General features: G+C 48.8%; 8 protein-coding genes, 2 long non-coding RNA genes and 1 pseudogene across 15 annotated transcripts; 5 read left to right on the forward strand and 6 right to left on the reverse strand.

Annotated features, from left to right (window-relative positions):
• Positions 1 to 7,883: 7,883 nt before the first annotated feature.
• On the forward strand, positions 7,884 to 12,275 carry ZNF703 (zinc finger protein 703). The gene is made up of 2 exons (XM_007962169.3): positions 7,884 to 8,452; positions 9,375 to 12,275. Exons 1-2 carry the CDS (start codon positions 8,207 to 8,209, stop codon positions 10,902 to 10,904), a joined length of 1,776 nt encoding a protein of 591 aa, XP_007960360.2. The 5' UTR covers positions 7,884 to 8,206; the 3' UTR covers positions 10,905 to 12,275.
• Positions 12,276 to 30,319: 18,044 nt separating this feature from the next.
• LOC119618874 (uncharacterized) lies at positions 30,320 to 46,393 on the forward strand. The gene is made up of 3 exons (XR_005235229.2): positions 30,320 to 30,733; positions 39,950 to 40,080; positions 45,899 to 46,393. It is a non-coding gene; the product is annotated as an uncharacterized lncRNA (long non-coding RNA).
• A 2,982-nt stretch (positions 46,394 to 49,375) lies between these two features.
• Positions 49,376 to 70,453, forward strand: ERLIN2 (ER lipid raft associated 2). Of its 2 annotated transcripts, none has more exons than XM_007962170.3 (12): positions 49,376 to 49,498; positions 50,728 to 50,849; positions 53,136 to 53,217; positions 54,527 to 54,573; positions 57,093 to 57,154; positions 57,309 to 57,434; positions 62,623 to 62,696; positions 62,859 to 62,917; positions 63,478 to 63,569; positions 64,710 to 64,799; positions 66,524 to 66,603; positions 67,005 to 70,453. In XM_007962170.3, the coding sequence occupies exons 1-12, from the start codon at positions 49,391 to 49,393 to the stop codon at positions 67,203 to 67,205; spliced, it is 1,143 nt and encodes a 380-aa protein (XP_007960361.2). In that variant the 5' UTR covers positions 49,376 to 49,390; the 3' UTR covers positions 67,206 to 70,453. The 2 variants fall into 2 exon arrangements, with proteins under 2 accessions (XP_007960361.2, XP_007960362.1); XM_007962171.3 differs by having other exon boundaries at positions 49,454 to 49,827; positions 67,005 to 67,434.
• LOC103215626 (STING ER exit protein pseudogene) lies at positions 59,607 to 61,114 on the reverse strand (annotated as a pseudogene). The gene has a single exon (XR_012093675.1). The product of XR_012093675.1 is annotated as an STING ER exit protein pseudogene (transcript).
• A 5,453-nt stretch (positions 70,454 to 75,906) lies between the features above and the next one.
• PLPBP (pyridoxal phosphate binding protein) lies at positions 75,907 to 95,430 on the forward strand. 3 transcript variants are annotated; one of them, XM_007962172.3, is made up of 8 exons: positions 75,907 to 76,125; positions 78,677 to 78,784; positions 78,862 to 78,897; positions 79,432 to 79,507; positions 89,532 to 89,666; positions 90,994 to 91,136; positions 91,922 to 92,020; positions 93,637 to 95,430. In XM_007962172.3, the coding sequence occupies exons 1-8, from the start codon at positions 75,922 to 75,924 to the stop codon at positions 93,766 to 93,768; spliced, it is 933 nt and encodes a 310-aa protein (XP_007960363.3). In that variant the 5' UTR covers positions 75,907 to 75,921; the 3' UTR covers positions 93,769 to 95,430. The 3 variants fall into 3 exon arrangements, with proteins under 3 accessions (XP_007960363.3, XP_037839533.1, XP_037839534.1); XM_037983605.2 differs by lacking the exon at positions 75,907 to 76,125 and adding an exon at positions 76,220 to 76,375; XM_037983606.2 differs by lacking the exon at positions 75,907 to 76,125 and adding an exon at positions 76,442 to 76,569.
• Positions 95,238 to 97,467, reverse strand: LOC140712191 (uncharacterized). Its single transcript, XR_012093676.1, has 2 exons — positions 97,199 to 97,467; positions 95,238 to 95,591 (listed from the first exon to the last, which is right to left on the reverse strand). It is a non-coding gene; the product is annotated as an uncharacterized lncRNA (long non-coding RNA).
• A 15,479-nt stretch (positions 97,468 to 112,946) lies between these two features.
• On the forward strand, positions 112,947 to 157,870 carry ADGRA2 (adhesion G protein-coupled receptor A2). Its single transcript, XM_007962174.3, is given in 20 exon segments — positions 112,947 to 113,443; positions 129,882 to 129,953; positions 143,959 to 144,030; positions 144,311 to 144,382; positions 144,537 to 144,608; positions 144,899 to 145,062; positions 145,746 to 145,959; positions 146,455 to 146,619; positions 148,041 to 148,239; positions 148,722 to 148,871; positions 149,001 to 149,162; positions 150,253 to 150,477; positions 150,630 to 150,846; positions 152,696 to 152,904; positions 153,875 to 154,002; positions 154,430 to 154,553; positions 155,049 to 155,194; positions 155,688 to 155,777; positions 156,014 to 156,881; positions 156,883 to 157,870. Coding segments are annotated over 20 exon segments (4,017 nt in total). The 5' UTR covers positions 112,947 to 113,177; the 3' UTR covers positions 157,285 to 157,870.
• A 942-nt stretch (positions 157,871 to 158,812) lies between these two features.
• Positions 158,813 to 164,579, reverse strand: BRF2 (BRF2 general transcription factor IIIB subunit). Its single transcript, XM_007962173.3, has 4 exons — positions 164,310 to 164,579; positions 163,275 to 163,334; positions 161,838 to 162,159; positions 158,813 to 160,147 (listed from the first exon to the last, which is right to left on the reverse strand). Exons 1-4 carry the CDS (start codon positions 164,461 to 164,463, stop codon positions 159,424 to 159,426), a joined length of 1,260 nt encoding a protein of 419 aa, XP_007960364.3. The 5' UTR covers positions 164,464 to 164,579; the 3' UTR covers positions 158,813 to 159,423.
• Positions 164,580 to 173,951: 9,372 nt separating this feature from the next.
• RAB11FIP1 (RAB11 family interacting protein 1) lies at positions 173,952 to 216,469 on the reverse strand. Of its 2 annotated transcripts, XM_037983603.2 has the most exons (6): positions 216,038 to 216,469; positions 193,449 to 193,891; positions 190,616 to 191,423; positions 187,370 to 189,265; positions 186,490 to 186,598; positions 173,952 to 178,149 (listed from the first exon to the last, which is right to left on the reverse strand). In XM_037983603.2, exons 1-6 carry the CDS (start codon positions 216,406 to 216,408, stop codon positions 177,931 to 177,933), a joined length of 3,846 nt encoding a protein of 1,281 aa, XP_037839531.2. In that variant the 5' UTR covers positions 216,409 to 216,469; the 3' UTR covers positions 173,952 to 177,930. The 2 variants fall into 2 exon arrangements, with proteins under 2 accessions (XP_037839531.2, XP_037839532.2); XM_037983604.2 differs by lacking the exon at positions 187,370 to 189,265.
• Positions 216,470 to 249,035: 32,566 nt separating this feature from the next.
• GOT1L1 (glutamic-oxaloacetic transaminase 1 like 1) lies at positions 249,036 to 254,862 on the reverse strand. The gene is made up of 9 exons (XM_007962178.3): positions 254,653 to 254,862; positions 253,464 to 253,645; positions 252,395 to 252,506; positions 252,032 to 252,141; positions 251,720 to 251,812; positions 251,475 to 251,625; positions 250,496 to 250,661; positions 249,867 to 250,009; positions 249,036 to 249,278 (listed from the first exon to the last, which is right to left on the reverse strand). The coding sequence occupies exons 1-9, from the start codon at positions 254,765 to 254,767 to the stop codon at positions 249,103 to 249,105; spliced, it is 1,248 nt and encodes a 415-aa protein (XP_007960369.1). The 5' UTR covers positions 254,768 to 254,862; the 3' UTR covers positions 249,036 to 249,102.
• A 22,740-nt stretch (positions 254,863 to 277,602) lies between these two features.
• On the reverse strand, positions 277,603 to 282,132 carry ADRB3 (adrenoceptor beta 3). The gene is made up of 2 exons (XM_007962181.3): positions 279,907 to 282,132; positions 277,603 to 278,877 (listed from the first exon to the last, which is right to left on the reverse strand). Exons 1-2 carry the CDS (start codon positions 281,108 to 281,110, stop codon positions 278,825 to 278,827), a joined length of 1,257 nt encoding a protein of 418 aa, XP_007960372.3. The 5' UTR covers positions 281,111 to 282,132; the 3' UTR covers positions 277,603 to 278,824.
• Positions 282,133 to 282,865: the final 733 nt, after the last annotated feature.

Here is a 282,865-nt window from a genome sequence, read left to right on the forward strand (position 1 = left end):
ATAATGCCTGCACTCAGAAGCTGCTCGGTAAACGTTAGTGGAAATCTGAATTTAACTTGAAGTAAATGCACTTAAAAAAGAAGTGGGGGTCCGGCCCCGCCCTACAACTCCCTGTTGTTGTTCGACTAGGGGGACGCCATGTCCCTGAGCTCCCTCACCTCCTCCACCTCTGACCAGGACCAAGATTACGATTATCCGAACTAGTGGGGCAGCCGCTTCAAGAAGCTGGCAGACATGTACGGTGGCGGGGAGGACGACTAGGACGCCTGCCAGCAGGGCTGGGGACCAAACGTCAGGCCACAGAGCATCTCCAAGGGGTCTCAGTCCCCGGCTTCAGCCGAGGACTTTGGAGCTTGTCAGGAAGTGGCCGTCGCAACTTGGAGGAGACAGGCTATGAGTCTGATGTTAGAGCAGTTGATTCCTTAGCCTTTCAGGATGAAGGAATGTGGGCAGTTCGACTTCAGCACTGAAAACCTCTCCACTTGGGCCAGGGTTGCCCCAGAGGCCAAGTTTCCAGAAGCCTCTCACCTGCCGTAAAATGCTCAGCCCTGTGTCGTGGGCCTGGGCCTGCTGTGACTGACTCACGATGCCTTTCTCTCTGGAATGGAGCCCCTTCTTACGCCTCCTGGTGCAACTTAATTTTTATTTTTTAATGCTATTTTCAAAACGTTAGAGACAGTTCTTCAAAAGCACAGCCCGGAGCTGCTGGGCCCACTGGCCGTCCTGCATTTCTGGTTTCCAGACCCCAAGGCCTCCCATTCGGATGATCTCTGTGTTTTTATACTCAGTATGTCTAGGTTGCCCCTTATTTTTTATTTTCTCTGTTGCGTTGCTGTAGATGAAGGGTGGGGACAATGGTGTAGCTGTACTAGAACTTTTTTATTAAAGAAACTCTTCCAAAGAAAAAGAAGTGGGGGTCAGGAGCAGTGGCTCAGGCCTGTTAATTCCAGCACTTTGAGAGGCCAATGAGGGCAGATCACTTGAGGTCAAGAGTTCGAGACCAGCCTGGCCAACATGATCCCGTCTCTACTAAAAATACAAAAATTAGCCAGGCATGGTGGCGTGTACCTGTAATCCAGCTACTCGCAGGAGAATAGCTTGAACCTGGGAGGTTGAGGTTGCAGTGAGCCGAGATCATGCCACCGCACTCTAGCCTGGGCAACAGTGTAAGACTCCACCTCAAAGAAAAAAAAAGTGGGTGGGCCAGCGCAGTGTCTCATGCCTGTAATCCCAGCGCTTTTGGTGGTCGAGGCAGGAGGCTTGCATGAGGCCAAGACCAGCCCTGGCAACACAGCAAGACCCCAATCTCTACAAAAAATAAAATAAAAATGAGCTTGGTGTGGTGGCATGCACCTGTAGTCCTAGCTACTCTGGAGGCTGAGGTGGGAGGAGCACTTGTGCCCAGGAGTTTGAGGCTGTGATTGCACCACTGAGGTCTAGCCTGGGCAACAGAGTGAGACCCTATCTCAAACAAACAAACAAACAAACAAAAAATCAGGGAGCAACTGAAAGATGGGTATACTAAGCAGGACTTCCGTTAGGGCCTCCTCACTTTTTTATTTCTTAATCTGCAAAGGGAGCATGCAGATGCAGAGAGGATAGGAACGTGCAGCTGCTGAATGTGCATCATGGAGAGACGGACGTGGGGCTTGCTGGCTTCCTCTGGTCTTTACCCACCATGAAATCGCCTTGAGCCTGCACCTACCAAGTGGTCCATAAACAGTAATCGAATGCATGATTAATTGAGTTAATCAACTCAATCTAATCCATTAATGGAATAAATGGAAGTTCCCCTCACTTCCTTCTCTGCCTCAGTTTTCTCTCTCCCCTACTTCTCATTTCTCAAGATGAAAGGAAAATCTGATGGAGAAGACCAGCTCTCTGGAAAATGATTAAAGTAATTTGTCTTCAGTTTCTCCTGCTGCTCTCTCTGACTTTAAGTCTCCCCCTCCTTCAGTCCTGCACTCTGTAGAGTGGCTTGGGAACCAACTATCTGGACTTGAATCCTGCATCTACCACTTTCTAGCAGTGTAACTTGGGCAAGTTGCTTAACCTATCTGGGCCTCACCTACAAAACAGTACCTTACCTATAAAACAGGCATAATAATAGTGCTCACCATGGTTTGTTGTGAGAAGTAAATGAGTTGTTACAGGCAAGGTGCTCAATACAGTGTCTAGCAGGCTAAGTGTTCAATAGATGTTATTATTATCCTGGGAGGAACACTCACTCTGCTAACCACAATTGGCTGATAACAAGGGTTTGACGCCTCCCAGCAACATTAGCGACTTAAAAGAGGAATCTCTAAGAAACTCGAAGGCCCAAAGGAACAAAGCAGTCAGGGGTGACTGCCCAGGGCTAGGGTTGACGTATCAGGGCAGGTCAGGCTAAGGAAGGAGAACTTCAAAAGCACACCTACTCCATCTCCCTGGCCTAGCTCCCCAGGGGCTGATAGGAGATAAACCAAACCACCCTCTTCAAAGCAGCTGCTCAAGGACCCGGATCAAACGCACAGGCTTGGAGATAAGCTTCAGTCCGCACTTCCTTTTGTCCCTTCCTCCCCACCACATCTCTAGAGGAAATTCTTAGGTGAGGAAAAGGAGTTCATTCTTCCTTCTTTTATCAAAAGAAGTCAATTCTCTGTCCACACAACAACGGGTGGCAGAAGGCAATAGACCAAGAACGGGGAAGGGACTGAGAAGGCCTCATTCTGTCCCCACTCTGCCAGTCTTCTGCTGTATGTGACTTTGGACTCTCCCTTACGCTCTCTGAGCCCATTTCCTCATCTGTCAAAAAAGGATAATAACACCTGTCCAAAGGAAAGAAAATTGCTGTGAGATGCTGGACCCAAAAATGCATTTGGGGCCAGGCACAGTGGTTCACGCCTGTAATCCCAGCACTTTGGGAGGCCAAGGCAGAAGGATCACCTAAGGTCAAGAGTTCGAGACCAGCCCGGCCAACGTGGGGAAACCCTGTTTCTACTAAAAATACAAAAATTAGCTGGGCATGAGGGTGGGCACCTATAATCCCAGCTACTTGGGAGGTTGAAACAGGAGGAGAACGGCTTGAACCCAGGAGGCAGAGGTTGCAGTGAGCCAAGATCACGCCACTGCCCTCCAGCCTGGGCAACAGAGAAAGACTGTCTCACAAAAAAAAAAAAAAAAAAAAAATGTATTTGGGAAAAGATACTGTAACATGTTTATACATCAACATTATGAAAAATACAATCATCCATCTTAAATCTTTTGGGAATACAGTGAGGTTTGATATAAATAAATAGCCCTACTTTTGTAAAATTCTTCATTCATCAGAAACATTCACTGGGTACTAACTGCACTGAGACTGCCTGGATTTGACACTCCAGGCTCACCTCCTACCAGCTTGGGCCTTGGGCAAGTTACTTAACCTTTCTGTGCCTGTGAAATGGCAGTAACCATAGGACCCATCTCCTAAGGTTTCTGCAAGGATTAAATGAGAGAATGCATGCAAAGTGCTTAGAACAGCGTTTGGCACTCAACGTTGGCTACTGTGGTGATGGTGAACCACTCTGTTAGGCAATAAGTACACAAAGAGGATGAGGAAAACAAGAAGCATTCACAGTCCAGTGGGAGATCAGACAAAGAAGCAAATAGTGGCAGATGCCACGTGATAGGTGTAATAATAGAACATAATACCAACTGTGAGAATGTGGAAGAGGGAGCCTCTTGAGTCATCGGTGGGGCAGGTTTCCTGCAGGGCTGGCTGTCCTGGTCTTAGCCTGCTTGCTCCCACTGTTCCCTGGTGCCCCTCTCGTGCCCCAGGCTGTGTCTGAAGTCGGGGGATGGGGCAGACAGAGGAAGCGCCTTCAAGTGCCCTGAGAGCAGTGTGCTAAATCAGGGCTCCCGGCCAAAGCAGTAATTGCCAGCCGCTGAAAGATATTAAGCGCCAGGGAGGAAAACCAAGTTCTCTATGAGGCAGACTTTTCAGAGTTCTTACAGCTTGTTAAAAAAAAAAAAAAAAAAATTTTTTTAATGTAAATAGTTACCCAGTGAGATATTATTTCATGTTGTTGCCATTAGGGTTTGAGTGTTATGAAGAGAGAGGAGAGAGAGGCGATCATTCAGGCAATTCTGCCTCAGCAAGGACTGAAAACTACACATTAACCCCACACAACAAATCTACCCCCTCTAGGACTTAACCTGACTACAGCATTTTTTCCTGGGTGGTGAATTTTATGTAAATTGAAGGAGTGAAAAAAAATCTATACATATTCACAGTTTCCTAAAGGATTTTCTTGATGGTTTCTAGCGAGGGGTGGGCTTTTTAAATTTTTATTATTTTTTTTTTAAGACACATTGTGGGCCAGGCGTGGTGGCTCATGCCTGTAATGCCAGCACTTTGGGAGGCTGAGGCCAGCAGATCACTTGAGGTCAGGAGTTCGAGACCAGCCTGACCAACAGCATGAAATCCCATCTCTACTAAAAATACAAAAGGTTTAGCCGGGCATGATGGCGCATGCCTGTGATCTCAGCTACTTGGGAGGCTGAGGCAGGAGAATTGCTTGAACCCAGGAGGCGGAGGTTGCAGGGAGCCAAGATCATGCCACTACACTCCAGCCTGGGCAACAGAGCAAGGCTCCGTCTCAAAAAAAAGAAAGAAAGAAAGAAAGAAAAAGACACATTGGACTGGAGGCTGGGGAGGGGTTACTTTCATTTCTGTAGAATTCAGAGACAACCTGGGCTTTTCTGCTTGGGTTCTCAGTGCTAAATCTGGTGCTGATGTGGCTACTCCCCAGAGCAATTGCTCCTCAGACACAGATGATGCAATCAGTTGCAGCCATCATTTACCTTCAACTTCCTTTGTGCCAAGCATGAAACAGGTGACATGCGTTGTCTGCTTCTGGTCTCCCAACTCTGAGGTGGTCATGCTTCCATTTTACCCTGGAGGAAACCGAAGCTTAGGGAGGCTCACTGGCCCGGGGTCCCCACAGCAGCCTGGCTCTGGGTCTGACTCCCTTCAGCTTTAACTGGGAATGATAGCAACACCTGATGTTTATTAAGCGCCTGACATACGGAACTGTCATTCTTCACCACAGTGTCATGGGGGCACTCTCAGGCAGCCCTCTCCCCTGTCCCATTTTAATGGTGGCCGCTCATTCCTAGGGCCATTGAGAAGGGCCTGGATAGAGGAAGGCCCCTGAGCCGTGCATCTGCCACTTTTTTGCAGGGGGAGAACCTGTGCCATATGTCCTGCACAGGGATGTCTTACTCGGGCTTTCCAACCACACCCCCCTCAATAAACACAGCCCATCTGAATACTGAGCCACATTCCCTCCCAGGTGACAAGCCATTCCTCTGAAAACTACACTTGCCTTCAGGCCCCGAGGGCCCCATTTAGTGCTCTGTATAGGTTAGCATTTCAGCTAAGTGAATGGTGAATCCCGATTGTAATAATCATCTAGTAGTGTTTTAATTAGGCCTCTGGCCTGGCTACACATGGTTTTTCATTTTTCCTCCTACGAAGTTTGGATGAATCCAGCCAAAGAAACCCTGCTACCCTGACCAGCAGCTCAAAGTGTGTCCCTCCTGCCTCGCATGTTTTCGAAGGTGTGTCCTACCCACTTCCCAGGAGGTGGGAGCAGGCCAATGTTGTGTGCCCCTGTCAGTAATTACCACTGGGGGCTCAGGGAGTGAGGTGTTCTTAACAGGACAGTATAGATTTGCCTAGGCAAATTCCCCATCACAGCCGGCCAGCCTGTCCTTACCTCCTCTTCTCTCCCTTTCTTTCCTTCATTCACTACCTTTTTCCTTCTCTTTTACTCTCCAGAGAGTGAATATTCTATTGTCCTCTCCCTTCTCCCTGCTCTCCTTTCAGCTGCCTCCTATTCCCTCTGTGTTTTTCAAATTCCCAAATACTTCTTCCCTCTCCCCTCCCCTTTTCCTCCTGATTTATTTCCCATTAATCATTTCTAACACACATCTGCTCAGGCCCTAGAAGGATCCCTTGGCTCCCTCTCACAGCTGGGCTGGTTACAATAATCAGGGGGTCTTTCATCTTTCACAGCCTCCTAGGTCTCCCCTCTACCAGCTCCTCCTCCTCTGCATTCCGGCAAAGACCAGGCTCTCTGCACCCTGGCTTCCTTCTGCCCTTCTGGCTCCGCACAACAGACTCCCCAAGGCCAAATGGCTTGTGGGTGGACGCAGCCCTGCAGTGGACTTTTACAGGTGGTGTTGGCAGTGATGGCAACGGCTGCGCACAGAAGTCGGCATGAGAACCCTGCCACGATCAAATAAATGAGATCACCCCCTCCCTTTTCATTCCCGCACCCCTCTTGCTGCAACGTGGGATCCGTCTCCCAGTAAGAGTACCCCTTGCCATTCGGTGTAACATGATTTTACCAAGATTAAAATTGGGGAACATGTAATTACAGCTTGTGTAATTTCTAAGCATTCTATTTGTGCTGCCCAAAAAACAGGGATCCAGGGAGCGTGCTTAGTTTTGGGTATAACTGATACTGCCTGGAAGTGGAGTCTGCTGTCTTCTCTATTGGGCAAGATACAGGATCGTGATAGCTATTTCCTTCTGTTTGAAGAGCTCCTTTGAAATCACCTCTCCCCATCTTGGGTTATCAGGTCGTCTCAAGGCGTCGGTCAGCGCGGCAGAGTCGGGAATCTGCCATCCTAGAGCAATACGCCCTGAGTGACAGGCCTGACAACGGGAGTGATGAATTGGGACTGGAAAAGTGGTGCTGGGAGCCAGGCAGTGACACCAGCGCGCCTCCACTGGCCGCCGAGTGCATGGAGAAGTGGGCTCCCCAGAGGCCCGCGCCCAGAGGACCAACTTCGCCTCCGGAAAAGCGGCCGATCCGGAACTTGGATGTCAGGACTATGACTACGTAAAATCTCTGCCCAAGGCAAAGCTAGCAATGCACACTTTATCAGAAAGGCGCAGGGAGTCGGGAGGGGTATTGTTATTTTTAATTAAAAGTTTTTATCCTGAAATTTTCCTGGGGAAAGCTAGTGCTTTTTCCCCGGAGTGAGAAGGATTGGGGGGGGCGGGGGAGTTGTGCCGCCGAGCAGCGGTTAGAGAGAGATCCCCCGTCCAGGGACGCCCGCCTCGCCCGTGATCTCGGTCCCTCCTCGTAGCAGCTGGGCGCGGTACAGTGAGGAACTTTACGACCCTCAGCAGGACACGGTGAGAAGCCTGAAACACACCAGACACCGAGCCTCTAACGCAGGGTGCAGGCACAGCGCGCATAGCCTGGGGTCCCGCGCTTGGTCGCCGACCATGTCACTCCAGAAGGGAGACAAACTTGCAGGCTTCAGAGAGGACTGGGTGAAAGTAGTTGGAGCTGCCTACGCCGCGTCCCGAGAACAGTGGGTGCCTCCGAGGCTCGGGCGCTTCCAAGTGAACACACCAAGGGGAGGCCAAGTAGGGGAAGAAGAGCGGGGCCGAGGAGGGCCCGAGCAGCTCCGGAGAAGGACCCGGGCTCCCGAGGCGAGGCTCGCCCCCAGGCGGCCTCTGGGAGAGGCTTGGACTCCAGCGCCCCAGAGCCCGCGCCGTGTGATCCCTCCCACCCCTCACCCCCCACTCCCCACCCCCCACTCCCCACCCCCCCACCCCACCCCACCTCGGACACACACGGCTGGCGGGGTGACAGCCCCCGCCAGCATCACCCGCTCCCCCACCCCAACCCAGTGGTGAGAAGGGAGAGAGGAGAGAGAACGGCCGGAAAGGAGGACGGGGCACAGAGCTCAGGGTCCCGGAGAAGTCCCGTCCCAGGAGGGACCCCAGGGCGAGGAAGGCCCAGTCGGGGGGAGGGGAGGAACCCTGGGAGCGGCCGAGGCCGAGGCGGCGGCGCCGCGCGGCGCGGCCCCTTTAAGGCTCTCCCCGCCCACCGACGGAGCCGGCCTCCGCCCGCCGCTCTCTCCGCCCTGGGGTCCCGGCGAGAGCTGCGATTGGGCGGGCGCGGCGATCCCTTTGAAGTGTGGCTGCCGATCGCGGCTATTTGACGTGCGGCTCGCGGAAGGCGAAGGTTTTTGTGTTACTAGCCCGGGCCAGCGGCGGTGGCGGCGGCGGCGGCGTCGGTGGAGGAGGGGAGGCGGCGAGGAGGCGCAGCGCCCGCTGCACCGCGATCGACGCTGCGGAGCGAGCCCACCCGCCCCGGGAGCTCGCCTCCCCGGTGCTCCCCCGCCCTCCCCGCCCCCCCAGCGGCGCTGCCTCCTCCAAATGAGCGATTCGCCCGCTGGATCTAACCCAAGGACACCCGAAAGCAGCGGCAGCGGCAGCGGCGGCGGCGGCGGGAAGAGGCCGGCGGTGCCGGCAGCGGTGTCCCTCTTGCCACCGGCGGACCCCCTGCGCCAGGCGAACCGGCTCCCGATCAGGGTCCTGAAGATGCTGAGCGCTCACACCGGTCACCTCCTGCACCCGGAGTACCTGCAGCCGCTGTCGTCCACTCCCGTCAGCCCCATTGAGGTCAGTCCCCGGCCGCTGCCCCCCGGCGCCCGCCCCATTCCTCCCACCGCGGCCAGGACCCTGACCCAGCTCCCTGCGCCCCGGGGCCCGGTGCGACGCCCAAGGCTTGTCACGCCGACGGGCTGAGTGACGAGGGGCAGAAAACCGAGGGATCAGAGCCCACCAGGGCCTCCCCAGGCTTCCCCATGGAAGCATCTCCTTCCACGCTCGCCCTTCGGAGCTCCGTGTTTTCTCTCGGATTGGATTTGCTCCTGGAGTCCCCTCTGGGTCCTTTACTTTTCCTCTGATCCCCAGTTTCCAGCCAGGAGGTGATCTCTGCTGGGCCTTCCCCGCCCCCCACGCCGGGCTGTTTTCTTTCAAGCCCTGGCTGCCTGGGTCCCACTCCGCCTCTATCCCAGCCAGTGAGGGTGCACGGCGCCCAGGCGCTCCCGATCCCGGGTCTTTCTTCCTGCCCCTTCCCTGGGTGCCCTCCCCGGGAGGGAGGTGCTACGGAGAGAGCGCCAACTGCAGCCCCTCCTTTAGAATCCGCGCTCCCCGCTCCTACCCCGCTGCGCCATTGCCAGAAACCCGTCCCAAGCGAAGTTCCCCCAAACTAAAGGAATAAGTTTTTTCCTGGGCCTGGAGGAGGGGGACATTAGAGGGAAGTGGCGAGTCACAGCCCCGACTCCAGAGACGTCACCTTCTCCGGCAGGGGTCCTGGGTGAACCCCTTCCGCAGGGCTTGTGGCGCACCCCGGGACCTAGCGGCAGTGTGGGCGCAGTTCCGCCAGATGCCGCACCCGGCCCGGCCCTCGCTCGCAGACCCTCTCCCCAGGCCCGCCCCGCCCCGTGGCGCCGCCGCCCAGCTCCCCGGGCGCCCCCGCTCGCCCCGCAGGCCTCTGGGTCTCACTCCTTCTCCCTCCCCCTGCTGCTGTCTCCCACAGCTGGACGCCAAGAAGAGTCCCTTGGCGCTGCTGGCCCAGACCTGCTCGCAGATCGGCAAGCCGGACCCGCCGCCCTCCTCCAAGCTCAACTCGGTGGCGGCGGCGGCCAACGGGCTGGGAGCGGAGAAGGACCCCGGCCGCTCAGCCCCGGGCGCCGCCTCTGCGGCCGCGGCCCTGAAGCAGCTGGGGGACTCCCCGGCCGAGGACAAGTCCAGCTTCAAGCCCTACTCCAAGGGCTCCGGCGGCGGCGACTCCCGCAAAGATAGCGGCTCCTCCTCGGTGTCTTCCACCTCCTCCTCGTCCTCCTCGTCCCCGGGAGACAAGGCGGGCTTCAGGGTCCCCAGCGCCGCCTGCCCACCCTTTCCCCCGCATGGAGCGCCGGTCTCCGCGTCCTCGTCCTCGTCGTCGCCCGGCGGCTCCCGCGGCGGCTCCCCGCACCACTCTGACTGCAAGAACGGCGGCGGGGTTGGCGGCGGGGAGCTGGACAAGAAAGACCAGGAGCCCAAGCCCAGCCCGGAGCCGGCAGCCGTGAGCCGCGGCAGCGGTGGGGAGCCCGGGGCGCACGGTGGCGCTGAGTCCGGGGCCTCCGGGCGCAAGTCCGAGCCGCCCTCGGCGCTGGTGGGGGCCGGCCACGTGGCGCCGGTGTCTCCCTACAAGCCGGGCCATTCGGTGTTCCCGCTGCCGCCTTCCAGCATTGGCTACCACGGCTCCATTGTGGGTGCCTACGCCGGCTACCCGTCTCAGTTCGTGCCTGGCCTGGATCCTAGCAAGTCCGGCCTCGTGGGAGGCCAGCTGTCTGGGGGCCTGGGCCTGCCGCCGGGCAAGCCCCCCAGCTCCAGCCCGCTCACCGGGGCCTCCCCGCCCTCCTTCCTGCAGGGATTATGCCGCGACCCCTATTGCCTGGGAGGTTACCACGGCGCCTCGCACCTCGGCGGCTCCAGCTGCTCCACCTGCAGTGCGCACGACCCAGCCGGGCCCAGCCTGAAGGCGGGGGGCTACCCGCTGGTGTACCCCGGGCACCCGCTGCAGCCCGCCGCGCTGTCGTCCAGCGCCGCCCAGGCCGCGCTCCCTGGCCACCCTCTCTACACATACGGCTTCATGCTGCAGAACGAACCGCTGCCGCACAGCTGCAACTGGGTGGCGGCCAGCGGGCCGTGCGACAAGCGCTTCGCCACCTCGGAGGAGCTGCTCAGCCACCTACGGACCCACACGGCCCTGCCGGGAGCCGAGAAACTTCTGGCCGCCTACCCCGGGGCCTCGGGCCTGGGCAGCGCCGCCGCCGCCGCTGCCGCCGCCGCCTCCTGCCATCTGCACCTCCCCCCGCCCGCCGCCCCCGGCAGCCCCGGGTCGCTGTCCTTGCGGAGTCCACACACTTTGGGGCTAAGCCGGTACCACCCCTATGGCAAGAGCCACTTATCCACAGCGGGGGGCCTGGCCGTGCCGTCCCTCCCCACAGCCGGACCCTACTACTCGCCATACGCGCTGTATGGACAGAGACTAGCTTCAGCCTCGGCGCTGGGATACCAGTAACTACAGCTCTTTCCTCCACCCCAGCCCCCTCATCCTCCTCCCTCTCCCTCCCCTCTCCCCACCTGCCGTCGCCGCTGCAACCTCCACTACTGCTTGACCCTGCCGGGATTCCCCACCCAACCCTTCCCCACCGGACTGTGTATTTATTTACTATAATGTTAGCTTACAAGCTGGGAATATAAGTGCATTAACGGCCCACATGAGTCAGTGGTATGCAAAAAGTCTGTGTTCCCCCAAATAACAATATTAATCCCACAAATAACGACATGATCCCCGCCCCTCTTCCTTTCTGTTATTTTCTTTTTCTTAGATGTAAGTTTTACATTTTTTATTCCTTTTCCTCTTTTTTTGGTTTTTGATTGGTTTGGTTTTAGGGAGAGGAGGGAGAGTTGGGGTCTTTGGGTTCTTCTAGACGTTTTGTTTTCCCTTCCTGGGGAGTTTCTTGCATGAGTCTTAACTTAAAACTACGTTTCCCCCTTCTCTTTTTCCCTCTTCCCCCTTCATTCCCTCTTGTTTCCTTCCATTTGAGGTTCTGTTTTTGTTTTTTTGTTGTTGTTTTGTTTTGTTTTGTTTCCTTTGTTGTACAAGTAACAGAGATTATTTTGTAACTCATTTTGGGGGTGGAGGGAGCCACCTGGGTGGCAGGGGCCCTGGAGCTCTATTGACCTAGTACATTGCTCCGGGACTCCTCCCCCGCCACCCTCCACTCATAGGGTCCTTGGTCTGGACCCTGCCCCCCAAACGTAGGGCCTTGCTCCCCTACCTTGCTCTGAGCACGGAGAGCCCTGACCCCACCAGCAGGCTGGCCCCCAGAGAGGCCCAAGTGGTCTCACAGAGCCTTGCCGTCTAGTGTCACCTTCCAGACTCCCGCCCCTAACACCCAGTGGCCACAGGGCGCCTGTCGGGGCACCTGGAGCGCTCACCTGGTTGAATTCAAAGTCCCAGAAGGCCCTGCTGGCGTGAAGCCGGCCCCTTACATTTTGCGAAGTGCTTTATAGTCCTTGTTTTTCTCTCCCTCGTGGGGGCAACGACCCCACCCCTGGCGGTAGGGGTGGGGTGGGTGACTCTCGCTAGATCCCTCCAAAGCAGACCGGTGGCGATGTCAGCGGACGTCACGAGCTCGTTAGCTGCGTTCGGGGAAGCTTGGGGCGTCAGGGAGCGCTCGAATCACGGCAGCCCCCGCCCTCTCCTAGGCCTGGCCCGGCAGAGCACCCCAGAGTAGACCCCGCAGCGACTGGGGTCTTCTCCCCACTCCTTCCTCCTTCTGGTCTGATGCGGCAGCGCGGGGGCTGCGGGGCCTGTTTGAGACGAACAGAGCTCTCCCTTGGTAAGACTTATTTTGTTAATAAATGGAATACTTGGCTATATTCACACCGTGGTGTGCTTCTGTCTTGCCTCGCCCACACTCTTACTTCCAGACACCTAAGCAGATGCCCTTTTTTTATTCTTGTTTAAAATGCCTTATGGTTTCCTTCTGTGATTTCCGTTCAAGGACGAGTTTAATGCCTTTCCTCAAGAAATGGCGGAGAAAAAAACAAAACTTCTGCCAACGCATTACAAATAACACAAAACCACCTTTTAATTTTTTTCCCCCAGTTGGTTATGTAGCTCCTAGCCTCACTTCAAAGGCCTTGACATTTCCTGGGGCCAGGGTGGAGGGCGTGTGTAAAAGTGGATTTTCCTCTGGGCCCAGATGCGAGGTGCTAAGGGGGCTAAGAAGGGACCCCAGGACTCCAGCACCAAGGGCTCCGGCAGAAACTCCCGCAGCGCAGTCCTGGAGCCCGGCGGCCTGGCAGGCAGAGACGACATGCCTTTGGCGCCACCTGGTGGCAGGAAGACGAGCAACAGGCCTCGGAGAGAAGCCGCAGCCGGCACCAGCCCCGACGGCACCTCGGTTCTTCCATCCTCTGAACGCTAAAGATTCCTACCTGCTGTTTCTGCGAGGCATTTCCTCTCTCCTGACCGCAGGGTAAAGGCATCTGCTGAGAAGGATGCTTCTCAAGGCTTGGAGTCTCCCTTCAGCCATCGCTGGGTTGTCGATCTGGGTCATCTGTGCCCCGGAAACTTTTCGAAGCAGGGTTTGGGTTTTGCTGAGAAGATGCCACGATGATTCAGGACCTTGAAGCCACTCTCAGTCCGGAGGAGTCGGGCCCCTGGGACTGACTCGTCCTTTTTCTTGAGTTCACACGACTGACACTGGCCTCTGCATCCTCCGGCAAGAAAGGGTGGGTGCTGTTTACCGACGTGTTGGCCAGGATGCCTGCCCCCTATGCCAAAGACAGGCCCTGCGCGAGTGTCCAAGGTGGGAGGAGAGAAGGGACAGCTCCGGCAGGCCGAGCCACGTGCAGCCCAATGCAGACTCGCTGCCCTACCCCCAGCAGCGAGAGCGGGGTATGCCCGCCAAGGCCCGGCCGCTCAGGCTCCGGCTGCCCGACGCCAAGACCCTGCTCCATCCAGCCCCGGGGCGCACACTCCTTGCGCATGGGCCTGGGCGCGCAGGGTCACTTGGACGCGCTGCAAAACCGCCTCCTGAGCCTCTTCCTGGCCATGCTCCTCGTGGGATCTGCCTTTGGGGTTGTGCCGTTTGCTTTTTCTGTAAGGATGCGACTTGGGAGTTCGTGCTCCGAAAGGTGCATGCTTTTGAAACGTCTGTGGCCCAAGGTCAAGTGCGGAGCGTAGGGTGGGGCCGCTTTCTCTACGCTGTTTTTGGTTGTCCGCAAACTCGACGACAGACCGGGCGGGGTGTGGGGGTGGGGGAATCTGGCAAAAGGAAAGGGATCCTGGGCTGCTCCTACCACTGGACCGTGGGAAACCCGAATTAGAGAAAGTGCCCTGAGACCAGATCAGAGTCTTCCTGGGAAACCAGGATTATCCAATTTCTCGGGGTTCAATCTGGCCCGAATCTTTAAAAGAACTAAATGTAGCAACTCGTGGCCTTATTGTTTTTCTGTTGTTTTGTTCGTTATTATTTCTTTGTCATCTTCCCTTCCTCTGAAGGCCCCTCTTTCCTTCAGAGACCCACCCCCTCACCATGTTTTTTAATGCCTGCTAAAAATGATGGAAATTGCTCCCTCTGTAGGGCGACTTAAACTTTTCTTTCTTACACTTCAAGTCTTCAGACCTCCCTATCTAAAAACCAAAGGGCTCCTCTTGTTGGGAGGAAGGAAGGAAGGGATGTAGTATCTCCCCCAGCCAGCAAATTCCTTATACCAAAAGAAACTGTTCTAAAAGGTGTTTGGCTTATACCATAGGTGTGAGAATGCAGTTAGAGAACTCCTTAGACTACAGAGTTTCCCCCATAAAATTATTGGTGGCCTTTGGTGACTGGGAAGTTCACTGCTGGGCCTGGTTGAAATAGGCTGCCCCCAACTACCATTGTGGCTGCAAAAGGCAGGTCATGTAGTCTGGAGTGTCCAGTTCTACTCTGAGAAGACGGCTCTCTCCACCTAAGAAATGTGACAGTTTTAATAAGCTGATGAAAAGTTTGTTACTTTCAATAGCTTAATTCCCATTAAACAAAGTTGCCATCTTAATGGAGGTGGTACTCCCCTATCCAGTGCTTATTTGCACAATTAATGCCTCCAGCAACCCTTTATTTGAGGGTCACCTCCACCTTCCATTTCTCCACCTCCTTCTCCTCCCAGCCCTCCTCCACCTCTTTCTCCTAATCTCTCCCAGGCGCCAGAAATGGGGCCCGTGTTCCCAAAGCACCGGGAAGGGTGGAAGCCACAGGGCTGGAACTTGAGACACTGGACGTTCCTGGCTCCAGGTCCTATTTTCACACCTCTTGCCTGGTTATTTTTGTGGCCTTGTGGCAGCCATGGGAGGAAGGGAGGAGAAGAAAGGGGAAAGACTCACCCTCAGATATAGGCTGGACTCAAACAAAACGTGTGGTGTTTTTAACTTCCCAACTGTACACCCGCAAACCCATCTCCTAAGAAATTCACAGCCCAAGTGGGAGGTGTGGGGCCCTTCCCCATCTTGCTGCAGCCATAATTGCTCTGCCCTACCTAGCGTACCGTGATTGTATCTCTGGGTATATGAACTAACTCCCTCCTGATGTATGTCTGGGTTACGGTGGAATTCATCTTACAATAATCCTGTGGCTCTACACTTTATTAATCATTCTGTAGGGGAAGCTGCACTCCAGTTTTCTGTTTGATTTGATTTCATTCATCCTGTCTTTTTGCAAAATAGATGGTTGAGTGCATCCGATAATGTATGGTTTAATTTGGAGCACTATGGGTTTGAATTACCATTTTCATAATGTGCTGTGCATTAATGTGTTACATCATTTATAAAGAGGAATGTGCCGGGTTTCAAACTTTCTCCTGAAAGCCAAAGTCACCTAAAGGAAACAAAGCCAAATCACATCAACCCATCTTCTTACCTCCCTGCCAGAGAGCCTCCTGCCTCCCCAACCCCAGTTCAATCTGCCAAAGCTCATAAAACCCAACATGAAGCCTTTGTATTCACAGAATGCAGGTGGGTGTCGAGGTTTGGGGGGAACTTTGCACATGGCTGCCCGGGAGCCGTCAATGGCAGTACAAAGCTCCCCCTCATTATTGCATAACAACAGCTTTGCAGCCAACCCGATTTTCATTTTTTTTTTTTTCGGAGACCTCCAGTGGATGGCTCTTCGTCGACCCTAATCCCAGCACTCCCTCCCCAATGGCTGTAATAACACCAGCTGTCTGTTACTCAAACTCTGACTGAGGAGGAAAAAGCACTGATTATCCAAATACAGTCATTAAAGGGGAAATGTGTTTTTAGGACTGTCAGAGTGATTAATGAGGGCTAGCCGTCTTTGCAAATGCACTTGTTTAGTCTAACTGGCAGCTTCTATTTTCCTATTGATTTATTGCAGCCGTTGCCGGGCCTTGGTGTGTGCGAAGTCAGGGCACTTCACAACTGCGCCCTGTTTAAACAGGAAAAGCATGCACCATTTTGTCCAGGAGGGAGGGAACAGCCTAAAGTCTCTCCCTTCAGTTCAGTCTCCAGTGGCCCAGACCAACAAAGAAGACATTAAAAACCTGCAGCCCGGAGAGGGAAGGAAACTGCTTCTCCTGGGTCGTCCCCGGTCACTTGGTTCCAAGGTCAGTGGAGACACACCATGGTCCCTGGACAAAGCCCGCCCTATTGTGACACTCAGCATGCCCACATTTTCTCCGACAGTCCCCCCAAACCAGCTGTCAGCCCCTGAGTCCAAGTTCAGGAAAGGCCCCCAGCAGAGGGAAAGGCAGAAGAGGGAAATGCTGACGCTAGGTAAGGGGAAAAACATAAGCAGAGCCACCCCTGGAGTCCAGGGTAAGGTAGAGGGGTCATTGCAGTAAATTGATAGACCAACAGCTGGTTTCCACCTTTACAAAGAGAAGAAGGTGGAGTGACCTCTATTGCAGAGAGTGATACCGACTTCTTTCCACTTGTACATTTCATGTTTTGACAAAAGATGTAGCTAATGACCAAAATTGAGAAATGGCAGCTTGAAAATAGAGTCCCAACTATTTGAGGATTTCACTTCCAGGTGGCCATCATCAAAGCAAACAGAATTTACAGAATTCCTGTTAGGTGCCCAGCACAATGCTGGATACCGTAAGATGCAGAAGAAAACTCAGACAAACTTCCTGCCCCATTGAGCTGGGGGAGACAAGATGCACCCGTGAGACAGGGAGCAAGATTGCATTATACATAACTGCATTTCTGCTGATCTGAGAAAGTGCTAAATCATTCTGTGCAGACAGCGGAGAAGAGGATAGGATATAATAAGGTGCTAATTGTGCAGATCAGATGGTCGTGCCAGCCACAGGAGCTGGAGAAAGGAGAGTTCACTGGGGCTGATGATGAACCTGGGCCTCCCCAATTCCTCCTAAGCCCATGCTCTTTTGAAGATGGGTGAGGTTCTCATTCTATAGTGATGAGAAGGTTGAGCCCCCGAGTCAGTAATTTCCATTTCTAGAGCAGATCAAGGAACAGACTTAATTAAGGCTATATAAACACATCTGAATTTTCTTCTACCCACTCTCTCCCTAATCAGCTTATTCCTTCCCGACAGCATTCCCAGCATGGAAATGGTTGATATGTCTTCCTAAATGAAAAATACTTTTCCAGGTTTTCCTGGGATAGTGGCATATCACCAGCATTATTAACACTTCCTAAAACAGAAAAAGCTGCTAGCAGATTTAGATTACATATGAACTGGGTTGCCTTTTTCTTAAGAGAATATAATTTGAACCTGTTGGCTGAGAGAAGAGGAAAACACTATATATCTCTCTCTCTTTTTTTTTTCCAAGATGGAGTCTTGCTCTGTTGCCCAGGCTGTAGTGCAGTGGTGTAATCTCTGCTCATTGCAGTCTCCGCCTCCCAGGTTCAAGCAATTCTCCTGCCTCAGCCTCCCGAGTAGCTGGGATTACAGGTGCACATCACCACTCCTGGCTAATTTTTGTATTTTTAGTAGAGACAAGGTTTCACCATGTTGGTCAGGCTGGTCTCAAACTCCTGACCTCATGATCTGCCCACCTCGGCCTCCCAAAGTGCTGGGATTACAGGCGTGAGCCACTGTGCCCGGATGGAAGTGACCATATTTTATGAACTTCAAAATGGAGACAAATGGTATACGTGTACTTTGATGAGCTTTAGGGCTCTCCTGGAAAGTCCAGAACATCTAGTCACTATGCACGTAGTAGAAAGGGCATTGAAATGAGTCAGAGAACCTAGATATTGTTCTGGTTTCAAAACCTAATTGTCGTGTTTCTTTGAAGAAGTCACTTAGTCCCTCTGAACCTATTTTCCCATTTCTGAAATCAAGTCGTTGGGCCCTATAATCTTTAAGGCCTTTCTAACTGGAAGAGTCTATGATCTTCTAAAATGTTGGAAGAGTGAAGCATTATGATGGTGAGAGTTGCTTAGGACGCTCTGTCTTTGACCCTCGTCAAATGCAACTCTAAATTTCCTATCAGAACAGCAAACAGGGAAGACCCAGGAAAAGAAGGCTCATGATTTCACCTCAGCAATGAGTGGGTAGGGGGTGTATATATACAAAGAGAGAGAGGGAGACAGATATGGTCTCACTCTGTTGCCCAGGCTGGAGTGCAGTGGCTCAATCTCAGCTCACTGCAACCTCCACCCTGGGGCTCAAGCAATCCCCCTGTGTCAGCCTCTGAGTAGCTAGAACTACAGGTGCATACCACCATGCCTGGCTAATTTTTTGTTGTTGTTGTAATTTTTGTAGAGACAGTGTTTCGCCCTGTTGTCCAGGCTAATCTTGAACTCCTGGGCTCAAACAATCTGCCCGCATCAGCCTCCCAAAGTGGTGGGATTACAGGCATGAACCACCGTGCCCAGCCAGAACACAAGAAGAATATTGCAATGTGGATTTTTTCACCCAGAGAACTGACTCCAACAAAGTGAATTATTAAATTTTTATTTAATTTGATGCAATGCTGTGTATAGGGTGATGTAGGGATTTCAGAGACTATGTCAGGATGCTTAAGTGGGTTAGAAAGTATTTAAAATAATTTTGAGACTGCTGTGAGGTTAAATCAAGGTCTACAAAAAGAATCAGATTTTTCATAGCCTACAGCCAGTAGCTTTTGAAAAATGGGGGGCCGGGCGCGGTGGCTCAAGCCTGTAATCCCAGCACTTTGGGAGGCCGAGACGGGCGGATCACGAGGTCAGGAGATCGAGACCATCCTGGCTAACACAGTGAAACCCCGTCTCTACTAAAAAATACAAAAAAAATAGCCGGGCGAGGTGGCGGGCGCCTGTAGTCCCAGCTACTCGGGAGGCTGAGGCAGGAGAATGGCGAAAACCCGGGAAGCGGAGCTTGCAGTGAGCTGAGATCCGGCCACTGCACTCCAGCCTGGGCGACAGAGCGAGACTCCGTCTCAAAAAAAAAAAAAAAGAAAAAGAAAAATGGGGGAGAAGGAAGGAAGGAAGGAAGGAAGGAAGGAAGGAAGGAAGGAAGGAAGGAAGGAAGGAAGGAAGGAAGGAAGGAAGGAAGGAAGGAAGACAAGAAAGCAGGAAAACAAGAAAAAAGAAATGGAAAGCAGACAAAAATTATACCACAGTTGGGGAACTTCTGCTCTGAATGGGCAGTGGGTGTCTCCACAGCTCTTTGGAACACAAAATAAAATGACTCTTCTGGAGTTCCAATCAGAGCCAAATTGTAGAATTAAAACAGCAATTTGGAGAATTCCCTTGCATGTCCCTTATCCTATTTGCTCTCCTGGGTGTGTGTATGTGCATGCATGGTGTGAGCTATAATGTGGGCTTGTAGTCAGTTCACACAGGAATCAGTGTGGCTGTGCTCTTCCTTCTTCAAACATGGGCACCACCAAAAATACAGAAAGGATAGGTCAGGCCCACCCTAGGGCATCTCAGGAAGCATCATTTTGTGTGTACCATGGCACAGTTAAATATACGAATATACACTGGACATTTAATTCTTACAACAAACCTTCAGTTTCTCTTTATATGAAAACTAAAATTTACAGAGGTTAAGTAAATTGCCCAAGCCTGGGCGCAGTGTCTCACGCTTGTAATCCCAGTACTTTGGGAGAACAAGGCAGGTGGATCACCTGAGGTCAGGAGTTCGAGACCAGCTTGGCCAACGTGGTGAAACGCTGTCTCTACTAAAAACACAAAAATTAGCCGGGCGTAGTGGCACACACCTGTAATCCCAGCTACTCAGGAGGCTGAGGCAGGAGAATCACTTGAACCAAGGAGGCAGAGGTTGCAGTGAGCCGAGATTGCGCCACTGCACTCCAGCCTGGGTGACAGAACAAGACTCTGTCTCAAAAAAAAAAAAAATGCCCAAGATCTCACAGTTAAAGAGCATGAAGCTAGGATTCTAATATGGTTCTGACTCTAAAACTCTTTACACTTAGCCAAGCAGCTTCAGACTTTGTATGTTGGCGGGCCTGGATGCTATGGATAGATGGAATAAGGGGGCCTGCCCCTGGAAAGTTCTGGCTGTGCCTGTGTGTGTTGGGACAAGTTGACTATGTACAATTCAAATGAAATTGGTCCTTTCCCAAACAAGAGCTGAAATGCTGGTCAGTGCAGTGGGTTTGACTCATTCAGTAAACATTTACAGAGCACCCACTACCTACTAAGTATTTTGGTCTGCTCTGGGAATTCAAAAGATGGAGGAGATACTGGCCTTGCCACAAGGAGTTTACAGTCAAATGGGAGATAGGTGTATAAACTAAGATATCACATTATATCCTAGCCCACACTGGCCAGGCACATTGGCTCACACCTGTAATCCCAACACTTTGGGAGACTGAGGTGGATCAATCACTTGAGGCCAGGAGTTTGAGACCAGCCTGAAAAACATGCCAAAACCCCATTTCTACAAAAAATGCAAAATTAGAGAGGCTTGGTGGTACTCGCCTGTGGTCGCAGCAACTCAAGTGGGAGAATCACCTGAGCCCAGGGAGGTCAAGGCTGTAGTTTGCCATGATTGTGCCACTGCACTCCAGCCTGGGCAACAGAGCAAGACTCTGTCTCTAAAAAAAAAAAAGAGAGAGAGAGAGAATGTGCTAAGGACTATTAATGCCATTGCAGTAATCAGGAGTATAGGCTAGGTTATACGGTGCTAACAAATTAACACACAAAGTTCAGTGGCTTAACACAAAAAAGGTCTCTTTGTTTTTTGTTTTTGTTTTTTCACTTACACTGTGTATCCATTGTGGATTGACAGGGACCTCTATCAGTCAGGGTTCAACCAGAGAAGCAAAAGCAGTAATATATGGAGACATTTATTTCAAGGTGTTTGCTTAGGCAATCGCAGCTAGCTAAGTGAGTTGGAAATCTATAGGGCAGGCAGACAGGAAGGGAAGATGACAAGCCAGCATCACAAGACACCCTGCTGGCTTGAGTCATGTGGAGTCTCTTAGAGCAAGGAAGGCCTAAGCCCCCTTTTAAAGGACTTGCTTCATTAGGTCAGGCCCACCCTAGATCATTTCTCTTTTGATCAACTTAAAGTCAACTGATTAGGGACTTCAATCACATTTGCAAAATTCCTTCACAGAAGCACCCGGATTCTCGTTTGATTTGGTAACTGGGGACTGGAGTTCAGTCTAACCAAACTGAAGCATCAGAAAGCATCAACTGTGTCACATAATTAATCAGGCCCACTAACTGGCAGAGGAACACCCACAGAGGAAGAGCCAGAGCATCTCACACGAACAATTACATGTTGCAGGCCAAAAATGACATATGTCACCTATGTTCATAATCTTCTAGCCAGCATTGTCCCACAGCCCTTCTTAACTGCAGGGGTGGCACATTGCTTCTCCCCAGTGCCCAGAGGAGGAGGAGGCCTGGAGGTGAGTCCACCCCAGCTGTTGTCTCAGAAGCTTCGATACTGCCCTGTCTGTGGACATTTTACTGTCCTCCACTCTCCTTCCCAGACCTTACCAAACAGAAGCCCCTTCCAAATCCACTAAGCCCTACCTACCTGGAGAAAACTTAAAAGCTTACATCTGAAATTGCAGGAAACACAAGTGCATCTGAGGATGGAATGCTCTAGCCAGACGAGGCTGGCTCCAAGGTTAGGACAGAAGGCTCAGGCCTGTGAGACCCTGAAGTTCACAGATATTTGTGACCTTCTGCATACTTTGTAGTACTGAGACCTCCACCTGGTGGCCTGCAAAGGACCGCCTATTTGAGCATGGAGGCAGCATATTGACAAGCCCTCCTAACGAGAAGGATAGGCACCTTTGATGTACCGGACTCTAACATCTTGCATCTGTGAAACTTACAAAAAGCAGAGGATTGATACAAAGTGATAATGATCCACAGTCACAGACAAACAAGAGCTGTCAATATAATGCTGCTGTAAGTTCAAATGAAGAAGTCTGAGCATCACAGACCAGATATGAGCCTTTTTCTTTCTCTAACATTTATTGAGCACTTGCTGTGTGCCAGGCACTGTGCTGAGCACTTTGCATAGAAGCTTTCCTTGAATCCTGGCAGCAACTCTCTGCAACAAGTCTATTGTTGGATGTATCTTGCCTAAGGCCACAAAACCAGTAAGCAGTAGAGGCAAGATGCCTCCTAAGGCTATCTGGTTATAAAAACCTGTCTACCTGTGGCCAGGGCCATGCTCCACATACTATTGTGCAGGCGATGCCCCACAGGACAGCATCTGGCTAAGGGAACAATTGGGGGCTCCACAGACACTGGGCCTGGGACTGCATGAGCCTGGGAGGGGGCCTTCTTCTAAATCTTCCAAAGGTGCCACGTGGCTGGGGGTAGGATGGGGGAGCCCCGCTAACCTCTGGCCCTCTCTTCTAAAGACCATAGATCAGAAAGGAGCCCTTCAATCCCCTGATTGCAGGCTCACCTCCTGATGGTCACAGTTGAGCCTTACAGTGAGTATATACTTGTGGAATGCTAATTGTCAATCAAGAGCAGTTCTGAAGAACCTATTATATGTGCTAAATGCTATTGGAGGACGGGAGATACACAGGACATGCCTCAAACATCAAACTGTTTATAATCAATGGAGAAACCCATACAAGCTCATACTAGTTATGCAAAGTAAAGTACAATCACAAGTGACGGGGACCCACAAAAAGTATAAGGTGTTCAGAGCACCCTTGGAACTGGAAGGGCTCATCATTCACTCAGCCTCAGAGGAGAAAGGAGAGGCCTTCGAGGCCAGGGGGACAGCCAGAGCCAGGCCCAAGGCGGGACAGTGCAAGCCGTATTGGGGGACACCTCTCCCACTCATACAAACCAGCTTCTGTGTGCAGAGAGCACAAAGGTGCCCTAAGCATAACTTAAGGAATTCAGGTCTTCAGGGCCACATGCAGAGGTGCAGCCACCAGCAACCTGGCCAAAGAAGGGGCAACAGCCTCACTGCAGAGAAGGGGCACAATTCAGAGCCTGCCACAGAGAAAAGTAAGGCTCTCTGCACAGGTAGCATGGGGCCTGCAATTGAAACTGTGTCATGCTTGCTGGTCCGACTCCCCTAGTCCCGGCCACTCACCGTGGGCTCCCCTGTCCCCGGGGCCCACATTCCTGGCTCTGTGACTCCTTCAGGGCACACAGCACAGAGAGGAGGTCTCAGGAGGCTCATGATGGTCACACTAACAGGTGGGGCCTTCACTCCCATCCCCTCTTGATACTCACCTGCTACGCCTGACCCCGCTCCTTTCTTTGAAAGTATTGGAGAAGAAAATTATCTTAGACAGAATCTTTCTTGGCACCTCTTGCCCCTCACCATAATCTTCCCCTTCCTGCCCCTTCCCCAATGCCATTCTTCCCCCAACACACACACACACACACACACAGACACACACACGTTCCCTCTCACTCTCACCTCCCTTCCCTCCCCCACCCCTTCCCCTCCATTTGTTTCAATGAACAGCCCCTTTTATCTATTCTGTAGGTACAAATGAAGCTGTCAAATTTGATCAGGCGCTTGATATGACAGGCTGTGGGAGTCAGGACCCCTTGAACAGAGTGGGCCTTGTCTGTCACAGTCCGCCTGACACTTCCCATAATGCCCAGACTGATGAGATTCTGAGTAGGGCCCAGCACATTTTCAACTCTATTTTGGGTGAAAACCCTTCTTGAAAGATCTTGAAAGGAGCTGGCAGTTCAGCCGCCCGGATGATTAATGAGGGTTGGCTCTGCGGGATGGATTTCTCCTGGTGCCAACAGCCAGCCTCCAAACAGGCTAGAACGTGTTGCCGTGGACTTCCCCCAGCGCTTCCCCACATGGTGACACCCCCCAAAAAACTTTTCCCATTCCCCAGGCCGCCCCTCACCTCCACCACAGCCCCTCTGGCTGTGCATCTCCCACGGCCCTCTCTCGTGTTTCTGAAGTGGAGCAGCCTTTGCATATGGAAAAAGTTAGGCATCACGGCTGAGTGAGGCCTGGCTAAGTGAGCCAGGTCTGCCAGAAATCTGTGCAGAGTGGCGGGGTGCTGAGGGAGGGTGGAGAAGGAACAGAAGGGGACGGTGACCCAGGCTCTCCTTCAGTGTACGTCCCATGCCCTGATGGTCAGGGACAGGCCTCTCTGCTTTCTCTCTATGCAACTCAGGAGCTCTAGGGACAGAAACCATGGAGTGTCTCAGGCCCCAAAGGGATACAGCATCAAAATCCCTGTTTTTCACTTACCCCACAGTATTTCTCAAGGAGACACTCCTGATATTTGGGCAAGACACTTCTTTATTGAACAGGACCCTTCTGTGCAGGGTAGAAGGGTTTAGCATCCTTAGTCTCAAGACACCAATTTCTTGTAATGCCTCTCAACCATGAGGACCATCAGAATACTCCAGACACCCTTGGCGGTGGCACCAGCTGGGTTGAGAGTCACTATTAGGGTGAAGAGCCTCCCTCGCCCCCACGTACCTTGAGAGCTATGCCCACTTCTGTATCTCCTTCCATTCTCATTTACACCCCTCAAGCCCACTCAGCAGGGAGAGCACTTTGAAAGAGGGGTAAGGAGATGAGGGTGTTCTCCCATGCACCCCTTTTTTTTTGAGGCCATCTAGCTGTGTCACCCAGGCTGCAATGCAGCAGCCCAATCTCAGCTCACTGCAGCCAACACCTCCCGGGTTCAAGCAATTCTCCTGTCTCAGCCTCCCAAGTAGCTGGGATTACAGGCATGCGCCACTATGCCTGGCGCATAAAAATAAAAATTTTTGTATTTTTAGTAGAGATGGGATTTCACCATGTTGGCCAGGCTGGTCTCGAGCTCAAATGATTTACCCGCCTCAGCCTCCCAAAGTGCTGGTATTACAGGCATGAGCCACCGCGCCCAACTCTCCCATGCACTCTTAATGCTAACTTTCCATCTTTGCTGGTGCCTTAAACCACCCCTGCTCTAGACTCTGTTCCCCCACCCGCTTCTGTTTCCCTGTTTTCCCAGCAGCCAGTAGCTCATTCATACTTAGGGAAAAGCATGGTGCCCACAACTTCTTTGGGGTTTCAAGCTCAGAAACCTTTGGGAACAGGTGGGTGGAGGGCAAGTGGGGTTCAGAACTTGCTGTTTCTTTTTGGAACATTCATAGATTTATTTTTCAAGCCCAGGGTACCTCTGTCAGAGGAGAATCTGGGTCCCTGTTACAGGGTTGTCACCCACATGGCCAGGCCATGAGGGAGGCTTCCCAAGAGCCTATGCTCCTCACTCCCCATTTTTTTCTCTCCCTCTCCCTTATGGAAAGGGAGAGAAAGAAAGAAAAAAGAAAGAAAGATGGCCAGGTGCAGTGGTTCATACATGTAATCCCAGTACTTTGGGAGGCCAAGGAGGGAGGATTGCTTGAGGTCAGGAGTTCAAGGCCAGCCCGGACAATATAGAAAGACCACATCTCTAGAAAAAAATTTTTTTGTCATCTGAGTGTGGTAGCATGTACCTGTAGTCTCAGCTAATCCAGAGGCTTATGCAAGAGGATCACTTGAGCCCAGGACATCAAGGCTGCAGTGAGCTATGATTGCATCACTGTACTCCAGCCTGGGTGACAGAGCAAGACCCTGTTTCAGTTTTTAAAAAAAGAAGGAAGGAGGTCAGGCATGTTGGCTCACGCCTGTAATCCCAGCACTTTGGGAGGCCTAGGTGGGCAGATCACAAGGTCAGGAGATCAAGACCATCCTGGCTAACACAGTGAAACCCCGTCTCTAATAAAAATACAAAAAAAAAAAAAAAAATAGCCAGGTGAGGTGGTGGGCGCCTGTAGTCCCAGCTACTCGGGAAGCTGAGGCAGAAGAATGGCATGAACCCGGGAGGTGGAGTTTGCAGTGAGCCGAGATCGTGCCATTGCACTCCAGCCTGGGCAACAGAACGAGACTCCGTCTCATTTAAAAAAGAAAAAAAGGAAGGAAGGAAAGAAGGAAGGAAGGAAGAAGAGAGAGAGATGGAAAGGTAGAGAAAGGGAGAAATTATATGGTTTCCCCACCCCAAGCTACTGGATAGATGCCCAACCAGCTCTGAGATCATCCAGCCCGCAGATGGACCCAAGACCACCCATTCATTTGCTCATTACCATTTACTGAGCATCTACTACATGCCAGGCACTGGGCTAGATTCTGGGGCTATAATAGTGAGAGAAAAGACATGCAGCTCCTGCCTTCATGGAGCTTACAGACTAATAAGGAGACAAAAGTAAACAAATCAATATACAATTACAAGTTGTAGTAGAGACAAAGAAAAAGTACAAAGTGTTGTGTAGTGCACACAGAGAGGGTATAACAAGGGACCCCTCCTGATTAAGGTCGGGAAGAGTCTCTTTAGGAATGCGGCATTGAAGCTGAGGTCTGATGGGTGAGTGCGGTTAGCCAGGTACAGAGAGAAGAGTGTGTCAAGCTGGGGAAAGCCGCACATGAACCCCAGGCAGATTCCCCTGTCATGAAGGTGATTTCCCTTTTAGCTGTGCCTTCATGGAAGAACAAAATTCAGTAACTCAGCAAAGCCCAGGAGGAACCAGAAGAGGGAAGAGCTGGGAGTGGGAAAGGAAGCCAAGGGTGGTCCAGGTTGCCAGGCGCAATGGCTCATGCCTATAATTCCAACATTTTAGGAGACCAAGGTGGGCTGATCACTTGAGGTCAGGAGTTCAAGACCAGCGTAGACAACATGGTAAAACCCCATCTCTACTAAAAATACAAAAATTAGCTGGGCGTGGTGGCATGCACTTATAGTCCCAGCAACTCAGGAGTCTGAGGTGAAAGAATCGCTTGAACCCTGGAGGCAGAGGTTGCAGTGAGCCAAGATCGTGCCACTGCACTCCAGCCTGGGTGACAGAGTGAGAGTCCATCTCAAAAAAAAAAAAAAAAAAAAAACAGAGTGGTCAAGGCATGGCATCTGAGCACCAAGGCAAGGGAGTGGGGGAACAGAGACTGAGTCTGTACAGGATGGGATCTCTCAGTGAGTTTCAGGGCAGCCCCAGGAAAGAGCCTGAACTTGTCCAACTCCTACAGCTGTGGTGTGGACAGTTGCTCATGGAGACAAAAATTAAAATAATCATCACACAAATCAGTTTATAAGTACAAGGTTCTTGCTGGGAGTGTGAAGCTGGAGAGCAACTCAAGCCTTCTCTCTTCCAGAAAGACAGTGTTTCATGAAATATACAAGAGCGTGTTTCTTACTTTTGGAGGTGCATAGGCCTTCACCGGCTCCGCATTGTCTAATAGGGCCAAATTTTTCACATAGTACTTGAGTCCTCTCCAGATGTCCCCGACGTATCTTTCCACTGCCCCTACCAGAACACACGACAGGAGCCAAGTGCAACTACTCACTGTTTCCTGGACACTGAGCTCTGGCAGTGAGTTTCTCCTTCTTCCTCAGCTCCCCTCCTCACATAGTCACGGCTCTCATTTTTACCCTGAGAAGTCGCAGTTTCCCCTTGCTTTGTATATCCTGAACTCCTTATCTCCCTGACAGTTCTTCTCTTTGGGAGTGCCTCTACTCTCCCTCCACTGGGCCATATGTTACTTAAAGGCAAGAAAGTCATTTTATTCCTCTGTGTGTCCTCTGTGCCTGGGACGGTGCCAGTCATGCGGTGGGGCCTCTACAAATGCTTGCAGTGTTCCATTCATTGAAAACCACTAAAGGGCTAAAACCTGTGTCAATGCCTTTGAACTGAACTCATCAGGTGGGTGAGGGAAGAGACCTGGGGGGTGAAATTCAAAGGAGGAACAATAGAAACTGTAATCAGAGGCCGGGCACCGTGGCTCACGCCTGTAATCCCAGCACTTTGGGAGGCTGAGGCGGGCGGATCACCTGAGGTCAGGAGGTCAGGACCAACCTGACCAACATGGTGAAACCCCATCTCCACTAAAAATACAAAAATTAGCCAGGCCTAATGGTGGGCGCCTGTAATCCCAGCTACTCCGGAGGCTGAGGCAGAATTGCTTGAGCCCAGGAGGCGGAGGTTGCAGTGAGCCAAGAATGCGCCTCTGCACTCCCACCTGGGTGACAAGAGCATCTTGTGAGAGTCTTCCCGTAGAAAGAAAAGAAGAAAAAGAAGGAAAAGAAGGCAGGGAGGAAGGGAGGGAGAGAGAGAGAAACAGAGGAAGGAAGGAAGGAAGGAAGGAAGGAAGGAAGGAAGGAAGGAAGGAAGGAAGGAAGGAAGGAAGGAAGGAAGGAAGGAGAGAGAAAGAAAGAGAGAGAGAGAGAAAGGAAGGAAGGAAGGAAGGAAGGAAGGAAGGAAGGAAGGAAGGAAGGAAGGAAGGAAGGAGAGAGAAAGAAAGAAAGAGAGAGACAAAGGAAGGAAGGAAGGAAGGAAGGAGAGAGAAAGAGAGAAAGAGAGGAAGGAAGGAAGGAAGGAAGGAAGGAAGGAAGGAAGGAAGGAAGGAAGGAAGGAAGGAAGGAAGGAAAGGAAAGAAAGGAAAGAAAAGAAAGAGGTAGCCATGATCAGGAAGGAGAGGAAGACGGCATGCCATCTACCGAGGGCCCAAGGCCTGGCTATTGCAGAAGACTTTCTTCTCCAGTCAGCCTCCCCTGTCCAGAACAGGAAGGAAGGTCCTAGGGGAAGAGGACTCACAATAAGGACTCTAGGCATGGCTACAAATCCTAGAGGTAGGCAGAGAGGACCCCCTGGGCACAGGGTGGTCAGTGACCTCCATCTCTACCAACTCGCCATGGCAGCTGAAATGATGCCCTCGAGTCAGTCCTTGGAATTAAGGAATTAAATCCTGAAAAAAACACCATAATCCATGCCCAGGAAAGGGATGGAGGGAGAAGACAGCCCTGTTAATACATCAGTGTCCCCCCAACATGTTTGGGAATAGCCAGTTTCTAGAAAAACAGAGGCAGCATCTGAAGGGAATGAGACAGGAGACCATTGAAGGGGAGAAGGAGCCAGGTCAGGCAGGCTCTGAAATAAGAACATTTTCCCAGGAAGGGCAGCTTCAGGATTGACACCCTGGGAAGGCCTGGTAGCCAGGCAATGCACAGTGAGAGTCCAGGGCTCGAGCGCTTCCCTGCCACAGTATGGGGTTCTGTGGCAGATGCTTATCTCCCCCGCAAAGGCAACCACCATGAGGGCACAGGCTTTGCCTGTGTGTTCGCTGCTGTAGCCTCTGTGCCCAGTCTGTGCCTGGCAGGTAACGGGTTCTCAATAGATATTTCTTCAATGCATGAATGAATGAATAAAGCAAGGTCCTGAGAATGGACCCCAAAGAGAAACTAGTCCTTCCTCTCGATTTTGCAGAGGGATCCAGAAGACCTGCCCAAAGTCAGGCCCAAGTTGCTGGAAGCAATACCTGAAATGAGTCAAGTGGCCCTTCTCGCTGAGAGAGGTCCACACCTGAGCAGCTGGGGAAGGACCGCACTTTACAAACTTACCCCAGCAGCTCTTGGAACAGGACCGAGCTCCCTGCTGTCTTTTAGGATTTCTTCAGGGAGAAAAAGAATTTTCCTGGCCATTGGGCCAGAATATAAAAACAAGGCTACATAAAACAGGCCTAAGAGGGAAAGAGCAGGCCAAAAACAATACGCTTCTCTCCCCTTGTTTTTTCAGAACCTCAACTTCTTTTCCCAGTGAGGAGGAGGAGGAGGAGGAGGAGGAGGAGGAGGAGGAGGAGAGGGTAGAAAGCCCAGTGACCCTGTGCCTCCTTGCCAGGACAGAGGCCCTTGCAGGCAGGGAGTCAAAGAAAACTTTTCCGAGACTGATTACCAAGAGGGTAACTAGGTACACAGAGCACATGTGAACAGGCTCCTCGTTTCCAATTCAGGACTGTCAGATGGTGATTAATGACTAACAGCCACAGAGCAGCCTTGATTGCCAACTGCTGTATTGTTAATCCTGACATTTAATGAGGCCGGACACAACTCCAGCACAATTCCACACCATCATCTGCAAATAGCACTCGACGGACTTAATTGGTTAAGTATTTGTGTGTGTGTGTATGTGTGTGTGTGTGTGTGTGTGTGTGTGAGGGGAGGGGAGAGAGAAAGAGAGAGAGAATAGAGAGATATAAAGAGCAAAAGAAAGGGGCGAGGTCTCTGTGAGTAATTGTGCCCTTCGTGGGCATCTATATTTTAATGCATGTAACCGTGTTATCGCATGAGTCATCTGTGATATAACCTTGGTCCCCAACAGAAATGTCCCTAATAGGGTGAAACCTCCCCCCACCACCCTCCCCACCCCGCTCCGTCTGACCCCTGCCGCGGTGTCCTTCCCACTACCATCACCACCACTGTCTCTGAAGAGCAGCTGGAAACTGGCATGTTTGTGAAGTTAAAACACATGAAAGGAAGTTGAAAGAAGAAGTTGTCTTGAAGTGGGCCAGCATCCAGGGCTCCTGAGAAGCCACTTTTTCACTGGACTCTGATCAATGGGGCCTTGGCCCGCCTGACTGGGTGGTTCCTCCTCTGCCAAGAGAGAAGTATGTTTCCCCCATTCCGGAACTCAACGCTTTCTTAGGAGATGAACAGAATTCACTTTATTGTTCTAAAAACAGAGTCCCAGGCAATAGGGACAGAGAGACTGGCCCAGCAGGGGCTCTCTGGGCCAACTGAGCAAGGTGACAGGGCCCAGGAAAGGAGCTGTTGGCTGCACAAGGGCAGATGGAGTCAAGGAATCAGTGTTCGTGGGATCCTGGCTATCCCCACAGTGTCGTGGCTGGACCTTACAAGAACAGAAGCAAGTGAGGCACAGGTAGCTGGCCACCTTGTGCAGGAAGTGTTCATAACAAAGGCACTCAAAGCAGCAGAGATGTGGGATGCTGAGGGACCAAGCGAGCAGAGCAGGGAGTGCCGCAAGTGCTTGGAGGGGTCAGCAGGGACCCAAGCATCCAGAAAAGGTGGGGAGCATGCAAAGGGGTCTGAAAAATGGGACCCTCAGTGGAAAGCACTGAGAAGACCTTTATTCAGGTGAGGTTTGGGATGAATTCATTCCCACGGACTCCCCTTTGAAAGGCTCATTCCTCTAAGTATGGCTTTCAAACCAGTAGTGTCACCATCACCTGGAAGCCCTTTATTTTATTTTATTCTGTTTTGAGACAGAGTTTTGCTCTTGTCGCCAAGGCTGGAGTGCAATGGCACAATCTCAGCTCACTGTAACCTCTGCCTCCTGGGTTCAAGTGATTATCCTGCCTAGCCTCTCAAGTAGCTGGGATTACAGACATGTGCCACCACCCCTGGGTAATTTTTTTTGTATTTTAGTACAGACAGGGTTTCACCATGTTGCCCATGCTAGTCTGGAACTCCTGACCTCAGGTGATCCACCCGCCTTAGCCTCCCAAAGTGCTGGGATTACAGGCGTGAGCCACCATGCCTAGCCTGGAAGCCCGTTAGAAATGCACTCAGTAGAACTGTGGTCGCTAGAGGCGTGGGGAGGGTAGGGGTTGGGGAGGGAGAGGTTGGCTAACAGACACAAAGTTACAGCTACATAGGAGAGAGCAGGAATAAATCCTAGTGTTCTATAGCACTGTAGGGTGATGACCATTAACAAAAATGTATTGTATATTTTCAAATAGCTACAAGGCAGGATTTGGAATGTTCCCAACACAAAGACATGATAAATGTTTGAGGTGATGGATATGCAGATTACCCTGATTTGATCATGACACATTGTATGCAGTTATCAAAATATCATATGGACCCCATAAATATGTACAATTATTAGGTGCCAATTAAAAAATAAAACTTTTTTTTGGAGACAGAGTCTTGCTATATCACACAGGCTAGAGTGCAGTGGCCCAGGCTCATTGCAGCCTCCACTTACTGGGTTCAAGCGATTCTTGTGCCTCAGCCTCCCAAGTGGTTGGGACTACAGGCGTGCACCACCTCACCCAGCTAATTTTTGTATTTCTCATAGAGACGGGATTTCACCACGTTGACCAAGCTGGTCTCAAACTCCTGGCTTCAAGTGATCTGCCCACCTCAGCCTCGCACAGTTCTGGGATTACAGGCTTGAGCCACAGCGCCCAACCAAAAAATGAAACTTGTTAAAATGGAATGTAGACTCACAGGCCCCATCCCGATCCATGACTCTAAATCTGCATTTTGACAAAATCCCCTAAGTAAAGTTCAAGTGTGAGGAGTGCTGCTGTAAATGCCATGGTCAAGAAGCCACACACAAAAGCCAGGCCTGACCTGGTGTCTGGTAGTCCCAACATGTGTCCACTTTGCTACTACAAGAAACACAGCCAGGTGTGATGGTTCATGCCTGTAATCCCAGTGCTTTGGGAGGCCTGAGGCAGAAGGATTGCTTGAGGCCAGGAGATCAAGGCCAGTGTAGACAACATCCCAAGACCCGATTGCTATTAAAACAAAAAAAATTGCCAGGTGCAGTGTCGCATGCCTGAAGTCCCAGCTATTCCGGAGCCTGAGGTTGGATGATTGTTTGAGCCTAGGAGGTTGAGGCTGCAGTGAGCCGTGATTGTACCACTGCACTCCAGCCTGGGAGACAGAGTGAGACCCTGACTCAAAAAAAAGAATAGAGTACGTTTTATATATATATATTTATATTTATATTTATATTTATATTTATTTATATTTATATTTATAAATATATATATGACCATGGCATATGTGTGTGTGTGTATATATATACACATAACACTGTATATATAATATTCTGCTTTTTTTGCTAACCATTATGTTTTAAGCTTTTTTTTCCATACAGCCTCAGCATTTTGATGACTGCATGATACTCTTAGACTATTTCTACTTTTCTCTATTTTAAATATATATTATGATTTTTTAAAAAATCATTGTGGCCGGGTGCAGTGGCTCACGCCTGTAATCCCAACACTTTGGGAGGCTGAGGCAGGCGGATCACCTCAGAAACCTCATCTCTACTAAAAATACAAAAAACAGCCGGATGTGGTGGCACATGCCTATAATCCCAGCTACTCCGGAGGTTGAGGCAAGAGAATCGCTTGAACTCGGGAGGTGGAGTTTGCGGTGAACCGAGATCACGCCATTGCATTCCAGCCTGGGCAACAAGAGCGAAACTCTGTTTAAAATATATATATATATATATTGCGTAGAGCCCAGGCGCGGAGGCTCACGCCTATAATCTCAGCACTTTGGGAGGGCGAGGCAGGAGAATTGCCAAAGATCAGGAGTTCAACACCAGCCTGGCCAACATGGTGAAACCTTGTCTCTACTAAAAATACAAAAAATTAGCCTGGCGTGGTGGCAAGCACCTGTAATCCCACCTACTCGGGAGGCTGAGGCAGAAGAATCGCTTAAATGCAGGAGGCAGAGGTTGCAGTGAGCCGAGATTGCGCCACTGCACTCCAGCCTGGGTGACCGAGCAAGACTCCATCTCAAAAAAAAAAAAAAAAAAATTGTGTATGAGTTTGCTAATTAGTTGGATTTAGAGGTCCTATCTCTAAAAAACTAAACTAAAATAATAAATGCCACTGGGTCTCCTTTCCTCCCAGGAGACCAGGGTTCCCCATGCCTTCCCTGCTTCACTTCCCTGCATGGCCCCTGAACCAGGGTGGGGACGCCTTGGGGCATGGGGCGTGGCAGGACAGCAGGACATTATTGGGCCTGAGCACTTGGGCCTGGGCCTGGCCGCAGCTGAAAGGTCCTGGGTGGCTCTGCAATGCTTCGCCACCCGTGCGCTGGAGGGCTCGGGTCACAGGAAGGGGCGAGCACCTTGCTCCTGGGGTGTCCCACGTGCAGGTCTTTGCTTCCAGCCAGTGGTTGGAACGTCAGCGCCCCACACTGAGGAATTCTGTTCATGACTGAGGCCCCCTGTAATGACCGCTGGCTGCCTTCATTCCAGCAGGCATTCCTTGCCGGCTTGATTCCCCCGCTCCAGACACCCTAACTGTGGGAGGGGCGGCCTCAGAAAATGATAATTAAAAGCTAATGTTTCCCCTTGTGACTCTGGGCCTCCGGATGTCCCTACAGTGACCCCACCTCCCAAATCCTCATCCTGAACCATCACCTTGTCCCCACCTGGGCTCCTCTCAGCTTCATTAAATGCTCCTGTGGCCTCAATCCAATCGCCCTCCCCATTCTGAAAGTGTAGGAAAGAATGTGGATAGAACCAAGGGCCCGCGGTTCCCGTTCCAGCTCCTCTGCTTCTGTGTGACCATGACAAAGCACTTCCCATATCCGTGCCTCAGTTTCCTCCATATAGAATCAAGGGATTGGATAAAATGGATGATCTCTGAGGTCCTTTGCAGCTGTGACTCTCTGTGACTTTATTTCAGAGAATTATCACTGGGCCTAAATGAAATGAGATCATGGATGTTACAAAACATTGAAAAGGTTTAAAACTACACATATATATGACACACAGAGGAATAAGGAGTCTCCTTTTCTTTTTTACTTTTATCTATTTTTTTGAGACAGAGTCTTGCTCTGTCACCCAGGTTGGAGTGCAGTAGTGCAATCACCACTCACTGCAGCCTCGACCTCCTGGGCTCAAGAGATCCTCCCACTTCAGCCTCCCAAGTAGCTGAGACTACAGCCATGTGCTACCACGCCTGGCTAACTTTTTGGATTTTTTTTGTAGAAACTGGGTTTTCCTGTGTTGCCCAGGTTGATCTCAAACTCCTGGCCTCAAGCAGTCCTCCTGCCTTGGCCTCCCAAAGTGCTGGGATGACAGGCATGAGCCACCACACCTGGCCAAGAATTTTCTTTTCTCTAATCCCCCAGCAGTATGTGTCCTTCTAGTGTTGTTTTGTTTCATGGTCTGTTTTCCCTGCCAGATTGGGAGCAACATGAGGGCAAAATGGAGGTGGTTTTTTGTTGTTGTTTTTTGGTTTTTTTGTTGTTATTGTTGTTGTTTGAGACGGCATCTCGCTCTGTCACCCAGGCTGGAGTGCAGTGGCATGATCTTGGCTCTCTGCAACCTCCGCCTCCCAGGTTCAAGTGATTTTCCTGCCTCAGCCTCTTGAGTAGCTGGGCTTACAGGTGTGCACCAGCATGCCTGGCTAATTTTTGTATTTTTAGTAGACACAGGGTTTCACTACGTTGGCCAGGCTGGTCTCAAACTCCTGACCTCAGGTGATCTGCCCACCTTGGCCTCCCAAAGTGCTGATATTACAGGCATGAGCCACTGCACCCAGCCTCTCTATTTTTTAAATCCCCTCTCAATAACTAACACCCACGGAAGCTGCTCAGTAATGTTGTTGACTTGGGGACAGACTGATAACCCCCCTGGCTGCTCATTCATTTAAATGGACTAGTAAGAAGCTTAACAGAAAAGTAGTTACCTTTGCTTCTTAGGAGGGGAAGGGAAAGAACCTCTTTTAAATATATCTTACTTCTTTCAAGGAAAAAAAGTAGTTTGGTCCCTCAAAATTAGTTGTATTTGGAAATTCAAATGGAATTTTTAATACTGCCTTGCAAATAAACACATATCAACATGCCCAAGGCTTAGTTCCATTCCCCAGGCTCTTCTTAAGTATACTGTGTGCTGAATGCCAACCCTCCACTCAATAGTTAGAGAACACAGAAGAGATACTATAAAGTACTAAAATTTTTAAAGTAAACATAGCAGAACTTAGATATCAAAATAAATATTGTCCCATTTGAAATGTCCCTTTGGAAGGATATACACTCATTCTAATATGTTGTATTGCTCAAAACTCTTTGGAACGTTTTGAACGCTATCTTTAAACCATCAGATTTTTAATTGACCATTACAAATCTTTATGTGGTGATTAGCAGGGGAAATGTCTCTCCTGAAGCCAGCCCTGGTGAATAAGCTGGATGATCAGGCTTATTCAGTCAGGTCAAAAATCTAAATAATGTGTGTCTTATAGTGAAGTTCTTAAAGAGCACATGTGTGGCCTTCCAACATGAATCCACTGAAGGTCTTTCTCTGAGTTGCACAGGTTCAGCTGTGTCTGTAAAAATCAGTCTCTTGACAGATCTTCTTCCACCCTGGTCCTACTCTCCACCTCCCAACTCCCATCATCTATTCTCAACACTGCAGCCAAAAGATCTTTTAGAAACAGAAGTTGCTCGTTGGTTTGAAAACCCGCGAGACCTCCCATCTCATTTGGAGGAGTGGCCAAAGTCCACAGGGTGGCTTCTAAGACCTAGCTCCCTGGGCCCTCTCCAATCTCCTTCCACACCACCGTCTCCTTCAGCGGCTTTGGCTCCAACCACATGGCCTCCCTGCCATTCCTCAAACACACTAGGATGCTCCTGTTTAGGACCATTCTCTAGCTGTCCTCTGTTTGGAAACTTCTCTTCCAGAAATCCACTTGGCCAGCCCCATCATTTCCTTTATGTTTTTGGTAAATTATCACCTTCTCAACGAGACATACCCTGACTTTCTATTTAATACCTCTATTAATAGTGCCTTCTTTTTTGTAATATCTTCTGCTTAATACCTTCCACTTAATAACTTCCATTTAATGACACACAGACATGCATGGACACACTCACTCCTTAGCCCCAGGACCCTGGCCTTCTTCTCATTTCTTCCCTGGTGTTTATCACCTTCTACCATAATATCTAATTTATCTAATATTATTTATAGTATGTCTTTTTGTCTGCATGCTCCTGTGAGAACTAAGCTCAGGAAGCCCAGTATCTTTGTCTGTTTAATTGAGTTTCAAAAGCCTAGAACAGGCACATAGCTGGTACTCAATAAAAACATGTTGAATTGAATTGGATTGGATTGCATCAAATCGAATTGACTTGAATTGCATTGCATTGTGTTGAATAAGTCCCAACTTATATAAAGTATACTCCCTGCCTTCCAGTTGCTTGTATATCTGATTGAGATAACTAGTGACATACACATGAAAGTGACTAGCAGTACACAGCAGTCCAGGACTAAGTGGAACTTGCAGTGATGCTGCAGGAACCCTGGATGGATGAGTGCCGGCTGCAGGAGGAGAAAGGACCTGAGCTGAGCCTCCCATCTAGTCAAGCAAACCCTCTCCTTGTCCCCAGCACAGGCCGTGCTGTTCCAGCCTCTACTCATCTGCTCACGCTGGCCCTCTGCCTGAAGTCCCCCACCTTTCCTGCACACTTACCTAAATGCTATCCACCCAAGTCCCCTTCCTCCTCACCACTTTCCCTGATTACTCCAGCCCTCCTCTGAGCCCCTGTAGCTCCTATATTTTGTTTCAGATCATTTAGCCTTTACATAGAACTGTTCTGTGTGTGCGCATGTCATTTCCCCAGCTAAGAACCACATCTTTTGCTTCTCTATTCTAAACAGGGCCAAGGGCTGGGCACGGTGGCTCATGTTATAATCCTTGCACTTTGAGAGGCTGAGGCGGGTGGATCACCTGAGGTTAGGATTTCAAGACCAGTCTGGCCAACATGATGAAACCCCATCTCTACTAAAAATACAAAAAACTTAACCAGGCGTGGTGGTGCATGCCTGTAGTCCCAGCTACTCGGGAGGCAGAGGCAGGAGAATCGCTAGAACCTGGGAGACAGAGGTTGCAGTGAGCTGAGCTTGCACCACTGCAATCCAGCCTGGGTGACAGAACGAGACTCCATCTCAAAAAATAAACAATAAATAAATAGTGCCAAGCACAGCACAAGTAGTGGCACCTGGTACATGTGGCACCAAGTGGTTAGTCAATAGGCAGAGAAAAAAGGAAGGTGGCTTTCCAGGAGAGGTAAATCTCAAAAACAAAGATACCATGGTGTGAACTGCCATGATGAGTTTACAAATATGACACCAGTCTTCTCAGCCCAAGCTGAGGCTGGTATTACCTGAAGAGCTTATCCCAAATATCTCTGGCTGGGCACAGTGGCTTAACCCTGTAATCCCAGTACTTTGAGAAGCCGAGGCGGTGGATTGCTTGAGACCAGGAATTCAAGACCAGTCTGGGCAACATGGTGAAATCCTACCTCTACTAAAAATACAAAAATTAGCTGGGCATGGTGGCACGTGCCTGTAGTCCCAGCTACTCAGGAGGCTAAGGTGGTGGGATCAATTGAGCCTGGGAGGTAGAGGCTGCAGTGAGCTGTGACTGTGCCACTGCACTCTAGCCTAGGTAATAAAGCAAGACCCTGTCTCAAAAACAAAAATTCCCTGGCTGGGCATAATGCCTCATGACTGCAATCCCAGCACTGTGGGAGGCAGAGGGAGGATCACTTTAGCCCAGGAGTTCAAGAGCAGCCTGGGCAACAAAGCAAGACCCTATCTCTACAAAAAAATTACACATTAGCCAAGTGTGGTGGTGCATGTCTGTAGTCCCAGCTACTCAAGAGGCTGAGGTGGGAGGACTGTTTGAGCCCAAGAATTTGAGGCTGCAGTGAGCTATAATGAGACCACTGCACTCCAGCCTCAGCAACAGAATGAGACTCCGACTCAAAAAAAAAAAAATCTCCTTTTGGGGACCTTACCCCAGACTAATGTTATCAGATTATCAGGGAATGTGGCCCTGGCATCGCCAAGTGATTCTAATGTGTAGCTGGAATTAAGAACAATCATTGTATTAGAGAAAACATAAGGAGGCCACGCGTGGTGGCTCATGCCTGTAATCCCAGCACTTTGGAAGGCCCAGGCGGGTGGATCACTTGAGGCCAGGAGTTTGAGACCAACATGGCTAACATACCAAAACCCCATCTCTACTAAAAAATACAAAAATTAGCGGGGCATGGTGGCCCACAGCTATAGTCCCAGCTACTCAGGAGGCTGAGGGACAAGAATCACTTGAACCTGGGAGGCGAAGACTGTAGTGAGCTGAGATTGTATCACTGCACTCCAGCCTGGGTGGCAGAGCAAGACCTCCAGACTGGGTGACAGAGCAAGACTCTGTCTCAAAAAAACAAAAGGATAAAGGGGTATATGAGAAATTGGGAAGGCGGCCTAAAATGCTGCAGTTGTGACTATCCCTCCTTTCCATTTTTTTCCTATGAGTTTGTCATGGGAATTTGTCTTTGTCAGGGTAGCCTGGATGGATGAACTGTGGACAGATGTGTCCATCCTCTGCCTAATGCTATAATGAGTAGCAAGAGGTCAGAGAAGCTATGGAGAGAGCAGAAGGCACCAACAAATGTGGCCAAGGCCAGGGGTCATCTGCACCCACGGAATGCAGAAACGTTTGGAAAACCTAGAGGACTCGTGTAGACCACTTGACAATTTTTGTTGCAATTTCTCTCCTTCCTTGGTTGTTAGCAGTCAGGTTACTCGCTCATGCCTGCCCAGCAGAAGAGCTAAGAAGTGTGTAAATTATCTTGACATTACTCTTTCAGGAATTCCTGGCTAATTCCTTACACTCCTGTTCCCTCTACATCCTAGGAAACTGAGCAGAAGTTGAATCTTCTCTCTTATATGTAACCTGGCTCACATGCACTGAAGAGTATGCAAGAAACTTGAGTGACAAAATTAGCCGGGCGTGGTGGTGGGTGCCTGTAGTCCCAACTACTCCAGAGGCTAAGGCAGGAGAATCATTTGAACCCGGGAGGCAGTGAGCCAAGATCACGCTACTGCACTCCAGCCTGGGCGACAGAGCGAGACTCTGTCTCAAAAAAAAAGAAACTTGAGTGACAGAAGTCCTCATCCTAGTCTGGTCTGTAGATGTCCTCTGCTCCATCTCTCCTCTCCTCCCTCCTTTATGTAGAAAACTTAGAGACTTAGAGACAGACCAAGAAACTAAGCAGCACTTCCTGTTGATTGATTTCAGAGGCACCTGTGCAGACCAGGCCTCTCTTCCCACTGCCCTGACTGCACTGTCACACATGAAGTATCAATATCACTATTACCAAACATCACTCTTCCCCTCTGCCACAGCTAGAGATGGGGCTGAAAAGCTGAGCTCCTCTGAGAAAGGAAACGAGGCTTAAATTCAGAGTGAGACCGAAAAAACTGAGATGAAAACTTTTCCTGCGAGCAGGATCTGCTTATTTGGGAATAGTGGGAAGGGAAGGGAAGGGAAGGGAAGGGAAGGGAAGGGAGGGTGGGAAGGGCAGGGAAAAGGAACATAAAGGAAAATATGTTGGCACCTAGTGGCTGAAAGAGGGAGAGAAGGGTGTGCCAGGGAACGAGGGGGCGGGTGTGGAAAGATGAGGCCTGGGTGCTCATGACAGCCTTCCCTGACTCCACGAGCTTGCCAAGTCCCAGCCCTAGATCCCAGAGGGGTCACGGCCGAGGTCCCCACTCCGGAGGCCACTACCTTTCATTTTCTTGCTCCCCAGTCTCTGTGCCCGGAATCACTGTCTCCCAGGCTCTGGCCAACCTGTAGCCTCTCCGTGCTGAAAAGGACCCCCTAAAAAACCCAAGGGGGAAGGACCCAGCACACAGCCGCGAACCACAGATACACCAAGAGGTAACTCTAAACTCCAGAGCTGGGCCCAGGAGGAGGGGAAGGGTGGAGGGGGGATGAGGTTTTTCCACTTCCATTCGCAACTGTCAGGCGGGTGATTAATGACCAACAGGTTTGGAATCGCCTCTATTGCCAGATCAGTATTGTTGCCTGTGACAGCTAATGAGGTTGGACAGGCTTCTCCACACTGAGCTTTACGGGCCCGCTCCCTCCCCTGCAGAGCTCACAAGCCCTGCCAGCTTTTGTGCACTGGAATGTTCAAGCCCCACCCCCCTTCATTCCTCCAACGCCACCTCCCCCCAACTCTCTGAACCACCATCTCACTCCAGAATCTTGCCCATCCACCAAGGAAGCTGGGTAGTGAGGCTTCAAGCCCCAGCCTGCTCAGAGATACCCATCTGTTACACCCACACCCCCAAAAGCCCCTTTCCCATTCCCACTCGAGCTTGAGCAATGGGGCTGGAAGGAAGGAAAAAGAACGAAAGCGAACATTTCGGCCCTTGGGTTTAAGATGACAGAAGGATCTCTAAACACTTGCTTTGGACAGTCTGGCCAGCAAGTTTAACAAGGCCATTCCACAGCCAGCTGTAAAATTCAAGAAGTATTTTATACACTCATGGCTTCAATCTGGCAGATGTGCTAAGGGTGTGAGGATGGAGGAGTGAGAGAACTTGGGAAAGGTGATTTAATAATAGTTAATAATGATTTTTAACCAACCACCTTACGCCTAGATACACAAAGCCAGGTGTCAGTGCAGAAATCAACGTGGTCCTAGGTCTAAGGGTAAGGAAATACTGGCTTTGTTTTCTGCTCTCTTACAAATAATATTTACCTTTGTGCTAGTTCACATCTTGATATGGTTAAGCACATGTTTGCCTGTGGTTTAATATTTGAAGGAATTGGAGCAACATAATAAGCAAACAGCATAAAAAGCCCAGAAAGACCCCCTCAGCTTAAAAATCTATTACTTTTCAGTGTGATATAAATGTATTTTGCTTCTGCTCAGAGCAATTTCCTAGTTTACTCTTATTAAACCAGAAGACGGCTTAGCAGAGTTCTTGATTTATGAAACACATACTAGATTCATTAAAACCTTAAAAGATTTAATACATTTTATCAGGACATTAAATCTGTGCAGGCTTTTTAAATCAAATACCTGCCATATTTCATCCCCCACACCCTGCACACTTACTTAAGAACACTAAAATGTGGACTGACAAACATTATGGGTGTTTCAGGCCTGATTTCTAAGTGGCAGTAAAGTCCTCCCCTCCAGGATTTATAGCCTGGCTTCTCCCCAAGTCTGGTCTTCCAAAGAACAACTGACTCTCCTCTTTAGAATTTGGTTGGGTAGGATGAGCTGAGATGTAGAACACACACAAACACACACACACACACACACACACACACACACAACTTCTTCCTCTCCCATTACATAGCCAACGTTCCTATTCTCATGGGTTCTCTAGGACCCCACCCTTCAACACCACTCGCCCATCTTCTGTCTTCTTCCAGAACTCCTTTTGGCCTCTGCTTCCATGCAGACACACTCCTAACATCTCCTTCTCTCCCTCCCCTACTCCCCTGACTCTTAGCCCATACAGAACTGCATCCATGTAACACCTGCCACGCTTTGGGAAGCAAAGCTTGCCCTCTTATTCTTAATCCCCTCCTTTTTAAGTCTATCCACACCACAGTGGTTCTCAGCTAGGGGCAAATTTGTCTCACGCACACACGACTGGGGACATTTGGCAATGCCTGAAGACATATTTGGTTGTCACAACGAGATGGGGGTGTTGCTACCAGCATCTAGGGATAGAGGCCAGAGAATCTGTTAAATGTCCTACAATGCACAAGCCAGCCCCTCTACTCCACAGCGTGGAAAAAAAGAGAGAAAAAGAAAAAGAAAGAATGAAAGAAAAGAAGGAAGGGCCAGGCACAGTGGCTCACGCCTATGATCTCCGCACTTTGGAAGGCCAATGCAGGAGGATTGCTCAAGGCCAGGAGTTTAAGACCTGCCCTGGATAACACAGTGAGACCTCATCTCTACAGAAATATAGCCGGGCATAGTGGCGTGCATCTGTAATCCTAGCTACTCAGGAGGCCGAGACAGGATGATCACTTGAGCCGAGGAGTTCAAGGCTGCAGTGAGCTATGATTGTGCCACCGCACTCCAGCCTGAGTGACAGAGTCCCTGGATCTCAACTAAGTAAATAAAATAAAAGAGAGAGGGGGAAGGAAGAAAGCGAGGGAGGAAGCAAGAGAGAGGGAGGAAGGAAGGAAGGGAGGGAGGAAGGAAGGGAGAGAGGGAGACTGTGAGTATCTAGAACCTTACCAGGTTGTGGTAAGGTTGTGGTAAGTGGTCTTCTCCACTCTCCTTCATTGCTTTCACACTTAGGATTGTGGCTCATAGATAATAGTTGTTTCAATAAATGTTTACAGGGTCAAACTAAATCTCTGTCCTAACACACTGACATTTTCCAAAATCAGAAATGTAAGGGAAAAAAACACTGGATTTACAATCAGTTGATCTGCCTGTGACCTTGAGGAATGGCTGAAGCCCTCTCTCCTGTGTATCCTTATCTGTGAAGTGGAGTTGTGGTGCTATTACCCTCACGGACTATTACGAGCATTCAATGAGCTGGTGTAACTGACAGCGCTTTTACATTCTAAAAGGTCATGGGATGTTTATTATTTTTGTTGACAAACACATATTGAGTGCTTATTGTACGCCAGAATTATGTTAGACCTTCAGAGGGTGGGACGGGTACAAAAATGAACAGACGAAGCTCCTGCCCTCGCAGATCTTACGGTCTTGTAAGAAGCACAGACAAAAACTAGAATGTTTCAGTGTATTATAATCAGTGCTGTACGACAAGAATGCACAGGATATTGCGGACACAGATAAGAAACACTTAGAAGGGTCTTCAAAGATGAATAAGGCTGGGCACAGTGGCTCACGTCTGTAATCCCAGCACTTTGGGAGACCTAGGTGGCTGGATCACTTGAGGTCAGGAGTTCGAGACCAGCCTGGCCAACATGGTGTAAACCCCGTCTCTACTAAAAATACAAAAATTAGGCAGGCATGGTGGCCCACGCCTGTAATCCCAGCTACCCGGGGTGCTGAGGCAGGAAAATCGCTTGAAACCAGGAGGCGGAGGTTGCAGTGAGCCGAGATCGCACCACTACACTCCAGCCTGGCCTGGGCGACAGAGGGAAAAAAAAAGAAAAAGAAGAAAGAAAGATAGATGAATAAGAGCTGGTCTAGCAAAAAAAAAAAAAAAAAAAAAAAGACTGCAGAATAAGATCATAAAAGCTGTAGGTATAGGTAGGGGATCACATCATTAAAAATCTTATATGAAAAGTTAAGAGGATTTGAACTTTTTTCTGTAGGAAACCTATTATGGTGTTTTTAAGCAGAAAAGGTATCCATCAAAGAACACATGGGGTACATTGTGGACAACACACTGATTTAAGGGCAAATGGAAGGTGGGGGTGAGGAGATGGCTAACATTAGATTATTACAATAATCCAGGTGATAAAGCCCTGAACTGCCTGGAGAGGAAAGTACAGGGTCAAGGAATAATTACGATGGATGGGGCAGATTAAAGACAGTGGCTGAGTGTCTAGCCTGGATGGTTGAGTGAATGGTGGCATCTTTAGGGGGAGGAAGATATTTGAAGGGAACTATGAGTTCCGTTTTAGAGATGATCCATTTCTCCCTGTCTAAAATCCAAAGAAATGGTATTCTAGTGTGTAGCTTGTGGTTATCAATATGCATTTAGGAGCATCACCAGCGACCACATAATTAGAATACGGAGAACACAAGAGGCCTTCCAGAAAGAGAAGATAGAGAAAAGAAAAGCAGTAGGGGCCGGGCACAGTGGCTCACCCCTGTAATCCCAGCACTTTGGCAGGTCGAGGTGGGTGGATCACTTGAGGTCAGGCGTTCAAGACCAGCCTGGCCAACAAGGCAAAATCTCATCTCTACTAAAAATACAAAAATTAGCCGGGCATGGTGGTGGGCACCTGTAATTCCAGCTACTCGGGAGACTGAAGCAGGAGAATCACTTGAACCCAGGAGGCAGAGGTTGCAGTGAGCTGAGATTGCCCCATTGCACTCCAGTTTGGGTGACAAGAGCAAAACCGTCACAAAAAAAAAAAAAAAAAAAAGGAAAAGAAAGAAGAGCAGTAGGTCAAGGACAGAGTTCTGAGGAATAGTTGAAGATGAGTTCAAGCAGAGATTAAAAATAGGAACACTCAGACAAGTAGACCCAGGAGGGAGGGAATCGTTCACAGAGGCCAAGAGAGGAAGAGTCTAAGAATTCAGGGAACCAATCAACAGCACCCCGTGCATCAGAGAAGGCAACTGAAGGGTTAAGAACAAGGGAATGGAGAGTGAGGAAGTAATGACATCAAGTGTAGGCTACTTTTTCAAGAAACTTTGCTCAAAGGGAAGGAGACAAATCAGGTAAGAACTAGAGGCTTACATAGGATCAACGGAGAGGCTTACAGGGAAGGGCGTGGAGAAATTGCACAAGATTATAGGCTGTGGCTAAAGAACTGGTAGAAAGAGGAGATAATTAAAGGCTCTAGGTCCCTGAGGAAAGAGGAGGGATGAGATTAAGAAACCAGATGAAAAAAGATTGGCCTAGAATAAACATGGGTTACCTTATCCTCTGAGACTCACATCGCTGTATACAAGGTTTCTCTTACGTATAACAAAAAAGAAGTCTATCAATGACATGGAGAGATGTGTAGATAAGTATATGTAGATAAAATTTCATACAGTCTTTAAAAAAAAATTCCTAATGTTACTATAAATTCAGAGTTGGAGGGAGGGTTAGAGATGTCAAAGGAAAGGTCATCCCAGGCACATCAGGCCAAGCCAAAATGCAACTGCCAGGCTTGTTGGAACACAATCTCAGGGTCACAGGCTACTCTTCTCATCATCCCCCAAATGCAGTAGGAACCTTAGCCAAGCCCCCTTTCTGGAGACTTCTTCTCCTTGGACTTCTCTACAAGTAAAATAAATGAGTTGGATTAAAATCATAGGCAATAACCTATCTGTCCATCAACAGGTGAGTGGATAAACAAATTGTTGTATAGCTATACATTGAAACACTACACAGCAATAAAAAGGAATGAACTCTTGATAGACTCAACAACATGGATGAATCTCAAAATAATTATTCTGGGTTTTCAAAAAAGCCAGACCCCCCCCCCCCCTCCTAAAAGGGTACATACTGTACAATTCCATGCATATAAAATTCTACAAAACGCACACTAGAGTGGCAAAAGCAGATCAGTGGTCTTTTGAGAATCGAAAAGGGGGTGTCCCAAAGGGGTGTAAGATGGAGAAATTACAAAGAGGCATGAGGAAATTTGGAGCCATGATGCATGTGTTCATCATACTGATTGTGGTAATGGCTTCACAGGTGTTTGCAAGTCAAAACGTAAATTGTAGATTTTATCAACAGTTTATTATATGTCAATTATATCTCAATAAAGCTGTAAAAACATGTAATATAAAATTACCTTTAGGTGCCTTCTAGCTGACTTTCAACTCAATTTTTTTCCTGATGGCTCTTTGATCCCTTTACCCAATTGCCTTGAAGAAACATCATTGGCCCCAGGCAAATATGCTTTTGTTCTCAGAAGGCACCAATCCTGGGTTTTTGCAATTGAAAAAAAAGAAAAGAGGAAAAATTTCTGAGCCCCCTTAATAACTAAGGATACAGTTCATTCCTCTTCCCATAAGCTCACCAAAATCTTACTGGAATCAAACATTCTAAAAGATTATTTCTATTCTGTGTTTTAGAGCCTAAAGTAAAAAAGATAAGCTTTAAATCAAACAGAAACTTTTTCCAGCAACTTCTACTCTTGTGATACTGAACTGAACTGAAGCAAAAGATTTTAAGAGTTGCCTGAATCCTTTGGAGTTAACCTGGTTATTGACTTAAAAAGTCTAATTGTGAAATTGACTTAAAAATCCCTAATTGCAAAAGAAGGGGTCTCTTCTCTCTTTGGAATGACACTCTCACTAACAATTTTCTTGATAAGAGGACCCAACAAACAGCAATAGAAATAGAAAACTATAGATTGCTAGGTGAGAGTATTTTTTAACCTGCTTCAACCTACAACTGCAAAATGAACTGGCCCAATTTAATTAGAAAAAGTCTCACAATTTCTGACCACCGATCTACATTCCTGAAAGGTTCCATGTGAAATAAATGTGGTGTGTGTGTGTGTGTGTGTGTGTGTGTGTGTGTGTGTGTGAGAAACTGAATCATTTTCTAACTCATTCAGTATAAAAAAGAAATAGACTTGGGATCATTTGAACTCTGCCTTTGCAATTTATCATCTTCGTGATCTTAGACAATCTCTTAATTTCTCTAAGCTTCAACTTTCTCCTCTAAAATGGAGTTGAACTCAAAGGGCTGACCTAAAGATTACATAAAATGAGAAAAAGTAAGGTACTGGGGCTGATAACATAGACAGTATTCAATAAAGCTTTATGAAATCTGTATTGTAAATATCCATTGAGGTATAATTTCAGAAGCCTTTATCTCTTCTTCTGATAAGCCTTCATTTGGTTATTATTTAATACCATTCAACTTAAAGTATATCATTCTCTCGCCCTGTGTCACATTAATAATCTGCAGTAATAACCCACAAACATGCAAGAACACATTAAGGGAATTTGCTATTTAAAACAGCAACAGCTAATACTTGGTGAACACTTAAAATGTACCAAATGTTGTGTATGCTTTTCACAACAGTCCTATAAGTTTCATACCGCTATTACTTTGATTTTACAGATGAAGAAACTGAGGCACAGATAATTTTTCCAGTGTTACAGAACTAATAAAAGGCAGGCTCCAGGATTTAAACAAGGCAGCCTGACTGTGGAGTATCTGAGCTAAATCACTACTCTATATTGCGAGATTTTTTAAAAAATAAAATTTTAGCCAGGCGCGGTGGTTCACACCTGTAATCCCAGCACTTTGGGAGCCCAAGGTATGTGGATCACTTGATGTCAGGAGTTCAAGACCAGCCTGACCAACATGGTGAAACCCCATCTCTACTAAAAATACAAAAATTAGCCAGTCATGGTGGCATGCATCTGTAGTCCCAACTACTCGGCAGGCTGAGGCAGGAGAATCGCTTGAATCCGGGAGGCAAAAGTTGCAGAGCTGAGACCGTGCCATTGCACTCCAGCCTGGGTGACAGAGCGAGACAAGGAAGGGAGGGAGGGAGGGAGGGAGGGAGGGAAAGAAATTGTAAACATTTTTGTTAAACAAATCATCACAAATCCATCTGCTGGGTAACATAAAAATCACAGGTCTCTTAAGAAAGAGATTTTCAGAGGTACTAGATCATCATGTACTCGTACATCATGAAGTCTACCCGCCCCCCCGCCTTTAGGCAGGTCCACAACTAAATAACTCAAGCCTGGTAAAATGACTCCTAAGAACACAATTCCAAAACTTCTACCCACAATTCACTCCAAAGTTTAATGTGAGGAAATTTTTATTTTTAATTGACACATAATAATAGTACATATTTATGGGAAGGGGAGGGGAGTTGGGGGTTGCCAGAGGTTGGTTAAAGGAAATTCTTAAATTACAAGTAATTCAAATACTTGATGCTGCAGGCTAGCCCCTATTTCATGGGTTAATGAACCCTAATATTTCCATTTTTCTTACTCAACTATTAAATAAACATGTATTAAGTATGCCCAGCTGAGTTATATCACTGAACATGGAGAGAAAAAACTCAGGTTCTGATAGGATTGATCAAGAGATTGGCCAGCTGTGTCTGTTTGGAGTGGGGGATGCAGGAACAGAGTAGGGAGAGGAAAGGTCTTCATTTATGGAAATGGGCACAGAGCTCCCAGACAGCACCATGTAACACTCGTATGGGCTTCACTATGTAATGCTGAAACATCCCAACACCCAGAGCAAACCCAGGAAATGTAAACGGGCCAATCCCAAGCAGGCATGCCTGGGAAAAAACCACACTTCCCTTTTCCTGAGTCTTAAATCTGTCTAACACCACCGGCTTGCCATCTTCCCGGTGTAAAAGTTTTTCTTTTACTGAAGGCTATAATTAAGTGGCCTCTTTCTTTTCTGCAAACAAAATACTAATAACTTCAGTGGCTGAATTAGAAATGCCCGAATGTGATGTTGGTGAGTAGGGCAGGTTGAGGAAAACGTGAGGCCCTTAGCCTAGGAGACACAAAGTCTGGATTCCAGGCCTAGTCCCACGTTGCCTTCAGTCTGTATTTACTGGGCACCTAAGCCCCGGGGGTGCGGAAGGAAAGTCAGTCTCTGCTCTCCCGGGAACATACAGTTTATCTAGAAAGACGAAGTGCACAAGCCGCTGTGCACTGTGGCAGGAGTTAAAAAAGCAATGAACTCAAGATATTAAGGAAACACAAAGGAAGCTTTCCTTGGCTTTTACCCTTGAACCTCGCTGAACTTCTTAGATTCCTTTCATTAAAATTAGAATAATTCCTTGTTAATATACTTTGTGGTGTTGCAGGGTCGCAATGGCCAAAGCTCCCAGAAAAATATAAAGAACTCAAGGTAGGGATTTTTGATTAGTGAGGTAATGATGCTAATCTGTACACTGAAAAGACTGTTTCATTTCAGCTGTGCTATAGGAAAACAAACAGTTACAACTCGCTAGTAGTTTATCAAGGCGGAAAAAAAAAAGGCCGCGCATGGTGGCTCACGCCTGTAATCTCAGCAGTTTGGGAGGCCGAGGCAGGAAGATTGCTTGAAGCCAGAGTTTGAGACCAGACATACCGAGACCCTGTCTTTACTAAAAATAAAATTGTCAAGTGTCCTGGCACGCACCTGTTGTCCCAGCTACTCAGGAGGCTGAGATGGGAGGATCGCTTGAGCCCAGGAGTTCGAGGCTGTAGTGAGCTACGATCGTGCCACTGCACTCCAGCCTGGGCAAAAGAGCGAGACCCTGTCTCTAAAAAAAAAACAAAACGAACCAGGTTCGGCCTAATGCAGAGGGAAATCAGAAGCAATCCCCAAAGTCAACGCCTTGGAAAAGGACGCCCTGGGTCTCAGTACTCTGGGTCACGTGCGTCCTGCTGCTCGCTCTCGGGGCGCTCCCACCTACACCGCCCTCATCCCCAGCCCGAGGCCGGATACCCGAGACAGAGGTCCAGGACCGCACGGACCAAGTCGCTGGCGATCCCTGGCGGCCAGCTGCGGCCATTGACCGCTGGAAGCGCGAGGGGCGGGGCGCAGAGCGAGCGCGGGGCGGGGGTGTGGTCTTCTCGCGTGAACTGATGGCGTCATCGAAGCGACGGCCCAGAAGGAAGTCGCGTGCTGAGGGGTGTGACGGTTTTCTTGCTCGTGGGCTCGGACGAGTACGGAGCGCCTGCAGGGACAGCCTGGTACGCGGCCCCCGCCCCTTAGTGCGCGCGCTGGGCCTAGCTGCAGCTCCGGGTCGGGGCTGACCCATCACCCTCGGGAGCCTCAGTCCCAGCAGCTTCTCTCCCTCCGCCGGCCCGCTCCTGGAGAGACACAGAAACCCTTTTCTGTCGCGTCCCCTCCTTGAGAGCCGCAGGGGGACGGAGCGGAGGCTATTGGAGCCGCAGCCCCAGCCCAGGGCGCTTGACCCTCTCTCGGAACGGGGCGGGGAAGGGGCGCGAGTGACTTCGGGGAGGGAAGGGCACTGGCAGGAAAGGACGCAACTGCAGATCGGTAGCCGGAGGCCGCCACGGTAAAATAAGCGCCTCGCAGATGTCTGCGCCCCGGTTACGTTAGACCTGGGAGGCAGAATCCACGCCCTGCGTTAACGGGCCCACGCACGCACAGCTGAACTTTGCAGTCAGTCACCATAGTTCCAGATCATTCATTGTTCAGGATCCAACTCCTCCGCGTCCTGGTGCCTGAACGCGGTTGGACCCAGGAGCCCAGAGGCTCGCAGTTTGGGACATTGCCTTTCTCTCTGACCACGGGCTTGGGGATCTGTCAGGTGCAAAGTGCCAAAGTATATCGGGGGGAGTGTGGCTTCAGGCTTGTTCAGAGCCCTGTCCTGTTTAGGGCCAAAGGAATAACTGGGAAGGTGGATGCGAGGCCAGCGAATCCTACCTTGAAACTCGGCTCGCCTGCTGGCTCTGCCACTCCAGCATCTGAAAGGAGTAAATAATGGTTTCCCTTGAAACTGCAGGCAATTAGGAGTGGGAGGCTCTGACCAGAATTACATAGCCACAACTGCCTGTCATTTGGCATCCTCTGTAATTTGGGCCAAAGTACTGCAGCTGCCTCTCTTCCGTACTACTAGTATGAAAGATTCAGTGACAGCACATTCGTGTTCACAGGAAGATGAGGCTGTGTTCTGAACCCTACCCAGCTGGCACGGGTTCTCCCTTGAGCAACGGCTGTATCCGGAGCCAGTGCTTCCTCAGTGCGGTGGGGGCCCTGATTTCACAGTTGAGGAAAGGGGAACGTTGACTGAGAACGAGGAGGAAGCGAGTTGTAGATCTAGCCTTGTGTTCACACGACACCAGGCTGAATATGAGTCACTCGCAGGGAGCTCAGCTTGGTGAGGTCCTCTGGCTGTTGCGGCCTTTTCTCCTGCACGTTGGACCACACACATTTTCCCGTGTCTTTTCCCTAGGATAAAGGCTCACTGATGGCTCAGTTGGGAGCAGTTGTGGCTGTGGCTTCCAGTTTCTTGTGTGCATCTCTCTTCTCAGCTGTGCACAAGATAGAAGAGGGACATATTGGGGTATATTACAGGTAAGGCAGAGACAGGGAGAAGTCGGCAACTTCTGTTAAATAGCTTCCTTTCCTGGTCACTGCTTTCCTAGCAGATACTGCTGAACATCTCTGTTTATATTTCCTTGAACAGGGGAGTCTTTTCAGATTGAGCTTTTTATGTCAGTAACCATGGAAAAGAGAATACACACACACACATATATGTAAATTTAGAACTTCGCTTAGTAGTCCAAGATGATGCCATGGGTGGTGATTAATAAATGTTTATATAGATTTAGGGGCAAAATCTAAAGGAAACTGGTGCTCCTCACAGATCATCCCTAAAATACTGTTTTCTCTGTTTACATCCCTCTGGCAGTCTTAGCTCTACACTGCTAGGTTACCTTTACAAAAGCCAGCTGAGTCCCAGTTCTTGATGGCAACTTGAGAAGGTAGCCTACTCTGCTAATTTAGGATACTCTTTTGAAATTAACATTTCAGCCAGCCTGGGTAACATAGTGAGACCCTATCTCTAAAAAATAAAAATAAAAAAATTTAATTAGCCGACTCTGTGTCACACACACATAGTCCTAGTTACTCAGGAGGCTAAGGTGAGAGGATCACCTGAGCCCAGGAGATTGAGACCAGCCTGAGCAACATAGTGAGAGCCCATCTCTACAAAAAGTAAAAAATTAGCCGAGCATGGTGGCATGTGCCTGTAATCCGAGTTATTGGAGAGGCTGAGGTGGGAGGATCACTTGAGCCCAGGAGTTTGAGGCTGCACTGAGCTATGATCACACCACTGCACTCCAGCCTGGGTGACAGAGCAAAACCCTGTCTCTAAAACTAAATTAAAATAATATTAACATTTCACGAAAAATGAAAGAGCCTGCAGGTTGACTTATGTCAGTCAAAGCAAGCCTTAGGATAGTGGTTCCTACAATAAATTTAGGAGCCCATTATGTCACTGTTTGTTTTATTGGTTTTTTTTAATTCTTTGCATAATATAAAGCAAAGAAGCACTTATAAGTCAGGTTGCTTTCTTTTTAATAATCTCCATGACCAAGTTTTTTGCTTTATGTCTTTGTGAACTCTTCTTATATGTGCTGTTGTGATGCTTATTTCTGGATTGCTAACAGCAAGTTCTAAAACTCTGGAATTCCTCTGTCCTTTAATTCTTTCCATGATCTGCTTACATGTTCCCCAAAAAGGCTTTTAACTTTATCATTTACATATAACTTGATTAGAAAGGTAACTCTATTGCCAAAACATATATTTCAATTACTTATAAAGTACTTCAAATTATTCTTTTGGTTGGTCATGTCAGTGGACTCCAGCATTAGTGCAGGTAGTTGATAACCACATTACTGGACTTAACTGCCCTAATGGATTGCCACAAGCCCAACAGATATGACAAAGTAAAACAGACTTCATCTTTTTTTTTTTTCTGAGACTCAGTCTCGCTCTGTTGCCCAGGCTAGAGTGCAGTGGCAAGATATCAGCTCGCTGCAACCTCCGCCTCCTGGGTTCAAGCAATTCTCTGCCTCAGCCTCCCAAGTAGCTGGGATTACAGGCACCTGCCACCATGCCTGGCTAATTTTTGTATTTTTAGTAGAGACGGGGTTTCACCATGTTGGCCAGCCTGGCCTTAAACGCCTGACCTCGTAATCTACCCACCTCAGCTTCCCAAAGATTATAGGCGTGAGCCACCGCGCCTGGCCAGACTTCCTGTTATCTAAGTATACCCATGGATTCCGCTGTCTTTTTTTTTTTTTTTTTTTTTTTTTTAAGACAGAGTCTCACTTTGTTGCCCAAGCTGGAGTGCAGTGGCACAATTATGGCTCACTACAGCCTCAACCTCCCAGGCTCAAGCAATTCTTACATCTCAGTCTCCCAAGTAGCTGGGACTATAGGCATGTAACCACCACACTCAGCTAATTTTTTTCCTTTTCTTTTTTTGTAGAGACAGGGTCTCACTGTTTGAGACAGGTTGGTCTCAAACTCCTGAGCTCATGCAATCCTCTCACCTCAGCTCCTCAAAGCGCTGGGACTGCACTAGCGGATTCTGCTGTCTTTATTCCATTTAGCCTGTGTGCCTATTTTTCTCATTGCAAAAACATGAACAGTGGTTTTATGTTTTACCATCAGGCTTCCTAGAATATTAGGATCTAGCTGAGAGGAAGAAAGGGATCTGTGGCCATGGCTCCAGCACATGTCACTCTCTATTATGTGTTTATAGGGCTGAAGGGAAAGTTGACCCTCATGATATTGATCTAATAGAGCCTTCTTGCCAAACTGAAGCTGCCTGTCTCTCCCCCTCCTCTGCAGAGGCGGTGCCCTGCTGACTTCGACCAGTGGCCCTGGTTTCCATCTCATGCTGCCTTTCATCACATCATATAAGTCTGTGCAGGTATGCTTGTCCTCTGTGGTATGATTGGATGACTGCAAATTTGGGATGTTAACTAGTGCATGATTTGAAATTATTTAGCCATTGGATGAGTAAAATGCCATTCTAGAGAACGATATAAGGATAATTTATATATATATATGTTATATATATAAATATATTTTTTATATATATAATGAGGCTGGGAATTATTCCTTCAAGATAAAGCCAGAGAAGAACCTGTTTTGAGTATATGGAAGGAAAAGTCGGGGTGTATGTGTGTATGTTTTAAATCACAAGCTACCATGTTAGACGGAAAGAAAACATAGTAATTTTGCTGATTCTTATTTGAATTCAGAAATATGAACATAATTTTTGCAGTGAGTGGGGAGGAGTTGAACTAAGTGAGGGGAGGTGACATCTAAAATAGGAGTGAGGTTAGTTGTGGCAGATCTAAAGCCTGGCTAAGTTAGATTCACCATCTCTGAAGTATGTCCAGCCAAGAAGAATAACAAGATTTTAAACTTTACACTGATGCAGGAGAATGTCTTGGGATACCTGCTAGGCATTTTCCCTGTAAGTTTTGTGTGCTGTTTACCAGGCTTTGTGGCGTTCAAAGTGCATTCAGGTACATTGTCTCATTTGAGTCTTGTAGTAATCCTGAGAATGGGCTGGGCAGCTGTTAGGGTCTGAGACAGGTTAAGTAAGTAATCTGCTGTTTCAAAACTAGTACAGTAGCCCTCCCCCTTATCCATTATTTCACTTTCCACAGGCTCAGTTACCCACAATAAACCATGGTCTGAAAACAGGTGACTAGGGTACAATAAGATATTTTGAGAAAGAGACCACCTTCAAATAACTTTTATGATGGTATATTGTTATAATTGTTCTATTTTATTATTGTTGATCACTTACTATATCTAATTTATAAATTAAACTTTATCATAGGTATGTGCTATAGAGTTTGGTACTCTCCCCAGTTTCAAGCATCCACTGGGGGTCTTGGAACATATCCCCCTGAGGATAGACGGTGCCTACCATAAATAGAAGAGGTAGAAGCAAGCATAAGTCTTAAGGTGCCCAATCCAGTGTCGTCTTCACTAAACCATTATTACTCGGTTTGTTTGTGTGGTGGTTTACTTACAGCTGGGGCAGGGGCCTTTGCTTGGCTTAGCAAACCTGTGAGGAAGGAGGATTAGGTGGGGTAATCATGTTTAATGAAGGCAATGCTCAACCCAAATGGTTATTCCAGGACAAAGGCATTTAGGATTCTGAAACGTAAGTTACTTTGTCACTGCCCATCTCTAGCACTTTATGTTTCCTCTGTTTCCAGACCACACTCCAGACAGATGAGGTGAAGAATGTACCTTGTGGGACTAGGTAAGGTACCCAGAATAAAGCTTTTAAGCCCAAATAAGTCAGAGAAAAGGCTATCTGGCTGGCTGCAGGAAGAGACAGTGAAAAGGGAGGCACCTTTTCTTGGTTAATTCCCTGTCTCGTAACTCCCTATATTGATTTGACCAGGTGGTGGAGTGCAGTAGAGGAAATCACAGAAGGTTCAGGAGGGGCTAGAATGCCGTATGTAATAAGGAGTTTGCACTTATTCTATTATACGTGAGGATTGGCCAGGCGCAGTGGCTCACACCTGTAATCCCGAGGCAGGCTGATCACGAGGTCAGGAAATCGAGACCATCCTAGCCAACATGGTGAAACCCCATCTCCACTAAAATACAAAAATTTAGCCAGGTGTGGTGGTACGCGCATGTAGTCCCAGCTACTAGGGAGGCTGAGGCAGGGGAATCACTTAAACCTGGGAGGCAGAGATTGCAGTGAGCCAAGATCATGCAGTTGCACTCCAGCCTGGCAACAGAGCGAGACTCCGTCTTTAAAAAAAAAAAAAAAAAACAGAAGTGAGGATCACTATTCACAACAACAAAGACATGGAATCAACCCAAATGCCCATCAACGATAGACAGGATAAAGAAAATGTGATACATATACACTATGGAATACTATGCAGCCATAAAAAGGAACAAGATCATGTCCTTTGCAGGGACATGGATGGAGCTGGAAGCCATTATCCTCAGCAAACTAGCGCAGGAACAGAAAACTAAGCACCACAAGTTCTCACTTATAAGTGGGAGCTGAATGATGAGAACACATAGACACATGGAGGGGAACAACACACACAGGGGCCTGTCTGGATAGGAGGTGGGGAGAGGGAGAGCATCAGGAAGAATAGCTAATGGATGCTGAGCTTAATACTTAGGTAATGGGATGATCTGAGCAGCAAACCACCATGGCACACATTTACCTATGTAACAAACCTGCACATCCTGCACATGTACCTCTGAACTTAAACGTTGGGAAAAAAAATAAAATTTTAATGTTAAAAACAAAAAAAAGAAGTGAGGACGCACAAAGGTTTTTAGCAGATAAATGACCTGATACAAGAAGATAACTTTTGCATAACTAAGGAGAATGTCATAAAGTTAGGGGAGACCTTCAGGGCAAAGAGATCCGAAGAGAACACTACTATAGCAGTCCCACTGGAAAGCAAAGAGAGTTTAAACTGGGATAGAGTAACAAAGAATACCACAGAGAAACACTCTGACAAATCCGGAATTGGAACATCCCACAAGATCGCAGGCCTGATCTCTTCACAAAGTGGTTGTATTTAGAGGGATGCTGGATTGAATGGAGACTTACAAGAGACATAAACAGAAGCAAGGGTGAGCATTGATTAGAACCTGGTTCAAAATTAACAGCTATAAAAGATACAATGGGAACTGTGTGAGTCCACTCAGGCTGCCATGACAGAGGACCACACACCAAGGGACTAAAATAATAGATATTGTCTCACCATTCTGAAGGCCCAAAGTCCAAGATCAGGGTAACAGCAGGGGTAGTTTTGTGAGACCTCTCTTCCTGGCTTGCAGGTGACCACCTTTTTGTCATGTCCTCACAAGGCCTTTCCTCTGTGTGTGCAAGAAGAGAGAAAAAGGTGTCTGGTGGATACCAGACCTGTTGGATCACAGCCCACCCTTATAACCTGTTTAACCTTAATTACCTTCTTAAAGGTCTAATCTCCAAATACAGTCACATTGGGGGTTAGGTCTTCAACATATGAATCCGGGGACGAGGCATACACAGTTCAGTCCATAACACAAACTGTTGGGGAAATCTGAATAGGGACTGGGTATTAGGTGATATTACAGAATTACTGCTAATTTTTTTAGGCTTGAGAATGATATAATGAGTGTGTAGGAGAATGATCATTTTAGACCATGCTCGCCAAAGTAAAGGAATAAAGTATCCTAACTGCAGCTTACTTTGAAATGTTCAGAAAAAAAAAGGTCAATAAATAAGGTAAAATGTTATCAGTGTTGAATTCAGGTGTCTGGATATGGATGTTAGTTGTATTATTCTTTCAGCTTCTCTATGTTTGAAATCTTTTTATAATAAACATTTGAGGGCAAAGGGAGTGTGACACTAAAGTAATAGTGAAGACAGTTTAAGAAACATTGACCATAACATTCCATAGTAACCTTGTAAGTTCTAAAAACTTCACCTTGACCCTCCTTAGTCTTTTCTGTGCAACTGATTAATCAAAAGGCATTGCTGATTCCAAAGATATGAGTTACTCTTTCATACTGTTCCCCAAAAGTCTCACTCGTGTATTTGTAGAGATGTTCCTAGGCAGTGTGATTTCTCAGGAGAGTATGTTGTTGCCATGAGCCCTGCAGAACCTCCTGCTTGGAGATCCAAGCTGCCTTACAACCTCCCGTGAACTCTTCTACTCCTTTTCTGCCAAGCCCACATCTTACACCATCGCCCTGGGGGACTGCACCATATCCCAGAGCTTCCCAGTGACTTCTTGTCCATTCTCCCTCCAATAGTGGTGGTGTGATGATCTACTTTGACAGAATTGAAGTGGTGAACTTCCTGGTCCCAAACGCAGGTACGTCTTAACAGTTTATTCCCACCACCAGCTCACTTTCCCCAGCATGCCACTCCCTTGTCTGTTGTAGCACCTCGGAAAAGAAGAGCTGCTGTGTCTGAGGGCATTTTGAGTCTTGCCTTTTCTTATGCCAAGCCCTCTCCTTCCCTCTCAGTGTATGATATAGTGAAGAACTATACTGCCGACTATGACAAGGCCCTCATCTTCAACAAGATCCACCACGAACTGAACCAGTTCTGCAGTGTGCACACACTTCAAGAGGTCTACATTGAGCTGTTTGGTAAGAAAGTCTCTCCTGAGCGTGCCATGCTTAAGCAGGGTTCCTGGAACCCCATGTGTCTCCACTGCCTAATGCCTGGCTGCCTGCAGGGTGTGATGGGCACTTAGGGACAGGAAATGTTAAAGAATCTCGTGCTCAGGAGCTGGTCACAAAGGAATTCCTGGAGAGTGCTGATGGCAATGCAACAAGATCCTTAGAGGGCTGGAGCTCTGGGCACAGGGATCATAGTGGAGTAGAGTATTCACTTCTGGCCTCAATCAGACGCTGGAGTGGAATTGTGTTTCCACTGTCCCTAAACTGTCATTCAGTAATGAAGACAAGATCCATTCTAGAAGAACTGCAGAGATTTTCCAGCCCAGCATCCTCATTTTAAGATCAGGGTACCATGACCCAAAGCGAGAAAGTCGCAGAGCCAGGTGCCAGTTAGTAGTGGAGCTGAAACAGGAGCTTTCCTCTCCTGGCTCTTCAGCATTCCTCTCACCATGCCACACTGAATGGAGGGCCCCCAGGAATGGGTGATGAAAAAGACATGATTCCTAATTCTAGAAGTGTGATAAGAACCATAGTTCCTTCCAGTTCCCAGAACCTTTGTGATTATTATTTTTTTACTCTGTACCTGTAGCGACAAATAGAAAAACACTTTAAACAAAAAGACTCCACGTGCCTAAGTAGATATGTTTTGTCCTTATTTTTTTTTTTTTTTTTTTGAGACAGAGTCTCGCTCTGTCGCCCAGGCTGGAGTGCAGTGGCGCAATCTCAGCTCACTGCAAGCTCCACCTCCTGGGTTTACGCCATTCTCCTGCCTCAGCCTCCCGAGTAGCTGGGACTACAGGCGCCCGCCACCTTGCCCAGCTAGTTTTTTTTTTTTTTGTATTTTTTAGTAGAGACGGGGTTTCACCGTGTTAGCCAGGATGGTCTCAATCTCCTGACCTCATGATCCGCCCGTCTAGGCCTCCCAAAGTGCTGGGATTACAGGCTTGAGCCACTGCGCCCGGCCTTTGTCCTTTTTACCTTATTCAAAGTAAAGGCAACCTGACTTAGCAGCAAAGGAAGGACACAGTTGGGTAACTGTTACAACTTGTTTGCAGTCAAGTATTCTGTTTAAACTCACTGCCAGAAATTCTCTAATAGCCAATGCCAAAAGTAAATGAATTTTTAACCAATAGTTTAACTATTCTTGACACTAGGACTGGAAAATGATTTTTCCCAGGAATCTTCATAAAAGGGACCCTGGGCGAGAACATTTTTCATAGCAGACAGGAGGAATCATCCACATCGCCAACAATCATAATTAAGCAAACCACCTTTTGCACCATTTAAGATTTAGGAAATCATCCAAATTACTTTTAATGTTTCTGCAGTAGAAAATGAATCTAAATTCATTTTATAGGGTTTGCAGTCTTTTATTGGTTTGGGATTCAGTGTGCTTTTAAGAAAAAGTTGGTAAATTTGCCATTGATTTTATTTTTAACCTCAAACTAATAGAATTGTATAAAATATTAATTCTCTCTAGCCATTGTCTTAGGGCTTGTGCCATTACATGAACATTTCAAAGCACTGAAACAAAAGACAAAGGATCCCCAATGTCCCCGAAGAGAAAATTAAAATACAAAGTTGTTTTTCATTAGAAAACTTACTTTCTTACAGCTAAACTTGGTAGCTTAGTGAAGTACAGCTGCTTGTATGGAGAAGCTGGGGAAATATATTTGCTTTGAAACTTTTTTTTATTTTTACATCACAGTCTTGCTAACAGGCACTACTTGACTTAGAATCTGTCATATCCATAAAGGAGGAGCTCATGTTTCTAGTCCTGGCCCTTCAACTCAGAAGGTTCTTTTATACTTTCCTTCTCTCAGGACTCCCATAGCCCAGACTTTAAACATGAAGCTGCATAATTTTCATCACTTCTTACTCTGCCACATCCTCTTTGCCCATGTTATTAAAGTATTATCTAATATTTACTCAGAAGTTTACCTGAAGAACCTCTTTGTGTGTTCTTAGTAATACAACTTTTTTTCCTGTCCCAACACCTTTTAATACAGTTGAATAAAAACATGGATACAAACACGTGGATATAGGTATCACTGAAGCAGTCTGACATAAAATAATACCTATATATACAACACTCCTCTGCAAATAGCAAATGTAAAGTAAAAGATACCCAACAGATCATTTTGTTTATGTCACTATCATTTATTTATTAATCTATAACATCTCCCTCCCATGTGTCCATGCAAGGAAGCAGTACTAGCTGTCCGAGTAGAGGGTAGCTTCCTTGGGTTACCTATAGAGACCCCATTTTCATTCGGATCTCAGCTGTCCTACCCCCTCACTGCAATCTGGCTTTTCCTTCTTTGAGTATAAAGTCTGACATGGGATGGCTCACCTATAGCTTCAGTGTGTGAAGTAAAGAAAACAGATTCTGGCTTTTAATGGGTCTCCTCTGACAATGAAAGATTCAAACCACAGCCAATTCCAAGAACCCTTCTAAGAACAGAGACAGAGTCACTTCAAAGGATCTGACTTGCTATACTTAAATACAATTCATGCTGCTTTTCTCTATGACACACCGTAATATTTTGTCCAAAAATCTTGAAACATGTTATTAACTTTGAAGAAAAAATAAAACCAGCCACTTTAGAGACTGGAGACACTCAAGCACTGATCTATTCATAAAGTTTCTACACAGCTGAATAAGTTTGCATCAAATGGACAAAAAAATAGTACAGAAAACCTAAATAGAGAAAATAGAAAAAAAAAAAAAAAACACAAAAAAATAGAGAAAAATTCATCTCGTAGAAAGCAGGTCAAATGCACTCAGTTAAAAGACCTCACTGCATGTAGGAGAATCAGTGGGAAACAACAGAAAGCCTTCTGCTAATACATAAATAGGAACCAGTCTATGTAATCAAGAAATTACTTTGTCTCCTGATCTAAATGCTTGCCTCCAGTCTAGGGCTCAGAAAAAAGCCTGGTTATTTGAACTGGTTGTCAATCAAGGTCCCCTTCATTTTCGCTTTCTTGGCTTCCCGTTCAGCCAGCTCTTGCAGTCGTCTCTTGCTCATGCCTTTGCGCTCTAGCTGTTTTTCAATCACTTTGGCATTCTGTGCATACGAGTCAGCAACTTCCCTAGCCTCAATCTCCTCTTCCTCTTCATCAATGGTAGACACAGTGACAGAACTGAACTTGCCCATGTCTTTGGTCCGTTTGGTCATCATCACCTTCTTAGGAGGCTCTTGTTTCTGAGTATATATGTTCGTTTTCCCAAAGCCCTGGCCAAACTTAACTACTGCTCCATCCACAATGAAGGTAACAGGAGCATTCCTCGGCTGGAATTGGTAGAAGAGCGGCAGTCCACACTTTGCACATTTCTTTCTGTACTGTCGTTCAATGCCTCCAGGTCTCCGCAGATACATAGCCTCTTCATCTTCTGTGTTACAAAACTTATGGGCATGTTTGGCAGCATCAATCACACGGGACCGGTCCCGGGGCCTCATAGGCAATTTCTCTAACTGACAGTCCAGCACTAGGACCATCTGGCCGCACAAACAGTAGTACACATGGAGGGGCTTCTCACCGTCGTCATATTCCTCCCGGTCCCGAGTGTCAGAGCAGACTACTGACCGAGACACTACTTTCGGCATGGTTTCCAGGAGCAACCTGAAAACTCTACGCTAAGAGGGTCGCGCCGAAATGACGTCACGAGCGCGCCGTTCGCCTTTTCCCTGCGGCTACCTTAATAATGTAACTTAAATGGTATTTATCAACATTTCCATAACATATGAACATCAGTATTACTAAAACACCTTGAAAAGTATTTCTTTCACATTTTCCCGGTTAGCTACTAGCCCATGGCCACAGGCTTCCACCGTGACTGAGATATAATTTGGTCTGATGAATGACGTTATTAGCTTATGGAGGACACGGGCCATTTAAAGTTTGATTGGTATTCTACTTAAAATTACTTAAAATATGAAATGTAATATTTAGTTCTAGTTGTTAAATTGGTTGACCCCTAGCAGGTGGGAGGTGCGGACTTGATGGCATTTCTCCTTTGGTGCTCAGGCTTGTGAGAGCACATCCTATATGTAGAAACGTTACCGTCCCTTGTTTACTGATAGTACTATCTTAAAATCCTAACAATCAAGGCCCACCAATTAAACAAGCTTGTTATTTTTGCTACTAGCCAGCTTCCATGGGCCTCCATTTTGGCATCAGTAAAAGGACGGAGACTTTCTCTTCTTCAGAGGCTATTTGAGCACAGGTGACCACGAAAGGACTACTTAAAGCAGATGGCAGCTGACAGCAAAGCAGAGATGTGGTGTACAAGTCCCAGCCTGATTTCACTTAGTCTTTTTCTCTAAGCCCCGCCGGGATCTTATCGAGGATCTCATGGGCAGAAGGCAAGGAAGGGGATTCTAAAACCTGAGAAGCCCAGGCCAGAGAAGGCAGCTTTGGTGCTGCTTTTCTGAGATTGCAGCTGGAAAGGAAGGCAGGGGGAGAGTCAGTTACAGCTGTTCCTACATTTGTCTGTGAAACAACTCATGTGGATTCCAGACAAAGAAATCAGGACCAACGCAAACAGCACATCAAAAGCCTGGGGCTCGTTTCCAGAACTGTACATTTTAATTTTCCCTTCCTGTTGTTTGATGGAGTTCCTAATAGAAACAGTCTTCCTTGGGGCTCTCCTTGACGTCAAAGTCTGTTTTTCTTTTAGAAACTTCTAAAATTACTAGATTTAATGTGCTCAGCTCTTTCCACAAAACCTAAATAGCCATTCCACCTTCCTTCTTCAGGGAAACTGAACCTTCCTTCTCTTTGGCTGCTGTTGTCTAGGGAAAGGCTGCTGCCTCACGCAAGAAATGTGCTAGAATTGTTTGTTCTTTTTTTTTTCTTTTTAAGCTCTCACCCGCTGTAGGGCATGGTTAGTATTTTCAGAACAAAGGTTGAGTTTTATCTTGAGGCACAGAAATAGAATGCCCTTGCATTCGCCATGTAGAGGGCTGCCTGCGTAGGCTGCTTCAGAAGTTGGGCAGGGGATCTTTAGATTTGTGGGCTTTGATAAGCACACTCCCTTGGGAGGGTACATTCTTGAGCTGGTGACTGAACTTGCACTTTACCCTCATCCTGCCCTCCCTCATCTAGAAAGTGTAACAACTCCTTTTTCTCTGTCTTTTCTTTATTCCAGATCAGATTGATGAAAATCTCAAACTGGCTTTGCAGCAGGACCTGACCTCCATGGCCCCTGGGCTGGTCATTCAAGTAAGCATTGCTGCATGGGAGCAGCCCCTCTCTCTCTGACACTGCATCCCTTCTCCCAGGGAATGTCCTTTTTGTGCAGGAAGATCAAGGCCCAGTGGGAACTGCGTGTGTCCCCTCACTACCCTCACTTTCCCATCAGCTGCTGTTTTAATCTCTCTCCAGGCTGTGCGAGTAACAAAGCCCAACATACCAGAGGCAATCCGCAGAAACTACGAGTTGATGTGAGTATACCCTCTGCCTGGGCTGTGACCACCACTGACTCCCACCTCCCACCTCCCACCTCCCACCGCATCCCATCCCAGAGGTAACTGAAGCCGCCAGGCTTCTCGGTTATCCCCTTGCTGGAGGATTTGCCACAGCCCACTGCACTGTAAGATTGGGCAGGCACGTGAGGGCCACCACTGGGGCTCCCTGCCTGTGATTGAGAACACCAGGATAAGCCCTGTAGAGCATCAATGTTTTGAAAAGGGCCAAGGGGCCTTGTTTGTGTTCAGTGACTCATGCCCAAGGTGTAGACAGGAGCAAGAGACCAGTAAGTGGACAGTCAGGTGTATTTTACTAAATTATGTTTTATTTTCCACAAATGAGTTACTTGGGAGGAGAAGAGCTATGTTACTGTCAGCTTTTATAGATCATCTTTTACCTGGGCCATGGAACAGCCTTCCAGGAGGAGTAGGAAATGGGAGTTTGCCTCTCTTCAGCAGAAGAATTCGACTTCTCCTGGGGACAGTGAAGCTCCTAAGTTTTCCATAGCTGCCTCACAGCTTTTTCTCCTCTTCAGGGAAAGCGAGAAGACAAAGCTTCTTATTGCAGCCCAGAAACAGAAGGTGGTGGAAAAGGAAGCAGAGACAGAGCGGAAGAAGGCGCTCATTGGTCTGAATGTGGTTCTGTGATCCCCCTTTCCAGGCAGAAGGGCTGGGGGTGGTGGGAAGATGCAAGGAGGCTGAGGCCTGGTGAGACCCCATGGTCCTCCAAACCACTTCCACAGCGCAGGAGTGGCAGGTAGACTCCCAGAAACAAAGTTGAAATTGTCAGATCATGGCCGAGGGTAATGAGTTTTGAGTTCCCACTTATTTCTTAAATGAAAGAAGCCCCGCCTGTTTTTTGTTTTTGTTTTTTGTTTTTTTGAGATGGAGTCTTGCTCTGTCACCCAGGCTAGAGTGCAATGGCATGATCTCAGCTCACTGCAGCCTCCACCTCCCAGGTTCAAGTGATTCTCCTGCCTCAGCCTCCTGAGTAGCTGGAATTATAGGCGCGTGCCAGCACGCTTGGCTAATTTTTGTATTTTTAGTAGAGATAGGGTTTCACCATGTTGGCCAAGCTGGCCTCGAACACCTGACCTCATGATCTGCCCACCTCAGCCTCCCAAAGTGCTGGGATTACAGACGTGAGCCACCACGCCTAGGCTGTTAATTCTTCATAATAATGGCTAACACTTAAGCACTTACTGTGAGCCACATACTTTTCTAACCACTTAATGTATGGGTTAAGTCAACCCTCACAACCACTGTGTGAGGTAGGTTCTGTATTATCCTTAACCTCGTTTTACCAAACCGAAGCACAGAGGGGTAAAATACCGTGCCCAAGGGCATATGGCAAGTAAGGGGTGCAACTGGGGTTCAAACCAAGGACACTGGCTCTAGAAGCTATGGTCTTAGCCACTGCGCTGTATTATCAACAACCAACCTGAGCCCTGTCTACAGTGAAGGGCCAGGCAGAACCCTGCTAGAGTACTCCATTCTTATAGAATATTCCTTTGGAGAAGTTCCCTTGTGAAGTTAGGGCTCATGCTTCCTGCGTTGGGCCCAGGTCTCCTCGGTTACTGTCTCACACCGATGGAAGGGGGCTGTGCCCACTGGCACATCCCACTCTGCCCATGTGTGCCCTCACAGCTGCCCTCTGGGGGCTCTTCAGCCAAGCTGGCCCACCAGGACACTCAGCTCGGGTGAAAGGTGCAATTAGTCACTCTGAAATGCCAGAACCCTAAGTCTTTCCTCACTATCATTTATGCAGAGGCAGAAAAAGTGGCCCAGGTGGCTGAGATCACCTACGGGCAGAAGGTGATGGAGAAGGAGACTGAGAAGAAGATTTCAGAAATTGAAGGTAAGTAGAAGTGGCTGTCATGCCTGAGTCCTCCTCAGACCACGCCCTGGGGCCAGTGGGTAGGGGAGCCATTGTCTTTGCCCTTTAACTGTGCTCAAGGATGTCATGATCTCCGCACAACAGCAGCTTTTCTCCATGCGGAGATTTGAATTTTGAAGCGACTGTGGCCAGGCTAGCATCTATTTTCTACTTCAGAGAGCATTTGTTCATTCAGCAAATGTGGCTTGACTACCAGTATGTGCCCAGCATTTTGTTAGGCATGAGAAAAAGGAAGTCCCGTAGACCTGCTGTCTTGGAGTTCCCAGGCTAGCGGGGCCTTGTAGCAGTGGGAGTGTACTCTCAGCAGTTGGCTCTCCCACTGCCTTAGCTTCTTCTGCTCCAAAGTTGGTTGGTGCCATGGTTTTGGGCTCCGTGTCTGTTCTCCAGGTCTATGCAGATATCAAGCCAGGTTTGAAGAAGACAGATTTTCAGCACCTGTCAGACAGGAGCTGGAGACAAAGGTTTTCTTTGCTGGCTTTTCTGAATATCATTCACCTTCTGTTCCTGCTCCTAAGCCTGCACCTCCTTCCCACTGCCCACCTCTTCTTGGGGTGGCTTATTTCAAGCAAATTCCAAGGCAAAACTGGGACCTCAAGGCCCAGCTTCAGGCTACAAAGTGTTATGTCTAATTATACTCATTATTGGACCTGTCAGGCTTTGCAGGGGCCCATAGAGGAGCCAGTTAGGATTTCACAGATCAGTGGCTCCTCATTAGGGAGCTCTTAGCAAAGCAACACGTTTTTATATCTCACAAATACATGTCATCAAGTGCTCAGGCCAGCTGAGGGGGCCCCATGGCAGCCAGAACCCTGGCTGAACTGAAGCGCCTTCCACGAGGGGTCACACTGAGGGCACGCAGTGAGAACCCACCCACAGACTGACCTTTCCCCCAGACATGTTGCTACATATATTACTCACATGAGGCTGGCCCATTCCCAAGGCAAGGAGGTAAATATCAAAAATTTTCTATCAGCTTGACAGAAAGCTAGTCTCAGAGCTGATTAGGGAAGAATATGGCTTACACAGTGGAATTAAATAGGTCTTAATCCAAACACGTGTTGGTCTGGACCATGGCATGTAATTCTCTCTCAGAATCGCGCCAGCTTAATCACTGTTAATTAGGACCTTTTTGAAATGATTGATGGAAATAAAAGGGAATTGAAGTTGGAGAGGGACTGAACTATGTTATGTTCATGGCATTCAGTTTTAGGGTGGATCCACCTCTGGCCGTACTTAGAGCCACCTTTGAGCTTTCCTGCTTTTGCTGTGTAGCACAAGAGGGAGGAGTGGCGAGCTCTGGCCTAGAGCTTGAGGCAGGGTCCCACTGCTGTGCTTCACAGACATAGATCTCCAAAAGAAGTAAGACAGGAAGCGCTTCTGGCTAACACAGCTTTCTTCCATAGCGCTGTCAACATGTGTGTTTGGGCCATAGCCACAGACTTGCTGCCCCTGTCAAAGGGAGATGCTTTCAAAACACTTTTTCATCTTAGTTGATCCTTACAACAGCTTGTACAATAGGGGAAAATGCATGTAAAACAGAGGACAAAGCAGTCTCCCCCAGGTCACAGAGGCAATCGGGGCGAAGTTCCAGGGACCAGAACAGAGTCTTCCCATAGCCTCTGCACTTCCTGCAAAGAACTCAGTTTTAGCACTTCACCAAGTTCACTGCACTCCTTCCCCCTCAGATGCTGCATTTCTGGCCCGGGAGAAGGCAAAGGCGGATGCTGAGTGCTACACTGCTATGAAAATAGCCGAAGCCAATAAGGTAAAGACCCCGCACAGCCTGATAAAGAGGAGTCTGGGTCTGGGTCTGTATTGTGGGAGAGTTTCCAGTGTTGAGTGCCTACCACCACCCAAAGCCCTTCATGGCCAGAACTGAGGACACCTGTGCTGTGTGGTGCAAGTACTTTCCTTCTCCTTGGACATGCCTTGATAGAAGTTTAGTTTAATTTTGTGTTAAACATGGAAACTTTTAACTTTTGCAACTCTGCTCCAAGATCTGAGATGACTGTCTCTTACAGAAATGTAACAATGAGACCACAAAAAGTACGTAGGGGCATAAATATTTGACAGAGAACCTCATCATAGGAAAATTGAAGGGGCACCACCCCCGTCTTCTCTAACATGGTTCCACCTAAGTCTTCCGTACTTTTTTTTTTTAAACAGCTGAAGCTAACCCCTGAATATCTTCAGCTGATGAAGTACAAGGCCATTGCTTCCAACAGCAAGATTTACTTTGGCAAAGACATTCCTAACATGTTCATGGACTCTGCGGGCAGTGTGAGCAAGCAGTTTGAGGGGCTAGCTGACAAGCTAAGCTTTGGCTTAGAAGATGAGCCCTTGGAGACGGCCACTAAGGAGAATTGAAAAAAACTTGATACGACTGCAAATGACACTTAAGCAGATCTTTATTTTTTAAGATGAATCAGAATGTTCCTGCCTCCCCCACTACCTTCTCTGTCTTCCAATTACTGTGGTGAAAAAGAAGAAATGAACTTAAATCTACTCCCTTTCCAGGGAAGGGAGGGTGGGGACTGATGGGGGGTTTTATTTCAGGTAAGCAGTTTATATGACTTCCAATAAGATTTGTAAACCATGGGCTTGACCTTTGACCTCTAGACACTAATTTTATCCTTTGAGGCTGGCTTAATTAGGGATGCTATCATTAAGGAGGGGGAGAAATGTAGAGTGTTACCTCCAACTGATTTGATTTCCCTTATTTGGGAAAATGCAGTCCAATGTTCTCACCTCTGCCCCCGAGGTGGGAGATGTCTGTGGGTGAGGCTCAGCAACTGAGCAAATATGTGCCTGTGAGTTTGCCAGTAGAGCTGTGAAGACACAGCTGCAGAGAACATTCGACCTTCCTGGCATTCTTGTCCGCATGTGTGTGAATTATTTTAGAGGCGTGCTTTCTTGAGCCCTCATAAGGAAGTACTGGTGCTAGGTTTTGCAAGATTTTGTATACACTTTGCTCCTTGCCCTAGGGCTCAGAGTGGTGGTTTCTGACTACATTTCTAGAGTCAGAGCTTGGTCACCACCACTCAATTATTTCTGCATCTTTTCACCTATCCTGTGATTTTTTTTTTTCTTCTCAAAAATTCCGTTCATTAGTTCCACTCAGTATCAAGAAGACAGGGACAAACAACTCAGGTGTCTTAACAGCTGCTGGAGTGGGATCCTTGTTGTCTCTCAGCCACTGCAGGACCTGCCTGACAGGCTATGTGTGCACCTCGAGATGAAGTGTCTTTCTATTATTGTAGAGATTCTGCAGTGAAGAGGTCTGACACCATGTGTGCAGGAGGAGGAACGATCAGTCAAGAGATGTCCTGGTCTTAATGCCTGTGGCTTGTGCAGGGAGTGGGTCTGACTTAGTGATAAAAGGACTCTATTCACTAAGTAGCCTGTGTTTTTAAATCCAGGGCTGCAGGCAGCAACACAAGTCAGGCTGAACATTCAGTCTCCAGAGACAGCTGTGTGGAGCAAGTCAGAGTTCATGCCCAAGTCCCCAGGTTGGAATGGCTGTGCCAACATCCATTCAAAGGGTTTTCTTTTTCATTACTAGGTCAGAACATTTTGAGTCACCCTGGGAGATTCAGGATGGGGAGAGCAAATTTGAACAAAAAGTTTTTCTTATATCCTGAGATTGAGGGGCTGGGGGTGTCCAACCTGTATAGCCCATGGATTGTGTCTAGAATTAAGTGGAGGGCAGCTATCTGGAGTTAACTTGCAAGCATATTGGTGCCCTCCATGACCACCTCTGGCTTAGGACTCGGCCCTGTTATGAGCTGACCCCCCCACCCCCTCTTCCCTAGGTGAATCTGTGAATGGTCCTTTCTGGCAGCAGTCCCTGCCTTCTTTTTGGGCCCACGCCCAGACTTCTGGTTTAAGGAATGGTCCCAGAGCTTGGGCCAGCTTGCTCAGGAGTTTTGGGAGCATTGAGCCTGCCTAGAAAGATACAGTGTTAGCTCCCCTTACTTCAAAGTTGCCCTTCTCTATTCTGACCTCTGGGACTTCCGGTCCTGGGCACAGTTCTTGCAGGCAACAAAATGTGCCTGGGAGTGATGGATTTTAATGTGCTCCAGAGTCCTTTCAGAAGGTGGTCATTTCCCTTGGCCAGGCATGGTGGCTCACGCCTGTAATCCCAGCACTTTGGGAGGCCGAGGCAGGTGGATCACCTGAGGTTAGGAGTTCGAGACCACCCTGGCCAACATGCAGAACTCCATCTCTACAAAAAATAGAAATATTAGCTGGGCTTGGTGGCAGGCACCTGTAATCCCAGCTACTTGGGAGGCTGAGGCAGGAGAATCGCTTGAACGCAGGAGGCAGAGGTTGCAGTGAGCCAAGATCACGCCACTGCACTCTAGCTTGGGCAAGAGAGCGAGACTCCATCTCAAAAAAAAAAAAGGTGGTCATTTCCCAAGACCAGCATAGGGGGTATCCATTTAAAATACATCCATCTTCCTCCCATTTCTGTGCTATTAATCACTTATTAGAGCAACATGACATGCCCAGCATCCCCACTTCCCAAAAATGTCTGCTCCTTCTACCCTGAGCTCTTGTTGCCTAGGCCTCAGAAAACACTAATTCACCACAGTAGAACCGGGAGCAGGGATAGCTCAGCTTCTCTGAATAGCACACTTTGCTCAGGTCTTAACTCGAGGGCCTCTCCGGTACTAACATCCTGCGATAGCTTGTCCCATGACCACAAAAGAGCCTCAGTAGAGTCAAGTCCTGCTGCAGCTGCCCCGCCCCAAGTTTCTATCATTTCCTGTTTAAACAAAAAATACGTTATCCTACACATTAGTGTCATTCCAATGGTTGTCTCTTATCTGTCTAAATAGCAAAATCATGGAAATCAGCTGTTTTCTTTGCATAGGACAACTAACCCATCTGTCTGTATAACTTTGTTTTTATTTTAACTCTTACTAGAAAATCTACTCTTAAAACATTTGGATTCTAAACATGTAAAATGCGATACCTGCAATTTTGTAGACAGTGAAGTCATGGCTGCTATTTATAAATGGAACATCTATGAAAATAAGTAACTGTTTATAAAATTCAGTTTTTGTAGGATTTTCCAAGGAGGAATCACCTCGGTTGAATGTTTCTCACTCATTAAACTTTGCAGAAGTGATTCATATTCAGTAGTTTTTAATCACTTTTTAAAATACAAGGACCGAATGTTTGCAAGGAAACCAAAGTTTATTAATAATTTTTATATAAGTAAAATAAAATAGATGTAGAGGGATCTGTGATCATATAAAAAGGGAGGGTTACTGAAAGAATTTTAGCAATATATTGATTCAGGAAAAGGAGCTGTTTTATAAATGATCGTTCACTGTTCCTGTGGTTCTATGTATCTTTCAAAACTGATACCTTTACTATTTAAAGAGAGTAAATAGTGAAAGTAAGATGGTCATACTTACTGACTTTATCTATTTAAGTTTGATGGAGATAAATTATATCTTGGCTAGTGGCTACTGTGTCTGTGAATGTAACCAGTACTTCTTTAAGCTCTATTCAGTAGGGTTCTAGCCACTGCTTTTTTGTTGTTTCTAGCCACTGTTTTTTTTTTTTTTTTTTCCTTGTTTCCTTATAAAAGAGGTAATAACCAATCATTTTGTGTTTGTATTTCCATTCCTTTTTATTTCTGCCTTTGTGTAGACTGATGATTAAATAGTCAAACTACTACTACTTTCAAAGAGCCCCAAGGGCTTAATGACTCCATTTGTAACTGAGAAATGATTCTTGTTTTAGTAATCATTCTATAAATGATACTGCTGGATTGATTGCCTTAGGTTGATAGCTGGAGGAATTATTTTGGACAATACTAACAGTCCCATGTGAATTTATGTCTTAGTTTTATTTGCAGTCTTGCTAAGTAAAATGAGTCTTTGTATCTACTTTTTTATTAAAGTGAAATTTAGCAATAGCTAATATTAGGTGACATAAAGAAATAAAACATCCCCAACTAGTGAGTTAAGTACAAGATCTCTCTAAAAATATACTCAGATGAAAATCTAGCCCCATTATCGATACAGAATTTGTGAACATGGCATAATTCTTGGCAGGTGCTATAGAGATTTATCATTTTAAACAATTCACACACCACTGCAATTCAGCTCCAAAGGACAAAGATATTTTCAAGTAAACTAAAACTCATTTTGTTACTAGTTCAGTGGACGAATTCCCAGTCTTTACTCTGGAAAGCTGCCCAGCTTAGAGTAGCCAGATAAAACATAAGATACCTAGTTAAATATGAATTTCAACAACGTACAATTTTTAGTATAGGTACTATATGTCCTAAACACTGCATGAGACATACTCATACCAAAGAATTTGTTGTTTATGTGAAATTCATATTTAATTGGTTATTCTGTATTTTTACTTGTTACGTCTGGCACCCCTAGCCCAGGCTTTCTCAGGTTTTTTTAACGGGGCTCCCAAGCTTTTTCTATTGGTGTGAGAGCCTGCTACACAAATAATATGATCTTAACAATTGAATGGGTACATTAAGAGTGTAGTTACTGGAGTTAGACTGCCAAAGTTCAAATCACTGCTCCACTACTTCTTAGGTGTGTGGTCTTGAATAAGTTTTTTGACCTCTCTAAGCTTCAGTTTCTTCATTAATAAAATGAGTGGCTTATATGAAATAATGCATATGAAGGGCTTTCACACTGTACCTTGCATGTATGTATTCAAAAACAACTTATTTTCAATCTGGAGAAATGGGCTAAAAAACACACAGCTATTAAATGGGAACCACTAAGTAGAAAGCCAAACACGTGTGGAAAAAAAATGGAATAAGATTACAAATAGGATAGCACATAGAAGAAGGGAATGACATTGCAATGCAGCAAACACAGTATTGAGGATACACACCTCTACAAAAATGTTGTGTAGAAAATGACATGGTTTAAAGAAAAGAAAAGAAGCCGGGTGCAGTGGCTCACACCTGTAATCCCAGCACTCTGGGAGGCTGAGGCAGGTGGATCACCTGAGGTCAAGAGTTCCAGACCAGCCTGACCAACATAGAGAAACCCTATCTCTACTAAAAATATAAAATTAACTGGGCATGGTGGTGCTTGCCTGAAATCCCAGCTACTTGTGAGGCTGAGGCAGGAGAATCACTTGAACCTGGGAGGTGGAGGCTGCAGTGAGCCAAGATCACAGCACTGCACTCCAGCCTGGCAACAAGAGCAAAACTGTCTCAAAAAAAGAAAAGAACCTGATTTGGCCCTGTTGAGAGGAATTGTCCAGTTCTGGGCTCCAATTTTAAAAAGGAAAAAAATTTGAAGAAGCTAGAAAGAAAATATTAAAACCAAAAAGAAAAAAAAGAAATAAAGCTCATAGGTTGATCCCAGAAAAGGCAGAAGGGACATTTAATGACTTCACGATTATAAAAGTTACATAATGGTAGCTAAAAAGAGGAAATTTGCTCGAATAAAGGAGGATTTTTAAAGAATTTACTTAAGATCAGGCTTGCTAAGGCTGGGCGCGGTGGCTCACGCCTGTAATCCCAGCACTTTGGGAGGCCGAGGTGGGCGGATCACGAGGTCAGGAGATCGAGACCATCCTGGCCAACATGGTGAAACCCCATCTCTACTAAAAATACAAAAAAATTAGCTGGGCGTGGTGGTGTGTGCCTATAATCCCAGCTACTTGGGAGGCTGAGGTAGGAGAATAGCTTGAACCAGGGAGTCGGAGGTTGCAGTGAGCCAAGATCGTGCCACCGCACTCCAGCCTGGCGACAGAGCAAGACTCCATCTCAAAAAAAAAAAAAAAAAAAACAAGATCAGGCTTGCTAAACTTTCACATGGGGAGGAGTAGTTACCTGCAAATAGAAAATAAATATTCTTCTCTGATAGTCTTCAGAAATTGTGCAGACTCTGTGCTGTTTGGGATGGTTTAAATGTCATTCTTTCTGTATGAAACCTCCCTAAGTCTTCCCTAGGTCTAGGGTTCTACTATCTATATAGACATTTCAAAGGCCAGATGTGATGGCATGTTTGCCAAGGGCTTGCTGTCATGGGCTACTCTACCTGAATTCATTTAAACTGGGATGGGACATGGGCATTATTTCTCCATTTCTCTTTAGAGCTAAGTAACCAGGCAACAGCAATTTTGTATTTTACTTTTTTATCCCCCCAAAAGAATCACAGTAGGCTCAGAAGGAAATAATTTTTAAATCCATGTATGTTTTTCTCATAATTTGGTTTTATTCTAGACTATGAAGGTGTTTTAAAAGCTTGATGGTATTGATGGTGAATAAGTATACTGGATTTTAGATTGTTTATAAAATTTGTTTCTCTGGGCATTTGGCTTTTTAATCTTTCTCTTTTCCCCTTTATCCTTGCAAATTATTGGAGCAATTTAAAGACAATTACTGGTGATGAAATGATTTTGGACTTGTATTTTTCAAGGATTAGGTTGTAGGGGAGGATGAAAGGTTAACTTGGATGGTTGATGTCCCAGGAGGAGGAAGAGAAGAAACTAAAAAAGAAAATAAGGAAAAAATGGGAAAAAGTGAAATGAAATTAATTCAAAAGTACAACTAAAAAGAAATTGGAATGTGAAACGACCATGGGACTGGGGGCACCATGATCTTTTTGTCTCCATTTCCATTTTCATAAGATCACAAATGTCAGAGATGAAAAGCATATTGGAAGTAAATCGGCAATAAAGCCTGTCTTACTCAGCCTGGTCTCTCTTAGGGTTCCTTCACAGAGTAATGCCTCAATAAATGTTCACTGAATGGATAAGGGAGTGGGAGGATGACCTTGCCTTGTAATTCAAAGAATAGAGGCCTTTGGCAGGGCACAGTGGCCCACGACTGTAATCCCAGCACTTTGGGAGGCCGAGGCGGGTGGATCATGAGGTCAGGAGTTCAAGACCAGCCTGCCCAACATAGTGAAACCCCATTTCTACTAAAAATACAAAAATTAGCCAGGCATGGTGGTGCTCAGCTGTAGTCCCAGCTACTCGGGAGGCTGAGGCAGGAGAATCACTTGCACCCAGGAGGCAGAGGTTGCAGTGAGCCGAGATGGCACCACTGCACTCCAGCTTGAGCAACACAGCAAGACTTCATCTCAATCAATCAATCAATCAATAAATAGAATAGAGGCCCAATCTAGTAAATTAAGCTACGACTACTTGTCATAGTGACCTAACACCTGGATTATACATTCCCTAGATCTGTGAGGTATTTATGGTTTTAAAATGTTTTCCAAATAGTGCATCATTTGAAGTGTTTCATCTCACCCAATCCTTCCTCTACACAGCCCGTCACTGTGATCCCCTGTCCTCCCCATCACTCACTGCTGACTTGCTCCTTCCCACCTGTGTCTCTACAGCAAGTATCTATTATGCTCACACCACAAAGGGCCATTCTGGTCATTTCAAATTTTTTATCATTTTGTTTGGACTGCAAATGTATCAAGTCCAGAGACATTTTATTTGAACACAACTACTCCTAATGTCGGCAGTCCTAGTTTGAAGATAACCCAGTTAATGTCTACCAGGGTAAATGACCAGAGACTTCCAAAAAGAAGTCCCTTATTTTAAGGACCTGAGGTTCTGCCTATTGTGATTTTCCCAGAGCAGAAAATGTGAAATTCTATCTCTGTTTCTGGGAGTCTGGTGAAAAAATGTGAGAGGAGAGAGTAAGAATATTGCCCCTTCTTTCCGGAAAGCTCTAATAAACCCCATCACCTCAAGACAAGACCACCTGAAGAAAAAACATTAGCCATTTCTCTAATACAACAGCATCCCACTTCATTAAGTTGAATTAATGTTTGAGAATCTTTCAACAGAAATTGCAGGTAAGAGTGCTTTCCTTAACCAAATTGATCTCCTTCTCCTTCCCCATAGCACCTACTATTTCACCACCTGACTATGTAGCATTCTGTGTTAATCTTTTTATGGTCTGACTCCTCATCAAGTTTATAACCATATTGTCCACAGAAGGGAACTCAAGAATGAAACTCAGGGCGTTGTGGCCCGCATCTGTAGTCCCAGCTACCCTGGAGGCGGAGATGGGAGAATTGCTTGGGCCCAGGAGTCCCAGCCTAGTCTGGGTAACATAGTGAGACCTCATCTCAAAAAAAGAATCCAGCTGAATGTGCTGAGCTCCTGCTAGAGCATCTAAAGCTGCCTGTGGGCTGGGCGCGGTGGCTCCCACCTTTAGTCCCAGCTACTCGGGAGGCTGAGGCAGGAGAATCGTTTGAACCCAGGAGGCGGAGGTTGCAGTAAGCCCAGATCGGGCCACCGCACTCCAGCCTAGGTGACAGAGCGAGACTGTCTCAATAATAATAATAATAGTAATAATCATGCTGCCTGTGTCCCCTGATGAGGCAGCACTGGCCGCAGGTGGCCGCTAACCTCTTGAAATAGGGATGGTCCGAATTAAGGCACATGCAAGTCAACACTACACCGGGTTTCAGAAACACATACGATTTTCAAAAGAATCAAAATATTGCATTTAGTTTATTGATTGCATGTTGAAATCTTACTTTGGATATATTAGGTTAAATAAAGTATATCATTAAAATTTCTAAACTTATGTGCCTATGAGAAACCTCCAAATTACACAGGTGGATCGCGTTATATTTCTCTTGGACAGCACTGGTCTGAAGGATGACAAAAATAACAATACGTTTGAATCACGCCGTGTCTTTAGAGAAAAGAAGAAAGAAGAGTTTCCTTTTGTGTCGCTTAGGGGTTCCTCGCAAGCACCATCTGACAGAGAAAAGCCCTGGCTCCCGCCCCAGTGGCTTCTAATCCTGGTCCTCACGCCCAGAAAGCCGGGAACGGGCAAGCCTGGCAAGGCGTTTTGAAAGGGAACAGGACCCCCCGAGTATGGGATGCGTTTTTGCCTCACAAAAGTCCCTTGGAGGTGGGGGGACGGCAGCGGCTGAGGGGCAGGAAAGAGGAGAGCACACTGCGAGCGGCCCTTGGAATCACGCACGCAAAACCTCGGCCCCCAGGCTCCCATTTCCAGGTTCGGGGGTGACCTCCTCAAGATGGCCGCCGCCTGGGGGCGGGCCGCTACGCTGCATGGGTGTTGATTGGGTGAGACGACTCGATGGTGAGCAATGATTGGTTTACACTGCGCGAGCTGGGCGGAACCGGAAGATGGTGTGTGCCAAGGGCTGCCAGGGGCCTGGGGCTCGGCGTCGGTTCCCGAGGGATGTGGAGAGCTGGCAGCATGTCTGCTGAGCTGGGAGTCGGATGCGCATTGCGGGCGGTGAACGAGCGCGTGCAGCAGGCGGTGGCGCGGCGGCCGCGGGTGAGGAAGGAGGCTGCGTGGGGACGGTGGGCGGCCGCCTTGAGAAGAGGGACACCTGCGTGGGAATGGGTCGTCACAGTGACGCAGAGGGGTCTCCCGGAGAGGCGGGTCCGGTCGGCCGCCTAGGGCCACGGAAAGGCTAGCTAACGGTTTCCCCAGCCTCCTTACCCAGAGTCTCTTAGGTTTTCTGGAGATTGGCTTCGTTGGAGTAGGGGGTACCGCTACCTCGGGAAAATGACTTAGTGTCCAGGTATCGTGGCCACTTGGGCACCGCGTCGTTTCGGGGTCGACAGCCTTGGCGGATGCGAGGGGGGCCAGGCCTGTGCCCACGGACGGTTAGGGGAGACGGGGGTACAAGGAGGCCAGACACGCCCGAGATCGCGTGTGTGGCAGCGTCTCACCTGCTAAGTGCCCAAGAAATGCCAGTGCCGCCCGGAGGCCGAGGTGAGGGTGGACTGGCCGGACTTCGCTGGCACCAGAGCGGCACTTGTTTTGGGGGCAGGAGGGAGCAGTCCAATCCCAAGCTGGTTAAGGGGAGATTTCGTCTTTTGTATGTATATATTTTACCTCCTCTTGGACTTTGATTAGACCAAGAATCACAATCTGCCCACCTCAGTGCAAGTTTAAGCTGAATGGTGGTGGAATGAGACTGACCTTTAACAGAGAGTTCACGGGTTTCTCTGATCGAGCATTTATGCTGGCTGAAGACAAGACCTGTATTATAGTCTTTCCTTCACTGTTCCTTAGACCTTGCCTTGAACAAGTCAGGTAACTACTCCGGCCCTCAGCTCTGAAGGCTCTGAGCTCTCTTCAGATGTTAATATTCTGTGATTCTCGGTGATTCTCCAAGAAAAATCTAGGGCTTCCCCTAATAAACATCACCCTGGAGGTTCTCTCAGGAGAACTCTCAGGTAGACGGGCTGCCTGTTCGGGTAACTCTCTGGAAAACCTCAGTCATCAGCATAATCCCAGTAGTCACGACTTGGACTCAGAAGAGGCTGATTACGCATCCCTGTGGAAGGAAGGAAAAGGAGACATTTTTCTAATTGATCTGACTCCTTCACGTCCTTGAGAACACTGTGATTCTGTGAAAACTTCAGGGGGTGATGGATACAAGAAGACTGAATCGTGCAAGGATAAATGAATCTCTTCTCTTACTGTTTCTATGTGGATTGGGTAGCAGCAGAACGCGTAGAACCCCTACTCTTTGTGTAGTGGCCGTGAGAGGATGTCACGTAGATCTAATCCTGAATCCAGAATTTTTTATGTCACAGTGTTAGTTCTGCCACTGGTTCTTTTCTTTTCTTTTTTCTTTTTTTTTTTTTTTTTTTTTGTTGTTGTTGTTGTTTTGTTTTTTGTTTTATTTTGAGACGAAGTCTCACTGTCACCCAGGCTGTAGTGCAGTGGCGCAACCTCAGCTCAGTGCAACCTCCGCCTCCCGGGTTCTAGCGATTCTCCTGCCTCAGCTTCCCAGATAGCTCGGATTACAGATGCCCGCCACCACACCTAGCTAAGTTTTTGTATTTTAATAGAGATGGGGTTTCACCATTTTGGCCAGACTGGTCTCGAACTCCTAACTTCAGGTGATCCACCCACCTCAGCCTCCCAAAGTACAGGGATTACAGGTGTGTGGCTCACCTGCCTGTGCCACTGGTTCTTAATTCACAGATTGAACAATCAATTACTTAGTTACCTAAGTGGGCCACTTTTAGAGTAAATGGGGCAGTGTTATTATTGTGTAATGATACACCAGGACCAGAATGAGTCGCCAGAACTGCTAATGTTTGGGTTTCAGAAGCCAGAAGTGACCTCTCTTTTACTCAGAGTGCAGCCTTCTATTAATGAAGTGATTCTTAAGCCTCCAACATTAGTATGTCTTAGAGTCATCTGGAGAGATTGTTAAAAAGGAAATTCTCCGCTGGGCGCGGTAGCTCACCGCTGTAATCCCAGCACTTCAGGAGGCCAAGGCGGGCAGATCACCTGAGGTTGGGAGTTCCAGAGCAGCCTGACCAACATGGAGCAACCCTGTCTTTACTAAAAATACAAAATTAGTCAGGCGTGGTGTTGCATGCCTGTAATCCCAGCTACTCAGGACGCTGAGGCAGGATAATCGCTTGAACCCTGGAGGCAGAGGTTGCAGTGAGCTGAGATGGCACTATTTTCCTCTAGCCTGGGCAACAAGAGCGAAACTCTGTCTCAAAATAAAGAGAAAAAAAAAAAAAAAGGAAATTCTCACCCAGGTGATGCCGATGCAGTTGATCAAAGACCACGCTTATGGGAAATACTGCTTTAACTTGCCCAGCTCTCTTGAGAGAGAAATTTCTTCTGGTATATACTGACATCGCTAACATATTCGATTGAGATGCCATGCCCCTAAAAAACATTTGATCACCACTATTTGATATTGATCTGCCTACAGTGTTGAAAAAATAGATCTTACCTAACGCCAAGTTGAGATCAATGCCCGTCTATCCTACGGGATCTGTCCTATGGGATTCTTCAGGATACTGTTCCCAAACATTCACTCATATGGCTCTTTCCCTCTTGGCAGGATCTTCCAGCCATCCAGCCCCGGCTAGTGGCAGTCAGCAAAACCAAACCTGCAGACATGGTGATCGAGGCCTATGGACATGGGCAGCGCACTTTCGGCGAGAACTACGTAAGAGCCCTTTCCTGAAGCCCTTTGGAAGCATCATGATTGCCAGGCTTCTGACTTGTTCTGTTTTGACCTTTTAGGTTCAGGAACTGCTAGAAAAAGCATCAAATCCTAAAGTAAGTAGATAGCTGAATTCTTTAATTTATATCTGAATCTTGGCTCGTTAGTTGAAAATTAGACCCATCTTGGTGTTTTGAGTTGTATGGCAATTTTAGGATGGCTGACTTTAGATTGGGCCAGGGATAGAAATGTCAACTTTCACCTTGAGCCCCAAGTAATTCTCAGCTAGATTTTTCTCTTTGTTCAGACTATCATTTTCTCCTTGGTGGCTGTTTGGAAATGGTGGTTTCAGGAGCTTGCTGTAATCTTGGATCTTTTCAAGATTTGAAAGCTTAAATCAGTTCATCCCTGATGGGCGATATCTGAAAGGTGGAGGGAATTGATGGGAACAAGGAAGGAAGACAAAACAGAAGCCTTAGATTTTTCTCTATCCTTTTACCTCATTAGGAGGCCAGGTGAAGATTGTGATAGTTTATTACATTTAAGGAACAGAGAGTGGATGTGAAAGGTGACAGGGAGTGCACGAGGCGTTTGAGCCAGCAAGGCCTCTGTAAAATCTGAGTTACACATGGTTACCTTTTTCTCCTCAGATTCTGTCTTTGTGTCCTGAGATCAAATGGCACTTCATTGGCCACCTACAGAAACAAAATGTCAACAAACTGATGGGTAAGATAAAACTAAATATGAAGACAAAATTGCTCTGTCATTGTATTGCTTATACTACCCTTTGTGGAAGAGAGAGCAACTTTTAGAATAGCCCCAATTCACCATTTGTTTTTGGAATTTCTTTAGGAAAATCTGAGTTCTTAATAAAAAGAGAAAACATCATGCCAAGAACAGAATGAATTCACAATTGTCTGGGTTATATATACTTGGAAACCTACCCAACCTCATGTTTATTATTATTTGGTGGTCTTTGCGAAAAATTACAAAGAATCATAGCCCATAAATTTTTTTAACTAGCAAAAGAGACGTTTCTGTTCTTTTTCCTTTAAATAAAAGGCTACAGCAAATAAAATACAATACAGTAAAGTAAATATAGTAAAGTAAAATTAAGAATTATAGTAAAGTAGGCCAGGCACAGTGGCTCATGCCTATAATCCCAGCACCTTGGGAGGCCAAGGCGGGCAGATCACCTGAAGTCAGGAGTTCAAGATCAGCCTGGCCAACATGGTGAAACCCCAACTCTATTAAAAATGCAAAAAATAGCAGGGCGTGGTGGCGCATGCCTGTAGTCCCAGCTACTCAGGAGGCTGAGGCAGGAGAATTGCATGAACCCAGGAGGCGGAGGTTGCTGTGATCTGAGATCACGCCACTGCGCTCCAGACTAGCTGACAGAGCAAGACTCCATCTCAAAAAAAAAAAAAAAAAACAAGAATCATAGTAAAATAAAACTAAGAAAGACATGGAGATAGTAACTGAACTTATTTCCCTGAAGGTATCAAAATTTAAATAACCTGTATTTATTTTGTAACAGTTTTATTGGGGGTAATTGACTTACAATAAATTGCACATATTTAAAGTATAGAATTCGACAAGTTGTGATGTATGTTTGCACCTGTGAAACCATCACGACAAACAGTGAGTGTATCTATCACCCCCAAAAGTTTCCTCCTGTCCCTTGGTAATCCCTCTCTTACCCGTCCCACTTCTCTTCCTCAAGAACCACTTACCTGTGTTCTGTCACTGTTAATGTATATTAGTTTACATTTTTTAGAGTTTTATCCAAAGGGAATCGTGAAGTATATAACTCTTTTTGTCTGACTTCTTTCATTCAGTGTAGAGATTCATCATGTTCATACCTGTATCAAAGGTTCATTTCTTTTTATCATTCAGTAGTATTCCATTGTATAAATATATCACAATTTGTTTATCCATTCACCTGTTGATGAACGTTTGGATTGCTTCTCATTTTTGACTGTTGCAAATAAGTTGCCATGAATATTTGTGTACAGGTCTTTGTATGGACATATGTCCCTTTTTCTTGGAATAAATACATAGGAATAGAATGGCTGAGTCACAAGTTAAGTGTTTAACTTTTTATAACTGCAATAAAACAAACATAAAATTTACTGTCTTGAGGTTTTTTTTTAATTTTTATTTATTTATTTATTTATTTATTTATTTATTTATTTATTTATTGAGACAGAGTCTCGCTGTGTCACCCAGGCTGGAGTGCAGTGGCGCGATCTTGGCTCACTGCAAGCTCCGCCTCCCGGTTTCACGCCTTTCTTCTGCCTCAGCCTCCCGAGTAACTGGGACTACAGGTGCCCACCACCACGCCCAGCTAATTTTTTGTATTTTTAGTAGAGACAGGGTTTCACCGTGTTAGCCGGGGTGGTCTCAATCTCCTGACCTTGTGATCCACCCGCTTCAGCCTCCCAAAGTGCTGGGATTACAGGCGTGAGCCACCGCGCCCGCCCCGTCTTGATGATTTTAAGCATACGGTTCAGTGGCATTTTGTAGTCACGTTGTTGTGTGACCATCACCACCGTCTATCCACAGAATTCTTTTCATCTTGCAAAACTGAAACTGTGTACCCATTATATATGCTTAATTTTTTAAGAAACTACCAAACTTTTCCAAAGTGATTGTGCCATTTTACATTTCTACCCATAGTGTTCAAGTTCCTCCACATCCTTGTCAACACTTAGTATGGTCAGTCTTTTAAAATTGTAGCCATTCTATTTTTTTTTTTTTTTTTTTTGAGATGGAGTCTCACTCTGTCGCCCAAGCTATAGTGCAATGGTGCAATCTTGGTTCACTGCAACCTCCGCCTCCCAGGTTCAAGTGATTCTCCTGCCTCAGCCTCCTAAGTAGCTGGGATTACAGGCACACACCACCACACTCGGCTAATTTTTTTTGTATTTTAGTAGAGATGGGGTTTCACCGTGTTGCGCAGGCTGGTGTTGAACTCCTGAGCTCAGACAATCTGCCTGCCTCAGCTTCCCAAAGTGCTGGGATTACAGGTGTGAGCCACTGCATCCGGCCCAATTTTAGCCATTCTAATAGGTATATGGTAGTGTCCTTGCATTTCCCTAATGCCTAGTAATGTTGAACTTTTCATGTTTGCCATCTGTGTATCTTCTTTGGTGAAGTATCTATTAAAAGTATTTTGCCCATTTTCTAATTGGATTATTTTCTTACTGTTGAGACAAGGGAGTTCTTTACATTTTCAATTTACAATTCACACCCGGCTAATTTTTTGTATTTTTAGTACAGATGGGGTTTCACCGTGTTAGCCAGGGTGGTCTCAGTCCCCTGACCTCATGATCCACCCGCCTCGGCCTCCCAAGGTGCTGGGATTACAGGCGTGAGCCACCGCACCTGGCCCATCTTTATCAGATATGATATGAGTTCTTTATCAGATAGGTGCTTTGCACATATTTTTCCTCAGTCTATGACTTGTCTTTTGAAAAGCGAAAGTTTTTAATTGGAATAGCCCAATTTATCAGTTGTTTTTGTTTTTGTTTAAAGAATGCACTTTTGCCATCATGTCTAAGAAATCTTTGCCTATCTTAAAGTCACAAAGATTTTCTCCTATGTTTTCTCCTGGCAGCTTTATAGTCTTAGGTCTTATTAGGGTTCATGGTCCATTTTGAGTTAATTTTTGTATATGGTACAACATATGGATCCAAGTTCATTTTTTTGCACATGAATATCCAGTTGTTCCAGAACTGTTTGTTAGAAAGGCTATCCTTTTTCCATAGCATTGCCTTTGCATTTTTGTCACAAATCAGATATCCTTTGATGTATTTCTGGACTGTCTGTTGATATTGATCTCCTCTGTTAATGAGTGATCTATTTGTCTACCTTTATACCAGTAGCTTGCTACTTTGATTTACTGGAGCTTTAAAATAATTATTGAAATTAGGTACTGTTAACCTCCAACTTTGTTCTTTTTCAAAGTTATTTTAGCTATTGTGGGTCTTCTACATTTCCATATAAACCAGCTTTTCAATTTCTACAAGAAAAAAAGAAAAGCCTGCTGGATCGTATTGGATCTTAGATCAACTGGGGAACATTTTGACACACTAAAAAAATTGACTCTCTTAACACATTAACAAGGTATACCTTAGTATTTATTTATATCTTTAATTTCTCTCAGTAATATTTTATAGTTTTCATTGTATAGATTTTCCACATCTTTTCTCAGATTTATTCCGAAGTGTTTATATTTTTTATGCTATTGTAAATGTATTTTTCTATTTCAACTTCTGATAGTTGCTAGTACAGGTTATAAGCATCCTAATTTCAAATTTCTGAAAATCAAAATACTCCAAAGTCTGAAACTTTTAAGCACTGACATGACACTTAAAAGAAATGCTCATTGGAGCCAAGCATGATGGTTCATGCCTGTAATCCCAGCACTTTGGGAGGCTGAGGCAAGCAGATCTTTTGAGCCCAAGAGTTAGAGACCAGCCTGGGCAACATGGCAAGACCCTGTCTCTACAAATAATACCAAAAAATTAGCTGGGTGTGCTGGCACGCACCTGTGGTCCCAGCTACTTGGAAGGCCAAGGTGGCAAGCTCGCTTGAGCCCAGGAGTTTGAGGCTGCAGTGAGCCAAGATCTCACCACTGCACTCCAGCCTGGGCAACAGAATGATACCTTGTCTCAAAACAAAAACAAAAAAGAAAAGAAAAGAAAAGAAATGTTCATTGGGCCAGATGCAGTTCCTCATGCCTGTAAGCCCAGCACTTTAGGAGGCCAAGGCAGGAGGATCATTGGAGCCCAGGAGTTGAAGACCAGCCTGAGCAACATGTCAAAACCCCATCTCTACAAAAAATAATAAAATTAGTCAGATATGATGGCTCAAACCTGTAGTCCCAACTACTCAGGAGGCTGAGGTGGAAGGATTGTTTGAGCCTGGGAGGTCGAGGCTGCAGTGAGCCGTGATTGCACCACTGCACACCAACCTGGATGACAGAGTGAGACCCTGTCTCAAAAAAAAAAAAAAAAAGATTTGGATTTCAGATTTTTCAGATTAGAGATGCTAAACTTGTTAAGTATATGCAAATATTTCAAAGTCTGAAAAAATCCTAAATCTGAAACTGAAACATTTCTGGTCCCAAGCATTTCACATAAGGGATACTCTACCTGTATATAGAAATATACTTGATTTTTGTATGTTGATCGTGTATCCTGTAACCTTGCTAAAATTACTTATGTTCTAGTTGCTTTTCTGTAGATTCCATTGAATTTTCCACATAAATAATCATGTCATCTATGAGTAAAGACAGTTTACTTCTTTGTATATTTCCCTATTTACTTCTTTATGAATAGAAGTGCTGAGAGTGGGCACATAAGGAGGAATTTCCCTTCTAATTTTAGTTTGCTGAGAGATTTTGTCAAGAATAGGTGTTGAATTTTGTCAGTTGCATTTAATGTATCAAAGTGATCATACGGTTTTTTAGTTTGTTAACATGTTGAATCACATTTATTGATATTCTTTTTTTTTTGAGATGGAGTCTCACTCTGTCACCCAGGCTGGAGTGCAGTGGCATGATCTCGGCTCACTGCAAACTCCACCTCCCGAGTTCAAGCGATTCTCCTGCCTCAGCCTCCCAAGTAGCTAGGATTATAGGCACGTGCCACCACACCTGGCTAATGTTTTACATTTTTAGTAGAGACAGGGTTTCACCATATTGGCCAGGCTGGTTGCGAACTCCTGACCTTGTGATCTGCTGGCCTCAGCCTCCCAAAGTGCTAGGATTACAGGCGTAAGCCACCATGCCCCAGCCTATTGATTTTCAAATGTTAAACCAACCCTGCATTCCTAGGATAAATCCTACCTGAAAGCTGGGTCTCTGTTATCTTATTACATGTTATATAAACAAAATACTGTGTTATGGGATTTATAACTATGTAAAAGCAAAATGCATGACACCAATAACAGAAAGAAGGGGATAAACAGAAGCACACTAGTGTAAAGTAGTATAACACACCTTGAAGGTGGACTGTTGTAAGTTAAACCCCAAAGCAACCAATAAAATAACACAGTAAGGAGTTATAGCTAATAAGTCAACAAAGGAGATATATTAGATTCAAAAAATATGTGAAATGGTATCTCCTTGATTTTCTTTTTTTTTTTTTTCTTTTTTTGAGACGGAGTCTCACTCTGTTGCCCAGGCTGGAGGGCAGTGGTGTGATCTTGACTGTCTGCAACCTCCGCTTCCCAGATTCATGCGAGTCTTCTGCTTCAGCCTCCCAAGTAGCTGGGACTACAGGCACGTACCACCACGCGCAGCTAATGTTTTTGTATTTTTAGTAGAGACAGGGTTTCACCATCTTGGCTAGGCTGGTCTCAAACTCCTGACCTCATGATCCACCAGCCTTGGCCTTCCAAAGTGCTGGTATTACAGGCGTGAGCCACCGCGCCTGGCGGTTTTGATTTTCATTAATAACAAATGACGTTGAGCATCTCTTCATAGGCTTATTGGCCATTTTTATGTCTTCTTTGGAAAAATGTCTAGTCAGTCCTCTGCATGTTTTTTAAATTGAGTTGTCTTTTCATTATTGAGTTGTAAATTCCACCTAGATTAAATAATCTAACTTGAAAATAAAGCTATAAAAGTATGAAGATAAAATACAGGAAAATACTTTTATTTTCTTGGGCTTTTCTAAGCAAGACATAAAATCTGGAAACCATAAAAAAACAACTAGGCCAGGTGCAGTGGCTCATGCCTGTAAATCTAGCACTTCGGGAGGCCAAGGCAGGCGGATCACTTGAGCCCAAGAGTTTAAGACCAGCCTGGGCAACGTGGCAAAACCCTGTCTCTACTAAAAATACAAAAAATTAGCTGGGCATGGTGGTGTGTGCCTGTAGTCCCAGCTACCTGGGAGGCTGAGGTAGGAGGATCACCTGAGCCGAGAGGTTAAGGCCTGCAGTGAGCTGTGATTGTGCCACTGCACTCCAGCCTGGGTGACATAGGAGACCCTATCTAATAATAATAATGATAAAAAATTCAAAAGGAAGAACTAGCAGATTTGATCACACAAAAAGTAAAGCTTTCTGCATGTCAAAGCAAAAGGGAGGCACAGAGTGGGAGAAAAATAATATTTTTGAAGAGGGAAGAGGTTAATATCCAGAATACATAAAGAGCTACAAATCTTTTTGTTTAATCTATAGGAAAAAAAATAGGCAAAAACTGAGGCAGTTTACAAGGGGTAAAAATACAAAAGGCCAGTAATCAAATGAAAAATATTCATCCTCAAACAGAGAAATACAAAATCACTAAAGACTGCTAAGATCCAGTGATTTGAGGGAGTAAGTAAATGAGTACTCCTTCATCTTACCAGGAGATTCTAAAACTGTAGAGTCTTGGAAAAACCTAAAGATTCCACCAAAAAACTATTATAACTGAACAGTAACATTACAGGATACAAAATAAATATACAAAAATCAGTAGCATTTCTGTATGCCAACAGTGAATGATCTGGAAAAGAAATCAAGAAAGTAGCCGGGCACAGTGCCTCACGCCTGTAATCCCAGCACTTTGGGAGGCCGAGGCGGGCGGATCACGAAGTCAGGCGATCGAGACCATCCTGGCTAACACTGTGAAACCCCGTCTCTACTAAAAATACAAAAAATTAGCCGGGCGTGGTGGCAAGCGCCTGTAGTCCCAGCTATTCAGGAGACTGAGGCAGGAGAATGGCGTGGACCTGGGAAGTGGAGCTTGCAGTGAGCCGAGATCACGCCACTGCACTCCAGCCCGGGCGACAGAGCGAGACTCTATCTCAAAAAAAAAAAAAAAGTTAAAAAAAAAAAAAAAGAAATCAAGAAAGTAATCCCATTTACAGTGGCTACAAATGAAATACCTAAGAATAAACTTAACCAAAGAAGTGAAAGATTTCTACAATGAAAACTATAAAACATTGATGCAAGAATTTGAAGAGGACATGAAAAAATGGAAAGATATTCCAGGTTTATGAATTGGAAAAATCACTATTCTCAAAATGACCTAATTACCCAAAGCAGTCTGCAGATTCAGTGCAGTTCCTATCAGAATACCAGTGACATTCTTCACAGAAATAGAAAATCATAATCCTGAAATTTATATGGAACCATAAAAGACCCATAATAGCCAAAGCCATCCTGAGCAAAAAGAACAGAACTGGAGGAATCACATTACCTGACTTCAAATTATACTGCAGAGCTATAGTAACCAAAACAGTATGATACTGGCATAAAAACAGACACATAGACCAGTGAAACAGAATAGAGAACCCAAAAATAAATTTGTACATCTACAGAGAACTTATTTTTAACACAGGTGCCAAGAACATACATTGGGGAAAGGACAATCTCTTCAATAAATGCTGCTGGGAAAACTGGATATCCATATGAAGAAGAATAAAACTAGACTCCTGTCTTTCACCATGTACAAAAATCAAATCAAAATGGATTAAAGACTTAAATCTAAATCTAAGACCTGAAACTACTAAAAGAAAACATTGGGGAAACTCTCCAAGACATTAGTCTGGACAAATTTGTTTTGTTTTGTTTTGTTTTTTGAGACAGGCTCTCACTCTGCACCCAGGCTAGAATGCAGTGGCATGATCTTGGCTCACTGCAACCTGCACCTCCTGGGTTCAAGCAATTCTCCTGCCTCAGCTTCCCAAGTAGCTAGGATTACAGGTGCGCCCCACCATGCTGACTAATCTTTGTGTTTTTAGTAGAGACAGGGTTTCACTATGTTGGCCAGGCTGGTCTTGAACTCCTGACATCAGGTGATCCGCCTGCCTAAGCCTCCCAAGGTGCTGGGATCACAGGTGTGAGCCACTGCACCCAACCATGTTAGAAATAAGTAAAGGTGATGAGAGGAGGGAGGGAAAGAGGGAGGGGGGAAGGAGCCAGCAGGCATAGAAGGGGCAGGAAAGCCTAACAGAACTGTTGTTTTGGTGCTATTTTCCTTTCTGGATGATCCATTATACTCGTTCAACCTCACGGCTCAATTCATTTCTATAAAGGCTTCTTGAGGCCAGATGCAGTGACTCACACCAGTAATCCCAACACTTTAGGAGGCCAAGGTGGGAGGATCACTTGAAGCCAAATATATATGTATATTTTCTTTCTTTCTTTTTTAGTCTTTCTAGTCTTGCTCTGTCACCCAGGCTGGAGCGCAGTGGCATGATCCCGGCTTACTGCAACCTCTGCCTCTCAGGTTCAAGGAATTCTGCCTCAGCCTCGAGTAGCTGGGATTACAGGCATGTGCCACCATGCCTGGCTAATTTTTTTTGTATTTTTAATAGAGACAGGGTTTCACCATGTTGGCCAAACAGATCTCAAACTCCTGGCCTCAAGTGATTCGACCGCCTCAGCCTCCCTAAGTGCTGGGATTACAGGCGTGAGCCACAATGCCTAGCCACATTGGCTAATTTTTGTATTTTTTGGTAGAGACAGGGCTTCACTGTGTCAGGCTGATCTCGAACTCCTGGCCTCAAGTGATTTGCCCTCCTCAGCCTCCCAAAGTGTGGGGATTACAGGTATGAGCCATCACGCCCAACCTTGACAAAGATTTATTGAGTAAATACTCCAAAAGCACAGGCAACCAGCATAAAAATGGACAAATGGGATCACATCGAGTTAAAAAGCTCGTGCAGGCTGGGTGCAGTGGCTCACGCCTGCAATCCCAGCACTTTGGGAGGCCAAGGCCAGCAGATCACGAGGTCAGGAGTTCAAGAACAGCCTGGCCAACATGGCAAAACCCCATCTCTACTAAAAATACAAAAATTAGCCAGGTGTAGTGGTGGGCACCTGTAATCTCAGCTACTTGGAAGGCTGAGGCAGAAGAATCATTTGAACCCGGGAGGCAGAGGTTGCAGTGAGCCAAGATTGTGCTACTGCACTCCAGCCTGGGCAACACAGCAAGACTCTGTCTCAAAAAAAAAAGAAAAAGAAAAAAGCTCTTGCAGAGCAAAGGAAACAACAAAGTGAAGAGACAACTCAGAATGGGAGAAAATATTTGCAAACTACCCATCTGAAATGCTTGTACATAGCACCAACTTCTATATCCAAGCTTTGTTTTTGTAATAAAAAATAAGAAACAATCTAATGTCCATTAACAAGAGGAATAGTTATGTAAACTGTGGTAATCTGTCCTGTGGATTGCTGCAGTTTTTTAGTAGAGATGGGGTTTCACCATGTTGGCCAGACTGGTCTCAAACTCCGGACCTCAGGTGATCCACCCGCCTGGGATTATAAGTGTGAGCCACTGCACCCGGCCAGTGTTGGGGTCATTGTGATGTCTTTGTTGGATAAGAATACCCTCATCCCAGAAAGTTGAAGAATGTGGTGATATGCTGGGGAAGCATCTTGGCTTCCACTGGTTATCCTTTCTTCACTGTCATCCTGACCTGTTTCTCTCAGTTTGAACTGAGACATAGATCAAGCCTTTTACTAGGAATCTGTCCGTTACCAGCTTCTTGAAGCATATGGATATATATGCTGCCTGATCGTGTATGTCAGTGTTTCCCTTATTTACCTTTGCTGATTAGCCAGGGATGGTCTGACATTTGAATTTGTATCTAGTAAAACTGTCACATTTGTCTTCTTAGAGGAACTGAGATTTCACTGTGTTTTTCTTTGCCTGGCGTATTTTTTCCTCTAACAAGTCAGAGATTTGTTGCATGTTACCTCCTGCAATAGAGCAAATAAGGAATACTACCTTGCCTCTGTCTCATTACAGCTGTCCCTAATCTCTTCATGCTGGAAACAGTGGATTCTGTGAAGTTGGCAGACAAAGTGAACAGTTCCTGGCAGAAAAAAGGTTCTCCTGAAAGGTTAAAGGTTATGGTCCAGATTAACACCAGTGGAGAAGAGAGTAAGTGACCAGACCTGAATTGTAGATTTTTCTTCCCTTAGGATGGTTGAAGCTCAGGGAGAATGGGTGGCCCCAAGTGATAATGCTTACTTCAGAGGGTGTGGTTAGGATTGAATGTGATAATCCAGGCAACGCTGTTAGCACAGAGCCCTACACATGTTGTTAGCTATTCGTTAAGAGTAAATGATCAGGTATTCGATTGCAACCATCAAAGCACCAGTATTCACCAAATCTTAGTATGCAGGAACACAGTAGAGGCATCTGTTTTCTAGATAATGTACTAGAGTCAGACTGCCTGGGTTTAAATCCCAATTATCAATAGAAATCCGAAATCAACCTATAGATCTATAAATACCTATAGATCAGGTATTTATTGTATCATTTCTTGATAATTAGCTATAATATGCCCTAGTTAAAGACTGAAGTAAACATTACTGGCATCTCCACCTAATAAATGGGAGCAAGACAATATCAATAGCTCTTTTTTTTTTTTTTTTTTTTTTTTGAGACGGAGTCTCATTCTGTCATCCAGGCTAGAGTACAGTGGTGCAATCTTAGATCACTGCAAGCTCTGCCTCCCGGGTTCACACCATTCTCCTGCCTCGACCTCCTGAGTAGCTGGGACTACAGGCACCCGCCACCACACCTGGATAATTTTTTTTTTTTTTTTTTTTTTTTTTTAAGTAGAAACAAGGTTTCACCACGTTAGCCAGGATGGTCTTGATCTCCTGACCTTGTGATCCGCCCGCCTTGGCCTCCCAAAGTGCTGGGATTACAGGCATGAGCCACCGTGCCCGGCCTCAATAGCTCTTATAACTGTGTAACAAATAATGGCTTGCTGCAGATTTCTCCTCCAGTTGTTAATTAGAAAGTTCAGTTAAACTTTGCAAATATATAGCCAAAAATGTTTAACATGTACTTTATTTTAAATTTTTTGCAACTCCATTAAATTAATAAAACTATAAAAATTCTTGATTTAGAAAAGTAATTCTCAAGTTCATCTGGCATTTTGGCAATGCAAATCTTCCTGGTATCCCAAAAAAGCAAGGTTTTTTTCTTTTCCATGTCTCCTAGCTGTTTTCAGCTGAAATCCTGAGATGGAGGAAAGATAATCCAACTGATAGCTCTTCTTGAGACATCTGGAACCTGACCAGAAGCAGAGCAGCATAGAAAACCCCAAGTACAAAGTTACTCTTTAGGACTTGAGGCTCTTTCAAGAGATTCTCTTGGGGGTCACCTCTTCTGTCATAAGGAAGGGAAGAAAATGGAGCCTTCCTCTGGCCATTTACCCTTGCAGTATACCTGTTTTCCGTTTCTTTTCGTGAAGGTAAACATGGCCTCCCACCTTCAGAGACCATAGCCGTCGTGGAGCACATAAATGCCAAGTGTCCTAGCCTGGAGTTTGTGGGACTGATGACCATAGGAAGCTTTGGGCATGATCTTAGTCAAGGACCAAATCCAGACTTCCAGGTACTGGGGGGTCGGGGAGATTGCTCATGTGCTGAAGAAGCAGGGGCTGGAGTGCTGTTGCAGGGCTGGCTGCAGTGAGGACTGCAGAGACATCCCAGACACTGCCTGTCGAGTGTTCTAGCCCTCTTCTGAACTCTTCTCAGAAGGAAAAGGGAAGAACAGGTTCCCAAAGGCCTGCAAACCTTTCTCAACTCAACTTGAACTTGGCTAAAACATAGTCTTTAGAGAATATGAGCTTTCTTCCTCTCCAGTGACTAATAGTTTTCTCAAAAGTGGGATAGTTTACAAAAATCCCTTTCAGTAACTTCTGGCAATTTTGACAGGCCTTGAAATCATAAGGAATACATAACTGGCCAGGCGCGGTGGCTCACGCCTGTAATCCCAGCACTTTGGGAGGCCAAGGTGGGCGGAGGCCAAGGTGGGCGGATCACGAGGTCAGGAGATTGAGGTCATCCTGGCCAACACGGTGAAACCCCATCTCTACTGAAAAAAAAAAAAAATACAAAAAATTAGCTGGGCATGTTGGCGGGTGCCTGTAGTCCCAGCTACTCGGGAGGCTGAGGCAGGAGAATGGCATGAACCCGGAATGCAGAGCTTGCAGTGAGCCAAGATCACGCCACTGTACTCCAGCCTGGGAGACAGAGCAAGACTCTGTCTCAAAAAATAAAAAAAAATAAAAAATAAAAAAAGAATACGTAACCATTGTCAGAGAAGTTCAGATTCAGCCGCTTTTGGGCATCATTAGAGAAGGCAGGAGTAAAATAGGTGTCGTCTCTTTCTGTCAGCTGTTACTGTCCCTCCGGGAGGAGCTGTGTAAAAAGCTGAACATCCCTGCTGACCAGGTTGAGCTAAGCATGGGCATGTCCGTGGATTTCCAGCACGCGGTAAGTGTTCAGCCAGTGCCATGTCTGCCTCGAGGGGTGGGAGTAGGGTGTCTGAGAGGCTGACACAAGAGCAGATCTTTGCTGTAGAACCCTTGGAAATGCCTTGGGATGGCAATAGGGTACCCAGTCTCAGGGTCTCAGCTATTCCAGCATCTCCCATTCCTGATGCCCTTTCTTTTTTGAAAAGAGCTAGGCGCACGCCTGTAATGCATGCACTGCGGGAGGCCGAGCCGGGTGGATCACAAGGTCAGGAGTTCGAGACAAGCCTGACCAACATAGTGAAACCCCCTCTCTACTAAAACTACAAAAATTAGCTGGACATGGTGACGCACACCTCCAAGCTACTCGGGAGGCTGAGGCAGGAGAATTGCTTGAACCTGGGAGGCGGAGATTGCAGTGAGCCAAGGTCACACCACTGCACTCCAGCCTGACTGACAGAGCGAGACTCTGTCTCAAAAAAAATAAAAAATAAAATAAAAGTAAAAGAAATGTATAGAAATTATAGCCTGACATCTGAACTTTTAAAACAAAATATAATTCCATAAGTGTAATCTAAAGGAAATAAGAAATTAATTATAAATATAATTCCATAAATTATAAACATAATTCCATAAGTGTAGTCTAAAGGAAAATGAGAAATTAAGCTATAATTTTTGGAAAGGCATATCATTACATAAGTGCGTGGGCCTGGCTGTATCACAGCAAATCACAATGAAGCAGCCTAAGGCTTCATCTTTTTTTTTTTTTTTTGAAACTGAGTCTTGCTCTATTGTCCAGGCTGGAGTGTAGTGGCGCGATCTCAGTTCACTGCAACTTCCTCCTCCCAGGTTCAAGCGATTCTCCTGCCTCAGCCTCTGAAGTAGCTGGGATTGCAGGCGCCTGTCACCATGCCTGGCTAATTTTTGTATTTGTAGTTGAGACGGGGTTTCACCATGTTGGCCAGGCTGGTCTTGAACTCCTGACCTCAGGTAACCCACCCACCTCAGCCTCCCAAAGTGATGGGATTACAGGCATGAGCCACCGCACCCATCCGAGGCTTGCTCTTACGTGTAGATTCACCAACAATCTTATGTGTACATCAACAGCTGTAAATATCAACTGATACAAGTGTGCTAGATTGGCAATGCAAATACATGATTTTCTGAAACAGCAAATAACTTGATAAAATTTCAAAAATCAAAATATAAACTTGCATTCCTGGAAAATTGTATTTCTTAAAACAGTGCAAAAATACATTGCATTGGTAAGTAAAATGGAATTTGATCAGATAATTATAAGGATTTTTTTTCATCTACTGACTGTGGCACATTGGAAAGATGGGTGTGCTGTGCTGTGCGGCTGCATCCCACACTGGACGTCTAATGTCCTTGACCTGCACCTAGCTGAGTGCCAGCCACACTTCCCAACCACTGGAAATCTAGAGAAACCCAACTTGTTTCCTATATACGCCCTCAGAGGTCAGATCTCTGAGGAGAACCATCACCCCGAAGCCATCTTCGGCTGTTATTATTCTTCATAGACGGCTCTTGAGAGCCAGAATGGGGGCACAGCTTCAGCACTGGCTCCATTTTATTATTTTAAACCTGATCCTTGATACCTTCTCTTCTTTCCTACAGATTGAAGTAGGATCTACAAATGTCCGAATAGGAAGCACCATTTTTGGAGAGCGGGATTACTCAAAGAAACCCACGCCAGACAAGTGCGCAGCAGACGTGAAGGCGCCGCTGGAGGTGGCACAGGAGCACTGAGCCAGGGAATACTGAGAGCACTAACTATGCACTAACCTAGATTTTCATTTCGATATTCCCTGTGTCCCAGCACAGGTCTCCTATGACCTGTGGAGAGCACTAATGATCACGTGTGTTGATGGAAACCATCTGTGCTTAGTCTCTGACATAGGAAGCTTGCTTCAAGCAGTGACTTTGGATTGAGTTTGAGAAATTCAAACATTTCTGCAGAACAGATACCAAATCAATAGCTAGGAATCGTGTTCCATATTGAATTCTGCCCAGGAGCATGAACTGATCCATGAATGCCTTTTCCAGGTTAAAATTTGGTCACTGATGCCTCTAATCGTGGAATTCAGAGGCATTCCCCTTTTTCATCTCATTTTAATAGGAAATTCCTTATGGTTAACTACTCCCTACAAACTCCTGCTACATTGTCTAGATTGCTGCTCTGGAGTAAGGTGATTTCTGCCCCCAGATTCTTCCCTAGCCGATAGATATGTGAAGATATTCCCAACTGTGGAATGACAGTACAGGTAACTTCAGGAAATGGCTCGGGTTAATTCTCAAAACACAAATTGTTGCTGGCCAGGCACGGTGACTCATGCCTGTAATCCCAGCAATTTGGGAGGCAGAGATGGAAGGATCGCCTGAGCCTAGGAGTTCAAGACCAGCCTCAGCAACATCAGGAGACCCCATCTCTACAAAAAATTTAAAACTTAACTGGGCATGGTGGCTGAGGTGGAAGAATCACTTGAGCCCAGGAGTTTGAGGCTACAGTGAGGTATGATTGCACCACTGTACTCCTGCCTAAAAAAATAAAAAATAAATAAATACAATCTCCCACTAGTCCATCAAGGCTTTGATCACTTGGGGAGTTCTTCGTAGATGCTGTCACATTTCTTAAAGCAACCTTTTAATATGCAGATAATACCCCCCACACACACACCTTTTTTAGAGACAGCCTGTCTCTTTAAAAAAAAATTAATTTGGTAGTGAGAGCTTGTGTCACTGCCAGTCTGTGGTGTCCCTGAAATGAAGGGATAACATAAGCAAGAATTGGGCCTTTCTGACATCGTCCTGAAGAGACAGGACTTTTTGAGTTTTTCCTCTGGGACCTACAGTGATGAGCGTTTAATGATTATCTCCTCCACTATAATCTCTTTAGGATGATTTTTTTAATCAAACACCGGTGAATCTCATTACTCCTAAGAAACGAAAGATTCCTTCAAAGCCTGTCCAGGCACATGGTTTCAACAAAGCCTGACTTTGACGTTCCTTGTCCTGAGGAGCACTTTCCAGGCACAGTTACAGCTTCCCCGCTGTATTTACAAGCCAGAATTGTGCAACTCTTCTGGATCATTTAATAAAGTAACAAGATCTTTAAAAAACCCTAAAACACCATTCTCCAATAGTCATGACAGATGGCTTCAGTATGGCTTGTTTTCTATTTTCCAGATGGCTTTTTCTCTTATTTTTTCAAGCCCCAGTCTGATTTTACAAGTAACTTTCAAACATGATGCTGCTGCCGAATGTACTTTTGTAAACTTAAAGATTATGATTCCTGTATTATTTCAGTGAGAGCTACAGTGCGATATTTCAGAGTCTATTAAATAAAAATGTGAGTTTGAATTATACCATCTGTGCCAATTACAAAGCAATTAAAAGATTTATTTTTTATGATCTGGTGTAGTGAGTAAATGTAACAGGAGGGGGCATTGGAACCCACAGGAAGCAGCTGTGCTGGTGCCTTGGCATCGTGCCAGCCGGGCTTTGGAGGAGGGCTTCCCCACGGTCACAGACGCAGCCAATGCTACACCGTGGGTGAGAGGGATTCTGAACTTCTAAGGGCAAGAAAAAAGACATTTCAGGAATTACAGAAATAGACGTTACCCCTTGCTGCAAGAGACTTTTGAATTGCCTCTAGATGGCGACATTGGCTAACTGGAGGGACAAGCACTGGCTCTCCACTGTCAGCAATTTACCCTGAGAGGGACTCCTGGTTTACTCAGTCTGGTGGAGGCCAGAGAGGACATGACTCAAGTGATAGGGTGACTTGCAGAGCCTCAGGGGTTCAATACCAGCCAGCCTGGGCAACATGGTGAAATCCTGTCTGTACCAAAAATACCATCCCCCAAAATTAGCTGGGCATGGTGGCGCATGCCTGTGGTCCCAGCTACTCCAGGGGCTGAGGTGGGAGGATCAGTTGAGCCTGGGAGGCAGAAGTCGCAGTAAGCTGAGATCGCACCACTGCACTCCAGCCTGGGCGACAAGGTGAGACCCCATCTCAAAAAAAAAAAAAAAAAAAAACCAAAACAGCGAATAAGGAGGAAAGCCAGGGAAGGCTCAATCAGGTCTAGATAAGGGAAGGACACCAAAGTGTGTCCAGAGTGTCCCCAGCAGGATGGGATCTTTTGCAGAGAGAAAATTGAGCCAGGTTGTGAGTTTGTCTTTCGTTAACACATGATGGGTGGCAGGTTGGGTTTCTTCCAGATTTTCATGAAAGCCAGTTCCTGGAGTTTGGACGGCTTGCTCTCCTGGAATGGACCCACCTGTGCAGCCTTGCAGTCTCTGAGGGCGCCGGGCCCTTGTCTGCCCTGAAGCCAGCCTCAGAAGGCTTGAGATGCCACAAAACCTCCCAACAGTCCATCAAGGCTTTGATCTCTTGGGGAGCTCCTCACAGAATCTGTCACAGTTCTCAAAGCAACCTCTTAATACTCAAATGGTACCCCCCTCCCTTTTGTTTAACATTGATGGCATATGCAGCACTATTCTCTATAGTCTCTCATTTCACCATCACAGCAGCTGGTACACTTGCGTAGGCTGATAGGCAATGTCCCTTTGTGGACGGGGAACTGGGGCCCAGAGAAGGTTCCGTGTTCTCCTGGTCTGAGGTCAGAGTGAGTTGGTGGCTGGACAAGAAACTCAGGACTTGACTTTCTGGCCCAGAACATGGTCACTACTCCACACTGGTATCTTCTATCTCTACCTTTAATAATTGATAAGTGGCATATTCTTAGATGTGCAGCTTTCATTTAAATGAGTCTTATTACCATAAAATAAGTGTATGTTTCTATTCCATTGGAACAGTTGAGAATTGATGCATCTTAATGCAGAACAAACTTTGAAACCACAGCCAGTGGGCGTGAGAAGGAAGGAGAGCATTAAACCCAGCCATGAGTGGGATTGGCCTCCCCTCTCATCATCCCATCTCCCTCCCAAGCTCATTCCTCATGATTCAAGCTAATCTCACAAGCTGCAGGGCTCAGAGTGTGCAACCCTGTGCCTTCCCCCTGAAGCTGGACCAGCAGTGAATTCTGTTCCTTAAGGCTGGACACACAGGAATGAGGTCAGACAAGACATTCTTAAAATCCAGGACATCTTCATCCTTCAGAAAACAAGTGGCCCTGTGCATTCCACCAAAGCTTTGAAGGAGGAAGGACTCGCTTACCAGTTCCTGAAGGGCTGCAGTAGGAGTGGAATGTCTTCAGTGGTGCAAGGGGAAAGGATTTTTCTGGGAACTGTGACTGTCTTTACCATGAAATCAGTTGAATGCTATTACATCAGCCTCATGACTAAGGACAAAAGAATCCAGACCGTCTACCAAAATGTTTTACTAATCTGTCCTCCCTCCCCTTACGGAACATATAGGTAAAGAAAAGGGCTTCCTTTTCCACCCAGTTTGCACCAACATGTGTAAACTATGGCTCTGTGTGGTTGAGCAGCTACTTACAAGGTAAGGGTCCTTAAACTTAAGTTCCTCTTCTATAATCACATTGAAGCCTCAAGGGACCGCAGAGCTAACATTTTTTTTTTTTCCTTTAAAGTCCAGCACAGATCAGCTGAAATGGCACACGGTGGGGACAGCAGGAGGGGCTTTTGGCACTTTTCTTGTATTTAAAATAAATTTTACAAGCCCACACTCCTGAGCCTTGAGATCACAGGGAGCAGAGGCCACTCTGAGTGCCGGAGTGCCTTCTCGAATGGTCCCATCTGCACCAGCTGCCTGGAGACACCGCCTGCTAGCTCTGTGCTATCCCAGGCTAGCGTCTCCAGCACCCGCCCTCCCAGCAGCCGTGCCGCTCTCCAGCCTCAGAGCTAAGCCTGACCCGGCTGCCAATCTCCAAAATAAAATCAATGTGTGACCTTATTCACCAGATGTACCGAAGAAACAAGCCCAAATGAAGGCCAACTCTGAAGCCAAAAAGGGAAGATGAGAAGTGGGAGAGAGAGAGAGAAAGAGGAGGGGAAAGAAACTTGGCTAGACATGAAAGCTGTCTTGTCTGTCTGTTCCCTATTAGGCACAATTCTCTCGCAATCTGCAGCCTCCACATAATTCTCTTGACCAGAAACTCTCTGGAGAGATAGTGTCAGAGGAAAAACAAACAGAATAGCATCTTCTGACAGCAAAGTCACTTAAAAACCTATTTGGGAGGGAAGAAGAGAGATGTCAGCACCTCAGGGGAGGGTACTCCTTTGCAGCAGGCCACATGTGGAGTTACATTTGCCCTGGAATTGGACAAGGACAGGCAGGGGCCCAGGAGAGGGTTGATGTGCGAGGGCAAGGCAGTCCCAGGAAGCAAAAGCCCAAGGCCTCTGCCCTCCCAGCACCTCTGATGCCCAAGATCTACCTCTCTGTGGACACCACACTAAATCCCACAGTGAGGGGCTTTCCACAGCCCCATGGCACACTCAGAGGAATTCAGAAGAACTGCCTTAGAGAAAAGGGGTTCCTTGGCCAGACATGGTGGCCCCACGCCTATAATCCCAGCATTTTGGGAGGCTGAGGCAGGAGGATTGCTTGAGGTCAGTAGTTCAAGACCAACCCGGGAAATGTAGCAAGACCCTGTCTCTAAAAACAATTTAAAAATTAGCTGGGTATGGTGGTGCACACCTGCAGTCCCAGTGACTCAGGAGGCAGAGGCGGGAGGATCGCTTGAGCACAGGAGAGTGAGGCTGCAGTGACTGTGATCACACCAGCTGTGATGCACTCTAGCTTGGGTGACAGAGGGAGACTGTCTCTTAAAAAAAAAAAAGAAAAAAGAAAGGAAGAAAAAGAAAAAAAAGGGGGAGTTCCACTTTGTCAAAACTCCGCCTTCCCACTGCTGCCGGCCACCAGCCAGAGGCTGAGAAGTCAGCTATTGCTGTAAGACTGTGAGCCAGCAGCCAACTCCCCAGGCAGCAAAAGCCTCTTCTCCCCAGCCCCTTTGACCTGCCTTTGAGCTAAGCAGTCTAGTCCTGGGGAAGCCAAGCCCCAACCCCCACCCCACAGGAGCCCAGTGGGGAAGGTTCTGGAGGAGTGAGGGAAGCAGGGCAGGAGAGGGCGGCCTTCTGTGCTCAAGTTTCTGGGGCAGGCATCCTGTTATAGGAGAAACTTTTTTTTTTTTTTTTTTTTAAGGAAGAAAAACTAATCAGAAGAAAGAAGCAAGCAAGAGCTTTTCCCTGCCTTTCGGACTTGTTTATTACCAAGATATCTGATTTCAGCAAAGGAAACCGGCACTGGAGCAAGGTTTTTATTGGCCGTGAGCAAGAGGAATTCATGGTTTGCCTTTGATTTGGCTTCCCTAGAACATGAGGTACTGAGGGGTGCTCGCTGCTTTGATGGAGCAGCCCAGGACTTTGGGGCCCCTCAAATTCCCTGTTTTCTGCAGCACTGACTCAAAGTCCCGCTGGAGGCTGAGGGTGGAGCAAGCGGCAAGAGTGGAAGGCAGCCTCATAAACGTTTCAGAGAGATCAGAATGAAAGACGGTAGTTGCAAAGTTCTGAAACTAGAGCCTGAGCAAGGGCCCTAGCCCACCCCCCTTCCCCGGGAGTAAGGGGCTGGGGGAGGCCAGGTCTGGTTTGCATGAAAGCGCCATGTTCCAGACTTGTCTCTGACCCATGGAGCTAGGCAAGCTGCAGTCACAGGGCCGAAGCCTGATAGTTTCAATGTGTGGGGAGGATAAAGCCAGAGATTCGCAGGGTCAGCCTCTGACAGCAGCGCTCCTCAGCTGGGAGGGGCGAGGGCTCTGGGGAGGGGTGAGCAGCTGGGCCACTGGCTCACAGAACTGCAGCTGATCCTGCAGGGCCCCCCCACACACCATCGTGCAGAGAGAGCCGCTGTGCAGGGCCTGGAACCCCGGCCAGCCCATCTCTCCCTCGGCTGCGTTTCCCCGGGAGCATCTCCTGCATGGAGGAAAGGGGAAGGTGTCCTCCTATTTGGGACACCTTGGGTGAGCCTCTCTCTCGTTCTCTCTTTTTTCCTCTTTGTATCCTGTCTCTGTCTACTTTCGCTCTCATCACCCTTCTCATCCATCTCCCACAAACCACTGGTGAAAGGAAGATCCCCAAACCAAAGAGCTCTAGGTGGCCCTGCCTTGCTTTACTGCTGTGGCCAGCCAGGAGTGTGAGGCAGGAGCTGCCTGTACCCTAAGGCGGCCAGGACAAGGGGCTGGGACTTCGGGGCCGGTGCCATTGTAGAGGGCAGCCCCTTGCAGAACCCTCTGGTGGGGGACAGTGCTGCCTGCGTACAGCTCTCGTCCTGCTCCAGGTTGGTGATTGGGAGGCCAGGCCTGAAAGAAACACCTCTTCCCCTCCCAGGGTGTGGGGCTTCGCAGGTGGCTCTGTGTGCCCCGTCGTGACCGATCATGGGCCCATCTCCAAGACTGTGCACAGGCCCCAGCAGCGGAGTGTGCTATCCCCAGCAGGGCTGGGCTCAACCGTGAGGCCCAGGCCCATGCTGGCAGCCAGGGTGCTGGTTGGGCCTCTGAGCTGAGGCCCAGGGCCTGGGGCAGAGGTGGGGATGGGGAACAGGGCTCTCACTGTGTCCGTGTCAAGGAACCAGTCATCAAAAGGGCTTTATGCAGTCACTTGGAGAACACGTTTACAAGGATAAGGGCTGCAGGAGTAAGGAGGTAGCCTGTGAGAGGTGTGGGGAGCTGCCACACACACACACACACACACACAGATATACACATAGATACAGATACACACACAGATACAGATACACACAGATACAAAGATCCAGATACACACACACATATACACAGATACAGATACACAGATACAGATACACACACAGAGGTACACACACAGATACACACACACAGATACACACAGATACAAAGATCCAGATACACAGAGATACACACACACATACACAGCTACAGATACATGCACAGAGATACACACACACACACAGATACACAGATACAGATATACACACACAGATACAGACACACACACAGATACACAAAGATACACAGATCCGGACACATGATACACAGATACACACAGATATACACAGATATACACAGACACACACAGATATACACAGATACAGATACATACACAGAGATACAGACACACAGACACAGATATGCACACAGATACATATATACACAGAGACACATATACTCACAAAAGCACATATACACACATACACACACATACACATACTACACATACACATATACATATACACACACATACACAAATATACACACAGAGACAAACACACACAGACACCTATATACACACACATATACACACATGTACACAAATACACATACAGCCACACACATACACAAATATACACATGTATACACACATACATATACATGTAGGCACACATATACACACAGAGACACATACAGCCACACACATACACACAGGCACACATATACATGCAAACATATACACACATGCGCACACATATCCACACACACAGACACACACAGACACAGTAGTTGCTCTAAGACTCTGGCACTAGTTTGTCCGGCTTTGAATCTCAAATCTGTTCTTTATCAAACTATCTTAGGTCAAATACTTAGCCCCTTTGGTGCCTCAGTTTCCTCCTTTGTGAATGGGAGTGATCTTAAGGGTAACTACTCATGGCATCACTGTAAAGATTAAATGTGGCCATACGTGTAAAGTGCCTCACACAAAGCCTGGCACTGGTGAAAGTTCAGGTCGGCTGTTCTGCTGGCTCCAGCTGTGTTGGGCTTTGCAGTCAGCTTGAACCTCCCTGGAGAAATGGGGTGGAGCTCTGATGGCCCAAACAGATAAGGACTGTCGGAAAAACTGCTGGGCCTACAGACATGAAACCTGATCTTCTAAGGCTGGGAAGGAAGGAGGACCCTCCACGAGGCAAATGAAACTCCAAGTCCTCAAGCCAAGCTCCCTTCATGGCACTCACAGAGCCAGGCTGACATAACCAGCCTGGACGCGGAGAGGGGGAAAGGCCCCGCTTCCCCTTAATGCTACCCAAACATGGACATCCAAGCCTTCCCGAGTGTTCCCCAGCTTTCAACTAAAGACCGAACTAAAGACTGAGGCCTAAAAGCAGCAAAATCAGCCCAGAGTGAAACCAAAGACAAATACTCTGGTTCACACGCCCTGGGCATCCAAACTCCAGCACACACCCAAACTCCTCAAAGTGCAGGCACAGGACAGGGGCCTAGACAGAGGGGCTCCTCTTCCCACATCTCTGCTGACCTCAACCCAGGCCTTCCAGGGGCACAGGACAGCTGACAGGGCTTAGGAAATAGAGCCCACAACTGCCTGCACAGAAGCCTGGCCTTCTCCATCCGGGTGAAGACCCAGAGCCCCCTGAGGCCAGAGAGAGTGAGAGAGAGAGAGAGAGAGGGCAGGAGAGGAAAGGACGAAGGAAAGCACCGAGCAAGGTGGAGGAGCCGGGCGTGGTGTCTCAGGCCTGCAATCCCAGCACCTTGGGAGGCTGAGGTGGGCGGATCACCTGAGGTCAGGAGTTTGACAACAGCCTGGCCAACGTGATGAAACCCTATCTCTACTAAAAATACAAATAATTAGCCGGGCATGGTAGCGGGCACGTGTAATCCCAGCTACTGGGGAGGCAGAGGCAGGAGAATTGCTTGAACCCAGGAGGTGGAGGTTGCAGTGAGCCTAGATAGCGCCACTGCACTCCAGCCTTGTGACAGAGCGAGACTCTGTCTCAAAAAAAAAAAAAAAAAAAAAAAAAGGGGGCGGGAGGAGAAAGGGAAAGAGATGACAAGAGAGACAGACACAAAAGGACCAGCGTGTCCCACACGGTGGCTTACACCTGTCATTCCAGTGTTTGGGAGGCTGAGGCAGGAGGATTGCTTGAGCCCAGGAGTTCAAGACCAGCCTGGGAAACATAGCAAGACCCCTGTCTCTACACAAATTTAAAAATTAGCCAGGATTGGTGGCACATGCCTGTAATCCCAGCTACTCTAGAGGCTAAGGCAGGAGGATCGCTTTAGTCCAGGAATTGGAGGCTGTAGCGAGCTATGATGGTGCCACTGCACTACAGACTAGGTGACAGAATGAGACCCTGTCCCTAAAAAACAGAAAAAAAGTCAGCCCCAGCGAGCCATCAAGAGTCCAGCTGCTGCTAGGAATTGAGGTTCCATGCGTAGATGGACTTTTCCAGCAAATTAAAAATCCAAGCTGCCATTGGCCTGGGTTGTGTGCTAATGAGGGCACTTCTCAGGCTGCAGCGTGACGGGGGTTGGGGTCCGAGTGCTCCGGGGTGGGTGGAGTGGTCTGTGGAAAGAAGACAACGGTGACTCCAAGAAGCTGGTGGCAAATCTGCGGAGAGCCACAGCTCTGAAAGCCAGGAGGCCTGGTGGGCAGCTCCTAAATGCTGGATTGGAAAACCCACCCTCAGACAGGGTCGATCTCTCAGGGCACTAAGCCCGTTCCGTGACTGCTTCAACAAAGAGCAGAGAACTCAAAGCAGAAACTGTCCAACTCCACGCCTCTGGGGAGCAGGACTGGGAGGGCCCGCGGCCTTTTCATCACAAGCTCTTCCAGGCTGGTCCACTTCTTAGCCACATGTGTGTGTCGCTTCGATAAAAATGAGTTTCTTAAACAGTGGTGAGAGCTGGAGGCAGGCACACTTTTGAGGTTGGCCTCAACCTCAGGCTCCCCGCCACATGCCCGGGAGGGGGCTCCCACCCTTCACTCGCACCAGCCCCCACCTGGCCCAGTGCCCCGGGGATGACCCCAAACACTCCAAGCTGCCCGGGGTGTTCCCTACCCCTCCTCCTGCCTGGAAGAATGCCTGCGACTTTCTCCACCAGCCGGCTCTGCGCTCCTCTCCGATTCCCTTCCATGGCGGTTCAGGCCTCCTGCAGGGTATGGGGGTGCAGACGGGTCAGGGGAGCAGATATCCGCACCTGCCGACACTCACCCACCGCAAGGCACCACAGCAGGGGCTGTGAGCACGGTCATTAGGGAGCAGCAGCCATCAGGGAGCCCAGGCTCCACCCCAGCTCCTCCATCAAGTGACCCCATTCCATCACAGAAAGGAGCGAGACCAAATGAAGCCCCCACCCCAACACATGTGCACGCACACAGGCACACATGCACACACCCTCTCTCCGCACCCCAACACATGCACACGCACACACGCACACACCCTCTCTCACCCCAACACATGCACACGCACACATGCACACACCCTCTCTCCCCACCCTAACACATGTGCACACACGCACACATGCACACACCCTCTCTCCCCACCCTAACACATGTGCACACACGCACACATGCACACACCCTCTCTCCCCACCCTAACACATGTGCACACACGCACACATGCACACACCCTCTCTCCCCACCCTAACACATGTGCACACACGCACACATGCACACACCCTCTCTCCCCACCCTAACACATGTGCACACACGCACACATGCACACACCCTCTCTCCCCACCCTAACACATGTGCACACACGCACACATGCACACACCCTCTCTCCCCACCCTAACACATGTGCACACACGCACACATGCACACACCCTCTCTCCCCACCCTAACACATGTGCACACACGCACACATGCACACACCCTCTCTCCCCACCCTAACACATGTGCACACACGCACACATGCACACACCCTCTCTCCCCACCCTAACACATGTGCACACACGCACACATGCACACACCCTCTCTGAGTGCCAACGTCCTCATCTGTGAAAGGCAATAACCACATATGGCATGGTGTGAGGATTAAACCAGACACCGCACGTGATGGGCCTTAGTGCCTCCCCCTCATCTTCTATTTTCTTTTCTACAAAGTGAAAGCCACACGTCCACAAACCTGTGCAAAAATGCTGGCCTCGTAACCCCTTCTCGCCCCTCTGTCGCCCCCTCTCTCCACCCCACCCCCCATGCTCGCACGCACCCTTCTCTTGGCCAGAGCTGCCTCCATCCTTCTGAGACCTGAATGTCTAACCCCATGGGGCTCAGGGAAAGGGGTGCTGGCCTGCGGCAGGGCTTCATCATCTTGGCTGCCTCTGGGAAAAAAAGGCTGGTGATGGAGTAGCCCCTTGCATGGGCCTGGAACAGGTTACAGACCATGCCCCCAGGAGCCCTGAAATCAGATGGGAAGCCAGGCCTGGATGGGTACCCCCCGAAAAGACCCTCCCTGTTGTGGCCTAGTAAGGCTGCGGATGGGAAAGCCTCCCAAGTCCTGATCCATCCATAAGACCCTGGGCAAGAGAAAGCCACACTTTCCCCTGAGCTCCAAGGAGCCTGGGAGCTACTGGGGAGGAACAGGAGGAGGAGGGGAGGGTGGAGGCCAGGCCTGCAGCCCTCACTGGCTCTCTTCCTCCTTCTCCCCTCTACTCCCTCCAGCAAGGCAGATCTCACCTCTGTCTAAGGTGCCAAGCTCTTCCCTGCCTGGAATTAGGGAAGGCTCCCCGCTGCCCTCTTTACCTGGCTAACACCTGTTGATCCTTCAGGTCAGCTTAGCCATTACATCCTCAGAGAGGCCTTTCCTGATCCTCATGGAAACTGAGGGCTTCTGCCCCGATCCTCTCTAATGCCCCCTTCCCCTTCACAGCACTGACACAATGTCGAATTATAGTCATGTGTGTCCGTGTTTGCTCAATAACTGCCTCTCAGGGCCAGGCACAGTGGCTCATGCCTGTAATACCAACAGTTTGGGAGGCCGAGGTGGGAGGATTGCTTGAGGCCGGGAGTTTGAGACCAACCTGGGCAACATAGCAAGACCCCATTTCCACACAAAAAATTTTTTTAATTAACTGGGTGTGGTAGGGTGTGCTTATACTCCAGCTACTTAGGAGGCTGAGGCAGGAGGATCACTTGAGCCCAGGAGTTTGAGGTTACAGTGAGCCATGATCACATCACTGCACTCTAGCCTATGAGATAGAGCAAGACCTTGTCTCTAAAAAAAAATATTAATAATAGCTGCCTCTCCTGGATTGTCAGCTCCACGAGGGCAGTGACTATGTCTTTCTTGTTTACCATGAAATCCGCAGCACCTAGAAGAGGGACAAGTCAAACTCTTTGATTTCCTCCCGAAATCTTATCCTTCCGGAGTCTTCTCCAGCTTAGGAAGAGGTCATTCCATTCTTCTCATAGCTCACGCCAAACACCTAAGGGGACATTCTTGACCAATGCTTCTGACACCCCTCTTCCCATGTGTTGGAAAATCCTATGGGACTCCGCCTGCAGACTACACCAGGATCCAGCCCCTTTTCACCTCCTTCCTCATCTCCTTTGTCCAAGAGGCCTCCATGGCCTGTGGGCCTGGCCTCCTCACTGTCTCCTGTTCCCCCACTGGTCCCACCACTCTTGATCCTCCACAGAGACAGCACAGAGGCCACCTATTTATGTATTTATTTGAGACGGACTCGCTCTGCCACCCAGGCTGGAATGCAACGGCACAATCTCCGCTCACCGCAACCTCCGCCTTCTTGGTTCAAGTGGTTCTCCTGCCTCAGCCTCTTAGCCACTGTGGTCATCATGCAGGAAGTAGTCCTCATCTGCAGGACTGTGAGTAGTTTTCATTTAAAGGATAGATTGGACTTTAATATAGACAGAGATTATGACCCTTTCCTGCAGGAATGTCTGAATTATGCTTAGGTACCTTGCATGTGGTGGAATCAGATCACCAAAGAGAAGCCCTCACAGGCCTAAATATTTATCTGCATAGCATCCAACGGTTCTGATTCATTCCTTCATGAGCTGGTCTCCATCATGAACACCAGCAAGGTGTTCATGCTGCTCCAACAGGACCAGCAGCTCAGCTGTCCCCACAGGGAGGTGCAGGACAGGGACGAGAGCTCAGAGGAAGCCCTGGGGAGCCATCTTGCAAGGGAGGTGAGGGCAGGGGTCACCTTGTCATTCTGAGCTAATGGAACCCTGGAGAAATGCCACGTTTGCATTCTCCAGCCAATTATGGGCCATTATCTCAACCACCGTTGACCTGAGTCTGCTTGTTAAAATCTGAAAGACAACAAAACACAGAAGGAAATTAGAAAACCTTAGCATTAAAAGGTAAGGCCATGCATAGTGGCTCACGCCTGCAATCCCAGAATTTTGAGAGGCCGAGGTGGAAGGATTGCTGGAGCCCAGGAGTTCAGGGCTGATGTGAGCTATGGTCACAGCACTGCACTGCAGCCTGAGTGACGGAGTGAGACCCTCTCTCAAAAAAAAAAAAAAAAAGGGTGAACAGCCCGGGTGGGGCCCTCTGACACACAGCAGAAGAGAAGAGGGCCTGGTGCTGGGAGCTTGTTAGCTGTTGTCACCCCTGACACCTCTGCATGCTTAGAGTCTGTATGTTCTTTTTTCTTTCTTTCTTTCTTTTCTTTTCTTTTTCTTTTTCTTTTTTTTTTTTTAGACAGAGTTTCACTCTTGTTGCACAGGCTGGAGTGCAATGGCACGATCTCGGCTCACTGCACCCTCCACCTCCCGGGTTCAAGCAATTCTCCTGCCTCAGCACAATCTCGGCCCACTGCAACCTCCAACTCCCTGGTTCAAGGGATTCTCCTGCCTCGGCCTCCCAAGTAGCTGGGATTACAGGCATGCGCCACCTTGCCTGGCTAATTTTTGTATTTTAGTAGAGATGGGGTTTCACCATGTTGGCCAGGATGGTCTGGATCTCCTGACCTCGTGATCCGCCCACCTAGGCCTCCCAAAGTGCTGGGATTACAGGAGTGAGCCACTGTGCCTGGAAGTCTGTGTATATTCTTTATCCACCCATTACTTTCTCCTAGCTTAGTAGTGAAGTTCCTTGAGGAAGTTTCTCCTTTTCCGGACTGTATTAGGGAAAAAGTCAAGTGTGTCTTGGTTCTATTACCAGCTATGGGTTAAGAGTGGACATCTCTAAAGGTTTGGCTCAGAGAAGGCCAGAGAATCAAAGTAAAAAAAACCACAAGAGGGGCCGGGCGTGGTGGCTCACACCTGTAATCCCAGCACTTTGGGAGGCTGAGGCGGGTGGACCACCTGAGGTCAGGAGATCGAGACCATCCCGGCTAACATGGTGAAATCCCATCTCTACTAAAAATACAAAAAAATTAGCCGTGCATGGTGGCGGGCACCTGTAATCCCAGCTACTCGGGAGGCTGAGGCAGGAGAATCGCTTGAACCCAGGAGGTGCAGGTTACAGTGAGCTGAGATCATGCCACTACACTCCAGCCTGGGTGACAGAGCAAGACTTTGTCAAGAAAAACCCACAAGGGGAAGTAAAACTCTTGGGAGATTTCTTGTGAGCTCTTCTCCTCCCTAGAAATGACACAGTATAGCAGTTAAAAATTTGGTCTCTTGGTCAGGCGCCATGGCTCATACTTGTAATCCCAGTACTTAGTGGGGCCTAAGGCAGGAGGATCACTTGAGGCTGCGAGTTTGAGACCAGCCTGGGCAACATAGCGAGATGCCATCTCTACAAAAAATTAAAAAATTAGTCGGGCATGGTGGCACATGCCTGTGGTCCCAATTACTCAGAAGGCTAAGGTGGGAGGATTGCTTGAGCCTGGGAGTTCAAGGCTGCAGTGAGCTATGATTGTACCATTGCACTCCAGCCTGGGCAACAGAGACCCTATCTCAAAAAAATTTTCGACTCTGGCTCCAGGAGTCCATATCTTGGTTCTGTTACTTACGATGTATTTTTGGATGAGGTACTCTTTGGGTTCCCTGTCTGTTAAAAAAAAAAAAAAATTGTCCTAACCACTGGGCGCAGTGGCTCACGCCTGTGATCCCAACACTTTGGGAGGCTGAGGCAGGCGGATCACTTGAAGTCAGGAGTTTGAGACCAGCCTGGCCAATATGGTGAACCCCGTCTCTAATAAAAATACAAAAAAAAATTAGCTGGCATGGTGGCGGGTGTCTGTAATCCCAGCTACTTGGGAGGCTGAGGCAGGAGAATCGCTTGAACCCAGGAGACAGAGGTTCCAGTGAACTGAGACCATGCCATTGCACTCCAGCCTGGGCAACAAGAGGGAAACCTCTGACTCAAAAAAGAAAAAAAAAAAAGGTCCTCACTCTGTTTTGATAACTAAACGAGTAAATTCTTTTTTTTTTTTGAAATGGAGTCTCACTCTGTCTCCCAGCCTGGAGTGCAGTGGTGCAATTTCGACTCACTGCAACCTCTGCCTCCCAGGTTCAAGTGATTCTCCTGCCTCAGCTTCCCGAATAGCTGGATTTACAGGCACCGCCACCATGCCCGGCTAATTTTTGTATTTTTAGTAGAGACGAGGTTTTGCCCTGTTGGCCAGGCTGGTCTTGAACTCCTGGCCTCAGGTAATCTGCCCGCCTCAGCCTTCCAAAGTGCTGGGATTACAGGCGTGAGCCACCATGCCTGACTAAATGAGCTAATTCTTACGAAATGTACTCAACAAGTGCCTGGCACATAATAAGCACTCAGGGGATGTCCGCTTTCCTTATGTACCTCCCATGGTAGCTCCAATCCGCTCAGTCTCAGAGAGATCAGCTAAAAGCTAGCTCCCAGCAAAGGCAAACTTCTTTCGAGAGGGAGATGGCAGATATGAGCCCCTAGACTCTTTGGGGAATAAGGTCTCATAGAGTCTGGTAGATTACATTCTTACCCAGATTAAACAGACTCTTTTGGAAAGTCCTCTCTCCCTTGCTCTGGTCGGAATTAATTCAACCTTGTCTCTGTGATCGCCACTGAAGAGCTTATCACCTCCGATCAAGGTGTGTTTAATTGGTCAGGCTTCCTAGCAGATTTTTTGAGGTCTGGAACTAAATTTGAGTCATTCTCCTATCTCAAACAAACCTCAAAACAAAAATATTTTGACGTGAGCAATTCATTCACTCCTCCCTGCATTTCTGAAAAGAGGTCTGTAGGAAGCTTCCCTGGGGAAAGGCTCTCTGTGGCTCAGAGAAGAAAGCACTTAAAAAGGAACCATGGCTGGGCACAGTATACTAGAAACATGCACAAAAAAGGATTAAAACATGCTCATGGCAGGGCGCGGTGACTCACTCCTGTAATCCCAGAACTTTGGGAGGTCAAGGCGGGTGGATCACCTGAGGTCAGGAGTTCGAGACCAGCCTGGCCAACATGGTGAAACCCTGTCTCTACTAAAAATACAAAAATCAGCCAGGCGTGGTGGCAGGCGCCTGTAATCCCAGCTACTTGGGAGGCTGTGGCAGGAGAATCACTTGAACCCAGGAGGTAGAGGTTGCAGCGAGCTGAGATTGCGCCACTGCACTCCAGCATGGGCGATAGAGTGAGACTCCGTCACAAACAAACAAACAGATGAACATGCTCATGGCCAGGAGTAGTGGCTCACGCCTGTAATCCCAGCACTTTGGGAGGCCAAGCCCGGTAGATTGCTGGAATCCAGGAGTTTGAGACCAGCCTGGGCAACATGGTAAGATGCCCTCTCTACAAAACATTTTTAAAAATTAGCTGAGTACAATAACACACCTGTAGTTCCAGCTACTTGGGAGGCAGAAGTGGGAGAATTGAACCCAGGAGATCGAGGCTGCAGTGTTCTTGCTACTGCACTCCAGCCTGGGTACCAGAGTGAGACCTTGTCTCACACATACACAAAAAAAAAGGAATCAGAAAGTAAGTTCCTACCCTTGGACTCTAGTCTCAGTGAATCCGTTTCTTCATCAGTACTTGCAAAATAAGAAAGTAACCTCCACTTCATCACCTCCCTGGGTGGGTAAGAAGTCAAATGTGGTGACCCTCAAGACAGGCCAGTGTTTTGTAAATGTCTCTGCCAGACATTTCATTCCTAGCGGTGGGGAAGCCTCGCCTCATTAAATGGCCTTTGGCCTCTGTTCAGCCTCCAGGAGTGGGTGTTCCAGTAGAATTCCTCTTTAGACTTTGAGTGTCTTTATTTAGCAAAAGGAAATCACAGAAAAGCTATATGACCCAGGCCAGAGATCTCGGAGTCTTCCTCGCCTGTGAACAGAAGGGCTGCACAGCCCTGCCTATGGGCTGTGGCTCTGCTGTCAGCTCTTTCCTGAGGAATGCAGCCGGGGCTGCTGCCTGTGAGGGCTCCTGCTGGGGGAGTCCATTCCCCTTCTCCCTTTCTCCATTTGCAATCACTATTTATTTATCTTTGGAAGTTCAAGGAAACAGAGAGCCTGCAACTGGGGGAGATCTGTGGAGCCAGGGAGGGAAAGTGAAGAGGCCAACGTCTAGGCCTCTGCCTGCTGCCAACGCCAACCGGCAAGAAAGACTTACCTGCATAGTCAGGGTAGGCTTGGCTGACAGGCACAGGGGCCCTGGAAAAGGCACTGCACACACCAGCAGGGCTAAGCTCACAAAAGAAGGTGGCGCTCACCTTGGGGACCGCTTGGGTCATAGAGTGAAGGAGGGGGAACAGGAGTCCTGCCCCATCCTGGCAGCTCTATTAAGCAGCAGAAAGGTGAGCCTTTATGGGGAAACAGAGGAAGCAGACCCCTGGGCTGCACTTCTTATTGCCTGTCTCCAGTCCTGGTTCCAGTGTACTACAGGCAGTTAAAAAAAAAAAATTTTATTTATTTATTTATTTATTGGGATGGAGTCTCACTTTGTCACCAGGCTGCAGTACAGTGGCACGATCTCAGCTCACTGCAATCTCCGCCTTCTGGGTGCAAGCCATTCTCATGCCTCAGCCTCCCAAGTAGCTGGGACTACAGGCGCCCACCACTATGCCCAGATAATTTTTGTATTTTTAGTAGAGACAGGGTTTCATCATGTTGGCCAGGTGAATCTCAAACTCCTCACCTCAAGTGATCTGCCCATCTCGGCCTCGAAAAGTTCTGGGATTACAGGTGTCAGCCACTGTGCCCAGCCTGCAGGCAGCTTTATACCCACCACTAGTTGTCAAGGTCACCCCTGCCACCACCAGTCCTTTGCCTTTGGAAACTACGTGCCCCTCCCACCCCCACCATACTCTCTCATTCTAATGCCACGATTTACATCTATAAACTGGGGAGCAGGCAGAGCCCCATTTCAACCCCAGAGATCAGCTACCCCAGCAAGCTAGGGGCTGTGTCCAAGGTCAGAAAGTAATAAGAGGCAGAGCCGAGTCTGGAGTAGGGGTCTCCAGACTCACTGCTCAGGGCTCTTTCCACACCCTGCTGCAGAGCCCTGCTCATCTACTTTTCCCTTGTTCCCACTCACTGTCCCTGAAACACACACACACACACACACACACACACACACACACACACACAGCGTTGTGGAAAATGTAAGAGGCCCAATCTAGCCTTGTCTGTCTTGGCCTTTGACCTCTCCTTGGCCGAATGACATGCACCCCCCGCTGAGCGAGGTCACGCAGCGGAGGAGGGTCTGCTGCCTCCTCTTCTCGGCTGCCATCCTCCTGCGGCGGCCTCCACCGGAGCTGGAGGGAGAGTGAGAGCCAACTTCCAGACTGATCATCGTGTCAGGGGCCAAGGGAAACCTCAGAGCCGTCCACCAAGTTCATTCCAAAACAGGGCGACCCAGACATCTCTGTCCAAGCCCGCGGGTCCAGGAGGGCCCCAGCAGCCTGGAGGTGCAAGCTGCACCAGCACGGGCGAGGGAAATTTTGTGGAAGGTGGTGGTGGTCGGCTCAGAGGTCTGAGATGGGTTGCGGAAAGGAAGGGTCCTGGCCCAGGGGACGGGGACGAGCGGGAAAGGAGTGTTGGTGCAGGGCGGGCGCGGAGACGCAGGGTCCTCGAGCCAGCTGGCTCGCCCCCACTCGGCTGAGGGCCTCGGCCTGGCCGCGCGTCGGGCGGCGCTAGGGCCCCGCGGAAGGCCCGGGCGGGCGGGGACCGGCGGCGGGAGCAGCGCGGCGCGGAGCTGCCTCCATCCATGGCACGGAGCGGCGGCGGTGGCGGCAGCAGGAGCCCGGCGCGATCCGCTAGGTCCCAGCCCAGCGCCCAGCGAGCAGGCGACGCGGAGGGGCCGGGCCTCCACTGGCTCGAGGGCCGGGTGCTGAGACTCCGGTCGCGCCGCCGGGGGCTGCCCGCGCTGCGTTGACAGCCGCGCCCGCGTCCTCCCCGCCGGGGCGCTCGCCGGACATGCCCCCGGGGCGCGGCGGCGGGGACCCCGGGGCTCGCCTCCGCCCAGGGCCCCCCTCCACGCCCTCGGGCGCCCCGGGCCCCCGCTGAGCACTCCTCCCGCACGCCTGGGTTCCTCCGGCCGGAGCGCAGCCCGGCCCCAGCGCTGTGGGTCCCCGCGGGGCGATGGGTTGATGGGCGCCGGGGAACGCAGGATGCGGGGGGCGCCCGCGCGCCTGCTGCTGCCGCTGCTGCTGTGGCTCCTGCTGCTCCTGGAGCCCAAGGCTCGGGGCTCGCCCGGCTGCCCGCTACCCATCCGCAGCTGCAAGTGTTCGGGGGAGCGGCCCAAGGGGCTGAGCGGTGGCGTCCCTGGCCCGGCTCGCCGGAGGGTGGTGTGCGGCGGCGGAGACCTCCCGGAGCCTCCTGAGCCCGGCCTTCTGCCTAATGGCACCGTTACCCTGTGAGTACCCTACCCGATCTGGGACGGGGCACGAAGGGAAGCGAGACGGGAGGGGTGGGAGCAGGGAGAAGGGGGCTATCCCCCCACTTCAGAGATTCCCGGACAGGCCTGAGTCCAGGCGCCCACAGGGGAAGATTGGAGGAGCAGGAGAGAGACTGGGGCTCCAGGAGCGCGGAGGTGGGAAGGGGCTGCGGGGGTCAGGCGCACCCCAGAGAAAGGCACCGCAGGCGCCCACTCACCTGCCCAGGTGAAGTGGAGCGCACGCCTGCAGGGCACCCACGCCCCAGATTTCCAGACTGACTATGGTTGCGGACTCTGGGGGACCTGAGAAGGGTGAGAGCGGGGAATGCTCAGGAAAGATCGACGCCCGTGGCCCAGGAGGGGGCTGTGGTCCTAACCACTGCGGACGCGTCCCGGACCGGGCTGGAGGAGTCTGCGGATATACCTGGCTGGCCTTGTCCCTTCAATTGGGGTCATCCCATCCATACCCCCTGGCCTGCCAGCGCCGCTTCCAGTCCGTCTCCTTAGGGCAAGGGGAGGCTGGGCTCGGAAAAGTCAGCCCTTGGAATGCGGGCGCTTCTGGGCTGCAGGAGACCCTGGCGTCCCTATCCCTCTAGAGGCCCCTCTCCCGCGGCGCAGTTTGTGCAGTGAGCTCTGTGCTGGGTCTCGCGTCCTTGCCTCTCCTTTGCCTCCCCTGGAAGTAACTCGAGCTTTGGCTGTTTCTCCATTGACTTCGCGCAGATTGCGAATAAAGAAACGTGGCTGGGGAAGCGGGGTTCCCTCACCGCAGCCCACCCCGGCCTCCTTCGGCGACTTCCCTCTCAGTCAGGGCCTCAGTACGCCCTTGCTTTGCTGGCAGCGAGCGCGGCAGCGCCGCAACCCGACCCCAAGCCTCCTACAGGGGGTCGCAAGTCCCAGCAGCCGCGCGAGCATTGGCGACCCCTCCCCACCGCAGAGATTTCCTGCGCCGACCACGTGCTCGCAGCTCCACGCACGCCGTGGACTCGAGGGTCGGGCCCCCGCGACCGCTGCTTCCTTTCCTGTCCCAAATCCAGCCTAAGAGCCGCTTCCCTTTCCCTGTCCCCCTGACCCCAGTGGCAACCGTTTCTCCACCGCCCCTTGCCCGGAGTCGGGGCTGGCCCAGTCTTTTCGATTGTGTCCAGAACAATACAGTAACGCCTCTGGTTGGGTGAGTTCAGAGGCTGCCCGCTTCCTGACAGGACACAACTGGTCAGCCTCTGACGCTGGACGCCCGGCCGGCATTTTCCCCGGCCCGGGTGTGTGTGTATGTGCATGTGTAAGCCTTGGGGGTGGAGGCGGTGTGTCTGCTGGCTGCTGCCTCCCTGCTGCTCAGGGCTAAGGCCGTGGCCAGGGAAGGCACCTGTGGCTGTTCAGGGCAGCTCTCTCTGAGTGTCCGCTGGGGTTTGAGGGTCCAGGCAGGCCTGGGCATTCCCCAGCTCACTTAGTTCTGGAGGAGAAAAATGCTTGCTCTGCGGAATAGTCGGTAGCATCTGCATGAGTCTCAGCTGCATAATAATCAGAGCTGAGAGCTGTGCGTGCATGTGTGCATGCTCTTGTATCTACTCATGCACATATGTGGGATGTGTGTTCTCTGCGTGTCTCTGTGTCAGGGTTAGGGAATCCTAACATATCAAAGGCAGAAAGAAGTGGGGGAGGCAGTGGATAGAAAGGCAGTTTTGCAGTACATCTTAGAATGATCAGGCCATGGTTAATTCCTATTCGCACCACTCCACGGAGAAAGTTGGGCCAACTCTTGGTAAGAATACATTAGAATCGGGTGGCAGCAAAGGTGACCCCTAGCTCACCCTCCCATCCCGAATCCTCTCAGGCCACTGACCCATCAGGCTTGGGATAGGATACCCTTTAAGGAGCAGCCCCCGAGCCTGGCTCTGGACCTCCCCACAGGGACACAGACAGGGCAGGCCAGGAATGCCCTGGAGAGCCCATGGGTCCTTCAGCCTGGAGGGTAATGGAATCCCCAGCCACAGACTTACTGCTTAGCTCTCCTGCCAGACTCTGCATAATCCTCATCCTCATGGCACCCCCTAATCCCCACCAGCTGGCTTCAGAAGGAAAAAGAACCCAGGCTCTCCTTCGGCAGAAGCTGGGCAAGGGTTCCTTCCTCTGAGGCTCAGTCTCTCCAGCACCCCCACACCCACCCCAGGATGCATCCTGAGGGAAGGAGCAGGAGAAGGTGTGTGTAGGGGCTGAAAGGGGATTATCTGTCTCCTCCCCATGGAGAAGGGTTACAGCCAACAGCCCTCTAACAACAACAAAAACCCCAGGTTAACAAGAGAAAAGCGTAACTCATGTATTACTGTTATGCACACACGTGTGCACGGGAGTCAGTAAGGCTGAAATGCTCTCTCCACAGGGGAGAGATGTATGGACCAGGAGGTGGGAGGTGGCTGGCAGGTGATGGGACTCCAGAGAAGGTGAGCTGCACAGAAGCAAAGGTGGTTTCATTATACGGATTTATGCGGATCACGCCTCTCGGGTGATCTCTCAGAGCTTTCTGAGTAGATGAGAAGTCTGTTTGGGTGCCATGACGACTCCCAGACTCTTCTCCTGCTCTTTCTTGGTTATTTGCTGAGATCTCTAGGGAGGAGGTATTAAGACCATTGCCTTTCTTTCAGGGAGACGTTTTACTCCATCAGGTAAGGGAATTCCAGGGAGAGTGCCCCGTCCCTGTGCTGGGGGAACAGGGGACAAGATAAATTAGCAGGATCTTGGTTCTGAGCTCCAAGTTCTGAGGCCCCTAAGGTCTCTCAGTGTGTCAAAGTGCCTGGTCTTTGGGGTATCACCCTCTGAGCCCCTGCGTCTGGGAAGGAGGGGGCTGCCGCTTCTTTTGCCCAGCAGCAAAGCCAGACGACAAGAGCTGAGAGCCGCCGCACGCAAATGGCCAGACTCACTTCCAAACTCCTCCTTCGTGCTTCGTGTATTTTTTTTTTTCTGCCATGAACATTTTCCTTTTCACCTTTTAGCTTGTCACCTGGTGCAAATAAAACTGGAGCCATTCATTTTTGCATTTTGGCTTTATCCTCCCTCCCCATCTCCCCAACATTCCCATGGAAGACCCTTTTTTTCCTCCAAGATGGGGCCCTGGGGCACTCAGGATGGATCCTTGGGGAGCCCGAGTGCTGGGGGCTGTTCAGGCATGAAGGTGGGGTCCCTGTCTGCGGAGAGCCTCCTCCTGCACTCTGAGAAAGCCTTTCTGCAGTCAGAGGCGACCCCATTCACAGTCCTGTTTACCGCCTGGAAAGCCCCCCCACCCCACCCCCGCGACCTCCACCCATTATCTCAACTCTGCCTTCTGTTTTCGCATCCTCCCTCTCCCCCATCCTTTGCATTTTTTTCTCTAGTGGATTTTCATTCGCAGTTTTCCAGGAAAGCTGAGCTCTTGGCTTCCTTCCTGATCCCTCTGTCCCACCCCCCCCCCCCCCGCCAGGCTCCCAGCCCAGTCTGCAGGGCAGCTGTGGGCACCCATGCTTCTGAACAGAGAGCAGAAGCCTTTGTGGGCCTCCCCGAGGGAAAAGATCCCACAGCGGGTGGCTTATGACAGGGAGAACCTGGGTGTGGGAGGAAGGTGCAGACCACTGTGAGCCCCACTATTACTCGGCAGCAGCTGAAGGCTGAGGTTCTCAGCTCTGGGAGTGAGTGAGGGGGAAGGGGGATGAGGATAAGGAATTCCAGGAAAGGACTGTTTGTAGATAACTCCAGAAGGAAATCTATAAAGACCTCCTAGGACATCTGAGCAGGCACTCCGAGGATACCAGCCAGTGTCATAAATTCCCAGACAGCCTGGGCTCCAAAGGATCTTAGCGATAAGGAAGTCCAGTCCCACATCTTACAGCTGAGCAAACTGAGGCCAGGAGAGGAAGGGTGCCTCGCTGACAGTCACACAGCCAGCCTGGGGCTGGCGCCGGGGTGGGCATTGCATTCCTGCCAGGTGAGGGCCTCGCTGCTCACCTGGCTGGACTTGGGACCCATTAGACACAAAAGATGCTTTAAAAAACCCGGTTCCTTCCCAGCAGGATCTGAGCCCTTTTGACCTGAGAACATTCCAGGCTGGGCAAGGAGAGGTCACTTTGAATTTCTCCAGAATAGGCAAACCCTCAACCTGCTCGGCCTACCATTCTGGAAGGCGGGAATGCCCACCACGCAGGCTGCCCACCTAGGGAAGAGGCTGTCTGCCACAGGTGTGCCCAGCACGGGCTGGGTTCTTCTGCTGGGAGTTCAGTGGTCTTGGTGGGAGAAGTTGAGAAAGATGGGCCTCAGGGAAGTAGTTCTTGAGCACAGGTCTCCCTCTGGACCTCCAGCTGCTGGCTGGGGCTCCCTTCAGGGCCCCTTGTTACAGCCACCGGGATCCAGTTAGGGGAATTTGGGCAAAGCGTGCCAAGCATTGTGCACATGGCCCGAGGGCAGGACAAGGATGCTGGTGGAGGGGCAGGCCCAGGCCGGCGCCCCCACCCCCTTCTCTTCCACCAGCTTTCCCCCATATGGTTCTCATAAGGTCTGGGCGCAGAGACAGCAGCCAGAGGAAGTGGCTGTGTACAGAGAGCTTTTGTGAGAGAAGAGGGGGAGGGGGAAAGAGCGAAGAAAAAGAAGGAAAGAAGAGAGGGAAGAGGCCAGAGACAGAGAAGGCAACGGCAAGCCCGGAGACTCCAGCACCCACTCCCCTCCCGACCGAGGGGTGCAGGTCTCAGCTGCGGCACCCCCACCTGGGCTCTGGGACCTTGCCTGTTCAAAGGGAGGGGCCCAGCAGAAACCTCAGTCTCTCCTGGACTCTTCCCCACCACCCACTGGAGAAGCTGGAGGTCGCAAGCTCAGGATCCAGGGATTCCACGCATCTGTCCTCTGGGGCCTGGAAGCCGCTCCCCTGAGGGCTCCCGCTGCTGCAGAATGTTAGAGTCAGGGTCCCATCTTAGGGAGAACCCTGGGCAGAGCTCAGAGCGCTCTGGGGCTCACTGGTTGAATGAAATTTCAGACACTGCAGAGGCCATCATGCTGGCTCCTAAGGGGGCACTTGTGACTCCGCCCCCAGTGGGTCCAAGACTCCGAATGTGTTATTTGGCCAGAGTTACTCCTGCATGTGCATGAACCCAGCCACCCCTGAAGCCAGCGAAGTCCCCTCCTGCTGGCTACCACGGCTCTCCTCTCTGTGATTAGGGCAGGGGGGAGTGGCAACCCCTCGTCCTGGGGGGGAGTCTGAGAATTTCCCCCAAAGGCACAGGCAAACCAATGTAATTTGAACCTGACCATAAATTGACCCTTCAATGCGGGGTCATGTTTTTAAAGAAAGAGTGTTTCTAAGTTTATCCCACATGGGAGTCATTGAGAGAAGAACCCTTTCCTGATGGAGAGTAAGTTCCAGCCACCTCTGAGTTGATCACTGTCCTTCCACTCCATGGAGGCACAGGCTGCTCCCCTCAGCAAAGCCCAGAGAGGGGAGGAGAGTTCCCGGACGCCACACAGGCTGGAGCCAGACACCGCTAGCTTCCCTATCACCCCAGAGGTAGAGGCTGCCCCAGCCTCCCTGGCAGCAGCCAGAGAGCAAGGGTGGGGAGAGGAGGGAAATGGCCCCGGACTGGGGGACCAGAAGGAAGATCCGGTAACCGCTGGGAAGGGCTGCTCAGAGGGGCTGTTTATTTTCATTCCCCCAGCCCAGCCGCTCTGTTCTATTTACAGCTCAGATACTGACAGGACGAAGCTGCCTCCTCCCCTTCCTCCCTCCTCCGGGGGCCCCCATCCTTCCCAAACTCCAGAACATTCCTTTGCTTTCAGGACTGGGTTATGGGGGGAGGGGGTAGAGAAGCTGTGGACTGTAGGTCACTCCAGCAGCCTCCCAGGAGAGTTCCCAGCTCTCCCACCCCTTTCCTGGGAGCCAGGGAAGTGTGCAGGATGGATGGGGCCAGGTGAGGCGCGGGAGCCCCATCCGTCACAGAGGAGCAGGCAATGGACAGGGTGGGAGAGCGAGTCCTGGGGAGGGAGTTCCAGCCTCAACCGAGGGGCCAGACATCTCCCAGCTGGGAAGGGAAGAGAAAGTCTCAGGGCCCCCTCTACCGCCTCTGCTCCTCCCTCTCCTCCTCTCTTCCCCTGCCAGGGCTCTTAGCCTTGTGGGGAATTGTGTATCGAGGCAGAAACAATGACTTCAGGCTTCGGGAGACTCAGCGTCCAGGATGGGAAAGGCCATCAAAGATAAGGTGTGGGGTCTCCAGTCTGCCCCCAGGGAGGGGCCAACCTGCCCACGGTGAGACACACACACGCTGCTCTTAGCCAGGCAGCTCTAACTAGACCCCAGGGCTCCTGCCTCCCATCCCCTCTGCTGTTAGTCTGTGCAGGTGGGAACCCAGAGACAAAGCCACCAAGGGCAGCTGCATCTACAGGAGAAAGGGAGAGGAAGCAGGACAGAGAGATCTGGGGACTCTGAAGCTTCTCAGACCTCTTGAAAGCTTCACCACCCTCAGTCTCAAACAGTGACACTGCCCCAGGCAGCAGGGGCCCCGGAGGCCACACCTGCCCACTCTGCTGATGGCAAGGGTGTTTTCTGATGAAAATGCGGGCACGTGGGACTGGGAGTTTAAGGGGCCTGACCCCAAAAATAGTACTTCCTGTCTTCACTTGAGGGGGGTTGCTGAGCTATAGAATAGGTTAGCAGACAGGAGATCAAAATACAAGTTTATTTTTGATAAAAGCTACATTGGAAGACCTAGCTTAGAGGTTCAGCAGCAATGAGTTTAGTCAGAGCTGCCCACCCAGGGGACGTCCGAGTCCCACTCCCAGCCCCCCTAAGGGAGAGCCCCCACATTAAACAGCTCTGCAGGCAGGAAGGTCTGGGGCCTCTTTGCACACTCACCAATCAGAGGAGCCATCCCTGGAGATAGGACAGGGCAGATGCCCTAATCCGTTTTCCTCCACATGGATACATGAGCCAGGGAAAAGGGGCTCCCCCGATCCCATAATGGCCTAACAAGTACAAGCGTACTCACGGGGTCCCTGTCCAGAAGCACTGCATGGAGTATTTGAAATCAGTCTGACCCAGCAAATGTACAACCCCTGGTCTCTAAAACGCCCTTCCAACTGTTTCCACTTCCTCTCTGGCACCTTGGGTAGCTTCAGACAATGTGACCCCTATGGGTGTGGCGTCCCAGAAAGGCTGTACTGTGGAGCCAGGCTCACTCAGAGAAGGATGGATGCTATCTCCTAGGTGTTGGGGGGAGAGAGGGAATTGGAGGTAGAAAAAAACTGCCACTTGTCTTGGGGAAACCCAGGGCTCAGCAGTGAACTCTGTTGACCAAACAGCCCCTCCATCGTGGAACTCTGCCCCTGTCACTCAGCCAATGCCTACAGTGTATCCTCGCCCCATGGGAGGAGGCAAAAGACCCAGGCTCTGCCCTTCTGTCCTTACAGTCTCCTGGAGACAGGTACCAGCTCACAATGCCAGACAGGATCAGGGCAGCAAATATAGCTTCTAGGGAGGAAAGGGCAAGGATGAGTATCTACTTAGGTAGAAAAGACTGATAACTTCAATCCTTTTGGGTCTGTTTGTATTTTAAAAGAGGTCTGCACCACGTGTGGTGGTGCTTCCCTGTAATCCCAGCTACTCTGCAGGCTGAGGCAGGAGGATCACTTGAGGCCAGGGGCTCAAAACCAGTCTGGGCAACATAGCGTGACTGGGGTTCAAAACCCGTCTGGGCACAGAGAGATCCGTGTCTAAATTTTCTTTTATTTCTTTTTTTTTTTTTTTGGCCGGGCGGGGTGGCTCACACCTGTAATCCCAACACTTTGGGAGGCCGAGGCGGGGTGGATCACGAGGTCAGGAGTTCAAGACCATCCTGGCTAACATGATGAAACCCCCGTCTCTACTAAAAATACAAAAAATTAACTGGGTCTGGTGGCGCGCACCTTAATCCCAGCTACTCGTGAGGCTGAGGAAGGTGGGTTGCTTGGACCTGGGAGGCGGAGGTTGCAGTGAGCCGAGATCATGCTACTGCACTCCAGCCTGGGCAACAGAGCGAGACTCCATCTCAAAATAAATAAATAAATAAAATAAAATAAATAAAATTTGTTTGTTAGCCGGGCATGGTGGCATGCTAGCTGTTCCAGAGACTGAGGCAAGAGGAGTTCAAGACCAACCTGGGCAACACAGTGAGACCTCCATTACCACCCATCCCTCAAAGAGGTCTGCTTTCTTCACCTAGAAGCTTGGCTCCCCGCTGGGGGGCTTTTAGGTTGTGCATGGAGGAAATGTTTAAGGTCAATTGGGGGTAATATCCCAGCCTGCACAAATCAGGGGGACACAACACACGTAGATGAACATTCCATCTTCCTGTTGGACACATCTCCCTCCACCTCCTATGAGTGGAAGTTTGTAGATATGCGATATATGATTTATGTTTGTAGGACTAGCCTTGTCACACAAGGCTGAGTGCACAGCGACTGTGAGGTAGCTCTGAGCAATGAATGGATGAATGAATGAATACATAAGTGTGGGTAATTACAGCAGACTACGTTCCTTGTGCTCAAGTCAGGATGCTGTAACCCCAAATCCCCATCAAGGCATACTGATTACCCCCAGCGAATACCCACAGCCCATTTTCTTTTTCTTTTTTCTTTCTTTTTTTTGAGACAGAGTCGAGTCTCACTCTGTCACCCAGGCTGGAGTGCAGCGGCACAATATTGGCTCTCTGCAACCTCTACCTCCTGGGTTCAAGTGATTCTCCTGCCTCAGCCTCCCTAGTAGCTGGGACTACAGATGCCTACCACCTTGTCCGGCTAATTTTTGTATTTTTTAAAAGAGACGGGGTTTCACCATGTTGGCCAGGCTGGTCTCGAACTCCTGACCTCAAGTGATCCACCCGCCTCGTCCCCCAAAGTGCTGGGATTACAGATGTGAGCCACTGTGCCTGGCACGTAGTCCATTTTCTTAGGCTTCTGCCTCCAGATGATGTCCTGAAGCCACAGATTCCCTTCCCATCCAAGCCCCAGTTTCTTGGTTCCCCTGCTCACCACAAAGTTGGGGTGCCCTTGTAGCAAGGGTAGGTTAGAGAAAGGAAACCAGACCTATGAGAGAAGGCAGGGTGGAGCAGGACTCACTGCAGGTCTGTTTTCTCTCATGGCTTGGGCCTCCAGCCCTGCCTGGACAACCCAGCTTCCAGGCTGGGTTCAGGGGCGGTCTTAGGACCCAACCCCCTAAAGCCCTTCCCTAGGCCTCCTTCCATTGCCAGTCGGTGTTCAAGGCTGACCGGACAGGCATCCAGCCCAGGGAAGGGTGGCAGGGAAGTGCAGCAGCGGGCAGGACACCTTACATGTCCTCACCAACATTTATGTCTCTTGCAGTCAGGCTAAATGCATGTGAAGGCAGCCACGGAGGGACGAGAAGCCACAGGCCAGCCTTTTGCCTGAGGTTGTGTGTTGAAACAGGGCCTGTGCACGGCGAGCATCCTCACTTTTGGAGGTCTTACTGTCGTATCAACCATACTAAAATGTACCCACATCCGTCATCGAACATAATAATTATTGCTAATGACATAGTATGACATTGGGTAATTATGTCATTAAGCATTTGTTAATTTCCGTCTTTGTGGCATCTATATTTTAGAGGCAATGCTTCTTTTTTAGGTTTTAGGCGTCTCTTTGGGCCCTGGAAATGCTCAAAGGCACAGCGCCTGCAGGGGAGGCTGAGAGCTCTGATTTCGGTGGGGGTTTGAGCCCCAGGGTTTTTTGGCATCAGCAAGCAGACCACCCCCTACCTGCTCTATGATGGTTTCCCTAAGACAGGGCCAAGCCACCAGTGGGAGGTGTTGGAGACGGGGCCTCCCAGACTCTAGGAACCTAGTGATGGCCTGAACCGACAGAGGCTCCAGGATCAGACTCCCTAGGGAGTATGGATTCCCCAGGTACAGAGAGGAGCTCATTGGGTCTGAGTGGTTGGCAGGGGGCTGACACGCATGACTCTTCCTGCATATGTGAGAAACATTTAGTTCAGGCATGTGCTATGTGCCCACGTGACTCCTGCAGGGTCATCTTTGATGTCAGGGTGGTATCTGGTATGTTCCTGCGGCTGCCCAGAGCCCACAGAGCCTCTCTGTAGACGCCAGCCGCTAGCTCCCTTGGCCTCCAGCCTCATTAGTGGGAACTCTACTTGCTTCTCTCCCCCAAAATAGTACCCCAGCCGGGAGAGAGTTCTGGTATGGACTTGGTGTGCCCCCTCTCTCTGGCCAGATTTCAAACTCTGAAGTAGAGAACAGGAGACTCCAGGGACTGGCCCTCCTTCCTGTGAAAAGCTTGACATTAGGAGTGGGAGAAGGGCGTGGGAGGGAGGGAAGAAAGAAGCTGAAGATGCCTGGCCAGGCCAGCCAGGGCTCTGGGGCAGAGCTAGTGTGGTTGGGCAGGAAATCCACCTGGCTGGCCCCCGTGAGGTTTTAGGACCAGAGGATGGAGCAGGTTGAGGAGGTGTCTGTCTTGGGGGTGTTGAAGAAGGCTGAGGCTGACCCTGTGTCTGTGCTGGATGGAGCTGTGGGTCCAAGGCTCCCTCCTTCCCTGCCCAGTTGTGGCCACTTTGCCTGCCTGCCTCCCAGGGGACAGCCTAGAGTGGTGGGAACATTTTTCTGCCCATTGGATGAAGCTCTGTGTGTGTGTGTGTGTGTGTGCATGCACGTGCGCGCATGTTCATCCCCATCAGCAGTGCTATAACGCCCAGCTTCCTACCTGCCCATAAAAATGCCAGACCGAGCCAGACATGGTGGTTCATCCCTATAATCCCAGCACTTTGGGAGGCTGAGGCAAGTAGATTTCTTGTGTTTAGAAGTTCAAGACTAGCCTGGGTAATATAGTGAGATCCCGTCTCTAGAAAAACTTCTTTCTCTTTTTTTTTTTTTTTTTGAGACAGAGTCTTGCTCTGCTGCCCAAACTGGAGTACAGTGGCATGATCTTGGCTCACTGCAACCTCCACCTCCTGGGTTCAAGTGATTCTCCTGCCTCAGCTTCCAGAGTAGCTGGGATTACAGGTGCGTGCCACCACACCTGGCTAAGTTTTGTTTTTAGTAGAGATGGGATTTCACCATGTTGGCCAGGCTGGTCTTGAACTCCTGGCCTCAAGTGATCCACCCACCTTGGCCTCCCAAACTGCTGGGATTATAGGCGTGAGCCACTGTACCCGGCCTCTACAAAAACAGTTTTTTTAAATGAGTTAGTCATGGTGGCGCATGCCTGTAGTCCTAGCTCCTGGGGAGGCCAAGGTGAGAGGATTGCTTGAGCTCAAGAGGTGGAGGCTGCAGTGATTTGTGATCATGCCACTGCATTCCAGCCTGGGAAATAGAGCGAGACGTGTCTCTCTTAAAAAACAAAACAAAACAAAACAAAAAAACCCTGCACTGTCTGTCTAAAACTGCCTTCCCTCCTCTTCCCAGATAGACGCACCACAAGGCACCCTCTGGAGAACAGAACCATCAAGCTCACTGTCAGTGGAGGCCCCTCTCTGGATAATCTAGGTCTAGAGTAAACTTCCTCAGACCTCTCCAGGTTAAGGCCAAAAGATCCAATGCTGGATCTGAGGACTCGAATCACACAGTGATCTGCCTGAGGTCTTTTCAAGAGCTGGAAATTCGGCAAGAAGGGGGGCCCTTGGAGGAGAAGGATGAGAAAGGCCTTTGCCTGGTGCCTGCGTCTGCGAGTGGGTCAGAGGGTGGGGCATCAGGACCATGTTCTCTGCAGCAAGAAAATATCTCATTTCAAGACTTTCAGGGCTGCAGTTGGTGCCGGGCTAGCCAAACCGGAAGCGTGGACTGCAGCTGCCCCCCACTCAACCCAGCCCTTGCCTCCCAGCACACACAGAGGCTGCCTCATAGAGAGAGGGGTGGGGTGGAGGGAAGAGAGAGAGAGAGAGAGACCAGGCCTGCATGAAGTCTGGGCTCAGGGCGGCCTGGGGAAGGATGGGAGCCGGTCCCAGAGATAAGATATTCAGGGCCAGAGGCTCGTCCTTGCTCTCCTCTGGGGCAGGTCCCCGATCTGTAGATCTGTCGCTGTGCTTCCACCCTGCACTCAGACACGAGTGCACTTGGCCCACAGCTGGTCTGAATTGAGATGTGTTGGCAGAGAATAGAGTAGTAGGACATTCCAGAGTCCTGAGACTTTCTACCAAAATCAAAACGAAAGTATCTCATTAATAATTTTATATTGATTATATATTGAAATGAAAATACAAAAATTAGCTGGGCGTGGTGGAGTGCACCTGTAGTCCCAGCTACTTGGGAGGCGGCAGCAGGAGAATCGCTTGAACCCGGGAGGAGGAGGTTGTAGTGAGCTGAGAGCGCACCACTGCACTCCAGCCTGGTGACAGAGCAAGACTCTCAAAAAAAAAAAAGAAAGAAAGAACTCAGGTTGGAGTGCAGTGGTGCAATCACAGCTCACTGCAGCCTCAAACTCCTGGGTTTAAGCGATCCTCTCCCCTCATCCTCCCAAGTAGCTAGGACTACAGGCAGGCCACAACGTCTGACTACTTTTTAAAACATTTTTTATAGAGATAGGGTCTTGCTATGTTGCCCAGACTGGTCTTGAACCCCTGGCTTCAAGCAATTCTCCTGCGTCAGCCTTCCAAAACACTGGGATTACAGGCATGAGCCACTGCACCAGGCCTAAATAACATATATTCTCAAAATGAACTTTTAGGCCGGAGTCAGTGGCTCATGCCTGTAATCCCAGCACTTTGGGAGGCCAAGGTGGGTGGATCACGAGGTCAGGAGATCGAGACCATCCTGGCTAACACGGTGAAACCCCATCTCTACTAAAAACACAAAAAAATTAGCCGGGTATGGTGGCGGGCGTCTGTAGTCCCAGCTACTCAAGAGGCTGAGGGAGGAGAATGGTGTGAACCCGGGAGGCGGAGCTTGCAGTGAGCCGAGATCGTGCCACTGCGCTGCAGCCTGGGCGACAGAGCAAGACTCCATCTCAAAAAAAAAAAGAACTTTTATACTGTGTGTGTGTTTTTGTTTGTTTGTTTTTTTGTTGTTGTTGTTGGTTTTTGAGATGGAATTTCACTCTCGTCACCCAGGCTAGAGTGCAATAGCGCGTTCTTGGCTCACTGCAACCTCCGCCTCTTGGGTTCAAGAGATTCTCCTGCCTCAGCCTCCCAAGTAGCTGGGATTACAGGCATGTGCCACCACATTCGGCTAATTTTTTTGTATTTTTGATACAGATGGGGTTTCACCATGTTGGCCAGGCTGGTGTCGAACTCCTGACCTCAGATGATCTGCCTGCCTCAGCCTCCCAAAGTGCTGGGATTACAGATGTGAGCCATTGCGCCCAGCCACCTTTTTTTTTTTTTTTTTTTTTTTGGCGACAGAGGTTCACTCTTGTTGCCCAGGCTGGAGTGCAATGGTGCAATCTTGGCTCGCTGCAACCTCTGCCACCCGAGTTCAAGTGATTCTCCTACCTCAGCCTACCGAGTAGCTGGGATTACAGGCGTGTGCCACCACGCCTGGCTAATTTTGTATTTTTAGTAGAGATGGGGTTTCGCCATGTTGGCCAGGCTGGTCTCAAACTCCTGACCTCAGGTGATCCGCCCACCTCAACCTCCCAGAGTGCTGGGATATAGGACGATGGGTGAGTCCACCGCACCGTCCAACTTTTAAACTTTTTAAATGTGGCTACTAGAAAATTTAAAATGGGCCGGGCGCAGTGGCTCACACCTGTAATTCCAGCACTCTGGGAGGCCGAGGCAGGCAGATCACCTGAGGTCAGGAGTTCGAGACCAGCCTGGCCAACATGGTGAAATCCTGTTTCTACGAAAAATACAAAAATTAGCCAGGCATGGTGACAGGCACCTGTAATCCCAGCTACCCTGGAGGCTGAGGCAGGAGAATCACTTGAACCCGGGAGGTGGAGATTGCAGTGAGCCAAGATCGCGCCATTGCACTCCAGTCTGAGCCACAGAGCGAGACTCTGTTTCAGAAAAAAAAAAAAGAAAAGAAAAGAAAACTGAAAATGACATGCACTTGCAATAGTTTTTTGTTGTTGTTGTTGTTGTTGTCAGCTCTCTGTTAAAGAATTGGGGGTATTTGAAGTGGGTTAAAGGCTAAAGAGTTGGGAAAATGTAAGGAACCACCCCCACCAACACCACTTCTGCCCCAGGCTGGACAGAGCTCTCAAACTGAGATCTCAGGTTTTAATATTAAGGATTGGGAGTTGCAGAATTTTTATTTTATTTTATTTTTTTTGAGACTGGGTCTCGCTCTGTTGTCCGGGCTGTAGTGCAATGGTGCCATCATAGCTCACTGCAGCCTCGAACTCCTGGGCTCAAGCGATACAATCCTCCTCCCTTAGGCTCCTGAATAGCTGCGACTATAGGTACCATGCCACCAGGCCCAGCTAATTATTTTTATTTTTATTTATTTATTTATTTTGTAGAGACAGAGTTTCACTGTGTTGCCCAGGCTGGTCTTGAACTCCTGGCCTCAAGTGATCTGCCCATCTCAGCCTCCCAAAGTGCTGGGTTACAGATATGAGCCACTGCACCCAGCCCCTTGTCCAACATTTAATGTAAACTCTGGGGTATAGGAAGGGCATGAACTGGGGGTGGAGTGAGGCAGGCTTTGACTTTAAAGTCAGAGCCTGTCACCTGCCAGGCATGATGGCTCACGCCTGTAGTCCCAGCTACTCAGGCAGAGGCAGGAAGATCCCTCGAGCCCAGGAGTGAGGCTGCAGTGAGCTCTAACTGTGCCACTGCACTCTAGCCTGGGTGACAGAGCAAGACCACGTCTCTAAAAAAATTTTTTTTTTAATTTTTTAAAGAGCCTGTCACCGCTTAGAGGCCACCCCAGCCCCACCAGCGCCTGATGAGATCTTTAAAGGCCTCTTAGAGGCCCTAAGAATGGTCAAGATTATGATTACCACGAACACCCCATGTATGAAGTGAAAATAAAACTATCCTAACCTGTAAAATGAGAATGATAAATACAATAATAAAATGAGTTAGTAGAAGGTCTAATATCCCATATAATGAATACTGTGATGTACTTTTTGACATATCAACATTGTGCATGTGTGTGTGTTTGTGTGTGTGTAAGCATTTTGGAAACCCAGCCAACCTACCCCACTACCTATCACTTCCCACCAGGAAATGTCACCATTGGAGGGACCATTAGGCAGGCACTGGATGGGTGGGAGGGATCTATGGAGTGGGGAGAAGGAAGGAAGGAGATGAGGTCTCCACCCCACCCATGGCCCTAGAAAGCCCCTTCCACACTTTTCCATGCTTCCCTCCATCCTGGCCACTGTCTTCTCCACAAGCCAATGGAAGATGGAGCAGCTGGAATGTCAGCCATCAGGGGTCTCCCCACTGCCTCTGATCTGTTCACCCACCACTTCTAGGAAGCTTCGAGGCTCATCTCTTTGCCAGCTCCTCTTGGGGCTTGTTCCTTCCCCACTTCCCTCTCCCTTCCAGTCCAGCTTGGAGGCTGCTCGCTCAAGGAAAGGCCCAGGGCCTGCACCTCCGGCCTTCCCAGGTCAGTTCTCTACCCTTAAGACCAAAGAAGGGAGACCCTTTGCCTCAGCCCAGGGCAGGCAAGAGTTTGGGCGGAGAGCCTCATTAAAGCTTTCTAATAAGCAATTAACTGGGGGATGAGCCCTTTGGCTGGCCTGGATCTCCCTCCTCCCAGCAGGGAGCTTGGCAGAGAAAGGCTGAGTGGGTGGGCGGAGATGAGACATTCGGTCTCTCTCAGTCGCTTGGGGCCCCTTTCCTCCTCCCCTATATACAAACGAATAAATAAATGGAACCGGGAGGGCACAGTGACTGAAGCTGAGGCCTGGCTTCCCCTACACTCGGGGCTCCATCAGCTTTCTGCCAAGGCTTCAGAAGGATTGGGAGGCCAGGGTGCGGCCATTGTGCACTCAGGCCCTCTGAGATGGGAGCCTGTGAGGTCCTCAGCTCACAGGTAAGAGTGTGCAAAGCTCTGAGGAAGGGCAGCTCCCGTCTGCCTCCAGACCTGCTGGGCATCCTGGCCCTGTTCAATCCATTCTCCCCACCACTCTTCTTGGGATATTGGGTGAAGGGCTTGAGCAAAGATGAAACTGTGAAGGGCATGACGGGGCACTGAGGGTCAACCCTGTGGTTCCAGAGTGGAAACGGGGCATCACAGCATCACCTCCACCTGCTCAGCTCAACTCCCACTTGCACACAGAGCCCCACGTCGGAGCCCGGCTTGGGGGAGACTCAGGGCAGAAAGGTCTGACTTGGGGCTGGGTGGACCGTTGGCTGGCTTCTCCCTATAATCTCCGGGAGTAGAGGGTGGGGCTGCTGCCTCACACAACTCTAGGGGGCGCCGTTGACACAGATGCATGCTGGCCCCACCAGAGGTGAAAGCGGATGCCCAGCAAGTAACAGCACCTTCTCCTGTCTGTGTTCTCTCTGTCCCTTCAGGCTCTTAAGCAACAACAAGATCACGGGGCTCCGCAATGGCTCCTTCTTGGGACTGTCGCTGCTGGAGAAGCTGTAAGTGCTGGGGAAGGTGGGGCGGAGGAGTGGGCTGGCCATGACGGCAAGGGGTCACCCCGGGGAGGAGGAGGAACGCTGGTCACTGAGTGACTTTAGAACCTGCCGGCCGAGCAGGGCCGGGAGTGCGACCCAGTGGGACCCTGCCCAGGCCTTGGCCAACAAGGAGAAGCCAGAGAGGCTGGTATGGAACGAGAGGCCAGCTCCTCTGCCCGACAGGGCGAGAGAAGAGGGGAGGGGCTCTGAGAAGCTCATTAACGCTCTTTAATGAGCAATAAGCTGTGAGGGCCGAGCCCTCAGCTGGCCTCCCCCTCCCAGCTGGGGGCCCAGCATAAAAGGGCTGAAGGCGGCTTAAAGCGACTGACTGCGGCCCTTTTCCGCCTTTCCTACAAACAAATCAACAAACAAAGCCCCAAGGGGGCTGAGGGTGGGGAAGGCTGATCATTTCCAAGCCTCTCCCCCACTCCAGCCCACCCGACCCTGGTTCAGAGCTGCCTGGGCAGCAGCAGCCTTCAGGCTGGCCTTGGCCCTGGGGCTGCCAGGGCCCTGCTAGCCGGCTGGAACCTCATTCCCAGAGCTGGGGCCCTTGTGTCTGGTGGGGCCAGAGTGGGGAAGAGGGTTATCAAGGAGGAGCTGGTGGCTGTGAGTTGTTAGGGAAATGGGGGGACACAGAAGGCCTGCCCTTTCCGCATGGGGAGCTGGTGGAGAGGTAGGGTAAGCTCTGGGTGGGAGACCTCACTCAGCCACTTGGGCTAGTCACTGAAGCTGCCAGACTCAAGAATGGAACCACCCTCTGTCTAAGTTCCCTGCTCCGTTGGTACACTCCAGGGACCACAGCCTAGACCACAGCTCTGGGTCCTTGCCCCTCCAAAGAGGAAGCCTGGGCCTCCCACCTTTCCTAGAGCCTGACTGTTGCTACCTCTCTTACGGCCCCATCCCCTCTCCCATCTCTGCTCCCATCCTGCTAGGCTTTCCTAGTTTCTCTGACAGGGAGGGCCCTTGGCCCCTCTAGCACCATTTTGCCCAAAAGCTTTGGGTCAGTGCAGTGGAAGACACAAAAGAGTGAGGTGTGACGCCTACTCAAAAAGAGCCCAGGCGATTGCAGTCCAGGGGAGACCACAAACAATGCTATGTATATTAGAATTAAGTATACTGGGGGCTGGGCGTGGTGGTTCTGTAAATCCCAGCACTTTTGGGAGGCCGAGGCTGGAGGACAGCTTGAGCCCAGGGGTTCAAGACTACAGTAGGAGTGGGGTTGAGCTATGATTGTGCCACTGCACTCCAGCCTGGGTAACAGAGTAAGGCCCTGTCTCTTAAAAACACACACACTTAGGCCAGGGGCAGTGGCTCACACCTGTAATCCCAGCACTTTGGGAGGCCAAGGTGGGTGGATCATTTGAGGCCAGGAGTTCGAGACCAGCCTGGCCAACATGGTGAAACCCCGCCTCTACTAAAAATACAAAAACTAGCTGGGCATGGTGCTGCATGCCTATAATCCCAGCTACTCGGAGGGCTGAGGCACCAGAATCTCTTGAACCTGGGAAGCCAAGGTAAGCTGAGATTGCACCACTGCACTCCAGCCTGGGTAACACAGCGAGACTCCATCTCAAACACACACACACACACACACACACACACAGCTGGGCACGGTGGCTCATACCCGTAATCCCAGTACTTTGGGAGGCCGAAGTGGGCGGATCACGAGGTCAGGAGTTTGAGACCAGCCTGGCCAACATGGTAAAACCCCGTCTCTACTAAAAATACAAAAATTAGCCGGGCATGGTGGTGCGTGCCTGTAGTCCCAGCTGCTCAGGAGGCTGAGGCAGAAGAATCGCTTGAACCCGGGAGGTGGAGGTTGCAGTGAGCCGAGATCATACCACTGCACTCCAGCCTGGGTGACCAAGCAAGACTCTGTCTCAAAAAAAAGCAAAACACACACACACACATAGATTAGGGCTCCTGTCAAGTTCAAAGGAGGTGTCAGCAAAGTCCAAAGAAGTGTTCCCAGGTAATGGAGACACAGTATGGATGTGACATGGTATTGAGATCTCTCACCATGACAGCAGTCTCGTGACGGAGCCTCCACGACACCCATTCCACTGTGGAAGGGAAAGCCTCTGGCCCCAAACCCCTGAAGCTGTGAGGGAAGAGTGATGGCCTGGCTGGGTTCCTGGGAGTGGGAAGGCACAAATCCCATATTTGGGCAGAAAGGCAGAGCAGGCTGTCTACCAATCTGGGACAAGCTGGGGATAGCAGGGGACCTGGGATGGTGACAGTGAGTGGAGTCGCACACGGCTCCATGCCCAGGTCCCTCTGACCATCTTCTCTGTGGCTCACAGACAGTGGTCCTGATGCAGAGAAAGGGCTGCCACCAAGCTGCCACCTAAAAGTCTCCTTGGTGCCAGGCATGGTGGCTCATGCCAGTAATTCCAAAGCTTTGGGAGGCAGGCAGATTGCTTGAGCTCAGGAGCTCAAGACCAGTCTGGGCAACATAATGAGACCTGGTCTCTAGGAAAAAAAATTGTTTTTATTAGTCAGGCATGGTGGTATGCACCCGTAGTTCCAGCTACTCGGGAGGCTGAGGTGGGAATCGCTTGAGCTGGGGAAGCTGAGGCTGCAGTGAGCCATAATTGTGCCACTGCACTCCAGCTTGGGCGAAAGAGTGAGACTCTGTCTCTCTAAATAAATAAATAAATAAATAGGCCAGGCGTGGTGGCTCACACCTGTAATCCCAGCACTTTGGGAGGCCGAGGCCAGCGGATCACCTGAGGTCAGGAGTTCGAGACCAGCCTGGCCAACATGGTGAAACCCTCTCTCTACTAAAAATACAAAAATTAGCCAGGCGTGGTGGTGGGTGCCTGTAATCCCAGCTATTCAGGAGGCTGAGGCAGGGAGAATTGCTTGAACCTGGGAGGCAGAGGTTGCAGTGAGCTGAGATTGTGCCATTGTATTCCAGCCTGGGCGACAGAGCAAGACTCCATCTCTAAATAAATAAATAAATAAATAAAAATAAAAGTTCTCTTGGGTGTCAACAAAGAGGGAAAGTGGCTAAGCATTCGAGAGCTCTGCATCCTCTGCTTAGCCCAGGCTTGGTCTTGGAGGGCTGAGTCACAGGAAACCAGATGTCCTCCCAGGGGTCTTTGGAGGAAAGCCAGCCTCAGTGGCCTCTTCACCCCCTGCCCTGCCCCTCCCAGGCTGGCACCTCCCGCAGTGGCTCTTCCTCCTTCTCCTTAGCACAAGCAAGAAGGTGCTGTTCAGAGCCCCTGGTGGCCTCACTGACGTCTCCCCTTCTTCAGCCTTGCTCCTGTCTCCTCATCCTTCAGTCTTATGAGAGCACATTTTTCTGATGAAGATGAAAAGGTGGCCTGTCCTTCTCCAGCACCAAGGCTCCAGAGGCTGCATAGCAAGTACACCCTGAGCATGGCAGGCAATCAGAAGAACGAGGGCAACAGCAGCTCATGCGGGGTGGCATCTGGCTTGATGCCAAGTCGTGCGATGTAGGAGCAGTGCTAGAATGGAAATTCTAAACGCTGAGTCCCAGCTCCTGCTCTGTGCTAGTCACCCCATCCATTCATTCTGTAGGTGCTCACTGAGCCCTTCTATGTACCAGGCTCTGTTCTAGGCATTGGGAGTGAGCACAGGAGACCAGGTGCCTGCCCTCCTGGCCCTTACCTCTACTGATAGGACCCAGAAAATAGCAAACAGATGTGTGGTGTGTCTGGAGGCCGAAATGCAGCAGAGAAAAACAAGACAGGGTAAGGAGGAGAGAAAGCCAGAGGGCCAGGGGTGCTATTTTATGTAGTGAGGTCAGGAAGGCCTTGCTGATGACGTGCCTGGGCCTAAGACCTGAAGGGACGAGAAAGGAAGCCTGGAGCTCTCAGGAAGGATGAAGAGAGCAGGCATTGCCAAGACCCTGGGTTCAGGGAATGCCTGGGGAGTCTGAGAAACAGAAGGGCAGTGTGAGCTGGCAGAGCGAGCCAGGGGGATGTGGCAGGAGACAGGTAGGGTGTGATGTCGGGGTGGCCACCGGGGTGGCCTTCGATTTCTCATTGTCAGAAGAGCTGGGGTAGACGGGGTGATTCGGGATGTGCATTATGGATCTAAAATTCTATGATCCTTGAATGTGTGTGGGACACCCACAGCGCCCATAGGGAGAAGATGATCACAGAACCCAGTGACAGGGCCAGGCTTTCCAGAGGAGGAGCCATCTAGGCAGAAGGGTGCACCGTGGACAGCAGGACAGGGATGGTGCTTGTTCAGGGCTGGAGGAGCTCAGGGTCTCCAACATGGTCACTGATCACTGCTGTATTTATATATACAAATACTTCTTTTTTTTTTTTTTTGAGATGGAATCTCACTCTGTCACCAGGCTGGAGTACAGTGGCAGGCATGATCTTGGCTCAGTGCAACCTCCACCTCCCAGGTTTAAGTGATTCTCCTGCCTCAGCCTCCCAAGTAACTGGGACTACAGGCACATGCCACCACGCCCAGCTAATTTTTGTATTTTGTATTTAGTAGAGACAGTGTTTCACCATGTTGGCTAGGATGAGGATGGTCTCAATCTCTTGACCTTGTGATCCGCCCACCTCAGCCTTCCAAAGTGCTGGGATTACAGGCGTGAGCCACCGCGCCTGGCCTTTTTCTTTTTTGAGACAGAGTCTCGCTCTGTCGCCCAGTCTGGAGTGCAGTGGCACGATCTTGGCTCACTGCAACCTCCACCTCCCAGGTTCAAGCGATTCTCCTGCCTCAGACTCCCAAGTACCTGGGATTACAGGCACGTGCCACCACACCTGGCTAATTTTTGTATTTTTAGTAGCCGGGGTTTCACCAGGTTGGCCAGGCTGGTCTCAAACTCCTGACCTCAAGTGATCCGCCTGCCTCCCAAAGTGCTGGAATTACAGGCATGAGCCTCTGCATCTGGCCACGAAGACATTTTTAAAAAAAGGAATTGATTGACATGGTTATGGGGGCTGGCAGACCCCAAATCTGTAGGGCAGGCCAGCAGTCTGAGAAGTCAGGCAGGAGCAGACACTGCAGTCTTGGGGCAGAATTTCTTCTCTAGGAAGCCTCAGTGTCTGCTCTTAAGGCCTTCAGCTGATTGGATGAGGCCCACCCACATCCTACAGGAGCATCTCCTTCATATGAGGTCAGCTGATAGAAGATGTCAACCACATCTACAAAATACCTGCACAGCGACATCTAGATTCATGTATGATTAAACCACTGGGTATTATAGCCTTGGCCAAGTTGACACAAAACTAACCATCACAACCACTATCCCCCAGAAGGAGAGGGCCCTTGGGTAATATAGATGCTGGGCCTCCCTCCTGGAGATTCTAATTCATCTGTCCCATGGGGCCTGGGAATTTTTTACACGCTATACAGGCAATTCTCATGCTCATCCAGGGTTAGGTGCCAGTGGACAAGATGACCCCTAGACTGAGGGCCTATTCATCAGGAATAAGACTCTGCAGGCTGGCATGTAGTTGGTGCTCAGGAAACACTGATCCCTCTGTCCTATCAAACTCAGATGTCTAGGCTTGGGCAGCTGAGCCATGGCAACTTAACATCCCACAGTCTATGAGCAGCACGTCCCGTGGGAGGGTTGGGGCCCAGTCTGTCAACTGAAACGGAAGGTCCAGGCTGTTGCAGAATGTGCCTGCATGGCTTCCTTGGCTGAGAGCCCCTTGGGCCTTTGCAAATGGGCTGTGTGTGTGTGAGGGGGTCACCTTGTTAGACAGGAGCTGGGAGTAGATCTGTGTGGTGTCCATTTTGCAATGCAGGATCCTGAGGCCAGTGTGGGCAGGGTGGGCAAGGAAGGGGCCACAGAGCAGATGCCCAGTGGGAATGTGTCAGACATGATCGTATGGAGGACTTGGGTCCAGAGAGGTTGGGGGTAGGGGTGGAGATGGGGGGCACACACCTTTATCAGCCAGGTAGGACAGACAGGAAGACCTGAGCTGGGCACGGTGGCTCACGCCTGTAATCCCAACACTTTGGGAGGCCAAAGCAGGTGGGTCATGAGGTCAGGAGATCGAGACACTCCTGGTTAACATGGTCAAACCCCATCTGTATTAAAAATACAAAAAATTAGCAGGGCGTGGTGGCGAGTGCCTGTAACTCCAGCTACTTGGGAGGCTGAGGCAGGAGACTCACTTGAATCTGGGAGCGGAGGTTGCAGTGAGCCCGAGATCATACCACTACACTCCAGCATGGGCGACAGAGTGAGACTCCGTCTCCAAAAGAAAAAAAGACAGGAAACAGAGCCCTGCAGAAACACCTCCTGGGCCGCCCAGGGAGTGTACAGAAGCCCCGCCTTGCACCTCTGGGCCCTCTCTCTCTCCCAGCACCCTCCAGCACGGCCAAGCCTGTTTCTTAAAGGAAAGAATTTTGGGGCAGAGAGGAGCTGATGAAAGAGCACTGGACTCCATTTGGTGTGAAAAGCAGCTTGGAGTGGAATCATCCCTCCTTCTTTTACCTTCCAGTGCCTCTCCCAGCCCCGGGTTACTCACCTGGAAAATGGGGCTATGAGGAGTTGTTACAGGAACAGAGGAGGAGTTCCTTACACAGAACACACAGCAGCACAGGCTTCCAGTACATGGCAGGCAGTTCCCTTCCCCTCTGCAGAGTTCCCAGTTGCTTGATGTTACCCTGGCTGCCTGTCATTTGCATAGATTTGCCTAGAGTTCCTGGCCTTGAGCAGGCAATTGTGTAGCTGAAAAATATACGTGCTCCAAGTACAGCTGGTGATTCATTCCCCGGGATCCCCCATCAAGCACATGCAATGGGGAGCAGGCCGCAGGAAGACTTTTCTGGGGGGGCTCTGAGGGTGTCAGTCACAGTAAGATGCCTCTAGACAAGGGACCAAGCCGGCCCCAGGGCAGACAGCCCCAAGAGAGCCAAGGGAGTGAGACTGCATGCCTGCCAGCGTGTGGGTCAGTGTGGACACCAGCCCCCAGAGGCCTGTGCATGGCTAAAGAGGCTGGGGAGGGGAGCCCGGTCAGCCCTGGGATGATTTGTCATTACTTAATGAGATTAATGAGCCCCGGGGGCTGGTATGCAGGGGTGCTGAGGCGCTCATTAGAAGCAGATGCTCATGGGAACGAACGAAAGTGGGGGCCTGGGGGTGGAGTGCGGCTCGCCCCACGCCAGGTGGCTTCCATTAATCTATGGGCGGGGCCAAGGGTAAGGCTGCTGGGCTCTGTCCCTCCCCCCCTTCCCGTCCCCAACAACACCGGGCAGGAATGCCGCAGAGAAGCTGCCTGGACTCTGGCACCACTGAAGCCCAGGAGGGGAGGCTGATGGGTTCAGGGACAGCCCTCTTGTTGGCCATAGTAGCCCCCGTGCCTGGCATGGGGTGCATGCTCAATAAATAACCTGTGGATTGGATCAGAGACAAGAGGGACCTGGAGGATGGGACTAGAACCTCTCCCTTCCTCCCCTAGACACTTCTATACCTGCAGGGTGTCCTGGCCCACTTCTCAGCCAGCCCCCACTTTCTAGTGAACCCTGGAAGTCTTGTAGGCCCAGGGAAGGCTGCTTTGTGGCCTCCAAACCTATAATTTGGTTTTCAAACCCACAAGCAGGGAGGTCTGTGGGGGCCAGAGGGAGCTGACTCTCTACCACCCCACCCTGCCTGTATGTGGGCGCACGCGCACACACACACACACACACACACACACACACACACAGAGACACGGTCATAAAAACTCACATGCTCTTTAATGGCTCTAGTGAGATATAATTTATGTGCCATAAAAGTTCACCCGTTTAAAAAAAAGTGTGCAATCCAGTAGTTTCTAGTATATTTTACAGAATTGTGTAATCACCATAATCTAATTTTAGAACATTTTCATCATCCACAAAAGAAACCTTGAATCATTAACAGTCACTCCTTATTCCTCCACCCGCTCTTCCCCAGGCGCAAGCAACCACTAATCTGCTTTCTGTCTATAGATCTCCAAATCTGCCTGTTCTGGACATTTTAGATAAATGAAATCATGCAATAGGTGATCTTTCATAACTCGATTCTTTCAGCATGGTACTTTCAGGGTTCACCCATGTTATAGCACGTATCAGTACTTCGTTCCTTTTAATGGCCAGATAATATTCCATTGTAGGACTACACCACATTTTGTTTATCCCTTCATCTCTTGAATATTTGGGTGGATACTACTTTTTTTTTTGAGATGGAGTCTCACTGTGTTGCCCAGTCTGGAGTGCAGCAGCATGATCTCAGCTTGCTGCAACCTCCTCCTCCCAAGTTCAAGCGATTCTCCTGCCTCAGACGCCTGAGTAGCTGGGATTACAGGCACGCGCCACCACGCCCAGCTAATTTTTGTATTTTTTAGTAGAGACGGGGTTTCACCATGTTGGTCTCCAACTCCTGACCTCGTGATCCGCCCACCTTGCCTCCCAAAGTGCTGGGATTACATGTGTGAGCCACCGCGCCCAGCCTTTTTTTTTTTTTTTTTTTTTTTTTTTTTTTTTTTTGACAGACAGGATCTCACTCTGGCACCTAGGCTAGAGTGCTAGAGTGCAGTGGCATGATCATGGCTAACTGCAGCCTTGACTTCCTGGGCTCAAGCAATTCTCCTGCTTCAGCCTCCTGAGTAGGTGGGACTACAGGCATGCACTACCATGCCTGGCCAATTTGTTTTGGTAGAGATAGGAGTCTCACTGTGTTGCTCAGGCTGGTCTCGAACTCCTGGTCTCAAGTGATCCTCCTGCCTTAGCCTCCCAAAGTGCTGGGATTACTGACTTGAGCTACCACATGTGGCCAGTTTCTACTTTTTGCCACTATGCACAATGCTGCTGTGAGCATTCAGCTATGGGTTATTGTGTGGATGTATGTGTATTTCTCTTGGATATATACCTAGGAGTGGAATTTCTGGGTCATATGGTAACCCAAATGTGAAACTGTTTTCCAAAGTGTCTGCACCATTTTACATTCCCACCAATAATGTGCAAGGGTTCCAGTTTCTCCACATTGTCATCAACATTTGCTGGAGTCCCTCTTTTTTATTATAGCTGTCTTAGTAGGTGTAAAGTGGCTTTGATTTGCATTTCCCTTACTGCTGGTGATGTTGAGCATCTTTGCATGGGCTTATTGGCCATTTGTGTGTCTTCTTGGATAAAATGTCTATTCAGATCCTTTGCCCATTTTTTTCAACTGGGTTATTTGTCTTTTTGCTATTGAGTTGTACAAATCCTGTATATAGTCTAGATAGACATCCCTTATCAGATCTGATTTGCAAATATTTTCTCTCATTCTGTGTTCTCTTTCACTTTCTTGATGGTATCCTTTAAGATGCATTTTTTTTTTTTTTTTTTTTTTTTTTTTTTTTTTTTTTTTGAGATGGAGTTTTGCTCTTGTTGCCCAGGCTAGAGTGCAATGGCGTGATCTTGGCTCATTGCAACCTCTGCCTCCTGGGTTCAAGTGATTCTCCTGCCTCAGCCTCCTGAGTAGCTGGGATTACAGGTGCATGCCACCATGCCTGGCTAATTTTTGTATTTTTAGTAAAGACAGGGTTTCACCATGTTAGTCAGGCTGGTCTCAAACTCCTGACCTGGTGATCCGCTCACCTTGGCCACCCAGAGTGCTGGGATTACATACATGAGCCACTGTGCCCAGCCTGCACATTTTTTTCAACTGAATTATTTGTCTTTTTGCTAATGAGTTGTACGAATCCTGTATATATTCTAGAATACACATCTCCTATCAGATCTGATTTGCAAATGTTTTCTCATTCTGTGGTTCTCTTTCACTTTTTGATGATATCCTTTAAGGTGCAATTTTTTTTTTTTTTTTTTTTGAGAGGAGTTTTGCTCTTGTTGCCCAGACTGGAGTGCAATGGTGTGATCTTGGCTCACTGTAACCTCCACCTCCCGGGTTCAAGCGATTCTCCTGCCTCAGCCTCCTGAGTAGCTGAGATTACAAGGCTCCCGCCACCATGCCAGCCTAATTTTTTTGTATTTTTAGTAAAGACAGGGTTTCAACATGTTAGCCAGGATGGTCTCGAACTCCTGACCTTAGGTTATCCACCTGCCTCAGCCTCCCAAAGTACTGGGATTACAGGCATGAGCCACCGCACCTGGCCAAAGGTGTAAAATGTTTAAGTTGTTATTAAGTCCAACTTAACAATCTTTGCTTTGTGTCCTATTTCACCCCGTTTTGCTTTTTCTGAACTTTTATTCATCCGTTATTCCCTCCTTTCATTGCTTCTGCTCACAAACTCACTCTTACACACTCAGCTCCCAAAGCCTCTGTTTTCCCAACAAGGGCATGGGGCATGATTTATTCTCAGGAATCCTCCCTCCATATCAGCCTTAGGGGAATCCTCCTTCTGCATATTGACAGAGATACAGGGAGGGGGTGGCCTGGAGTTAAGGGGCAGTGGGTAGCAGGGAGGGGAAGTGCCATCAACACCCTGCGTCTTTCCCAGGTTCCAAGAACAGGGCTCTGTGGAAGCATATCTGTGCATGCTTTCACAAGCTACTGTAGCTTCACCTGAGAAATGGACGGATCAGATCAGACCATCCAGCAAATGACTTCTATCATTTTTTTTAAGAGTCTCACTCTGTCATCCAGGCTGGAGTGCAGCAGTGGCAAGATCTCCGCTCACTGCAACCTCCACCTCCCAGGTTCAGGCAATTCTCCTGCCTCAGCCTCCTGTGTAGCTGGAATTACAGGTGCTCGCCACCACACCCGGCTAATTTTTATTTTTTATTTTTTTATTTTTAGTAGAGATGGGGTTTCACCATGTTGGGAGGCTGGTCTCGAACTCCTGACCTCAAGTTATCTGCCCACCTCGGCCTCCCAAAGTGCTGGGATTACAGGCGTGAGCCACCACGCCCAGCTGGGGCTTCTTAACCTGGGCTCTACGCCCCTCTGGAAATTGTATGCACAGTGATGGGTATAGTGAGTTTTTCTTGGGCAGAAGTTCATGGCCTTCACAGATCTTCAAAAGGATGTGCTAAGCAAGAAAGGCCCAAAGCAATCAATCTATAGGAGCCTTGCGGTCCCAAAAATGTCCAAGTCTTGTGGTAGCATTTCTCCCGCCCCGAGGGAGGACACAGCTTCTTACCCAGAGGGACCAGGCAGCATCGGCTTCCCATGGGTCCTTCAGGCTCTCAGAGCTCAGCCCAGGGAGCCGAGACAGGCCAGCTCCCAAGGGCACTCCTGGGGCCTGCCTTGGTCACCCCGAGGCTCCTCCCCAGGCGGGCTCGAGGCAAGGGAGAAGGCATGCCCACCCTCCGTGGAGGTGAAGGTGTCCTCTCTAAGGCCCCAGCATGGCTGGGCTGCAGGAAATCGAGGGCAGGAAGAGGGGCTGGGGCCTGGGCGCCGCCTTGCTCCCATCTGCAGAGCATCAGTGGGGCAGGCGGGTGGGGGCTTTCAAGGGGGGCCAAGGAGGAAATGAGAATAAACACAAGTGAGCGGGGAGGGAAGGGGGGCTGCGCCTAAGCCCCTTGGCAGCCCATGAAGGGAAGTGACACAATGAGGAATGTGTTTCCCTCTGCCCGTCCCCCACGTGGGGGTGGGAGGCTGAGCCCTGAGAATGGCCAGACCCCAACAGGGGCCAGAGGGCACATGCTGGGACAGCCCCAGAGTGGGGCCGGTGGTGAGGATGGGGTCTGGCGGCAAACGGTGGGGGCTGGGCCGGAGGGGCACCCCTGGCAGCCAGGATACTTATCCTGTATCCCTCTCCCTCGGCCAGGGGCCTAGGGTCAGTGTCCTGGCACAGTCCCTGCATGCGCCCCACTGGGGGGCACCTCCCAGCACACCCCAGCATGGAAGCCATCCCTCCTCTAGGGAACTGGCCCCTTCTGGTGGCCCCTTCCCTTCTTTCTCCAGGGACTTGGGGTCATGGAGGCCATCTGAGTCCTTCGAGTCCTTCCTGTGGAAAGGAGCTGAGGGTGAGGGCTCCCTTGGCCGTGGGAAGGGCTGTGCACGGTGTTTCTGTCCCTCGGTGCACAAACAGGCCCCCTGGTGGGACAGTATCTCCCCGTCTAGAACACCCATTTCCTCTCCTCCCAGCGGGTAGCCAGCTTGGTTAACCCCCTCCTGCCCAGTAATCCAGAGACATCGATGAGGCTGTGGTGGGCAGCGCCAAGAGCCCCCTCAGCCCCCACCCCTGACCCCCTCCTCCATCTGGGCTGAGGGGTGGCAGGGCCTGGGAGAGCAGGTGGGCCCCAGACATCTCTGTGGATCTCCTGTCTTCCCACCACAGACCTTCAGACAGGAGTCCCTCACCCTTGCCTGCTCCGGGGGTCCACCCAGCCTTGCCTGCTGCCTCACAATCTCCTGCCACTGGGTGGGAGCCAAGAGGCCACTGCCTCCATCTCAGACCCAGGACAGGGAGGCCGGCTGGGCTGTGAGCCTCGTGAGCTCTATGGGGCCTGAAGCCCGTCCTGGTTTAGCTCACGAAAGAGCCGGCTGGCCTTTGAGTAGGTGGGCAACTGGCCCCGCCCACCCTGCCTTCTAGGCACCTGTCCCTGGCTGTGCAGGGTGAGGGAGAAGGCCACTGAGCAGGCACCCACCTTGGTCTTCTGTGGTCCTGCCTGGCCCAAGAGCCCAGGGGGCTGCCCTGGCAGGTTTGGGGTTAGGGCAGGCAGGTCCCCTGTGGGTGGGTACTATCTCCTCAGCACTGTCCCTGCAGCCCCGGGGGCAGGTGACGAAGGGGGCAGAGAATTCTGCCATGGAATTTGAGCCACAGACTCAGGGCTGGAAGCCTGTGGACTCACCTGCAGCTCACTCCTCCAGGCCAGGCTTGGCCCCTGGGATCCCTGGGGGGTCAGAGCCCCCTTCTATCCTGTCTCTCAGCACTGCGGGCTCCTGCGGAGACCCATGGAGAAGACAAGACTGAGGACCTTGAACAAGCTGTCACCTCACTGGCTTCCTCATCTGAAGGAGGAGGCTGGACAGGACTTACACCCTTGACCTGTTTCCTCGCCTGTCAGACAGAGACAGGCACAGGGATAAAATAGACATAAAAAATACCCCCCTTGGCCGAGCGTGGTGGCTCACATCTGTAACCCCAGCACTTTGGGAGGCCGAGGCGGGAGGATCACTTGAGCCCAGGAGTTCAAGACCAGCCTGAGTAACATAGTGGAACCCTGTCTCTACAAAAAAAAAATGTTTTTTAATTAGCGGAGTGTGGTGGTGCACACCTGTGGTGCCAGTTGCTTGGGAGGCAGAGGTTGGAAGATGGCTTGGGCCCAGGAATTTGAGGTTACAATGGCCCATGATCACACCACTGCACTCCAGCCTGGATGACAGAGAGACCCTGCCTCAAAATCAAAACAAAACAAAACACTACCCTCCCATGTGCCCCCTCCCCTGCCCACAAAGGCCAGGCTCAAGAAGCTTCTCCCTTTGTATAGCAATTTACAAAAGACTATGACACCTATTTTCAAATGCTTCCCAGGGCAACCCCGGTGACCTGCAGGGCAGCCCGGAGGTGGGGCAGGGTGGGAAAGGAGGCCTCCTAACTCCCAATCCAGGGTGTTCTCCATGTAGTCCGAGGCCCTTCTGATCCCATCTCTTGGTTTCTTCGTCCTCCTTCCGTTCTGACCAGCCTCCCGAGTAGCTGGGACTACAGGTGTTGCCCAGGCTAGAGTGCAGTGGCGCAATCCTGGCTCCCTGCAGCCTCTGACTCCCAGATTCAAGCAATTCTCCTGCCTCAGCCTTCCGAGTAGCTGGGACTACAGGTGCGCACTGCCACACCCGGCTCATTTATTTTTTCTTCTTTTTTTTTTTTTTTTGTATTTTTAGTAGAGACAAAGTTTCACCATGTTGGCCAGGATGGCCTTGATCGGGAGTGGTTCTTTAATCCCACCTCCCACCCAGTGCTGAGGAGAGCAGAGGTTTAGCAGGAAGTCAAGTCCCTGAGAAACCCAGCAACAGCACCGCGGTGGCAGTGAGGACCCCTCCCGGGGAGGGGAGCAGGGCGGCCCCAGTGGGGAGAGGTGTGAGGGCTCTGCACTTGCCTGCTTGCCTCCGCAGGGACCTGAGGAACAACATCATCAGCACAGTGCAGCCGGGCGCCTTCCTGGGCCTGGGGGAACTGAAGCGCTTGTGAGTGGCATGCCCCTCCCGAGGGAGAAAGTCACCCCTCCTGCTCCATACCCACCCCCTTCCTCTCACCCACCCACACCTGCCCCTCCTTTCCACTCAGGTGCCTTGGCTGGGGTCCAAGGAGCCGCCATTTCCAGTCCAGCTGCGGCCCTGGCCCCAACCTCATCTCTTTTCTCATCCCGCCCCCCACACAAGCCCTGGCCCCACCCATGTGTTCCTCACAAGTGGACCCGCGTGCTGCCGCGTGGCCGACTCGCTGAGGTTGCCTGTGTCTCTCTAGAGATCTCTCCAACAACCGGATTGGCTGTCTCACCTCCGAGACCTTCCGGGGCCTACCCAGGCTTCTCCGACTGTAAGTGATGGGATGAGAAGTGGGGAGGGAGGAGAAGGAGGAAGCACATAGGAAGTAAAAGGTGGCCCCCAACCCTTCCACATCGCACCTGCTCCCCTCCGCCAGCCCATGGAGACCCTAAGACCCCATCTCAGTTGTCCCCTGTCTCCTGCAGAAACATATCTGGAAACATCTTCTCCAGTCTGCAACCTGGGGTCTTTGATGAGCTGCCAGCCCTTAAGGTTGTGTGAGTATCTCTTCCTAGCGCAAGGACCCAGACCCCTGTCCCTTCCTCTGCCCAGGAGGGATGTATAAGCATCGTGACCACCGTGACTGGCCTCACGAGTAGGCACAGCAGACAGTGCCTGAAATGCCCCCATGATCACCTTCCTGCGATGGTCCAGGGCAGAGACGGCGCACATAGACCCAAGATTGCCCCTCCTACCCCTCCAGCCTTGTCCCTCCCTGGAGCCCCAGGCCACTCATGAGCCCACGCCCCCTCTGCTCTGCTCTGTGACCCCTCTGCCTACCCTGCAGGGACTTGGGCACTGAGTTCCTGACCTGCGACTGCCGCCTGCGCTGGCTGCTGCCCTGGGCCCAGAATCGCTCCCTGCTGCTGTCGGAGCGCACACTCTGTGCTTACCCCAGTGCCCTGCATGCCCAGGCCCTGGGCAGCCTCCAGGAGGCCCAGCTCTGCTGCGGTGAGCAAGTTCCCCCCACTACACATCTACCAGGGACCCTGCCTCTCCACCAACCCAGGGCCCAGACACGAGCCTCCCCTCAGACCCACAGATTTTTACCTTTGTATTGCAGTTTGCAAAAGACCACAGCACTGAGTCCTGCTCTTGCATTGAGGGATACCTTATTTTTATGTATAAATCACCGTCTGAGATGTGCTGCCCAGCACAAAAAGGCTTTTCTGTGCTCTCTTTCATTACTGGTTTGCAACAGCTCTCCCACATAAAGAATCACATTTACTATCCCAGTGACCCTCCCCGTGAGGCGGGGCCGGTGTTATTCTCCCCACTCCGCCTATGACTGTGTGCTGGGCGTGTTCTCCAGGGCATCCCCTTTCCCTCAGTGTCTCGGGGTCAGTCTTCCATCAGCTTTTCTAAGCCCCCTTGGGGCTGCTTGTTCATGTTTTCATCTGGCCCCACCTCTTGGGGTAATGTGTACTGAGAAAGGAGTGTTCTTTGTCCAAAAACTGCCTGTCCCTCCCCTTCACCCTTATCCCTGGAGACTTTCTCTTGACCCCTTTTCCTTCTCAGCTGGAGCAGGCTGAAGGCCCCGCCCCGTCCCACCCCATCCTGCTGGACTCTCGCTCACACAGGCAGCCTCACACGCGTGGGCACTCGGGCCTCACACCTGGTGTCTCCTCCCACAGAGGGGGCGCTGGAGCTGCACACACACCATCTCATCCCGTCCCTACGCCAAGTGGTGTTCCAGGGGGATCGGCTGCCCTTCCAGTGCTCTGCCAGCTACCTGGGCAATGACACCCGCATCCGCTGGTACCACAACCGAGCCCCTGTGGAGGGTGACGAGCAGGCGGGCATCCTCCTGGCCGAGAGCCTCATCCACGACTGCACCTTCATCACCAGGTAGGAGCCACTCTGCCCCTCCTCAGGCCTCAGCATGGGGATGGGGGGGCCTGCTGTACCCCACAAAACAGCTGCGCCCAGATGTGCTCCTGGGAGAATGTGCATGTATATTTATGGAAAGCTTGGACTAAGTTATCAATGTTCTGGATAGAGGCTAGAAATAAATATCTGATAGAACAAAATGATGATACTTGATATCTCTTTAGTGCTCTTACACTGTATAGAGTGGCTCCCATCTGTGGCACCAGATTTAATCTCTACAGTAGAGATTAAATCTGTGAGAGATATTATCAGCTCCATGATAAGGAGGGGGAAATCGAAGCTCAAAAAAACAGTATCATAAGGCCAATCAGAATAAAAGGAGTGCATACTTGCATCCCTTGTTTCATCAAAGAAAAAAGGACCTGCAGCTGGTGTCGTAGGATGGTGCTGAGGGAGGGCGACGTGGCTGGGCCCAAGGATGACTCACGAGCCAGCTCCACCTGCCATCCGCAGTGAGCTGACACTGTCTCACATCGGCGTGTGGGCCTCAGGCGAGTGGGAGTGCACCGTGTCCACGGCCCAGGGCAACGCCAGCAAGAAGGTGGAGATTGTGGTGCTGGAGACCTCTGCCTCCTACTGCCCGGCCGAGCGTGTCGCGAACAACCGCGGGGACTTCAGGTTTGGCCTGCTCCACCCTGTAGAGGGCTGCCCAGCCCCCAACCCCACCCTTGCACCTGACATCACAGGTGGCCAGAGTTTCCCCATCCACTGTCTCCATTGGGTCCTAAAGATGGAGAAAAGACTTCCTTTTGTCATTCAGCCTGAAGCCTTGCTATCGAATAGATAGGCTTTATGTATAAACTTACATCTGAGGTGGGGCGCAGTGGCTCATGGCTGTAATCCCAGCACTTTGGGAGGCCAAGGCAGGCGGATCACCTGAGGTCAGGAAACCAGCCTGACCAACATGGCAAAACCCCGTCTCTACCAAAAAGTACAAAAATTAGCCAGACATGGTGGTGGGTGCCTGTAATCCCAACTACTCAGGAGCCTAAGGCAGAAGAATCCCTTGAACCTGGGAGGCAGAGGTTGCAGTGAGCTGAGATTGCACCATTGCACTCCAGCCTGGGCGACAAGAGCGAGACTCAATCTCAAAAACAAACAAACAAAATTACCATCTGAGATGTGCTGCACAAAAAGACTTTTTTTTTTTTTTTGAGACAGTCTCACACTGAAGTGCAATGGCATGATCTTGCTGCCTCAGCCTCCCCAGTAGCTGGGGTTTCAGGCCTGTGCCACCACGCCCAGCTAATTTTTGTATTTTCCGTAGAGATGGGGTTTCACTATATTGGCCAGGCTGGTCTCGAACTCCTGGCCTCAAGTGATCCACCTGCCTTGGCCTCCCGAAGTTCTGGGATTACAGGCTTGAGCCACTGTGACTTTTTTTTAGACAGGGTCTTGCTCTTTCATCCAGGCTCCGGTGCAATGGCACAATCGTACCTCACTGCAGTCTCGAATTCCTGGGCTCAAGTGATCCTCCCACCTCCGCCTCCTGAGGAGCTGGGACTACAGGCACAGCCACTATGCCTAGCTTATTGTGTTACTTTCTGTAGAGACAAGGTCTCACTTTGTTGCCCAGGCTGGTCTCAAACCCCTGGGCTCAAGCACTGTGCCTGGCCACAAAAAGGCTTTTATTTGCTTCCTTACATTCACAGTTTGCAAAAGCTCGTCCACAAAGAGTATCACCTTTTAAGATCCCAGTGACCCTCTCTGTTATGCAGGGAAGCTATTATTCTCCCCACAGTACAGCTGAGAACATTGACTCCGAGAAAGGATAAATGCCTTGCCTCAAGCCATAGCAAATAAGTGGCAGAACTTGAATTTAAACTCAGAACTCTAAAGTCCAGCCCCCTATCACCTGAGACAGCCCAGTCAGAACAAGGAGAGTGGAACTTGGGAACCCCTGGAAGGCTGATCTGAACCCCGCTCCTGGATCCCTCCCCAAGGCCCCCAGGAGTCCGGCCTCACAGTTCTAAAGACAGGAGAAGGGCTGTTGTTCTGAGAAGGCTGGTTCATCGGCAACTTCCTGCCTCTGCCCCCAGGTGGCCCCGAACTCTGGCTGGCATCACAGCCTACCAGTCCTGCCTGCAGTATCCCTTCACTTCAGTGCCCCTGGGTGGAGGTGCCCCGGGCACCCGAGCCTCCCGCCGGTGTGACCGTGCCGGCCGCTGGGAGCCTGGGGACTACTCCCACTGTCTCTACACCAACGACATCACCAGGGTGCTGTACACCTTCGTGCTGGTGAGGAGGGGCTGGGGCACCCCACCAGCTCTGCTTCGGGGGCTCAGGGAAGGGAGAAGCCAACCTAATGAGCAAGGGGAGCCTGGTCTCTGGGCCGCTGGGCTGTGCCTCTCGTCCCTGCCTGTGCAGAGCCAGGAGCCGGCTCCTCTCCTCTAGCCACCCTCTGCCGAGGGATTCAGACACAGAGGCCACAGTGGGGAAGGGCACAAGTCCTCTGTCCCTATCCGGACACCTCACGCCCCTTTACTCACCCACACCAAAAGCAGAGTCCCACTGTCCTTACACCAGGGGTGCTGGCAGTGGTGGCTTTGGGCAGTGATGGTCTCAGCCTCCTCGGCCCTCCTAGCTTGATGAGACCCAGCAAGTAGGCTGGACTCCTGTCCCCAGGCACTGAGCACTGGTACAGAGCAGAGGGTCCCCAGGGGCAGTTCAGAGGCAGAAGGAACAGGCGGGATGATCCTCTGTCTTCCCCCCATCTCCAGATGCCCATCAATGCTTCCAATGCGCTGACGCTGGCTCACCAGCTGCGCGTGTACACAGCCGAGGCTGCCAGCTTTTCAGACATGATGGATGTAGTCTATGTGGCTCAGATGATCCAGAAATTTTTGGGTTATGTCGACCAGATCAAAGAGGTGAGACTCGGCTGGACCTCAGGAGCTCGCAAAACGCCCCCATCCCTCATTTGCTCAAGCCTGTCTCTCACTCCAGCCCCTGGGTCCCAAGCCCCGCCCCTGCCCTCAGCGACTCCCCTGTCCCCCCAGCTGGTAGAGGTGATGGTGGACATGGCCAGCAACCTGATGCTGGTGGATGAGCACCTGCTGTGGCTGGCCCAGCGCGAGGACAAGGCCTGCAGCCGCATCGTGGGCGCCCTGGAGCGCATCGGGGGTGCCGCCCTCAGCCCTCATGCCCAGCACATCTCGGTGGTAATGGGGGTCAGCGTTGGGGGTGACCCTGGCATACAGAGGACAGAGGCACTCCCACTCAGGTGTGCACCTGCTGTGCCCCAGCTAGCAAGAGCAGCAGACGTGACAAAGTTCTGAGCCGCGGGGTTCACTTCCAAGTTGTCAGGGGCAGTGCTTAGGAGAGGTGGCCGGTGACCCTGGAGAAGTGATGCCAGACTCCGTGGTGGGGAACTGAGCCAAAGGGCCAGCCTGACAGGAATAAGCAAGAGGAAGGGTGAAAGGATTAGAAGGGGTGGGAGCAGGGCTTGGTAGCAGGGCAGACAGCACTCGGGATTGAGTGAAGAGTAATGGAAGTTCCCTGAGAGAAGGCGAGGGCTCCAATCGGATAACCACAGTAGAGCATCCTGTATATGCAAGATACTGTGCTAGGCCCTTGGGGCGATGCAAAGGGGCGAGACATGGAGCCTGCTCTACAACTGAGTCGGGCAACGGAACTGGCATAGTTAAGAGGTGAGCAAGAGGCTGGGTGCAGTGGCTCCACCTGTAATCCCAGCACTTTGGGAGGCCGAGGTGGGAGGATCTCCCGAGGCCAGGAGTTGGAGACCAGCCTGGGCAACAAAGAGAGACCTGGTCTCTATAAAAAATACAAAAATTACCCAGGAGTGTTGGCATGCACCTGTGGTCCCAGCTACTCCGGGGGCCAAGGTGGGAGGATCACTTAAGGCCTGGAGTTTGAGACTAGTCTGGGCAACATGGTGAAACCCTATCTCTAAAAGAAAAAATGTTTTTAATTAGATGGGCATGGTAGCATGCCTGTAGTCCCAGATACTCAGGAGGCTGAGGTGGCAGGATCGCTTCAGCCCAGGATTTGTAGGCTGCAGTGAGCTATGGTTGTGACACTGCACTCCATCCAGCCTGGGTGACACAGTAAGAACCCGTTCCTCTAAAAAAAAAAAAAAGAGAGAGAGAGAGAGAGAGAGAGGTGGCTTTGAAAAGACTGAGGATTGAAGGGGAGGACTACAGCCTGAGCAGGTCCATTGAGAGGGAATGTGCAGTCCCAAGCAGAAGGCCACCATCTCAAATGGTGGGATGACAAGGTCCCTGTCCCCAGAATGCGAGGAATGTGGCATTGGAGGCCTACCTCATCAAGCCGCACAGCTACGTGGGCCTGACCTGCACAGCCTTCCAGAGGAGGGAGGGAGGGGTGCCGGGCGCACAGCCAGGAAGCCCTGGCCAGAACCCCCGACCTGAGCCCGAGCCCCCAGCTGACCAGCAGCTCCGCTTCCGCTGCACCACCGGGAGGCCCAGTGTTTCTCTGTCGTCCTTCCACATCAAGGTGGGCGCTGGGGGAGGGTGGGGGTGGGAGACGGGAGGCACCCAGATGCAGGTACCTGGTGGGGGCAGTGAGAGGAGTGGGAGGAGGGGGCTGCAAGACATCAGTGCTCTAGTGGGTCCTGGTGTCTCTGAGGAGCTCCTATGTCCCCCCAGAACAGCGTGGCCCTGGCCTCCATCCAGCTGCCCCCGAGTCTGTTCTCATCCCTTCCGGCTGCCCTGGCTCCCCCGGTGCCTCCAGACTGCACCCTACAACTGCTCATCTTCCGAAATGGCCGCCTGTTCCGCAGCCACAGCAACGCCTCCCGCCCTGGAGCTGCTGGGCCTGGCAAGAGGCGTGGTGTGGCCACTCCCGTCATCTTTGCAGGAACCAGTAAGGGACTGAACTCCCCGCCCTGCCCAGGCTGCCTCTCGTGTGTCTGCCCTGTACCCCTTCATCCTGCCCTTCCCTGGCCCACAGCCCCCCAGTGCCCTAGTGGAACTGAGACAGGATGTTGCAGCCCTCACCTTTTCCCAACAGGGCAGAGGGCAGAGATACCCCATAAAGAAAGGGTTTGGAGGAGAAAAGTTCAGGAAGACATTGCCTTCTACATCCCAGATTTGTTCAATTTCAAGAGGGCTATGAGCACAGCCCCCTCCAACACACACACACACACACCCCACGGGCCCAATGCAGACAAGTAATGCTGAATGGGCACCTGCTAGAAACAGCGCTGTCGTTGGTGCTGGAAGGAATAAAAACATCTAGGCCATGGTCCCTGCTCCCAGAGGCCACCTAAGCAGTAGAGGGTGAAGTAACCTCCCAGGGCAGCCACAGGAGAGGTTCCAGGCGGCTGCTGCACAGGCAGCCCAGGTGAGCAACATTCTGAAAAGGCAACATGGCTCCAGCTGTCGTGGCGGAGGTGGGACTGACACAGATGGGCCTTGAGGGATGATCAGGAGTTCGAGAGACACCAAGGAAGGGCGGAAACCAGGGCAGAGGAATAACAACATGAGCAGACACTGAGTGTCTGACTCACCACCCAGCTGGGGGCCTGGCACCCAGAAAGCAGATAGATCACCTGCAGTCCCCCACTTATCGTTCCATCTTTCCCCCGGGACCAGCGACCTCCACACCTGCCTTCTTTCTGTCGGTGATTCCACTGTTGCTCTCACCATCCACGCTGACACCAGCCCATCTCTGGCCCCCGCACCTCCACCTTCAGTCCATCCCTCATGCCATCACCAGATTCACCTTCCGCAAACTGCACTTTGCACATCAGAGAGCCCCTTCCAAGTCCTGGGCCATTTCCCATCATCAAGACGTCTGCCTCCCTCCGTGAGCCCTCTAGGGTCCTAGCGATGCGGCTGTACCCCCTTTGCCCACCCAGAAGGCGCTGCCGCCCCACCCTGGGTTCCGTCCTGTTCCTAGTGCAGACTCTTGCTGTCAGGTCATGCATCCTCACTGAGGATCTGGTATGTGCCAGACTGTGCCTGAGCTGGGACACACCTGTGCACAGACAGTTATGGCTGTGTCCTTGAGGAACACACCCTTCAGCAGAGAGCACAGGCAGTGGACAAGTCATTGTAAGTGCAGCTCATTGTAAGTGAGCAGCTGCACGAAGTGTTTTGGAGGGCACAGGATGAGGGACTGCCCAACCTAGTTGGAGGCCAGGAAGGCCTTTCCCGAAAACCACTAAGACTTAAAGGACAAGTAAGGTGGCCTGAGGAAGGTGAAAGCCCTGTGTCCGCAGCTGCGTGGGCTGTGGGAGTGTGTGGGGAGAGGTGGGTAGGTGAGGGGTCCGTGGAGTCCAGGGCCTGCTCCGGGAGCCCCTCTCCCACTGGGAACGCCTCCTCCTAGTCCTCCCTCCATCCCGCCCGCGTCCCTCCTCCCTGTACCTGGCTTGTGTTCCCTCCATCTGCACTTCTGTGTTCTTGTCCCCGAGCCCCCAAGCCTGAGTCCTCACCATGAAGCATGACATCACTGCTCATCCAGCACTCAGGGCGGGCCACCACCCAGGGCTCACATTTTCCATCATCATTCGCACCCCTCCCCTTCCAGGGTCCCCCGTTAGACTGAGGCAGTCCTTGGCATCTCACCACATGCCCCCAGCCCAGCACTGTGCTCTGCCTGGCAGGTACCTAGTACACACCCTGCCACCGCTGCTGCTGCTGAGTCCCAGCTTAGCCCACCTCCCTGACACCCTGTGTGTGTCTGTGTGGACGTCCCTCTCCCCCTGTAGGTGGCTGTGGCGTGGGAAACCTGACAGAGCCAGTGGCCATTTCGCTGCGGCACTGGGCTGAGGGAGCCGAACCTGCGGCCGCTTGGTGGAGCCAGGAGGGGCCCGGGGGGGCCGAGGGCTGGACCTCAGAGGGCTGTCAGCTCCGCTCCAGCCAGCCCAACGTCAGTGCCCTGCACTGCCAGCACTTAGGCAACGTGGCCGTGCTCATGGTGGGTGTGCGGTGGGGTGAGAGGTAGAGGGGTGCAGGGACATGCACTGGGTGGAAAATAGGGGTGGGGGTACTCTGACCACCTGGAACCATGGAGAAATACAGAAAGGACAGCGCCCCTATTGGGCCCCATGACTGGCGGGATGTGGGGAAATGGCCCTTTGGCCTCTCCCACCTCTCCGTCTTTCAGGAGACAGGCAGGGAGGTCCGGCCTCTGATGGATCTGGAACTTCCTAGCCTGGCCTTCACATCCTGCACTTTCTGAGACTAGATTTTTTTTTTTTTTTTGAGACGGAGTCTGGCTTTGTCGCCAGGCTGGAGTGCAGTGGCATGATCTCAGCTCACTGCAACCTCCGCCTCCTAGGTCCAAGTGATTCTCCTGAGTCAGCCTCCCAAGTAGCTGGGATTACAGGCATGTGCCACCATGCCCGGCTAATTTTTTATATTTTTAGTAGAGACAGGGTTTCACCATGTTGGCCAGGCTGGTCTCAAACTCCTAACCTCAAATGATCCACCCCCCTCAGCCTCCCAAAGTGCTGGGATTACAGGCATGAGTCACCGTGCCCAGCCCAGACCAGATTCTTACAAAGTAGAAAAAAATAATCTGGGAACCCTTCTCCTTCCTGGTCACCCCTCCTTTGTGGCAAGTGCTACCACCACTCTCCAGTCCTGCAGGCCTGCTGCTGGTCACAGGCAGCACCTACTCCCTCTCTCCTATCTCTGGTCTTTCAGGCTGGGGGTGTGAAGAGGCCCCAGCAAGGCAGGACCAGAGGCAGGGAAGGGGCAGCAGTAGCTGGCTCCATGGGGCTGGCTTCCTAATAGTGGAAAGCCTGAAACTTTTCTCCCTGCCCAGATGAACTAAGCACCAAAGTGCAGGACCAAGGCTGAAGGGGCCTGGGTAGAGGAAAGCTAGCCTGGGGGCCTAGTGAGGTGTCCATGTTCCTCATGTCTTCTTTCCTGCCCTTTCCCAGGAGCTGAGCGCCTTTCCCAGGGAGGTGGGGGGTGCGGGGGCAGGGCTGCACCCTGTGGTATACCCCTGCACAGCCCTGCTACTGCTCTGCCTCTTCGCCACCATCATCACCTACATCCTCAACCACAGGTGGGCGCTCCTGCAGGAGGGAGGGTGTGGTGGGCAGGCACGGAAGGGGCCCCCACCCTGCCCACTCCCCATCCTGTGCTCTGGTATATACTTTCCATTCCAGCTTTGCAATAGGGGGAGGGACTCCGAGGCAGGTGTAGGAAACCTCCCAGCACGGGTGCAGGGTGGGCTCACTGAGTACTTGGCAGGGGTTTTTTCCCCAGGTAGGTCCGCATGACTTTCTCAGCCTCTCACCCATTTGAATGTTCTGGGGTTGGAATCACTTTGAGGGGTTAAGGACTCCCTGCCCTGTGGCCTCTGTCACATTCCCACCCATGCACACACGCAGATATGTGCCTGCCCCCCCGTGGCTCTCCCAACGGCCTGGAGACCCCATGGGCCTGACCTTGGGTTGAACGGTCATTAATTCGAGACTGTTTCCGGGCAGCTCCATCCGTGTGTCCCGGAAGGGCTGGCACATGCTGCTGAACCTGTGCTTCCACATGGCCATGACCTCTGCCGTCTTTGCGGGGGGCATCACACTCACCAATTACCAGATGGTCTGCCAGGCGGTAAGCAGGAAAAGGGGCTTGGGGGGTGGTGCTTCAAGATGAGTGCTGGCACCTAGGCATAGAGTGGGGAGATACACTGGAAGAAAATGGCTGGTGCTTATAGGCCACAGCTCCATGGCTTCCTCTGTGGCAGCCTTGGAAGGCAGGGATGGTGGGGCATGGAGAGTGAGAGTAGGGGTAAGAACCAGATCAGAGAGAATGGGGAGATGGGCTTCAAAGTGGAAATGGGGACCTGCAGTGATAGGGAGGTGGGGGATCAGCCAGATAGCCATATCAGGGTCATGGGAAGTCCTGCAGTGGGAGAGAACCCTGGGGTGGAGGCAGAGGGTGGCAGCAGGGATGGAAGCTTGGCGAGTGTAGGGGGAGTGGGCTGGGTAAAGTAAAAAAGCTGGGGAACGGAGGCTGGAAGCCTGGGAGGACACCAGCAGGGCTGAGGCTCTGGGAGGGTCCAGTCGTAGCCCCCAGGTCCCCAGCCTCCGTGCCTTGACCCTGCAGGTGGGCATCACCCTGCACTACTCCTCCCTGTCCACGCTGCTCTGGATGGGGGTGAAGGCACGAGTGTTCCACAAGGAGCTCACCTGGAGGGCACCCCCTCCACAAGAAGGGGACCCCGCCCTGCCTGCTCCCAGTCCTATGCTCCGGTACATATTTTGAATTCCAGCTTTGCAATTGGGGAGGGACTCCAAGGCAGGCGTAGGAAACCTCCCAGGGTGGGTGAAGGGTGAGTTCAAGGTCCCTGGGAGATCACTCTCCAAAGACAGGAGAGGCTAGGCCCTAGACTCAGCAGGTCACACAAGACCATGCAGTAGGGGACATCCTGCGGGCTTCTGAGGCATGACAAAGCCAGGGAAGGAGATGACTCCAGATGTCATAGCAAGGATCCTGGGAACCTGAGTGGCACCTCTAACTTCTGCACTGTTTAGGGTGAGAGAGCAATTCTGACCTTTGCCCCTTAGAACAGTCATGGCCAAGTCCAAGTAGTCCCTGCAGGGACCTTGCATCCCTGGCAAAAAATTCTGAGAATTTAAAGGGGAAAAACGATGGGACAGAGACACCAAGGAAAGGGCTCTGAACACCCGGTTCTTCCCTTCCCTTTCCCCACCTGTGGGACCCCCAATCCCTCATTCCCTCCAGGTTCTATTTGATAGCTGGAGGGATTCCACTCATTATCTGTGGCATCACGGCTGCAGTCAACATCCACAACTACCGGGACCACAGCCCCTAGTGAGCACCCCTCCCTCCTGCCCCAAGCCCACCTACCTAACACCGGATGCCTTCCACTCCACTGGCAGGGCCACCTGCCAGGTCCACCCAACCATAACCCAACCCAAGCCCATGCATGCTGACCAAGCCATCCTTGTCTCTGCACTCACCATATCCTGTCTCCCCCACCACCCTGGCCCCCAGCCCCATCCCGGCCATGCCCTCTGGCCTCATCACTGCTTCTGTGTCTCCTGCAGCTGCTGGCTGGTGTGGCGTCCAAGCCTTGGCGCCTTCTACATCCCGGTGGCTTTGATTCTGCTCATCACCTGGATCTATTTCCTGTGCGCAGGGCTGCGCTTACGGGGTCCTCTGGCACAGAGGCCGAAGGGGGGCAACAGCAGGGCCTCCTTGGAGGCAGGGGAGGAGCTTAGGGGTTCTACCAGGCTCAGGGGCAGCGGCCCCCTCCTGAGTGACTCAGGTTCCCTTCTTGCTACTGGGAGCGCGCGAGTGGGGACGCCCGGGCCCCCGGAGGATGGTGACAGCCTCTATTCTCCGGGAGTCCAGCTAGGGGCGCTGGTGACCACGCACTTCCTGTACTTGGCCATGTGGGCCTGCGGGGCTCTGGCCGTGTCCCAGCGCTGGCTGCCCCGGGTGGTGTGCAGCTGCTTGTACGGAGCAGCAGCCTCCGCTCTGGGCCTCTTCGTCTTCACCCACCACTGTGCCAGGAGGAGGGACGTGAGAGCCTCGTGGCGCGCCTGCTGCCCCCCTGCCTCTCCCTCGGCCCCCCACGCCCTGCCCCGGGCCCTGCCCGCCGCCGCAGAGGACGGTTCCCCGGTGTTCGGGGAGGGGCCCCCCTCCCTCAAGTCCTCCCCAAGCGGCAGCAGCGGCCACCCGCTGGCTCTGGGCCCCTGCAAGCTTACCAACCTGCAGCTGGCCCAGAGTCAGGTGTGCGAGGCGGGGGCGGCGGCCCGCGGGGAAGAAGAGCCGGAGGCCGCGGGCCACCGGGGAAGCCTCGGCCCCCGCCACCCCAACAACGTGCACCACGGGCGTCGGGCGCACAAGGGCCGGGCCAAGGGGCACCGCGCCGGGGAGGCCGGCGGCAAGAACCGGCTCAAGGCCCTGCGCGGGGGGCGCGGCCGGGGCGCCCGAGCTGCTGTCCAGCGAGAGCGGCAGCCTGCACAACAGCCCCACCGACAGCTACCTGGGCAGCAGCCGCAACAGCCCGGGCGCCGGCCTGCAGCTGGAAGGCGAACCCATGCTCACGCCGTCCGAGGGCAGCGACACCAGCGCTGCGCCGCTTTCTGAGGCTGGCCGGCCAGGCCAGCGCCGCAGCGCCAGCCGCGACAGTCTTAAGGGCGGCGGCGCGCTGGAGAAGGAGAGCAAGCGCCGCTCGTACCCGCTCAACGCTGCCAGCCTGAACGGCGTCCCCAAGGGGGGCAAGTACGACGACGTCACCATGATGGGCGCGGAGGTGGCCAGCAGCGGCTGCATGAAGACCGGACTCTGGAAAAGCGAGACCACCGTCTAGGGTGGGTCGGACGACGCGGTAAACGGGCTGGCCACGCGGCTCCTTCCCCCACTCCTCAGGGCCCTCAAAGGCGTCTGCATAGTAGCAGGTTGGAGGTAGAGGAGCCAATGGCTGGAGGAAGCCCATAGGCAGATGTTCCCCCACTTGCCTAGAGGGCATCCCTCTGGGGTAGCGACAATCCCAGAAACATGCCTAATACATTTCCGTCCAGCCCGGGGCAGTCTGGACTGTCCGTGCCCTCCCAGGAAGACAGAAGGCCTCCGTCTGTGTGAAAGGGCACAGCACAGCCCAGGTGGACCCTCCCCAAGTACTCCCACCCCCGCCTACTGTCCATGTGGCCTCATTGGGGGCCATCAGCCTCACCAGCAAAGCAGAGATGAGAGCGTGGGAACTGTGTCCTTTCCTCCCTGCCCTCTACTGATTTCAGCCCAGCCCCTGCCTAGATCCTAAGTCCCTTTTCCTCCGGGGTTTGGCTGGCACGACAGCCAGCCCAGCACATGAGGCAGGTGATATGAAGTCACAAGGTGCTGCTTTTCAGATCAACTATGCAAGAGGGGAGGGCGGGGCCATGTGAAAGGCAGCTCTAGACATCAACCAGTCCTGGGGGAGGGGAGTGGGAACTGGGCACAACTAGGAACAAACTCACCATTCCCACAGGAGTGGTACTTAAACCAGACAGCAGGGTTCAGAGGTGGCACACCAGGACAAAGCCAAGGCCCTGCACCTCAACAGCTGACTGCCAGGTGCCTGTGGGTGAACTGAGGGGAGTAGAGGGAGTGGGCAGGTGGAACTGGGGCAGAATCTAGTCATGCCCTAAAGCTAGTCCTGTAAACAGTGGCGCCCCCATAAAGATGCAGGTGGTGTTTGGAGAAGCAGTTACTTTTCAGTTACAAGACCCATCTCCCCAGTCTCAGCCTTACAACACCAAGAGACTAAGGAAGAGCGCTTCCTTGCCTCCATGAGGCCAGATGGAAGAACCATCCCAATCATTTGATCTCCAGCTCCATAGTAGAGAGAAACCTACAAAATGTCAAACCAGCTTCCTGACTCCCAGGAGCCCAAGCCAAGCCCAGAGGCAGTGGCTGGGGTCCCTGCAGATCATGAGGGGCCTATGCCTTTACTACTCTTAAACACCGGCACCCATCTTTTCCCCAACCTAAAACCAATCACCAGCATTTCACTACAGGACCAAATGGAAACAGAGGGAACCCTGGGTCTTGGGAAGAGCAACAGGAAACCAAGGTCTGACCTAGGTTCCCTCCCAGTCTTCACATCACCCTGGCCTGATCACCAAGGTGACAGAGGACACAGGGAAGGGGAAAACCCACACACACTCCTTGGGATGGGTCCTGTTATTTATGCTTGCTGCACAGACATATTAGAAGAAGAAGAAAAAAAAAAGCTTTGTATTATTCTTCCACATATGCTGGCTGCTGTTTACACACCCTGCCAATGCCTTAGCACTGGAGAGCTTTTTGCAATACGCTGGGAAAAGGGGAGGGAGGGAATGAAAGTGCCAAAGAAAACATGTTTTTAAGAGCTCGGGTTTTATACAATAGAATGTTTTCTAGCAGATGCCTCTTGTTTTAATATATTAAAATTTTGCAAAGCCCTTTGAGCTACTGCCTTAGTCTACCCACTGTCCTTTTGTTATGAGGTAGAGGATCTCATGACACCACACACACAAACCCACCAGTGCCTGTGAATGGACGTAGGGCCAGGAATTCCCCAGTTCCCACTCCTCTGAAGGCTGATACTGCAGGGAATGCCAACTGCTCCACAAGCAGAGGGACACTCCCTCAGGCCTGCAGGAGGAGCAGCAGCAGTGCGTCCAATTCAAACCGGCAGCAGAGAGCCTGACATTTTCCCATCCATCCATGAGGAAAGCCATCTCACAGAACATGGACACAGGCAACTTGCTCTCCCACACCAAGGGATGGGAGTCTCTCCTACCTACAGTCATCCCTGCACTCCTGACTTTACTCCAGGAACCAGGGTCCAACGAATGGCAGAGCCCATCTTGGTTCCTTCAAACAAGAAAGGCAATACCTAGGGACTTGTGTACACTTCCGTCCTTGGTTATGACAGGACTGTTATCAAGCTGTCAGAACAGGATGAAGTGCTCCCAATGGATATCCATCAGGGAGGGTTAGGGACACTCGTGGCAGCCTGTCTAGCAGCCTGGGCTCTCTGAAAGTCCCTAACTTCCTGAGGGGTACGCAAATACTGTTCTATTTCACTATCAGAAATGTTCTCATCTCCAGTGACGGTGGAGACAGGGGGTGCAGGGCAGATCCGCTTTGGGGGCTTCAACATGCAGGGTGGCAGGAGAAGGGCAGGACTGGCTGGCCGCTTCCCCTGGGGCAAACCTAAGGAATTATTTCCCACCTCCCCTTCTCTCTGCCCCTGTCCCCACGCCGGTGGCTCCTGCCCTCGGGTCTCCACTTCTGCTGTCCCATCCCGAAAGGCCAAGCGGACCAGCGAGTGGCGGTGCTGGAGAAGGTCACCGATGTGCTTCACCACAGACCGTTTGTCAAGTCTCAGAACTCGTAACCAGGCCAGCTGCTCAGCCATCCGCAGCAGCACAGCCAGAAGCTCCTGCAGGCGGGAGGACGCGGGGTAGGGCAGGTCCACATTTGCCAATTTACAAAATCGGGCAAGGGAACATGAAAGCCGATCTGCAGGCTGCAGCGACTGCCAAGCCAGGAAAGTCGCAGCAGTGATGACAGGCAAGGGATGCCGCCCAGTCACCAGCCACGTCTCGTTTGCCAGCTCCACCAACTGCAATGTTCGAGACAGCATCTTCTCTTTGTCTTCCACGTATTTGGCTGGCACAGAAGGTGACGCCTGGAACAGTTTGAAGCTGAAACAACCAAAATGAGGGTTGGATCTTAATGATACAGGGGCTGCTCTCCCACGGTGAGGAAAGGCAGCCCACTCAAGATGGGGAAGCTATTCTGCCCTCAGGAATACTCAAGCTCACTGGGCAGCAAGTTAATAAAGGCCGTGAGAGAAAAGAGGGCGTCTTCCGCTTTGTTAGGGCAAGGCGGAGGGATGCAGGAGAGCACAAACATTTATTGGGCGCCTCCCAGTCGCCATTATTCTGAGTGCTTTACAACGTTCTCATTTAATCTACGAGGATGCACACCATTTTATGTGCATGTATAGTTGAAAACCTTTCCCATAGTCATCCAGCCAAGCAGTAACCAAGCTTCAGATACAAGGCTATTTGACACCAACAGCCTCTGCTTTTAACATTGTTTATCAGAAAAAAGAAAAGAACATAGCTACTTCAAACAAGAAAAGAGCCAGGCACAGTGCTCGTGCCTGTAATATCTGCATTTTTGGAGGATCAGGTGGGCAGATCGCTTGAGCCCAGGAATTCCAGGCTGCAGTGAGCTATGATGGCACCACCGCACTCCAGGCTGGGTGACAGAATGAGACTCTGTCTTTAAAAAAACTAGAAAAGGCTTAGCTTCTAAGCCCAGTTCTGTCATTAACTAATATCCTTTCAGCTTCCTCTGCTGATGATCCTGCTCAGACGGAGCTGGGCATTCAGCCACAAAGGCCGTGGCACAGCACGACTCTAGGAACTGCCACGCACAGAGCACATAACATGAGTGGCGCAACTCAACAGCCCTGTGCCAAGGCTCAGACCTATTTTCCCCACGTCATTAGGTTGCTGTGAGGGCAAAGGGGTTTGACAATTATAGCATTCTTTGGCAGGGTGCAGTGGCTCACACTTGTAATCCCAGCACTTTGGGAGGCTGAGATGGGTGGATCGCTTGAGCCTAGGAGTTCAAGACCAGCCTGGGCAACATGGCAAAACTCCATCTCTACTAAAAACAAAAAATTAGCCAGGCACGGTGGCACGCACCTGTATAGTCCCAGCTACTTGGGAGGCTGAGGCACAAAAATCACTTGAACCCGGGAGGTGGAGGTTGCAGTGAGCCAAAATCATGACACTACACTCCAGCCTGGGCAACACAGCAAGATTTGGTCTCAAAAAAAAAAAAAAAGATAAAAAGGAAGAAAATTAAAGCATTATAAAAATGTAAAACAATATTAACCTTATTAGTACAAGTATAAACTAAAGATCTTTCTCCCACATCCTTTTACATGGGCTTTGGTCAAAAAGAGATGGCCAAGGCCGGGTGCGTGGCTCACGCCTGTAATTCCAGCACTTTGGGAAGCCAAGGTGGGCGGATCACCTGAGGTCAGGAATTTGAGATCAGCCTGGCCAACATGGTGAAACCCTGTCTCTACTAAAAATGGAAAAAAAAAAAAAAAAAAAAGAAAAGAAAAATTAGCCGGGCATGGTGGCAGGCACCTGTAATCCCAGCTACTCTGGAGGCTGAGGCAGGAGAACAGCTTGAACCCAGGAGGTGGAGGTTGCAGTGAGCTGAGATCACACCACTGCACTCCAGCCTGGGTGACAAGAGCGAGACTCCGTTTCAAGAAAAAAAAAAAAAAAAAGAGATGGCCAAAGGTCAAAGGATTCAGGTCTAAGGACCCATCCCATCCCATCCTACTGTCACCCACCAGGAAGGTACCTGCTGCAATAGGTCTTCACCAGTTCTGCCAAGCACAGAGATGGCACATCCAGTCCCAGGAGCTTTACTATCTGCATGTAAATGCTAGAAAACACATCCAAATCTGCATACAACAGCGTGCAGATGGCTCCCATTGTTAGCGGCCAGTTATGCTGTCGGCAGGTGATTAAGACACAGCACCCAACCAACACCTCCTTCTTTTGCAGCCTGGCCGCTCGGATGCCAGAGTGCCGGTATGCCTGTTGGTAGTAGGCAACCGCGGTGTCCTCAAATGTTGGTGGCAACTGCAGGACTCGACAAAGGTCTCTCACCCGGCGGAGACCTAGGAAAAACCCACAGCAAGAGTTAGAGGAGTCAAAGGAGCTATCGTGCACCTCCTAGAAGATTCTGCTAGGACTCATTTAGAGCTGCTAAACTTGCCTCAGATATCAGACGCACAAATTATGTACCTTTCTGGATAGACAGGAGTGACATTTGGTACAGTCATTCTAAAGACACAAAAACATCTGTGTAAAGAAGTCACATTTCAGCCCACTAGTTTTTGCAGGCTGATTTGATTCAGGGCCAAGCCAGTTTTATCCAGGCTCTTAAAGGCTACCTCAAACATACATCTGATCAAACCCAAACCTTATACTGAATTGCTGCCTCTCTCAGAACCATCCCTGTTTTATTTTATTTCATTTTATTTCATTTATTTTATTTTCTGAGACAGAGTCTGGCTCAGTTGCCCAGGCTGGAGTGCAGTGGCGCCATCTTGGCTCACTGAAACCTTCTCCTTTTGGGTTCAAGCGATTCTCCTGCCTCAGCCTCCCGAGTAGCTGGGATAACAGGTGTGCACCACCAGGCCCAACTAATTTTTGTATTTTTAGTAGAGATGGGGTTTCACCATGTTGGCCAGGCTGGTCTTGAACTCCTGACCCCAAGCGATCTGCCTGTCTCAGCCTCCCAAAGTCTGGGATTACAGGTGTCAGCCACCATCCCCATTTTAAATTCCTAATTACCATTCTCTTCTACTCTACCTCACACCAGCAATGCTGAAAATAGGAAAAGTGAAAAGCTGGACTAGGCCACCAGGATAGTTTTCTTTTTTTAATTATTATTTTTTTGAGACAGAGTGTCACTCTGTCACCCAGGCTACAGTGCAGTGGCACAATCTCAGCTCACTGCAACCTCTACCTCCCAGGTCCAAGTGATTCTCCTGCCTCAGCCTCCCAAGTAGCTGGGACTACAGGTACGAGCCACCATGCCGAGCTAATTTTTGCATTTTTAGTAGAGATGGGGTTTCGCTATGTTTGCCAGGCTGGTCTCGAACTCCTGACCCCAGGTGATCCACCTGCCTTGGCCTCCCAAAGTGCTGAGATTACAGGCGTGAGCCACAGCACCCAGCCTAGGATAGTTTTCTTTAAAGCCACTGTGTTGTAAAAGGTCAATTCTCACCTTGTTGCTGGCTGCGACTAACTTGTTCATTTTCCCCTGTGCTTCGGGAATATGTTACCTCTGTAAAATAATAAACAACAAATAGTGTGCTTAGCCTTTATACATCAGACCCCTGCCCTCCCACCACACAAAACCAGGACATAGAATTCAAATCATTGAGCATCTGCTGCTGCACAGTTAAAGGCCCCATCTGATTTTCTATCTACAAGCGGTTCCGAATACACAGAGACTGGGAAAGGTGAGGACTGCACTAAAGCAGCTCCAAGTGTTCCAAATTTCCAGTCATCCTTCCAGTACATTCCATACAGGCAATTTTTCTACTAGCAGATTTTTTGTTGTTGTTGTTTGTTTAAGGAGTTTCTCTCTATAGCCCAGGCTGGAGTGCAGTCGTGCAATCATAGCTCACAGCAGCCTTCAATTCTCAGGCTCAAGTAGGCCTCCTAACTCAGACTCCTGGGTAGCTGGGATTACACGTGTATGCCACCACACCTGGCTAATTTTTAATTTTTTTTTTTTAGGCAAGTATCTCGTTACCTTGCCGAGGCTGGTCTTGAACTCCTGGGCTCAAGCATTCCTCTCGGCTCTGCCTCCCAAAGCGCTGGGATTACAGGCTTAAGCCACTCCACCCAGACAATGGCTGCAGATTTTGGGGGCTGCCATGGTCAGAAACTTGGAAAGCAGAGAAAAGTAATGTTTTTCCAGTTTGTGCTTAAAACTATTTCAGGGTAGTAATACATGCTATAATCATACCGGCAATCCTTCCACAATGACCAGACATGGCAAGATGAGTGGAACTTTCTGTGTCACTTACTCAACATTTATTACCCGCACCATCTATGCCCTACACTAAGTACTGGGAAAACACAGATAAATGGCAGCCCCCATCTCCTTCGGCTCCCTCGCTCACTTTAGGTCATTTTCTCTCATATTAGGAGTGCGCGTTACAGTTAGGAGTATGCGGGGGGAGCGGGGAGACAAAAGGAATCTGATGTTAATCCCTCCACCGTCCCAGGCTGTCCCCAGGGCCACAAGTACCTCGGAGATTGCCCTCGTCGCTGAAGGTAGTGGTGAGGACCCCCTCGGTGACCACGCAGCCGCAGTCGGAGCACACCAGCTGGCTCTGCGAATAGTGTGAGTCTTCCACCAGCTCCGTGGAGCCGCAGTCAGGGCAGCGGCCTCTGCCTGGCATCTCACAACCGGCCCCAAAGCCGCGGAAGCCTTCGGAGACGCCCGCGTCTGCAACAGCAACCGTGCGGCAGCAAGAAGTAGGAGGGGACCCTTCAGAGGGTTGCACCTACGTCTTCCGGCCAGCGCCACGGCGGGATAGGCGGTTCCCTCCGCGGGAAGGCTGAGCGCCACTTCCGGTCCGTTCTACACGGGCTCGGGTAGAAACGTGAGCTAGGAGAGGAGGTTCCTGGTCTGAACTGTAGCTCTCTGGTTTCCCTGCTCTGTGTAGTTAGTTTTTGGGACCCAGACTGGGGCTTGAATTTGGGTGAGTTTCTGCCTACATGGACACGTATAATAGACAGGAGATTGTTGTCACCCCGAACAACCCTCCTTTTAAAGTCCTAAGGGAATCGCAAGTTGGTAATGAATGTTTAATTTGGCCATAGAAGAAAGTATATATATATATATATATATATATATATATTTTTTTTTTTTTTTTTTTTTTTTGAGACGGAGTCTCGCTCTGTCGCCCAGGCTGGAGTGCAGTGGCGCAATCTCAGCTCACTGCAAGCTCCGCCTCCCGGGTTCACGCCATTCTCCTGCCTCAGCCTCCCGAGTAGCTGGGACTACAGGCGCCCGCCACTGCGCCCGGCTAATTTTTTGTATTTTTAGTAGAGACGGGGTTTCACCATGGTCTCGATCTCCTGACCTTGTGATCCGCCCGCCTCGGCCTCCCAAAGTGCTGGGATTACAGGCGTGAGCCACCGCGCCCGGCAGAAAGTATATTTTTTAAAGGGAGAGTAGTGGAGAGAGAGCGAGAGCAGGAAACTGTGTTCTGCTTTCCAGAGCTGCTTCCTAAAGCAGGTACCTTCCTCTCTTTACCTCCTGTTTTTCTCAACTGTAAAATGAGGAAGTTGAAATAAAATCCAGAGTGGCAAACCCAAATGCTTTTGGAGGCCAGGCAGGAATATCTAAAGGAGTTTGGAGTGAACGAATGTGGAGTGATGGAGCTTTTGGCAACCTGGAGGAGTGCAAGCACGCAGATTCAGATGTTTTTTTAAAAAAAAACCTTGAGCTAGCCGGGCGTGGTGGCTCACGCCTGTAATCCCAGCACTTTGGGAGGCCGAGGCAGGTGGATCACCTGAGCTCGGGAGTTTGAGACCGGCCTGGGGAACATGGTGAAATCCTGTCTCTACTGAAAATACACAAAAATTAGCTGGGCGTGGTGGTGCACGTCTCTAATCCCAGCTACTCGGGAGGCCGACGCAGGAGAATCGCTTGAACCCAGGAGGCGCACGTTGCAGTGAGCTGAGATCGCGCCACTGCACTCCAGCCTGGGTGGCAGAGCGAGACTCCGTCTCAAACAAAACAAAACATACCTTTATGAACTGCCAGTCCTTTCTTTTCCACACCCAGTTTTTACGCGTGATATCCAAACCTAAAGACACCATCCCCTCCCTAAGAGACTGCTTTCTCAGAGTGTGAGAATCACTACTCCTTTTCAAAGACATCCCATCCATTACCATGGGGCTTGATCACATTGGAGGGCCAAGGGACACAATAATACCCAAGGGTCCTTTCCTTCAATTAGAATTACTTTAGTATCATAACAGAAGGGGGCTTCAGGACATTAATAATGGTGGGCTTTGGCAGTCCAAGCCCCCCACCCTTTTCTAGACCTCCCCACTAGCGTGAGATATAGGATGAGAGTTTATTTCTGGCTGTCTGACAGTTAAATATTAAGATACATTTGCACATGTGCACGTGCACACACACACCACTCAGAAACATGCATTAGTTTTAGACAGTGTGGTTGACATTCTCACTTGGACAAAGAAGGTGTCCCTAAAAGCCACATAAGTTGCCCTGGGAACAGTTCCTTGCATGATCACACAGCAGAGCATCAAACTCCCCTCATCCCCAGTTGTGTGCAGATCTTGAACCTACCTCCACTTTTTTTTTAAGCGGTACTTTCCAGAGCCCATCTACCTATGACAGAAGCCTTGAAATTCTGCCTGACCCAACCTGATTGATTGTAAAGTGGAAAAGCAGTTTTATGATCCTGTAGCCAGCCATGGAAGGAGAAAGCTGGTTGTCTTTCCCAGTCACACGTGTGGTGTGTACTTACTGGGAGCCTAGGAGAACCTGGTCCTCAGGCACACACAAGCTGGGAGGCGGCAGGGTGCAGGCCAGAAGATGGCGTCCTCTCCTAAGATGTGTACGTTTGGGGTTCTGCACTTTCTCAGAAGAAGTCCATTTATCTGGGAAATGTATTTGCCTTGCTCCAGGAAATCTAGACAGACGTGGAAATCGTCCTTGGTGCCCTCTCCACTGCTCCCAACTCGTCTAAGAGTTACCATTATTGGTGGTAGTGATTATCTTATTTATTTATTTATTTATTTATTTTTAAGACGGAGTCTCGCCCTGTCACCCAGGCTGGAGTGCAGTGGCACGGTCTCAGCTCACTACAGCCTCCACCTCCCGGGTTCAAGCGATTCCCCTGCCTCAGCCTCCCGAGTAGCTGGAACCACATGCGCCCACCACCATGCCTGGCTAGTTTTTGTATTTTTAGTAGAGACGGGGTTCACCATGTTGGCCGGGCTGGTCTCAAACTTCAGACCTCAGGTGATCTGCCCACCTCGGCCTCCCAAAGTGCTGGGATTACAAGCGTGAGCCACCACGCCTGGCGGTGATTATCTTTTTAACAGATGCCCCCAGTGCCCAGGGTGGGCTTGGCCAGAGCAGAAAGCTAGTCGTAGGGAGGTCATTGAACAGCAGCCCAGCTGTGGTCCAGATGTGTAATGCTGACGTTGAGGCCAGAGTTCTTTCTAGAGGGTAGAGTAGAGGAAGGCACTGAGGAAGAAGAGGATCTGCCACCTGAATGAAGTCCTTTGTGCATCCTCCCTCCTTTGGCTGTGTACATTCTAGTTCGTTGTTTGACTTTCTCTTTGGATGGAAGTCTCTGTGGGAGCAATCTGGCTTTCTCATCCTTATGTCCCCAGGAGTACCTCCTAAAGTGAAGGCTGGCATTCAGTAAAGAGGAGTTCAACTCCTGTGAATTCCTGTCCTAGGTGGTCCTGTCCAAAGCACCAAACTGGCTGGGCACGTGGCTCATGACTGTAACCCTAATACTGTGGGAGTCTGATGTGGGAAGATAGCTTGAGGCCAGGAGTTCAAGACTGTCCTGGGCAACATAGTGAGACCCCACCCCTCTCAAAAAAAAATAGCAGGGTATAGTGGTGTGTACTTGGAGTCCCAGCTACTCGGGAGGCTAAGGCAGGAGGATCACTTGAGCCCAGGAGTTAAGAGGCTGCCATGAGCTATGATTGCACTACTGCACTCCAGCCTGGGTAACAGAGTGAGCCCCTGACTCAAAAAAAAAAAAAAAAAAAAAAAAAAAAGATGAAGAAGGAGCACATAGACCCAGTTCCTCTGAAGCAGGCCCATTTCCATCTAGAGCAAGTGTCTGCTGAGAGCGGGTTGCTCTCCAGGCCTGCCTTCTAGCCTCAGCCTTGGGCTCCTCTCAGCTTAGCTGACGATGCTTTGCAACCCCGACCCAGTTTCACTGAGCCCTGAGTACAGCTCGCACTGTGGCACTGGGCCTGGCAGTTGCCTCAGGCCTTGGAGCTTTTCTGACTGGACTTCCTTCCCACCGCTCTTTAGTGGGCACTTCCCGATGACATAGCCTCAGGGCAGAGCGTGGCCAGGGCTTCCCAAATCTCTGTGCCAAGCACCTTTCCTCACTCATATGCAGCCTCCCCTCTGCATAGTTTAGTCTGCCCCTCCCAGCCACTTCTCTCCGGGCTAAGGATTCACATGTTCCAATTTCTTGAACTCCTAGGAACAAAGGCATCTGGTAACTCCAGGAAGGTGGTCATAGCACAGACCTGGTGCACTGCGTAGGCCAGGGCAACCTGACCTGGAACTCCTCTCTGCTGGGAGGCTGAGGCTCATCTGGCCTTATGGAAAGTCCTGAGAGAGGATTGAGTCATATGGCCTCCATTTTCCTTGCCCGCCCCACTCCTCCACAATTCCAAGTGAATGATAGAATGTTACATTCCTGTCCCTCAAAGTGATCCTAGCCTACGGGTTGGCAAACTTATTCTTCTCTATTTTCTAAAAATATTTTTAATTTAAAAACCCTTTTTTTTTTTTTAGAAACAGGATCTCACTATGTTGCCCAGGCTGGTCTCAGACTCCTGGGCTCAGACAGTCCTCCTGCCTCGGCCTTCCGAAACGCTGGATTTACAGGCATGGGGCCACCACACCCAGCCATCAGACTTACCTGGCCATCAGACTTTTTCTATAAAAGGCCAGATAGTAAATATTTTGGGTTTTTCGAACAACAGATACTCTGTTGCAATTACTCAACTCAGCTGTTGCAATGTGAAAACAGCCATAGACAGTTATGTAAACAAATGAACAGTCAAGGCTGTATTCTAATAAAGCGTCATCTATGGGTGCTGAAATTGAATTTCATATAATTTTTTGTTTTGTTTTAAAACCAAAGTTTATTCCGGCCAACTTGCTGTACTGTTTTTTTAATAACAGCTCATAGATCAGAACTGGTCTGTTTTAAACCTTCCTATCCATATCGAATACAATGACGTTGAGGTAAGAGGGGCCCTTTCTTCTTCTTCTTCGTCTTTTTTTTTTTTTTTTTGAGACAAGGTCTTGCTCTGTTGCCCAGTCTGGAGTGCAGTGGTGCCATCTTAGCTCACTGCAACCTCCATCTCCCGGTTCAAGCAATTCTCATGCCTCAGCCTCCTGAGTAGCTGGGATTACAGGTGTGTGCCACCATGCCCAGCTAATTTTTGTATTTTTAGTGGAGACAGGGTTTTACCATCTTGGCCAGGCTGGTCTCGAACTCCTGACTTCAAGTGATCCACCCACCTCAGCCTCCCAAAGTGCTGGGATTACAGGCGTGAGCCACTGCACCCAGCCGAGAGACCCTTTCTCTAAATGAAAATACAATACTTATCCTATGTACTTCTGGAGGGCCCAGAGATGTGGAAGTCATGTATTCGTAAGAATCATATTAAACAATCTTTGTTTGAAATGTAGTACCTTACAATCCTAATGCTGTCTAACTTTAATAAGAGCAATTTCAGCATCAACTAGTGAACAGTAGCTAAACTAACAGAGATCAGCCAGAAGTGCTTTAACAGGAGCAGCACTGGCTGAAATTCTGCTGAGTCTGTGGGTATTCAGGACCCAGGGAAAACAGAATCAGACCGGCAGGGGTGAGAGCTGAGAGCCACATGGTCATGTTAGAAAGGCAGCACCCCGGCCTCCAGCGATGAGCAGAGTGACTCAGCCTCTATCTCCTGTCCCTCAGGAGTACAGTGAGCTCCTCCCCAGGACCCACTTCTCGGCTTCCCCTCACCAGACTCCCACCAGATCTCTGCTGGACCATGGTGGTGGCCTTTCTGGCCCTGGCAGGGACTGGGAGCAGGGAGGGGAGGGGCAACTGATGGGCATGAGGTGGGCAGGCAGCCTGTGGTCTCTGGGTGCAGCCTGGTCTGGCCAAGAGGCCTCCTCAGGGCCCACCCCTGCCCTGCTATAGGCCTCTATATAATTTTATTTTTTTCCCGGAGATGGAAGTTTCATCGTGTCACCCAGACTGGAGTGCAGTGGCACAATCTTGGCTCACTGCAACCTCCGCCTCCTGGTCCTAGGTTCCACCGATTTTCCTGCCTCTGCCTCCCGAGTACCTGGGATTACAGGTGCCTGCCACCATGCCTGGCTTTTTTTTTTTTTTTTTTTGAGATGGAGTCTCGCTCTGTCGCCCAGGCTGGGGTGCAGTGGCGCCATCTCGGCTCACTGCAAGCTCCGCCTCCTGGGTTCACGCCATTCTCCTGCCTCGGCCTCCCAAGTAGCTGGAACTACAGGTGCCTGCCACCACGCCCAGCTAATTTTTTTGTATTTTAAGTAGAGACGGGGTTTCACTGTGTTAGCCAGGATGGTCTCGATCTCCTGACCTGGTGATCCGCCTGTCTCGGCCTCCCAAAGTGCGGGGATTACAGACATGAACCAAGGTGCCCAGCCTAATTTTCGCATTTTTAGTAAAGTTGGGGTTTCACCACGTTGGCCAGGCTGGTCTTGAACACCTGACATCAGGTGATCTGCCCACCTCGGCCTCCCAAAGTGTTGGAATTGCACATGTGAGCCACTGCGCCCAGCCCTCCGTATAATTTGTATGTGTCATGAAATATTGTTGTTTTGGTTCTTTTCTTTATTTTTTGGAGATAGGGTCTTACTCTGTCACTGAGGCTCCCTGCAGCCTTAAACTCCTGGGCTCATGCAGTCCTCCCTACTTGGCCTCCCAAGAAGCTGGGACTAGAGATGTGCACCATGCCTAGCTTATTCATTTTTTATTCTTTATTTTGTAGAGACGGTGGTGGAGCGGCGGGGGAATCTCACTGTGTTGCCCAGGCTGGACTCAAACTCCTGGGCTCACAGTATCATGCCTCAGCTTCCGAGGTGCTGGGATTATAGGTGTGAGCTTCTGCACCTAGCTGACTTTTTTTGAAGCATTAAAAAAAAAAAAAGTAAAAACCATTCTTGAAGGTTATACAAAAACAGGAAGCAGGCTGTAGTTGGCTGACCCGTTCTAGGCCTGCAAGTCAGACAGGTTATAAGATCAAATCCTCTCTTAACAACTCACAGTGTGACTTAGGCAAATGAGAGTGCTGCTGCCTCTCTGGGTCTGTTTGCTCAGCTGCACAATGGAGACATTATTGACCTGGATGAGAATTATTAAAAATAGTACATCTCGCTGCTTTAAGAAGCAGGCCTTCCTTTTGCAATCAGGATTTAGCCTGAAGTGAGCGGTCCATAAGGACAGAGGCAGCTTTTTCTCAACTCTGTCAGAGCCATATCATGTCCCCAAGGCGACTCTTTCCCAGGCTCAAAACACAGGTATCTGTGTAAAGTAACAAAGTCAAAAGGCCAAGTAAGGACATAACCCCTCAGGAGGCTTTTTGGCATTGGAAAACCCTGCCCTCAAAGGGCTCAAGGAAGCCAGTTTCGAGTCAGAAGTGATAGTTCATGAAGTCCCAGTAGGGGAAAACTGCAGGGCCCAAAAGCTGACACCCGCAGGGCAGCCCAGGGGGCAGGCTGCCTTTGTTGAGACTGGGTCCAAGGGCTAATGGAGGCTGTTGTGCTGACCACTGGCCCCAGTTAAAAGAATGGTAACCACGCCTGGTAAGTGACTGTTTTCCTGGTTGGGGGTGGACAGGGTGTTCTCTGGCAAGTCCCCACTCTGATCCACAGGTGGCTACGATTGTAACCTGGGCCGGAAGGGACCTAGATTGTCTTTGTGACTGCTGTAGCTTTTTTTTTTTCTTTTTTGCCAAGGGGAATTGTTAGCCAGGAAAAGTTCTCCTGGGAATTCTATCAGTCCTTGTTGCAGAACACACATAGCTGCCCACTCCCAAAAGGCATGGAGATACGTTCAAAACAGTACAGACGGTGTGATCCTATCTTCCTTGTAAAGTGTGGCTGTTTATATGAAAGGAAAAAATCCCAGGACAAGTCAAAACTACAGTGGTTACCTCTTGGTAGTGGGGAAATTAGGACTTTTTTCTTTTCCAAGTACAAACATGTTATGATGTTACTTAGAAAAATCTAGAGTGAGGGCTGGGAGCCGTGGCTCATGCCTGTAGTCCCAGCACTTTGGGAGGCGGAGGCAGGTGGATTGCCTGAGGTCAGGAGTTCGAGACCAGCCTGGCCAGCATGGTGAAACCCCGTCTCTACTAAAAATGGAAAAATTAGCCAGGCATGGTGGCGGGTGCCTGTAATTCCAGCCACTCAGGAGGCTGAGGCAGGAAAATCGCTTGAACCTGGGGGGCGGGGGTTGCAGTGAGCTGAGATTGCGACATTGCACTCCAGATTGGGCAACAAGAGACTTCGTCTCAAAAACAGAAAAAAAAAGAAAAAGAAAAAAAGGAAAATCTAGAGTGAGTCAGCAGACGGGAGTGGAGGAGGGGAACAGTGTCTATTGCTCCTCCAGAATGGAGCATAAGGGAATTCAGGTCACCTAAGAACAACTGGGGCCACCTAGCCGAGTGGCTGGCCGCCTCTAGACCTTTGGGGCTTGACTTCGCCTCAGAATTCTGGATTTGGGAAAGTTCGCCTTTTATGTTGTTCATATATCCTATAATTATTTCCCTTATTTTCTTTTTTCTTTTTTTTTTTTTGAGATGGAGTCTGGCTCTGTCACCCAGGCTGGCATGCAATGGCATGATCTTGGCTGACTGCAACCTCTGCCTCCTAGTTTCAAGCGATTCTCCTGCCTCAGCCTCCCAAGTAGCTGGGATTATAGGCATGCACCACCATGCCTGGCTAATTTTTGTATTTTTAATAGAGACAGGGTTTCACCATGTTGGCCAGGCTGGTCTTGAACTCCTCACCTCCGGTGATCCACCCACCTCAGCCTCCCAAAGTGCTGGAATTATAGGAGTGAGCCACCGTGCCAGGCCTGGTATTTATTTATTTATTTTTAAAAGTTTCCATTACTAGCTACTGGACTAAGGGGACTCAAGAGAAAAGATGGTTGTGTCTCCCTCCTTGGGCTGGAATTTGAAAAATACAATTGCCTGGCTCTGAGGGCTAGGTTTGGTGGCAGTAGCAGGAACCAAACAGAGAGAACTCCAAAGCAAGGGGAATAAATCTGAGGGAGAAAAGTTGGGGTCATTTGTGTAATTAAACTTTCCTTCCTTGAAGACCTTCCATTTAGAGGGCTGTTTTATTAAGAGATTTAATAAATAAAATAACATGTATTAAGTGTCTTCATGTCACTACACATGGTGATCGATGTCCACTTGGAATCACCAGGCCTCTCCACCAAAACCAGGGAGGCCTTCAGGGAAGCTCCCCCATCCCAGCCCAGGAGTCTCACAGGCACCGCCTGCCTCTGTCCTACAATGTGACTCATCTCTAAGAGCAAAAGCATTGCCTCCATTCCAAGAGGTCTGGGACCTTGGAGTGTGGACCACGTGCACTGCTTGCGGGGCAGGCACACCTCTCACCTCCTTGGGAAGGGCCTGGGGTTTGGTGAGATGAGCTCCAGGAGACTCCTGTGCATCCCTAATACCCTCTGTTCACACATGGACCAACTAAGTCAACTGAACAAGGACCTGGTTCCCAGATGGGGCAGTTGAGCCCAGCCTGAATTCAACTCATGCCCGCAAAGTGAAGACATTATTATGTGGGAACCTGTGTGTGTGGTGGGGGTGGGAACTGAGGAAAGACCCTGTCCATATGCTCAGCCAAGGGTACTGGCTGCAAAGGCAAAGGGGGCAACACGTTCCAACTCAGTTTCTCTGGCCAGTGCCATGGTACTTCAGGCCAAGGTGAAGGGTGCATCCGAAGGGACCAGACATGTCCGTCCTCTCTGAGAAAAAGGACCTTGGGACTCCTGGGCACCAGGTAAGATGGCAGCAGCAGAAATCCCAGTGAGAGACCCTCATGGGATGAGAAACATCCCCCGACCCCCACCAAGAGAGGTTTTCCAGGAAGACAGAATAAATTTTTATTGCACCCATACCAAACTACAGACACAAATCTTTAAAAGGTAGTACCATTTCATTTAGTGTTGTAGGAAATGTTGGGTTACTTCTTAAAAATGAAACCAAAGAAATTCAAAAGTCTCAAAGAAAGAAAGCAGGAAATAATAATTCTATAATCCAAAAACATTGGGCGATCCTTCAGTTGGAGGAAGGGGGCGTCAGTTAAGTAGCTCACACAGTAGATATGGAGACACCACAGAGTTAAGTTTGGTGGATACTAGGAATTAAGTTCTCTACCTAAGGCAATTAATTTTTCAGTCGTGAGAGATAATTATTAGTTCTAGAAAAAGAAAAAAGTTGACTGGGAGAAGGGACCCAGGAAGGAAGAATGGCGTGTCATTTAACATTAAATTGCCTCTCCAGTATATGGCTGAGCATCATGGACCTCCCTCCCTCTCTGCCCTCTCTGCCCTGTTGAGCTCCCACTGTTAGCAAAACTGAGAAGTACACGCCTGTGTCTTCTTCATACAGGCATGTGCACACACACCTGTATCTCCTTCATACAGGCCTGTGCAGAGCCGTCACCAATCGGGGCCCACAGCTGTTCAGTATGGCAAAGAGCAGGCTTGCTCCTTCATCCAGTCTGCTGCCTTGATGAGGTGAACACACTGGAATAAGATGGAGGGCGGGATACCTGCCAAAGCCTGAGGAATGAGATGATCTGAAACAATCGGGCAAATGCTGGACATTTCACAAAGCTGACCTCTAACCAGTTTACGGGTGTAGAATTTGATGCTTCCTTCAAGTCCTGACTGCTCTTTCTGAGGCAGCCAGGCTAGGCCAAGAAATGAACTGCTCCAGCTTCTCCAGAGCACAGCTGCCTCCCAGGGCCTGTCAGCATCTGCAGCAGTTGGAAGGAGGTCCCACCTCTTCTGAGATACAGTCCATTTGTAGGATTCTCCAGTGCTCCAATTCACTAATGTCTGCTAATGGCTCAGAACAGGCTAAAGCTTCTACCAGATAACCCCTCCCCCAAAACTGAGTCCTCAGGGACAGTTGTTGACTGAATGATCTCCAGTTTATCTACTTTGAGAGGTGCAGAAATGCTATAAATTGAATTTTTTCTCAGCAGCAGCAGAAGCCAGGCACCCTTGAGTCAATTGTCCTTCATTGTCCAGAGCTTCCAAGTGGCATTTCAGAGCACAGGAATTCACTCCTCCACCCAGATGTCCCTCTCATATGGAATGAGTCACACACCCCAGGTCCTAGCAGCAGACATCTCCAAACCAACATCCTTATGAACACCGCAGGTCTCTACTCCAGCTCTCCAGTGGAAGAAGAACCACGCAGAGCACAACTGCCCCCAGTGCATTTGGGCTATCACAGTAAAAATACATTTATATCAAGTAAAAAACATAATGCGGGACAAATATATACATGTACACTTCTTTTTTTTCTTTTTTTTTTTTGAGACAGAATCTCACCTGTTGCCCAGGCTGGAGCGCAATGGTGTGATCTCGGCTCACTGCAACCTCCGCCTCCCTCGCTCAAGCGATTTTTGTGCCTCAGCCTCCCAAGTAGCTGAGATTACAGGTGGCTGCCACCACACTCAACTAATTTCTATATTTTTAGTAGAGATGGGGTTTTGCCATGTTGACCAGGCTGGTCTCGAACTCCTGACCTCAAGTGATTCACCTGCCTTGGTCTCCTGGGATTACAGGCATGAGCCACTGCATCCAGCCATACATGTACATTTTCAGAGTTCAAGTGAATATACAGTTTTCTTTATAAGTATGTAAATAAATTTCATAACACTACAAAAATACAAGTCATCTGAGAAGTTTACAGTGTTACAGTGATCCCAGTACTGTAGGAGAGAAATAAAATAGCTGTAGATAATTAAAAGCTAATTAGATAAATCAAGTTACAGTATCATCCTTCAGATTAAAGTGCTCTGATACAACCAATGCCACAGCAAACAAAATCCTGGAAAGAGATTGCACTGCCAATGATTTTGCCTTTTAACCTCAATGTAACAAGGACATACATAAAAGTGATTCCCGATTTAATAACTGGTAGCATCTCCACCCCTGCCCACGCTATTGGCCTGTGACATTCTTCCCCTAGGAGAGATGTCAAGGTTAGATGAGATTCTATTATAGCCAGGAGAAAAAATGAGCAATACCGGAAACATACTAATTCCAGTCTTAAGTAACAACAAAATTACCTGAAAAATCTGAACTGGTGCTTTTAGCTAAGAAGGAAGCAAGTGTCCTAGTTAAAAAAAAAAAAAAGTCTATAAATCTAGTTTTAAAAATACAAATTCAAAAATAAGTATCATCTTCTTGCTCTGCACAATTTTATAACAAGGGGGTAAAATACTGGTGAGTCTATTCATGAGAGAAAATGGAAAAACACGCAACCATTTGAAGGCTGAGGCATTTCTGTTTTCTACTGACTTTTCACTTTTATTAACTACATTAAACCCTTCACTACAATTTCCCCAGTATCCCAGAAATAATTTGGGTTTCCTTTTGGGCAGGCAGAGAAAGTGTTCAAAGGACAAACATGCAGATGCAGTTCAATCCCTTTGTGGTCCAATCCGTGGTCTCCTGTCCCCTGCACAGTGAAGGAGCTTTCTTCTTTCTATTTTTTTTTTTAAGATGGAATCTTAAAAAAATTGCCCAGGCTCTTTAAGAGTCTTAAAATACCTCTTGCCCAGGCTGGAGTGCAGTGGCATGATCTTGGCTCACTGCAGCCTCCATCTCCCAAGTTCAAGTGACTCTTCTGCCTCAGCCTCCCAAGTAGCCGGGATTACAGGCACGCACCACCACACCAAGCTAATTTTTGTATTTTTAGTAGAAACGGGGTTTCGCCATGTTGGTTAGGTTGGTCTCGAACTCCTCACCTCAAGTGATCCACCCTCCTCGGCCTTGCAAGGTGCTGGGATTACAGGCATGAGCCACTGCGCCTGGCCTGAAGGGGCTTCCTCATCTTGGGGAGTTGGTGGACCCTGTCTCTGCCCCTCACAAGGAGTGTTGCTGAGGAAACCAGGGCACCGAGCAAAGGCACAGGGGGAAAAAGCCAAGCAATCCTATTGACATCATTCCACACCTGCCAGAACTGTATTAGCGAGTGCGTGGACCACCCAAGCAAAGCGCTGAACAGGCTGGTCTAGCCAGCAGGAACCTGGCTGTCATAAGAACAGGGGCTTTAACCAAGTTCCTCAAATTAAATAAAGAGTAATTCTTTTAATTCCTGAATTCTACTTTTCCAGTCTCCAATAAAAGGGCCCTGGATCTAAGCAGAACATATTTTAAGGCTAGAGAGTAGTAGAAGTTGATGTTCAGAAAAGGCCGCTTGTTCGAAATCCGAAAGGCACACTCAGAGGCTTACTCTAAACACCCCTGCTCCCATCAAAAAACAAGACCCAAGTTTGAGAAGCTGGGTAGGTTTACATGGTATCAAAATTTAACATCTGCAGCCAAAAGCCACACCTGAGCTACTCAAAAGCCAAGAAAGTATGTGTATGTAACACAGCACCAATGGCATAGTCCTTTTTTCATTTAAAGCTTTCTCAGGTAAGCTTTAAGAGCTGGAGGATACATATTGAAAAAAATCTCAGTATGAAAGAAAGAAAACCCCAGTGTTAAAATACATGAATACCTCCTGTGCCATCTGAATCTCTGGCTCAGGATCAGATCTTATGACCACGTCTCTGGTGGGCATAAACTATTTACAACCTAGTTAAAGGCACAGTGGCATTTAAAAATAAAGCCCTGGGAATGTATAGTAAAAGATTCATTGTAATCATTAACCTGGCTTCCATTGGTAGAATTCACTCTTGCCAGATAACATGTGAGGGGGACGGTGATTCGGAGCCTGCTGGCTGGTTGTCAGGCAGGGCGAGTCCTTGACCCCTAGAGCAGGTGAAGGTGAAGTCACAAAAACGTCTCGGTGTTTTTTTTCCTGCTGATTTACATCTTTCCTGCTTTTTTGCCAACCTGAGCCGGGATGCGGAGGATATTGGGGGTTTCTTCCATGACTCTGACAAGCAGGTTGTCAATGTAGTCTTCCAGCTCTCGGACCTGGAACTCCTTCTTGCTTATCGTTTCCTTCTGTTTGAGGACCAGCTGGATGAGCTCTTCGTGGGTCAGCTGTGCGTATGCAAACGCAGGGTCCGAGGGGCTGTATTTCTTTGGAGACGGGGAGAAAGTTGGGAAAAAGGAGTTATAAAATCAGCACAGAAATCTAAAACCTAAAAGAAGTACAAAGGAGGAAAAAGTGACTAGTGATCTGGGTTTCTTGGGAATCCATTTTCTTTCCTTTTTTTTTTTTGAGACTGAGTCTCACCCTGTCACCCACCCTAGAGTGCAATGGCATGATTTCGGCTCACTGAAACCTCTGCTTCCTGGGTTCAAGTGATTCTCCCACCTCAGCCTCCTGAGTAGCTAGGACTATAGACACGTGCCACCATGCCTGGCTAAATTTTGTGGGTTTTTTTTTTTAGCAGGCACAAGATTTCACTATGTTGGCCAGGCTGGTCTTGAACTCCTGACCCCAGGTGATCTGCCCGCCTCAGCCTCCCAAAGTGCTGGGATTACAAGGATGAGCTACCGTGCCCAGCCAGGGAATCCATTTTCAGTTTATGGTGAAAACAGGCTGTTGACTGATGAAGTTTTCTGGAAAGGGCCAGATAGCACATATTTGAGTCTTTGCAGGCCACAGATGGCCTTTGTTAATATATTCTTCCTTGTGTTTTTTTTTTTTATTTGTTTGTTTTGTTTTATTTGTTGTATGACCCTTCAAAAATGTAAAAACCATACTTGGCTCACAGGTCGAGGACCTCTGGACTTGACTCTGGGTTTGGATTTTAAGCAATGCCATCATGGGAGGACTCAGTTCTCCAAATGAGCGCTCACTCCTCTGGGAACACTAGGAGCTCACACGACCAAACACCAGTGCAGAGCTGGAGACGACTCCCAAGCCAGAGGGGGCCCAGGAAGACATAGCTGTGACAGCAGGTGCAGGGGGCAAGGGCTCTCCTTCCAGGGCAGCAGGTCGAGGTCCAGCCCAACTGTCTGCTCCTGCCAAAGCTGTGCTCAGAAGGACTCGGTGAGCAGGTGGATGCAGAGGACACCCAGGGACTCCAGTTCACATCGCTTCATACTTGAGAAATATGCGGAGTCAGAGCCAGGTGCCATCATGCCCCGTCCTCACCCGTGGCCATCTAGGCACGCCCTTGGGTACACAGCGGCCTGTCCCAGAGCTGAGTGTTCTGCTCCTGAGGAGAGCACACACCCTGTGGAGTCACTGTGCTTTATCAGCATTTGTGATCTGGGGCCCCTGCCAGCCCAAGCAGCCTGAACCAGGAGGACACGCAAGATAAAGCTTCAATGAAAAGTCACACGCTGTTCAAGTCCCCAGTAAGGAAAAAAAAAAAGTGACTTTTCCTGAAATCTGTAGCCTGAGATTTCCATGTTTAAAGAATCAAGATGATTTTGCTGGCAGAGTTCTGAGGCAGGAATAGCTTTATTGTCCTGAGGGTCTAACGGTCTCACTGTCTACCAGGAAGGCCAAGAGACTACCTTCTCCAAGAAGAATCAACACTCGCTCCTCAGTGACATGATAGAAGCCCCAGTTCAGTCCAGTGACGCAAACTGCCTGGACACGAGCCAGAAGTCAAAGGAGGGATCCCAGCCCTCCCATCCTGGCCAGGAACAAACGCACGATGATGGCGGTACTAACTTAGACACACAACACCAATGTTTCCATAGACAGAGTGAGTTCAACCCCATACAGGCTGCACATTCAGAGGCGAGACACTGGACTGCTTTTCCAAAACCTGCTTCTCCCCTAATCTTTGTTTTTTAAAACTTTGAAGGCATGCATTCATAGCACACCTTCTCTGGACCTCAGTCACCGTAGATGTGACTTCCAAAACAATATTTCATTGAAAAGTTGCATGTCTGGAAAAAAGCCCTAGAGATTGGTTGTACAACAATGTGAATGTACTTAATGCCTTTTTCCCCCCCCCCCATAGAGACGGGGTCTCGCTATGTTGCCTAGGCTGGTCTCAAACCCAAGCTCAAGTGATCCTCCCACCATGGCCTCCCAAAGTGCTGTGATTACAGGCATGAGCCTCCACACCCAGCCTTACATTTTATATCAAGAAAAAAGAGTCACCTTTGTAAATCATGGCAAAGAGTATGTCCTCAAGGGATTTTAGATTATACTTCTGTCATATAAGGATCTTATTTATTTATTTATTTATTTAAAGTCGGAATACATAAGATATTCTGCATGGAATTTGAAAGAGAGAGGGATACAGAGGCTGACACCTGTAGGGTGTCCTATAATTAATTCCAACACCTAACATTTGGGTCTCTTTATTTTTCCTGGGATTCTTTTTCTTTCTTTTTTTGAGACCGTCTCACTGTGACGCCCAGGCTGGAGTGCAGTGACACGATCTCGGCTCACTGCAACCTCTGCCTCCCAGGTTCAAGTGATTCTCCTGCCTCAGCCTCCCGAGTAGCTGGGATTACAGGCACCTGCCACCACATCCAGCTAATTTTTGTATTTTTAGTAGAGATAGGGTTCTACCATGTTGACCAGGCTGGTCTTGAACTCCTGACCTCAAGTGATCCTCCCGCCTCAGTCACCCAAAGTGCTGGGATTACAGGCATGAACCACTGAGCCTGGCCTTCCTGGGGTTCTTGATGATATGTTTTATAATGTCAGCCTCATACAAAGTAATAGTTTTACAGCTTTGTACTATTTAGTAAGCATTTTTTCCATCATAACATTTTAGCAAAACTTGCTTTTCTAGTGGATGCTTAAAATCCCATTATATTTTAACTATTCCTCTATTGCTGGATATTTATGTTGTTTTCAATTTGTACAATTATATATAACATTTTAATCAAAATGCATGAACATAAATCTTTGGCCATATCTCTAAGTACTTCCTTAAGATAAATGCCTAGAATTGAAAATGTGTACACACTGTTTTTTTTTTTTTTTTGAGACGGAGTCTTGCTCTGTCGCCCGGGCTGGACTGCAGTGGCCGGATCTCAGCTCACTGCAAGCTCCGCCTCCCGGGTTTACGCCATTCTCCTGCCTCAGCCTCCCGAGTAGCTGGGACTACAGGCGCCCGCCACCTCGCCCGGCTAGTTTTTTGTATTTTTAGTAGAGACGGGGTTTCACCAGGTTAGCCAGGATGGTCTCGATCTCCTGACCTCGTGATCCGCCCGTCTCGGCCTCCCAAAGTGCTGGGATTACAGGCTTGAGCCACCGCGCCCGGCCTGTACACACTTAAGGTATTTCATACGAACCATCAAACAGCTATTTAATTTGGATTATGTAATTCAAAGGGAAAAAGGATATAAAGGACTTTAAAATCATTAGAAGAGCCTAGTTTTACGATATTAAAAAATTATAAAACAGGGCCAGGCATGGTGGCTCACATCTGTAATCCTAGCACTTTGGGAGGCTGAAGCAGGTGGATCATGAGGTCAGGAGTTCGAGACCAACCTGGCCAACATGGTGAAACCTCGTCTCTACTAAAAATACAAAAAATTATCCAGGCATGGTGGTGGGCACCTGTAGTCCCAGCTACTCGGGAGGCTTAGGCAGAAGAATCGCTTGAACCCGGGAGGTGGAGGTTGCAGTGAGCCAAGATCGTGCCACTGCACTTGAGTATGGGCAACAGTGCAAGATCCTGCCTCAAAAAAAAAAAAAAAAAAAAAAAAAAAAAAAAAAAAATCATAAAATAATCCAGCATCATAAAAAGTGAGTAATGGCCTTGAAGAAAAAGCACAGAGAAAATACCCATAAATGCAAGGAAGAATGGTGCCCACTGTCATGTATTTCTCACCAGGATTCTTAGCCTGGACTTTTCCTTTTACGTAGTTGTGATAATGACATACATTCAAATGTGCATCCAACTTTTTCCATATCACAGATGATTTTTGGATCTAGTTGGCTTTATTTTAAAACGGAAATGTTAAAGCCACCTGGGTAAATAAGACACTCCCAGTTATAAATCATCTATAAAGGATGGAGGCCCTAAAACAACCACCAAGAAAAGAAAAAAAAAAAAATCACTGTAGTAATGATCCAGCTAGCTTTTCATAACTTTAGCTATGCAATTTCTTTCCCTTAAACCTCTCTTACTTTGCAACATTCCAAAGAGTAGGTATCTTTATAAATACTGTCTTATCCCTTAACACAAAACATCTATCATGCGGCAGGCCAATAGCAGAGTCTCCAGGAAATGTCCCGTATTTACCCAGAATGTTTACTAGGCATGGTCCAGAACCAAGAGATGTGTTGCAGGCAGGCAGCAGGGCGGCAGTCAGGCTTACAAATCATGAGCAAAATAAGCAGCAGTTGCCTTTGTTTTGAGCTAAGTTATTCTCTTAGGGCCAGGAGATAAGCCATTGAATTAAATGAGCTTTGAAGAGGAAATAAAATGGTAGCCAAAGGTCTTGCTAACTTCCCAGAAACAAGGTGTTTGTTTCTCTTTGGAGCCACACTGCATTCCACAGTAAAAGGAAGATGGATGGGAAGCTGCTGAATGACTCTAATTTTCATTGCTGTCCTTTTATCCCATTTCCTGATAAATATCATTAACTCCAGGAAGACAAGTGCTGCCTCTTCTATCTGCAACAACCACACAGAAGCCAGGCAAGCTGGTTCACATATTGTACATTTTTAGGCTAAGGCTGAAATGTAGTAGGTACACAGTTCTGGCTGTGGCTGATAATTTTGAGACCAATGCTTACCACCTGCCCTGTCAATGTGTTCTACAAAGAAAGAGTGGGGGCCAGGCACAGTGGCTCACACCTGTAATCCCAACACTTTGGGAGGCCAAGGCGGGTGGATCACCTGAGGTCAGGAGTTCGAGACCAGCCTGACCGACATGGTAGAACCCCGTCTCTACCAAAAATACAAAAAAATTAACTGGGTGTGGTGGTGCATGCCTGTAATCCCAGCTACTTGGGAGGCTGAGGTTTAAGAATTGCTTGAACCTGGGAGGTGGAGGTTGCAGTGAGCTGAGATCGCACCATTGCACTCCAGCCTGGTCAACCAGAGGGAAAATCCATCAAGAAAAAAAAAGGAAGGAAGGAAGTAAGGAAGGAAGGGAGGGAAGGAGGGAGGGAAGGAGGAAGGGAGGGAGGGAGGGAGGGAAGAAAAGGAAGAAAGGAAGGGAAAAAAAAAGCGGGGGCAAGAAAGAACATGCTAACTTGTTTTCAGCAATCATCAGTTATGATTACTTGGCTTCTTTTACCAAAAATTTGGACCTCCAGCTTCCTGTGAACCTTTATCCCAGCTCTTACTGGTAGATGTGCAGTGAAGCCAGAGGGAATAACAAGTACCCAGCACTCGAAAAACACTTTCAGCCAAGCATGGTGGCGCATCTGTAGTCCTGGCTACTTGGGAGGCTGAGGTAGGAGGATCACTTGAGCCCAGGAGTTCGGGGCTGCGATAAGCTATGATTGCACGTGTGAATAGCCATTACCCGCCAGCCTAGGAAACAGAGCAAGACCCCATCTCCATTAAAAAATAAAACAAAGCTAGGCATGATGGCTCATCCCTATAATCCCAGCACTTTTGGAGGCCAAGGCTGGTGGATCACTTGAGGTCAGGAGTTCGAGACCAGCCTGGCTAACATGGCAAAACCCCATCTCTACTAAAAATACAAGAATTAGCTAGGCATGGTGGCAGGTGCTTATAATCCCAGCTACTCTGGAGGCTGAGATAGGAGAATTGCTTGAACCCGGGAGGTGGAGGTTGCGGTGAGCCAAGATGGCGCCATTGCACTCCATCTTAGGTGACAAGAGCAAAACTCTGTCTCAAAAAAAACAAAAAAAAAAAAAAAAAAAAAAAGAAAACTATTCAATATCCAGAGTCCCTGGGACTGTAAAATCTAGAATGAAATTTTAGCTGCTCTGAACTAAAATAAAAATAAAGTGTATTTCTATAGACTGCAGTTCCTAGTGTCAGTTGGGAAGTCCCTCTCTACATATTTGAAATACAACATATCCTGCCCACTAAAGGTCACCAATCCCTCAGTAAATCATTCTCTTCTAGTCCAGATAATGAGTTGAAGACCAGGGATTTGCAGCAAGGCAGTATTCTAAATCCTTGATTCTAGAACCAGAAAGGGCAGGATGAAGACACTCCCAGGCAGAGTTCATCTGGGAGGCTGGTTTTGTTTTGTGGGGAGTTGTTTTTTAATATGAGCCCACACTTTTCAAAGAGTAGAGACCCTCCAAATGAGCAAGATACTTCCTGGAAATTTAGCTTAAGGAAATCATCTAAAAGAGGAGAAAAAGTTCCATATAGAAAATTATTGACTATAGTGTTAATTCATACTGAAAAACAGAAAACAGGCTGGGCATTGTGCCTCACACCTGTATCCCAGCACTTTGGGGGCCCAAAGCAGGTAGGTGGATCACTTGAGCCCAGGAGTTCAAGACCAGCCTGAGCAACATGGTGAAACCCCATCTCTACAAAAAATACATAAATTAGGCCAGGCGCGGTGGCTCACGCTTATAATCCCAGCACTTTGGGAGGCCGAGGCGGGCAGATCACGAGGTCAGGAGATCGAGACCATCCTGGCTAACAGGTGAAACCCCGTCTCTACTAAAAAAAATACAAAAAATTAGCTGGGTGTGGTAGCAGGCGCCTGTAGTCCCAGCTACTTGGGAGGCTGAAGCAGGAGAATGGCGTTAACCCGGGAGGCGGAGCTTGCAGTGAGCAGAGACAACGGGCCACTGCATTCCAGCCTGAGCGACAAAGCGAGACTCCGTCTCAAAAAAAAAAAAACAAAAAAAAAAAACATAAATCAGCCAGGCGTGGTAGCGCTTGCCTGTAGTCCCAGCTACTTGGAAGGCTGAGGTAGGAGGTTTAATAGGGCCCAGGTGGTCGAGGCTATGAGCCGTGATCATGCCACTCCATTCCAGCTTTGGCAACAGAGTGAGATCCTGTATCAAAAAAAAATTTCCTGATTTTGATGAATCTCCTTACTGTTAGAAATATTTAGGGGTAAAAGGAGCATGAGGTAGGCTGGGCACAGGGGCTCATTCCTGTAATCGCAGCACTTTGGAGGGCCAACGCAGGCGGATCACCTGAGGCCAGGAGTTCAAGATCAGTGTGGCCAACATAGCAAAACCCTGTCTCTACTAAAAATACAAAAATTAGCTGGGCATGGTGGCACATATCTATAGTCCCAGCTACTCAGGAGGCTGAGGCAGGAGAATTGCTCAAACCCAGGATGGGGAGGTTGCAGTGAGCCAAGATTACACCACTGCACTCCAGCGTGGGTGACAGAATGAGATTCCATCTCAAAAAAAAAAAAAAAAAAGTTCCCTGATGTCCTTATTGTTAGGAATTACACAGTTAAGTATTTAGGGTTAAAAGGAACATGAGGTACACAACTTACTTCCAAATGATTAAAAAAAAAAAATTATGCATACATCTGCATGTGTATATTCAGAAAGAGAGAAGGTCAGGCAGAGGAAGCAGAGAGGATGAGACTGATCGGCAAATGTGGTCAAATGTTAACCACTAACAAACTGGGAGGAGGGGTTTACAGGAGCTCTTTGTGCTGTTCTTGTAACTTTTTTTTAACATTTGAAATTATTCCAAATAAAGTTACCAGAAAAGTATATCTATGCAATGATTGCAATTATCAGAATTTTACATTCTTGCCAAAGGAAAGGAAACAAGAGGGAAAAAGAAAATACCTGACCTAAATGGGCCAGATTGTGGGTGACATTTTCTTCTCATTAAAAAGAAGTGCCAGGCTGGGTGTGGTGGCTCACGCCTGTAACCCCAGCACTTTGGGAGGCCAAGGTGGGAGGATCACTTGAGCCCAGGATTTCAAGACCAGCCTAGGCAACATAGCAAGACCCCATCTCTATTAAGAAGGAAAATGTTTAAATAATTTTTTTTTTTTTTTTTTAATTTTTTGAGACGGAGTCTAGCTGTGTTGCCCAGGCTGGAGTGCAGTGGCCGGATCTCAGCTCACTGCAAGCTCCGCCTCCTGGGTTTATGCCATTCTCCTGCCTCAGCCTCCTGAGTAGCTGGGACTACAGGCGCCCACCACCCCGCCCGGCTAGTTTTTTGTATTTTTTAGTAGAGACGGGGTTTCACTGTGTTAGCCAGGATGGTCTCGCTCTCCTGACCTCGTGATCCGCCTGTCTCGGCCTCCCAAAGTGCTGGGATTACAGGCTTGAGCCACCGCGCCCGGCCAATAATTTTTTTAAAAAAGAAGGACCAGTGTCAATCATGTTGCTTGAGACAAAAAAAAATTTAACAATAGCTAAACAAGTAAACAAGTATAAGGGAATAAAGTAATTATCCAGTGGAATGTCTGGGGGCTTCCAAAGTTTACTTAAAGACTCCAGATGTATGACTAAGTGGTTCCTGGCACCACCAGCTGCCCAGGGTGATGTATACGATGGTGACTATGGAAACAGGTGCTCTGTCAATCCCTAACGAATGCACCAGCTTCCCAGAAGACATACCTTCATCATGGCCTCGTTGTTCAAGTTCTCACTGATGATGGTGGCAGTTCCCAAGCTGGAGTTAGCAACCTTGGTGGTCGTTGCATTCATTGGCTTCACAGGATGAAGTCTAAAGAGAAGGGGAAAAGGATCTTTAGACCCTCCTGACATGGCAAAACTGAGCAACTGCCCACCACAAAGATGGCAGCCAGTAAGCCAGACAAGGGGCAGGTGGGTCACATGCTGCCCTCATCTCCGGGCCAACACATTCCAATGTCTCAGTGCCTGTGGAAACAAAAGTAGTCAGGACTGGGCCGCCACATGCAAGCCAGCAAAGCACGTCTTTGCCCAGATGTCCTGATATCTTCATGGGACCCTTGGTCTTGTTACAAACATCAGAACATTAAAGGCAGTCTCTTATTTTTTGAAGTCAACTAGAGCCTAGGCGTTCACCGTAAAACTTTGCAGAGGCTTCTGTCCCTCCACAGTAAAGAGAGCTCAAAACAAACATACAAGCTTCACGTTGGGCAATGCTTGAAGAAGTTTTTGACACTGCTAGATGCTACCACCGCTCAATGCCAGTTAAGAGACTCAATGCCAGTCTCTTATTCTGAGACTGTTAAGATACTGGTGGCATTGCGTTTCTGCAATGTGAGCGCTCCAAATCTGACTGTGCAGAATAATTCCTAAGCTATATTTACAGACTGCTATTATGTTCTTGCTATAAACGCAGCAGCGTCTTGAGGTATTACCACCACAAGGGGCAGTCCTACCAGCAGGACAGTGACAGGCGAGTTGTCCTGTCAGACGTCTGTGTGGTTAGAAAGCCATAACCTCTGCAGGTAGGAAGCAAAGGGGGACATTGTTGACATTTACACAGACAATCTCCCCCATCTCTCACCTGTGCTTGGCTGACCCAGTTCCAGCGCCTGGCTGAGCTGAGACTGGATGTGTCTCCGAGGGTGAGACCCAGGCCTGGAGGAGTGGCTTCCTCTTGCCAAAATTTTCAACTCTACCAGCGGAGCCCTCTGCTGTGGCTTTTTTTTGAGATTCTGCTGTGCTGGTGTGGTGAGTGTCAGAATGTGCAGAGCTGGGGAAAGAGTGTGTGGCAGGAAAGAGCTCAGAAGGGGAGGGGCTGGGTACAGGATTGTCCAGGGACGTGCCAGGAGGCGGGCTTGGACTCCCATTTCCCACCGGTTTTTCTTCCTCACCACTACTGGGGCCTGGCAGCTGTTCATCAGAGCTTGAGCTCTTGCCAAGATGTGGTTTGTGAATTCCGAACTCTGTGGTCTGCTCTGAAGGAGCTGTCACAGATGCTTTGGGTGCTTGCAGGCTGAAATCACGCAGGCCCTCCCCCAGTGCCAACCTATCTGCCTTGCCACTGGGCCCCTTTCCCCTCTCAGGACAGGGGACTACCAAGCTCAAGGACGAAGCTCCTATGTCCAGAGTTGACGACTTTGCTGTCTCTCCATCATCTTCAACCTGATCTCTGTCATCTTCAACCTGATCTATTCTTTCATCATCCGATGCGACTTCAGGAATGGAAGGAAGGCTTAAGTTCAGATCGGCCGTGACTGGAGATTTAAAATCTGAGGCCAACTGAAGGTCACTCAAGGGGTCAGACAATAAACCTTCATGGTCACTGGCTTTGCTCTGATACTGAGTCACAAGGGCATCCTCTCCCTCCATCCTAAAGAGTGGAGTGTCTTTCGCTGAGCTTGCTTCACTTGTGGGGCCTTTGGAGAAACTCTCCTCCTGGGAGGGGAGGAGGAGGTGACCCGCCGGGGAGGCTGGCACACCGCACGTCGCTGGCCCAGGTGTGGTCACCGATTCCCTCTCTGAGTCCTCTGTGTGGGGAGACCCAGGAGGCTCTCCATCAGAGGCGTTTCCAGCAACAGCCCATGCAGGGGTCAGCTCCTGGGGACAACTGCTCTGTCCTTCCACCAGCGGGACGGCCCTCTCTACCACCTCTTCTGTGAAAAGCTGCTCAGAAAATGACACGCGCTTCTTGGTTTTCTTCTGGCCCTCACGGAGGTTCAGACCCCTCTCTTCCAGCTTCTGCATCGTGGAATCAATGGAAGGGACCAATTCTCCCACTGGAAGAGGGGGTGCTGCTTCTTCAACTGCATCCCTAGCTTTGCGCCCCACAAGAGACCCAGCCTGACTCTCCAAGTCTCTGTCTCCTCCTGCCACAAGCTCCCCAATGGGGCTCGCAGCTCCATCACTGCTGAGTGAAAGGGCAGACGGTACTTCCTGGGACTCTCCAGATGATGGGCTGTAGTCTTGTTTTTTGTGGGGGAATCTCGGAAGTTCTTCCTCTTGTCGCCCCGTTTCAGGCTGCTCCGGGAGAGACTCCTCCAACTCAAGGCTGCTGGTGTTCTTCTCTGTGCCTGTCTCACGGGTCCTGCCCATCAGAGAATTTTCTGTCCCTTTATTCGCTGGAATGGATGGCTGTTTGAAAAGTGATCCCAGGGCAGAAGAACCAGAATTTGGAACTGGTGTTAAACTCTCCGTTTGCAACTCTGCCTTAGGGAGCAAGGGTGGTTCTTCAGACTTGGCCTGGCCCCTATCTATGAGAGGACAGCTTTCCATTGGAGTGGATGTGGAAATGGGAGCTGCTATGGGAGATGAGAGAGAGGAGAAGACAGGACTCTCAGAAGACTGTGTGTCTGTACCATGTCCCAATTCAGAGGGGACAGGTGCCTGGCCAGAACTAGAAGGGAGAGGAAGAGAGGAAGCGGAGTCAGCGGGGGAAGGAAGCCTGGCTGTGGGTTGCGCCTCCGGAGACACTTCCAGTCTGCAAAAAGGACAAAATAAAATCTGCAGGTCAGTGCAGATGCATCATGAGAAACAAAGAAAATACACAAAAATCAAGTCATTCACCAGGGGAGAACGTCTTTACACGTGGGGCAGTACCTTAAGAAGTTAAAAAAGGAACACTAGCCAGGCGCAGTGGCTCACGCCTGTAATCCCAGCACTGTGGGAGGCCAAGGCAGGCGGATCACCTGAAGTCAGGAGTTCGAGACCAGCCCAGCCAACATGGTGAAACCTCATCTCTACTGAAAAATACAAAAATTAGTCGGGTGTGGTGGTGTGCACCTGTAGTCCCAGCTACTCTCAGGAGACTGAGGCAGGAGAATTGCTTGAACCTGGGAGGTGGAGGTTGCAGTAAGCCGAGATCGCGCCACTGCACTGCAGCCTGGGTGACAGCGGAAGACCGTCTCAAAAAAAAAAAAAAGGAACACTAACACTTAACAGACACTTTTACAACCAAGCAGATCTGTCACACAAAAGTCTGTTGCAATAGAATGAAAAGATCCCAGTAAAGATCTGGTTTCTTGTGGTGATTAACACAAGGCCCGAGCATTTGATTATTACAGGACAAAATGCACCTAAAAGTTTCAAAGTGGTTAAAGATGTTAACACAAAGCAATAGGCACAGATAAGTTCAAGAGGAACAGTGTGTATGTGTGTACGTGTGCATGTCAAAGTAAGCAGAATCTCTCAAAAAACAAATCTCTCACTCCCCAGACCACAGAAATATTGTCAGTGTCAATGTGAGTCACACAGAAAAGCAGAAGTCCCCAAGACCAGTCCCCAAGTCTCACGCTGGCTCTCACAACAAGGGGCAAAGTGGACACAGAGAACTGTCACTGTCACTCGAGAGAGGACCGTCACTGTCACTCGTCACTGTCACTGTCACTCGAGAGACCAAGGGTCTCTCATACCAGAAACCAATGCCAAAATGCAACAAGGCAGGATAACATCTGGCTCAAGGGGAAATATGAGATAAGAACTTCGTAAACACAGGAACTGCGTATACTACAACCCAAACCCAGTATTCCCAACTTGCAACACCCAGAATCTGCTACAAACCATTGCATTCCACTGAGATCTGATAAGCTGACAGAAAGGACAGACCATGCCTGCAGGGCAGTAGCTCTGGGCTAGGAAACATCACTGCAATTTGTACAGGGCAGGCCAGGCTGGCAGTAGGGACTCGTTAAAAAAAGAATTTAGACCAGCAAACCTTTGGCATGTACGGGTACTGTGACATCATGGAACCAGCAAGAGCTGGTCTAATGTAAGCCTGAAAACCACCAGTGGTGAGGTAGAAATGCCCTGCATGAGAAGAGCCAAAACTCACCGGGGCTTGACAGCTCTGGTCTGGGGAGCCCTCTGAGAGGAAATTGGAGGTTTCGGTTCAGACTTGGACTCCGGCTCAGCTTCTGGTTCTGTGATCTGCACATCTTCAAAGGGGTTCAGGGAGCTGCCCTGTCTGGAGACAACAGCTGCAGTATCTTTCTCGGATCTTCTCACAAGGTCTTCAGCAGGCCCCGACGCGTCCTCCCCGGGCTTAACCCCCATCAGCATGCCTTCCTTCTCCCTCCCCAGGACCGTGAGAGGGTTTTCACCTTCACTGCTCTTAGCCACGTCCTTCTTCCCCGTCATCAGAGACAGCAAAGAGGACCTCCTGCTCTCTGGTTTCTTGCTCTCCTTGGCTTCTTTTGCAGCCTCCGAGTTTGCGGGGGCCATGTTTTCCCTGAGGTCCCCACTGACCAGTGGGGCAGGTCGGTAGGACGGCAGGGTCATAGACTTCAAGGAGTCCTTGGTGGAAGATTCGGAGAACCGCCTGTCAGAAGACAGCCCACCTCCTTCAGCAGGCTCCTTCCAAGACCCAGCTGCCAGGTTCTCCGTAGAAGAAAACAAATGCTTCTTTCTGAAGCCCCTCGGGGATGGGGAGGAGGATGGGCTGCTGTCCTTGGTCTCACCCTTGCCTTCTGGCTGCTCCAGGTAAACATGGTTCCCATTGATGCAGACATTAGAGCGGGAAAGGACATCATTCTTAGACCGAAGGCCGCCAAGAAAGGAAAGTCCTTCCTTCTTGGGAAGGGTGAAGTTGACCTGGTTCAGTTGCTTAAGATCTGTACTCGCTGTTCTCTTGTGAGACGTGACTTTGGGAAGAAAAACAAAGAACAGAAAGGGGATAAGATGTTAAACGGGTGGTTTGCAGTGTGGGGGCATCTGTCAATGTCTAAATACATTTCCGGTTGTCACAACTTGGAGGGGGTGTGCTGCTATTGGTATCCAGCAGGTAGAGGACAAGGATGATACTGAATATCTTACAATGTATAGCACAGTCCCCCATGACAAAGGCCTATCTAGTCCAAACTGTCCACAGTGCTGAGGTTGAGAAACCCTGGATTAAACCAATGAAAAGGGCAGCAGTAGAAGGTACAGTAGCAGAATCCAGCCAGTGAGAGGGATTTAGACATTGAAATTGAAGTTCAAAATACGTAATTAACTCAGAGCTAAAGGAACCAGATTCCTTGGCTTCTGATAAGGCTATATCCCACAAGGGTTAAGTACATCACAGGAACTCAATAACTACCTGATGAATTAATGAAATATCAGAATTACTATAAGGTTTCATGGTTTTACCCTTAAAAAAAAAAACAACAAAACTTTGAAGACACTCGTTCTATTAGCTCTAAAAGCTTGTACTAACGGACATCATTTATAGAGCCAGAAACTCTGGAAAAGGAATTTATGCATTCTTAGAAACCAGAGGGTATAATCCCAGCACTTTGGGAGGCCAAGGCAGGCAGATCACTTGAGGTCAGGAGCTCAAAACTAGCCTGGCCAACATGGTGAAACCCCGACTAAAAACACAAAAATTCGCCAGGTGTGCAGGTGGGCACCTATAATCCAAGGTACTCGGGAGGCTGAGGCAGGAGAACCGCTTAAACCCAGGAGACGGAAGTTTCAGAGAGCCAAGATCGCGCCACTGCACTCCAGCCTGGGTGACAGAGCAAGACACCATCTCAAAGAAAGAAAGAAAGAAACCAGAGGGCTTAGAAATAGAGAGGGCATCTCAGCTATGGGCAGTGGTTCACACGGGTCATACCAGCCATTTGAGAGGCTGAGGAAGGAGGATTACTTGATGCCAGGAGTTTCAGACCAGCCTGGGCAACATAGTGAGACCTCATCTCTAAAAAAAAATTTTTTTTAATTAGCCAGGTGTGATGGTGCACACCTGTAGTCCCAGCTCCTCAGAAGGCCAAGGTGGGAGGATTGCTTGAGCCCAGGAGTTGGAGGCTGTGGTAAGCTATGATCGTGCCACTGCACTCCAGCCTGGCAATAGAGCAAGACCCTGTCTCTAAAACAAATAAACAAAAAATATTTTTTTTTTTTTTTGAGACAGAGTCTCACTCTGTCGCCCAGGCTGGAGTGCAGTGACACAATCTCGGTTCACTGCAAGGTCCACCTCCTGGGTTCACGCCATTCTCCTGACTCAGCCTCCTGAGTTGTTGGGGCTACAGGCGCCCACCACCACGCCTGGCTAATTTTTTTTTTGTATTTTTAGTAGAGACGGGGTTTCACCGTGTTAGCCAGGATGGTCTCGATCTCCTGACCTCGTCATCCACCCGCCTCGGTCTCCCAAAGTGCTGGGATTACAGGCATGAGCCAACAAAAAATATTTTTAAAAAAGAAACAGATAGGGCTTTTTTTTTTTTTTGAGACAGAGTCTCACTCTGTTACCCAGGCTGGAGTGCAGTGGCACGATCACAGCTTACTGCAGCCTCTACTTCCTGAGCTCAAGCAATCCTCCCAGCCTAGCCTCCTGAGTAGCTGGGACTACAGGAGTGTGTCATCACATCTGGCTAATTTTTGTACTTTTTGTAGAGACAGGGTTTCACCATGTTGCCCAGGCTAGTCTCAAACTCCAGGGCTCAAGCGATCTGCCTGCCTCGGCCTCCCAAAGTGCTGGGATTACAGGCGTGAGCCACCATGCCTGGTTTGAGAGAGGGCATCTTAAACCACCACTATCATCACCACCATCACCATGATTTTGTAACTGAGGAATTGAATTAAACTCTTTCTCTTAAGATTTGTCTGTTTCTTCTCTCTCAGAATGAAGCATGGTAAGTGGAAGAAGAGATGTCAGGAAGTGGAAGCAGGAAGAGGCAGAAACTCACCATCCAAGGCTGAGGAGGACTCGTCCTCATTGTCGTCTTCATCCCACTGGGACTGAAAGTCTCCGGGACGAAGCAGCACTTTTTCTGGCTTTGAAGTCGGCAGGACAGACATGGACTGGGAAAGAGGCGTCTTCTGCAAATTCGACTTGGAAAATAAGGTCTTGATCTTCGATTTCTTTTTCTTGTCTTTGCCCACAGACTCATCATCACTGTCGACCGAAGGCGTCGTGCTAGGGATGATGGCTGAGGCGGTGTCTGACCCGCTGTCCTTATTCTTCCCCTTGATCTTGTCCTTCAGTTTTCCAAATGGATTCCGAGACTTGTCTTTCATAGAAAGGTCAAACATGCTGGCAGTCATGTTGTTTCTCATAAACTGAATGTCAACCTCAATTTCTCCTCGCTCCTTGTCCTTCTTTCCTGGTTTGGATTTCAACTTATACCACCTGAAAGGAGAAAGGCCGAGGAGTTACTTTTGAATGGAAGCAACTGCAACAATGTTCATAATTCCCATGAACTGGCCTCTCCTCTTTGCTACCAGCAGCCTCTTCAATGCATGCATTCTCACACTTTCTCTTTGGGAAAGCAGAATGAGAGCAGAATGGTTTTTGTTTGTTTGTTTGTTTTTTGACACAGAGTCTTGCTCTGTCACCCAGGCTGGAGTGCAATGGAGTGATCTCGGCTCACTGCAGCCTCTGCCTCCCGGGTTCAAGTGATTCTCCTGCCTCAGCCTCCTGAGCAGCTGAGATTACAGGAGCTCGTCACCATGTCCGGCTAATTTTTGTATTTTTAGTAGAGACGGGGTTTCACCATGTTAGCTAGGCTGGACTCGAACTCCTGACCTCAGGTGATCTGCCTGCCTCAGCCTCCCAAAATGTTGGGATTACAGGCGTGAGCCACTGCGCCTGGCTGACAGCAGAATTTGCACTTTTTTTTTTTTTTGAAACGGAGTCGCACTCTGTGGCCCAGGCTGGAGTGCAGTGGTGCGATCTCGGCTCACTGCAAGCTCCGCCTCCCAGGTTCATGCCATTCTCCTACCTCAGCCTCCCCGGTAGTTGGGACTACAGGTGCCCGCCACCACGCCCGGCTGATGTTTTTTTTTTTTTTTTTGTATTTTTTTTAGTAGAGACGGGGTTTCACCATGTTAGCCAGGATGGTCTCGATCTCCTGACCTCATGATCCGCCCTCCTCGGTCTCCCAGAGTGCTGAGATTACAGGCATGAGCCACCGCGCCCAGCCTGCACTTTTATTTCTTTTGTTTTTTATTTTGCACTTTTATTTTTGAGAAGCCATGCACTAGACAAAGATAGGATCCAGTGTTGTGCTTAGTGTATAATCACCTCAGATCCTGATTCAATAAAGAGCTCATTATAAAAATAAAGAAAAAAAAATATTCTATGGAATCACTTCCGATGACTGATGTTTTCCTTCAGTAGGGTAAAAATGCAATGATCAGGGCCGGCACGGTGGCTCACACCTGTAATCCCAGCACTTTGGGAGGCTGAGGCGGGTGGATCACAAGGTCGGGAGTTCAAGACCAACCTGGCCCATATGGTGAAACCCTGTCTGTACTAAAAATATAAAAATTTAGCCGGATGTGGTAGCAGGCGCCTGTAGTCCCAGCTAGTCGGGAGGCTGAGGCAAGAGAATCACCTGAACCTGGGAGGTGGAGGTTGCAGTGAGTCGAGATTGCACCACTGCACTCCAGCCTGGGCAACAGAGTGCGACTCCATCTCAAAAAGGATTAAAAAAAAAAGCAAAGATCATACACAAACAGCTAAGAAGGGTGGCGTGCAAATTATGTATAATTAAATCTCAGAGAAAATTGAGTTTGTAGTAAGGAATAGTCCCTGAAAAAAAAAAAAAAAAAAAGGAATAGTCCCTGGAGGGAGTAAAAAAATATATATATAAAACACAGAATTTTAAAAAATAATTTTAAAAAGGTGGGGAGGGGGTTGGGCATGGTGGCTCACACCTGTAATCCCAGAGCTTTGGGAGCCTGAGGCAGGAGGATCACTTGAGGTCAGGAATTCAAGACCAGCCTGGGCAATATTGCAAGACTGCATCTCTATAAAAAATTTTAAAAATTTGCTGGCATGGTGGTGTGCGCCTGTACTCCCAGCTACTCAACATAAGCCTAGGAATTCGAGGCTGCAGTGAGCTATCATTGCACCACTGTACTCTAGTCTGGATGACAAAGTGAGACTCTGTTTCTAAAAATAAATAAATAAAAATAAAGAATTTTTTTAAAGAGTGAAATTAGGCTAGGCATGGTGACTTACACCTGTGATACCAGCACTTTAGGAGGCCGAGGCAAGCAGATCACCTGAGGTCAGGAGCTCAAGACCAGCCTGGTCAACATGGTGAAACCCCGTCTCTACTAAAGACTAAAAATACAAAAATTAGCTGGGCATGGTGGCGAGCGCCTGTAATCCCAGCTATGCAGGAGGCTGAAGCAGGAGAATTGCTTGACCCTGGGAGGCAGAGATTGCAGTGAGCCAAGATCATGCCACTACACTCCAGCACTCCAGTACTCCAGCCTAGGCGACAGAGCCAGACTCCATCTCAAAAAAAAAAAAAAAACAGAGTGAAATCAGTCAGTTAGAAAATGACAAACACTATATGAGTCCGCTTATGTGAGGTTCCTGGGTTAGTCAAATTCATCGAGTCAGAAAGTAGAATGGCGATTGCCAGAGGAGGGGAAGGACAGAATGAGGAATTAATGTTTGATGGGTATAGAGCTTCAGTTGCGGAAAATGAAGAAGTTCTGGAGATGGATGGCGGTGATGGTCACACAACCATGTGAATTTTTTTTTTTTTTTTTTTTTTGAGACAAAGTCTCACTCTGTCACCCAGACTGGAGTGCAGTGACCGGATCTCAGCTCACTGCAAGCTCTGCCTCCCGGGTTTACGCCATTCTCCTGTCTCAGCCTCCCGAGTAGCTGGGACTACAGGCGCCCGCCACCTCGCCCGGCTAGTTTTTTGTATTTTTTAGTAGAGATGGGGTTTCACCGTGTTAGCCAGGATGGTCTCGATCTCCTGACCTCGTGATCCGCCTGTCTCAGCCTCCCAAAGTGCTGGGACTACAGGCTTGAGCCACTGCGCCCAGCCATGAATGTTCTTAATGACATTGAACTGCACACTTAAAAATGGTTAAAATGGGGCCAGGCACAGTGGCTCATGCCCGTAATCCCAGCACTTTGGGAGGCCAAGGCTGGCAGATCACTTGAGGTCAGGAGTTTGTGGCCAGCCTGACCAACATGGTGAAACCCCATCTCTACTACAAATACAAAAAATAGCTGGGGGTTGTGCCACATGCCAGTAATCTCAGCTACTCTAGAGGCTGAGGCAGGAGAATCGCTTGAACCCGGGAGGCGGAGGTTGCAGTGAGCCAAGATCACACCAGCACTGTACTCCAGCCTGGGTGACACAGCAGGACTCTGTCTCAAAAAAAAAAAAAAAAAAAAAAAGGTTAAAATGGTAAATTTAATGTTATGTATATTTTACCAGAATAAAAAAAAAAATGGGAAGTTGGAAAGGAAGCCTTCTTCCCTAGCTTAATAATCAGAAAAAGGAACATTTCGAACATTATCCAAGTATTACACTTGGTCATTTGCAACCTACTTTAAGATGTGAAAAATGACATTATACCAGTGCAACTCCACTGAGAGACAAGGTTAAGAAAAAGGAAATCTCATGGCATTCATTTTCTACTTAGGAACCCTTTACCTTTGGTGAACTGTAAGAATGTGAGCCTGGTTGGGTACAGTGGCTCACACCTGTAATCTCAGTGCTTTGGGAGGCTGAGACAGGAGGATTGGTTGGATCCAGGAGTTTGAGAACAGTATAGGCAACAAGGCAAGATCCCACTTCTCTACAAAAAAAAAAAAATTTTTTTTTTTTTTTTTGAGACAGAGTCTTGCTCTGTCTCCCCAGGCTGGAGTGCAATGGTGTGATCTTAGCTCACTGCAACCTCTGCCTCCTGGGTACAAGCAATTTTCTTGCCTCGGCCTCTCAAGTAGCTGGGACTACAGGCATATACCACAATGCCCAGCTATTCTTTGTATTTTTAGTAGAGATAGAGTTTCATCATGTTAGATAGGCTGGTCTCAAACTCCTGACCTCAAGTGATCCACCCACCTTGGCCTCCCAAAGTGCTGGGATTACAAGCATGAGCCACCAAGCATGGCTAAAAATATATTTTTTTAATTAGCTGGGTGCAATGGTGCGCACTTAATAGTCCCAGCTACTTGGGAAGTTGAGGCAGGAGGATCACTTGAATCCAGGAGTTCGAGGCTGTAGTAAGAGCTATGATTGCACCACTGCACTCCAGCCTGTGCAACAGAGTGAGACCCTATCTCTTAAAAAAAAAAATATATATATATATATATTAAAGTATATATGCACATTAGTAGCAAGACCATACAACGGAACAAATAACTCCAAATACCTGGTCTATAGCGAGCTGTCTACCAGGTCACCCTCACAAACTGAGAACTTACATTCTGATGTTCTTTTCGGTGACCTATTTAAGAGCTGAGGGTAGTGGACTTAAAGGAAATGATGGTTTTGCCCAAATGAGCACAACTTCCTCTTTCACCTTCAGCCATGGCTGGCGGCTCATTCACAGGGCAGATCCCTGCCCCCACTGCTATGGCTCCTTCTACACTTAGAGGGAAGGCGCACGGGAAAGGGGAAAGTCGAAACCTAACCTAACACCTAAACAGCACCTGTGGCATACCTGACACTACATACGCACAGAGACATCCTCATTTCAGCCTCACAAGAACGACACAGAGTAGATATTATACCCATTTTATAGATGAAGAAATTGAAGCTCAGAGGTCTGAAAATTGGCACAAGGTCTTGCAACCATTATGGGGTTGCAAATGGGATTCCAAATCAGTTTCCCCAAAGCTCCTATTCTTTTCTCTACACTAAGATTCCTGCTTCAAATTCTCTAATTTATCTTGGACGGGTCATCTTTTGTAACTTAGAGAAAGGAGGGTTCAAATTTAAATTCTTTTTGAGAAACATTTAAGCTTCTAATTTAAATGTTCAAAGATAAAAGAAGAAAGGAAGGAAACTAACATACCTTGCCATCAGTCATAAATCTAACATAGCTTGCCATCAGTCATAAATCGTTAAGATTACTTAAAGGCCAGTATACAAAGTCATCAAGAAGAACTTAAAATGAATTCACAAAATACAGCAAAGAGAGGATAAAATTACATGAGCTATAATTTTGGACCTTTAGGAGACAAATCTTTTATGGTTTTTATAACCCCAATCCACAGTTGGGCAGGCGGGGAGTGGTGGGTGTTGCAAGATGCAAGGTCTTTTTTAATTTTTTATTTTTTGCAACAGGGTCTCACTCTGTTGCCCAGGCTGGAGTGCAGTAGTGTGATCATAGCTCACTGCAGCCCTGAACTCCTGGGCTCAAGTGGAAGATGCAAGGTCTTTATAGACAATGTCACCCCTGCCAGCCTAGTGTCTGTCCAATACATTTTCCAGGGCCTAGCCTGGAATCGTTTGCATATTTGTCACTTCGATTTTGAGAGGATTATTTATATTTTTCTCTTCTGACAGTCATGTGGTAAATGGTAGCCTTGGTGATGAAGGGTGTTTAGCTTTTGTAAATACCAGTTGCAGGCCCCTGAAAAGGAGAAGTTGCTGAACACTGACCGAGGAGGTTTCGATGACCTCGCCAACCGCAGGCAGGCAGCATGCTTCACCTCCCCGCCCAAGGCAGAAGCATCAGGCAGGGGTTTCTCCACAGCTCTTCCACATAGCCCCTTCTATTAGCCCTCCCCCGGGATGCAAAAATGTGACAGGCCCCCAAAGCAGCTGTCAGAGGCATTCAGACCAGAGCAACTCCATCTTGAGTGAGGGCTAGGAAAATGAGGCTGGAACTTGCTGCACTGCATTCCCAGAAAGTTAGGTATTCCTAGCCTCTAGATGTTTATGGGTAAGGGAACAGATGGATAATGTTTACCAAACAGACCCAGACTTAGGAGTGTTCTAATATCCCAAATCCGGAGAACAAAGGCAATCCTAATTTTGCTTTAAAGATACTAATACTGATTTTTGAAAAATATAGTAATTAAGAAAATTAATCCTTTATCACAAACCCTTGTAGTAGGGCACATCTCTTGATGATCTTTTTATCCTGTAAATAAATAAGCATACTACCTAGAGTGGATGCGTTCTCCTCTTACTTTCGGGAACGTCCTACTCTGTCTATGGAGTAGCTGTACCTTCAATACTTTACTTTCTTAATAAGCTCGCTTTTACTTTGCACTGCAGACTTGCCCTGAATTCCTTCTCACAGGAGATCCAAACACCCTCTTTTGGGGTCTGGATCAGGACCCCTTTCCTGTAACACAGCCACTTGACAATTCCAAGGGCCAGCCTTGCCTTTCCAAAAGTATCAGTGAGGTTTTGTTTGCACTCCTAATGGTTTTTGAGCAAAGCTACAACCGATTCCAGAATCCTCCCTCGGGACCAATTATTACCTGATTCTCAGGTCCAATCCCTGGGTCCTAAAGTGGGATTTGCTTTGGAAACTTCCAACACCATTAGGAAGTGCAAATAAAAACGTCACCAACTGTTCTTGCTGCTTCATTTCACAAGCAAACCTAAAACCAAACATCAAGTAGCCAGGCATAGCCACTGGGCTATTGAAGGATATGAAACAGGCTGAATCACAGACCAGCAGGGAAACAGCCCAGGCAAAGGAGCAGAATTTACAAATGTGTGCTCAATGTATTAAAGCTGGAAAGGAAAACAAGAATTGTTTCTTTTTTTTTTTTCTGTTTTTTTTTTGAGAGACTGAGTCTCGCTCTGTCGCCCAGGCTGGAGTGCAGTGACATGATCTCAGCTCACTGCAACCTCCTCCTCCTCCTGGGTTCAAGTGATTCTCCTGCCTCAGCTTGCAGAGCAGCTGGGACTACAGGTGTGCACAACTATGCCCAACTAATTTTATGTTGGCCAGGTTGGTCTCAAACTCCTGACCTCAGGTGATCCACCTGCCTCAGCCTCCCAAAGTCTTGGGATTACAGGCATGAGCCACTGTGCCTGGCCAAGAATTCTTTCTTTCACTAGCAATATTATCCTCAAATTCAAAAACAGTTTAAGCAAGGGATGTTTGATACAAGCCTACTTTGATAAGATAGTGAAAGCCACAGTGCTTGAATATCTTGCCCTAAGAAATCCCAAACCAGAAGAACACATCTGTGGGTTTTTATATTTAAGATCAACTCAGTTTCTAAGTGTTACTGCCCATGCATTTTTCAGTTCACTTAATTCCTGCACCTCACAGAAGTCGTTCATAAATAATAAAGTCCCAGCTTAGCAACATAGCATGTGATGGCAGCATGGGTGTGTTCCTGTATTATCTTTCACGTAGGCCCTGAAAGCTTGAATTATCTCAGAAATCAGGGTTGGTCCATTTCCCTAGTCCAAAGGGCAGAAAAAGACAGCCATAATCCCAATGTAGCAAGTTTATTTTTAAGCCTATATTCTGAAAAAATCTTGCCATCTATCGAAAGTAAAAATCAAATATTCCTTCAATAAGCAAATCATTATGGCTTATCATTAAACTCAGTTCTGCAAGAATTAAAAGGATATCTGGATATGTAGAAAGTGACTTTTTTTTTTTTTTTTTTGAGACAGTCTCACTCTATTGCTCAGGCTGGAGTACAGTGGCACAATATCAGGTCACTGCAACCTCTAGCGCCCAAGTTCAAGTGATTCTCTTGCCTCGGCCTCCCAAGTAGCTGGGAGTACAGGCGCACGCCACTGCACCCGGCTAATTTTTGTATTTTTAGTAGAGACAAGGTTTCACCATCTTGGCCAGGCTGATCTCAAACTCCTGACCTCATGATCCACCCACCTTGGCCTCCCAAAGGGCTGGGAATACAGGCGTGAGCCACCACACCCGGCCAACATAAAATTTCTATAAACTATATACACACACATATATATATTTTGAGACGGGGTCTTGCTCTGTTTTCCAGGCTGGAGTACAGCGCACGTTCACAGCTCACAGCAGCTTTGAAGTCCTAGGCTCAAGTCATCCTCCCACCTCAGCCACTTGAGGAGCTGGGACTAAAAGCATGTGCCACCACACCCAACCAGTTGTTGTTGTTGTTGTTGAGACAGAGTCTTGCTCTGTTGCCCAGGCTGGAGTCCAGTAGCATGATCTCGGCTCACTGCAACCTCCACCTCCCGAGTTCAAGCAGTTTTCATGCCTCAGCCTCCAGAGTAGTTGATATGACAGGCATGTACCATCATGCCCAGCTAATTTTTGTATTTTTAGTAGAGACAGGGTTTCACCATGTTGGCCAGGCTGGTCTCCAACTCCTGACCTCAAATGATCTACCTGCCTCAGCCTCCCAAAGTGCCAGGATTACAAGTGTGAACCACTATGCCAGCTAGTCTTTTGTTTTGTTTTAGAGATAGGGTCTTGCTATGCTGCCCAGGCTGGTCTTGAACTCCTGGCCACACAGAATCCTCTCACCTCAGTCTCTCATAGTGCTGGGATTATAGGTATGAGCCACTGCACTTGGCTTATATTCTTTAATTTTTTTTTTTTTTTTTTTTTTTTTGAGATGGAGTCTCACTCTGTTGCACAGGCTGGAGTGCAGTGGCACGATCTCAGCTCACTGCAACCTCCACCTCCCGGATTCAAGCAATTCTCCTGCCTCAGCCTCCTGAGTAGCCGGGATTACAGCTGTGTGCCACCACACCAGGCTAAGTTTTGTATTTTTAGTACAGACAGGGTTTCATCATGTTGGCCAGGCTGGTCTCGAACTCCTGACTTCAGATGATCCATCCACCTTGGCCTCCCAAAGTGCTGGGATTACAGGCATGACCCACCACGCCCAGCCCCCAGCCTATATTTTTAAGTAATAACAGGCATTGGGTAAAAATTCAAATCACACAAAATGGTATAGGATGAAAAATTCCATCTTCCCACCCCTCCTGATCCCATGCCCCTCAGTCTCCGTATCAGAGACAACCACTATTATCAGTTGTATACGCCCAAATGGTGGTCTCACCACAGACAAGCAAAACTGTGTATTATCCAAATAGGCTACCCTGCGGTTTTTGTTTTTGGGGATTTTATTTTTTTGGTCAAACACAAGACAAGGCACAGATAAAAGTATCCAAAAAGTCATTTAAGTTTTCTATACTTTCAAAAAGATGTTTATGAAGAGAAATAAGGGAACACAGAAAAAGAATGAACTAAGTACAGTGCAGAAAAAAACACGAGCCTGTGCCCACACACAAGAGTGGGGTGCACGGCACCAGCCCACCTCCAGAGTAGCCCACTGGGGAGCCCGTGCCTGCATCCATACTGTGAAATCTCTTGGGCTTTTCAGTCCTTCTGGAGCAGCTAAGACCATTCAACCTGCCTATTCTCAGGGCCGGTGTGCCTCACAACATGGAGTTGGCTTCCCCAACACACCCCGAGCTGACCCCAGGGGGCCTTCTGTTGGAATGGGGCGGGGTCAGGGCAGCATGGCTCTTGCTATTGGGAAATGAAAAGCCTTCCCTTGCAGCCCTGCAGATATTCACAATTACTCTGGTAAAGGACTGACTGGTATGTCTCAAAAATAATCTTTCTGCAGCCGAAACAAACATGTTTGTTCCCTCTAAAACATTCTGGAGAGCAGACATGTCCAGAGAAATGATGCCTTCGGAGATTCAGTTCCAACGTTTTCACATGCCAGATGCTGGAAATACAGAGAATGAAGAGGACTAAAAAGCTTACCCTGCAATGGGATGGGGAACAGGCTCGCCCAAGATCACAAAGCATTTGTCACACTGGGGCAACTGTTTCCAACTTTCTAACTTTCAGGCATGAGAGAAATTAATTACAGGTAAAACTCCTGCTAAAATACACAATTTCATCACAAATAATGACTCACGTACAAATAAGGTTTCAGGTCGTTTAAGCCCCAACGGGCTATCAGAACCACCTATCTAGGGCCTGTTCAGCAAGTGAATAAATACTGCATCCCCATATTAAACACAGGAGTCTCCAGGAAAGGCCAGCCAAGGAGGATCACCAGCTCTCTGGGTTACCTCCACACTTTACATGTGTCAGTGTTAATTTCAAGGGATCATTGTTTCTGTATCCAGTTTGGACTCCTGGTTCGGTGAGTACTGCCTACTTCCTTGGTTGTACAAAATCCCAATCCTGATTTACAGCATGAGTCACCTCCACGTTAACCAGGCATCATGACACAGGGGATGATGGCCTCAAGTGAGGAAAGAAGCAGGAAGAACAGAACCACCTCGACCTAGTGTGGGACAGAGGACACACTTAACCTTTCTTAGATGAAGAAATTTCAAAAGCAGTTCATGAACTATCTTCCCCAGGAAATAAAAATCAGGCTGCAAATCATGTGGTTAGCAGTTGAGAACATCTTTTTAAAAGGGTCTGAAAAGGAGTGATTCCACATGGGTAAAATGTCCAGTTTCTTCTTCTGGTCACCTAGAAGCAATGCACAGCAAACAGACAGAAATGTTTATGACCTATAAAATGTTTGTGCTGTGTACCTTCCAGAAGCTATGCAGTTTAACGAGTGCTGGTATTGAACAAGGTAGCTAGTCATCATAACCTAACTCTGAACACAGAATTACCCATCAGCCAAGCTTGCCTCCCTAGACTTTCCCCTCTGCCCACTGTCAGCTACTTGGAAAAACTGGTAAATCATGAGGGTAGCAAAAAGGTCATGGCTCGTTTTTTTGGCCTTAATTCCTAAAACAGTCACTCCAGCAGCATGGAAAGGCCGTTTGTAGCCACCAAACTGAATTCTAAGAACTGGTAAATGGCAGTCAGGCACGGAGGCTCACGTCTGTAATCCCAGCACTTTGGGAGGCCGAGGCGAGCAGATCACTTGAGGTCAGGAGTTCGAGACCAGTCTGGCCAACGTGGTGAAACCCCGCCTCTACTAAAAATACAAAAATTAGCTGGGTGTGGTGGTGCGCACCTGTAATCCCAGCTACTCGGGAGACTGAGGCACGAGAACTGCTTGAACCTGGGAAGCAGAGGTTGCAGTGAGCCGAGATCGCGCCACTGCACTCCAGCCTGAACGACAGAGTGAGAACGCCATCTCAAAAAAGAAAAGCAAAAATTCACTCAGTCCCATGCTAATCTGAACACTGCCTTTTTATAAATCTTCCTGAAGTCTTTTTCCTATACATTTTAACAACTAGCAGCTGAGACACCTTAGGCAAGATATTTAACCTCTTTGTGGGACAGGCTCCTCTTCTGAAACAGGGTTAGGAACACCCACCTCATAAGAATGTTAGGAAGATTAAACGGCTTAATGTATGCAAAGTGCTTAGAACAGTAAGTCTTAAGTCTTACTGGCCATAAATCTTAGCTATAATTACTACTTAGCTGTACATATGCAATTTTCTTTGTAGTGCATTATACATTACTGCCTTATAATTCCAAACTTTTAATTTTGAATGGCTAAATGATATTCTGTGAAATGGGTATACACCATAGTTTATCTACCCGTTCAGATGATTCTCAAAAGGGAACTTAGGATTTTAATAGTTTCAACACACTGTATTACTAACTACCCTAACTTATCGACCAAATATAAATAACAATGATTTGCATTTGAAGGGAATAGAAATGACTCACTTCCAAAATTGGTTTGTATTACATAATTTCCAAAATGATGCATCTGTTTATCTATTTTTTTGGGACGGAGTCTCACTCTGTCGCCCAGGCTGGAGTGCAGTGACGCAATCTCAGCTCACTGCAGCCTCTGCCTCCTGGGTTCAAGTGATTCTCCTGCCTCAGCCTCCTGAGTAGCTGGGATTACAGGCACCCACCACTACACCTGGGTAATTTTTATATCTTTAGTAGAGACGGAGTTTCACCATGTTGGCCAGGCTGGTCTCAAACTCCTGACCTCAGGTAATCCGCCCCACTTGGCCTCCCAAAGTGCTGGGATTGCAGGCATGAGCTACCGCACCTAGCTAAATTTCCAAACTTAAAAAATATATAAAATTTTTAACAAACCATGATCAGTGTGTACTTTCTTTAAAAAAAAAAAAAAGTGTTTGTTTTTATTTTTTTTCAGATGGGCTCTGTCGCCCAAGCTGGATTGCAGTGATGCCATCACGGCTCACTGCAGCCTCAACCTCCCAGGCTCAAGCAATCCTCCCACCTCAGCCTACCAAGTAGCTAGGATTACAGGCGTGCGCCACCATACCCTGCTAATGTTTTATTTTTTGCAGAGACAGGGTGTCATCATGTTGCTTAAGCTGGTTTTAAACTCTTGGATTCAAGTGATCCTCCCACCTCAGCCTCCCAAAGTACTGGGATTACAGGAATGAGCCACCACTGCACCCAGCCCCTCAATGTATACTTTCTGTAACTTACTGAGAGATGTCATGATCCTCATGGACCCCTTCAGGGTTTCTACACAGAAAAGAAAGACACAAGAAACAGAGGGCTCTCGAACTCTCAGAAATAGGCCAAGATGGCATAATTAAGTCTATGAATCAAGATAGGTTTTCTAAGTGGAAAGCAATACTAAATTTCCTGTAGGAGAAAACTAAAGGAAATACCAAGCATCTTTATTTTAGCAATTCTCTAAGAATTAGAAAAATTAACTCATTTTTAAACATTTAGGTCTACCACACTCAGCATCATGACTTACCAATTCTTTTTCAAAGCTCGATCCTATCTCAAAAAGCCACACATGTTCATATTCTACCATCAAATCCAGTATCTCACCTCTTGGTCAAATGTAACTGCCACTGATGCATTTATTTGTTCTGTCAAAGAATACTGTCTTGTGGCAACCATGGGGTCCTCACACACAGAGACTTTAAGAATGGAAAAACAAAATGCAATAGTTTGGTTCACCACCTCTTAACCAGGATAAAAGAAAACAAACTTCAGCATGACCGACATCAGGGAACACTCAGTCCTTCCTCACCACATAAACTCCCACACTTCTATGAGAGTTCCTGGCAAGGAACAGAGTATCTGTGATTTATTACATAAGCAAGGTAAGTCCAAATGAAGGGAAAATAATTATACCAAAAGCATCTTTTTTTTTTTTCTTTCTTTGAGACAGAGTCTCACTCTGTCACCCAGGCTGGAGTGCAGTGGCGCGATCTCAGCTCACTGCAAGCTCCGCCTCCTGGGTTCAAGTGATTCTCCTGCCTCAGCCTCCTGAGTAGCTGGGATAACAGGTGCCTGCCACTATACCTGGCTAATTTTTGTATTTTCAGTAGAAACAAGGTTTCACCATATTGGCCAGGCTGGTCTCGAACTCCTGACCTCAAGTGATCCACCCACCTCGGCCTCCCAAAGTGCTGGGATTACAGGTGTGAGCCACCGCACCCGGCCTCACCAAAAGCATTTCTAAATCCTGTTTTAATAACAAATGATTAGTAAAAATGAAAAGTTCTATTTTGGTGAACCACGTCACAGTTCTCTGCATGGGAAAGGGGCAGATTGAAGAAACATCTGGGGCCCCAGCCGGCTGCTACTGTATTTCACACAGGATACCCATTCTTTTATAATAACCAGAGGCCTCTTTAGACCAGGCTTTCTAGAGGCTTAGTTTTTTTACCTAGAGTCTAGCCATGTCCTTTTTAAAAAGTGAAGGGTGTGTGGCAGTCACACCTCTAGAAATATTTTTTAGGGATTTCTTATAAATACCTTCCCTCTACTTCATTCAAAGGCCAGTATTCAGGAAAAGATACTTAATTACCATTGCCTTTTTTCTCTCTACAGGCACATTCCTAAATGTGTCCCCCAGGAACACCCTGGAGACTAAAGCCCTTGATTTTCCTCTAACAGATTATCAACAGGCGTCTCCCTGCAGGAGAGGAATTTCTGTCTCATTAGTGGTGAAAACCGCCTCCTTTGCCACAGGCATCATTAGCCAGCAAGCCGCAGAAGGTAACCTGCTTCTTCAAGAGGAAAAGGGTACTCAGGAGGTTGAGGGAGGAGAATCATTGCTTGAACCTGGCAGGCGGAGATTGCAGTGAGCCCACTGCTGCATTGCCCTCCAGCCTGGACAACAAGAGCAAAACTCCGCCTTAAAAAAAAAAAAAGAAAGAAAGAAAGAAAAGGGGACTGACCACAAAGCCATACCCCAAACTGGGAAACCGAAAGAAGCAGAGCTTTGATTTCATACTTCGGACATCCCCGGTCTGTAATCTACCGAGCTACACATAAGATTAAATGTGTCGGCCGGGCGCGGTGGCTCAAGCCTGTAATCCCAGCACTTTGGGAGGCCGAGACGGGCGGATCACGAGGTCAGGAGATGGAGACCATCCTGGCTAATACGGTGAAACCCCGTCTCTACTAAAAAATACAAAAAACTAGCCGGGCGAGGTGGCGGGCCCCTGTAGTCCCAGCTACTCGGGAGGCTGAGGCAGGAGAATGGCGTAAACCCGGGAGTCAGAGCTTGCAGTGAGCTGAGATCCGGCCACTGCACTCCAGCCTGGGCGACAGAGCGAGACTCCGTCTCAAAAAAAAAAAAAAAATATTAAATGTGTTTCCACGTTCACCCAGGCAATCTACTGCCTGCCCCGTGCCTACAGGAACCACAACCACTGCCTCCCTCCCAGATGCATTTATTGAGCCCCTGCGCTGGGTCACACAGCAAAGGACACGACAGAAGTGGTCCCTGTCCCAGAGGAAAATAGGGCAAAGTCAGGCTTGGTCTCTTCCTGAGCCAGCTGGGGCACGAGATCTGAACCAGGACACCTTATGGAGAGCAGAACCCCTCTCTTTGCCAATACAAGGGTCTGGGTGTTAATTTTGTTGGAATTCAGAGACACTTAGGTCTGGAGATCTGTGCCAGACCCAGAACCAAAGTCCACCTAGGGAAGTGCTCTGAGATGAAGGCCTAAAATGACCTCCCATCACTCTCTCTATTCAGGGCTAGAGTTTCTTAATCCTTCTGGAGCTAAGCCAAAGCTAGCTGTCCCTCCTTCAAAAGTATAGGGTAAGAAGCACAATTTTCCAGGGCGTATAGCTATGAAAACCATAGTATCTTAATGGATATCTAAGATTATTGTTAAGGGAGAGGAAGAGTAATGTCAGCAAATACATGTTGGAGTTGATGGCATTTTAATAAGCATGTGGATTGTTTGTAATGTAATTATAACTTTTTTAGTTAATAACTACAATTAAAATGACATATCAGATACTCTTTATAAAAATCTTCCTCTGATGGGAGTTACAGAAATACAATAGAAGTCTTTGTAACCAAAGGCAGTTTAAGTAAAATGAAAAAGGCACAAGACTCTTTTCTATGCTTACAGTTTGTAATGCAAAAAACATTTAACTGGTTCACTTACTTGAGAATTTATGGGTCTAACTTTACTAATGTTATATATTATGTTCTCCTTTTCTTAGTCCTATATCCCTTAAAGCAGTGACTTCATCTGCTGTGTGAGAGCACATCAGTGAGATCATAGCAGCTCTGCTGTTACAAGACAAAGACTTGGCGGTACTGAGTGGGTAAACACTTGCAGACACATACATACACGCCCTGGTTTCAATGGCATTTCCTAGTAATTCACTCCAACAGAAATCTCCACTCACAGCCAGGTGTCACAGCCCAAAGCTGTCTTTGTAATGGTGACCTCACCCTGGTATCACAGTGACTGTGAGGGAAAGAAAGCAGCTGCCACTTCCTGGTTCACTTTCAACACCAAGCTCTCCTGATTTTATGTGTTCATTCTTATTACTTCCTTTCCCTCCCGCCCTACCATATCCAATCCATCACATGTCAGGTCAGTTGAACCTCTAAGATATTTCTGAAATCCACCCACCTCTGTCCACCTCCACAGGTGGCTTAGACATCATTCTAGTCCAAGCCACCACCGTCCACCATCTAGATTACTGCAACAGCTTCCCGTTTTGTCTGTTCAATCTCGGTTAGGTCAGCTTCAAATTCATTCTCTACCCAAGAGCCATGGTGATCTCTGACAAATAAATTGGATCATATCAACCCACTACATTTATTTATTTATTTATTTATCGTTATTTATTTTGAGACGGAGTTTTGCTCTTGTTGCCCAGGCTGGAGTGCAATGGCACAGTCTCAGCTCACTGCAACTTCTGCCTCCCAGGTTCAAGCGATTCTCCTGCCTCAGCCTCCTGAGTAGCTGGGATTATAGGTGCCCGCCACCACAGCCGGCTAATTTTTGTATCTTTAGTAGAGCCCATGTTGGGCCAGGCTGGTCTCAAACTCCTGACCTCAAGTGATCCACCCACCTTGGCCTCCCAAAGGGCTGGGATTACAGGTGTGAGCCACCGTGCCCAGCCCCCACTGCTTTTCATTTTAGCAGTCAGTGGCTTCCCATTCCTCCTAAGTAAAGCCCCGCCTTCCTCTTCAGCCTCATCTTACACAAGTACTCCCCCACTTCCCAGGTATTCCTGCCTCAGGGCCTTTGCCCGGGCTGCTACTCCTCCACCAGGCCCCCTTCTGCCGCTCCTCACTAGAAAAATTCCTCTTCATTCTTCAGCTCTCTGCCTCAGAGAGGCTACCTGCAATCTCCTTCTTTAAATCATGTCCTTCCTGCCCTTTTCTTCTATAATACCCTGTCCTCTTTCTCCACAGTACTTACCACAATATATGATCATTTATTTGTGAGTTCATTTGTTTTTTTGTTTTTGTTTTTTGAGACAGAGTCTCACTCTATCACCCAGGCTGGAGCACAGTGGAGCAATCTCGACTCACTGCAACCTCTGCCTCCCAGGTTCAAGTGATTATCCTGCTTCAGCTTCCCAAGTAGCCAAGGTTACAGGCGCATACCACCACACCTGGCTAATTTTTGTATTTTTAGGAGAGACAAGATTTCACCACGTTGGCCAGGCTGGTCTCGAACTCCTGACCTTAGGTGATCCACGTGCCTCAGCCTCCCAAAGTGCTGGGATTACATGTCCATTTGTTTAATGCTTACTCCCCCAGAAGGCTCTGGGCTTCCTGAAAGCAGGGATCATCCCTGTTTTCTTCACCATTGTTTACACTGTATATCCAGCACCTGGCACTTAGTAGGCAATAAAAAATACTGACTACAAGAATGGATGAGGTTGTCCACGGTGGCGCACACCTGTAATCCCAGCACTTCAAGAGGCTATACAGCAGGAGATTGCTTGAGCCCAGGAGTTCAAGCACAGCCTGTAACATAGTGAGATTCCATCTCTGCAAAAACAAAAACAAAAAATAAAGTAGCTCGGTGTGGTGGCACACCCCTGTAGTCCCAGTTACTCGGAAGCTGAGGGGGAGGATTGCTTGAACTCAGGAGGTCGAGGCTGCAGTGAGCTGTGATTATGTCACTGCACTCCAGCCTGGGAAAGAGTGAGACCCTGTCTCCAAAAAAAAAAAAAAAAAAAGATGACCTTTAGAAACAAGAAGATGGAAAAAAAGCAGGGAGAACTTTGTCCATACTAACTGAATGTCTTACAAATGAAATCATAAACAATACCATCAAAAAAAAACCATGAGGGAATATCTTCCACGTCACCAAAACAACTCTGAAGGACTCTCATCCTTTTTAGTCATTTGATTCCTTTGTTATAAGCAGTTTAGGGTTATTTATTCTCGAACCTACAGAGAATTCAGGCTTGAGCACCGAGTTGTCTCAGTTTCCTACACTAGAGTGGGAGGGGACTGTGGCTTCGTAAGACCTGCGGAGGTTTCCAGTAAGGCTCAATATTATCTTTAAGGGAAATTCCAAGAAAAGAAAAATTTAATCAGTAATAACATTACTCGAATTTTCCAACCTATTAAGCAAAATCTAAATGTTCTTAGGAAACCTAAAGGTATAAAAACAAACACCTATTGCTTATAATTTGTGAATTATGAACCTCTATGGTCATCTATGTCATTTTTCTGCGTCCAACTCTCCCAGAAAAACAACTATCTAGCCCTTGCTTTTTTTTTTAATAACCCACATTTCTGTTGGCAACTTATTTCATCATCTTATTAAACTTGCAGTTCTTCCAAGTATCTAACCCTTTATAATACCTACGTCCTTTCATATGCAACCAAATTCTCTCTTGAGTTTTAATAGGTATAAGAACATGGCCCTTCATCACTCACGCTCTCTCTTCATGTGGGGAGGACTATCGCAATATTAAGTTTCATGGTGCTTAGTTACACAACGGCCTTCTAGTCACCAGGCTGCATAAATATTTGTTCTAATCTATACTTAAGAAATTATTTCCCTAAATTTTCTTGCTCTTAGTATCCTAAAAAGGTTTTTCATTTTGATTTATATATACATAAATACATACACACACACACACACACACACACATATATATATATATACTTTTTTTTTTTTGAGAGGGAGTTTTGTTCTTGTTGCCCAGGCTGGAGTGCAGAGTGGTGCAATCTCAGCTCACTGCAACCTCCACCTCCTGGGTTCAAGCATTTCTCCTGCCTCAGCCTCCCGAGTAGCTGGGATTACAGGCACCCAGGCACCCGCCACCAAGTCCAGCTAATTTTTTGTGTTTTTAATAGAGACAGGGTTTCACCATGTTGGCCAGACTGGTCTCAAACTCCTAACCTCAGGTGATCCACCCGCCTTGGCCTCCTAAAGTGCTGAGATTACAGGCGTGAGCCACCATGCCCAGCATATTTTTTTTTTCTTTGAGACAGGCTCTCACTCTGTTGCCCAGGCTGGAGTGCAGTAGCCTGATCACAGTTCACCCTAACCTTTAACTCTTGAGCTCAAATGATCTTCTCACCTCAGCCTCCGGAATAGCTGGGACTAAAGATGCCTGCCAACATGCCCGGCTATTTTTTTTTTGGTAGAGTTTGGGTCTCAAGTTACCCAGGCTGGTCTTGAACTCCTGAGCTCAAGTGATCCTCCTGCCTCGGCCTCCCAAATTGCTAGGACTACAGGTAGGAACCACCACGTCTAGCCTCCTAAAAAGGTTTCTATCAGTCTAGGATCCCAAACTACATGAGACTAGAGAGTTGAGCAGAGAATCCCTCAAATTGGTCACCCGATTCTACCTCTTCGATTCATGTCTGTTTTGCAGTCACAGTACTTGACCGATTCCCAGTTTCTGAGACCCACTGAGACCCCAGATCCTTAGCAGATATGTAAGTGCAAAGTCAATTCATTTCCATTTTTCCTAATGGGCCACACATTCTTCCCTATTAGATGTATCCTATTTATTTGTTAGCCTCTGGTATTTTAAAAGTGTACATCATCACATCTTGACTCTAAATAAATGACACTGGGGTCTTATCAATAAAACAAATGGAAATATTTGCATAGTTAGCTTTTAACTCCTTGAGTTTCAGCTTCTGGACCCAAGATAAAAGTCATATTCTGTTGCAGCAACTCTTCTTTGCTAGAGATTAAGACAAAGACAGACAGACAGACAGACACACAGACACACACACAGACCAAGATTTAGCTTTTGTTTCTTGTTTTTAATGTCTGAAATGGAGTCGAACCATTAATAACCAGTTCAAATGACTTTTGTAGCACAACTCATTTCCTCATTTCCTTCTGTTAAAATTCCACCTTTCACCGGGCACGGTGGCTCACACCTGTAATCCCAGCACTTTGGGAGGCCAAAGTAGGTGGATCACCTGAGGTCAGGAGTTCGAGACCAGCCTGACCAACATGGTGAAACCCCATCTCTACTAAAAATACAAAAATTAGCCAGTCGTGGTGGCAGGAGCCTGAAATTCCAGCTACTCGGGAGGCTGAGGCAGGAGAATTGCAGAACCCGGAAGGCAGAGGTTGCAGTGAGCCAAGATCGCGCCACTGCACTCCAGCCTGGGGGACAGAGTGAGACTCTGTCTCAAAAAAAAAAAAAAAAAAATTCCACCTTTCAATGCATATCTTATTCTTTAAATCTCAACTATCTTGGGCACTGGGGCATCAGACAGCACCCTTGGCACCTTGGAAAGTCCCAGAAAGTTGTAGATGGAAAGTGGAAAGCTTGCAATTTCATCTACCCATAGAGATGCAAAGAAGCCTTCCTTTGAAGTTATTTTAAGAAAAAAAAAATCAATTAAGCACCATTTTCCTGGAAGTCAATGCTGTGACTAGGTGGTAACTGGTTCATATAATAAATGGGAGTTATCGTGTAGGTTTAGGGTTACATTGGATAAAATGAGAAAAATGAAGATGCAGAGACTGAACTCTTCCTGAAAAAAAGAGCTCAAGGAGGTTTCAATCTTTCACAAAGCAGTTACAGAACCTTTTCAATCACTTCTTGAATACATTGGCCCCATTAATCCAGGAACCCAGAAATATCTTACAAACATCAATTAAGTCTGGCAACATGCTTTATTTACAAATAGGGAAACTTGGCTGTTTAGGGACAGAGAAGCCCAACAATGAGTCAGGGCTGCTGTGGGCACTGGACCCGGGCCTCTGGAATCTCCATCTCTGGCAGGGAGATGTGATCTACCTCTCAAGGGGATAAAATGTCCACATAAGAAACAGGTGGCAGAGAAGGAAGTGAATACACACTTGTTGGGATGGCGCAAGACAATGGATGGCCAACAGCACCCGTCTGAAGCTGGAAGGGAAGCTGACCCACCACCCCCAGTGTCATTTAATCAGAGGGAATATCAGCATTGCTGCAGCCCCTCCTTAGCAAAAACACTGCTCACCTTATGGCTTGTAAATTGATGCTGTGAGATACCCCACATCCATCCTCACATCAAGGCTAGTTTTATCTGATTTGAGTTCAGAAATGCCTGTTCATCTTTGGCCAGGTAAGTGCATCATCAGATATTCCATTTGCAAGCCTACATGCTGAAATGGAACCTACCCCACAGTAAAGGGAGCCTCCGAGGACAAACCCTCTGGCTTTTCCTGTCTCCCTCACAAGGGAAAGTTAAAAGGCTATGTATATCTAAAACACACAAAGCGAATCAGTGTGCTTCCTAAACTGCAGGCTTTTGGTGCTGACTGGCCTGCATATTTAAGATCTAACAAAGTAACCAGCTAAGCTAATCGAGGCTAGCTTTGGTATACTGGATGAATATAATCAAACGTTCCTTTGGGTGAAGTACTGCCCTTTCCGAACACCTGTGAAAGGGAACAAGTAATTTGGTAATATCATGGAGTGAATGGTTTTTGCCCCGTTTTTACTGCGGAAGTGAAATACCGTGACACAATCTTTGGGAGCTACATCCACCAGGATTAGGACCAGAGAGAATAACTCTACCAACTCCAAAAAGAAACAATGCCCAGTTTTGCTCGGCCAAGGGCCCATCCGGGCTCCCTCCAACCCAGGGAAATATTTATTAACGTGGGGCCCAGGGCACACAACACTGTTGTAACATTCTTTCTGGAGGGGCAAATTCTCTTCACCAACCCCCCAGGCAAGTACAACGTAGAAGGGGTTAGCAGTCAGGTGACAGCCCGCATACGCCATTCCCCTCCCCCAACCTCCACCCGCCCTGCATTGTAAAGGCGTTGCCCCCGGGGTTAGCCTTTAGGGCGGGGGTGTCAGCTGGTTTCATGCCTCCGGTTCATCTGCCCTGAGCCGTGGCCCAGTCATTCTGGGCTCGAAGTGTTCTTCCATTCAGTGAAATACCCAGGAGGCCTTCCACCCAAGCGAAGACGAGTATCAGACACGGACTACCACCCTAGTAAGAAGGCACCTGCCCATGTTTAGTTGGAATTCATCTCAAATTTACTTAGTGCTTACTGTGTGCCAGACGCTGAGGGGCGTCCTGCAGATTCAAAAGCGCCCCAGGCCGGGCGTGATGGCTCACGTCTGTAATCCCAACACTTTGGGAGGTCGAGGTGGGCGGATCACCTGAAGTCAGAAGTTCGAGACCAGCCTGGCCAACACGGTGAAATCCCGTCTCTACTAAAAATACAAAAATTAGCCGGGCGGGCCAGGCGCGGTGGCTCACGCCTGTAATCCCAAAACTTTGGGAGGCCGAGGCGGGTGGATCACGAGGTCAGGAGTTCAAGACCATCCTGGCCAATCTAATGAAACCCCGTCTCTACTAAAAATGCAAAAAGTAGCCGGGTATGGTGGCGCACGCCTCTAGTCCCAGCTACTCGGGAGGCTGAGGCAGGAGAGTCGCTTGAACCCGCGAGGCGGAGGTTGCAGTGAGCCGAGATCGTGCTACTACACTCCAGCCTGGCGACAGAGTAAGACTCCGCCTCAAAAAAAAAAAAAAAAAAAAAAAAAAAAATTAGCCGGGCGTGGTGGTGTGCGCCTGTAATCCCAGCTACTCGGGAGGCTGAGGCAGGAGAATCACGTGAACCTGCGAGGCGAAGGTTGCAGTGAGCCGAGATCGTGCCGTTGCCATTTGCACTCCAGCCCGGGCGACAGAGACTCTTTAAAAAAAAAAAGAAAAGAAAAGCGCCCCAGACACGGCCCCTTCTTCCAAAAAACCCCAAAGCTGGGAGAGCTGGGCGGGACAGAAGGGGAAGCCAGGTGACCAGCACTGGCCGAGGGCTCAGTCCCGAAAGGCCTTCCTTGACGCTGCCCGGCTTACTCTCGACGGGTCCAGCGCCCAGACCTCCCTGCCAGAGGGGTCCGCGCCCCCAGGAAGGGCCCTCCCCTCCCCGCCCGTACTCACTGCGTCTTCCTGCGGCCCTGGTCGCGGTGCAGATCCCGCAGGTCCACCTCGGCGCGGCCCAGGAACTTGTCGAGGCCAAGCAGCGCGCGGTGCAGCACGGTGAGCTGCAGGGTGGCGGCGGCCGCGGGCCCGGAGGACAGCAGCGGCGGCAGCTCGAAGGTGGCCTCCTCGCGCCACACAGGCGCGCCCAGGCTGCGCTCCGACACCGAGGTGGCGTACTTCTCCTTGCCCACCTGGATCACCGCGTACGCGTCGCTCGTGCCCCCGGGGCCCTTGGCCCGCAGGCCCCGCGCCTGCAGCACCGTCACCTGCACGTGGGTTGGGGACCACACGGCCCCCAGGCCCCGGCCCGCCGAGGCCATTAGGGACATGGTGACGATAACGCCCCAGACGCGAGGAGAAGATCGCGGCGACTGGCGGCCTCTACGGCCCGCCCCGGCAACCAGGCCGCTTTAAGGCTTCCGGCCACACCCCCGCCAGGCCACGCCCCTCACGGCTAAGGCCACGCCCCTACCCGAGCTGCCTGCTCCACCTGCTGCGCCGCGCCGCGACCCGCCCCGCCCCACCGGCCTCCGCAGAGCGGGCAGCTCGGGGCAGCCGGGCGCCTCAGGCGGGGCTGGCGCGGCCAGGTAGGCGGGGGAATCACGTGGGCAGGGGCGGGTGCATCGAGAATCCGATCTGAGATGTGGTAGGTGACGGATGGTCCCCAGCTGCCAAAGGTCGCACGGCGGGAAGGAGCTGGCCGAAGCACTGGCTTGGAAGTCAGACCTCATTTCCTGGGTCACATCGCCAGTCGTGGCCTTGCGCGGGTTACCTGACGTCAAGTCTCAATTTCTTCACCTGACAGGCACCTCCTAGGATTGCTGTAAAAAATAGTAATAATAATGCATTACAGTTCTTGGCCCAGTGCCTGGCTCATGGTGAGTTGTCAGTAAATGACCATGACCAGCACGTTGAGAGGCTGAGACGGGAGGCTCTCCTGAGCCCAGGAGTTCGAGACCAGCCTGGACAACATAGCCAGATCCCCGTCAATACAAAAAAAATTAAAAATAATTAGATGGGAGTGGTGACAAGCGCCTGTGGTCTCAGCTACTTGGGAGGCTGAGTCTGGAGGATCTCTGGAGCCCAGGAGGTCGAGGTGCAGTGAGCTGAGATTGTGCCACTGCACTCCCAACCTGGGCAACAAAGCAAGACCCTGTCTCAAAAAAATAAAGTTGGTTACTATGAGGGTGCTAAGGAAGATGCCCACCCAATTCATTACGCTTTCTACTTCTCCTGCTGGAAAGCCTTGCTCTGGAGGAAGGCAGCTGCAGAGGAAGGTGAGGACCTTGTGAGGGCCGGAAAAGGTGAAGGTATCCTGGGGGGCATGAGTTCAATGTGGGAGTGTTCTATTTTGCCCTCCCCTCACCAGATAAGGTGAGGCTGAGTTAGAAAAAGGGAAGAAAGGAGGAACTGAAAATGGGATTGCCAAATCAAACATCGGGACAGTGGCAGGCCCCTAGCCTGCAGTTCCCCATTTCTCCCTTGCCAGGCCCTCTTTAGTCTCTCCCTGCCTCTATCCCTGGACTCCCAGGCAGTCCTTTTCTTGTTCCAAATGCCTAATAGATTGGCTGCTTCCCTAAATTTCCTAGGTCCTAGTTCAAAGGCTCAACTGTTCAACTGAGTCATCAGATTGGAAAGGTCACTTGGAAGGTTTTAAAGTTTTACAGTTAAGGAAAGGCTCAGAAGAGAGGAGTGACATGTCCAAGGTCCCTCTGCAGAGCTGGGACTGGGATCCCAGTGTCCTGACTCCCAGTCAGCTGTTCAGTGCATCTCTTGATTCTTCCAGATCCACAGAACCCCAATCGTGGATGGCTACTCATGTCCCTCCAATCTCCAGGCTCTCCTCCCTCTGGTCCACACTGCACATTGTTTCACTAACCTGCTGGGCTGCCTCACCAGCAACCACATTATCTTCGGACTGAACAGAGATTTCAAGACATTCCATTTTGGCCCCACCCTACCTCATTCTCCTCTATCTCCCGAACAAGCAAACCTGTAGCCCAGACACTTTTTACCTCCAGGCCTCTATGTTGTACCCTTGACTGTCCTTGCCAACCTCTCACTGCAAGGGTTCACTCATATTTCTCCAAGATTTTACTTTCTATGCCCTGCTGAAGGCAGGGACCAGGCAGTGACTTATTCAACTTGTCTCCTTCACAGCCTCCAGCACAAACCTGGGTACACAGTAGGTACCCAGGAAGTGCTACTGAACTGAATAGTTTGCAGGTTAAGTCGGCCAACCATGAGGACCAAGTGTTTCCTTTTACCATGTAGGAAATTAGAAGACAGAGGTATGCCTCAGGTTTGCAACTGAAGGCAGCTGCAGTGCGGGAAGGACCTGTTTAGTATGTTGGAATTTTTCTTTTTTCTTTTTTCTTTTTCTTTTTGGAGACAGAGTCTTGCTCTGTCACCCAGGCTGGAGTGCAATGGCGCAATCTCAGCTCACTGCAACCTCTGCCTCCCGGGTTCAAGCAATTCTTGTACCTCAGCCTCCAAAGTAGCTAGGATTACAGGTGTACACCACCATGCCCGCTAATTTTTGTATTTTTAGTAGAAATGGGGTTTCACCATGTTGGCCAGGCTGGTCTTGAACTCCTGACCTCAAGTGATCTGCCCACCTTTGCCTCCCAAGGTGCTGGGATTACAGGTGTGAGCCACTGCACCTGGCCGTGTTGGAAATATGTAAAGGTGATGGGAGGAGCAGGGGAAAGGACCCAGCAGGCATAGAAGGGGCAAGAAAGCCTAACAGGACTGTGTTGTTTTGGTGCCATTTTCCCTTCTGGATGATCCATTATACTCATTCAACATTATGGCTCAATTGATTTCCATAAAGGCTTCTTGAGGCCAGATGCAGTGACTCACACCTGTAATCCCAGTGCTTTGGGAGGCCGAGGTGGGAGGATCACTTGAAGCCAGGACTTCAAGACCAGCCTGGGCAACACAGCAAGATCTCATTACTACAAAAAGATAAAAAATAAAACCAAAAATTAGCCAGGCATGGTGGTACGCACCTATAGTCCCAGCTACTCAGGAGGCTAAGGTGAGTGGATTACTGGAGCCCAGGAGTTTGACGCTACAGTGAGCTATGATTATGTCACTGCACTCCAGCCTGGTCAATAGAGCGAGACCCTGTTACGATTTATTGAGCACTTGCTTTGTGCTAGGCATGTGCCAGGTGCTACCAAGGGCACAAAGCTGAATGAGACTCAGTTCCAAGGTACTCCATCATCATCTAAAAGAAATCCTGATTACTATGATGCTTTGGGTGTTTTGAGGAAAGAGCGATTTCTGTTTGTTGTTGTTGTTGTTTTTTTTTTTTTTTTTTGAGACAGAGTCTCGCTCTGTCGCCGGGGCTGGAGTGCAGTGGCCGGATCTCAGCTCACTGCAAGCTCCGCCTTCCGGGTTCATGCCATTCTCCTGCCTCAGCCTCCCGAGTAGCTGGGACTACAGGCGCCCGCCACTTCGCCCGGCTAGTTTTTTTGTAGTTTTAGTAGAGACGGGGTTTCACCGTGTTAGACAGGATGGTCTCAATCTTCTGACCTCGTGATCCGCCCGTCTCGGCCTCCCAAAGTGCGGGGATTACAGGCTTGAGCCACCGCGCCTGGACGCGATTTCTGTAAGTTGGTGGATTTTTGTGAAGGAGGAGGGGCTCAGCTGGGCCCTGAAGGATGTATCAGATTTGACAGAAAGAGGAGTAGACATATGAGAAGAGCGTTGCAGGAGACAACAGGAGAACAGCCTATGCAAAGATATGGGGACCAGAGAGTCGTGGCCTTTCCAGGTTTCACATACGCCATTGTGACTGGAGTATAGGATGCTTTAGGAGGCCACTGAGAATGAGTGGTAGAAATAAGACAGAAATAAGACAGGCTGGGCTCAGACCATGAACACCAGGCTAAGGAGTTTATGCCACAGTGTGAGACCGGGGAGCCAGCCTTCAGAGAACTTTGAGCAGTGACCTGGTTAGGCTATTCTCAGATTGCAAGGAGATATGAGCAGAAGGAGCCCAGCAGCCAACAGCTTGGCAGGCAGGTCACAGCCAGATGCCTTCATTCATTTTCACCTGGGGATTGTCTGCCTTCTGCCCCAATCTGCCTACCCCTTCCCCATCTTGGAGTCTCTTCTAAGTTGGTACTGAATTATATAAGAGGGTATACACTTTCCTCTTGATTATCCTACCTGTCCAATGTTCTACTACACACTAGCCGAACAAAGTCATAGATTTCAGTTCAAAACTGACCTGGGGAGGTAGGGCACAGCGTCTCACACCTGTAATCCCAACACTTTGAGAGGCCAAGACTAGAGGATCACTTGAACCCAGGGGTTCAAGACCAGCCTAGGCAACATACTGAAACTCTGTCTCTATAAAACAAACTTCAAAAATTAGCTGAGTGTGGTAGCGTCCACCTGTGGTCCCAGCTACTAGGGAGGCTGAGGTGGGAGGATTGCTGGAGCCCAGGAGTTCAAAGCTGCAGTGAGCTATGATTGCACCACTGCACTTCAGCCTCGGCAACAGAGTGGGACCTATCTTTAAAAACAAACAACCAAACAACAGAGCCTAGGAGGAAGTTTTTCAGCTCTAGTCCCCCGCTCCTCTCCAACACTCACATTTTTAGTGCTGCTCCCCCAATAAAGAGAACAAGGCATAAAGCCTAGCTGGACAGCCTCCCCAGCTGAGTATGAAACAAAGCCTGTCTTCCACTCATGGAAAGGATTAGAGGACAAAGAGGGTGGGGAAGGACCTGTGACCTCATGTGTTTGAGTTTCTGTGAGACACAAATAGACTTTGGTGAAAGCCGATGTGGTAGTTTGGAGGCGAGCATAGCTGCCTCACCACCCAGGAGAAATCCAGACCATTCTCATCAGACACTGGCCACTGGCAGGGGTTAGCTCAAAGGAGTGGGGGCTTCCCAAGGCAGGAACTGGAAATTTTTCAGAGAAGAGAGCGGCCGGAGCCCCAGCACCAGGTGTGCCGCAGAGCTGCCTTGCTGCCTCCAGCTGCTTTGGTGGCTGTTTTTTCCCCTCCACCAGCCCAGAGCACATTGTCCCCATGACTCTCTGCCCAGGAGTCACTGTCTTCTCCCAATTTTCCAGACCCAGAATCCAGGCTGGGGGATGCACAGGGACAACAGCAAGGGCAGTGACAAGGTGGGCACCCTGCAGGCCCCCGGCTCCCCGCCAGCCCTGGGAAGACTCCACCGTGGCCGACCCTCCCCGCTCCCAAAGGCCAGGCTGTGCTGGCTGGCTGAACCCGCGCAGGGTCACTGAGTTCCAGGAGTGTTTGTAAATACCTCCCGCAGCCAGGGTGCAGTGGCGGGACAGGACAGCTGCTCCCTCCTCCCACCCTGCCCCGCCTCTAGCTCGGACTGAAAGAGGAAGAGTTTCAATCAGCCCTGAGCACGTGGACAAGCCTGGCAGGTTAGACTGGACAGGTGAGACACCTGTCCTACTTCAAAAACAGCAGAGCAGAGAGTGCTAGGACTCCTAGCCACGTGGATGGTCCTGGGCAGCCGAGCTGTGCAGTTAGAGCTGATGAGAAGGCAGGGCTGTGTCTAGGCCAGCAGGAAGCACCTCTTGCATAAGAGAGTCTCTGCTGCCATGCTGGGGGAGAGGAGAAAAGGGGTTCCAGGGAGAGAACCCTCCTGGCAATCACTCCCTCAGAGCCTTTCAGTGTCCCTGATCCCCCTACTGCAGGGACACTAGCTCAGAAACTATCTCTGGGTTGTGCTATCCTATGGAGGAGCAGAAAGGGACTGGAAATGGCTCCTTGACCTTCTGCTTTGCTTCAGACTCTGGGGTGTGGTGACAAACGTCCACACAGGGTGATTCACTCACCTGGCTCTGAACAGGTGTCGGGCTTCCCCGTGTCCAGCTACCTCAGCCTCCTGCCTGCTTGGTTGGCCATTGGCACCTTCCAGGTGTAGGTTTGAGGAGCAAGGGCTTCCTGCCTTGTGGGGTCAGTGAGAAGCAGGGAGGTCGAAGTGCCTGACATCGGGTTCTCTTTCCCTTGCTCCAATAGCTGTGGCAATGTGGGGGTTGAAACTGTGGCCCAGGTGCCTTGGTGGCTGTTTTCTCCCCTTCACCAAGGCAGAACACATTGTCCTGAGACTCACTGCAGTCCCCGCAGTGCTGCAATCACAGCTCACTGCAGCCTCAAACTCCTGGGTTCAAGCAATCCTCCTGCCTCAGCCTCCCAAGTAGCTGGGACTACAGGCACACACCACTATGCCTGGCCAATTTTTTAAAATTTTATTGTAGAGACAGGAGTCTTGTTGTGTTGCCCAGGCATTGTTGTGTTGCCCAGGAGTCTTGTTGTGTTGCCCATGGTCTTGAATTCCTGAGCTCAAGCAATCCTCTTGCCTCAGCCTCCCAAAGCAGTGGTTTGTAGGCACGAGCCACTGTGCCGGCCAGTACTTCACCTCTGTGTTACCATTTCTAGCTTTCCTGATTGCTTGCAAATAGAAGGCAGTTCAAGGTAAGTAGATCCATAAATGATCTGCAAGCCTTCGGCATGGACAGAAAACTGGACAGAAAATGATCTCAACAGGTAAGTGACTAACCATTTCTCCTGCAACCTTGTTAAGAGCATGGCTTTGTTGAACAAAGCTTATGTTATAGATAATGCAAACATATTGTCTTTCCAATTTGTCAGGTCCCCTCAAAGAAGACCCCTGGATCCCATAAATACAATGTAGTAGAAAATGTGCACCCCTTTCCTTCCCTTCCCACTACGCAAATCCCTCCTTTAGGCCTGTCCTAGCCAGATTGCTTCTGTTTCCTAGTTGATTTCTTATGCTTTATTCAGGACTTGCTTTATTCACTTGGAATCATCTCAAAAGCAGGAAATGGGCACCTCACCTTTGTTTCTTGTTTTGTTTTTTTGTTTGTTAGTTTGTTTTTAGAGACAGGGTCTCACTCTGTCGCCCAAACTGGAGTGCAATGATGCAATCATCACTCACGGTGTTATGGGATAGAAAGTCTTGACTGTGAGTTGTCCAGGTTCTTGATGCATTAAATAAAGAATTGAACAAAACACACAAAGCAACAAAAGGAAAAAGCAACAAAAGTGCAGATTTATTCAAGTGAAAGTGCACGCCACGGAGTGGGAGCAGGCTCGAGCAAGTGACTCAAGAGCCCCGATTGCAATGTTCTTTAGGGTTTTTATTAAGCTAAAAGAATTTGGTAACACCCCAGGTGCCCTTTAGAGGCCTCCATTGGTTATACCCTATGATGGATTGGTACACAACAAATCAGAGTCTGAAGTGTTATCACAGGAGTGAGGATGTGGCCTGGATGCTGCCTAATCTTGCCTAGAACGGGCTGCACCGGTTGTTCTTTTGCTTATGCCTTAACCCTTAGTTACCCTAATTCCCTATTCTCCTGCCTCAACTGCAACCTTGAACTCTTAGGTTCAAGCGATTCTCCTACCTCAACCTCCCAAGTAGCTGGGACTACAGCTGTGTGCCACTATGCCCGACTTTCTTATTTTTTGTAGAGATGCGGTCTCACTGTGTTGCCCAGGCTGGTCTCAAACTCCTGGCCTCAAGCTGACCTCCCACCTGTGCCTCACAAATCAGTGGCTTGCAGGCATGAGCCACTGTTGCTGGCCAGTACTTCACCTTTCTATCACCATTTCTAGGTCTCCTGATTCTTTGTAAATAGAAGGCAGTTCAAGTTAAGTAGAACAGACATAAATAACTTGCAAAGCTTCAGCATCTGTCCATTCAATCCTTGCCACCTTTACACTACACCGTGTATAATTAGCTTTCTAAAATATAAGGTTTAGGCCAGCACAGTGGCTTATGCCTGTGATCCTAGCACTTTGGGAGGCTTAGGTGGGAGGATCCCTTGAACTCAGGGGTTCAAGACCAGCCTGGGTAGTAACATAGTGAGACCCCCATCTCTATCTTTAAATTTAAAAATTATTGTTTGGCTGGGCACGCCTATAAATCTCAGCGCTTTGGGAGGCCGAGGAGGGTGGATGACTTAAGGTCAGGAGTTTGAGACCAGCCTGGCCAACATGGCAATACCTGTCTCTACTAAAAAAATGCAAAAATTAGCCTGGCGTGATGGTGGGTGCCTGTAATCCCAGTTACTCAGGAGGCTGAGGCACAAGGATCGCCTGAACCCAGGAGGTAGAGGTTAAAGTGAACTGAGATTGTGCCACTCCACTGCAGCCTAGGCAACAGAGTGGGACTCCATCCCAATATGTGTGTGTGTATATATATATATATATATATATATATATATATTTGCTTTCTGATACTAAAAATACATCTGTTCATCGTAAGTCAGGCATGGTGGCTCACACCTGTATAGTAACAATTTTTTTTCTTTTTTTGAGGTGGAATCTCATTCTATTGCCCAGGCTGGAGTGCAATGATGCGATCTTGGCTCACTGCAAACTCCGCCTCCCATGTTCAAGCGATTCTCCTGCCTCAGACTCCTGAGTAGTTAGGATTATACGCGCACACCACCATGCCAGGCTAATTTTTGTATTTTTAATAGAGACAGGGTTTCACCATGTTAGCCAGGCTGGTCTGGAACTCCTGACCTCAGGTGGTCTGCCAATCTCAGCCTCCCAAAGTGCTGGGATTACAGGTGTGAGCCACCACACCCAGCCAGTAATAAGATTTTTTAAAACAAACTTCATTAAAATGTAGCATAGCTATAATAAAGGAAAGAGGATGAAAAGAAAAATGTATTATAGCCATCCTATGCAGAAAAAAGTGTACCTTAGCCGGACATGGTAGCGGGCGCCTGTAGTCCCAGCTACTCAGGAGACTGAGGCAAGAGAATGGTGTGAACCCAGGAGGCAGAGCCTTCAATGAGCCGAGATCGCGCCACTGCACTCCAGTATGGGCAACAGAGCGAGACTCCATCTCAAAAAAAAAAAAAAAAGATAAAGTGTACCAAAATGTTTGGTTTGGTGAATTTTCACCACCCAGGTAAAGAAATAGTATCAGCACCTACAGAAATCTGCCTGTGAGTCCTTCCCAGTCCCCCTCCTCTCCAAAAGGTACCCCTGTCCTAATTTCTATCTTCATACATTAGTTTTTCTTTTTTCTTTTTTCTTTTTTTTTTTTAAGAGACAAGGTCTCATTTGTTACCCAGGCTGGAGTGCAGTGGCATGATCATAGCTCACTGCAGCCTCAAACTCCTGGGCTCAAGTGATCCTCCCACCTCAGCCTCCCAAGTACCTGGAATTACAGGTGTGAGCCACCTCGCCCAGCTTAGTTTTGCTGTTTTTGAACATAAGTGAATCAAACATTTATCAGATATTTGGGTTTGGCCTTTTTTTTTTTTTTTTTTTTTTTTTTTTGAGACAGCGTCTTGCTCTGTCGTCCAGGCTGGATGACTCACTGCAACCTCTGCCACCTGCGTTCAAGCAATTCTCCTGCCTCAGCCTCCTGAGTAGCTGGGATTACAGGAACATACTACCATGCCTGGCTAATTTTTGTATTTTTAGTAGAGATGGGGTTTCACCATGTTGGTCAGGCTGGTCTCAAACTCCTGACCTCAGGTGATCCACCCACCTCAGCCTCCCAAACTGCTGGGATTACAGGTGTGAGCCACCACGCCCGGCCAGTCTGGCTTCTTTCAATCAGCATTATGTTTATGAGATTCACTAATACTGTTCCTGTAGCAATAATTTTTTCATTCATATTGGTTTATAGTATTCCATGGTATGAATATACCACAGTTTATTTTCCATTCTAAAGCTGATAGGCATTCATGTTATTTGTAGTCTAGGGCTTGCAGTGGACTGAACAATGGCTCTCCAGAAGATATGTCCATGTCTTAATCCTCAGACCTGTGAATGCTACCTTGTTTAGAAATAAGAGTCTCATGGGGCATGTGAGAAATAAGAGTCTCACATGCATACAGGCATGCACCTGTAGTCCCAGCCACTCAGGAGTCTAAGGCTGGAAGATTGCTTGAGTCCAGGAGTTCTGGACTGTAGTGCACTAGGTTGCTTCGGTGTCTGCAGTAAGTTCAGCACCAATCTGGTGAGCTCCTGTGAGCATGGAACCACCAGGTTGCCTAAGGAGGGGTGAACCATCCCAGGTTGGAAACGGAGAAGGTCAAAACTCCTGTGCTGATCAGTAGTGGGATCACACCTGTGAACAGCCACTGCACTCCAGCCTGGGCAATATAGTGAGACCCTATCTCTAAAATAAATAAATTTTATATATATAACAAGAGTCTTCGCCAATGTAATTAAATTAAGGCCCTTGATATGAGACGATCATCTCGGATTATCCAGAAGGACGCTCACTCCAGTGACAAGTGTCCTAACAGAACAAGGCAGAGTGAGACTACACAAACAAGAGGAGAAAGCCCTGAGAAGGAGGAGGCAGAGATGAGACTGATGCGTCCACAAACCAAGGAATGCCCAAGGCCACCAGAAGCCAGAGGACACAAGTGACAACACCTCCTTAGAGCCTCTGGACAGCGTTCAACCCTGCTGACACCTTCATTCTGGACTTTTGACCTCCAGAACTGACAGTGAGAAAATAAATATCTGTTGTCTTTTTTTTTTTTTTTTTTTTAATTTGAGATGGAGTCTCGTTTTGTTACCCAGGCTGCAGTTCAGTGGCACAATCTCAGCTCACTGCAATCTCTGCCTCCCAGGTTCAAGCAATTCTCCTGCCTCAGCCTCCCAAGTAGCTGGGATTACAGGCGCCCACCACCATGCCTAGCTGATTTTTGTATTTTTAGTAGAGACGGGGTTTCACCATGTTGGCCAGGCTGATCTCAAACTCCTGACTTCAGGTGATCTGCCCACCTTGGCCTCCCAAAGTTCTGGGATTACAGGTGTGAGCCACTGCGCCCGGCTATCTCTTGTCTTAAGCCACCCAGTTAGTGGTAATTTGTGACAGCAGCCACAGGAAGCGAATACAGGGGTATGGGAAATAAAATTGCTCTACATTCTCCTCTTTCAGTGCATAGACATAAGGGTGCACCCACACCCAAGAATGGAATTGCTGGATCAAAGGGTGGGTGTATGTTCAGCACTAAGGGATATTGTTAAACAATTTTCTAAATAGGTTATACCAATTTATACTCCCACCAATGTTTGAGATCCAGTTTCTCCACATCGTTGTCAACCTCAGTGCTATGGTTTGAATATTTGACCCAACCAAACCTCATGCTGAAATGTGATCCCCAGTGTCGGAGGTGGGACCTAATGGGAGGTGTTTGGGTCATGGGGGCGGATCCCTCAAGACCTCAGGGCAGCTTGGTGCAGTCTTGGAAGTAGTAAGTTCTTGCTCTGTAAGTTCCTGTGAGGGCTGATTGCTTTCTTTCATTTTGTTTGTTTGTTTGTTTTTCTTTGAGACGGAGGCTCGCTCTGTCACCCAGGCTGGAGGGCAGTGGCGTGACCTCGGCTCACTGCTACCTCCGCCTCCCAGGTTCAAGCAATTCTCCTGCCTCAGCCTCCTGAGTAGCTGGGATTATAGGCTCCTGCCACCATGCCCAGCTTATTTTTGTATTTTTAGTAGAGACGGGGTTTTGCTGTGTTGGCCAGGCTGGTCTTGAGCTGCTGGCCTCAAGTGATCCACCCGCCTCTGCCTCCCAAAGTGCTGAGATTACAGGCATAAGCCACCACGTCCAACCTGGGCTGGTTGTTTTAAAAAAAAAAAAAAAAAAAAAAAAAGGCCGGGCTTGGTGGCTCACGCCTGTAATCCCAGCACTTTGGGAGGCCGAGGCGGGTGGATCACAAGGTCAGGAGATCGAGACCATCCTGGCTAACACAGTGAAACCATGTCTCTACTAAAAGTACAAAAAATTAGCCAGGCCTGTTGGTGGACGCCTGTAGTCCCAGCTACTCGGGAGGCTGAGACAGGAGAATGGCATGAACCCGGGAGGCGGAGCTTGCAGTGAGCCGAGATCGCACTACTGCACTCCAGCCTGGGCGACAGAGCGAGACTCCGTTTCAAAAAAAAAAAAGTGCAAATTCTGCTGTCAGCCGGGCGCAGTGGCTCACGCCTGTAATCCCAACATTTTGGGAGGCCCTTCTGGTGGCTGTGCAATAGTTTTAATTTTTATTTCCCTGGTGACTAATGAGGCTGTATGCTTTTTCTTAAGCTTTTTCACCGTTTGGATATGGTTTTCTCGTGATGGGCCTATTCATATCTTTGGCCCATTTTTCTTCTGTCTTTGTATTGATTTGTAGATGTCAATACAAAGATAGAGATATCAAACCTATAATGTAATGCAAGTATCCTCTCCCACTCTGTGAAATGCCTTTTCACTCTCTTGGTGGTGTTTCTTGATGAAAAGCAGTTCTTAATTTTAATGACACCCAAATGATCAGTCTTTTCTTTTATGGTTAGGGCTTTAAGTCCTGTCTAAGAAATCATTGCTGTCCCAAAGTCATGAATATATTCTCCTTTATTGTCTTCTAAAAGCATTTTGCTTTGCCTTCCACCTTTATATTAGCAATTCACTTAATTTTTTGTATTATTCAAAGTTAATTTTTTTTGAGACAGGGTCTTGCTCTGTCACCCAGGCTGCATGATCATGGCTCACAGCAGCCTCAACCTCCCAGGCTCAAGTGAGCCTCCTACCTCAGCCTCCCAAGTGTGAATAGCTGGCACTGCAAGCATGAGCCACAATGCTTGGCTGATTTTTGTAGTTTTTGTAGGTGTGGGGTTTCTCCACATTGCCCAGGTTAGTCTCAAACTCTTGAGCTCCAGTGATCCACCTGCCTCGGCCTCCCAAAGTTCTGGGATTACAGCGTGAGCCACTGTGCCTGGGCAAAAGTTAATTTTTTTTTTTTTTTTTTTTTTTTTGAGACAGAGTCTTGCTCTGTCACCCAGGTTGGAGTGCAATGGCTCCATCTCACCTCACTGCAACCTCTGCCTCCCGGGTTCAAGCAATTCTCCTGTCTCAGCCTCCCGAGTAGCTGGGGTCACAGGCATGAGCCACCACGCCCAGCTAATTTTTGTATTTTTAGTTGAGATGGAGTTTCGCCATGTTGGCCAGGCTGGTCTTGAACTCATCCTCAGGTGATCCACCTCCCTCGGCTTCCCAAAGTGCTGGGATTACAGGCATGAGCTACTGCACCCAACCCAAAAGTTAATTTTTTAAAAAAGATAAAATTATGAACTTTCATACAGACATGAAAATAAACATATTAAAATTTTATTTCACTTATTATTAAGAAAAATTAGTAAGGTGTTACAACCAGTTCAAAGGTGAATCCAAAGAATAGACACATTTAGAGACCAGAAATATTGAAATGAATAAGCAAATGGAGGCAAAGCTGGTTTTTCTGGAGGAGGGGGCAGGGAGTGTCCCTCCACTAGACAATTTGCTTTTATCAATTTTGCATTGCTATCAATTGTCTACCAGACACAGAGCTGTAAAACAGCTACCACAGAATCAAAATCAGATAATCCAGAGCATGTGCTATAGATAATGCAGTTTTCCATTGAAGCACAAAATTTTCCCTACCACATAGTATCTGTTGGGACCAAGATTCATTTTTCCCCATATGAATACTGAAGGAACCCAAAAGATTTCACTCCAAAATGTACTTTGGCATTTAAAAAAATTTTTTTGAGACAGGGTTTCACTCTGTCACCCAGGCTGGAGTGCAGTGGCACCATCTCTCACTGCCACCTCCGCCTCCCAGGTCCAGGTGATTCTCCTGCCTCAACCTCCCAAGTAGCTGGGATTACAGGCACGCATCACCACACCAGGCTAATTATTATTATTATTATTTTTTGAGACAGAGTCTTGCTTTTTTTGTCATTGCCCATGCTGGAGTGCAGTGGCACAATCTTGGTTCACTGCAACCTTCACCTCCTGGGTTCAAGCGATTCTCCTGCCTCAGCCTCCCAAGTAGCTGGGATTACAGGCATGAGCCACAACACCTGGCTAATTTTTGTATTTTTAGTAGAGATGGGGTTTTGCCATATTGGCCAGGCTGGTCTTGAATTCCTGACCTCAGGTGATCCGCCAACCTCAGCCACCCAAAGTGCTGGGATTACAGGCATGAACCACTGCGCCAGGCCTAATTTTTGTATTTTTAGTAGAGACAGGGTGTCACCATGGTGGCCAGGCTAGTCTCAAACTCCTGGCCTCAAGTGATCTACCTGCCTTGGTCTCCCAAACTGTTGGGATTATAGGTGTAAGCCACCGTGCCCAATCTTAAATCTTTTTTGAGACAGCATCTCTCTCTGTCCCCCAGGCTGGAGTGCAGAGATGCAATCACAGCTCACTATGGGCTCCAGCAATCTTCCCACCTCAGCCTCCCAAAGTATTGGAGTTACAAGCATGAGCCACCACATCCGGCCTAGTTTGACCAGCCTATTTTGAGATGGTTGTTCAGAGGACCTGTGGACAGAAGGAGTCCTACCAAGTTGTCTTTTTTTTTTTTTTAGATGGAATTTCACTCTGTAGCCCAGGCTAGAGTGCAGGGGCACCATCTCAGCTCACTGCAGCCTCCACCTCCTAGATTCAAGCAATTCTCCTGCCTCAGCCTCCTGAGTGGCTGAGGGTATGGCGCCCTCCACCACACCCGGCTAATTTTTGTATTTTTAGTAGAGATGAGGTTTCACCATGTTGGTCAGGTTGGCCTCGAACTCCTAACCTCAAGTGATCTGCCTGCCTAGACCTCCCAAAGTGCTGGGATTACAGGCATGAGCCACCGCGCCCAGCCCCAAACTGTCTTTCATGAGGGAGATTTGCATCGGTTGAGAATCTGTGTGATACAGTCAGGCTTTCTCTGAGGTCCTTCCTTGCCTGGATCCAGGAAAGATGAACACCATTAAAGGTCTGAAAGGAACATTTACCACCTATTCTCTCTGAAGGCTCCTACCTGTGAGATCTCCATATAACAAGACACCTTTGCTAGCCAGTCCCCTCTTCTCTCCCTCCCATAACCTATTTTGCCACCAATCCAAGCCCCTATTCTTTCTGTAACTTCAAGATAGTATAAAAGTATCAATGATATTTTTCTTTGAGATCTTATATTTTGATAAGATTCCTGTTCATGTTAAAAAATTTGTAGGCCATTTCTCTTCCTAATCTGCCTTTTGTGAGTTGATTTTTCAGTGAACTTTCAGAGAGTAGAGGGAAAGTTTTTCCTCAGCCCCTACAATATCCCATAAACCCAGTGCCATTTATTGAATAACCCAGTTTTCCCCTATCAGCTTGTCAATATCATGTTTCTGAACTCTATTCTGTTCCCTGGTCTATTTCATTATTACTGAACCAATACCATACTGTCTTAATTACCACAGTTTCATAACATATCTTAATATCTAGTAGTGTAAAGTCTTCAGCTTTGTACTTCCTCTGTCAAGATTTATCAGCTATTCTTAGATCTTTGCATTTCTTTTTTTCTTTTTCTTTTCTTTTTTTTTTTTTTTGAGACAGGGTCTCATGCTGTCACCCAGCCCAGAGTGCAGTGGCACAATCTCGGCTCACTGCAACCTCATCCTCCCGGACTCAAGTGATCCCCTGTCTCAGCGTTCCAAGTAGCTGGGACTACAGGTGAGTCCCAACACGCCCAGATAATCTTTTGTAATTTTGGTAGAGACAGTTTCACCACGTTACCCAGGCTGGTCTCGAACTTCTGCATTCAAGCGATCCAACCACCTCAGCCTCCCAAAGTGCTGGGATTACAGACATGAGCCACTGTACCCCACCTGGACCACTGCATTTCATATTCATTTTAGAATCAACTAGCCAGCCACAGTGGCTCGTGGCAGTAATCTTAGCATTCCGGGAGGCCAAGGCAGTAGGATTAATTGAGCTCAGGAGTTTGAGATCAGCCTGGACAACACAACAAGACCCCATCTCTACAATTTAATTTAAAAAATTTTTTTTTATTTTAATTAAATAAATTAATTAAAATTGTTAATTTAATTTAAAAAATTAGCCAGACATGGTGGCACATGCTTGTGGTTCCAGGTACTCGGGAGGCTGAGGCAGGAGGATCACTTGAGCTGAAGATTTGGAGGCTGCAGTGAGCTATGATTATGCTACTGCATTCCAGCCTGGGGGACGGAGCAAGCCCTATCTCTAAAAAATAATAATAATTGTGGGGATAAGAAAGAGAGATCAGCCTGTTACTGTGTCTATACAGAAAGAAGTAGACATAAGAGACTCCATTTTGTTCTGTATTTGAGATGCTGTTAATCGGTGAGCCTACCCCCAACCTTGTCCTTGCAAGAGACATGTGCTGTGGTGACTCAAGGTTTAATGGATTTTGGGCTGTGCAGGATGTGCTTTGTTAAACAAGTGCCTGAAGGCAACTTGCTGGTTAAAAGTCATCACCATTCTCTTAATCTCAAGTACCCAGGGACTTGACACTGCCAAAGGTCGCAGGGACCTCTGCCTAGGAAAGCTAGGTATTGTCCAAGGTTTCTCCCCATGTGATAGTCTGGAATATGGCCTTGTGGGAAGAGAAAGACCTGATCGCCCCCCAGTCTGACACCCGTGAAGGGTCTGTGCTGAGGAGGACTAGTGTAAGAGGAAAGCAGGCCTCTTGGCAGTTGAGATAGAGAAAAGCATCTGTTTCCTGCCTGTCCCTGGGCAATGGAACATCTCGGTGTAAAACCCGATTGTATGTTCTGTTTACTGAGAAAGGAGAAAACCGCCTTAGGGCTGAAGGTGGGACTTGCTAGCGCAATGCAGCTCTTTATGCACTAAAAAGGTTTATGGAGATGTTTACATATGCATATCGAGGCACAGCACTTTCCCTTAAACTTACCTCACAGAGACTTTTATTTATATGTCTTACTGCTGACCTTCTCCCTATGGTGATCCTATTATCCTGCTACTTCCCTTTTTCTAAGATGGTAAAGATAATGATCAAAAAATACTAAGGGAACTCAGAGACCGGTGCCGGCGCGGGTCCTCTGTATGCTGAGTGCCGGTGCCCTGGGCCCAACTTTTCTTTCTCTATACTTTGTCTCTGTGTCTCATTTCTTTTCTCAAGTCTCTCATTCCACCTAACAAGAAACGCCCACAGGTGTGGAGGGGCAGGCCACCCCTTCAAATAATAATAAAGTTTCAGTCTTATGAGTTCAGAGCTTTAGAAACTCTGCTAGGGGCATCAAGGGAAAGTTCATGAGTCCATAATGACAAGATGGTTAAAGCGTCCCACTCCACCCCACCCGAAAACTTGGTGGTAACAGCAGCAACCCTAGAAAAATGCCCAGGGGAAACATGGGGAATCCCAGGGGCCCAAAGTCATGGCTATGTGGTTCTGCTGCCTTTTCCCATAAGGAGTTCATCTGTCTCCCACCAGTCTTGGAGGCTTCTAAATTTTATGGTTCCTGAGGGATGTAGTCATTTTCTTACATCAGCACAACGTTCAGCAAATATCAAAACATCTAACCTTTTAGCGCTGTGTTTTTCTTTCTATTTATTTGTACCCTGTTCTGTTTCAAAAAAGATTTAAGGTTGTTTACAACACCACATAAATTAAGTTAAACAATATAAATTAGAACACCATGAGAAAAGTAAGGCCAAGGGAAAACAAGGGTAGGGACACAGAGGTATGCTAAGAGAGACACCAGCGGGCCGTGAGGTTCCACTGGCTTTGGAGTGCAGGGCTTTTTAAAACTTGCTGAAGCTGCCAGACCAGTGTTGTGTTCTCACATCCCAGAATCCTAGCATTGTTGGGGGCAAAGCCCAGTGAAACAATCAAATACTGATCCCCAGGGTAGAAGGAGACCTCTTCCCTAATCCCACGCTCTGCTCACACAGAAAGCACCACAGTTCTGGAACCTGAGTTCACTGGATAAAAATCTGAAATTTAAAAATGCGTGTAAGTAGAGGCTTTTCGAGTGTTTGGTCTGTTTTACTGTGGAGCCCCGGAAACCTGAGAGCAATTCCAGCTTCCTAAGGAAAGGAGGTAATCCTAGGGTCAAGAGGAGCTCATAAAGCTGTTGAAGCTACCCTGAGCTGAGGAGAGGGTGAGTCAGCCCAGCAGATGGAGGGGTGTGTGAGGATGCCCTCGAATTTCCTCACCCCTCCCAGAAAGGCTGCACCTGAGCCGCATTCCAGAGACGTTTGGGATACCAACACACGTGGGAAACACACATGAAAACAGATCTCAGCCCTCCCTCCTCCCTGGGGCCAGCAGAGGAGCTCTAAGGAGCTTAAAGAGGAAGAAGACTCCCACCTCCCATACCTTCCTCTGGCCTGGTAGACGGAAGGGAGAGTTACCCGGGTGCAGGGGCCAATGTCTCAAGTTAAAAGTTCAGGTTTCTTCTTCTTGGCGCCCAAGTTTGCTAAACAGCACCACCTGCTGCCTCAGAAGTCATGCAACTGGAAAGTAGCAATGCCCATGTGAACCTTCCAGATTCCCGATTAGGGTGCGCCCGTGACACTCTCCGGAAAAGCAGAGGGCAGGATACACCTGCAGGCCAGCTTTGTGCTCTCTCCTCCCGCCCCTCCAATTAAACTCACTTTTTTTTCTCTCTCTCTTTCTTTCTTTCTTTCTTTCTTTCTTTCTTTCTTTCTTTCTTTCTTTCTTTCTTTCTTTCTTTCTTTCTTTCTTTCTTTCTTTCTTTCTTTTTGAGACAAGTCTCACTGTGTCACCTAGACTGGAGTGCAGTGGCATGATCTCGGCTGACTGCAACCTCTGCCTCCTGGCTTCAAAGAAATTTGCCTGTCTCAGCCTCTCGAGTAGCTGGGAGTACAGGTGCACCCCACCATGCCCAGCTAATTTTTGTATATTTAGTAGAGATGGTGTTTCACTATGTTGGCCAGACTGGTCTTGAACTCCTGACCTCAGGGTGATCCGCCCACCTCGGCCTCCCAAAGTTCTGGGATTACAGGTGTGAGACACTGTGCCTGGCCCTTCAATTAAACTTACCCATTTTCTATAGCTTTACACTAATTCCACCACTGGCACCATCAATGATCACACCATCATCAACTTACCGTTGACAAAACAGGTCATAGACCAAAGTCTGTCATTGAGCTTCTGCACTTTCTAGAAGGTAGGTCTGGCAGGGTAGACGCTAAACATTCTCATGGAGGACGTGATGGCTAGTAACTAAAAATTATGGTAAAGGCTAGGCACGGTGGCTCACGCCTGTAATCCCAGCACTTTGAGAGACCAAGGCAAGAGGATCACTTGAGGCCAGGAGTTCGAGACCAGCATAGGCAACATAACAAGACCTCATCTCTAAAAAAAATTTAAAAATTAGCCTGGCCTGGGCCCACCCCAGGAGGTTGAGGATGCAGTAAGCCATGAACTTGTGCCACTGCACTCCAGCCTGGGTGGCAGAGTGAGACTTTGTCTCAGCATTTAAGTGTCTTACATTCAAGTTCAGTAGTGTTACATACACTGACGTTGTTGTGTAACCAATCTTCAGAGCTCTTTTCCTCTTAGCCCCAGTAACATTACCAGGCCATTCTCCCCCTCCTCCCATTCCAACCCCTATTTCTCCTGCAATTCACAGAGTTCTCTTGGTCACCATGTATCTTTCATTGAAACCATGAATCTTCGTGAGTCTCACAAAACATGCTCCTGTCCGCTTAGTCTTAGTCGTTTCTCACTGCTCACAGCCTGACTCGAAGTACTGGATGATTTTTTTTTTTTTTTTTCTTGAGATGGAGTCTTTCTCTGTCGCCCAGGCTGGAGTGCAGTGGGGTTCAAGCAATTCTCATGTCTCAGCCTCCCGAGTATCTGGGTTTACAGGGGCACACTGCCACGCCTGACTAATTTTTGTATTTTTAGTAGAGACAGGGTTTCACCATGTTGGCCAGGCTGGTCTCAAGCTCCTGGACTCAAGTGATCCACCCGCCTCGGCCTCCCAAAGTACTGGGATTCCAGGCGTGAACCACCTCTCCCAGCCTGATTTTATTTCTTTCTCTCCCTGATCCCCTTAGAGCAGTTATTGTTTCCTTCTCTTGGCACCTCCTGATAAAGGGAAGGCAGGAAAAGGGGAAAGAATTGAGGTCTGTTTTTCTGCTGCTGCAGTTCTGTGAGAGACTGCCTGGGAAGGTATTAAAGGTGTCATCTGGGCTACCTGGGTCTTGGGAACACTTGGGTAGCACTGGATGGGCTTCCCTGCGTCCAAGAGCCCCTGAGATTGTAGGCAACTGTCATGTGCATGTGAGAATATATATCTTTCTAGAGAGACAGTCCCTACCTTCATCAGATTCTAAAAGGGTCTCTGACCCAGAAAACGTTATGAGCCACTGACAGACACCATTGGACACTGGCATCAGGACTTTCATGTACCCAGCTCCTTCCTTGAACAATTGAGGGCTGTGAGCCTCATGATGCCCAGTGATACCCCCTGCTTCATATGTGCCCATAGTTGTGGAGGGAGAGAGTGAGGACATTAGAAAGTACAGGGGCATCACAAAAGGGAAATTTAAACAAAGAGCTAGGAAGAAAGATTGAAGTGGGATCATGAGATAAGGATTCTCATCTGCAGACATTCCTGGGAAGCCGGAGAAATGAAGAGGCTACACAGCAACCTTTCATGACCCACAGCGGCTGTGGTGGCTTCTTGAATTCCCTCCTGGGGACTTTAGTGATGAATGAACCTTCTGGAAATTCTGGAAGAGTTCTGCTAATAATAACTTTTACTGAGCACTTATCATGTACCAAGCTGGTTTTTTTTTTTTTTTTGAGATGGAGTCTCACTGTCACCCAGCCTGGAGTGCAATGATGCAATCTCAGCTCACTGCAACCTCCACCTCCTTAGTTCAAGTGATTCTCCTGCCTCAGCCTCCCAAGTAGCTGGGATTACAGGCATGCGCCACCATGCCCGACTACTTTTTGTATTTTTAGTAGAGACAGGGTTTCGCTATGTTGGCCAGGCTGGTCTTGAACCCCTAACTTCAAGTGATCTGCCAGCCCCAGCCTCCCAAAGTGCTGGGATTACAAGCGTGAGCCACTGTGCCCAGCTGTGCCAAGCTCTTTACAGAAATGATCTTATTCATCATCACCACAACCCATAAAAGTAGGGATTTTTTATTTTATTTTATTTTATTTTTTGAAACAGAGTCTCACTCTGTCACCCAGGCTGGAGTGCAGTGGTGCTGTCTCTGCTCACTGCAACCTCTGCCTCCTGGGTTCAAGTGATTCTCCTGCCTCAGCCTGCCAAGTCGCTGGGATTACAGGCACCCACCACCACGCCTGGCTAATTTTTGTATTTTTAGTAGAGATGGGGTTTCATCATGTTGGCCAGGCCAGTCTCGAACTCCTGACCTCAGGTGAACTGCCTGCCTTGGCCTCCCAAAGTGCTGGGATTACAGGCGTGAGCCACTGACCTTAAAGTAGGGATTTTTATCCCCATCTTACAGAAGAGAAAACCAAGCCTTAGGGAGAATAGAGAGCTTGCCCAAGGTCTCCACAGATCAATGCAGAACACAGATGTGAACCCAGGTCTGTTTCATGCCAAAGTGCAGTCTCCTATCCCCTAGGCTACACTTTTTAATTGTAATAAAATGGAGAAAAGCTAATTTTTCTTAAGCATAGAATATACTCCCACTGACCAAGGAAATCCACTTTCGTTGGAGGACTACTAACTAAGCCGCTCAGCTGTGTATCCGGGGAAGCGTGCTCTATGAACTGCCTTCTAAAGGCAGGATTATATGGAAGGGAGGGTATAAGCTTGGGGTCTGAACTGATCTGCTCAAGGCCATTAAGAGATGTGAGAGATTCTAACAGAAACAAGCAAGAGGAAGAGGAGGAAAACAAGGCCACTGGTAGATCAGGGGAGTCTAGTGGGGATTTACTAAATTTCCCATATGGGGTAAATCCACTTCTCCATGTTACCGTGACAGCTTCAGCACTGTGGCATGGGACCAGTTTTGCAGGAACCCCGGGATGTGCTGAGTGTGTCTCAAAGAGGGGATGGCCCAGGCAGCTGTGGGAGGCCCACCCCCACTCAGAACTCGGTATTTATTTTTCTGAATGCCAGGCCCTGTGTGAGGGCCCAGGCATTCTGCTCCTGCAAGGCAGCTGACTTAGGTGTCTAAGGGAGAGTTCAGAGTGTGAAGACCTCACTAGCCCAAGAAACGCTGGGGAAGGCCAGTGCCTACACCCACAAACTGCTAGGCTCAAGTGCCCAACCGGGGACACAAGTCCCCAGCATCCTCTGGAACCCTCTGGAATCCCAGTGTGCTCCACTGAGAGAAACTTGGAACTGCCAGGAATTTTTTTTTTTTAAGTGGAGACAGGGTTGCGCCATTTTGGTCTGGCTGGTCTCGAACTCCTGACCTCAGATGATCCACCCGCTTAGGCCTTCCAAACTACTGGGATTATAGGCATGAGTCAGCGTGCTCGGATGCCAGACGCTTTCAAAGGCTTCACCTGAAGACCAACCTCCCTGACGGCAGGTTTGGGGCGTCCCGTACTGCACTTTGGAATACTTCCTCTTGGCGCCCCACTCCCCAACACCCCACCCCAATACTTGCAGAAGCCTGGGCCAGCCAGGTCCACGTGGGCCGTCAGCAATGCCGGTGTGGTAACTGACAGACAGCAGAAAACGCAGAGTCACCTTGTCAGCTGAAAACTGCCTTGAGCCCGGGCCTTTCTGCAGCCACCGGCGTGCGTGAGGGCTGGTGCGCAGCTGGTGGGGCGGCTTGTCCTTTCTTTTTTCTTTTTTTTTGAGACGGAGTTTTGCTCAGTCGCCCAGGCTGGAGTGCAGTGGCGCGACCTCGGCTCACTGCAGCCTCCGTCTCCTGGGTTCAAGCGATCCTTCTGGCTTAGCCTCCTGAGTAGCTGGGATTACAGGTGCACGCCACTGCGCCTGGCTAATTTTTGTATTTTTTTTAGTACAGACGGAGTTTCACCATGTTGGCCAAACTGGTCTTGAACTCCTGACCTCAGGTGATTCGCCCGCCTCGACCTCTCAAAGTGTTGGGATTACAGGTGTGAGCCACCGCACTGGGCCGGCTTGTCCTTTCCATAGGGATTCCTCCGGGTAAGAAAGGCTGTGGACCCGCCCCTCCCTCCTGCCCGTTCCTTCATTTCCTTGGTTGTGCCAGCCCCGCTGTGGACAAGTTTTCCTCCCTCACCGAGAACACTGTCTGCGGGCGGATATGCAGTTCTACCTTTCTTTGCTCTGTGCAAGGTGGTCCAGTGGGCTAATCCTAGCGTGCATAGACTCCAAGAGCTCTTGGCTTCCTCTGGGCCCTGCCCTGGGTGCTTAACATCTCCTCAGGGCAGAGCCTGTCCCCTGGAGACGGGAATGAAGGGGTGCTGGGGGGCCACCTGGATGGGGAAGACAGTGCTATAGCAGGGGTCAGGGCGCCACACATGGACGCCACCGGTGCCTCTTGCCAGCTGCGTGACCTTGGTTGGGCAGGTTACAGACGCTCGCTGGGGACAGCGGCTTGCGCCTGTAATCCCAACATTTCGAGAGGCCAGAACCAGAGGATCACTTGAGGCCAAGAGTTCAAGACCAGTTTGAGCAACATAGTAAGAGCCCCATCCAATTCTATTTAAAAAAAAAAAAAAAAAAAAAAGCAGGGCGTGGTAGCCTGGGCCTATATTCCTAGGTGCTCCGGAGGATGAGGCGGGAGGATCCCTTGACCCCAGGAGTTTGAGGATATAGGGAGCTTATAGTCAAGCCACTGCACTCCAGCTTGGGTAACAGAGCCAGACCCTGTCTCCAAAAATAAATAAATAAATAAATATTTTAAAAGACCATAAAATGAGGATAATAATAACCACCTATATCTCATTGGATTGTTGTCAGCATCAAGTGAGGTGATGGACACAAAGGCTTAGAACACACAGCTGGGGCAAGCACTTGAAAATCATTGGCAATAGCAGGAATCATGGCCATGTGGATTCCTCGTGAGAGCCAGAAGCATTCACTAACAATTTACTCAAGCTAAGTCCCTGTGTTTCCCGTGTCCTAGGCCACGTCGCTAAGGGGGACAGGCCCCTAAGTTCAAAAAGTGAAAATATATTCCTTCCCATGTTAACTCCACTCCAGCATGAGGAAATTCAGATAAAAATATTAACCACCTCTTGCTCATGCCTGTAATCCCAGCACTTTGGGAGGCCAAGGCGGGTGGATCACAAGGTCAGGAGATTGACACCATCCTGGTTAACACGGTGAAACACCGTCTCTACTAAAAATACAAAAAAATTAGCCGGGCGTGGTGTCGGGCACCTGTAGTCCCAGGTACTCAGGAGGCTGAGGCAGGAGAATGGCGTGAACCCAGGAGGCGGAGCTTGCAGTGAGTCAAGATCTTGCCACTGCACTCCAGCCTGGATGACAGAGCAAGACTCCATCTCAAAAAAAAAAAAAAAAGAAAAAAAAATTAACCACCTCTTATTATTCCTAACAAATCATTTATTTTCTGTCTTTCATATTATCTCTGGCTTACATCCATGTAATTTTATATTCTTTCATATTCATTTATCATTTATTATACAAGTATTTCCTTTGTTGTTGCTATCTGATTGTAATAATTGTCTTTTGGGATCTTTTTAGAGACAGGGTCTCACTCTGTTGCCCAGGCTGGAGTGAAGTGACGCCATCATAGCTCACTACATCCTCAAGCTCCTGGGTTCAAGCTCTTCTCCCATCTCAGCCTCTGGAACAGCTGGGATTACAGGCACAAGCCACCATGCCTGGCTAATAATTGTCATCTCAATTAATACATTATAGTCCCAAAGATTGATATAATTGCTTAACCATACCCTTACTGTTGGGCTCTTAAGATGTTTACAGCTGGCCGGGCGCGGTGGCTCAAGCCTGTAATCCCAGCACTTTGGGAGGCCGAGGCGGGTGGATCACGAGGTCAGGAGATCGAGACCATCCTGGCTAACACAGTGAAACCCCGTCTCTACTAAAAATACAAAAAAAAAACTAGCCGGGCGAGGTGGCGGGCGCCTGTAGTCCCAGCTACTCGGAGGCTGAGGCAGGAGAATGGCGTAAAACCCGGGAGGCGGAGCTTGCAGTGAGCCGAGATCGCGCCACTGCACTCCAGCCTGGGTGACACAGCGAGACTCTGTCTCAAAAAAAAAAAAAAAAAAAAAAAAAAAAGATGTTTACAGCTTTTCATTACATAATGCTGCAATGCAATCTTTGTTAATAAGAGCTTTTTAAAGTAAAAGTATTTTTTTTAAATTGTGGCTAAAGTGACATATAATAAACTGCACTTACATAAAGTGTGCAATTTGATAAGTTTTGATATATGTATGTACCTGTGATATCATCACCACAATCAAAATAATGAGCATATGTATCACCAGTACAGTTCCTTGTGTCCACTGGCAATCCCTCCCTCTCTCCCCTGCCCAAAACTCTCATCCCCTTCCCCAGACAACCACTGATCTGCTTTTTGTCACTACAGAGTAGTTTTCATTTTCTAGACCATTATACAAATGGAGTCATATAGTGTGTACTAATTTTTGTCTGGCTTTATTTATTTATTTTTTTTTATGTTGTGGGGTTTTTGTTGTTTCTTTTTAGGGACGAAGTCTCACTATATTGCCCAGGCTGATCTTGAACTCCTGAGTTCAAGTAATCCTCCCACTTCAGCCCCCTAAAGTGGTGAGATTACAGGCTTGAGCCACTGTGCCCAGCCTTGTCTGGCTTCTTTTATCCAGCATAATTATTTTGTGATCCATTCATATTGCTATGTATATCAACAGTTTATTCCTCTTTGTTGCTGAGTAGTGTTCCATTTATAGATACATCACAATTTGTTAACCTAGTCAAATCCATTCCCCTATTGATGGACGTTTTAGTTGTTTCCAGTTATTGGCCATTACAAATAAAACTACTATAAACATTCATATACAAGGCTCTGTATGGACATATATTTCCTTTTCTGTTGGGCAAATACCTAGTAGTGAAATAGTTGGATCATATGGTAGGTATATGTTTAGCTCTTTAAGAAACTGCCAAACTGTTTTCCAAAGTGGTTGCATCATTTTACATTCTCAGCAGCAGTGTATAAGAGTTCCAGTTCTTCCACTTCCTCACCAACACTTGGTGTGATAGGTCTTTTAATTTTAATTTCCTGCCAGGCATGGTGGCTTATACCTGTAATCTCTGCACTTTGGGAGGCCAAGGTGGGCGGATCACTTGACCCAGGAGTTTGAGACCAGCCTGGGCAACACAGCGAGACCCTGTCTCTACCAAAAATAAAGAAAAAAATTAGTCACGTCTGATGGTGGGAGGATCCCTTGAGCCCAGGAGATGGAGGCTGCAGTAAGCCTGAGCCAAGAGAACACCACTCTACTCCAGCCTGGGCGACAGAGTGAGACCCTGTCTCAAAAAAAATTTGTTTGCCTATTGACTACTGATGTTGAGCAGCTTTTCATATGCTTTATTTGCCAGTCATTTATCTCTTCTTTTTTCAGTGAAGTGTCTATTCAGATCTTTTGCCCACTTGAAAAATTGTGTTGTTTTCTTTTTACTGAGTTTGTAGAGTTATTTATATATTCTATATATAAGCCCTTTATTAGACATATCATTTACAAATATTTTCTCCCACTCTGTCTTATCTTTTTATTCCCTTAACAATGACTTGAAGGAGCAGAAATTTTAAATTTTGATTAAATAGATAAAATAGATCAAATGTATCTATTTTTTTCTTTCGTGGATCATACTTTGTTTGGTGTTGTAGCTAACAAATATTTGCCTAACCCAGGATCATGAAACTTTTCTCTTATCGTTTCTTCTAGAAGTGTTATAATTTTATGTTTTACGTTTAGGTTTTTGATCAGTTTTTAATTAAATTTTATATATGGTGCAAGGTATGAATTAAAACTCTTTTGTTTCTCTCTTCCTTTCTGAATTTCTTTCTTCTTTGCGTGTGTTTATCCAATTTTTACAACACTATTCATAGCATTGCATTTGTATCTTTGTCAAAAATCAGTTGTCCATATATAGATGTGTTTATTCTGGACCCTTATTCTGTTCCACTGATCGTCTATGTTTATACCACACTATCTTGATTACTATTGCTTTATAACACTTGAAATTAGGTAATGTTAGTATTCCAACTTTGTTCTTTTTCAAGATAGTTTTGGCTATTCTAGGTCTTTTGCTTTTCCATATGAATTCTAGAATCAGCTGTCAATGTCTACAAAAAATCCTGGTGGTACAGTCAGTTCTGCTGTAATGCTTGATTTGAAACCTGAATTTGTTCCAATACTGTTGATATGTTTGGGAACAGTTTGAGCATAACTTATATGTGGTTTCTTCTGCAAGAAAGTGAATACAGACAACTGGCACCTAGTTAAACAGAGCCATGTAGAAATATACAACACACAAACACCCCCCTCCATATCTACCAGCTACTTCAGTTCATGCCATCTGATATAAGCCACACCGCTATGGACTGAACTGTACCTCAGAAGTGGAATTGCTAGATCATATTTATTTTTTTCAAAATAGACATTTACAGCTATAAATTTCCTTCTAAGCACTGCTTTTACTTTCTCTCATAAGTTTTGCTATGTTATATTCACATTTGTTCATCTCGAAGTATTTTCCAATTTCTCTTGTGATTTCTTCCTTGACCCATTGGTTATTTAGGAGTATGCTGTTTAATTTCCATGTATTTATTAATCTCCCAGCTTTCCTTCTGTTACTGATTTCTAATTTCATCCCATTGTGGTTGGAGAATATACTTTATATGATTTCAATCTTTTTAAATTTATTGAGGCTTGTTTTATGGCCTATACTGGAGAATGTTCACATGCACTTCTGTTGTTGGATGGAGTGGTTTATAGACGTGTTTTAGGTCTAGGTTGTTTGTAGTGTTGTTCAAGTCTTCTATTTTCTTGTTAACCTTCTGTTTTGTTCTATCCATTGTTGAAACTGGACTATTAAAAGTCTCCAACTCCTGACCTCAGGTGATCCGCCTGCCTCGGCCTCCCAAAGTGTTGGGATTACAGGCGTGAGCCACCATGCCAGGCCCTTTTGTGTTCAATAGACATTTTCTAGTGTGCCATTTTCATTCTCTTGTCATTTTTATTTATTTTATTTTATTTATTTATTTATTTATTATTATTATTTTTACTTTTTTTTTTTTTGAGACGGAGTCTCGCTCTGTCGCCTAGGCTGGAGTGCAGTGGCCAGATCTCAGCTCACTGCTAGCTCCACCTCCCGGGTTTACGCCATTCTCCTGCCTCAGCCTCCCGAGTATCTGGGACTACAGGCACCCGCCACTATGCCCGGCTAGTTTTTTGTATTTTTTAGTAGAGACAGGGTTTCACCGGGTTAGCCAGGATGGTCTCGATCTCCTGACCTCGTGATCTGCCCGCCTCGGCCTCCCAAAGTGCTGGGATTACAGGCTTGAGCCACCGTGCCAGGTCTGTTTTTGTTTTTGTTTTTTTTTTTTTTTTTTTTTGACACGGCCTCACTTTCTCTCCCAGGCTGAAGTGCAGTGGCATTTTCATAGCTCACTGCAGCCTCAAGGTTACCTACAATGCAATCATGGACACTGGATGATGGGTGTAAGGAGACCCATCATTCTTCCTACTGTGTTTGCAAATGTTTACAAGAAAACATTTTAAATCATTAATACTTTAAACAAAGGTCAGGCACGGTGGCTCACACCTGTAATCCCAGCACTTTGGGAGGCTGAGGCGGGCAGATTACCTGAGGTCAGGAGTTCGAGACCAGCCTGCCCAACATGGTGAAACCCCGTCTCTACAAAAAATACAAAAATTGGTCGAGAATGGTGGCATGCCCCTGTAGTCCCCGCTATTCAGGTGGCTAAAGCACAAGAATCAATCAATCAATCAATCAATCAATCAATAACAGTAACCAGGTATCTGAAACTAACTTTAAGAGGTGATTTAGGCCAGGCACAGTGGCTCATGCCTATAATCCCAACACTTTGAGAGGCCAAGGCAGGTGGATCCCCTGAGGTCAGGAGTTCAAGACCAGCCTGACCAACAAGGTGAAACCCTGTCTCTACTAAAAATACAAAAATTAGTTGGGCTTGGTGGCAGGTGCCTGTAATCCCAGCTACTCAGGAGGCTGAGACAGGATAATTGCTTGAACCCGTTAGGAGGAGGTTACAGTGAGCCAAGATCGTGCCACTGAACTCCAACCTGGGTGACAGAGAGAGACTCTGTATTAAAACTGTATTTAAAAAAAAAGAGGTGATTTGGGTAGAAAAAACTTTCAAGAAGGGTTGAAGTGAATCTTGAGTGTGAAGTCAATAGTGGGGTATGGAAGCCAATTATGAACAAAGGCTGAGAGGACAACCAGTCTCTCTGCCAAATCCTGCCAGCATCCTGGGCTGGGTACACAAGAAATCCTTCTGGCTCAAGTAAGCCACTAGTATGAAAGGTCAAAAACAGTGGTCTTGCTTTAGTAGTTCAAAGCTTTCTGACCTCCATAACATGAGAGTCCATTATTGTCTTAGGCTCAGGAGGGTGGGGAGAACGTTGGCTGAATAAATTATCTCCTCATGCTAGTATGCCTTTGAGAATAGTTTAAACCTGCCATCTGCAAGCACTGAGGGCTCTCTAGAGTTATTCTGACATTGGGACAAGAAGTCTTTAGAACCTGGTGACAAAGGAGCCATCAGAAGACCTGAAGAAGAACCTGAGACTGTGGACAAATACAGGGGCTCAAAATAAAACCCATTTCTAAACAGGAAGCCAGAGGAGATGGCTATGTTTGTTCTATGAACTTTCTTGCAAGCCTCCTCACAATCACCTCTACTCAGATGCCCTGTGTATCAGCTTGTTTTCACACTGCTAATAAAGACATACTGAGATTGACTAATTTATAAGGAAAAAGAGGTTTAATGGACTCACGGTTCCACATGGCGGGGGAGGCTTCACAATCATGGAGGAAAGCAAAGGCACGTCTTACATGGTGGCAGACAAGAGACAATGAGAGCCAAGTGAAAGGGGAAATCCCCTATAAAACCATCAGATCTCATGAAACTTATTCACTACCACGGGAACAGTATGGGGTAAACCACTCCCGTGATTGAATTATCTCCCAGTGGGTCCCTCCCACAACATGTGGGAATTACGGGAGCTACAATTCAAGATGAGATTTGAGTGGGGACACAGCCAAACCATATCACTCTGCTACCTCTCATAAGAATTACAGTCTATGGGAAGGGGACTTTCTTTTCCAGGCAGTAGCCTACTAACCTTGGCAGCCAGGTTTTGGGATCTCAAGCCCAACCCTATGAGGCTGATCACTTGTCTGTACTCCCTGCAGGAGCAATCCTCAGGGTATGCAAGGAAGCTGAAAATGGGCTTGCCTGAATCTTCCTGCTAAACCAGCTCTGAATCTAATTGAACGTGTGTGTTGGAGGTCTCTGAGGCCACCTGCAGGCTTTCACAGGACTCAGCATAGCTGTTACACTTGTGGTTACAGTTTATTACATGAAAGGCAACGGAATGAAATCAGCAAGGGAAAAAGGCACAGAGTGGAGTCCAGGAGAAACCAGGCACAAACTTCCAGTTGTCTTCACTGAGTGGATTCACACAGACAGTGCTTAATTCTCTCAGCACGTGTGAAGTTCTGCCAACCAGGGAAGTCCCCCTAAGCCTTGGTGTCCAGAGTTTTTATTGGGGATCAATTACATAGTCATGCAGTACCCATATAACAGAGCTTAGCTGCTCAGTCTCCAGTCCCAAGATGTCAAACTAATAGATGCATCCCAAGGTCTTGAGCCACAAAGATATTCTTACCGGGTAGGACACTCAAGGGCCTGGATGCATACCCCAGAAGCCAGTGAGGCCCAGTCCTGAAGATGCTTGAAATATGCAGGGTTTGGGTAACTAAGTCCTCCTGGGCTAACCCTTTACTAAAACAGTCATTAGCACTTATTACATGTCACCTTTTATTGTTAGCTACATTTTTATCATTGTGGTATTAAAATTTATGATAAGAAATGGATTTGGTCTCTGTCCAGTTTCAGGCACAGAACTCGTAAAAACCCTTGGAGGCCAGACGCAGTGGCTCACACCTGTAATCCCAGCACTTTCGGAGGCTGAGCCGGGTGGATTACTTGAGGTCAAGCAGGAGTTCGAACCCAGCCTGACCAACATGGTGAAACCCCATTTATAGTAAAAAAAATAATAATAATAATACAAAATTAGGCAGGCGCAGTGGTGCATGCCTGTAATCCCAGCTACTTGGGAGGCTGAGGCAGGAGAATTGCTTGAACCCAGAAGGCGGAGGTTGCAGTGAGTCGAGATCATGCCATTGCACTCCAGCCTGGGCAACAAGACCGAAATTCCATCTCAAAAAAATAAAACAAAACCCTCGGAATTTCCCAAGCGTTAAGAAGTGTAGAGTGAAAGGAGCACTGTTTATTATTCCTAATGAGGCTTCTTCAACCACAGCTGAGTTTATGTTAACGAGGTCACTGTTGGAAAGCCCATGAGGATGGCTGACTTGTGGGAGGGGCCGACAATGTGATTAGAACGTTGGACCTTTTAGCTCCACCCGTGACCTCTGGGGAGAGGAGAGGGACTGGGTGGAGGTTGAGTTAATCAGTAACGGCCAGTGTTTCAGTCCATCATGCCTATGCAATGAAGCCTTCATAAAAACTCCTAACTAAAGGGTTTGGGAGAGCTTCCAGGTTGGCAAACACATGGAGGAACTGGGAGGGGGAACCAGGAGGAGAGACCACGGAAGCTCCATGCCCCTTTACTCACACTTTTCCCTATGTGTGTCTTCCATCTGGCTGTTCCTGAGTTGTATCCTTTTATGACAAACTGATAATCTAGTAAGTAAACTATTTTCCTGAGATGTGTGAATTGTTCTAGCAAATTATCAAACCCAAGGAAGGAGTGGTAGGAACCCCCAGTTTATAGCAGATGCACAGGTCACACCACTGGATATGTGACTGGCATCTGAAGTGGGGTACAGTCTTGCAGAACTGAGTCCTTCACCTCTGGAATTTGATGCTAACTTCAGGTAGATAGTATCAGAATCTATTGAATTGAACTGGGCACAGTGGTTCACACCTGTAATCCCAGCACTTTTGGAGGCCAAGGCGAGTGGATCACTTGAGATCAGGAGTCCAAGACCAACCTTGCCAACATGGCGAAACCCCGTCTCTAACAAAAATACAAAAATTAGCTGGGCCTGGTGGCACGTACCTGTAGTCACAGCTACTTGGGAAGCTGAGGCAAGAGAATCGCTCGAACCTGGGAGGTGGCGGTTGCAGTGAGCCGAGATTGTGCAACTGCACTGCAGCCTGGGCGACAGAGCGAGACGCCGTCTCAAGAAAAGAAAAAAAAAATAATCTGTTGAATTTTAAGACACCCAACTGATGTCCACCAAATAACTGAATTAATTGTGTGGGGAAAACCCTATACAATCTTGTGTCAGAATTGAGAATCCCAGTAGAGGAGAGAGAAAAGTGAGTTTTTCCTTTCAACCACATAAATTGTGTCTCCCCAACAAGAGTGGAGGGCACCAACTTTGTCATATACCTCTTGGTATACTGGGGGTTTACAGAGTCCCATGTATTAGTAGATGCCCGATAAAACATTTATTTTTTCTTATCATGTCAGTGACACTTGCTCTGGCTGTTATTGACCTAGGATATCCTTCCAGCTTCCATTAGTTGTTATTCATCCAATCCATTCATCTATCAATATCCCAATCAAGTCCTACCTCCTCATGAGATGCTCCCCATCTCTTCCGGCCCACTTTGAGGTATTTCTTTTCTAAATTCCTGGCACATTTTCTGTTTATACATTCTGACTTCTATCACACTCAGCCTTAAAATGTTACTTAAGTGTCTTATGTGACTAAGGCTTGTCTCCCAACTAGACTGTAAGTGTCTGGAGAAAACAGGCTGGTTCATACCTGTGTTTGTACTCCCTTTCACGGCCAGCTCAGGGCCTTAATGTAGTGGGTGCTCAATAAATATAAGACGGCCAATGAAGGTAGATATACCCTTCCCCTCCGGGCCTTTCTCTCTCTCTCTCTCTCTCTCTCTCTGTACTGAGGCCAGCCCATTGCTTCATAAATAAGCGAAGAAAGTGCTTTGTAAATAAATTAATTGTAGCAATGAATAATCAGCACAAGATTTTTGCAAAGACTAAAGTTTTATTCCAATCAAGGTTTTTTTTCCTTTGGAAGACATATCTCTGAGCCCTCTGAGAGGAGGACAGCCTCATTGATGCCCTCAGTGATGTAATTTATGTTGTTGGCATTGATGCAGCTGAAGTTAATCTGACTGTTCTTGGGGATGTAGATGTGCTTCTTCCTGACCAGGTATTCCACCTGCTGGGCTAAAATCACGACAAGGTCTCAGATCCTGAGACTGACCATCTCGAATTCTCCTCTAGCCCAGGCTGGTTTCTTTTCTCATTTTCTATTGATTGATTGATTGATTGAGATGGAGTTTTGATCTTGTTGCCCAGGCTGGAGTGCAATGGTGCAGTGTCGGCTCACTGCAACTTTCGCCTCCCAGGTTCAAGTGATTTTCCTGCCTCAGCCTCCCAAGTAGCTAGGATTACGGGATGCACCACCATGCCTGGCTACTTTTTGGTTTTTGTTCTTGTGGTAGAGACAGGGTTTCACCGTGTTGGCCAGCCTGGTCTCGAACTCCTGACCTCAGGGGATCCACCCACCTCGGCCTCCCAAAGTGTTGAGATTACAGGCATGAGCCACTGCACCAGGCACCCAGGCTGGTTTATGAAGGATAGGGAGTGTCGGTACTTCTGGGGGTCCAGAGGTGTCTTTAAAGCAGCCCATTTTCCAGAGGACAGAATCAAAATCTGGAGTGAGGCTAGGAACTGGTCACCTAGTTAGTGAAGTTTAATGCTCAAATACAGGCCAAAGGTCAGAAAGGGGGACACCCGCCCCCAGACCCTTACAGTTGAGTCCAAGATAGCCATGGGTCCCACTCTGCTCAGTGATGTGACCCCAGGACCCAGGGGTTCCCAGCAGCCGGAGTTTCTCCTTCACTTTTTCCTTGGTTAGCATGATGTTCTCTACAACTTCTTTTAGACTCTGCTTCCTACCAAGGAAGGATAATGAGAAAGGAGGGTGTGAGGCCCCCCTTGCCCTCAAACCTCCCTCATTGCCAGTCCACTCTTTTTACCTTCAAAGGTCCCCAACAGAGTGCCTGAGGCTCTGGGATGGTTATGAGTGGGAGGGAGATTTGATCCCTTATTTATTTAAGCGAGCCAAGGAGGCTCCCAGGCAGATTTTGCCAGAGTTGCAAGCCCCTGATGCTGTCTAATCTCCCCGAGCAACCTGGAAGAGTTCAGATAACACTGGCCTGGGTGCAAAACAAATGTCCTATCACTCTGTCCCCTAAGGCAACCCTTGGTATAGGCACCGCCATTGGTATACATCAGGTCCTCACTAAATGTTGACGAATGAATGGAGTAAAAAAGTCACATGGGCAGGAGAGAAGCACCCTGCTGAATCCTGTGGATCAGCAGGTCTGCAGGCACCCAGGGCCCCTCCTATCGCTTCCTGCTCCAGCCCTCACCCTTACCATTCTGCCAGCAGAGCAGGGTTGCAGAGGATGGAGGTGATGATGCGTGCACCCATGTTGGGAGGATTTAGCCACAGGGCCTCGGCTAATCCCTTCAGCTGGGAGACGACACCCAGCAGCTGCTGGTTGTTGACTGCCACCACCACTAGGATCCCCACTCCTTCATCTGCAGTGTTGGGAAGACAGCCTCAGCCTCAGCCCCTTCCTCCACTCCTAAGGCCTTCACCTAGATCTCAACCTCCAACCTCGCAGAATAAAGGGTTGAGCCACCCTCATCGCAGCCCAGCGAGGGTGGTATTCAGGCTCCGGGAAGTTGCCAGAGGCTCTCCTTCCAGCAAAAGTACCCATAAGTCAGAGTCTTAAAGGAGGAAGGAAATTGAAAAATCACTAAGTTCTATTCTTCTGTTTTTTCCTTTCCTTTTTTTCTTTTAAGGGACTATCTCTCTGTCTATCATCCAGGCTAGAGTGCAATGGTGGAATCATAGCTCACTGCAACTTCAACCTCCTGGGCTTAAGCAGTCCTCCTGCCTCAGCCCCCCAGGTAGCTAGGACTACCAGTGTGTACCACTATGCCCAACTGATTTATTTAATTGTTTGTAGAGACACGGTCTCGGTGTGTTGCCCAGGCTGGTCTTGAATTCCTGGCTTCAAGTGATCACCTAACCTCAACCTCCCAAAGGAGGGACTGGGAAGTGTCAACTGGGATTACAAGTGTCACCCACCATGCCAGCCCCACCCTCTCATCTTATAGTTGAGGAAACAGAGGCCTGAGGGGGTGAAATGATCTAAGTCAAGTTGGGTTGGGTGGCTAGATTGAGTAACAGAACAAAATTCTAGCTCAGTGCTCCCCCTTCTGCCTCTATAGTGCTCTCCCTGGAGTGCTTGGCTCCCTCCTAAGGAGGAGATATCAAAAACATCACTGCTGTGAGCGCGGCCCCACTTCAGCAATAGACCCTCCCTTCTTCTGCCTGTACCATACCATAAATGCCAAAATTCTTGGACAGAGACTGGCTGCAGAAGAACTCAAAGCCTTGAGACACAAAGTATTGTAAGATTCTAGTATCTTCTTCCAAGTCACCGGTGTATAAACCTTGACAGGGAATATCAAAAAATGGGAATATCTGCTTGCTCTGTAGGAGAAAGGAGAACAAAAAAAGAATGAGACGGATGGAGGAGAGAGCAGAGAGTCAAAGACAGGAAGGCTGGGCGGGAGATTGGGTTTACCTTTATCATGGACACCAACTTTGCCCACCCACTTGGTGTCAACTTGCAGTCGATAATGTTCCCAATCACAAGGACACAGCCATGTGGGATCTGCTGCAAGTACAGACAGTCTCATCAGGCTTCACCTTTACCCAGGAGTGGCGGCCCCAGGGCATTTGGGGGTGAAGTCCTCCTCCATGTTAGTTACCATTGAAGGGCCAGGCAAATTCAAACCTGGAAAAGGTCTTGGATGACTTAAGAGGTGTGGGGAGGAGAGGAACATTAGGCTGTAAGTCAGCTCTGGGGAGGAGTTTCTGAGCAGGGCCCCTCTACCTCCACCACATTGAGGAGTATGTCGGGGTCCACGCATAGCTTCTTGGGGTCCCAGATGGAGTATTCACAAACTGTAAAGCCCATGTCCTGGAAGACGAGTCCATGCAGTTCTGTGGGAACACAGCCCCCCCACTAACTGGTACATGGGAAACAGAGAGACGGAGGCAGAGGTACTGGAGTGTGAGGCTGACAGTCACTGGCTGAAGGTGGGACATTAACAGGAAAAGGACATAAATAACTTGGCTTGTCTGCCATTTTGCTCATGACAGAGAATGAGGGATAACAGTGAAGATGGCAAATGGGATGAGGATTAGGAACAGGGGACGGGGATTTGCTGTCGCCCTCATCTTGGGTAAGACTAACCTTTTCGAGAAGAGATGATGTAAACTATACGAGCATCCTTATGCCAAGCTCTGAGAAACTGGACCCCAAGCTGGAAGGCACCAGTGTCACCAACAGTATGTACACCCGCTACCTGCCATCAAGAAATAGACAGAAATAGGCCTGGCGCAGTGGCTTACACCTGTAATTCCAGCACTTTGGGAGGCCGAGGTGGGCAGATCACTTGAGGTCAGGAGTTTGAGACCAACCTGGCCAACATGGTGAAACCCCGTCTCTACTAAAAATACAAAAATTAGCCAGATGTGGTGGCAAACACCTGTAATCCCAGCTACTCAAGAGGCTGAGGCAGGAGAATCACTTGAACCCGGGAGGCGGAGGTTGCAGTGAGTGGAGATCAGGCCACTGCACTCCAGTCTGGGTGACAGAGTGAGACTCCATCTCAAAAAAATAATAAGTAAATAAACATTAAAAAATAAAAAGAAATAGAAATAACACTCTAAAATAGTAATGGAGGCCAGGCACAGTGGCTCATGCCTGTAATCCCAGCACTTTGGGAGGACAAGGTAGGTGAATCCCCTGAGGCCAGGAGTTTGGGACCAGCCTGGCCAACATGGTGAAACCCTGTCTCTACAAAAAATATAAAAACTAGCCAGGCGTGGTGGCACACGCCTGTGATTCCAGCTACACAGGAGGATGCAGCACGAGAATTCCTTGAACCTGAGAGGTGGAGGTTGCGGTGAGCCGGGATGGCACCACTGCACTCTAGCCTGGGTGACAGAGTGAGACTCTGTCTCAAAATATATATATAATACATTAAAAAATAAAACAGTAAGGGGAATACTAACACCACCTCCAATTCAGATCATTCGTATCTCGAAAGAGCTTTCAAATCAGCAGTGTGAGGAGGGAATACCTGGACTAGGATTCCGATCCTGACTCTATGGCTAAAGCTGTGGACTCTCTGAGCCTCAGGTGTCTCCTTTATCAATAACAGGGTGCCCTCCAAGGTCCCTTTCGGGTTTAAGGTTGTGCAGACCCAGAGCCCCACTCTCTGTGTCAGGATGAGCCAGGGGAGGGCCCGCCTTCTCACCCGATTCTCCACAATGGCTTGGCTGTGCTTTCCAAAGAGGAGTTCTAGAGAGGCCTGGATGAATGATTTCAGGCCTATGGTGGGCAAGTACTCATAATCCAGGGAAGGATCCTGTGAAATCTGTAATCGGGTCTTCTGCACCACGAGAGAAACCCAGGGATGGCCTTCATTTGTCATGCAGACTGTGAGGAAAACCACAGAGGAAGCTCCAGATGCCTGGTTTGGGCCCCCGGGGCTGAGTTCTGCAGGCAGCCCACAGAAAAGTCTGCCCTGAACTCCGTGGGGCTGTAGGAAGGTGCCTGTGAAAATATAACTTTCCCTTTTCTTTTCTGCTTGATGAAAACAATATGCTGTTAGTGAATGTGTATCATTTTTGTCTTTTTAAAAAAGACAGCTGAAACCTATGCCATTTTAAAAGTTAAAAATTATACAAGACCGGGATAGGTGGCTCAAACCTATAATCCCAGCACTTTGGGAGGCTAAGGTGGGTGAATCACTTGAGTTCAGGAGTTCAAGACCAGCCTGGGCAACATGATGAAACCCTGTCTCTATAAAAACATACAAAACAGCCAGACATGGTGGCCAGCGCCTGTAGTCCCAGCTACTCAGGAGGCTGAGGCAGGAGGATGGTTTGAGCCCTGGAGGCAAAGGGTGGCAGTGAGCTGAGATCTTGCCACTGCACTTCTGCCTGAGCAACAGAGTGAGGCCCCGTCTCCAAAAACAAAACAAAACAAAACAAACAAAAAAATAATATGCAAAATGAGAGTTATAGGTAGATGAAGCTAAATAAAGCTAACCCTGACTTTCACAGTGGGGAGCCCCCGTTGCATATCAGAAGGCTCAATTTGGAGAACCATTCTTGGTTCAAGAACAGGAAGAGAAAGAGAGAGAGAGGAGGTAAGAGGCTGAAGAAGTGTGGGATGGCCTTGCAGGCTCCCAACCATAGAGTTGTGGAAGAGGACATAGCTCTCACCAAATCCCTAGAAGCCCCCAGAGAAGGGCAGAGAGCATGGAATGACCTGGGACCTTATCTGCACTTTTCCCCACTGGGTAATTCTGTTAATAAGAAAAGATCTCTCCACCCGCAGAAGCTTGGGCCGCACCTCTCCCCCTGCAGCAGGGAACACTGTCCTCCTACAGGCAGTTACCATCACTTAAGTCTTATACTTCAGAACTGCTAGGCATCTACCTCTATAGGCTAAGAACATCTTGTTCGGGCAATCATCTTGTTTGTAGGTCTTTAACAAGCTGCCCTCTAGCTTGTGAGCGAGGGGCACATCCATGAACACTGAAAGGGTGGGCATAACTGAGATGAAACTGGGGCCAAGACTATGTGTCTCTGCTCCTGTGTTCCGTTTCTGTCCAGAAGTCTTCCTCCAAGGCTGGGCCGGGCAGTCCTGCCTCTTCCTGGAACCTTAGCAGCTCCAATGCAGAGGCGCTGGACAACTGGTTGCCAGGACAACAGAACCTCATAATCTTTGTGGTGGCGATCCACAGGGGCCATGGGAACATTCCAGGGTACTTGAGGAGAACCCCCTGAGAGAGTGGGCAGGGCAGGATAACAATCTCCAGAATTCCCAAGCACGTTTCCCTCACTCAATGCCTTCTCTTCTCTAGCACCAAGTGGCTCAATCCAAAATAACAAGCCAACTGCTTCAACAACAGGGCAAGGATGATGGGAGATTACTTAACAGATATGATGTACATTATCGGGGTTATGGATACCCTAAAAGCCCTGACTTCACCACTATGTGATGTATGCATCTAACAAAATTACACTTGTACTCCACACATTTATACAAATTAAAAAAAAAAGACACAGGGCAAGGCAGGCAGCCAATAAGCCAGGCAGGGCTTCCCGTGCAGAAGTGAAAACCCCAGATCACACAGCAATGCAAGTCGAGGCGTTAATTTCCATTTCGCAAAATGCCCCAGATTTAAAAAGGAATAGAAAGCAAGAACTGTTTTCTTCCACAGTTGTTTTGATAAAGAATCCTATTATTAGAAGTAATGTAATTGGCAGCTCACTAAGCTAGTCCCATTTCAGTTATCTAGAGCCAAGACTTCTATATACATTTGTTAAGTTTCTTTTTCTTTTCTTTCTTTCTTTCTTTTTTTTTTTTTTTTTTTGAGATAGAGTCTCGCTTTGTCGCTAGTCTCGAACTCCTTGCCTCAGGTGATCCGCCTGCCTTGGCCGCCCAAAGTGTTGGGATTACAGGCATGAGCCACCACACCTGGCCATTTGTTAAGTTTCAATGATAGCCAACTAGTAAGTATAGATAGCAGAGGCTAAGGGGAGAAAAGAGCCAGCCTCTGTAGAGTCAGTCTGCATACTGCTTGCTTGCTTTCCCTTTTGATGTTTAACGACTCTTTTTTTTTTTTTTTGAGACGGAATCTCACTCTTGCTGCCCAGGCTGGAGTGCAGTAGTGTGATCTTGGCTCACTGCAAACTCTGCCTCCCAGGTTCAAGAGATTCTCCTGCCTCAGCCTCCCGAGTAGCTGGGATTACAGGCATACGCCACCACGCCCAGCTAATTTTGTATTTTTAGTAGAGAGAGGGGGTTTCTCCATGTTGGTCAGGCTGGTCTTGAACTCCCGACCTCAGGTGATCTGCCTGCCTCGGACTCCCAAAGTACTGGGATTACAGGCGTGAGTCACTGCGCCTGGCTTTTTTGTGTGTGTGTATTTTTAGTAGAGACAGGGTTTCACCATGTTGGCCAGACTGGTCTCAAACTCCTGACCTCAAGTGATCTGCCTGCCTCACCCTCCCAAAGTGTTAGGATTACAGATGTGAGCCACCACGCCCAGCCTGATGTTAAATAACTCTTTAAATGATTGTTGCAAACACTGTTGGTGTCTCACCCAGAAGGCCTTCACCACCACCAATGTGTCCTGCCCCAGCTGCTGCTTCGCTGGTGGACAAGGCTTAGATGCCTATGTTCTCTGGAGAACTGCGCTTGGCTGGCAGGAGTCAGCTAGCCTAGAGATCACCTGGAGGTTTCACCCCCACCGACAGGGGTAGCCAATGACTGCCTGATTTAGGCATACAAAGGGTCAGCCACAGTCAGGCATGGTAGCTCACACCTGCAATCCTAGCGCTTTGGGAGACTGAGGCGGGAGGACCACTTGAGCCCAAGAGTTCAAGACCAGTCTGAACAACATAGAGACACCCCTCATCTCCACAGAAAGTTTAAAAATTAGCTGGGCGTGGTGGTACTGCAGTGAGCTATGATCATGGCCCTGCACTCCAGCCTTGTTGACAGAGTGAGATCCTGTCTTTAAAAAAGAAAAAAGGCCGGGCATGGTGGCTCACGCCTGTAATCCCAGCACTTTGGAAGGCCAAGACGGGCAGATCACGAGGACAGGAGATTGAGACCATTCTGGCTAACAGGGTGAAACCCTGTCTCTACTAAAAACACACACAAAAAATTAACTAGGCATGGTGGCGGGCACCTGTAGGGAGGGAGGCTGAGACAGGAGAATTGCTTGAACATGGGAGGCAGAGGTTGCAGTGAGCCAAGATCTCTCTACTGCACTCCAGCCTGGGTGACAGAGCGAGACTCCACCTCAAAAAATAAATAAATAAATAAATAAATAAATAAATAAATAAATAAATAACAAAAAATAAAAATAAATGGCCAGGTGCGGTGGCTCACGCCTGTAATCCTAGCACTTTGGAAGGCCAAGGCGGGCAGATCACCTGAGATTAGGAGTTCGAGGGCAGTCTGGCCAACATAGTGAAACCCTGTCTCTCCAAAAAATACAAAAGCTAGCCAGGTATGGTGGCACACTCCTGTAGTCCCACCTACTCAGGAGGCTGAGGCAGGAGAATCGCTTGAACCCAGGAGGCGGAGGTTGCAATGAGCTGAGATCGCACCACTGCACTCTAGCCTGGGTGACAGAGCGAGACTCTGTCTCAAAAAAAAAAAAAAAAAAAAAGAAGGAAAGAAAAAGAAAAATGGCCAACTTCCTTGTCTTGGTTCACCTCTGTTGCTCAGTCTACACTTCAGGGCCCATTCCCCAACCAGGCGAAGCCTAGACTTGACCTGAGGCCACATCCTTGCTTGGTTCCTTCCCCTTCACAATCCTGCTTCCCTCACTCCCTTCCAGGTTCTTCCTGAAGGGCACTCCTTCCCTAAGTCACATGCCCCGGAACCCCTGTCTCAGGCTATGCTTCCAGGGAACATGTTTTGAGGCAAATGATTATGAAAGTAGTCCATATTATTGTAGAAAACTCAAAAGCATCAAAAAATTATAACGAAGCACACAAATTCCCTACAACTAATCCATAACCTCAGTCCAGGTGCACCTCTATCTGGTTTCTGTTCTTTGACACTTGTATTTTAAGGTAATTGCTATCAACATTTATGTGTCATTTTCATCATACTTTCTTCACTTAACATTTCAGCTGTAAGGATTTTATTGTGTGCCAATGAGAAACATTTATGCTGCAGGTAATTTTAAAAAGACTTAGTCCAAACCAGCTTGAGCAACAGAGAGAATGTATTGGCACCTAACTGGGCAGGCCAGGGTACATCTGACTTCAGTCGAAGTTCAGTCCAGAGGGACTCAGTTATCATCAGGGCCCCAGCTTCATTCTCTGGCGTCCCCTTGGCTCTGCTGTCCTGGATGCTTCAGGCTAGTTCTCTGGCTGACTATGGGTGTGAGAACAAAAGTGGATGGGGCCGGGCACGGTGGCTCACGCCTGTAATCCCAAAACTTTGGGAGGCTGAGGTGGGCAGATCACCTGAGGTCATGAGTTTGAGACTAGTCTGGCCAACGTGGTGAAGCCCCGTCTCTACTAAAAGTACAAAAATTAGCCAGGCATGATCTCCTGTGCCTGTAATCCCAGCTACTCAGGAGGCCGAGGCAGGAGAACTGCTTGAATCAGGGAGACAGAGGTTGCAATGAGCCAAGATTGAGCCATTGCACTCCAGCCTGGACGACAAGAGCGAAATTCCGTCTCAAAAAAAAAAAGAAAAAAGCTTTGGATGATGGATGGGACGCGGCACATGAGCGAAATGATACACACTTAAGGAAATCTACATGTCAGTTTTGTCTGCAAATAAACCAAATTTCAATTACTGAAAGAATGTTTAAATTAATAGTGATATCCATACAACAGAATTCTCGGCAGCCCCCTTTTTTTAAAAACAAATTTTGCAGAGGTAAGATCTTGCTATGTTGCCCAGGCTGGTCTCAAACTCCTGGCCTTAAGTGATCCTCCCACCTCAGCCTCCCCATCTGCTAGGATTACAAGCACTTGAGATCCTGTCTCTACCAAAATACAAAAATTAGGCCAGGCACAGTGACTCACACCTGTAATCCCAGCACTTTGGGAGGCAGAGGTGGGCAGATAACTTGAGGTCAGGAGTTTGAGACCAGCCCAGCCAATATGGTGAAACCTGCTCTCTACTAAAAATGCAAAAATTAGCTGGGTGTGGTAGCAGGCACCTGTAATTCCAGCTACTATGGAGGCTGAGGCAGGAGAATCGCTTGAACCTGGGAGACAGAAGTTGCAGTAAGCCCAGATAGCACCACTACACTCCAGCCTGGGTGACAGAGCAAGACTCTGTCTCAAAAAAAAAAAAAAAAAGAAAAAAAAAGAAGTTTGGAAGGGTCCTGATATTTGAGATTTTTCCTTTATAAAACGTTTACTTTTCCTTTCCTGAATTCCCTGGGCCCCTTTGTCGTTTCTCCTTGGCTTCAGTTGAGTCCCTTGCCCATCCCTAATCTTACCACGGCTGAGAATGGAATATTTGGTCAGTTTAAACCAACCACCTAGAGCCTAGGGTGGTGTCCAGCCGAGAAAGATTCCCCCTGAGATTCCAGGTGCTCTTAGGAATGGGAGAGGGGAGAAGGGATCCTGGGAAGACAGTCAGCAGTGTTTGCTGCATCATTCATTACAGATTATTATTATTGTTGTTATTGAGACAGGATGTCACTCTGTCGCCCAGGCTAGAGTGCTGTGGCGAGACCAAGGCTCACTGCAGCCTCAAACTTCCCAGGATCAATCCTCAGCCTCTGGAATAGCTAGGACTGCATGTGTGCACCATCAGGCCCAGCTAATTTTTCTAATTTTTGGTAGAGATGGTGTTTCACTATGTTGCCCAGGTTGTCTCAAACTCCTGGACTCAAGTGATCCTCTTGCCTCCAAGTCCCAAAATGCTGGGATTAGACGTTAGCCATTAAGCCTGGCCTCCAAATTCTTTTTTGTTGTTGTTTGCTTGTTTAGTTTTTGAGACAGAGTCTTACTCTGTCACCCAGGCTGGAGTGCAGTGGTGCCTTCTCAGCTCAGTGCAACCTCTGCCTCTCGGGTTCAAGTGATTCTCCTGCTTCAGCCTCCTGAGTAGCTGGGATTACAGGCGCCCACCACTACAGCCAGCTAATTTTTGTATTTTTAGAAGAGACAGGGTTTCACCATGTTGGCCAGGCTTGTCTCGAACTCCTGACCTCAAGTGATCCACCCATCTCGGCCTCCCAAAGTGCTAGGATTATAGGCATGAGCCACGGCGCCCAGCCCATTAAATTCTTAAAGACCATCTTTTAATAGCTATTTTTTTGGTCTGTTGGCCTCACACTTTCAAACCTGGTAAAAATTCCAAGGTCCTCAGTACTGTCGCAGCAGCGAGGGGAACAGAGGTTTTTCTCTGGACAACTGCAGGCTATGTGGAGTGCGGGGGGCTGGGGAGTGGGAGTGGGAGGAGAGGAGAGGTAAATGGAGAGGGAAGTTGGCTCATGCCAGAGGCTCTGCCTGGTAGCTGGCCAGCCAATAAAAGGGGATGACATGCTTGTGGCCCCAAGTTCCCATCTCTCATCAGTCCAGCCTCTTTTATAAGGATACTAATCCCATTCATGAAGGTGGAGCCTTCAAGGCTTAATCACTTTCCAAAAAGCCCCACCTCTTAACACTCTCATATTGGGTATTACGTTTCAGTATACACATTTGAGAGAACACCAGCATTCAGATCAGTGCTTGCTCTGAGAAGAGACATGTGGCTCAAGCCTGGCCTTTCGGAGTACTTTCCTGGGATTTTCTGTTGGAGTCAGACGAGAAAAAGCACCTGTCATTACTCTCCAGTCATAGAACTATAAAGAAATGATCCTAAAGCTTCCAGAAGCTACTGGTCTCTAACATGCAAGAAACTCAGAAAAAATGACGCCAACTGTATGCAGATGCAGAGAGAAGTTGGAAAGAACGTTCATTGAGTCAAGCCTCTAATTCCTCTCAGTATCAGTTTGGATTCTTGGTTGCAAGCAACAGAAACTAATTCTGGCTGAGTCCAAGAGGAATTTATTGAAAGGATATCAGGTGGCTCTTGTAACTGACAGGGAGGCTGGAGATTTCAGCACAGAGCACCACCAAGAAGGAAGTTGGTGATGGCTAGGCACGGCGGCTCACGCCTGTAATTCCAGCACTTTGGAAGGCCAAGGCAGGTGGATCACCTGAGGTCAGGAGTTCGAGACCATTCTGGCCAACATGGTAAAACCCTGTCTCTACTAAAAAAAAAAATTAAAAAAGAAAAAAGAAAAAAATTAGCTGAGCATGATGGCACATGCCTGTAATCCCAGCTACTTGGGAGGCTGATGCAGGAGGATCACTTGAACCCAGGAGGCGGAGGTTGCAGTGAGCTGAAGTCATGCCATTGTATTCCAGCCTGAGCAACAAGAGTGAAACTCAGTCTCAAGGCCGGGTGCAGTGGCTCACACCTGTAATCCAAGCACTTTGGGAGGTCAAGGAGGACGGATCACAGGGTCAGGAGTTCGAGATCAGCCTGGTCAACATGGTGAAACCCTGTCTCTACTGAAAATACAAAAATTAGCCAGGTGTGGTGGCAAGCACCTATAATCCCAGCTACTCAAGAGGCTGAGGCGGGAGAATCACTTGAACCCGGGAGGCAGAGGTTGCCGTTGCCGTGAGCTGAGATTCTCAAGTACTGCACTCCAGCCTGGGCGACAGAGTGAGACTCTGTCTCAAAAAAAAAAAAAAAAAAAAAAAAAAAAGATGAATTGATGGAAGCTGGCGAGGATGATCCCACTGCCAAACACCAGAGGATGTTGTGACTGGCTCCACCCTCACCTTCCTCTGACGCCCTTGCTGCCCCGCAGGTCCTAGAGAGCTATGGAACCTTGCCCACCCCACCGAGGCTGCTGCTCTGGGAAAAGATTCTCCAACCTCCTTACTTTACTTCACTGGCCCCAGGCTGAGATCGGGAAGTCTGAGTCTGATTAACTGAGCCTCCTCATATGACCCGTGCCCCGCCCATGCCCTCGCTAAGGCGTAGCCGGAGTGAAGGTCTGGTCTTTTCAGCCTCCATGGTGGGAATGTGGGATCTAGCAACCACCAACACTCAGAAAATGAAGAATTTCCCAAGCTTTAGAAGGTGGTTCACAGACCAGGCAGCCACAAAAGACCAAATTTCAGAATTGGGTCCCACCTTTCCCTCTCTCAAATAACCAGCACTTCCTCCCGGTGCTGTCAGCTGCTGATCTTATTTCTGAGACAATAAAAGCAATCAGAAGAGACTTTTTTATTTTATTTTATTTTTTTACAAGGTCTGGCTCCATCGCCCAGGATGGAGTTCAGTGGCACAATCTCGGTTCACTGCAACAACCTTCTCCCTGGCTTAAGGGATTCACCTACCTCAGCCTCCCAAAGTGCTGGGATTACAGGCGTGAGCCGCAGAGCCTGGCCAACCAGAAGAGATATCCACAGGCTGCCATCATAGCTATCTGTCTGCTCACACAGGTGTCCACCTACTCTGCCTTTTCCCTCAAAACAATGGATGAGTGCCCTGTGCCCCTATCTCAGCCCAGCCTCTCCCCTGGTCCCCTGGGTCCCAGCCCTGCTGCTCACAGCCTGCATTCCTGCTGCAGTTGTCCTTCCTTTCCTGTATCATTAATTCCCCCTCTCTACTAGAATATTCTCTTGGCATAAACAGGCAGCTAAACCCCCATCTTAAAAACAAACAACATTCCCTTGACCTCACATCCTCCAGCTGTTAGCCCATGTATCTATCAAGCAAGAGTTCACTAAGGAAACAGAGGTGCTGTGAGTGATGTAGGTATTATGGGGATCCGACCTCACACAATCAGGGGAGGGGTTGGGGAAGTGAAGACCCAGAGATGGAAGCTGCAGAAGCGGAGACAATCAGTAATCAGGCTCCTGAAAGAACCCACCTGGGCGGGCATCTCTGCACTTGCAGGGAAATCTGAGGAGCCACATGCATGCAGCACAGAAGTGGGACCATGTAGAGAGGTCTAAGGGTAGATGTGGCTTCTTTTTTTTGGGGGGGGGGGATGGAGTCTCACTCTGTTGCCCAGGCTGGAGTGCAGTGGCGTGATCTTGGCTCACTGCAACCTCCACTTCCTGGGTTCAAGCAATTCTCCTGCCTCAGCCTCCTAGATAGCTGGGATTACAGGCACCCACCACCACACTTGGATAATTTTTTTGTTTTGTTTTGTTTTGACAGAGTTTCTCTTGTTGCCCAGGCTGGAGTGCAATGGCATGATCTCAGCTCACTGCAACCTCCGCCTCCCAGGTTCAAGTGATTCTCCTACCTCAGCCTCCTGAGCAGCTGGGATTATAGGCATGCACCACCACGCCAGCTAATTTTGTATATTTTTAGTAGAGATGGGTTTTCTCCATGTTGGTCAACCTGGTCTCGAACTCCCAGCCTCAGGTGATCTGCCTGCCTCAGCCTCCCAAAGTGCTGAGATTACAGGCATGAGCCACCATGCCCAGCCTAATTTTTGTATTTTTTTACTAGAGATAGGGTATAGGCTGGTCTCAAACTCCTGACTTCAAGTGATCCACCCGCCTTGGCCTCCGAAAGTGCTGGGATTACAAGCGTGAGCCACCGCACTGGGCCAAAAGGTGTGGCTTCTGTAGAGCTACTGCCTCTGTGTGTTGCAGCCAGGTGTGTTTTGATGGGCCCAGGTCCTCCAGTGCTGTACAGGACCAACAGTCTGGAAACAGAGCTGAATGTGGGTGGAGGAGAGTCTAAAGCAAGTGGGGGCCTCCAACTGCTTTTGCTTCTGTGTCTCACCCTGTGTCTCAGACATTAAGGTTGTTGCTCTACTTCCACTTCCCAGAGATTGGGTATGTTCCTCTTTTGTCCAATTCTAACCCAGAATCTAACAAGGATTCTGGGAAACCGAGTCCCCAGATGAACCGAAAGAACAAAATATGTTCCTCTTTTGTCCAACTCTAACCCAGAATCTAACAAGGATTCTGGGAAACAGTCCCCAGACAAACCAAAATAACAACATGGTGATCAGCCACATCATGCTTCTCCGCTCCTTTTCAGAACGACAGCAAACGAAAGCGCGTTTTGTACTGTATCTCCACTTCTTCCCCTCCCATATTCTGCTGGGCTCAATCTGCTATAATGTGGATGTTTGTCCAAATCTCATGTTAAAATTTGACCCCTGATGTAGTTTGGCTGTGTCCCTACCCAAATCTCATCTTGAATTATAGCTCCCACAATTCCCATGTGTCATGGGAGGGACCCAGTGGGAGGTAGTTGAATCGTGGGAGGAGGTCTTTCCCGTGCTGTTCTCATAGTAGTAAGTCTCATGAGATCTGATGGTTTTATAAGGAGGAGTTCCCCTGCACAAGTTCTCTCCCCTGTCTGCCGCCCTGTAAGACACACCGTTTGCCTTCCGCCATGTCTGTGAGGCCTCCCCAGCCACATGGAACTGAGTCCATTAAACCCCTTTTTCTTCCCAGTCTCAGGTACGTCTTTATCAGCAGTGTGAAAATGGACTAATACAATCCCTAACGTTGGAGGTGGGGCCTAATGGGAGGTCTTTGGGTCTTGGGGACAGATCATTCATGGACGTCTTGGTGCCTTTCTCACAGTGGTGAGTGAGCTCTCACTCTTATTAGTTCTGTGAGAACTGGTTGTTGATAAGTTGGTGCAAAAGTAATTGCAGGTTTTGCCATAAAAAACAAGATAGCAAAAAACGCAATTACTTTTGCAGCAACCTATGGAAAGAGCCAGGCAGCTTTCCCTCCTATGCTCTCTCTTGCTTCCTCTCTTGCCCTGTGATCTCTGCACACACCAGCTCCCCTTCACCTTCTGCCATGAGTGGGAGAAGCAGCCTGGGACTTTCCCCAGATGTCCAGTCTTTTAGCCTGCAGAATTGTGAGCCAAATAAACCCGTTTTGCTTATAAATTACCCAGCCTCAGGTGTGCCTTTATGGCAACACTAAATAGACTCAGATCCAATCTGATCAGCATTTCATCATCACCACATCAACAGAGCTGGTCTCACTGAGATCACAAATGCCAGAACTTCATGCTGCCAAATTCAGTTATGTGCTCTCAGTCCTCTTCTGATCTGATGCTTCCACAGCATGTAATACAACTGACCACTTCCTCCTTAAAACATTTTCTTCCAGTGGCATCCAGGACACCATTTCCCTTTGGTTCACCTCTTGCCTCACTGCTGCTGCTTCTCAGTTGGCTTTGCTGGTTTCTTCGATTCCTAACCTCTAAATGTTGGAATGCTCCAGGACCCTGTCCTCTGAATTCTTCTGTTCTCTGCCTATGGTCGCCATGCAGATGATCTTACCTACTTTCATGAGCTTAAATACCCTTATCTCAAATGTATATATCCAGCTGCAACTTTTCTCCTGACCTACACACTTGAAAATCCAATGCCTATTTGATATTCCAACAAATAACTAATCATTAATAGACTTTTAAAATGCACTATGTCCATGGCTGGGTGCAGTGGCTCACACCTGTAATCCCAGCACTTTGGGAGGCCAAGGCAGGCAGATCACATGAGGCCAGGAGTTTGAGACCAGCCTCGTCAACATGGTGAAACCCCATCTCCACTAAAAATAAAAAATTAACCAGGTGTGGTGGTGGGCGCCTGTAATCCTAGCTACTTGGGAGGCTGAGGCAAGTGAATTGCCTGAAGCTGGGAGGCAGACGTTGCAGTGAGCTGAGATCGCACCACTGCACTCCAGCCTGGGCAACAGAGCAAGACTCCATCTAAAAAGAAAGCAAACTAAAATGCACTGTGTTAAAAAACTGGCTGGGCACAGTGGCTCACACCTGTAATCTAAGTACTTTGGGAGGCTGAGGTGGGAGGATCACTTGAGCCCAGGAGTTTGAGACCAGCCTGGGCAACATAGTGGGACCCTATCTCTACAAAAAATTAAAACAAATGTTTTAATGTACTGTGTCTGAAAACTAACTCATAGTCTCATATCCCCTACCAAACCTGCTCTTACCGCATTTTCCCCACTTTTGTAAATGACAAGTTCACTCTGTCATGTGCTCAGGCCAAAAATCTTGGGCTCGTCCCCTAACTTCCCTTTTTTTCTCTTAAACCCTGCATCCAAGCCATTGGCAAACCCTGTCAGTTTCACCTTGTAACATAATTAGAATTTGTTCATTCAACAAAAACTTATTGAGGCTGGGCTCAGTGGCTCACGCCTGTAATCCCACAAGTGTGCAAGGCCAAGGCAGACAGAGGCTTGAGTCCAGGAGTTTGAGAACAACCTGGCAACATGGCGGAACCTCGTCTCTACAAAAATTGCAAAAGTAAGCCAGGCATGGTGGCACATGCCTGTAGTCTCAGCTACTCCACAGGCTGACGTGGGAGGATCAACTGAGCCTTTGGAGGTCGAGGCCGATGTGAGCCATGATTACACTGCACTCCAGCCTGGAAGACAGAGTGGGCCCCTGCCTCAAAAAAAAAAAAAAAAAAAAAAAAAAAAAAAAAAAAACAGTATTGCTGGGGTGGACAGATGAGCAGAAGGTACCGTCTGTGTTTGAATGGGTGACAGAGGGTACAATGTGTGAAGGTACAGAGAAAATAAAAATGAGAATTTTTTTAGTGCATTTCAGTGTGGTTGGAATAAAAGCATATTGAGGGAGTGGTGGGAAATCAAGTTAGGGAAGTAAGCTCTGCCCATAAAATGATAGGCCTTTTAAGGGCCTATCTGACTCTTACCCCAAAACCTTTAGGACACCACTGGATGATTTTGAGAAAGGGAATGAGATGATCAGATTTAAGCTTCAGAAAAATTCTCTGGGGGCTTGTGGAGGGAGCCAGAATTAGGCAAGAAGGCCAAGTGGAGACTATTTTAGTTAATTCAGTTAAGAAGCGATGAAGGCCTGAGCTAAGGCAACGGCCAAGGGATGGAATTGCCAGATGTCTTCCATAAAAATACCAGGCAGTGGACCAAGCCTGGGGGGAGATGCTGGCAGGCTGGGGTGCTTTTGAAAAATATCTGCTTAAACAATATCTTGTGTATTAATAACATCCACTCTTTTTGTACAACTTTTATCCTTTTTTTTTTTTTTTTTTTTTGACAGAGTCTTGCTCTGTCACCCAGGCTGGAGTGCAGTGGTACAATTTCAACTCACTGCAACCTCTGCCTCCCGTGTTCAAGCGATTCTCCTGCCTCAGCCTCCTGAGTAGCTGGGACTATAGGTGCGCGCCACCCATGCCTGCCTAATTTTTGTATTTTTTGCAGAGATGGGGTTTCTCCATGTTGGCCAGGCTTGTCTCAAACTCCTGACCTCGAGTGATCCACCCACCTTGGCCTTCCAAAGTGCTGAGATTACAGGCATGAGCCACCGCACCCGGCCTATACCTTATTTTTTTAAAAAAAGAAACATTTTTTTTTTTCATGACAACAACTTGCAAGGAATAATAAAGAAAAACAAAGGCAACGTTTTAAAAAAATATTTCATTGTATAACATCGGAAGCTCCTATACCAGACCACTCCAGTCAATACTAGATAGTCACCAACCTCACCAACTGCATGGTCTTAAGTGGCTTAGGGTAAGAACTACAGTTTGCTCTTAAGACTGAGCAAAGAAAATGAGAAGGTGTCACACCTGGGTGCTGAGTCTTGAGGGAGCTGGAGCACTAAAGTTTGCCATCAGCCCCATATGTTTTTCCCTCCCCCAAAATGGTAGGAATTTCTCAGCCAGGCACAGAGGCTTATGCCTGTAATCCCAGCACTTTGGGAGGCCGAGGCAGGTGGATCACCTGAGGTCAGGAGTTTGAGACCAGCCTGGCCAACATGGTAAAACCCCGTCTCTACTAAAAATACAAAAGTTAGCTGGGCATGGTAGTGGGCACCTGTAATCCCAGCTATTCAGGAGGCTGAGGCAGGAGAATTGCTTGAATCCAGGAGGCGGAGGTTGCAGTGAGCCAAGATCGCACCACTGTACTCCAGTCTGGGCAACAGAGTGAGACTGTCACAAAAAAAAAAAAAAAAAAAAAAAAAAAGATGGTAGGAATTTCTCCACTAGAAAAGCAGCTGCTTCTGCTTCCCTCATTCCTCCAGCACCCCTCCTTGTGACTCTGGGAGAGTGTTCCAATGTCAATTAGATTCAGACTCAGACCCAAGGGGAGGCCCAAGGGGAGGCCCCAGAAGGACAGGCTTGGTCAAGTGATCCATGACTGGAAGAGAAACCAGAGACTGTGTGGGTGGCACCGACTGTTGCAGAGCTCTCTCATTCCCATTCATCTCTGCTGGGAAGAAGTGGCCCGTCCCCACTCCCTTCTGGAAAATCCACAGTGGAGGCCATGTTTCATCTTGTTTCTTGATAAAGAGATTTTGAAACCACGTATGCTGTGCTGTGCCTCTGAGTTATAAAGTGTGACTCCTCACTGGCAACTCAGAAATGAAACCGTGATAAATGAGTTCTGAACCTCTAGCTCCTAAATTTCTTCTTTCTTTCTTTTCTTTTCTTTTTTTTTTTTTTTTTTTTTTTTTTTTTTGATACAAGGTCTTGCTCTGTCACCTAGGCTGGAGTGCAGTGTCTTTATCACAGCTTACTGCAGCCTTGACCTCCCAGGCCCAAACAATCCTCCCACCTCAGCCTTCCCAGTAGCTTAGACTACAGGTACACGCCACCACACCTGGCTAATATTGTAGAGACCTGGTCTCAGTATGTTGCCCAGGCTGGTCGCAAACTCCTGGCCTCAAGCAATCCTCCCATCTCAATCTCCCAAAGCACTAGGATTACAGGCATAAACCACTACACCTGGCCTTAAATTACATAAAAGGTGTATATGGACCAAGGAATCTTGGGATCACTGGTTGATCTCTCAGGAGCAAACGATGGACACATAGAGGTCCTGTTCCTGGGACATGAAAGCAAGAGTCCCAGATAAGCCTACCAGGGTTTGAATATTGTTTGTCCTCACCAAAACTCATGTTGAAATTTGATCCCCAATATGGCAGCACTGGGAAGGGGCACCGGGTGGGAGGTGTTTGGGTCACGGAGATGGATCCCTCATGAATGGCTTGGTGCTGTTCTTGCAGGAGTAAGTGAATTCTGACTCTCATGAGACTGGATTAGTTCTTGCAGGAATGTGTGAGTTCCCAACAGAGTGGGATGTTATAAAGCCAGGACGCCCCTCAGGTTTTCCCCTTTTCATACATACCCACTTCTTCTTTGACCCTCTCTGCCACGTTGTGATACAGCACAAAAGTTCTTTGCCAGTAGCCAGGGCCGTGCCCTTAAACTTGTCAGCCTGCAGAAACATGAGTTATATTAGCCTCTTTTCTTTATAAATTGCCCAGCCTCAGATACGTCTTTATAGCAAAACGAAACAGACTAAGATGAAGGCTTCAAAGAGCGTGGCAGATCATTGCAAGGGGATCTTCCTGAGCTTGTCATCCCAGTGTATCTTGAGTTCTGAAGGGGCACCTTTAAAAGCATTGCCTAGCCATGTGCAGTGACTCATGCTTATAATCCCAGTGCTTTGGGAGGCTGAGGTGGGAGGATTGCTTGAGCCCAGGAATTTGAGACCAGCCTGGGCAACATACTGAGACCCCATCTGTATAAAAATTACAAAAAATTAGCCAGGAGTAGTGGTGTGTGCCTGTAGTCCCAGCTATTTGAGAGGCTGAGGTGGGAGAATCACTCGAGCATGGGAGGTTGAGGCTTCTATGCGCTGTAATTGCACCACTGCACTCCAGCCTGGGCAACAGAGCAAGACCGTGTCAAAAAAAAAAAAAAAAGAGGAGAAAAAAAAAGCACTGTCAGAGAAGGACTGCTAGAAACAGCAGCCTCAGGCAGAATTGTGTAGTATAGTAAGTGTGTGTTCATTTTCTGTTGTGTGTGACAAATTACTACAAACTCAGCAGCTTAGAATAACACATTTATTTTCTCACAGTTCCGATGTGTCTGGAGTTCAGGTATGGTTTAGCTGGGTCTTCTGCTCAGGGTCCCCAGGCTGCAATCAAGATGTTGGTTAGGGCTATGGTCTCACCTGAGGCTCAGTGTCCACCTAGTTCCTGTGGTTGTTGGCAGCCTCCCCTCCAACCTTTTTTTTTGAGACAACCACCCAGGCTAGAGTGCAGTGGTATGATCTCAGCTCACTGCAACCTTCACCTCCCAAGTTCATGTGATTCTCCTACCTCAGCCTCCCAAGTAGCTAGGATTACAGGCACCTGCCACCACACCCAGCTAGTTTTTGTTTTTGTTTGTTTGTTTGTATTTTTAGTAGACATGGAGTTTAATCATGTTGCCCAGGCTGGTCTCAAACTCCTGGCCTCAAGTGTCCGCCCACCTTGGCCTCCCAAAGTTCTGGGATTACAGGTGTGGGCCATTGCGCCTGGCCAGAATTGATTTTCTTACAGTTGTAGAATTCTCAGTGGCTACCTTCCTCTATGCCAATAGGAGTATATCTCTGTTTCTGAGCTCTAGACCCTTTTTTTAAATAAATAACTCACCTTATTAAGTCAGGCCCACCCAACATAATCTCCCTCTTTATGTGCTTAAAATCAGCTGGTTAGGGACCATAATTACATCTTCAAAATCCCTTCCTCAGCCAGGCGCGGTGGCTCACACCTGTAATCCCAACACTTTGGGAGGCCAAGGCGGGTGGATCACGAGGTCAGGAGATGGAGACCATCCTGGCCAACATGGTGAAACCCCATCTCTACTAAAAATACGAAAAAATTATCCAGGCATGGTGGTGGGCACCTGTAGTCCCAGCTACTCAGGAGGCTGAGGCGGGGAGAATGGCGTGAATCCAGGAGGCGGAGCTTCCAGTGAGCTGAGATCACACCACTGCACTCCAGCCTGGGTGACAGAGCAAGACTCCATCTCAAAAAAAAAAAAAAAAAAAAATCCCTTCCTTTCTGCCATGCGTCATAGTCCAAGAGTAGCATCCCATCACCTTTGCCATATTCTACTGGTTGGAAGCAAGTTATGGGCCCCACCCATGGTCATTAGAGGTCACTGGGGGTCATCTCAGAATTGTGCTTATCACAGAGTCCAAGAGCTTCTGGAGAAAACAGCCTTTCCCTGGTGGGGTGGCAGTGATTGGAGTGGATGCTAAACTTATGGGAACAGAACTCCAAAGGGCTCACAAGTGTCTCTCACTGTAGTGGGTGAGGTTTGTTCACCTGGAACCTCAGAATGTAACTTTATTTGAAAGAAAAGTCTTTGAAGATGTAATTAAGGTGAGGATCTTGAGATGAGATCATACTGGACTAGGATGGGCCCCAAATCCAATGAGAGGTGTCTTTACAGGAGACAGAAAGGGCTGGGCACCATGGCTCACACCTATAATACCAGCACTTTGAGAGGCTGAGGCAAGAGGATTGCTTGGAGTCAGGAGTTCAAATCCAGCCTAGGCAACATAGCGAGACCCTCTGTCTACAAAAATAAAAAGATTAGCCAGGTGTGATGGCACGGGCCTGTAGTCCCAGCTACTCAGGAGGCTGAAGTAGGAGGATTGCTTGAGCCCAGGAGGTTGCAGCTGCAGTAAGCTACGATTGTACCACTGCACTCCAGCCTGGGTGACGAAGTGAGACCCCATCTCAAAAACAAAAACAAAAACAAACTTTGGGAGGCCGAGGGGGGCAGATCACCTGAGGTCAGGAGTTTGAGACAGCCTGGGCAAAGTCAAAGTCCATCTCTAGTAAAAATACAGAAATTAGCCAGGTGTGGTGGCGAGCGCCTGTAATCCCAGCTACTCAGGAGGCTGAGACATGAGAGTCGCTTGAACCTGAGAGGTGGAGGTTGTGGTGAGCCAAGATTGCACCACTGCATTCCAGCCTGGGCAACAGAGCAAGACTCTGTCACCAAAAAAAAAAAAAGAGAGAGAGAGACAGAAAGGAGAAGACAGACAGCGACACAGGGAAAGCCACACAAATTGAAGATAAAGGTGGCGACTGGAGTGACATGTCTATAAACCCAGGAATGCCAAGAACTGCCAGAGCCACCAGAAGCTAGAAGCCACCAGGGGCATGGAGCAAATTTTCCCCTAGGAACCTCCAGGAGGAACTAGCTCTGCCACAACCTTCATTTCAAACTTCTGGCCTCCAGAACTGTGAGGGAATACATTTCTCTCGTTTTAATCCACCAAGGTTGTAGTAATTTGTTTTGGCAGTCTCAGGAGGCTAATATACTTATTGATAATTATCCCCATAAGAATCAATGTCAAGGAGATGGACTTGGTGATCTCAGGTGCAACAAGAACTCAGACTCTAGAGAAATGTCAGTTCTCACAGATCAGAGGTACCCTACAAGGTACCAGAGCAAGGCCGCTTTATGGCTAGATTAACCTAAGCTACATTCATTGCAGAATCCAGGAAGATGTCCATGCCTCTCCCCAGAGGTATAACCTATACACCCTAAAAAGGGTGTAACCTTCCTTCCCACTCCTTGGCTGATATATTTGTTCAGGTCAGCTACTGTTAAAAAAAGAAAAGAAAAATGGCTAAAGTAACTGTGGCTTATACAAGATATAAGCTTATTCTAGTTTCTGTGTATGTGCATGTGTGTTTTTAGAGGCAAGGTCTTGCTCTGTTGCCCAGGCTAAAGTGCAGTAGTGCAATCATAGTTCACTGCAGCCTCCTGGGCTCAAGCCATCCTCCCACTTCAGCCTCCTGAGTAACTGGGACTACAGGCACATGCCACCAATACCTGGATAAGTTTTGAAAAATTTTTTGTAGACATGGGGTCTCCCTGTGCTGCCCAGGTTGATCTCAAACTCTTGGACTCAAGCAATCCTCCTACCTCAGCCTCCCAAAGCCCTGGGATTACAAGTGTGAGTCACTGTGCCCAGCCCTGTATGGTTTGGTTGTGGAGCTGGATATAAGGCCGCGAAAATGGGCATAGGATCTATGAGCCACCGTGCCTGGCCAGAAGTTTATTTCTCTTTCATTTAAGCGTCTTAAACATAAGCAGCCCAGGGCTGAAATGGTGGCTGCACACTGCCAGAGACCCAGGCTCCTTCCATCTGGTTCTTCTGACATCCACGACACATGATTGCTGTCTTGTGACCATAGGTGGCTACTTCAGTTCTCACCGTCATACCGGCATTCCAGCCAGTGCTGCACACTTCTGCTGGTAGCACTTAGTTACGTGGCCACGCGTATCTGCAAATGAGGCTGCCAAGTATTTTCCTTTTTTTTTTTTTCTTTGAGACGGAGTCTCACTCTGTCATCCAGGCTAGAGTGCAGTGACACGATCTCAGCTCATTGCAACCTCCACCTCCCGGGTACATGCGATTCTCCTGCCTCAGCCTCCTTAGTAGCTGGGACTACAGGTGAGTGCCACCACACCCTACAAATGCTGCCAAGTATTTTTAGCTAGGAGGCCATGTTTCCAGCTAAAACTTAAATTTTCTACTACTCAAGGAAGATGGGAAGAATAAAGAGTGGACAGCAACTTCTACTCCAGGGGACAGCAAGCGCAAGGTCTTACTTGATAAACGATCCCTTCAATCAGGGCCCAGGGAGATGGGAGGAAAGCCCCAGCAATGGAAATCCAGGAATGGGAGTACCCCTGCCACCCTCCTGGCTGGCGACAGAATGAAACAGAGCCTTAGAAATGTGGGTTTGGGCCAGACACAGTGGCTTAAGCCTGTAATCCCAGCACTTTGGGAGGCCAAGGCAGGAGGATCGCCTGAGGTCAGGAGCTCAAGACCAGCCTGGCCAACATGGTGAAACCCCATCTCTACTAAAAATACAAAAATTAGCTGGGCATGGTGGCATGCACCTGTAGTCCCAGCTACTCGGGAGGCTGAGGCAGGAGAATTGCTTGAACCCAGGAGTCGGAGGTTGCAGTGAGCCAAAATCATGCCACTGCACTCCAGCCTGGGTGACAGAATGAGAATCCATCTCGAAAAAAAAAAAAAAGAAAGAAAGAAAGAAAAAGAAAAAGAAATGGGGGTTTGAAGCAGCAGGAAAAAGATAAGCTTGGAAAGGTCTGGAGCAATTGTGTCTCCCCCTTCCCCATCATACCCTCTGTTAGGGTTGGAATTATGTCCGCTTGAAAGTATGTTGAAGTCTTAACACCCAGAACGTGTGGATGTGACCCTATTTGGAAATGGGGTCTTTGCACATGTAACCAAGTTCAAATGAGGTCATGTTGGATTAGGTTGAGCCCTGATCCAATGGCTGATGTCCTTATGAGGAGAGAAATGTGGGCACAGACAGACAGGGGAAGGCCCTGTGAAGACGGGGGAGATGTTAGAGTGATACAGCTCTAGCCAAACAATCCTAAGGATTGTCAGCAAACACCGGGATATGAGAAGAAGCAAGGAGGCATCCTCCCCTCCCGCCTCATAGGGAGCACAGCCCTGCTGACACCTTGATTTTGGACTGTTAGTCTCTAGCAACATGAGAGAATCAATTGCTCTTGTGTTAAGCCACCCAGTTTGCAATCATTTGTTATGGCAGCCCTAGCAAAGTATATGCCACCTTCTCTCCTCTTTCTGGTTCCTTAGGGCCCCATTCTTATGAACCCCCTACTATAACAGACCGTAACGTCCTGAGATCCAGAGGTACCTTCTGTTCTAAATCTTCTCATTCTTTTTTTTTTTTTTTTTTTTTTTTTTTGAGAGTGCAGTGGTGCAATCTCTGCTTACTGCCTCCCCAGGTTCAAGTGATTCTCCTGCCTCAGCCTCCCAAGCAGCTGTGATTACAGGTGCCCGCCACCACGCCCTGCTAACTTTTGTATTTTTGGTAGAGATGGGGTTTCACCATTTTGGCAGGGCTGGTCTTGAACTCCTGACCTCAGGTGATCCACCCGCCTCAGCCTCCCAAAGTGCTGGGATTACAGGCGTGAGCCACTGCACCTAGCCTACCCATTCTTAAAATTGTTCTCATTGTAAATGTTGCATTGGCAATGATGGGGTGATCCAGACCAGGAGCTAAATATCGGGCCGGGCCAGGCCAGGGTCTGAACATGGAAACAGAGCCAGAGCTGGACATGTACAGAGACCAGGACAGAAAACCAAAGGAGTCAGTCTGAGGTGAGTACAAACTTGCAGAAGAAAGACTAGGCAGGGCATGTCCACAAAGACCAAAGACAAGTGGGTCCAAGACCCAGGCTGTCAATAGAAACAAGACTATACAGGGAGCAAAACCAGGGCCAGGACCAGTCACTCATGCTCATAATCCCAGCATTTTGGGAGGCTGAGGCAGGAGGATCTCTTGAGCCCAGGAGTTCAAGACCAGCTTGAGCAACATAGAAATACCCAGTCTCCACAAAAAATAAAATTTAATTAGCTGGGCATAGTTGTGTAAGCCTGTAGTCCTGGCCACTTGGGAGGCTGAGATGAGAGGATCACTTGAGTAGGAGGCTGAGGCTGCAATGAGCCAGGATTGTGCCCCTGAACTCTAGCCTGGGCAACAGAGCAAGACACTATAAGACAGTGATCCCCAACCTTTTTGGCACAAGGGACCGGTTTGGTGGAAGGCAATTTTTCCACGGACAGGGGAGAAGGAGATGGTTTTGGGATAAAACTGTTCCACCTCAGATTATCAGGCATTAAATTCTCAGAAGGAGCATGCAACCTAGATTCCTCGCATATGCAGTTCACCTTAAGGTTCACGCTCCTGTGGGAATCTAATGCAGCCACAGATCTGACAGGAAGCGGAACTCAGGTGGTAATGCTCACTTGCCCTCCACTCACCTTCTGGTGTGTGGCCCAGTTCCTAACAAGTCACAGACCAGTAGCAGTCTGGCCGAGGGGTTGGGGATCCCTGCTGTAATAGATTGGGACTCATCCTAGCTCCAGATTTTGATTCCACCACTTTACACCGGAGGAGCATTTTCAGTTTCCAAACCACTTTCACACACAGTGTCTCACTGGGTCTTCAAAAGCAGCCTGCATGAGCTGAGTAGAGTGATCACGTAATCTCCAGTTGATTCACAGGCAAAGAAACAGTCAGAAAGGCTAAGTGACTTGTTCAGTGTCACATAACTGCTTCTAAGCAGCGCGTGTAGAGAAGAGAAAATAGACTTTGGAGTCTGGTAGATGGGGTGAGAGTCAATACAAGGAAGTTATTTGATTTCTATGAAGTTCTCTTTTTCCTTGTCATTTTTTTTTCTTTTTTTTTGAAATGGAGTCTCACTCTGTCGCCCATGCTGGAGTACAGTGGTGCGATCTTGGCTCACTGCAACCTCTGCCTCCCGGGTTCAAGCATTCTCCCTGCCTCAGCCTCCCGAGTAGGTGGGATTACAGGCCCCTACCACCATGCTTGGCTACTTTTTGTATTTTTAGTAGAGATGGGGTTTTGCCATGTTGGCCAGGCTGGTCTCGAACTCCTGACCTCAGGTGATCTGCCAACCTCGGCCTCAAATTAAACCGAATTGCATGTTATGCTTCAGCTGCTTCTTACTGGCCAGAGGCAGACTATACTCAGGCTTGTCGCGTAGGGGAGAGCATTAGCAGTGCTTGCCATGGCAGGCCCCCACTTCCCCATTCTGGACAGACACCCAAACACAGACACTGTGTAGACATACCTTCGCCAAGAGGCCTTCAAAAGGCCTGGATCTAGGCTGTTTTAGGATGGAAACAGTAAGAAGTGCTATTTCCACGCCTTCCCCTGTGCTTCCAGGACCATGTAGGGTGCAATGGAAACACACAGAGGAGAGGAGCTGCTCCTACTCTCCTGGGGTTGAGGATGCAGCCAACATGGGACTACGGCCCAGAGACTCCCCATGAGTACCACAGCCTGCACCTGCCTCCACTCCCCAGAAGAAAGGCTGGGAAAGTCAGCCCGCCACATCCTCCTGTACCCAAATTCTGCCTGTTCCCCCTCAGTTCCACTTGATGCGGAGGGTAGGTCAGCTCTGAAAAAGCCCGCTCTTCATTCCCTCTCCTCCAACTCAGCCCTCTCTTCCGGGGCATTTCTGTCCCACGCCCAGCTCCAGCTAACAGACTCTGGGAGGCCAGCGGCTCTAGGGGCTCTGTTGTTCTCATGGGCCTGGAAGTCGTCACATCTCTGGGTTCGGAGGATAGCTGTTTGTCTTCCACAGTTCAAGTGCTCAGGCCTCATGCTAGCAAAAGCAGCCTGCTCCCATCCAAGGATGTAAATCTCCCTCCACTTGACGCCTGGCCACAAGTTGCTGGAGAAATGACCAGATTGTCAGATTCTATCTGACAATCTGCAGATGGAATCCATAGCCCCAGCACAAGTCTAAACACTGCAAAGGAGTGTGACAGCTGGCGCACGGGCACGTCCAGCAAGACTCAAGCAGTATGAGCCTCTGGACAATGTTCAAAGACAAGTCTACACACCAGAGGCCCCTCCTCCAAAATCATCCTTCTCCCCTGCCCAGCACTGACTGACCAACTTTATCCAGCGATGTTGGGAGAATATCCAGAGATGGGGAGAGGAAGGCCTCTTATTTGTCAAGCAAGACTTCCTCCTCCACTAAGAGCCACAAAGTTGAGTCTTTGCCAAGAAATCCTGCACACCTCAGACACCAGATATCTCACCCCACCCTGGTTGAAAAGGAGAAAGTCATCTTTGGTATGAAAACATCCTGAGAAATAAAACCTGGGCTCCCGGAGAAAAGAGAGCAGCACAGACCAGGTCCAATTCACAGGGAACACCCATATGTGGAAATCCACTGAGTTCCTCCTTGGGGCAGATGGAATTTTATAACTCTAGGGCCCCTGAACCAAGACAACGCATTGCGCACTACATCACAAGCACGCAAAACATCTGTGATTTCCCGGGTATCCCATAAATCAGCCTGGACGATGGTCTTGGCTCACAGAGTTTAAATAGAAACTCACAAAATGATCTAAAGATTTCCATCGAAATTTTCTTTACATAGGAAACCTGCCTGATAGGATTCATAAAAATGGAAATAAGAGAAAAATGTATCAACAGGCTCAAATTTGTAACTCCAGTTTTACTTTAAGAGGATAATACAGATATTTGTAGCTGGGGAAGGGGAGTGGGAAGGTAGAGGTTGTGGAAAGGCTGGGAAACATCAGAATATATTTATAACACAAGACATTTGACCAAATAAGCAATGCTTTGTGCCTCCAGACACATGCACACGCGCACACACACACACACACTACGGTAAGGCACTGAACAAAACTGGTTCCTGATGACCACAGGACCTTATGAATCCACCACTGGCTTATAGCATGGAGGGGACAAATGCCCCCTGCCCTGAACCTGGCCACAGCCAGCCCATCCCCCTGTGGGCACTCTGTCCAAGTCCTGTCGGGAGCGCGGCTTTGCTACTCAACGGCAACTGGATTTCAAGAGTTTCAGGAAGGGTGGGGGAGCAAGATATCAAAGGCTTAAGTTTGCTCCCCTTCGTCCAGACGGACTTTTCATTTTTTGTTTGATGAAGATTAGGAAGAAAAGGGCGAGGATTAGGCCTAATTTACTGCCTCTGTCAAAAGCCAGTGCAGAGTGGAAGGGAAGGGAGTAAGTGGATTATTAAAAGAAAACAAACGGAGAGAAAGGGGGCCAAGGATGAACTGCATTCAGTGATATTTATTAATCTGATTGCAAAAGGAAAAGAAGCGATCTGTTCTAATGGTTCACCTTCTTATGAACCCTGGAGCTCCCAAAACCCTGACGAAGTCCTTCTGACACGGCTGTGAGGTAGATCAGAGCCACTCCATGGCTAAAGTGAGAGAGGCCAGTGCTTCAGAGCCGTAATACGGGAATCAGAGACAAAACTCCAAATCTTGGTCTTTTCTACCCTGCTGCTCTCAGCCTGGGCCACAGAGCCTGGAGAATGCTAAGGTCTCATAGGGTTTGGGTGGCAGAAGGAATGGAACCGGGGGTGCTCTCTTTGCCCTAAGCACTCACTGACTGCACAAGCAAGCCAGGTGACGGGTGCCCCTACCAAAGCCAGCCGGCTGCTCCAGGGCAGCTGGGCACTACCACTGAGGGAGGAGTGAAGTTCAAGGCTGGGATTTAGAAAACATCTCTCAGACAGAATGAGAGGATGGTGAAAATCCACTGAGTAAGGACCCCTCCTTGGGTCGCATAGCCCAGTCCTCAGGTTCTGGAGGGTAGAGCGTCACAGCCCAGGAATCCCACGGGACTCATTCTGAACAGAGGCCAGAGGCTTTCCACAGGTTCTGATCAACGGAGTGTTGCTTCTTGTCCTTCAGGCCTAAGAAACTCCCCAAGAAGCCCTGGAAAAAAAAAAAAAGGGAGATAATAGACCCTGGGGTGAAGGCAGGAACAGGTGCACTGAGGGGAATGCCAGAGATCAGGGACCCTGGAACACATATTTAATTACACAAAAACGCCAGGGCACCACCCAGCCACACACGACCTGCCCCACCCCTACTCCAACCCAGCCCAGGGAGCGGGAGGGCACACATCTGCACTCACAGGCTCCTCGCTCACAGCTGTGCTTCATACCGGAAGTGGATTCTCACCTCCACAGCCAGCAAACCTTTGAGAAAACCCAGAACCGAAGCCGAGGGCTTCGGGGAAGGGGGTGGCGCTAGCCCTGCCTTCAAGTCCAAGCCAGGTCTAGTGATGGCAGGAAATCGGGGGAGTGGGGCAAAGAACTAAGCTGGAAAACCAAAACTAGAGCCCACCCGGCACCCTGGCTCAGGCCTGTAATCCTAACGCTTTGGAAGGCTGAGACAGAAGGATCATTTGAGGCCAGAAGTTCAAGACAAGCCTGGGCGACATAGCAAGACCCCCTCTCTACAAGAAATTTTAAAATAGCTGGGATTAGTTGGGCTCGCTTGTAGTCCCAGCTACTCAGTAGGCTGAGATGGGAGGATCGCTTGAGCCCAGGAGCCCAGTGAGCTAAAATCGCGCCACTGCATTCCAGCGTGGGCGACAGAGACTGGAGACCCTGTCTCTATTTAAAAAAAAAAAAAAAAAAAAAAAATCCCTAGAGCCGACCAGGCAGGGCGAGAGTCCTCGGGACGCCGCGGCGCTTTCCGGTGGCGCTCCTCGGGTCCTTGGGTGAGGAACGACCGCCTGCTCGCCCTCTTTTGCTTCTACCCTAGTGACGGGATCCGCAAAGTAAAGGACCACGGGTCCCATTTTGGTTCGCTACTCCTCGTTCCCTCTTCTCTCCAAGCAAAACCATCCCAGCTCCCACCTTCTCCTAGTAAACTCCACGCTCAAAAAGTTGACCCACGGAGACATCGCATGCTTCCCGACCCTGAGCCGCCGGTCCCTCTGCCCCGGTTACCTACCTGTCGAGCCACTGGCAAAGCCTGGGCTGCGCGGGGCTGGTCCGGGCCTCAAGGGCGCCCGAGGGGACGAGGCCGGGCGGTCGGCGGCGCAGGGCTCCCGAGGCAGGCGACCGCCGCAGTGGCACAGAAGACGGCGGAAGGCACTGCGAAAGTCCGGGCTACGGCAGTAGATGAGCGGGTTGAAGGCAGAATTGGCATAACCCAGCCAGTTCAGGGCAAGGAAAGCCGGGTCCGGGACGAGAGAGGGGCCCCCGAGGGCGCGCAGCACGTTGGCCAGAAAGAAGGGCAACCAGCAGAGAGTGAAGGTGCCCATGATGAGACCCAAGGTGCACAGGGCCCGGTGTTCCCGGAGAGGCAGGAGGCGCGCGGGCCGCCGGCCCCAGGCGGGCACCCCTTCAGGCGGAGCGCACGTCCCAGCCGGGGCCGGGGCCAGAGAGTTCGACAGCGCGGGCGAGGACTCCTCCGGCGGAAAGCGGCCGAGCTCCCAGCGCAGCAAGCGCAGCTGGCGCGTAGCCACCACGAAAACCCGCGCGTAGACGAAGAGCATCACGAGAAGAGGAAGGTAGAAGGAGACGGAGGAGGACAGCAGCACATAGGGCATGTTGGAGGCGAAGGCACAGCAGCGCGGGTTGGAGTGGCAGCGCTGCGCCTCGGCGTCGGCCCCTACACGCCACCACTGGCTCATGATGGGCGCAAACGACACTGCGGCCGACACGACCCACACCAGGACCACGGCTGCCCTGGCGCGGCGCTTGGTGACCAGTGCGCCGTAACGCAGCGGGTTGGTCACAGCCAGGTAGCGGTCCACGGCCAGGGCGCACAGAGTTTCGATGCTGGCGGTCACACACAGCACGTCCACCGAGGTCCACAGCTCGCAGCCAGTGGCACCTAACGGCCAGTGGCCAGTCAGCACCAACGTGGCCGCCGGCGGCACCACCAGGAGTCCCATCACCAGGTCGGCTGCGGCCAGCGAAGTCACGAACACGTTGGTCATGGTCTGGAGCCTCGGCGTCCGAGTGATGGCCACGATGACCAGCAGATTGCCTCCCACGGTGGCCAGCACCGCCAGCGCCAGCAGCGCCCCGGCCAGGGCCGCCGCCCAAGGCACCCCTGGCAGCCCACTGGTGTTGGCGGTATTGGGCGCCAGGGTGGGGACGTCCGGCCACGGGACTAGAGAGCTGTTCCCATGAGGCCACGGAGCCATCCCCGGGTCGCGCGTGGGGCGGGAGGGAAAGAAGGAAGGAGGGGGTCTCCCAAATCACCTGGCTCAGGGGAGGGGGCAGCGAGGCGTGAGAGCGACTTCCCCAGCCTGGGCCATCTTCCCTAGCTGTCCCAACCAGAGCTCTCAGCCTCCCCCCACCCCTACTCCCTCAGTGCCACCGCTCTTGGGGGAGGAGTGGCGGCGCTTAAAGGGGCAGAGGCCGGTAGTCTGGAGGGGCCTCTGGAGCGGAATTGGAGAGTGGGGAGGATGGGCGATGGGATGCTCCACGTTTCCTTTAGCTAAATCTGGAGGAAGGGACGCCCTGGCTCCGCTGCCACGATCTGTCCACTCCTGCCGTGGCCAGGCTCCTGGACTCAGCACAGCACTCCCTGGGCACTGGCTTCCTGGAGCCCTGCACCTCCTTTCCCAGAAAGTCCCACAGCAACACAGGGGAAGGAGAGAGGAGAGCGCGCCCATCCCCACCCTTTACAAAGGCAAAGGATTCACAGGAGCCCCTTATCCACTTGGGTGCCCGCCCCTAAGGTATTTTAAATTAAGTAATAGGGCTCAGCCAGATGTCCTGTCCCAAGACCTCAGCTTGGTGTGATCTGTCCCCTTTCCCTTCTATTTGAATTACCTTCTCTTTCCTTCCAGCTTTGTTTTTGTTTTCTTTTTAAATATTTTCAGGTACTGAGGAAATTCACCATATTTCAGGACTCTCTCTCTCTGTCTGTCTCTGGAGGGTAAGTCTCTCTCTCTCTCTCTCTCTGGAGGGTAGATCTCTCTCTTTCTTTCCCAGGCTGGCTTTGAACGCCTGGGCTCAAGTCACCCTCCTGTCCCAGCCTCCTGAATAGTTGGAATTGCAGGCATGAACCACTAGCAGGCTCAGGAGTCTTTTTCATTGCTAGCTCTGGATTTGCATTTGGATTTAGCACTATGTAGTCTGGGATGCTGAAGAATTTCAATTTCTCCATTTTCCCCACTCTGCACTGCCCCCTCCATGCACCTTTCCACCTAGAGATTTTCTAGATAGCCCCTTCTCTTAAAATCCTTCTGTTATAAAGACATATTAAAAATGGATGAATCAACAGGTGGGCATGGTGGTTCACACCTGTAATCCCAGCACTTTGGGAGGCCAAGACGGGCAGATCACCTGAGGTCAGGAGTTCGAGACCAGCCTGACCAACATGGAGAAACCCTGTCTCTACTAAAAAAATAATTTAAAAAAATTAGCCGGGCATGGTGGTGCATTCCTGTAATCCCAGCTACTTGAGAGGCTGAGGCAGGAGAATCGTTTGAACCTGGGAGGGAGAAGTTGCAGTGAGCCGAGATCACACCATGGCACTCCAGCCTGGGCAACAAGAGCAAAACTCCGTCTTGAAAAAAAAAAAAAAAAAAAAAAGGATGAATCAAGAGACTGAGAGGAGAGGATTGCTTGAACCCAGGAGTTCAAGGTTACAGTGAGCCATGATCATGCTACTGCACTCCAGCTTGGAACAGCAAGAAGGAAGACCCTATTTTTTCAAAAAAATGGGTAAATGGGTGACTGGGTATGAGGCATGTCCACCATCCCCCTCAGCTATACACAACTCTTCCATTGCCATCTCCCCAATGGTAAGTGTTCGCTCCACTTCCTTTAGGATTTTTTTTTTTTTAACATGAAATTTTGCTCTTGTTGCCCAGGCTGGAGTGCACTGGCGCAATCTCAGCTCACTGCAACCTCCACTTCCCAGGTTCAAGCAATTTTTCTGCCTTACC

The sequence above is a fragment of the Chlorocebus sabaeus genome, chromosome 8 (genome assembly GCF_047675955.1).
Source record: "Chlorocebus sabaeus isolate Y175 chromosome 8, mChlSab1.0.hap1, whole genome shotgun sequence".
NCBI classification, from domain to species: domain Eukaryota; kingdom Metazoa; phylum Chordata; class Mammalia; order Primates; family Cercopithecidae; genus Chlorocebus; species Chlorocebus sabaeus.

What these genes read in the sequence shown, in the direction of transcription:
- ZNF703 (XM_007962169.3), top strand. Translation starts at nt 8,207, where the DNA reads ATGAGCGATTCGCCCGCTGGATCTAACCCAAGGACACCCGAAAGCAGC. An exon ending in CTCCCGTCAGCCCCATTGAG is followed by an intron (nt 8,453 to 9,374) that starts GTCAGTCCCCGG and finishes TGTCTCCCACAG; the next exon opens with CTGGACGCCAAGAAGAGTCC.
- ERLIN2 (XM_007962170.3), top strand. Translation starts at nt 49,391, where the DNA reads ATGGCGTCATCGAAGCGACGGCCCAGAAGGAAGTCGCGTGCTGAGGGG. An exon ending in CCCCTGGGCTGGTCATTCAA is followed by an intron (nt 62,697 to 62,858) that starts GTAAGCATTGCT and finishes ATCTCTCTCCAG; the next exon opens with GCTGTGCGAGTAACAAAGCC. An exon ending in GAAGATTTCAGAAATTGAAG is followed by an intron (nt 64,800 to 66,523) that starts GTAAGTAGAAGT and finishes CTTCCCCCTCAG; the next exon opens with ATGCTGCATTTCTGGCCCGG.
- PLPBP (XM_007962172.3), top strand. Translation starts at nt 75,922, where the DNA reads ATGGTGAGCAATGATTGGTTTACACTGCGCGAGCTGGGCGGAACCGGA. An exon ending in GCACTTTCGGCGAGAACTAC is followed by an intron (nt 78,785 to 78,861) that starts GTAAGAGCCCTT and finishes TTGACCTTTTAG; the next exon opens with GTTCAGGAACTGCTAGAAAA. An exon ending in TAACACCAGTGGAGAAGAGA is followed by an intron (nt 89,667 to 90,993) that starts GTAAGTGACCAG and finishes CTTTTCGTGAAG; the next exon opens with GTAAACATGGCCTCCCACCT.
- BRF2 (XM_007962173.3), bottom strand. Translation starts at nt 164,463, where the DNA reads ATGCCAGGCAGAGGCCGCTGCCCTGACTGCGGCTCCACGGAGCTGGTG. An exon ending in TAGTCGCAGCCAGCAACAAG is followed by an intron (nt 162,160 to 163,274) that starts GTGAGAATTGAC and finishes GGTTTTTCCTAG; the next exon opens with GTCTCCGCCGGGTGAGAGAC. An exon ending in GTGAAGACCTATTGCAGCAG is followed by an intron (nt 160,148 to 161,837) that starts GTACCTTCCTGG and finishes TGGTTGTTTCAG; the next exon opens with CTTCAAACTGTTCCAGGCGT.
- RAB11FIP1 (XM_037983603.2), bottom strand. Translation starts at nt 216,408, where the DNA reads ATGTCCCTAATGGCCTCGGCGGGCCGGGGCCTGGGGGCCGTGTGGTCC. An exon ending in CAGGGCCGCAGGAAGACGCA is followed by an intron (nt 193,892 to 216,037) that starts GTGAGTACGGGC and finishes TTCTCCTTTCAG; the next exon opens with GTGGTATAAGTTGAAATCCA. An exon ending in GTCCTCCTCAGCCTTGGATG is followed by an intron (nt 191,424 to 193,448) that starts GTGAGTTTCTGC and finishes TTCTTCCCAAAG; the next exon opens with TCACGTCTCACAAGAGAACA.
- GOT1L1 (XM_007962178.3), bottom strand. Translation starts at nt 254,767, where the DNA reads ATGCCCACCCTTTCAGTGTTCATGGATGTGCCCCTCGCTCACAAGCTA. An exon ending in GATGTTCTTAGCCTATAGAG is followed by an intron (nt 253,646 to 254,652) that starts GTAGATGCCTAG and finishes TTTTCCTCACAG; the next exon opens with TCTGCATGACAAATGAAGGC. An exon ending in CCTGCTCTGCTGGCAGAATG is followed by an intron (nt 250,010 to 250,495) that starts GTAAGGGTGAGG and finishes CTTCCTTGGTAG; the next exon opens with GAAGCAGAGTCTAAAAGAAG.
- ADRB3 (XM_007962181.3), bottom strand. Translation starts at nt 281,110, where the DNA reads ATGGCTCCGTGGCCTCATGGGAACAGCTCTCTAGTCCCGTGGCCGGAC. An exon ending in CTTTGCCAGTGGCTCGACAG is followed by an intron (nt 278,878 to 279,906) that starts GTAGGTAACCGG and finishes TTTTTTTTCCAG; the next exon opens with GGCTTCTTGGGGAGTTTCTT.